The following is a 288,358-nucleotide window of genomic DNA, read 5'->3' as shown; positions in this document are numbered from 1 at the left end:
GCGAAAGAGAGAGAGAGAGAGAGAGAGAGAGAGAGAGACTTTGCATCGAGAAGGTTCATTTGTCTTCGATTTCCCGCTACGCACCTGGGAATAGAGGCTTACCGCTCGTTACTAGACGGCTTACCGTTACGCACGTTCTCGTCTACCTTATACGTAATTTCACGAGCATCCGCCTTTGTCGTTGCGCGATCGAACGGCAAACGAAAAGGCCGATCCTCGTTAACGATTACGAGCTTATCGTTTCTTCCGTTCCGTTACGATTATTTATTATGACGACGACGATTACGTATACACGCACAGGGATGAATAGGCACGTATGTCTCGGATTGAAAGAGTGGGAAAAGAGAGATACGTGATACGATAACGCGGAGAGATTTAATCGGCGGCGACAACTATGATGGGTTAAGACGGAATATAATTAATTCGCTCGAAGACAGCTCGTTTCCCCCTGGCTGGGAATAAATCAGGGAATGGTAATGGCGCGATTAATCGATTTTCGTGGGAGCTTGGTTGATACGCGTGGGATAAGTATTTTTCTAATAAATTTCATCGTCCTCTTGTCTCTCATTCAGGACGCGAGAATTCGATCTCTCGTAGCATTTCTCAATCTAACCTCGGTCGAGTAATAATATTTTTCCTCGACGAGGAGAGGTAAATCGGAGATCCCTATCTCAATCCACTCGGCGTATACGAGAAGTGTCGGAATTATTCTCGTCGCTTTCTTATTTTGGCAGTTGCGTATCGTTCGATCTTTTTCTGACTCGCGAAAATATTCCACCTCGCTTTGTTCCTCCAGAACAACGATTTAATAGAACGATTCTCGGTCGCGAGAAAAGGGTTGGTTCGTTTTTTCGAGCAACCAGATTTGGACTTCATTTGGCCAGAGGCGAGAGAGACAAAGTTTGAAGAGGAGGCGGAAGGGTTGTGAATCGGTTACCATCGAGCGTTCACCGAAGCGGAACCGCATTCGTTCCGTTTCGAATATCAAAAACAATTCACCCCCACGGGCGCCACGTGGCACCCGGAGGGAGAAGAAGGGTTGACAGGGTTCCTCGTGACGAGACACACGGGGTGAAGTAGATTTTAGGCGAAATATCCTTGCATGGGCTTGGGACGAACCAACCAACCAACCAACCCCCCATCGTATGAAACGGTAGGCGATATTAAAGCGCGTCCGGAATGTTGCTCTCCGTGTCGTTAAACACTTCTACGCACGGCATCCCTCCCTTGTATCTCTCCACCCCGCCGCTTTCATCCCCTACGATATTGCGCCATTTCGGGGGGAGGGTGGACCAGATATTATACTGGCTTCGAATCGCCATTCCGCGAAAAATAATGCGCCGTCCGATGGCCGAGCCGATCCGCTCGATAAATGTCGAGAAATCCTGGATGATTCGGATCCGTCGTGCTTTCGTGTTTCCTTGCTAATCGGACATCAGACCGAGAAGGGAAGAGGTTCGAATAACGAGTTCTCTTTTAAAAATCTTCTCCCGAAGTAAGTTAGCGGATAGGATGGTTGTGGAACAATTCGAAAAGCCGAAGAAAAAAAGAAGAAGGGAAAAGAGCAGAGAGAGATTGACGTCACGAGGACAACTCGATCGTAAAATTCGACGTCTTCGAACGAATTCCATTAGTGGACCGAATGATTTACGAGACCTCGTCGATATTAAACCGCGGCCGGAATTTTGATGTCAAGTTGAACGACTCCTCCGCCACATAATCTCCGCCATTTCACTCTCTCTCTCTCTCTCTTTCGATGTTTGTACGCCCCCGAGCGATTTCCACAACCCCCGATCGATCTGTACACCGAGAGAAAGAGACGAAAAAAAATAATCGTCGTCGATTGTTTTCCAAAAAGAATTAACGGACCCATTTCCGACGGAGGCCGAGATATCTCTGTGAAACTCTCTGTCTATTCATCCCCGGCGTTCATATCCGGATGATTTATTCATACGAGTCGAGATGATGATTTTCAAGAGAGAAGTCGAAACGAGAAGAAGAGAATCGTGGCCGCGTTCGAAAGCTGCTCCACTGACACGCAAATGCGAAGAGCCAGGGTATAATATATCTATGGAAATGTTTATACGAGGAATGGATCTCCCTCGTCATCGAGGGAGGGGATGCAGCTCGTTGATAAATACGTTTTTATGAACGTCAAAGCGGGCGATCGAGTAAATCGCGGTTTGCCGGGAAATCGAGCGAGAGGGCGCAAATTAATCGAGATTGCGTCACGGCGCGAGAAAACAGAACCGTGCCTCCTCCGTCCGTTCCGAATCTCCCCGCGATCGAAGGCGAGATTCCATTACGCGCATCAAATATTTATGAGCTACTTTCCTCGATGGCCGAGGAACGAGAGGAGAAGGAAAATCGCGATTCGGCGATGTTGACGAGGTTTTCGCCCCGTCGCGACGAATTCGAAGATAAAAAGGAGGACGACGACGGGAGGGGAGGGCAGGCTGGTAAATAAACAAGGCGGCGCTCCGAGCAGCGACTTTTCGTTCGATCCTGGGGATGAAAAGGGTTTCTCCGATCCGACCTTGGTCTTCTCGTCGTCCCTCGGCTAATCCCGCCCTCTCCCGTGATTCCAACATCTTCCTCTTTGTCGAAGTCAATTTTTGATAGCGGAACGAACGAGTTACACTTCTGGAGAGTAGTATATATATGTATATGTTATAGAATTTAAAGTTCACTGAAATTTTATATATACGATTTCATTATTGAATGTTGTCAGCAACATTACTATTTCATAGTTGGTAGCTATTTGTTTCTCTTCGATACACGTATTTCAAATGTTTTATAAACAGATACGCGCAATCACGTATAATCAAATATATTCATTCAGCTAAACCCGTATATTTTATTTATTGTTTTCCACTGCCCAGTCAACAGTATATACGATATATGTACTCGCGTCGCGACGATTTGGAGAAGGAAAGAGATGGAAAGAAATTTTTTTCTTCTTCTTCTTCTTCTCCTTCCCCTCCGTTAAAAATCGACGGACAGTTGAAAATATTTCGCAGCCAATTTTCCCTGCAAATTACTGGAGGGGGCAAGGATGGATGGGGGAGGAGAGAGGGGAGGCGGAAACGAAACGCGGGCGGAACAATGGAAAACGAGCGAGCGTGCCGCGTTTTCCCGCGGATAAAAGGAACGATCGATGTCGGGCGGTGATTGGAAAACAATAAAGAAGAAGCGGAATGGAAAAATAACTGGAAAATATTTGCTGGATAAATAGCCGGCCGGTCTGAAACAAAACTGGAGGGACTAGTCCGCTGCCCTAGTCGGCCGTTTGTTCGCAGCCAATCTTCGTCTCGGGAAGAGTAGTAGACCCCCGTAGTCTGATTGAAAAAGACGGATCCCCAATCCGAAATTGCAAACGATGCAACGATGAATCTCGCTCGTTTCCGTTTCGTTTTCGGCAATTTTTGCTTAGCCTGTGCTAAGATTTTAAAGAAGATCAAAAGAAGTCACCGATGCATCGCTTGGAATAATTTATTACCGATCAACTCCCATCTATTGATGATCTATCGGATTCGGCAGTGGTGCAGTTCTTCCCGATTGCGGGTAGACGAATAGCAATACGATGGATACGACGTACGTCCGCCGTATCCGTGGCTCACGGAGAAAGGATGGAGAGAAGGGATGGAGGGGGAAAAAAATGAAACGATCAACGATTGAACGGGGTACGTCGGACAGAATCGTAGCTCTAACGAGACGATTTTCAATAGGACAATTTGGACGAGCGACACGGGAACAAACGCACGGTAAACGTGGCGATCGTGACCCCTCGGGGACAACAGGAATCGGGCGAGGCAGGTTCGGTACGGGCAGGGCCAGAATCGGCCTTTTCGTTGCCTCGTTTCGATGCCTCGTAACGATTCGTTACGACGACGAGTCGCGGCCGGGACACGTAAAACTCTTGGTAACGCGACGGCGTAACGCATGCAAATTCCCGAACAAATGCGTAATTAGCGTGTCCCGAACCCACCACCACCACCGTGGAGACGTGTCGACCTGGAATCGTTCGGATCGAGGGGTATATAACGGCGTGTACGCGCGCGCGGAGAGTTGTTAAATCAACGAGAGACGATTCTCGATCGACTCTCCCTCCCCGTCTATTGTTACGTACGTGCCGTTCATGCTAATGTTTCCCCCGCAAATCGAATGTTTTACAGGCTCATGCATGTTCATACGCGCCGGGGGAACAACGACGCCCCTTGTCACGCGCATATTTATTTCGAGGCGCCGAGATTTTCGGCTCCGCGTTTTCCATTATCCATTATCCACCGTCGAGAGTCAATTATATCCACCGATAACAATCTCTCCCCTCTTCCCGTCCTCCACTAAACCGCGTCGTTGGAACGCGTCGAACGGCGAATTATACGTGGGAGGGAGGCCACCACTGGACGAATCCATTAATAACCGGAATCAAGTGAAATTCAAACTGGCCGCCGTTCCGATGCTGAATCACCGGTATGATAAACGAGAGGAGAGGCTTTTCGGAAAGTAGCGAAGGTTTTAACCGGCGCTGGAACACTCGCGGTGACGTTAAAATATAGGGGTCGCGAAACCGGGGTTATTTAAATCCCCCTCCCTCCGTTTTTTCGAGTCTCCTTCCCGTCACCAGTGTGACGACACGACGAATACGTGTAATAATATCCGCGGTGTTGGGCCAAGAGGGATCGATATCGATTACACGCGAGCAAGGCCAAGGGAGGTCTATGTAGAAATGCCTGTTCTCTCTCTTTCTTCTCTCTTGCCGTTCACACACGGCGGGGGCCCCTCGAACTCGCCCCTTTGCCCCGTTGTTCGGCCCGGCTTCATTAACCGGGGCACGCTAATTAATCGAGAGACGGTTGCCAAGCGAATCAAGATGGCAACGAAACCGTTTGTTCCCGGTTGGGAACGGGCCGAAACTGTGGGTCGAAGCTACGAAGGCGCCTTTGCGTCGCCCGACCATCTGATATTTCCGTTTCTACCAGCGGCCAATACGATACCACCGCCTCGCTTGCGGTATTTCGATGCTGATCGTCGCTCGCTCGTTACTTTCGCGATTCGGAAGCCAAAGGGAGAGACCGCAAGCACAGTGGTCCCTAATGGTTACGTTTAATCTCCAACCACTCTGAAATTTACGGCTCCTCTATATGGGAAATTGTCGAAATTTTCCAAGTTCGATCTAAAAACCGTCATCGATCTAATCGCGAATAGTCGAACGGTGTCGAGTAATAACAGAATACCGTTGTTTTAATCGGTATACAACGAGTCATAAAGCGAGTATACGATTGCTTCGCGTATAATACCGGGTTTCTCGAGAATCTCGAGGTAATTTTCAACGAAAAGCTTTCGCTTAATCGCTCTCTCTCCCCCTATCCGAACGTACGCCTCGGCGGTTCACCTGTTAATTGGAAACTGCAACGTTGTATCGCGCTCGATTAACGATAATTCGCGGATACGATTTGAATCGAGTTGTTCGATCTTTGGATTCACTTTGCGGCGAAATAGTGTTCGCACTATTCCTATTTATTCTTTAAAACGTAATATACGGTAATATAACGTCGGAATATCGTTATTTCGCGTATCAAGGGGATACGAAACCCGTATTTTCGTATATAATCGCGACGACGGTAAAGAAATTTCGTATAAATGGATCTCGTATCGCGACGCGGGAAACGAGTTTTCCTCGTTAAGGTTATACGTTCTTCGCTGGTGGTGTAAATATTATCGTCCGAAAATACGAGTGGCACGAAGGAACTCGTAAAACGCGCCAAAGTTTGTTACTTCGCGTCACAATCTCATCATCGCGGCACATTCCTGAAGCTGGAAAGGATAGGCCGGTAGGAAGATAAGCCGTCCACCGAGACGTCGTCGGAGCCGAGACGTTTACGAGGAATTTCCAGGGACGCGAAACAGGGTTGGAGGGAAATGGACGACGTCATCCCCCTCGTTGCGAGCCGACAACACGAACGACACACGAGTTGGGTCATTGCACGAGAATCGATCGAGTGCCGCTCGTCGTACGTACCTCCCCCCTAGAATTTAATTGACACGATGCTCTCCTCGCGATTCTAATTGCCAACCTTTTCCTTCTCCCTCCTCCGTGCGGGAAAGTTTGAGAGTCGAGAAGACCGATTCGAATCTTAAGCACGATCCCGAAGGATCTAATCCCGAGAAGAAGAGAATCGGATGGAAGCATCTTGATTTCGTAGACTGTATAATTCAAAATCCTCTCCCTCTCTCGAGTTTCTCTCTTTAAGTAGATTACGTCGAGCATTAGCGAGTTTACCGTATTCGAGCAGATAGAGAGATTCCCAAAACTATCGGGCAACGGAACAGTCACGATCCCTCTCCCTCTCCCTGGATAATAACATCCGTAACGAAAGGGAGGGAGTAAGTTAACTACGACATCGGCGAAATTAATCGACGTTATCGGGTATCGATGAGTGGTGCGCCCCCCTCGCCCCCCCTGCTCGTGACTCATTTTCGCGAGGAACGCCGAGGAGGAGATGAGATCATCGAGAGGGGTGGGGGCGGAGTGGGGGCACCACGCCACCCTTGGCACCCGTCGATAGCCGACGATCCCGCTCCCAATTCCATTCGAAACGTACGTCGATCGTTATTACATTTCGTAAAGCCACGCGCGTTTCCCACTATCCTCCAGGATTCCATTAATTGGATCCGGGGTCGGGTTACGGGTTTCTGTTCCACGGTTGCTGAATCAGAGCAACGGTGTAAGTAGAGCGGGTGCAACGCGCCGGAAACCTATGGTTTCCCCCTACCTACCCGGCAAAGGGGAGAAGTAACATCCCCCTCCGCGACTAACAGAGCTGACAGCCTTTGTCGCGCGATTCTTCGACAAGGCTCTAATAATTGTATATATATATATGTTTCTTTTCTGTCTATCGTTTCTTTCTTCTCGCGTGCCTTGGAAATTTTATCAGGGGGGGTGGTGAGATGATTGCTCTTCTCGTGAGCAACCCCTTTGGCTGCACGAAAAGCATTTATAGAGGGAGGCCACGCGTGTTTGAAGGCCGTATGAACGTGAGAAACGGAAGAGGATCCTCTGGCTTCTTTCTTCTCCCTACTCGTTTCGCACAAATTCCCCATTCTCGAAAAAACAAAGAGGAAAAGAACGAGTAAGAGAAGAGTTGGCCGCAGTCTCGCGGTTTTATCGAACATACAGGACGTCGCCTCCCTTAGGAGCTGCTTGGGTTTCCGATAAAAGGGAGAGGCCGCGGTTCGGTCCCGGCGAAGAGAAAAGCGCCTCCTCCGACCCCTGCTCTCCTGCTTTCGTCCTCTTTGAAGACGTATGAAATTCCTCGCCTCGCATCGCTCCGCTCATGTACGCGTGAAACGAAAAACGACTTTGTTCGGCGAGGGACAATGACGACTGAGAAAAGGGGGAGAATCTCTGCATCTCCCGAAATCTCGGGAGGAGGGAATCACGTTCCTCGAGACGATACATCATCTCGGTTGGCTTTTATTTCCCGTATTCCTTGCTGGCAGCCGGAAAAACGCGTGTCGAGAAAGTGGTCGAGAAATAAGGGTAGGGAGGAAGAGTGGAGGAGGAAGCTCCGTCTAGCTCTCCGGATTGCTAAGCTCTCCGGCTGAATCCATTAGCTCGCGCCCATTAATAACCCCCGTAATGATGAGCGATGAGCCACGATGAGCGAGAAGGAGGAGAAAATCGTGGCCGACTCGTTTCCTAGCGCGACCGAAAGGGGTTGGTTGGTTGGTGCTCGACTTACGCGATTCCATCGAGACGCACACGCTCGTCAACGAGGAAGCCTTTGATAAATACTGCTTTGCTTGGACGCCAGCCAAACTCGAGCAGCGTAGCGCGATATTCCACCATCTCTCTCTCTCTCTTCGTTCTCTTCTGGAGGAGGAGTTCGAGCGGTGTAACCCGTGTCTCTACTGGAAGGGAACTGGAACTGGAGAGGTCCGCGGCTATCTATGCATCTTCCTCGAAACTTCCTTTCCGCGAAACGATCGTTGAAATTGAAAATAGAATTTTCCACGGTCGCAGAAGGGCCGTAACGTTGGTTGCTTGGCCCCTCGCCAACGAAACATGGACGAGTGGAGGATAATGGGGAGGAGGAGGGGGCGGCGGTTTATCGGATACCGCGTTAAATCGGCAGTCCCAAAGCGATCTTCCTTTGAATCCATCTCCCTTTTCACCCGCGCCTCAGGTAAATGAGTCTCGCGCTCACAATGCCTCGGTCGATCGATCGATCCGCGACAATGGGCCAGGCCTGGGATGGGACGGAAGTTTCGCCCACGCGAAAATCACTTTTCCTTTTCACGGAAGGGGTGAACCGTCGACACCCCTTCTCTCGCCCCTTTCCCCTTCCCTCGTGCCTCGTGGCGCAGGCCAAACACGCGTCGAAGCGTGTGATACGAAACGTTTCTCTCTTTTGCTTTTCACATTTTTACACGATTAATCCTTACTTGCTTTTTGGGGAAAACGGACGCGTCGCGAAAGTTTTCGTAAGTCGATGTTACGACCACGTTGAAAAGCGGCCAGCGATTTTTCGAATCCGTCTACACGGGCGAAGTTGGCGAAGAATTACTATCGACCAAGTTCTTCCTTATCGCGAATTCCTGAAAGTTTCAACGATAGTGACGAGAACGTTCGTTGGGGCGGATCGATTAATCCGAACGAACGCTGCCTCGGTGCACGTGCTTCCAATGTTGAATCGTATTCACCTTGATGGAAAACGTGGACATCGAAATCTAGAAATTAGAATATGAATAGCAACCCCTACCGGATAAATTATATATTCGGTGATGGCGATTGGAACAATGAATCGTCTAACGAAGGATCTTCCTTGTTTTCCAGATGATCGATGCGTCGTACCACACGAATCCATCGCTTCAAAGCACCGCCCTCATCATCACCTGCGCGGTGGTACTTCTGCTGATGGCAGCGATCGTGTCCGTCGTTTTTTGGAAGTGAGTGCTTAAATTTTTTTTAATTTATTAACAACAATAGTAAAAACGATTATTAGTTAGAATGTAAAATAACATGGATCAAGCGTATAAAAAGATGTATAAAAAGATACACGCGCGTGTAAGACGGAATGGGGGAAGAGGGAAACGTATAAAAGTTTGATTCTCGTGTATAAAACTGCTCTGCAGGGTCGTGGCGGACACCGTGCGACATCGTGGTAATAAAGACTAGGTTTCATTCCGAGCGGACATCGTAACGTTCGAGGTTCTCGAGGTCGATCGGGTTGTAACCATATTTCAAAGGTTCGAGTGGCTATTTGCAGTTCGAAGGAGGGACAGGAAAAAGGCTGGTAGATACTTTGATGGAAAGAAGAAAAAAGAAAAAAAGAAGGGAAGAACGCGTCATTGGCATTCTAGCGGCCATTAAATTGGCCAAAAATAGGCCATTTCGCATCACCGTTCTGGCGTGTGAATGACATCATTGCCTCTTTACGACCAACTTCCGGAATCCTTCCTTGTTTGGCCTCGTTCGCCTCGTAGGAAGTTAGGTAACTACACGTTACGGGTGCATAGGAAAAAATGAATCTTAATGCGTACAGGAAGCGAAGGTGATTGCTATTCCGGTGAACGGTTAATTATCCTAGAATAAATCGTACCGTTAGAACCATCTAGCGTGCTCTCTGCTAACGGTTAAAATATATGTACAGGATGATTCGTAACTTTTAGCTCAAATAATACTTATTTACAATTTTGAAAGTTAATTCTATTTTCAAATCATTCGTCGAGGACCCGTTTTCAACATTTTTTTAAAATGAAATTTAGGCCTAAACAGAATTTAAAATTTTCACAACGCAAATAATTAATCATATTAATTTTACATATGCGGATTAATAATTTGTGACATTATGACGTATAATAACTTAATATTTTTTGCTATAGAATATTTACTATAAATGAACGATGAAATTCCTGTGCGTGACGAATGATTCTGGATTCTTTGACAAAAATAGGAGAAGAGATAGAACAACGCATAACGGCAAGAAATAGACATTAATACTCTAAAACTCTAAAACTTACGGAATTCTTGTTTTTTTCTTAATAGTTCCATATAAATTCCATTCTATATTCCATCGAGAAAAATTACCTCAGAGTCTCGATCACAAATTTTCTCAAGATTCACAGCAAGCTGGACAAAAGACCAAAGAAGTGAAGCAAGTAAAAGGGCGTTCAATGGATAGTCTAAATTAGGCAGAAATAGGGCATTGAAAGAAATCGGGCGTGCGTTATGCACCGAGAGAGAGAGAGAGAGAGAGAGAACAGCGTCACACTGATAATCTCCGACACGATGGATGCGCACAGCTCCCTCCTTCCCCTTTTGTGCCCGCGTAAGCACAAGTTGGCCGTGGATCCGCGCCACGATCGAGCCTCCTACCGCGGAAGAAATATGCATCCACCGCAGAAACGCGGCTCGAAGATTTACAAGTTCGCCCGAGTTCCCTCCGTTCGGACATTGTCTCTCTTTCTCTCTCTCTCTCTCTCTCTCGTTGCTTTATAACGCTCGTAGCGGTAAAAAATGAAATACGACGGGAGAAAAATGGTCGCAGGGGATTGGCCCTGCCACGATACCATCCCCGTCTACGAAGAAGGTAGAAGGTTTCGCGTGACAACGCGTGAAATTTTGTTTAAATCCAATTTAAAAACGTTTCTTAAGCGTTTTCCTAATCCTTTTGAACCAAAAATTCTCCTTTTAAGTCAATCGAGGATCGATTCCTCGAGTTCGAAAATTAATTCGCCAATCCATGAATTCCATCACAGAAAAATTCTCACGGTTCGAAAACGAACGATAAAGATAAATAATCGTGCATGGATCGGGACGGTGGAATGAAAAACCCGAGAATCTGGCAAAGAGGCAGCGACAACTAATTTCACGTGCGCCACGGGAGCCAGAAAGGCATGGGCGATCGATGATGCGACGATCGATGAACTCCGGCTCCGTGGTAGGATCGGCACCGTGCCAAGACGATTTTGGATCGCACACAGGCCCGTATTCAGGATCCACCGTGTCGTATATTTTTATCGAGGCAAGCCTCTCGAAAGGTCCGCGCAGGTCGTGACAATGCCGACCCTGTCCTGCTCCCCTTTTCCAACCGGTTATCGTACAATCATTATCGCTCGCTCTCGAGCAGGGTATCCCTTGTAATTCGTCGTGTCGTGTTACGTCACACGTTTTTTCTTCCCTTCCCCTCTATCTCCATTCGTCAAAATTTCCCTTAGAAGTTTGACTTAATAGGAGACGAATTTTTTTCTTTCTTCTTCTTCTTCTTTTCTTTTTTTTTTTTTTTTGCCACGCATCGCGTAAAATACAGGCTACTTTTTATTATACTTTTACTTTTTATACAAGGGTCGGTCGATCGGCCTCGCGTGGATAATTTGTTTGCCGGTTCTAGAGCGACGTCTGTTTGCACAACCGAGTCCCTGTGCGTTCTTTTTTTCGGTTTATCGTAATAGCCGGCCATTATCGTGGCCCACAAGCGTGGTAATCTCAAGTGTTACCTACTCTCTCGTTCTCGAGATCTCGGTTCTTTGTGGGTGGTACACCGCTCTTCCTCCTCTTCTCTCGGTTTGACGGCGAACGGCCTGATGTCCTCGCACGCCGCGCCTTGCACTGGCGATCCTGGCCCTCGCGTGTACGCGTGTACTTCCTCGTGCGATAAACCTTGCAATTCTATTGAGCGCATCGAGAAATCGTTCGACGACATCTCTCGGTTAGTTTATTTATTGTAAAACGCGGTAACAAATTTAGCGATGGAGAATGGAGAATGTCCGGTTTTGGTCGGTCTAGTTGGATATTATTTTTATCCTCCTTGGTTCATTTTCCCTTTGAGATCCATGATTGTTACGTCAATCGTATGTTGCATAATTGGTATCAATCGTTGCGAATCGCGGGCCCGTTACGTGTCTATAATTAATTTGATGGTCGATAAATAATTATCGAAGATTAAAAATTCGCAAACATTTATTATTACGTACGTTTCGAATTCATCAAATTTGAAGAAATATTATTTTTTTAAAATTATATTATTTTTCTTTTATTATTATTATTATAAACATTTGCAAATTATTTCTCCCTTTAATAATAAATTTATCGAACAAATTATTTATAAAAGAGTAATGAATTCACAATTTTGCCCGATACCGAACGCGTATTTATAATCCGTATACTTATTGTCTATTTTTGAATGGGCACGAATCGTTCAACTCATCATTGTTGAACGTAACAATTCCATCGTGCTCGAGTGCTATCAAAACTACGCTAAAAAATAAAAAATAAAAAAAATGAATCACAATTTTCGAAAAAATTTAATCGAAACGATGATATTCGATTATACGTCCATTAATAAATTTGTCGGCTCGGATCGGTTCGTCCGAGAAAGACACTTCTCCCGTCTGTCTCACTCGCGTTTAAAACAACAATGTCGAATTATCGCGAATTGGCTCGAACGGTTGCGACGATGGCGCATCGGGTCGAGCAGGAAATAGCATCGCAGCCGAGGGGGAGAGAGAGTGGCGAGGATGGAACGAGCGTGTATCGCTTTGACGGGACGAGGATAGACCGATACGCGGGGAGATGGAAGCCGAACACGGCTCTGATTAGCATACAAACTATGCGTGGTCGTGTTGGTTCTCCGCGTTTGCCCGAAACGATTCCCCTCTTTCTCTCTTCCCCTCTCTCTCTCTCTCTCTCTCTCTCTCTCTCTTTCTCTCTCTCTCTCTCTCTCTCTCTCCATAGACTACGCTTCTACAACTCGTGCGAGTTGTTCGAGATCGTGATTAAAAAGATACGCGCGATTTCGATCTTCGTGGGCGAATTTTCCCTTTCACGTCGTGGAAAGGGAAAACGTTGTAACCGTTTCACGCCTGGTAGAAGAGGTTCTGTCGATCGATGTCATTTAACTTGATTTAACTTGAAAAGAAACGGAAACGCTCACGCTTGTTGGTTAATATTATTTTATTGGAAAAAAAGAATCCGAATATCCTTCGTTTGTTATGTTAATGGATAAAACATATTTCTCCTCGGTAATCCGAGAATGGCTGCTATCCAGGCACCATCACTACGACGACTACGACTCGGTTTCCATTTCCCCTCTAGATTCACCTTTCCTCCGATAAATATTCCATATTCCACAGTCGGTGGATCGATAGCAAAAATTTTCTCAATAATAGACTGCACGACTGAACGTAGGAGCATCACGTATACTAATAATAGAAGAAGAAACGAGTTTGTTACCGGACACACCGATCCCCGATAATTTCCATTCTAGCGCGATGTCGTTGACCGAACCTCAACCCCCCTTGTCCCTACCTATTATTCTTGTATCGGCCTTGTCTCACGCGGAAACGCCATACCACGGATGATCGTTCGAGGATCGTATCCGATAACCGGGAGCGGGCTCCCTTTTTCTCCCGTTTATTTTCCTTATCCCGGAAAAGAGGAACGGCTCGGTGGAGCGAGCATTAAAATCTGAAAGAAATGCCTCCGTCGAGGCATGGCGAGCAGGCGGGGAGGAGGTCCGGGAGGGGAGGGGGCGGAGATCCCGCGGCCTTTATTTAACCGTCACATTCCCCACGATGCTCCCGGCAATACCTCTTCGCCTAATCTAACCTATATTTTTCACCGTTTCGCCCGACTATCGAGCCCCCCTCCCTCTCCTCCCCCTTTTGCTCACCTTTTCTGCGGTAACTATCCCTTACGGGATACGGGATAGAACCGCGTCTAGACGGAAGCTATCCTCGAAAAACGCCTCCATTCCGCGAAAATGTTCCGACGTTGCGTTCAACGACCGCCAAATCTCTTCTACCCGGAGAAGAGAAACGCTTCGTTTCGTTTCAGTGTTGAAAAAAAAAATAAAAAAATAAATTGATTCTCGTAATTTTCAAGAAGGAGAACAACACTTGAGTCTTTAACACTTGAGCTTAACTTTAATTTCACCCTCTCTCTCGTTGCGTAAATTGATCGATGAACAAGGAATCACGATCTACGAAGCGGATACGCAGAAGGTAATATTAATCCTCTATCGGATTAGACGCTGCCTACCTCCTTCTCCCTCGCCGATAACTAATGTTCACTTTCACGGCTTTCGTTCCCTCGGAGCGGATCTCGTTGGAAATCGGATTTAAACAGGGATCGTGCGCGAGGGGTAAAACCTTTCGGCGAAACGAACCCCATTTCCCCCTTCTCCCTCCGGTTTCCTTTCGACGACGTGCGTACTCGTTAATCCGAATCTTCGATCCACCCAGAAGGCAGAAATTGCACGCTCGGCAATAACGATAAACATGGAGGGAGCGAGGTTGAATCCGAGGTTGATACACCACTACTACGACTGGTGGAAAGAAGAGAGAGGGTAGAACGGAGGAAATGGTCGGTTCGACGATATTTTTCAGTTGCGCGGGCGTTACTTACGTTCCACTTGCCGTGGCACAGATTCTCTCAGAGACGATGGGAACGATGGAAACGGGGAATTGGTAAGAGTAAGAGAAAATAGGCGGAGGCCACTCCGCCCTTCTCCCTTTCCCTTCTCCCTTTCTCCACACTCCTTTTTTGGCCCGCGCTTTGTCTCCGCGAGCCGCATTCGGGTCAGAACCGCGGGACGCTTTAACGATCCGTATTGCACGACCACTTCTTCCACGCTCTCTTCGTTTCTCGCGACTCAGCGCGGCGTCGACTTGTTGTTCTACGCGCGATGTCTCCGATTATTTCGTATGGCAAGCAACGCGGTTACCTTTCCATTTCCTGTTCATCTCCGTGGAAATCCCCATGGATTATGCCCCGTGGTGAGAATTTTCTTCAATTGCTGATAGAACGATACCAAATTTGCCACCTTTAACTGCTGAGAGAACGAGAAATAAATTTATTTATTTCGAATTTTCGCGAATTCACTCTCCATCCTTATATACATCTCGTGCAAAGGGGTGGAAAATTTGAAGGGCGATATCGGAGACTGAAACATTAATGGAGAAACGGTAATGGAGAAGAGAATTTTCTTCCTTCAACTGCTGAGAGAACGAGAAGTAAATTTATTTATTTCGAATTTTCGCGAATTCACTCTCCATCCTTATATACATCTCGGGCAAAGGGGTGGAAAATTTGAAGGACGATATCGGAGACTGAAACACTAATGGAGAAGAGAACTTTCTTCCTTCAACTGCTGAGAGAACCAAATTTGTTTATTTCGAATTTTCGCAAATTCACTCTCCATTCTTATATATATATATATCTCGGGCAAAAGGGTGGAAAATTTGAAGGATATCGGAGACTGAAACACTTGCGGTAACGGAGAAGCATATCTTTCACGTTACAGAGCAATTTATCCCTTAAAAAAAGAAAGAGAACTATCGAAGCGAACAAAGTTGTAAATGTTGCAAATGTTTGTTCGTAGGGGTGAAATTTCAGCGTGCGGATAGATAAGTTTCATTACTCGCTCACCTTGACATTTTTGCACCGGCGGCTTGAATTTATTCCCTTATATTCCTGTCTGGGTCACGAGATCCCACCTCGTAACTCGCAAGGATCGTAAGGATGTCGCGGAGTCGGTGGTGAAAAATACTCTCGCTCGGGGTGACGCTTCGGGAGAGGGGGCAGGGATGGAAACGCGGGCGCACAATAGCTAGCAATTATGTAGAGTGGCCGGTGTCTGGGCTAGACTCCGGTCTAGTTCCGCCTCGCGGGGTGTCTTCGTTTCCTTCGGTTTTGCTCGACGACCGGCAGTCGTTGCGAGTCGTTGCTTGTTAACGTTGCGCCTCGGGTGTCTTTGGGAACGTAAGTACGCTTTCCGCTCCTTTCTTCCGCCTTCTTTCTCGCGCGCGCGCGCGCGCCCTCCACCCCTCTCCGGCCCGGGGGAGGAGGGGGATCCTGGCTCCTGGTGCACGGGCGGACAGACATTGGTAAGAAGTGCACGTGCGGAGGAAAATCGCGGGATGCACTTACGGATATTACCGGCGAACGCAGCTGGTGTAAGAAACGGGGCGAAACGTCTCTCGAGAAAGACCCGACTCCCCTTGGAATTAAATCTTTCGAGATACGTATTTACGTTGCGGCGGTGCAAAGCTTCGTTGCCGATTTTACCTTGGTGAAGAGGAAACATCGAGTCGAGATGAAATTAAACGACGAAATATATATATATATATATATATAAAACGTTCTCTCCCGTATTCGTTCGATAGCTCGAAATTGTGATAACGCGATCGAAATGCGGAGAACGAAAATCCTCGCCATATTCGAGTTCGAACTATTTTTATTCCTTCCTTCGAGGTTTGTTCTCGAATTAATTTTCCACTTTCTTCGCATCGCGGTTTTTTAAAAATCCTCTTCCCTCGATTTTCTTCTCTCTCCTGATTTTGTGTTCACTTACGTTTGTTTTCGAGCCTGGTTGCAATCAAGGGCCCCGTTCGAAATTACTCTCGATTCACTCGATGATGATCAAAATGCGGAAAATCCATATTCGAATTCGAACTATTTTTATTCCTTCCTTCGAGGTTTGTTCTCGAATTAATTTTCCACTTTCTTCGCATCGCGGTTTCTTAAAAATCCTCTTCCCTCGATTTTCTTCTCTCTCCTGATTTTGTGTTCACTTACGTTTGTTTTCGAGCCTGGTTGCAATCAAGGGCCCCGTTCGAAATTACTCTCGATTCACTCGATGATGATCGAAATGCGGAAAATCCATATTCGAATTCGAACTATTTTTATTCCTTCCTTCGAGGTTTGTTCTCGAATTAATTTTCCACTTTCTTCGCATCGCGGTTTTTTAAAAACTCTCTTCCCTCGGTTTTCTTCTCTCTCTTGATTTTGTGTTCACTTACGTTTGTTTTCGAGCCTGGTTGCAATCAAGGGCCCATTGTGACCGGCCTCGGGGGAGGCCATTAGAAGACAGACGGTCGCGGAACGCAGCCAAGTCCGGTTGCACGCGCGTAAGCGCCGCGTCGAGCCGGCGCATCCATCACGATAATTTCGGCCGAAGTCGGATGATGCCGCGTTCGGGGAACGGTGAATCATGCTCGTTGTTTCTGCATATATATATACATATATATACGCGGCGGCGGATACCGTGCAAGGGGAAACGGTAAGTCCATGGGTAATTTAACCCGTGCAAGCCCTGAATGGGTTATAATTGGTGATGACAGGCCGTCAGGAGCAAGGAGGCAGCATTGAACGCGGCGAAAGTGTCGCCCTCGAGGATCACTCCCGCTCCAACGTCGTCGCAGGCAGACGTCGGAGACAGATCCAGCCTTGATTTCTACCTACGTGTTGGTGACGTCGATTCAAACTGGAAGGTGTCGCGGAAGGTTACGATCCCTTGAACGGCTTGTCAGTTGTCTAGACACGGAGCTGTTCGAGGTGTAATCGTCCCTGACAACGGCCCTCTCTTTCGCCCCAACTTTCTTCTTCCCTTGATATTCGAATCGAAACTCCATTTACGCCATTACGGTTTCGATCGACCTCGAGAAAAAAACGAGAGGATTCGTCCGATTCGATTAAGTAAGTCGGTTAACAAAGTTAATCCATGGATCTCGCCGGCCACTCGATGCCCTTGCATCCGTCGCTTGGATCCTGGATTACCGTTGCGTCTTATATACCGACAGTTGCGTTCCAACAATTTCCTTTGTAACCGTAGTCCTGGCCCACTGTCGGATTCCTCCTCCATTGGTTACGCGACTAGACATAATTCCATTCTCGCTGTGATATGCCTGTGAATGCAAGCCGAGACTCGGCCAGGGTCTCTCAAACCATCGAGTACTCCTAAATCATCTCCTAAAGATCGCGAAATCCTATCCAAAATTTGAATCGACAGAAGAACTAATTGAAAGAATAAACTTTGCAATTCGATCTTTACGCGAATTCTCTCTCTCTTTCAACTTAATCGTAATATCGATATAAACGGAACGTACGCGCATATTGTAAACTAGAATAGACGCGAGAGTCCCTGAGTAACGTTCAAGGGAGATGCGGCGGACTGCGTCCTCCTAATCCCACAGCCACCATTGCAGTTTCACAGCCTGGGATATTACCCTAACTGGCTATAATTACGTCATCGTCATTGTCTCTCCTCGCGTACATCGACGTTGAATACCAGACAGCTCGAGCCAACCCTCCTCCTCCTCCTCCCTCCACTCCACCTCCGTGCGGCCGGCTCATTTGCAAGGGGCAGTGACTCGTTTCCACAGGCATAAATGCCTCGGCACCCGCGGATTTCCACTGCCTCGTTTTCACCCCTCTGTCGCAACCCCGAAATTGTAACCCCTCCCTCTTTCCCTTGTTTATTCCCGCGCACCTGTGACTCTTGCGGCTCTTCGCCCCATTCACAGGGGAGGGTGAATGCGTGTACCCGCCTCGTTACGTTTTCATTCGTGAACTCGACGATTTCGCGCGGCCGGTCGTTCACCCCGCCCGCGACTTTTTTGCCCGGACTCGGCTTTTTCACGACTCGCGTAATTGGGGGGAAAAGAAAATCGCGGAACACAGAGAATCGTGCGCGCACGAAACACACGAGAGGAGGGGGAGGGGGAGAGAAAAAAAGAGTCGTGGAGTGCCGTGCTCGTGAAAGAAGAAAACCTCTCTTCCTATTCCGCAGGAATAGGAATAGGCGTCGCGACGACGGCACACGACGATTGCGCGTATGTAGGCTAAGGTGGTCGAGATTATTATCTCACGCTCGTGGTGCTTGAACACGAGACGAGAAACGAGAGGGTTGGAAAATCTGTGTTTAATCTTTCCCGGGGAACGGCGCAAGATTTATTCAACCGCGGTTAAGCCAACGCATTGTAACATTGTCGCGTAGTATTTGTACGATTATTAAATACGATTACTTTCTTCACGGTTCTTTCACCTGCGTGAAGCACGAACGAGTGAAATGAATTTACGAATTTGCCACGCTGGAAGGAGTGGGGGGAGGAAAAACTAAATTCTTCGAAGGTTCAAAGGAAATAATTAGGAAAAGGAGAGTGGACAGAATAAAATCTTCGTTTAAATAAATCCCCCCTTTCCGCTACTTTTAACTTTATCCCCAGAATATTTGAATAAGCGAGTTTCATCCATTTTTCGAATCACCGTGTTGTACAACATTCGTACATACGTACAATACAATTCTTGGCACCAGTTCAAATAATAGAGATTTTGGCCAGAGTTCGTTTAATCCAACGCAAAAAAAAAAACAGATAAATCATCCGAGGTAAAAACTTGATTACCAATAAATAGACGACATCGAGACGACATCACGCGTTCTATATTATTCACATATATCCAGGAAGGAGGATTGATCCGACGAGGAGCGATTCGATCACGGTCCATCCGAGGGAGGACCATCCATATTCATGGACATATTCAGGGATATATATCCGTGGAGACGGCGAGGAGGGGTTTAGGAAACGCTTAGGCCAGGATGTTGCGTGCACGATGGTATTCGTCCGCGCGCATATCTCGCGCGGAGTGCACGCTCCGTCGACGTGAATAGGCGATCCCTCCGCACTCCTGTGTTAATACAGCGGGGGAGGAGGCGCGCTCTGCCCGTTAATACGAGCCGACCTCACCGGCGTCGATTAGTCGGTGGTGGATGCGGCCCCCTCTAACGCGACGTTACGCCAGTTGCGCTATGTCGAATATGCGAACCGCACTCGAGGGAACCGCCGCATCCGTGATAAGGCCAGGGAGCGGAGCGGATCTTGCCGGACCGCAGAGTCTTGTGCCGCCTGCGCCCGAGCCCTTGCCACCTATCCCCTGTATGTCCGTAATCCTCCAAGTCTGCGCAATTGCATTTCGCGAATTATTGGCGTATCGCCGCCAATTTCGGCCGCTCCTCCACCTACCTTCCCAAATGGAGGAAACAGAGAGGACAGAGAGGCGAGGCCAAACCACCGTCTTCCGGCGGAGTGGAATTCCTTCGGGTATTGGGGCCGTGGAGGAGGTCTGCCTCCCTCGGTTCCCTTCCAATTAGGTAGGGAAGTGGTGGTTCGTCGTATCTCTTATACAACAACGGGAGAAAGAAACGAGTCGAGGTTTAAACGCAGCAACGAGTTTAGGGGAGAAGAAAGGAAGAGGAGGGGTTTTGATTGAAAATCGAATCGGGGGTAATAAATAAAAGGAGAGGAAGGAAGGATCGGTTCATCAAGGGGATATAGAGAAACGGTTATGGAGGTGGATAGGTTGGCTTGGTGCACACAAGTAGCCGGTAACGAGTTTATTCGATTTAGATTTGGTAATATATAGGACGTTGATTAACGGTAGTTGCCGGTTGCGAATCGCCGGAAAATTGGCATTTGTCGCGCGCACGCGTTTACGCGGACCGCAACTGCGCGACAAATGGAAATTTGACGGGAAGTAGTTCTTTGGCAAGTTACTGATTCAATTAATACCGTTGCGCCGGCTTCGAATAGAATTCGATTACATCGCTGGTTGTTGCGCACCTCATTGGCGGCGATTGCGGATGGAATACTAAGCCTCGATCTAACCGGTTCAAATTATTAAAATTGTTCCCGTTCTCGGGGACGCGCCATCTCTCGAACGAAGAAAGTATAGGGCGCGGATAGGGGAAAAATCGGAGGCAGTTTCATAAACGGAATTACGTTAACTAAAGCGAGGTAAGAAGGAGAAGTCGAATCGAATTCAAACTCGGTTGGAATCGTCTTCTCGAGGAGGCACTCGCGTCCTCGTTAATGCGCCACTCGTCTTCCACATCCATATACTCCCGTCGTTCTCCCGATTTCTTCGCCTGTCACGGAAAAAATGAAAGGGATCCAGGCAGTCATGGAGATGCGGTTGTACCGTTTTTGCGAACCAGTTTTCCCATCTAACATTGTTCCCCTCCGCTCCGATAAACTCTCCACGTTTAAATCGTTTTCGCTTTTTGGGTTAATAACTTGTTTCAACAATGTCGAAAATGTCGGGATTTTCCGGGGAGTGTGCTCAAGAGTACAAAGCGATAATTCCGCACTCGGCCTCGAGAGGGTGACGATTCGCGGAGAAAGAGAGAAAGAGAGAGAGAGAGAGGGGAGGGGGAAGATGGTGAAGATAAAAATTCTCGACGGGACGAGTTTAAGGGTCCGTGATACTCGCGAGCCTCTTAATCTCTTCTCGTCGCTTTAATTATTCCCTCACGTAGCAATAATGAGAAGCCATGGCAGCCTGTACCTGACCTCGTTCAAAGGAGATCGTCATTTAGGCCGGATGCCCTCGCGGATGCCGAGCGAGGGACGGACGGAGAAGGAAGATCATTTAGAGGTAATTTACCTCTGTTGCGGCGCGTCCAACTTGCTCTCTCTCTCTCTCTCTGGTTACGGTCTATTTAGCAATCTCAAGAAATACAAGCGAGTGAAACGACGTCGAGAGGGAACAGCCCATCTCCGCGTTTCTTACTTAAATTAATTTCGCGAATTTACGTTCGAGGAGGGAGGAAGGGAGGGCACTTGCGCTTCGTCGTGCGCGTATTTGAAAATCGAATCGAGTAGGGAAAAAATAAATCGAATCGAAAATTCAATTTCTCTTAGGGATAATAATAATAATAATCGCGTAGAAAATTGGAACGGGCCGATTTCTTCTCGATCCTTCCCTGCAACAGAGATCAACATCCAGGACGCGCAACAGAAGTCTAAAAAAGAGGGAGGGAAAGAAGAGAGGCGCGCAAGAATAACGAGTCTCCAAGCATCGTGGCGGGAAATAAAATAAAACGGATATTAAAACTGGCGAGAGCTAATTTCCTCGCCTTCCCAAGAATAATACCCATCCTCCTTCTCCTCCTCCCTCTTCCTCTTTCTTTATCCTTCTTTCTCCCAATTTTTCCCCTCTTATCGCGCCGCTAAGCCATCCATCGAACGAACGCCTCCTGAATATTCAGCGCGAACCGGAATCAGAGAGAATGCTCTCCCCGTGATCGAAGGGACAAAGGTGATGCAATAGAGAGAGAGAGAGAGAGAGAGAGAAAGGGAGAGGAACGAAAGGGTGAAGAGAGGGTGGATGAGCAAATCGAATTCGAGGCTCGAGCTTGACGAGTGACAGGCCGTTGAACGCACGGTGCAGATGCGATTAAAGTCTGCCAGAACGTCAACGTGATGCTCCTGAAATACGAATTCCCTTCCAACGGCCCTTGACCCATATCCATCCGGACAGGGAGATTGAATCGTTCCTCGTGAAAATCCATCTAATCCGACGGCGATAAAAATCGATTCACCCTCGTTGATATGCGCTATATGGATTTTTATTAATTTCCTTTCGAGAGGAGCATCTTCTCACCTCTGACGCCAATTATATATATATCGGTGAAAGCGCAGAGAAGAGAAACAAGGGAGGAATAGGAAAGGAGGAGGAGATTTACGAACGAGGAGAAAAGGTTTAATCGTAATTTACTTACTAAACAATTCCAAAGAAAAATCTTTCTGTTCTCGTCAAGTTTCCGTAAGGTACGCTGATCGATCGAAAGGAGAAAGTGGTGTCGAGAAAGAACTCGTCGTGGCCGCAATCTCAGCGTTCTTCATCCTTCGAAATCGGAGGATGATGCTCCTTCGGGACGGTAATCGGATACCGAGAAACGTACGAGCTGGACATCCGACACTGCATCCATATAATATCGCCGATGCTTTTAGCCACGACAAACAGTGACCTCTTGCTCCCTGCTTCTCGATCATCCTTTTCTCGCTCCCCTCGAAAACACCATGGATATTTCTCGTTTAACAGTCTTAAGTCTCGTCTCGAGTGCCTCGAAGAAGATTGGTCGATGTTCTCTTTTATTAAAAGAAAAAAAAAAAAAAAAAAATCAAAGATCGATCGAATTCGATTTAGAAGGACAACGAGAAAGTAGTTCCAGGAGCAGCTCACTTGGTCAAGATAGATATCGGATGGATATCTATCTCGAAACGTTATTGCCGTGCCGCCAAAGGATCCTCCACCACATCTACGTGCCGATTTTCTGGTAATGCATAATGTGGTTGGCGCGCGCCAAGTGGGACCCACTCGAGGGACATTGTACAACTTCAGAGACGTCTGACGTGACTGCACACCTTCCCCAATCCCCAAGTACCTTTGAAGTCATTACGACGCCATCCTCAGTCCTTGGTGTTTCGAACCCCCCTTCCAACTCACCCCTCCTTCCAACTCCAACTCGCCAGTCTCAGTCAGAGACGGCTGGTTAATCAAGCTCCGTTTCACTTACTAACCCACCTACTAACCACCCTCCCTCTTCCTGATATCTCTTCCTTATTCGCCGGTGCAAACTCTCGTCCGCCAACTTGCTCGCATCTTCAATAACTCTCGAACCTGCCTACCCGTAGAGGAGCTTCTATCGGATTAGTCATAGACCGCTACGTTTCTTCCTTGTGAGAGCAAGGCCTTCCTTTGAGGGATCGAATCGATGGTGAAATAGATAAAGATCTATCGGGGAAACTGGCAATTTCTCTCGGTGAATTGTCGTTACATCCGCGGCGAGATTGACCGGAACGCGCAAAACTCGAGAAATTTGAGGTTAAACCGCGATAAGGGAGGAAGGAATCCGTTTATCAACGATTTTCCAACGCGGTCGACGGTGTATTCGTTCGGGCTCATTAGGTAAATCCGAGGGGGGGAAAAAAAGGAGAAGGAAGAGAGGAGGGTAAACTCGGGCGTGGAAGAAACAGGGCTCGGCGCACAAATTTATTCGTAAACTTTCGCAATTTAAATGTTCGCGGTGTTTCAATCAAGCGGCGCGCGTTGCGGCACGTGCACACCTGCACACGCGCCTACTCTGTACACACACCTCCCTCTTCCCTCCAGAGATTACTTTCTTCCCCCGTTTAGACTTTCATCGACTCCCCTAACCTTTTTCTCAGCGGCCACAGATTCTCGCGTCGGCGCGTTAAATATTAAAGGGCATCACGATCCAGCCTCGTTCTTTCGAACAACTTGGAAACCCCTTATCTTTCGACCCCGAAATTCGAATTTTTTTCTCGGTTCTCGGTTACTTTTAAAAACCGTTGGTTGGATGGGGGAAAAGAAAAGAAAGCCAAGGAGGGAAAGATTCGCGATTTTCCACAGCGACCTTTGTCCCATCCATCCGAGTTATCTAACCATCGTCGGAGAAAACGGCGGTTCGGGTCGTTGCACGTTGCCATCCCGTTCCTATAAAGGGATCGTCCATGCATGGATGATTCTCCGGGGAAGAGCGGTACGGAGACGGTTGAGGAGATCCGGATCGGTTGGTGGCCGATAACCAAAGCGTGGGAGGTCACTTGACCGGACGGAAATAATGCCTCCGCTATGCTAACCCTTGCTGATAACGGTGTGTACCGTTCCACGGTGGCCGCGATAGCGGCAAAACAATATCCCTGCTTGTACAAACAGGGCTGTGTGGATGGGGGTTGGATTTGGTTTTGCGCCACGATGTGTATATATATATATATATACGCCGAGATAAATCGACGGGATTTATACTCCTCGTGAAGGGGTCCATGAACAACTTTGAAGGTTGATAAATCGTCTGCGTGATCGTCTCCTGATTAAGTTTCTTTTTTTTTTCTTCTTTCCTATTAATGGATACTTTGTACTCGAGGAAATTTTTTAATAAGAGATTTACGAGATTATTTTTCGATCGACCGTGGCTCGATTCAATTTTCTATGGGTGGGTGTAGCGTTATTCGTGTATATAAAACTTGGTCGAAAAGGAGACAGGGAATATATGGTATATATTCGGGAATAGCAGGAAGGCAACGATATTACCGACCGGGAAGAGAAGGAATCGAGAATCCAGCGGGTGGATGGAAGGGTAAAAGGATATCGGTGTGGAGTGGTAGTGGTAGAAAGTCGTTTATCGAGTCGGCAGGCACGGGGATGTATCCATGCGCATTGATATGCAAAATTTGTAGTTTCGAGAAGCTTACGAGAAACTGTGTAGCGGCGAGTAAACTTCAAAATCCGATGCGCTTGTCGGCAAGGGTCGCTACACCGAGGTACGAGCTCTCGGATTTAACCGGTTCGTACTTCTGGTTACACGTGCACGCGTATATATACGTTCGGATAAATTGCGCGGTCAAATCATTCTTTAATACGATTCCAAAGCTGATTCGCATCGATCTCGATTCGGACAACTTCGTTCGCGCCTTTCGTTCTCATTTTCTTCTTCCTCTTCCTCATCTCGACTTATTCGATGCATATTTATATCTTCTCGGCCAGAAATATTTCGAGAACTTGTTCCTCGAAAATTTCCTTTTTCCACGAGAAAGTCGTCGAATATAACGATAATATAGATGCATCGTAGGCGTTGCAATGCACGCGTGACGTGTAATACGACGAGCAGGTTAGCTGTGAAAGAGCGAATGGAAACGAACGGAAAGGAAGAAGAAAAGAGATAGCCGGATGCACGCGTCGGAACCAGATAGAAACACAGAAAAGGCAGTTAATTAGCTCGAGTTAAAAGCTCGGCTTAAACGACCTATTCACCGAGTTGGTTCGGAAGAAACGGAGCGAGGAGGATCGAGGCGAGAAAGAAGGTGATCGCCGTCATTGCTTGAACGAAACGTCTCCCCACGTTGCCCGCGTCTTCCTTACGCAACGGGGGAGGAAGGAACCCTTTTATTCCAATTCTCTTTTGTTTCACGCCTCTGCGTCGCCTACAATTTCCTCGAGCTTCGGATAGCTTCCTTCTTCTCCCGCCAGCGCCTATTCTCGCCTGTGAGGCCCTCTCTTCCCCGATACGGTTAAATGAAATCCATTAGGAAACGGCCGATGAAGCGTCGAAAGAGAAATGGAGAGATTGTACGAATATAGACGTCCAAGTTAATGAAAGATCATTCCGATATCTGAAGGGAAATATGGAGGAGAAACCGGACACAAAAGCCAAGGGATGGATTTCGGTTATATATATATATATATACCTCAGCCGGAACTGGATTGATTAGAAACACACCTAAAGTTTCGAAATTCATCAGGAACGATCCCCATGCTGCTCTTCCATTCTCCCCAAGGACGAGCTTGGTTCCTCTTGTATGGGCTACCAATTACTAACATCCCCTTGAACTCTCCATCCCGAAAATTCGATAATTTTAATTATCACGTGTTATCGAGAATACGTGGAATATTTGCGATCCTCGAGTGTGAAAAAAAGAAAAAAACAATAAAAAAGGAAGAAGGGGGAGACGAAAATATATACAGGGAACCGTATGCGTATCCATCGCGATCACGGGGGGGATTGAAGAGGGGAAGCACTTGGACGAATACTCGTGCGTGTGCTCCACTCGGTCGACACTCCACAAAGCGCTTTATAGTCCGTTTATACGACCGCAAGCTCGCGATACCATGTTTAGCACACGGGTACGCGATCACGAACACGACTAGCCTATTCCAGGTACGTTCAACGGGCCCAGTGCTTCTCATGCAATACTCTCGCTTTACGACTCTCACCCCTCACGATTCGCCGAACGTGTCCAAAGTTTACGCGAACCTTTCCTTGAACCACCATATAATATTTCCCGCGATATCCTTGAGCTCGACGATTGCAATAATCCTATTGGCGTATTTAAAAAATTGGCAGGATTTCCACGCGAAACTCGAGTTGAACTCGAACGATATCGGTTTACGCGGAGAGGGAGAGAAACGGAAGGGGGAGGGAGGCGTGTTAAAAAGCGAGAGATACGATTGAGAACCGAGGCGCAAAGTAAGGCCATCGTTTCCACAGTGCATATCCGGTTGGCGCGGCGAACGAAGCTGTTACAAGCCGCGTGCGTGCGAGGAGGAGAGCTCCGCTCACGGAGCGTATTGGCGATGGTCGGCGCGCGTTAAGAGCAGCGCTAAGTGCGGTCGCGCTATGACAGTCGGCGGCATTAGGCAAATTGAAATCTTGCCGGGAGAGGAAGCAAGAGGATACCTGATTACGCCCTCTGTCCAGACTCGGAATCCGCCGTGAATCCACCGCGATGATTTCGGATCGTGGACCGTGAAACACGGAGCGTATCAAACCACCAACGTTCGCGAGATACGAGATGTTGCGGCTCCAGTCTTTCTCCCTCGTTCCACCACGAGTTCTCCGGAACCGGAAGTCGAGTCCTCCCTCTCTCGTTTAAACCTCCTTTGCCTCCTATTTTACGACGTAACTGGCTCTTTGCCCGAGCTCGGGATAATCTTTTAAGGCTCGACCACCTCTCGTCGAACTAATTTCCTTTCCTCTCCTCTCTTTCTCCCCCTCGTCTTTTGAGTTTCATTATACCCGGATTCGGTAACTATCGTTCCTCGAATTAAGGCCAAAATCGCGGCCGACTCGAATCGGGAAATAATCTGGAATTCGAGGATTATCGAGGAGGATGCGATGTATTCTTTCATGTTTTTTTTTTTTTTTTCTTTTTTTTTTTCGATCGACGCACGATCGATGTTCCCGTTTAAAGATAGGGGAAGAGGACGAGAAAAAGAAAAAAAAAAAAAGGAAAAACGACGATGAAGGCTCGTTCAACAATTAATTCGCTCGTTATACCTTCCCCGATTTATTCTCGCGTAATACACAAACGGATATCCGTTGGTTGGTTTGGCCGAGGCATTCACCTCACCGACGACCTACTATTGGAAGCGCGCCACAAGTTGTTAACCTTAGTTGGCGGTTTAATTACACAGGCAAATATTATCGAACTGACAGAGTTAATTAGATAATTAAAACTTGAAGGGTAAACTACTTTGCCGGGCTACGTACCTACGGAAACGTACTAACGTTAGGCAGTCCGTCAGACGCGAGGAAGGGGTCGGTTCGCTCCTCCACGTGTTGTACGTGGAGCGCGCCTCCAGAAAGATGGGAGAGGGAGAGGGAGGAAGGCGCAGAGAGATTGACGGCGCACCGCGAATCGAGCTTCTCCGAACGATGGAGATGGGAAACGGGATCCACCTGTTCCCGTAATAGAGGTATCCTTAACGAGGGAATTCCTCGGTCTTGCCTTTTTTTTTTTTTTTCTTTTTTTAAAACCCGGCCACGGCAAATTTGTTCATCTCTTTCCGCTTCCGATTCCCAGGAATTATTACGACCTTCGGAAGGAGGAAGTCTTCTTCGTTATTTTCAACCGGAGAACCGTTTTATTACCGTTCAAGGTTTTCGATCGACTTAAAGAAAAATTAAAATATCTTCCCGGGAAGGAATATGAAACTGTTGGGACGACAGATATATATATTCTCTAAAGAATAAAGAAAATTAAATTATATACTCGGTTCCGTTCTAATCTTCTTTTTCAGAGATAATTCCATTAAAGGCGTATTTTATTATAAATTTTTTCCCGACGACAACAAGATCGGATTTGTCGGCCGATTCTCGATAACGCCTAAGGTTATCGTGGGTTGTGTGTTGCAGGCACAAGCGGAAAGTGCAGAACCTGTTACCGTGCAAGAGCGCAGCAGGGGCGGCGGCGGCGGCGGCGGCCGCCGCGGCCGCGGCCGGCGGCCGGAGCCGAGTGTTGGCCGACGGGCAGTCGCACGGTGGAAGCGGGAGTGCGGGTGGCGCGGTGCTGTACGAGGACCTGCCGGAAGCGGTGACGCACTCGCAGCTGCATCACAGACAGAACCACCTGCCCAGCCACCATTCCGGCCAGGCGCCCACGATCGAGGTACGAAATCCCGATCAACGACACAGCCTAAGGGAACGACAACCGCAGCAGTTGCAGCGTGCTCGCGCCCCCGCACCTCATCATCTCGACTATCTCGACTACCGGGACCCGAGGGCGATACTCCGCGTCCAGGACAAGCCCTCGAGGGCGGTCTTGGGCGGCTATCGAACGCCGCGTGCCCTCCTCGCCAAATCTCAGGGTGTCCCGCTTTCGATAGCCACCCACACGCCCCCCCCGCGATGCACCGCAACCGCGGCCAGCCCGCTCCTACAGAACGGGGGTAACGTTCTTCGTAACAGCCACTTGCTGCTGGCCAATCAGAACGCCTTGATCACCACCCGCCACCAGCACCCTCTACCACCCACGCCTCCCCCCGTCTCCGCTATCCCTTGCCCTATCTCGACCACCCCCCGCACCCCCGGGGTCGAGGCCAACAGCACCTACCTGCCCCCCGACACCTGCGCCCGACCGATAGACTCCCGACTTCCCATCACTCCCACTCATCGGCCCAAGCTCCAAAATCCAGCCTTGGATCGTTCCCTCGATCCCTCCACCGGTCGGGCGCAAACAACCCCCCGACGAAGAGTCGTGTCCTCCCGGGAAGAGGTGTCGAACGGCAGGCGGCCGTCCGTCGATTCGGAAGGGTACTCGTACATCGATTTCAAACACACCGATCCGGAGTCCACGAGGCACGATTCGACGGTGGGCCTCGATCGAACGGAGACGACGACCACGACGACGACGACGACGACGACGACGAACGAGGGCAAGGCGGGCACGTTGTTTCGTTCGGCCTCGTACAGGTCGAGCTCGGTCGACTCGGACGGTTACTCGTACATCGTGGACACCGGATCTAGGAAAGCGCCGGGCACAGCGAGAAGGATCGTGGCCGAGGGCACCGAGGAGGAGGTGTGTCCGCTTTGCACGATGCAGCAGATACACAACCTTCTGAGCAAGCCCGAGGACGTATATCTCAACGTGCACGCCACGTGACACACGTCCTTCGCGAGCGACGTCTTCTTATAGAGACTGCCCCGTCTCGGATGTCTGTCCCCCCCCTGCTTCCAGTACGGATCCCCGCGCGGTAACGGGGGCAGGTTGACGATTTACATATCCCGTGATATCGTTCGGCCACGATCGCGTTGTTGCGTTGTCGACAGCCGCACGACTTTGATGAGACCGCGTTTCGAAAACTCTCGTCGTCACTAGTTACGCTCCATGTGACGGTGGTGGTGTGAAGTGGTTAGGTAGACTAGTGTCTTTTTTTCGGATTCAGCGAGCAGAGACGAAGGTGACACGGGAGGTATTTCTTTCCTTCTCGAAGAGTCGCGCCGCCTTCGCGTTCTTTTCTTTTCTTTTCTTTTCTTTTCTTTTTTTTTCTCTCTCCATTTTCGAGATCTCTGCGTTAAACGGGAGCATCGTCGAGGAGCGACACGTCTTTCTCTTCCTGTTATTTTCTTTTTCTTTTTTTCTACATTCCAACGATGAGCGAGAGCGCGAGTCGGTGATTTCGCCTTCGATCTCGTCTTCGATGCAAACTCTCGTTCCTCTTGCTCGCTATCACCTTGCTCGATAGGTGGACGAGGCGAAGACACTAGCGCGGACTAGTCAGTATTTATTTTGTTACGCGGCCTGTGCTTGCACAATCTCTCTTCTTCGTTCGAATAAACGAAAAGGAAGCGAAAAAAGAGGGCGGAGGGGGGGTGGGAAGGGGGTTGAAGAAGAAAATTAGAAAGGTCGAGGGATAAATGTGGAAAGGCGAGAGTGGCCTTACAAAATAATTATTCTCGGTTGTGCGAGCACGGCACTCTAGACGCACTCCATGGTTGTAAATAGAAAATTAGATCGTGCAACTGGAATATTGTAAATAATATACACAAAGTGAGACAGAGATTGACGAGAGAAAGAGAGAGAGAGAGAGAGAGAGAGAGTCGCATAGTGATTAATATAAAGTATTAAAAACTACCCGTTGAGGAGTAGCTGTGCAACCCTCCCCGAGGGAAGATCGGAAGACATTTATATCGGACATTTATGTTTCTCGTTTGTACAAACAAAAAAAAAAAAAAAAAAGAAAAAAGATTTCGACAAAAGATTATCGCGATTAATTGTTATAGTCGCGAGCAGATTAATTATTATTATTATTATTATTATTATTTATTATTGTCGTTTACGTATTCCATTACCGTAGCCGGTGTACGGTAACTGTGTCTTGTAAATAAATTCCGGACGGGTATTCGAGAAAGTAGGATTAAAGGAAGAAAAATAACAGCGAGAAAGTACGCGCGAGAGAGAGGGAGAGAAAGGAAGAGAGAAAGAGAGAGAGAGAGAGAGAGAGAGAGAGAGAGAGAGAGAGAGAGAGAGACAGAAAGAGAAAGAGATCCGGCAAAGTCGGAGAAAGTCCTGTGTATATTGGAGTAGTGGGAGGAAGAGAAGGAGAGTTTGAGAAAATAAAATTACTTTACTGAAAAATTTGACGAGGAGTGGTTATTGACCCGGTCCACAATCCCATCCCATCCCTCGCATCCCTCGGTGAAACAACGCGATTATCTCGAATAAAGCGAGAAAAGATACGTCGAGCGTAACGAGAGAGAATAAAGATTAGGGATCGAGAGATCGCTAAGTAGATTCTTCTTTTTCGGATGAAAAATTTTTTTCCGCAACGCGCGGAGATTACTTAACAACGCGACGAGCAAAGAACGAAAGTTTGATAAAAAAAAGATAATATTTTCACGCGGACCTATCGTCTCCCGACACAATACACGTGGACACGGAATAACCACTTCTGTGTTCAAACTTTTTCTTAAAGGGGAATGAAAAATGTACGTTCGGTTTTCCTTTTTTTTTCTTTCTTTCTTTTTTTTTTTTTTTTTAGAGGAAATACGATACAGAGGTGAAAGAATTTCCCGCGCGTAAACGAAAGAGCGGCATAAAGAGAGAAAAAGAGAGAGAGAGAGAGAGAGTGTATGTGTGTATGAGAGAAAGGAAGAACAATGAAAAAGTAACGAAACGAAAAGAAAAGACGAAGAGAAATCAAGGGAAAGATTGACGAGTTAGCAGTTGTGCCGCGTCACCTCTCCATCCGATTGCGCAATCCCGAAGCTCTGTAATTTCGCAAATGGAGTCCGTACCGCACGATCTCTCCCTCAAACGTAATTTAATTGCTCGAATAAGTCTCCCTCTTCGTGCCCTCTTCGTCTCTAATTCGGTAAACAGGGTCCGGAAAAACGTCATAAAAATTGCAGCTCGATCCAACGTCGTCCGGGCCAATCCTCGGAAATTTCTTCCCGTCTCACGGGATCGTGTCGGTTTTGAATCGTCGAATAATAAAGTACTCCGCTCGAAATCGAACGATTGAAACGTCCACCTGTTGTCGGTCTCGATCACCAGGCCTCTCTGTCGATGTCGCGACGCGTCGTTAAGCAACGGGGCCATGGCTGTTTCCGAGCCGTCGAGCGCGATGCCGCGTCGCAGAAAAAAAGAAAAAAGAAGAAAAAGAAGAAGAAGAAAACGTCTCGTTTGAAAGAAGAACTCGACTCGAAAAGCGACTCGCCAACTGCTCGTCTCTAAGCTAAGAGATCGCTAAAATCGATCGTCTCGAGTTCGAACGGTTCTTTCGCCGGATAAACCGATAAATATCCAATCTTGAAGCTGTTGCCTCCCCGATTCCGCCTGTCCCACCTGTTGTGTAGCTCAATTACGCCGCTCTAATCCATATCCTGGCACGTCGTTAGGCCACGAAACCGCGCCAGCACCTGCAACACCCGATGTAACGATGGCCGGCGGGCAAAGGAGGGAGGGATCCGGACTTAGGAAGCTAATGCAATTGTCAACGTAACTAACAATTAGCAGGTTACGGTAACGTGCCGTGACCATGACATCGCCAACTATCTACGTTCTACGATTACCTGGCCAGGGATATCCTCGATTCTCGTTCGAGGATACNATATATATATATATATATATATACATACACCGTTTGCGCAATTGGGATTCACCCAATTCAATCGTATATCCGAAGATTCAGGACGCGTGATGTGTTCGCGTTTCGCGCGATGATCGATAATGCTCGGCCTGTTCGATGTCCGGATACGCTCCGCGCTACGATGATGATTAAAGCGATCAAAATTAATGGACGCGTGGCCCCTGAATTATTGGATTCGTTACGTTTATCGGGGAAATGGGAAGTGGGAAGTTGGCGGAGAGGGGGGAGAATTATCAGGCGAGCCGTCGTACCGATACCGTCGTATTCTTCGGTCGTATCCGGTAATTAGAAGAGAGACGGTAAATTAGTCGATTAGAGGGGGCGCGTTATCGGGGCACAATGTGACGGGTAGGTGGATGAGACGAGCGGACACACGTGGGGAAATGTGGGGCAGGTTAGGCGCGTTAGGGACAACCCATTAACCTCCGTGCTCCACGCTATTACGGAACGGACATATTGCTTCCTGCTGTTGGATACGATGGGCTTAAGCCTCTATCTCAATCTCGCTCTCTCCCCACTCCCCTTCCTCCTCCTTCTCCTTCTCCCTCCTTTCTTTTCCGCCTCCGCGGTTTCATCTAGATTTCCCGCTTTCGCTCTTTATCTATCGCGTCCCATCTCCATCCGTAATTGTTGCCCCTTTTATTTCATTCCTTCTCTCTCTCTCTCTCTCTCTCTCTCTCTTTTCTTTTCGAAGAAGAGATTCCTCCTCCGTATTATGGAATGAATCGAGCTGGAAGGAAATAATTTATTCGCCATTGTTATCGAGACATCTCGAAAAATAATAACTATTAGGCTATTCTATTCTGACGATGCTTGTCTACTTTCTCTTTTCGAGTCTCTAGCGCGCACTTTCGCTTCATCATCCTTCGACGCCCATCTGCCGGATTCGAAGATTTGCCTCGCGAGCGATTGGCGAACTTGGTAAACGACGGAGTTCCGCGAAATTCGCGGGATGGCGTGATTCGAGGGAGGAAATGGCCGATCCCGCGTTGCTCCGCTGTTAGAAAGAAGCCTGGAGGGCACGTCGATTGGGGGGGGAGGTAGCAGTGACTCGCTAAGGGCGACAATTACCTTCGTTCGGGGCCGTCGTTTCTAAACGAGACGCCGGGGTAATCGAGTGATCCTCTTTCGACGGCGATAATATCGGAATCCGTATTCAGAGCAAAGAGCTCGAGGCGTTCGCTCTTTCCTCGTCTATCATCCGATCGCTGCATCACGACCGCGCCCTCCTCCTCCCCGTTAAATGCGATCCTCGCAGAGATCCGCGAGCCGATTCTTCGCGCCCCCGTGACTTGTTTAATGAAAGGATGGAAAGGAGCGAATTTGAAAGAAGCGCGAAAAGTGGAGAGACGAATTTCGATGTTCTATTGCTTCCAATCTAGCCCTGTTATCTTTGAACCGACAGGAAAGAAAGGTTTTTTCCTGGCGGAAAAAAAGGGGCGAATAATCGGGTTATCGAACAGAGAGGGGGAGGGCCCCGAATCGAAAGAAAGAAAGGAAGGAAGAAGGTCGGAAGGCGGAGAAGGGGGACGCGTGATTAGACGAGATGCGAGTAGACAAGCAGAGAAAGAAGGGTCGAACTCGAGGGAAGCCTTGGAGTGCGGCGAAAACGAAGCAAAAGTAATAGAGTGATCCTCCTTTGTGGGCTGATAGGGCCGCCCGCGGGACTTCAATTCGAGGGATGGAGAAGTATAGTAGCTCGAACGGTTTCGTTTGCCTTGGCTCCCTCGTGATTCCCCTAGATTACCGGGGGGTAAACTCGATTTCGCCGATTTCGGGGTCACGGGAACGAGCGACCGATTGCAGGAACGTCGCTCGACGCCTTCCATTTTCTTCGCGAAATTGCCAGCCAATTTTCGGGATAACGGGCAACCAACCGCTGCCGTGAACGCTGTCAACCGCTAATTTCCAATCTTGCACGCGTTTCGTGACCGTGATACGTACGAGAGATTGCGAGCGGACCGTTGCGTATCTTATGGAGCATCAAGGAAATCAAGCTTCGCCAAATTTTATTAGGAAGTAGTTGGAAGAGGATCCTTCGAACCTTCACTGTCTCCTTTCACGCGATCGTTAATACAAAGTTGCGATTCGAACCCCCTCGAGCCACTCGTTCCTACCGGATCTCTCTCTCTCTCTCTCTCTCTCTATTTCTGTGAAAAGCGGCGGCAGAGAAGGTCGAGTTTTTGCGAGAGAAAAAATTTCATTTAGAAAAGTCGCGTTTCCCCGATCTCGCTCGACGTCATTCAGCTCCCGGTTAACGCGAAGCGACGACTCATTAGGCGAATTCATCGGTGCAAAAAAAAAAAAAAAAAAAATAACTCTGAAAGCTGTCTGTCACGAGATCTCTGCATTAGGATCGCCTCGTATCTCTGTTAACCAGGAGCACGGATTAAATCGCGCTGTATCATATCAATCATCTCGTTGAATTTTTAATCCCATTCTGTCGGCGGCCGATCCGGTCAGGATTTAATTCAAAAAAACCTTTGAAACTTTTCGAGCTCGTTCCGTTGATTTTGAAACGCGATGGGTTCCGCGATGGCCTCTGTCGGGAAACAGTCGGGAAAAATTAAAAATTAGCCTTCGATAAATCTGGTGCCAGAATCGGGTTCCTTATTACTCGAGCCAGGATTTCCACGATTCCAGGATTAACTTACGACTCCCTCGTTTCATCCCGCGTGGTTCGCACCGACTCAGCGTTTTCGCGATCGAGGCTCGCCCGAAGGTGCACCTTCTCCCGCCGAGAATCTCGAGGGTCTTTAAGGGCAGGAACGGAGTTAATCGTCGACCGGGAACGCGATGAAAGCGCGCCAGAACTCTCTCTCTCTCTCTCTCTCTTTCCTCAAAACTTTCGTTCCGCCTCGAAATTACTGCGCAATTTTAATTCGTCACTTAACGATCGTCAAAGGTTCTTCAGCTGAATACCTTGGAAATTTGTCCTGTTGAACGTTTCAGCGATAATTTCTTCGGCCAGTAGCGAACGATGATATTAGATTTATTTATTTTCCCGCCTCTCCAGTTTATTTATTTTAAGAATTTGAAAACACATCCGTTTCTTATTATTATTATTAACGATTTCTTTCGCCCACGATTTCTCACCGCGACACCTTAGACCGCGATTAACCTTAAACTCGAAGCAACCACGAAACGTGGTTACGTTTCTAACCTAATTTTTCACTGTTACACACAGATGTTGGACGTGAAAGACACAGGAAGAGGCGTGTTCGTGTGCAGCAGCCCGGGTCCTGATCCGTACACGTCGCAGGATCTCTACAATCCTGTCTACGAGGAGCTCAGCAACGGTGAGTAATACCGGCCAACGATCAAATATGCGTTTCGATTGCCCGTGCAATATTCCAATTTGCACATCGGCCAACTGGATAAAGGTCTTAAAACGTTCCCCTCCTCCCCCCATATATAAACGCCAAACCACACGCTGCTCTCCATTCTAGATGAGACTCGGCTGTGAAGACTTTGAGGGGTAGAGAGCGCGAGCGATCTTCAGGCTCGAGCTCGGCCCAGGCGGAATTCGTAGGTAGGATCCGAGTGAACCCGATTAACCCATTTGATTGAGCTGTAAGAGTTAAATCCTAAGGGTGTTCTTTGCCGTTTCAGCTAACACCAGAATTGCCACACCAGAGCTTCTTTCTTTGCCTCCCGATTAATCGTGCCATTTACCTTTCCTTAACTCTCGAGCTAAACCGCCAAGTTACCAAATATTGGCGACCGGGAGCAAAGTTCACCCTCCGTTCTCGCAAGAGTTTTCCAAAGTCTTCCATCCCCTCCTCCCCCAGAAAAACTTTTCTCTCCCCGCCAAACAGAAGACGTAACAGAAGAAAACAACACGTTCCCCTCGACCGATGCAACGACCGACCAACTTTCAACCGTTCTCCCTTTGCCATTCGTCATTTTTTCTCCCGCCCGCTTATCTCCCAATTAATTCGGCCAACTTCTCCGCTCGGACGAATCAAGTTGGCCGTCCGCCGTCTAATCTCCTCTGGACCGGAATCGGAAGCTGTTCATCTTCTTCCCCGGGTGTATCTTGTTCCTTTCACGGCCGACCTATCTTGATAGCCCCGAGGACCCTCCGGGTGTCGCGCATCGGGGCATCCTCCTCCTCCTCCTCCTCCTCCTCTTCCTCCTTCTCCTCCTTCCACTCCTCCGGCTCCTTTGGTTGGAAGGAGATAAGCGTGACACGACCTCTGACTTATATTTCCCATTAGTCGGATAGCTAATTAGCATGGTGATGAGACTTTCGACGTTTGACGAGGACGCGGTAATCGAATACCCGGTTCGTTGCGCCTCGCTTCAACCACCGATTACACGTATTATGCGAGAACGTATATATATATATATATAACCTTCCCGCGATAATTCGTCTTTGTTAACGTCGCTCTTGTCCGCTTTTCCGTGGATAAAAAGAGGTTAGCTCGAATCTCATCGGTTCGAGTCTTTGAATTTTTAACTTCGACTCGTGCGCGTGTACGGGACTGACACACATTGGTGCGCAATTATATAGGAGCGTATACTATGTGCAGACGTATATATATATATTTCGTGGTTTCTAAATGATTTCGCTGGCCAACAAATTCCACTTCGTCCCGCGAAATTCAGCTTCGCTCCCACGGGAAATCCTAGTTTACTCGGTATCGTTTAAACCGATGATAAATACGGGAAGATATAAAATAACGGAGATTAAAAGTGCAACCGCGGTAATCCGAGAAGCATCCTCGAGTTTTTTCCTCTCCCCCTCTATTTCTCTTTCTTCCTTTTCTTTTCTTTTCTTTTTTTTCTCTCTCTTTCTCTCTTCTTTTCTCTTTTCTCTCCCCTCCCCCGTATAAATAAAAGACGTTGCGTCCTGAAACGAAGCGGGGACGATACATCTCTGCAGACTCGAGGGATCGGCAAACAGCAGGAACCGTAACGTTGATTAGAACCGATCCGATAAACTTCAAACTTCTTTTAACCGTCTTTTGTATTTAATCTCTTTTTCGATTTCTCTCTCTCTCTCTCTCTTCGTTTCACGACAAAATGCGCGACAATGCATCTCGAGATCTGCATCACCGGGAATGCGGGAATCGAATGCATCGCTCTCTCGTTTCGCCAGTTTCCCTTTTGTGATCGGAGAGGCGAAGTTTATCGAACGCGCGTTATCGCGTGGGGTTCCCATATTGTTTTCCATTTTTACGCGAAATATGGAAGATGGGGGGGGAAGAAAAAGAAAAAGAAGAAAAGAGGTGGAAAAGAATCGAAACGTGAAATTGGGTGAACTCGTGTATAATTGGAAATGATGGAAAAAATAAATTCATCGCGCGAATAAAATGGTAGTTTTGATTTTTAACCGGCCGCGTAACCACGCTTTCCTCCTTTTTTTTTTTTTTTTTTTTAATGACTCCGATGTAAACCGAGTTTATTCCCAGCGAGCGTCGAATTGATGTATCCTGCGCGATCGCGAGTGTAAGCGTGGCTCAATTGTCGAAATCGTAAGAGGAGAGAGAGAGAGAGAGAGAAAGATTGGAGAGGACAAAGGAAAACAGGGAGAACAAGGAAGAACAAGGAAAGCTCGCGATTGGAAACGTGACATCGATCAGACGCCACGCAAGTATCCGTTTCTTCCTGTTTCGTTGTTTTCGACTGTAATGACGGCAGCACGCTTCCCTTTCCGTGGGATACTTTCACTTAACAATCGTCCCATACTCCCCTCCCCCCATTCGCCATTCGCTTGGCAAAGTTGGAGCACGAATTTAAATGAAACGACGACCACGACAACGGGACGGATCTCTCTAACTAATTAATTCTGACACTGATCCACCGACAAGCTGAAAATTGAAAGCACGTTCCCCCGATTCGATTCGATATCATCCACTCCGATATAATCGTAACTTTGACACGCGAAAGAGATTGTCTGTTAATTAATTAACGAACTGTCCAATTAATTATCGTATCCGCGGGCGAGCAACCACCCCGCGCGGCACTTATAAATTATTCATTCCGTTCCAGGGGACCATCCGGAAACGGACGAGGAGAGCGAGTTGAACGCACGGAATCGGCTTCACAATCATCACCGCCATCATCATCGGCCCTCGTCGAAACCGGGCAGCGAGGACGAGTTCGCGGAAGACGAGCTGTCGGTTGGTGAACCGTCCGAGGCGAGGATGCTCACCTCGACGGGCCCGACCTGGGCCACTTGTCCAGCCGGTGGCAGGCCACCGCGAGAGAGACGAGGGAAGAGCCCCAGAAGCCTGGACAGGCACAGGAGGGACAAGAATCACGACGTGGGCGAGTTCCACGAGGGGATGCTGCTTGACGCGCTACTTCAACTTTATCCCAGCGTCGCGGGTAAATTTCGAATTTCTATACTATAAATAACAGGTTGGGAAGAGAATGACGAGTCGAAGATGGAACCGAGAGATTCGAATTGATTGGTTCCCGTCGATTTCAGGTGTGGCTGGCACCCGATCGAATAGCAATCAACGACAACAGTCCGTCCCATCGGTGGCCCACAGATTACCTTATTTCGTGCCACCGATGCCAGCGACGCAGGCTCTCAGGGTCGAGGAGAACCCGTACGAGAGCGTGCCGGTACTCGGCCCCCTCCATCATTATTCGAGTCAGAGCAGAAGCAACAAAGAGAGGTCCCGCAAGTCGAACGACAAATACAAATACACAGCGCAATACGGGGGATCCGAGTATTACGGATTGCAAAACCAGGACGCTGCCCCCGTTTACACGCAAGTGGGTAGCGAGTACTCGGACACCTACTCGCAGCCGACCGACCGCCTCTACAACGAGGACAAGTACACGCAGCCGGTTTACTACGCGCCACGCGACACCGAGCAAATTACTTCCGGCAGACTGTATCAAGGCCAGCCGGACAGCAGTTTCGGCAGCGACAGCGGGTACAGTCATCACACTTCCGGTACAACTGGGACAACCGGCACGCGCAGCAGTAACTCGAGGACGAATCACAGGAAGGACAAGCATCGAAATTCTCATCACTCCCATCATTCCGCGGACTACATCGTATCTTAATAGGGAAGGATAGTCGCGTGGATCGGAGCAAGAAAAAGAAAAAAGAAAAAAAAAAAAAAACGTGGTTTCTTTTCGAAAGGAAGCGTATAGATAGGTATAGATAGAAGAAAAGATGGTAGATCGTGTAGATGGTAGTAGTTCGATCCTTCGATCGAAGAAAAAAAACTTGTAATACTTTTCTAAAAAGTAGTGATTTTTATTTATTTTGTAAATTGTTTCCTTCTTGTTGTTTTTTTCTTTTTTTTTTTTTTTTTTTTTTTTTCGAGATTATTTTATTACTCTCATACGTGGGCCGATAATGAGAGCTCGCGTGATGAAACAACGTGATATATAGTATTTTAATATTTTGAAAAATGTATCGTTAATATCGTATAATAGAAGATATTGATTATCGTAGGAATGTGTTGTATCGGTGTGTTGAGTTTCATTTCAGAGAGAGAGAGAGAGAGAGAGAGAGAGAGAGAGAGAGAGAGAGAGAGAGGAATTCGTTCGAGAAACGACTCGAAGTGAATATCAGCAAGAGCAATAGCAAGAGAGAGTATATTATACATATATAAATCGTATTATAGGAAACTGAACAGAACACTCACAGGAAACAGTGATCTCTTAGTGATTTAGCAAGACTAACAAATTATTTGTAATCTAACGAGACTCAGGCTGGTACCAAAGGATGCTAATAAGATAACTTCGACTTTTTAGCCTTCTAGTTTGTAATTTATATACGAAAGTAGAGCTACTCGCGAGAATGATTTTTAACAATAACGAATTTCGTGTGAGACGTGCGACTTTCGGGAAGAAGACGATTCTACGAATTAGAATCGAAAGATACAATTGAGGAAGACGAAACCGATTCACTGTCAAAACGATCCTAAATAATTCTGCCAAGACTGCCATTGATTAATATATACGTTAAAAAGAAGTATAATTCGCCCACGTGCTCTTGCACATTCCACAACGCGATATCAGCATCAATCGAATTGTAACATACTAGCACTTAAATAAAGAAGAAGAAGAAGAAGAAGAAAAATAATAACAATACTTCGAAGCACTTAGAGAGAGAAAAGAAAGATAAAGATTCGTAGCAATACACGCACATCGGTAGTTATACACCAATGTAACGTTTTCTAAACGTTTAAAACGTACTATCGTTTTAATACTACGTTAATCGAGTCGCAATTTTTCTTCGTCAATTAATAACCAAGTTACGATGATCATCCCGGATAGCATTTACGTGGACAAAGCTTTTCGAACGCGAATGCTCAAAGGGAGCAGCTCCTATTTTTTGCAATCTCGTACGAGGTCACGGCGCGTCTCAATCAGAAAAAACCATTGGAAAGAGAAAGAGAAAGAGGAAGAGAGAAGGGGAGAAGAAGAAAAAAAAAGGAGAACGAGGGGAAGAGGCTTTTCGCAAAAGCCTTAATGCTTCTGCAAAGAGAATACATAGCGTTCCTTCTGCGAGCCCTTTCTACTGCATTTCGTCCCACATTCTCAAAGCTTCGACCCGCGAAACATTATCTGCAACCTCGGCTGCATAACTTTTCGTGTGTCGCGATCTGTTTCCTTTTCCGTCAAATCAAGATCAAGCTTACAATAACTTATCGTTTCTTGCATAGAGGGGAAACAATTCTTTTTGATGAAACCATGAAGTCGCGTCTCGAAGACCCTTTTCCTCGCAGAAAGAACGAGAAGAGGATACACGACCATTGAGCGACCGTTAATAATACACGCTTCTTTTTTTTAGGGGGATGTAGTCTTTTTTTCTTAGCCTATTCCTTTCTTAAACGATAATCTTTCGTTCCTTTTCGTAATGATTATTAACGTTCTCGCGTGTTTCCTCTTCTATTTTACACGCGTGTCAGGATAGACTCGTAACTACCGGTAGTCGCACGATTTTCCGCTCGCGAGGCGCCTCGATCACGCTACCAGAGAGACAGACCAAGATGTGACGGATAACCAAGGGACAGTGTTCTTATTATAGGCTGTACAGGCATACACGCTGGTACATATGCATATACATATAAATATACATACATATATATATATATATATATATATACATACAGATGCAAGTATAAGTATACATACTATAAATGTAAGAAAAACGAATAAATTATTCGCGAATGACCCCGTTGTAAATATTAAATTATACGAGAAGCGAAGGGAGAGAGGAAGGGAGAAGTGTGTCAGGATCACTCCTGATATAGCGCAGCTGTATCATATCGTTATCAGACTTTCTCGCATGTGCGTGCGTGTGTGCGTATGTGTGTGTGTGTGAGAGATGATGAATGATGCGTGGACCGAACGACGAGCAAAAGACGAGAAAAAAACAAAAAAAAAAACGAAAAAAAAAAGAGAAAGAAAAAAAGAAAAAAATAAGATCACAGAGAGAATCGATTTAATATATATACACATATAAAATATATAATTTTTAAATTATTTATAAAGAAGACAGCGTCTCATATCGCCGATGATTTACACGAAGATACGAGGTGTACACGAGAAAGAGTGATAGAGAGAGAGAGAGAAAGAGAGCAAAGAGAAAGATAAAATGAAACGACGATGGAAGGAAGCGATTCTATTTCAAATTCTCGCGCCAATCTCCCTTCTCCGCTTCCCGATATACTTGTACACTCTTTAGATGCATGTAGAGCGAATACCTCACGAGAAAAGAAAAGAAAAGAAAAAAAAAAAAAAGAAAAAAGATCACTCTGTTGTAAATATAATTTTATATTATACCTACGGGCAGCGAAAAAAAAATGAAGTGTGTGACTTAGCGGACACGTTTCTCACGCGAAACACTTTCCCTCTCGACTCGTCCCTTATCTATTCTTCTCTTAGCTTAAAGGCGGTACGGTAACAACGGCTATCCTGGTTCGAACAGCTATCCTTTCTTCGTGATTATCCTTCTATTCCTTTCTGCTGTTAATCTCGATTCGAATCTGGCGGCAAACCAACAATGAGAAATTTAAAATTCTAATTGGCTCGATTGGGTTCAATGCGGTATAATTCGAGCGTACGCTCTTTTCCACGCGATATGAAAACCGCGAAAAACCGCGGAACAGTATCGATCCGCGGCCGCGTAGCACACAGGGATACTCGAGAGGGAACGAGTTCGTGGGTGAAAAATAAAGGTGAACTGTAGGTGGTATTACACGTACTTATCGAGGAATGGAAGCGCACGACCAATCACGTGTGTATGATCAAAGATGCGTACAATCAAAGAGTGCAAAAGAAAAGAGAGAGAGAGAAAGAGAAAGAAGAGAGGGAGAGCAAGAGAAAGAAGAGAATGAGAGGATGGAGAGAAGGGGAGGGAGGGAGAGAGAGAGAGAAAGAGAGTGAGAGAGAGAAAGAAGGAATGAAAGAAAGAAAGAAAGAAATGGGGGAAAAAAGGCGAGTCGCGTTCGATCGGTTCGCGGCGTGGAAACTCGCGTGGAAACAAAGAATCGAAGCCACGCATCACGCAACTGGGAAGAGGGACAAACGCTTTTTGTACGATTTTACGTCCATGTTAGTCAAACCGTTTTTCAAAACCGTTTTTTATATATACATAAGTACATAAGTATAATATGTATAACAGGCGCATGTACAGTAGAAACGACGAAACTTAATTTATTATCATTGTTCTTATTTAACAGGGGATGCCGTTCTATCCCCTATCGGCAATCTGCAATTATATGTATATTCGCTACCGAGTACTTTGTCGCAGTCGAAAATGTTGTTACATTGACATTAACGAGGATCGATGTAAAATGTATTGATTATTATTATTATTATTATTATTATCATTATTATTATTATTATTACCATTATTATCATTATTATTATTAGTTATCATTATCATCATTATTATTATTATTATTATTATTACTTGTTGTGCATCGCGATCACACACAAATGGAAAATGGGAGAGTTTGATTTCGTCTTTCGTTTTTCTTTTTTTTTCTTCCTACCGAATTTTCGTTGGCCGGCCAGTTATAATAATACGCGAGAACGATGGAAGATGATGATCACTCACGAAAATCTGGCAATGATAAGGCGCGCAACGAACGAACGAACGAACGAAAGATCTCTTTCCCTTTTTTAAAAAAAAAGAAAAAAAAAAAGAAAGAAGAAAAAACGCGTATACGAATCGCGAGATTATTAATTTATTGTTGCGTTCGAAACGGGAGAGAGCGGAGGTGTCACGTTCCTCCCCTTCAATCTCGCTAATTTTAGCTGCGATTTAGCGATATAGGCAGAACAGAAGACAGTGAAAAAAAAAAAAAAAAGTCATAGGCACTAGAGTACCTCGAAAGATAACAAGTAGCACTCTTGAAAGTTAGCTTGCACGGACGTTCTCCTTTTCCATCGCGCCGCCTTGCAATTAAAACGAGGAAGAAGAGGAGGAGGAGGAGGAAGAGGAGGCGGAGGCGGAGGTGGAGGTGGAGGGGTGTGGATCGGGAGTGGAATCGGCGGATGAATAGGAAAGGGCGGAAGATCGATCGTCCGAAGGGACGTGGCGGATGAGACGCGAGAGTCGGTGAATCGTGACGTGATCGTGTAAAAGAGAGCACGCGAAAATCGGCCCGATCGATGGGGAGAACACCAGCTCGCAGAACAGGGTAACTAGCTCTAACATCTATCTCTTACATCACTTAAAAAAAAAAGAAAAAAAAAAATGAAAAAAAATAATTACTGAAAAAAAAAAAATCTCTATCACACTCGTTCACCTTATGGTATCACAGGTTCACTTTAATCACAAATGTCGGCCAAGGCTAACTCGAAACACTATCACACCTTCGTACTAATAAACGATTTACTATTCAATTTCACATTTTATGCGTCTGTGTGATGATTTTATCCCATCCTTTCTTTTTTTTTTTTGTTTTTCTTTTGTAATTTCAACTTTAATCTTCCTTCTTCGATTTCCCTTCTTTTTAATGATCATTATATATATATATATATATATGTATATATGTGTGTTATATGAAAAATTAGGTCGAAATATCGGATGAATATTTAAAAAAAAATGAATAACGATAACGCGTAAACAGCGTATATCGACGAGTCGACAGAAATAAAAAAGAAATTATGTGTAAGTAATCTATAACAACATTGAATGATGGGGATAACTCAATCGTAAGTCCAATTTCGCGCGCATATTTTCCATTAAGCATGCATCGGTTAGCACGAATGTAAATTTCATTTGGAAATCATTTGTCACGGTATAAACTTTTCATCATTTCGAATGCATTTACCATACAAAATTCCACATCCGACCGAGAATCGCGCGACCGGAAATCCAATCGAAATTACATTGTTATCGGCTTCGAGATCGAGTTTCGATATCTCGTCGAATGCTGGAGCGAAAATTATACCTGAAAACTCCAGGTCTCTCGATTTTTCAGAGAGCAAAAAAAAAAAAAAAANAAAAAAAAAAAAAAAAAGAAAAAAAAAGAAAAAAAAAATCCATAGAAATCTAATTACGTATTTCTAGCACGCATTGGGATTGGACTACTGATTATAATATGTTTTCCGTAACTCTCTCGTTCGTTTCGAATTAAAAAAAAAATTTCTTCTCCCTTTTTTGTCTCTCTCTCTCTCTTTCTCTTTTCCTTTCCTTTGTCATTCCTCTTCCATTGTCTCTCTCTCTCTCCCTCAAAAACGAACAAACGAACGACGGAAACACACGTGACGAGAATAAAAGTAATTAATTGCACCCTAATTCATCGAGATGCACGTGATCGCGACAAACTGAAACGTTGCAATTATAATTGTAATCAATCTCTTTGTTTGCCGCAGCTTTCTGAAAAAAAAAAAAGAAAAAATCAATTTCCAGTTGATATCCTCACTTTTTCTTTTAAAAAAAAAAAAAAAAAAAAGAAAGAAAAAAAAATCGGAACTCGAGAAAAATCTTTACCAAGATTTCTTTGATGAATAGAAGTGCTCGAGTGTCTCTAAAGGGGATGAATTCGTTGGGAAATTTTCATTGGGGTTCCTCGCCGTCAACTTTGAAGCAACGAAACATTATTAATTAAGGTAAGAGAGAAAGAAATTAATTATAAGCCCTTTAAGACAACGGATGACGGAAAATCTTCCGGGGGAGGGGGGAGTAGTTCGGAAAATGAACGAATCCAGGGGATGAAGGTGCGAGAAACGGGCAGCTGTATGCAAACAAGAACCGCATGACTGAGCAGTCGCGATGATCAATATTAATGAAAATCAGGCGCGACGCCGGGATGAATAGCTGGAGCTACTTGTGCATAAAATACCCCGGCCGTGTTGTCTTCTTTCAACGTCGGGATTAATCATAACTTGGCAATATTTCGGCTTAAATTAAATTTTGCCAACGACACCGTTTCCTTGTATCCTAAACTGGCCTTTAATTAAACAGGTTTCTCCCAGTTCCTTGGAGAACGTTTCTATATAAATTAAACGCGATAAACTCTTCAGCTTTGATACAAACAGCATGGCAATTTCGTTTTCTCTCCCCTTCCTCCCCCTCTCCTCGTCCGACCTCGGTTAAATTTTCTCCCCTTGATACGATTTACCTCTGGGTCAATCCTCGCCAATCCTTCAGCGGGTAAATAACGAAAAGAATCCCGTAAGAAACAATTCCATAAACTCTGTTTTTCAACAGAGCGGAAATAATTTCTTTAATAAGAGGTATATACGAAGATTCCTCGGGTAACAGATGTTGCGAGTCGTCGACGAGGAAAGAATCAAAAATAAACGCGGGAAAGGGATGGTCGAGAAGAGGCAGAGGGAGAAGATAAAGTTAGAAGGGAGGGAAAAATATTGCTATCGAGATAGGGAGGAGGATGAAATTAAGAGGTCGCGATTCTTCGAGGGCAAAAGAAAGGAACTCGACGGAGGAGGATCAAGGGTGAAATCGTATCTCGACGACTTTTAAGAGACAGGAAATTTTCGATTTCTTCGAGTCGAAGCGATGTCAAGACGAATGAATTTTCAAAACGTAAGGATTTAATGTGATTTTTTCGAGAATGCTCGATCATCTTCCCTCACACGCTTTTTTGCATCTCCGTGTTTCTCTTAGAGAAAAGATTACAGTTCTAACGGTTGCGAACGAACGAGACCCGCAATTAACACCTGTGCTGTGCGTATATACATATTTCTTGATGAATGCGCGCATCTCTGCACGTTGACCACAGTCAGAGGGAGGGAGGGTAAAACGTGGACTCGGCAAGTACCTAAAAAGGGGAAAAAGAAAAGCCAGCGGCGACGCTAATTGCGCAATGGACGAGTGGAGGCGACCCTTTAGAGAGGCTTTCTCGCGTTTCTAAGGAGCGTGGTGAAAAGGAAGTGACGACGCAGCCAGACGCTTACAGACCACCTACAGGCCCACTGCGCTCGTTCCGCCGCCACGTTTCAAGTGGCGAAAATAATGTAACCACCGGTGTAACGAAGCTTTCCTACGCGGTAATCACTACTCGCGAGATCCTCGTTTCGCGAGACAGAGACGAGAACGCCGTACCCTTTTCCCCCTTTCGGGAGGGGAAGAAATTTCCATGATTCACGGATTATTTTCGCGCGTCGATCCAGGAAATCGAAATACGCAGGTGGTGCGTAACGAGTTATACTTGGAAATACTCGATATGGAGAGGACCGCTTTAAAACGCGAATCCGCGGCAAATGTGTACCACGCGACACAATCATCGACCGATTTATACAGGCAGATTTGGAGAGAAGGAGCATCAACAGGAGGGGAAAGTTGGATGGAAACGCGGTGCAAACGCGGTTTAATCCCCGGATTTCGGGACGTTTTAAATTCCAATTATAGGAGCGGGGAGGGGGAGACGCGGACCACGTCGCTCGTACGTGTAAATATGCGCTTCGATTGTCCGGTCGGTCAATAAAATTCTGTATTCCGAATATATGTGCTGGCAAGCGGAGAGAGGCGATGTCACGCGGGTAGGAGGCACCGCTAATAATTAAATGCCGGCCGGATTGGTCCGGAACGTTGTTTTAATCCTGTCATTACCCACAATGACGATAGTACCTGCGCCGCGGTCATTCATTGAGGCGAGTCAATTACGGGAAAGCATTATCGAGTTTCGAAGGGTGTAAAACGGAAATAATGATATTTTGATCGCGACCGGCCCCCCTCCCACGCTTTTCGATCGATGCGGTGTAAACCACTCCCCCTTTTGTCAAAGTGACGAAGTAACTGTGAGAATGCGTGTGCAAACGGTCAAACGCGCCGCTGATTTATGCACACCGACATACTATTCGCACCGCGTAATTCGTCGGTGATCGAATCGAATCGATTGATTCGACGAGAATGTCCCCCGCGAAATAAAGAAATCCACACCGCTCGTTGATGAAACGTTCCAAGGGGGAGGAAGGGAGAGAGAGAGAGAGAGAGAGGGAAGGGTTTACATTATTTCGTTAAAATCGATAATCAATTCCCCTGTCCCCGACACGCCGTACATTTCCACGAAATAAATGTCCCTTTCAACACCGTTGACAGTTAACGTAAAAACTGAAAACACGATAATCCTATCGATCGAAGCGAGTGAAACTATTTCAATGGGGAGGGAGGATTTTCAATGTGTAAAATATCCCCATAATATGATATTCCGTATCTTTCATCACCCGTCTATTCGCGATCGAAAAGCGAGCCAGGGCAAAGCGCATGGATCCCTTGTTTTTTATCAGGATCGCGTGGCGGTGATAATTAATAATAGCGCGGATGCCTAACGGTGGTCCGATCCGTATAAGATACATTGGCCATGATTTATGAGAGCGTAATGAAGCCTGTTCCCTGCAGGAGCCTCGAGAACCGGGAGGGTATAAGCGGTCGAAGGCCCGCACCAGCAAGGATGCGAGGGAAAGGGGAGGAGGAAGAGCGGTGGAAGATGCTTCCTTCTTGGGTGCAATAACGCGTGTCGGATTAAGGAGGGAGAACTCCATCTGGTAAAGATGTCCGACACTGTAAATCGTGCATCCACAACTACCTGCTCATTTCGCGCACGGAGAGGAGTTAACGACCGGCTAAAACACCATATTTCTAAGTCGTCTCTTCCACCTGCCGGTTTTTTCTTTCATCTTCCTCCGGAGGAAGAACCGTATATCGTCCGTTATTAATCGTGATTAACTGTGAACATGCGCCACGGACTGTGAAATAAATTTTGAAAAATCAGATTAGATTTGACAAAAGTTGAAGATTAATTAGAAATTTTGCAAACATCTTTCTCCCAGTGTTTCTATAAAATTGAAAAGGCGACGACACTTACGGGGAGTAGGAATCATTCGAAATTCCCCTCTCAGGAAGGGAACAGTCGAAAGAAAGTTGGTCTGATGAAAATTTATGCAGGGTCGAATGGCCGGACACGACATCCACGGGGAAAGGTACGCCATGCCGGCTTGTTTTATATTCCGCGGTTGGATATCACGCAGCCCCTTTCCTTCTTTTCTAGATGGCTCTTTGTTAAAAATTTACGAAAGAACGTTGCTACAATCGATACGTCCCTACTCTCTTCCAATAATATCAGACAGGGATGATGCGACTCGCGTCTCGAAAAACGTCGTGAAAGTTTCAGTTTTCTGTGGGACTCCCCTCCGGGTATAAATGAAACGAGAACGTTAAAAAATTGACGAGGCACGATGATTCCCAGTTTCGGGCAAAATCTAAACGCCCGTAACTCGAACCCACGTTGCTGTTAAGTTTCTTCGCGAAGTTGGCAAGAAAATTTACACCCTGAAAAATAAAAGGGGAACTCGCGCGATAGGCGTTCTTAACCATCCGGTATGGAGGTGATAAAAAAGTCAACTCTGGCGAAGTGTTCGCCAAACGAGTTTCATTTCGAGCAGGAAAGAGAGAAAAAGGAAGAGAAAGAGAGAAAGATACTTTTTACAGAGTTATTCCACAATTTCCTCTGCAACTTGGACCGTAATGGACTGCGTATATCATATTTATTCCGCATGAAATAACGATTAGACGCATTAATTAACAATAAACTGAGGATTTTGGGCGGTTCGTGTGCATCGATGAAGGGGAAGAGCCACGCTGCTCGAGACATAAAACGCGACCCGCTTACGTATTCCGGGATGTACCACGAGCCGCCGTCGTCAGAATCCGACCGGAAAGAAACGAGTCTCGTCGAGTCTTTCATAACAACGTAGACCACTTTCAGTGTGGCCAACCTCGCCGCCGCACCGTGTAACGCAATGACATTTGTCGCGCTAGGAAATTCGTGCGCTCCCCTAATTGCACATATTTTCATTCTTACGTTTCCTCCTGTCGACGTTTACGTGTTCCTCTTTCGCTGTTCCGTGCAATTTGGAAAGGAACGCGTGTACGAGGCCACGAGCCTCGAGGATTTCGAACTAATTTTGTGGCGGCCGACTATCTCTAGGCGACATCGTAGGGCCGAACGTTGAAAAGGCATTTAGGCAAAATGGAAAATTACTCGCGTTCCTCGCGATAAAACGTATTCTTTCCACCGTTCGGCCTCGTTCTCGAATAATTACCGCACCGACCGCGCAACTCCAGCCGACAAATTCTTCGCCCCGACCGGGTCGAAGAGAAGGGTCGAAACGAAATTACCAAATTAGCCGGGAGTGTTGCACGGCACCAGAAGCACGAAATTGCCGGCCGGGAGAATCGGCGCTCGCACAACTCGGAGAAATAACAGGCCGATGTGCCCGTTGAAAATAAAAGGGCCAACGCAACGCTCGTTTCAATGTTCTCTTGATATCAATCTCCTCGTCTCGACCGAGGAAACGAATCGGCGGGGAGCGAAATAGGGGTATGAACCGCTGCTACGATAACATCAGGTTATCGTTACGCGAAAAAAAGAAGCAAGAGGAAAGATATCGTCGAAATAAAGGGGGATACAGGTATGTGAGAGTAATTTTGAACATTCGCGAAACGAAACGAGACGAGACGAGACGAGACGAGACGAGACGAAACGACTTCGTCAGTGCTGAACCCTCGTTATTGACGTCCCTGTACGCAGAACTCATTTGCTTAATTACCATGATTACCAGCAACACCGTCGTCTGAGCACTTTCAGTGAAAGGTGGTTTCACCCGCCTGCCTTTTTTGCATGTGTGATACCGTAATTCGCGGAAACGAATATATAACAATGCACGGACGTGTGCACGTAAGTACAGTGATTGCAGACGTAACATTCGGGAATGCATGGTATTGTAGAACGGAACCGACTACGTGGAGCCGCACGCACTTGCTTCGGCGAAGGGAGGACGATTATTAAAAGGGCGAAAGATAATCAATTCCATGGAAAAAAAGAAAAGAAGGATCGCGACGTAGCATTCAATCTTTGATATTCTTCGTCCTTTGTTTCGCTTTGAATGTCGCGCCAATTTTTTTTAAAATTATCCTTATTGAGAAGATAAATTGCACGTATTCCAATAAAATATAAATTATGTTGTATCGACAATGAGCGATTCATCGCAAGGAAAAAGATCTAGCTATCAAAGATCTAGCGTGATCAAAGTTATCGAAAAGAAAATTTTTTTCTTCTATTGATATTCTCAATTTTGTTACTATTGAAACATATTTCGTTTTTACTAATTAATAACTGAAGTAATTTTTTGCGAACGATATTTCATTGATTTTCCTTCTCGAAATATATTTTCTTTATGAATCAATTATAGTTTAACATCCGCTAAATTATATCGAACAAAATATCGTAAGTAAAATAGCTTTATGTTATTCGTATTTGTAATAACATTAAATTCGAGCGTCGATACGTTTGTATAATTGCACGAGACGAGCTTTATCGATGTGCTAGAAAGACAAAGCTTTTTCAAACGAGCACAAGCATCGCAAATATCATTGCGAAATAATTGAATAACGTGCGGAGCGATAATTAACAAAATATCATAGCATAAGCTTATTGTTGTCGCGAACGATTGTCAGTAAAATGCGATTCGATTGGCACAAAATAATATAAAGAAATAATCGTTGTGGCTAATCATGTTCTCATACATGAGACGAAATTTCGAATAATAATTGATAAAAACGAAAGAAATTTATATACAAAATCTTATTAATTCAATAAAAAATTCAAATTTGTGATAATAATTATATAAAATATAAAAACAATTTATATGAAAAATTTTATATTTTATAATTTTATACTCAATGAAGTAAATATTTTGACTAGCGTAATAAATATCTTGAAATCTAAAAATAAGCAATAAAATCGTATCGTCCCTAACAATATAAAATAATACAATATAGATATATAAAAATAAATATACACGAGAAAAAAGAATGAAAAAAATAATCAAGGAAGATAAAAATCCTTGTCAAATCCTTTTTAGATTCAATATTACCAGGAGACTTAACAAAATATAAAAAAAAAAATATATAGAAGAGATGATAAAAAAAAGAATTACAATTGATTTCATATGCTTCGATATATCAGTCTTTATTATCTATTTATATCGGAAAAAATATCACTGAAAAATTTGGATCATCATCATTTTTCATTAATTATATATTACTACATATAATATACGCGGTGTCTGAAGCGAGCTGTTGCGAAGCTGTTTCAATTGTTCTCTCGTTTATTATTCCATTAGATACTACGAATAGTCTTCTCGTTGTCAAGTTATGGTACAAATTATTTATGGAACAAATGTACCCTTAACGTTCGCATATGCAGATTTATTGGAGCTACTTCAGCTCATTATCGCATACGAAATGCGGAATTCGCTTGCTTTAAATAAATAAATATATTTGGACACAACGGTGACCACAAAACGATCGTTAATAGCTTCTCGATATTTATAATTCATATATGCATTTAGGCCATCATATTTCATGGAGAACTTAATTCTATTCCATAGACAAGTCGTGAAATATTTCTGGATTGTTAACATTTAAAAATAAACATTTGAATATATCATTATAGAAATTTGGATAATATTCGCAAGCTCTTTTACAGTCAGGCGAAAAGTTAACCTCGAGTAACATAGGCTGTATCGTTTCTTGTTTCCATTCAAGAATCAAATCGATAGCATATACAGCTCTACTTATTGAGCTTTCCGCAATTCCTCTTGGTGGTTTTTCTGCAATTGCAGCCTCGAAAATTTCACGGAACATGTGCAAAATTTTTGGTTCGACATGCTCTCTCCACGAAAAGTCAGGATACTGCCTTTCCCATTCTATGATAAAATCTGCGCATTTTACGTGACAAAGTGGAGTGTCCTCTGAATAATTCATAACTGTAAAATGTTGTTCGTACACATCGAAATTATTTAAAGCAAATTCTTTATTTGCAAACCTTAGAAAGAAATTTTTGTAAACAAAAACTCTTAAAGGATTTACAGATTTGAGCATTACTATGTATCGCACATCGAATTTAACTTTTCCGATTTCCAGCCTCTCGTATAAAACTGGATTCGTAACATATTTTTGGGCAATCTTTGGCCCTGTGCTAGGTAACCGTAAAATATGGAATAAATTTTTCGTAATATGCGTATCTAATCCTCTAGCAAGATTCCAAGGCTTACAAATCCAATGATTATCTAAACCCATTGATTCCCTTTGTTCAAAATATGTGACAAATTGCACTAATTCTATGCTTAAATTATAAGTAGTTGGTAACCATGTTGGATAAGTTTCAAGTGTGCCGGGATCGTAAGATTTTTTACCTGCTTTTCTTCTGCATACAATTGATAATAAGTCTTTGATTGTTAAAACATTTTCAAATGGAAATTGATTTACAAAAATATTTGGCGATCGAATGCTTAATTCTTTATATTCTTTAAAGTGTGAAGTATACCACAAAATATCCGCGTGGTCTTCATTATTTACGATTTCAAATGCGGAATCATTCAAATATTCATTTACGTATGTGTACTGTGAAAAAACTTTTAATTTTGTATTTCTATCTCTTTGAGGTAATTGTGGATCTACTTTTTCTGGCAGACTTTCACGAATATGACCTGCTAAAAAGTAATTTTCATCGGGTTCTACTTGTGCAAAACTTTCTCCAAGAAATGATGTGTCTATCCAAGGTAACAGTAAAGCTCTTCGTTTTTTTTGATCATTTGTTTGACCTTCTACAAAATCTCTTGTAACTTCTTCATCATAATCAACATCTTTTATAGGAAATAAAAGTGTATAAGTAATACCTTCTGGTAAATATAGGAAAGGCACTGTTCTAAAATTAGGATCATCGCTATGATTTATTGCTGATCCCACTTCATCCATAATATACCAAACTGGCATTCTATCCTCTATTGATCCGCTATTTAAAGAAAAAGATTGATTATATTTCCACATTTCATTCAATACAAAATCTATTTTTTCATCTTCTTCTGAATCAATGTCAAAACCCATTAAGGAACACATACGATCTAATAAACCTGGTATAGTTGATAAATTTTGTTTGGCATTTTTAATATCATATGTCCATGCATGATCTATTAAATAAATATTACTTGGATCTTGAGCAGAAATACCATTCTTATAAGAAACAAAAAGTTTCCAAATAGGATCTCTTGAACTTCTTTCAGCATCATCATAATCAATTCTTGCCAACTGAAATACCATGCCAGAATCAAAAGTTTGACATTGAAGTTTTTTAAATAACACTTGCCAAAATATTTTAGGCACCCCGGACATTTCTAATTGAGGTCGATGCGATTGAAGAAAAGTATTAAATAATCCTATACCATCCATTGCCTATAAACGAAATAAGACAATAATCTAAAATATTACAAATATCATAAATTAATTTATAAAAGTTTTATAAAAAAATTATTACCGAATATAATAAATATAATAAAAAATTATTTAAATTTTTTCCAACTATCAATATTTTAATTTATGAAATAAACTATTTACAAATCTAGAATCTTACGAGATCATAAAATACTTTAAAACATAACCTCTTTTTTCACATCGAAAATTCGATTTAATATTACAGCAATATATAATCACAATTTAAAATAAATGCAATATATGCATTTATTTTTTAACCTAATTATTTTTTCATAATAATTTCTTAAATATAATTTAAGATTATAGTGATAATATTGTAATTGATTGTAAGATCCATAGGGAAATTCGATTTTGGAATTGTTAGATTTAGTAAAGACTACTGTATAGAAATAATAGAATCTATTCTTTCCAATAAATAATACAGTTAATAGTATACTTTTTTTTTTTCATCTTTTTAATGACTTCAGTTTTAATATTTTATAGTTTCGACATCTTTTTCTATATATTATTTTATACATTATCTTCTTTCATATTCGCGTTTCATATTTTCCTTCAATTATACCAATCAAATAATTTTCTATAGATTTATATAAATATTTTTCTTAGGGATTTTATAAGAATGTAGAGAATTTTGTTTCTTGCTAGTACGTTACATTCAAAAAAAGATACGGAACATTAATGGCTGGTTTCGTTCATCCTGTTGGCGCTTAAACTGTTTTCAGTTTGAGCCGGCGTATTGAAAAGTAAACTATTCTTAGCGATTTTATTTGTGTATATATACTTGTAGTAAGTATTTAATATTGTTTGTTACCAAATAGTATACATAGAACATTTTTTTTTATTAATTCACCATAATTTTTTATATTAATCTATCTTCGATTTAACCGCTATATAACGTATTACACGTGGAATAATAATTTTATTTATTACAAAAATTATATATTACAAAAATTAAATTATTTGAAATAGATTAAAAATGATATATATGTGAAATTTAATCATATTTGAATTTATAACAGGATAATTTTAATTTGAGACGATAAGTAAGATTTCTGAAAGATGGTTAAAGCAGTATCGACGAAAAATAAAGATCTAATTTCTAAAAACTCTCTAAATTCACCAAAAGATGGATTTATACATAAAAAAAAGAATCAAAAATTTAAACAAACACCAACAGGTAAAATCCCGTTGATTAATGGATCAAAAGTTCAAAATAATAGTAGCATGAAGCAACAAAATTTACAAATACAAAAAAATAATTTATCTCAAAAGTCTCCCGAACAAAACAAAAAATTAAAAAAGAAAAATCAAGAAAAAAATGACAAAAAGCAAGAGCCTCTTAAGAAACAATCAATAAAGAAAAATGTGAAAGTTGAAGAAGTAGAGTCTGATTCAGAAGATGATATTAACGAGGGTATTAAATTAGAAGGAAGCATAATGGAAAATAGTGATGATAATGAAAATGAATCATTTGATGATGATGATGATGAGAGTGAAGAAGAAGAAGAAGAAGAAGAAGAAGAAACTGTTAAAAATATTCTTGGATCTAGTCTAGCAGATGAAAGTGATGAAGATGATGAAGATTATGAGGAAAACAAAGACACAAAAATAAATAAAGGAATAAAAATGTTTGATGGATCAAAATCAAGTGATAAAAGCACTGATTCTATTCAAGATAGTTCTGAATTATCATCAATTATGGAAGATTCTATGATTGATAATAGTGATGATGAGATTGAAGAAGAAGAAGAAGAAGAAGAAAATGAAGATGAAGATGAAGATGAAGATGAGGAAGAAGTAGATGAAGAAGAAGCTGAAGAAGAGGAAGAAGAGGAAGAAGAAGATGATGATGATGATGGTGATGATGATGATGATGAAGAATCAGAAAATGAAGAAGAGGGTGATGAATCTGCTTTAGGTCTAAAAGCCCTCTTGAGTAACAGTATTGCTGAGGATGATGATGATGATGAAGATTTTGTTGAACCAGATGAAAATGATGAAGATGATGATATAAGTGATGAAGAAGAGGAAGAAGAAGGAGAAGAAGAAAATAAGGTACAAAAAAATTCTTCATCAAATAAAAATAATAAAATAAGTATGGATACTTCTTTAGAGGAAATAAAAGAAGATGAAAAAACAATTTTTGTTGGTAATCTTCCAAAAGATGTAACGAAGAAAAAATTGAAAAAATTATTCAAGCAATTTGGAAAAATTGATACAATACGTTTAAGAGGTAAAATAGCAAAATCCGTAAATGTACCTAAAAGAGTTGCAGCTATTAAAAATGAATTACATCCTAAATTGAAATCAGTTTATGCATATATTAAATTTGTATCTAAAGAATCTGTTAAAGAATCTTTATCTATAAATGGAACAGAATTTGAAGGAAATTATTTAAGAGTAAATGCATCTAATAAATCAGAGAATAAATTTGATTCAAAAAAAAGTATATTCCTAGGAAATTTACATTATAGTAAGTATAATATATGTAATAATATAATAGTAATAAAAAGTAATCACAAGATTATATATTAATATTATATATTATAATTTTCAGATATTGATGATAATACAATTGTAAAACACTTTAAACAGTGTGGTGAAATAGAATCTGTACGAGTAGTTAGAGACAACAAAACTGGAGTAGGCAAAGGATTTGGATATGTTAATTTTAAGAATGAAGATGCAGTGACATTAGCATTAGAACTTGATGGTACAACAATTTCAAATAGAGAAGTTAGAGTAAAACCAGTTATTGATCAATATAAAAAGAAGAAAGACAAATATAGAAAAAGATCACTTTCTACAGAAAATACCCAAACATCAAATAAAAAATTAAAAAATGATATTGAAGTACCAACATCAGTATGTTATTTTATATGTTAAAAAATATTTGTAATTTAAAATATTTGTTTAAATTATTTTACTTAATAAAATATTAATAATATTCATATTTTTTTAGGTTCGTAATAAAGAAAATGCTATGAAAAGAATAAGTGAAAAGGGAAAAAATCTTGAAAAAAAACAAACTAATTTACAACAAGGAAACAAATTTCAGGGCCAAAAAGCTGATGCAAATAAAAAAAAGAAGAAACCTACTAAATTTGAAAAAAAGAAAAAACTTCTGGCAGAAAAACTTACAGCTAAATCTAAAAAGCCATCAAATTAAATAGCAGAGTAAGAAATATAATGATATCAAATGTTTTCATAAAAAATAATTTTAATTAATTTTAATACATATATGTAACTCATTGTAACTTATAAGAATGATAAGTTGCATTATCTTATTGAATCAAAACAGTTAAACGTTTTTAAAACTTTCATCAGTATGTATTTCTCAAACGCGAAAGAGAAAAAAAGGACGTATTTAATGTTTAATAAAATATTATTTTTATGAATCTTTTTCTTTTATTAAATTTTTTATTTTAGCATGAAGTTGTGGTGGCAAATTTTGTATATTATTTGATGCACATTTTAAACAAAATCTTTTCCCGAAATATATACTGCATCCTAGACATACAGATTTCTTACAAAAATTACAATCGGCACCTAATACTAAAACTTCTCCTTTGTTTGGTAAACTAAAAGGATCTTTCATAATATAACATTCTTCTAAATAGGTTAATTGTCGTGCAAATGGTGCTTTAATGCCTTTGAAATCAAATCGTTCTTCTAATGAACAATAAGAACATTTAAATATTCCAGTTATGGTTTCTTTAGAATTCTGAACTGTGGGTGTTAAATCTTGATTTTGCTCAATGTTATGAATTTCTTCCGTAGATGTGCTAGCAATAGGTTCCATCCTATAAAGTAAAATTGATGGAAAATAATATATAATTTTTTCTGATAATATATTTATTTTACATTTATACATTACAATTTTATATTTAATTTAAAAAATAATATTATTCATTCTGTTTTATTAACGGAAACAATTTGCTTTTGCAATTCTTGTGGCCACCAAATAGGTTTTGATACTTTTAACTTAATATTTGATATAGTAAGTGATTGGGCATTCAGAGAATCATTGATTCGCATTAAACCTAATCCATACTGATTTTCAATTCCTCTAAATTTACCTACTACATTACCAGTTTCATTAATAATTTTTTCATCATATGAAAAAGATTTATTAGGAATTTCATTAAATAATAGAGGCATCAAACGTTTCCTTACAACACCAGTATGATAGGTACGTGCTGTAAGTTCTTGACCAATGTAACAACCTTTATGAAAACTAACACCATGCAAATAATCACAGTTTACTTCTAATGGTAATGGTTTTCCTGGTGGTAAATCTTCAATACCTTCTGGAACACCAAGTTTATAACGAAATGCTTTGTAACTCAAATGATTAGCAGAATCCAATGCATTTGAGTTTAAATGTTTTATTATTTTATGTCTTTCAATTTCTGATGCTGCTAAAATTCTGATACCTAAATCAGATAATCTAGGATCTTCATAAATCATAATATTATCAACTATTTTGCTTACTTTATTATTAAGAGTACCACATGGAAATATTAAACCTTCAAGCTTTTGCCTATTATTAATATGTTTATTATTCATATATTGAATAGGATCGAAGAATGCCCAAACATTTACATTATCTTCTAAATGATCTATATCTATTTTCCTTCTAACTCGATACATTTTTAAATGTTTTTGTAATTGTTCTGCAGCTTGTGAGTCACATTCAATATAGTACACATTATCTTCTTGACTTCTATAGATAATAACATCATACATAACTCTACCCTTAGTATTTAGAAATAATGCATATAAATTTGCTGCCCCTTCTTCAAAATGTTTCATATCATTTGTAATCAATCCTTGTAAGAAAATTAAAACTTCATTCCCTCTAACCCGTAATAAGCTTTTATTTTTCAGTTGTTCTAAGATTCTGGGTGAAGATTGTGAAGAATTATATCTAACAAATTTTGTTTGTACTTTTCCAAGATTATCCAGTTTGCAGAATGATGGAATAAATTTTTTGAGATGAACAATCATTGTATTAAATATCATCAAAATAACAACCAATCTTTATATAAATTTCACCTTTGTGAAAAAAAAATGCAGATAACCAGTATAAAAATCTTCATTAAATTCTAACCTTAAATTATACTTTTAATTTTAATCAAACAAATATGTTATAATCAAATAAATAATCTTACGTTTGTTTATGTAATATTATAAAAAGTTTTTCTGCCAAACTATTACGAACTTTATTTTTAAAATTTATAAATATTAAATATTTGAAGTATTATCATCTATACTTTTAGCTTCAATATATAAAACTATAGCAAAACAGAGTTCATAATGTATGTTGCAGAAATATTATAAAACAAATATAGATAAGGAAAGCAAATAGTGAAAAAAGAATAAAGATAGAATAAAAATTAACGCTATTTTTAAAGTTGTAAATGAAATTAATATAGATAAAAGATTAAATAATACAAAAATAGAGATAGAATAAGAATTGAATGTTAATGTCATCTTTTGAGTTTAAAAATATTTTTTTTTAAAATACTCAAGAGATGGCGCTTAGTGTTCAATTCTTATTTTATATTTATCCATTATTTTTTTTTTTTTTTTTTTTTTACCTACATTTAATTTTGTTTATGGCATTCTAGAGATGGCGTTAATTCCTTAATTTTTATTTTATCTGTCTCCTTATTATTTGCTCTTGTCTATATTTGCTTTTAATATAGAATATTCTCATCATTTCTCTTTCAAAAAATATATCTTAATCTTTTATGTAGGAAATTTTGATTGATTTTACAATATTATTGGTTTTACAATATATTTTTAAAACAATGATTTGATAAAACATAATATTATATTTTGATATATATGTTTTTTGACACGAGATAGGTTGATTTAATTAAATTTCTCTTATTCTGGTAATTCTAATATTATTAATATATTAGGACATATACATATATGAATTTCATAAACCTGAATTTTTCTTTTTCGCTGTTATTTTGTCAAATAATCTTAGACAATTGTTTTAAAACATATGTCGTCCATTTGATTTTATATTTCCTGTGAAAATAAACGCTCGGAATCCCGCCATAATCAGATTCTGTGTTCTGTTGGTAATGATGTGAATGACATGAAAATGATAATGGGGTTCCAAAACCTTAAAATTTGAGCCATAAAAATACATCGCATGATTAGTCTATTCTTATATTTAGTCTATGACAAAATATTCAGCGATAATTTTATAACATATATAGCATTAAAATTTTGAATTCATTATGATATTTAATCGAAATTGAATTTATAAATTTGCAAATTTAAAAAAATTTAAGAAAATTGTTGAAAATGTTCAAATATTTCAATATATCATTGTATTAAAAATGATTTAAAATTTGCGATTTATAAAACTTTTTATAAAATGTTATGAAATAACATTTCACGAAAAATGTATATAATTTTCGTCCTATATATATCAAAATTATTTTGAATCACATATTCAGCTTACGTCACTTTAAAAAACCTTACGTCAATTTAAAAAATCATTAATACATTATTTTAGAAGTATTTTAAGCATACAATATTTGGAGGAGTGAAATCTGCATAAAGTCTGGTAAATTCTCAGAGATACGGTGTACCAATATAGAGAAATAAGCGCATCAGTAAAGAAAGAAAAGAGACAGTTGATACAAACACTATCCATGAAGAGATCGAGAAGGACAACAAGTATTCAAAGGCAATGAAATAGGAAAGGAAAAACGACAAAACAGCTTCGATGTCGGTAGACTGTCGGAGGGAAAGGAAACCAAGTTGTGTGACGGGTTACCGCGCGCGGGGCGCGACGCTTGATGGTAAAGAGGACGGGGGAGAGATCTGCGCGCGCATTCCAAGCGCGCGTCACTTGTAAATAGTTCTATTCTCGGCAAGAGTGTAGCCGAGCTGAGAGTGCATGGTCGACACCAGTCGAGAAACCAGCTGGGACGTGAGACTGTCGACTGAAGCGCCTCTACATATTATTCGGAACGGATTCATGCGAGCCGATCAAGGCAGCCAGTGTATCGCAAGTGCGCACACTTGACCGGATCGTTCTAAAAAATTGTGAGATTCCATCGTATAGTACTGTGGTGGACCCAATAAATTAATACAATTTGTTTCTTATCAAGTGACGATTAACTCCAAAAGTGTATTCGCGGCGATGTCAAGTGCCGCGAAATCATGATTTCCGCGCCTTAAACAAACTTTTTTCTTGTACTCAAGTGTCTGGAACTGAAGGTGCATACGCGGCAAAGTACGTGTTTTTTCATATTCTGTTTTTTGACGTACGATCATTCGATCGGGAAACATGTATTCTGATGGTCACGAGGTAGACGGCAGCTGGGTGCTGCGCGTTTACGTGACCGATCTTCAAGTAGAGAGAAGCTTACGAGTAAAAGGAGAACTTCATATTGGCGGTGTCATGCTTCGACTGGTCGAAGATCTCGGTGAGTCTACATTCCGTTTCTTTTAATATCGCTTATGACTGACATATTATATTTCTTAATGTCGAATAATTGAAAAGAACGTGTAGAAATTGAAAATTCGAACGATCGTTCACGAATTATTTATGACACGTGATAAACAGAATCGTCACGTGATAACCTGTATGCAGGTCCATATTGAAAAGTCAAATAAAAAAATTCTATCTCGTAAGAATTATATTTTTAAGAAAAGGACTGGTTTATGCATTATTTCTGAAAAATGAATATCGAATGAAATTTCTGTTAGAATGATCGATAGATCTTAATGTGACGGAATAGCAACAAGTTGTGGGATTAGCGTGTCGTTGCAAGGAACGCGATTGCTCGAGATGTGGTCTCCCACCATCGAAGAGAGCACGACTGAAGCGTGCACGGGAGTGGAAAAACTGGATGGGCGAACTAGTTTCGCCATGACGACGGACGTATGGACGCGATCACCGACTCCTTTATATGCTAAAGGAGCTCCCACAGCTCCGTAGAAAGACGAGAGACACGTGAGACCGGCAAGCGATTCCTATGTCTCGTCGCATGTAAAACGGATACCATACAGTCACTTTCGTCGTAGATAAGCATAACCTATTTGGTATCCGATTCCCTCCTGAATTGCTACAAGAGGACTAATTTTAATTCTACGGATATCTTGCTCTTCTTTTTACTCTTTAATTACTTCGTAATTTACACTTATTCTACAATTAAGAATCTTCACGTTGGAATTTCTCACTTTGACTTACTCGATATGAGAACTACTGCCGGTCAATACACCGGATAATTAGCCAGGTTGGGAGTACGATAGTTTCAGCCTCGACGAATTAGCCAATTTCGATCAATTGAGCGTATACCGTAACCCACGTATACACGGCCGAATAGACAAGTGAATATATATCGCAAGGCAGCCTGTTTCAACTGTCTTAAAAAGACCTGATACAATTCTTTGCAAATTGTCCGTGAAATTCAAGGCTAAGTTCTATATCTATCGATCGATCTCAATAATAATTTATACGCTTGATGTTATGTTCGAAGAAACGCAATTCTCCGAAATGAAGTTAGCAGTTTAAGAAAATTTGCTTATTGACAAAATTATCAACCTGAATTTCTTTTATATAGTTAAAATAAAATTATTCTTACCTTCGTTTTTTTATTGGTTTATTTTTATTAGATTCGTTTACAAGCTACTGTAATTTACACCTACGAAAGATCTGGGTCTCCCTTTTTCATCCATTTGCCGCTTGTTTAGAAATGAGCGTATAAACTCGTGGTACGCGCCAGCTCGTTTTCTATTAAGCTTTGGTATATTTTCGGTAGAGTCTTATGAAGACGACATTTCCGTCTCGTTTCTTTCTCTGATCGCACGACAGAGAACGAGTCAGAGGCTTATTTTAACTCGGTGTTTCCACCATCCGATTTTTCGAAGCCGGCTTTCTACTTCCACGTATACAACCTCTGATCTCTCTGATCTTAAAAAGGATCTCTCGAGTATTTTATTCTCGCCCGACCCTCTATATACCTTCATTAAATCTCGTCCTATAATCCCCAACTAAATTAGTTCTTTTTATGTAGGTGTTAAATCGGGATAAACTTTTTTTCATATTATTCAATTATTAATTACAATTAAAAACAATCTTTTAATAAACGAACAATTTCTTCGTGCACATAATGCATATACCATCGAAATGCAATTTTCGCATCGAACAATCGAACGGTTTTTCTATAGAGGAACATAACAGAAGGCTACTTCCGGTGAAAGAAGATTTCAACTATAATGCTTACTCGTTGCTCGTGCGACAACGCGATAACTCGTATCTAGAAGATATGTCCCTTATGTGTTTAATGACGATAATTTCATACGACTACCAATATATATATATATATATATATATATATATATACATCTACCCACACTTTGATCAACGTAATTTTCTGTCTCGACAGACAGAACACGATTCGATATCGATCGAATCAAAAATTATCTTAAGCTGTTCCTCGAATTTGTGAACATTGTTGAAGACAGGATCGAAAAGACTCGGTGTTCGCCGATTTCACGTAGCCAGGTACGTAAAAATCGGAGACTCATCCAGGAGAAGGTGGGAAACAGGTAAAGAAAAATCCGGCGACGGAGGAGAGGGCCCCTTTTGTTAGGTGGCCCTTTCTTTGCCCTTCCAGTTTGACAAGTTACCGTGGACGAGTACAGGTGCTCGTCGAACAGCATTTCGGTTCTGTACCAAAAAGTAAATACGTACCGGGTGTCTCGAACATCTCGGCCCCCGTTTGCACGGAATCACACTCGGTTGAATAACATCGGTGGGGGCGAAAGGTCGACATTCTAACCGAGCGAAGTAAGTGAAATGCATTGCGACGCCTGCATACACACGAGTGTATGTGACAACGCTCGCTCGTTCACCGCTTAAACGGATGCGAGCGCTTATAAATGGCGCGTTTAACCACAATACAGATACATCAGCGTTACGAGACACTTCCCGTGGATATCTTACGATCGCATCGGGCCCGACTGTTTAGAGGCAGCATTTGGCTAAAAATCGGGTAAAATTTATATTCTCTGTACGGAACGAGCGCCGTATATCTCCGCGTGGCGTTTTGGACAACGCGGAGCGAGACACGTTCTATTCGCGCTTTTTATCTTCCGCCAGAGATTTAACGTGTTTTGCATGTGGGAAACGCCGCTGGCGTTGGAATGGCACGACATCGCACAGTACATAGGGACGGCTGTCGCGCGATTGTGATTTCTAAATTGCATCGCAACGAATATGTATATATACATATATATATATATATAGGATGCAGGATATTCGATTTATAAGTGAGAGGTAAAAGGAATAAAAGGAAAGCTGTCGAGCTGTATGTACGCTCGCATAATTAACGTTCATCGGATGGACACGTGCGTGTACGCGAGCAAGGGAAGAGCGCGGAAAAAAGTCGAGAACTCGAAAGTACCGTACATCAGTAAGCCGATGACAAGACTACATTCTTCTTGCGCCGGTTCTACGAAATCGAAACAGACCCTCGCGACCATCGTTGCGGCCATGCGTCTCGGCCTCGTTTCCCTCATCTCTCGTTTTAATTAACGAAACCGATAAACCGTGTATATGAATATTGCACGATCCCACGATCGGATCCCATCGTCGTTCTCACATAAGTCTCTCTTTCTTTCTCTCTCTGTCTCTCTCTCTCTCTCTCTCTCTCTCTCTCTCTTTCTTTTCACCACAGGTAGGCATTTTTTCTTGTATGGAACTCGTCGCCGCGGGAAGCCTAAGAAAATTCTCGGTGCGCGCGATTCCTTAGCATTTTCGTTTCGTGGACCGATCTGTACGAGTTTCGCAGAGTCCGCAGAAAAGCAATATCGGCGGCACGGCTAGAAGGAAAGGTGACAGGCCCGCAGGTGCCGATGTTTATAGTTGGTTACGACACGTACCATTCCGTAGGAGTCTGGCCGCATGGTGTGGAAGAAGAGAAACGTGGAGAGGTCGGAGAGGAGAGAGCGAGAGAGCGAGGCCAGTAACGCGCGTGGGCACGAACGCACGAACACGTCTCTCGATATTTTTTTAACATCTACCCCCTGATCGGCGACCGAGTCACCAGGGCACAAAATCCGAGCAACGAGACTTATCCCACTTAACTCGAATTATCTGCTCGGTTTACGTGTACAGGTTCGGATTACCCGCCTCGTAATTTTATATTCCGGCTACCTCGTATAGGATAGGATGCAAAAATGGAGCCCCCCATCCAAGGGAGTAGGTGACACAAGGGCGAGACGAATTGATTACTCTGACTCTTGATGAAGATACTCGATGAAGTTTCTTCTTCTTCTTTTCTCTTTGATTCTTGTTTGTTTCTTCTTCAAGCAAATTTATGGTAATTTAATCGGCCTTTGTCGATTTCTAAATTGAATTTCTTGGTAAATTGGAAACGCGGATGAGATAATTTCTTTGTTAAATCGAGTCGTCATCGCAATTTCCTGCTCTGATCGCGAGAATACGTGAGTGGTTACGTACTATTATGAAAGATTTCGATGACATTGCGAAACATCATGACTGTGACCGGTGTTAAATCGGAGACGATTTAACATTTAGATCGTATAAACCATTAACGAAACGTGTCATAATTATTAATAGGAATTCGTTTACGATCTAATTGATTTATTTGGATCGTGATGTGGCGCGTAAAGAAGAAGGTAGGTTTCTTTAAGATCCGTTCCTTGGTTGAAAATGGTGTCCTCGTTCTCGATTTCTCTCTTTCTCTTCTTTCCCTCGTAGGCACCAAGTGCAAAAGAATCGAGGTATTTTATTGTGGTGCACCAGGACTGTTTCACCATTTCGAGGCAAGGTCGTTCTTACGGTACTTGAACGAGGTGTGTGTTCTTTTACCTCGACATCATGCACGTTAACACATCGCAGACAATTACCACTCTTAATCGATCACTTTGCTATTTTGTACACGAATCAAATTACTCCAATTTGACAAACAGTGATGTACGCAATTGTTCAATGTTAAGATAAATCGTTTGATTTTCAGAAAGCGAGATTAATCAATTTAGATCCTTTTAAAAGATCTTGTATACATGATATATTCTTCACGATGAACATTGGTTATTAATTTTGTTGTTCAATGAATATGATTATATTGAAAAGAGTGATTAACTACGTTCATTTTTATTTCATTAAATTGCGTAAAATTAATATGATCAAAATATTTCACTTTAGCAAACATGTCGAGTGTCTTATTTTGTAACGTCAATGTAAACGTTTCCACTATAATCTATCCGATTACAATGCTAGTTCATTCACAACGCGTATACAAATGCGGTAGACGTCTTAATCGCGTTATAATATGAAGACGCTATAAACCACGGCGCTGAAGGCAAAGCAACGATGATGCAAGAAATAACATATGGATTACGATATCGTATCATACCATGTTCGAGAAGTTAATATTTAAACATTGTGTTTCGTTACCAAACGCCTTGTTCCTCGATTCTCATGGCCGTAAGATACCTAGTTTCTATCTCAGGCACGTTTCTATGCAAAATCATTTCCGCTAATCTCACGCTATGCGCCGTATCTCTGGGCTCCATTCCATTCCCCAGAACTAAACCCGCAAAAATAATCTTTCTCGTTTATCATTTGGCTTGGCTTAAGCGACGACTCACCCATATATATATATCCCAAAAACGTCCAATTTATCTGTTTGATTATGGAAAGGAAGAAAGCGCGAAAGATTCATCGCTTCTCAGTTCTCGCGTTAATCTTATTTACTCGTGATATAGGATCGGGGCGATATCGCAAGGGACAAAACCCACTTACTTCCTCGGAAGAAACTTAAGAAGATTAGTCGTTATACTTCTGTACACTGGAATTAGGGATGGGATCGTACCCGGAATAACGAAACGAATTCACACACGACGAGGGTGTATCTATCAACAATTTCCTACCTCTTGCCTCTAATCACCATCTCTCGTCTTCTCGTAGCCTCGATTTATGAAGCGAGCTAGAGGATGAAGCTAGACAGAGGAGAGGAGAAACACGATAATTGCCTCTGAATACCATCGATCATCCTTCCAACCGTTAAGTAGATATGCTAATAAGTTGCACGTTGCTACTTCACGTTGTAATAAGTGGTCGACGATCATCGATCCTGCCAATCGGAGCAAGTATAATAATACGTCGAATAATAATTTCGATTGCGACTGCGCTCTTCGAAGCTGGACAGAGATCGACGGGGAGAGAAGGCAGCCGACTTATCGCGGGGACAACTCACGCCGATTTCCGCTCGAGCGAAACTTTTCTTCTCGTTCTTTTCCCCGCATTCGACGATGACTCACACGCGTGTGATGCACGTATATCCTTATTCCAGTTTTAAGTTACACGACGCCGGTCACGATGGCCGTCCCCGCCGGCAACTGGCCGCGCAACGTTTCTCTCCGATTATGAATAAATTCCCCAAGGGCGGGAGCGAGCGCGCAACAATCAGTTTTTAGTAGAGTTTTACCCGATCCCGGGAACGTGCTCGACGAGTTTTGGTAATTGGCGGCTGGCTGAATCATCCGCGAGAGAGGAATCCCTTTTAAATAAATTGAGAACGAGAGAGGGATGCGCCGCCGACTAATTATTCGAGGAACGGAACGCTCAGACATGGCGGCCACCATTCCAGAATGGGGTAATTGCGTTTGATGTAAAACGATTCACCGCGAGAAAAGAAGAAAAAAAGAAGAAGGAATCGAATCGTAAACGAGATTCAGGAATGGTTCATAAATCGACTCCGATTTCGTAACACGAGTTCAATGTTAAGAGTATATACACGTTAGGCGTGGTGGGTAATGGGTTTTCGTCTGGAAACGTTCCGTCCTTTTCTTCTTGGCCCGGGTGAATAATACACTCGCGAGGGAAGGAACTGTTGTACATAAGGTAAATCGCGATGAAAGTTTCGCAAGTTCAATAGTAGATGGTTACGTGGTACGTCTAGGGAGATACAGTTTCCGATGGAGTTTGTTCACCAGCCAGTTGGCGATGCTCCAACAGAAACGGAGGTAAGGGCAAAAAAGTTGAGCCAGCACTGACTCATCGGACAGCTGTTGATTCACGATTATTTACCATTATTTTCCATGAATGTTGGAAAAATCTTTTTGGTTGTTTATTGTAAAAAAATATAATTTTGTATTCGGATATTTTACTGGAAATGTAATTGCACGAGAGTCGTATATATATATATATATATAATACGTAAGCGCGCGTCGAGGAAAAATCGTAAAACGAAATTACTTGGCAGTCATATTGCGGTATTTGCGATTATATCTTAATAGTCGGTAAATTATTCGTTGTATTTTAAACAACGCTTCGGGATAATCTGTTACGTAATATAAAAATGGCGAAAGCCAATAAAAGCTAATATTACGTAAGAAATGTGTTTTTGTCGAATTGTCAGCAAATCAATGACTAAACTTTGACAAGAGAAAATGGCGTAAAGTGAAACTTCGGGGTCAAGCTTTATCGTATTGTAAAGGGTGGAAATATGTGGAAAAGAAATAATGCTGTCTCCGAAACGCTGCTTTCCTTAGGATAAGATAACTACTGTTCGATATTGTTTTGCGTTAGGAGTCCAAGTGAATGGATTCCGAGCATTGATATCATACCGTAACCTAAGACACGGGATATAGCATAGACCTAACACCCAATATGTATTTTTGTGTCACGTTGTTTAAACTTTGTTGCTTTCAATGGACTACGCTATCGCGTATAAAATTGCAACGATCGTTATTAACGCTAGTAGTTAGAAAGAGAGAACGAAAAACTGAATTCGATCATCGTGATTCATCTTCGCGTATAACGAATTGGACAGTCGATCCAACTACGGAAAGTACCGAAGAAGAAAATGATAATCCTCGCCACTGAGAGAAACCTTGACTGAGTGACTTCATTATTGTGGTTTAACGGCACGAACCACGGAACTTATATGGCTGCAAAATCGGTTCAACGAATTTGTCACGATCAAGAATAAATGTGCAATGAGCAGAAGATAAAATTGCACGCGTGCAATCTTTTGACGAAAAATGTCAAACATTTCATTACCAAGAATTTCATCGCGTTCTACCAAATTCGCGATCATTTTATTAAGATAATTGTTCGACACGCCTCGAAGACCTGGTCAAGGTCGTTCCTTTCCTATAAAAGAGAACACCGAAGGAAATTTCCTCCAAGGCAGTAAGATGCAGTCCTCGACGATGACGAGATCAAACAAACCACACCTCTATTAATAGAAGATTGGTAAGGTAATATTTTAGAGAACGGTCCTCCCTTTGGATGGCTCAATGCGATCGTGATGTCACGCACGAGGCAAACATCTACGAAATACCTACGAGTTATAACACGTTTCTTCGTTTCTTTGCCAACAATATTTCCATTGAGATCATCAGGGAATTTTCGTCGGAAGAATGGTTAAAATTATTTCCCTTTTTTTTTTTTAAATTCTTTTCTATGCCTACGCGCAACGTTGTGGGATTGGCCCACAAACACGAGAGTATTTCATTCATTTTATCTCCTCGATGCCAGCGGCATAGGCTTTCGTGCGCCTTCCTCTTCTGTGGATGCTTCCTTTCGATGGCGCCTCGAGAATCATATCTCGAAAATAAAGCAAAGAAGATCGGAGCGCTACGTCCGGTCGTTCAGAGAGAGAGAAAGAGAGAGAAAGAGAGAGAGAGAGAAAAAAAGAAAAGACGAGACGAATACTTTATTGCACAGCGATACCGGCCTCTATCGACTATTAAGTTATATCAGAAAGGTCGACCGATCTCTTCGCAGAAACGATTTCCCGCTGCACCGATTAGCGAGAAGAGCTCCGATGGACGTAATCGGAGTGCACCATTCGTGAATAAGCTACAATGGTTTTAAATGACAATTCATTCGCAATCGAGCTTGAATGATTAATATTAAAACAGCGATTAATTTTCTTCGACGAGTCAGCCGATCGAGAAATAGACAGAAAACAAAGTTAATAATTTTTAATCACGGCCCCTTTGTTCGTGAATCGAAAAACGATAAAAACGACGCACGTAACAAAATAAATTATCGCGTTTTAATTTATGCTGTCACCGAAAGTTATCGCACGGTAGGCTACCGTCTCATGTCGAAGGGTCTCGATATACGAGGAATCTTAGCGCGCACGTTGTTCGGATCCACTATCTCTACTTTTTTCCCCACCCGTTCCGAACGCTTAGAACGCGCTCCTTTTTTTTTTTTTTTTTTTTTAACTGTCAGACGGAAAGGGTTCCAAGAACTACTTTTACGTTCTCGTAAAATTTTTGACGTTCCTCTGGTAAGAACGCAGTCTTGACTCAAAAAAAAAAAGGAACGTTATATATATTTCTAAAATAATTTTCCTCTTATACGTTTAATCATTTTTCTCTTCAAATCCTTCGCCTACTACTGTGCAGTTTTACGATCTGTTCCAAATAGAATGTTCTTCCTTTCAGTAGTTACACAATAGCCATTTTTTATTTAATCTATCTCTCTATCTCTTCGCGATTCCCTGTTATTTCTCCACGAGGATCCTCGTCGGGAAGACGCGAAATGTCATGCGTGGGCGGTAGCCGCCTTTTCGACGTTTCAGCATCCTGGACGAAACCTCGAGCGCGCCTCTTTCCTATATAAGGGGCCTATATAAGGCGAGCTTTCTCCGACTTGTTCACCGATGATCGCAGCTCGATGATTTCACTGGTGATCGGCAACAACAATACGACGATACACGACGATACACGGCGATAGAGAAGCGACGAGAGGCCATCTCGCCGATTCGAGCGTTGCGCCGTTCACGGGGAGCGAACGGAAATCTCGAGTGGCCGTTGATTGGCGCAAGGACGCGGCACGTGCAATATTCACGAAGGAAACACGCGCGCGCACAGTGTCGAGGCACGAACACGAGACGTGGAAAAGTTGATTGGGAGCGCGAGGCCAATGGAATAACTGCCGACATCCCCGGTGCAATTCTCTTCAATATTTCAACGGCGGTCGTTTAGTTTTCAGGCCGCGGCCGCGAGCAAATTGGAGCGACCAATCAGGAGGATGCGGGTGTTCGCGCATTTGCGGTGAATTGGGCGCGATGGATCTGCCGAGAATTTCGATTTCGTCCGTTCCGTGTCTTGGAAGGTGGCCATCGGCCTTTCTTCCTCTAACTTTGAAATAACGAGGATTACGTAAATGATTGGAAGGGTGCGCTCGTTCAATGGAAATGTCGTTCCAAGTCGTTGAGCGTTAGCCTCGAGTCTCGTTTTAAAATTTATTCACGTAAACGAATTGCCCCCGTAGCGGCAATAAACGGTGATTTAATTGAGGCCTCGTTCAACCCGTCTTTCTCCCTGGGCATCGAGTGAAATACGCGAAACATATATCGATCCTGGCGGGGTATAAAAGCGACTCTCGATCGTCCGTTTATAACGTATGCGTTCTCCATCGCACGCACATTACGACCGACATTTGACACCCGGCCAAACATATCGAACGCGTACCGTGCGTATTTACGCGCTCCAGGACCGTACCTACCTTCCATCTACTCCTTTACACCTCGGTTCCGAAGAAAACTTTTAAAAACATTTCATCCCGTGTATATTGAAATAAATATTTCAGAATTCGGAAACACAATTCTGATTATTATTACATCTCTGAATATCAAGTTATATTTATATTTCGCTCGAGGAATTCATTTGAATAAATTCATTGTACGTTTATTTTTTTTTTTAAAGCGACTCGTGATCGGGATCCATTGAGATCCTCGTGGAAAAAGAGACACGGAGGGTTAGAAAGTCGCGCGCAATCCGATTGATCGGTTTTACTCGGCCCAACGGAACCCACATGAACGGATATCTTTGTCCACTCGCTTCCTCTTCTCGCTCCGCGCGCTCTATGCTAAATATACACGCGAATATATATCGTTATCGTTCCTCCCAGCAAAGATCGCGAATCGAATATCCCCGATCGATGCATTGCGACACTCCTCGGTCTGTTTCGATTCGAAGCATTGCTCGCTCGTGCGAGACGATATTTCAATTTCATTCGTCGGCCTCTCTCTCTCTCTCTCTCTCTCTCTCCCCGAGATATGCGAACTTAATTTCGCTGCCTCGACACCGGTGGTCTGACAGGATCTGGAGGAGAACCGGTCGATGTCTAACCGAAGACTAGACCATCGCTCGATTATCCCGAATCGAATATTACGCGCTCGGCCGGATCCCATTAATGGCAGGAAGAACGATGATTCACACGCACGCGGTTCCATCTTTTCTACCCTGTTAGTTGCGTGTCTTTGACGCTTGTCACGGGTTTTGCCGCGAAATCGCATTATTTCTGGCCCTACCTTCCCCTTCTCCCCGTATTAACGTCAAATTGCATTCATCATTAAGCCTGCTCCTCCTCATCCTACGACACCCTTTGATCCTTTGATCCTCCTCGTAATTGGCATTGAAAGAGTATAGAAAAGAATATACGATTCGAATAATTCTTATCAGTTGGCAAAATTATCATATATCTAGAAAGTATATATCCAACTTGAAAAAAACAAATTCAGCGTACAAATATTTCTCTCAGAGGTTCTCACACCTCTCACACAGGCTTGTCGTAATATACTGAACGTTATCTGCCCGTGAACTTCGGAAACCGCTCCCGTTTCCTCGAATGTGCAAAACGGTTTCCTTTTATTTCGCGCAGTATCCACGTGCACGCGTGTACACTTCCCTGTGCGGAAAGGAAGGAGCCAGCTTGACCGTGGTGTGGAGCGTGGTGGGAAATAAAAGCGGTCGGTGACGGAGAAAGGCGGTTTCGGGCGCGCGCGTGCGAAAGAGGAAGAGACAATGGTATATTGTGCGGCCTGGAACACGGTGCCGGCGGCCTGGTGCACGCATCGCATCCGTTTCTGATCTGACGCACACGCGAAACCGGGCCTCTACGTCTGCACACTCACAGTTTAAACATAGGCCGTGACGTCAGTGTACCGGCTGCCATCCCGTCACATTTCGTTTCGTAACATTTCGCCTGTCTGTCCGCTTTGGTCCACGCGACCAACCATCCGCGAGCTCTCAAAACTCATTCATTGGGGTATATTGGGTAGATCGATCGATAGATCATATTTTTTTCAGAAGATTTAAATTTCTAAAAGAGATAGACGGAGATAACAGTATGGTAAAAAATTATCGTTTCGATAAATAAATGTGTATTCGTTGGACGAGTATAGTATATATTTCACGCAAATTAGGTAACTTTTAATTTAATGTTACATTTTAAATGTGCAGTAGAATTAATTAATTGTATGACTATGATACGTACTTACGTAAGTCGGTTGTTGAACGAATTGAGTTGAACTATTCGGATTAAGCTTTGTTGCGAAAGAAAGTCAAGTTGTGGATGTCGAATTGATTAAGTCTATCGTTATGATTAATATTTGTTAAAGGAATGTAAAATAAAATGAGTAATATAAATTTAAAAATTATGTTAAATTTAGCGTTCACAGAATTCTCTGGAACCGAACCAACCTTCTCGATTTTTTTCGAGAAAGAGACACGAAAGGGTTGATTTCACCTAGGATTTCGTCATGACACGTTCTCTTTTTTCGGCATGTGACTCACTGTGTTTGTCGCGCATCGATCACAGTCGTGGTCGCTCCAATCTCAATTTCTTTCCCCTTTGATCGTGCCTCGAAAATAGTTTATCAATCCAACGACGATCTGTACGTGAGGAAAAGCAGTAATTGACCTCCCGCATGAATCGTTGAACTTTCTTCCGTAAGAAGATCTAGGAAGTTACGCAACGGATGTCCACTTACTTTTTCACTTTTGCCGCGATGCATACAATGTCTCTGCCTCGTGAAAATGTCCGATGGGCCCAACGAATAACGCAGGCTCGCGACACGGACTAATCTCTCGTCTCGTAGAGAGCGGCTCTCGTCTCTCAGTGGCTCTCAAACGAGCGTCGTTCAAATATTAAAGATCAAAGTGCAATGTCCACGTTTTCAGTGGACATCAAACGCCGCTTAAAGCTTACGCGACACGGATACAGATACAACCACGGCGTGGTGTAATTAAGAAATTGCAGAGAGCAATTGCACTCTCACCCCGATTCGATGTTCCTCAATTCAGAATGCCAGCCTGTGTTCTTCTGTGTTCTCCACGAGAGGAGAGGAGATCTATGAAGGGTCGTAACTTTGCTCGCCGGTAATATCCCAACGTGGACAACCGCGATAAAAGGCGTAATGAAATTCCAATTGCAGTGCTGGAGAATCGGTAGCCAAGAAGGCTACTTCGTACTGTGCGAGGCATAAAGCGATCTCGATTTGAATACGACAGCCGGTCGCGAGATTCCTCCGCGAGAGAGGTACCTTACACGGGCGGAGAAGATACGTTCGCGCAGATGTTCAACCCGTTACGCGTGTTCAAAATCCACGAGACAAAGAGAGAAAGAGAGAGAGAGAAAGAGAGAGCGAATGCCACGCGAATATTTATTTTCCTCGAAAATATACAGCCGAGCCTTGAAACACGTGGCAACTGGATCGTCGAGGTCTCGGCCGTGGCACAATTATCGTTGGAAAAAGTAAGCGCGTTCCATTTTAATCGAGATAAAACTGATGATAGAGCGTTGTCACGCGAAAAATTTTTATACCACTCGTATAAAAGATCCGTACCGTGGTTTTAAAAGCCGTAGTAATTTTCACATTTAAAGAGGCACTTTTGTGCATTCCGCCTTTCTTTTATTCGCTCCGCTCACTTTGAAAGCATCAACGCTTGAAACGAAATTTTCTCTCTCTCTCTCTCTCTCTCTCTCTCTCTCTCTCTCTCTCTCTCTCTGGTGGTGGGCTCTCTCGCAATTTCGTTGAGTGCATACTCGTGTACTCATATGCACCGATCGAGCCCACCGGTCGTGGATGCGCACCGCATTCCTAGCGTCTTGGCAATGCGCCCGAGTGCATACCTGGATCACAAGCCGTTGATTTTACCTTTTCTGTTTCTTCCACCTTTTCCCTCGCAATCTCGCCGGTTTATCTCGACGTTGATACGATGCGCGCCAAGTCGTTGCACCCTCGAATCGGTTCGCTTCTCTCTTCCTCCGAGTCGAACTGTCACTCTCTCGACTCTCTCGAAATTATTTTCGATTGTCCGATATTACCTTTCGTATTCCATGATTATAGATTGGTATTTCCGCTGTTGATTATAGTTTCGAAACCGTGAACGAATTATAACGCTTTGCAATTAAACGCTCTAGCTCGTTTATTCATCTCACGGATTATCTAAATACGCCCCCTTTCATAGCCTCGCGAATCGAAGGGTACGTTACATAATTATATTTTTCGCAATTTTCGCGTATCGATAAATCGATTCGATCTTAAGCGAGTGAGAAGATAACGGGCCCGGCTTTTTAACGTCTTCGAACGATCTCTGCAAGCGTTATCACCTTGTGTCAATATTATGCTTTGTGTATATCGCGGACAATTTGCTCTTATCTCCCTGAATTCTTCCTAGCCTGACTTGTTGTTCACGGAATATTAATGAGAAATATTGTAGAAAATCTTCACCGTCGATCGCGGCTCGAGACTCGATCCACAAATTTTAGATCGCTTGATTGGAAGAAGAGACGATCTCATAAAAAATGCACGCTTGATCAGCTTCTATATTCGTCCGTAAAGTTCATGCGTCTGCGTACATGCAGATATACGCAAGACCTGTCCGTCTGTAAGAACGCGTAGGCGAAACTTGCCTCTCGGTTCCCATTCACTCGAACGCCTTCGTGTCCATTCATGGTGTTTAGCATGTAGTATGTCGACTCTTGTCACGCATACCGCTTCATATCTCGTGATAGATTAGAGGCCAAATTGGCTTCCAGTGTCTCTATCTCGCCCCTGGAAGGCCGACTAAGAATCGATAATGGATAGAGATACGACGTACTTCGATCGATACCTTTAATCGCGCGTGCACGATTAAAAGAAGAAAATTTGAAAATTTGAACCGGATCGTCTAGGATCGCCTATTATTAATTTATTTATAGCGTGCCCCGGGATATTCGCGTATATCGTTCCAGCATGCCGTAGCTCACGTACACAAAGCCCATTATATGAAATTATCGAAAGAGAGTTACGCGGTTGGTGTATTTATAGTGGACGATAATTAAGCGTTCTTTTATGGAAAAGGAAAAAAAAAAAAAGAAAAAAAGAAAAGGCTGAATGGCGTATGAAAGGCTAACGGCTGACAATGATACATAGCGAAGACAAGGAGGGTATAATAATAGCCGATAAGTTGACTCGAGTTGCAGTCGATCGGCGGATGCATGTCTACGCGTTGCATCATTGCTGGCTTCCATCACCCATACGTCGACAAATCGAGAATTTTTCAAATCGAGATTCGGCGATCCTGATCCACGTGATCCTCCCCCCTCCCCTCCCCTCCATCGCTATATCGATCGCTCGTTATTTTGTCGTCCTGTCAACGGACGTATCACGCATGACCGCCACCAGTGTGTCGGCGCCTATTTTATGATTTACCGCGATCGATAACATCGATAACGCCTATACCTTATCTACCCACGCACAAGTCGCAAGCGTGGCTCCCCCCGCGCGCGCCCTTCGACCGATGTCTCCATTGAAGCCTCCCTCCCTCCCTCCCTCCCCTTCATTCAATCCATTCAAGTCATCCTCACGAGTTTGCACGCCTTTTTTTTTTTATCCGATCTTATCGACGTTAGCGTCCCAAGGTGAAGCCATCCTCGAGATCACGCTAGATACGCCCTACGAAGAACGGCGTATGGTGGATTGCAAATAAACCAACGTCATTGGAATAACAACTAACCGAGAGATCCGACCTCCCTCTGGCCGTGGATCATTTACAGGGTCCCCGCGTAGGCCGTTCAAACCAGCCTGCACAGGGAAAGATAAACGTCTCGAAAGATTTAAAGGAGTATGGTACGTGTCGTAAGTGCGTATACGTGCGTACGCGTCCAAGTATCGCGATAATCGCTCACCCGATCGATATCGTACACGAAATCGAGCTCATCAGCCTTTCGAACGAGATTCGTTCTATAACTCGATCGAAATTATCCGTAAGCAGCGGCTTACTCGCCAATTATTCATCTCCTATAGGCAACGTGTAAGTGACATGTGCATGCATGATTCGTAAACACGCGATTTCGGTCGACGAGGCGAAGCTGAAAAAAATCGAGCTTTTATTCTTTCATCCGATTTTCTTCTTGCCGCGAAACATTTCGGGAGAAATTAATTAGCGAGGTGCGCAAAGCGCGTCAAACCCTCTGTATCTGAAGGTGACACATTTGCGAGCGTGCAACTCGCTACACGCGTTTGAGCGGAGTAGAGGCCGAGTTCGCAAGAAGCGCGTGGCTCTCGCGATGAATGGATCCCTTTCATTGCGATAGCAGAGCGAAAGAACGCTAACGAGATTGTATAATTGCACGATGTATCGATGCGCCGCTACGCGGCCAAACCCGATGGGGCTGACCCCCGATCGCGAATGCAACGACCGTACGAGGAAAAATACGGAATCGCGAGAATTAACGCGGCTTCCGGAAGGCGGCGAGCAACGACCGCTATCTCCACAGCCTTCTTTCCTTGTTCTTTTTTTGTCTCCCTTCTTTCCTTCTCTCTCGAATGTTACGTTTTGTACCTAAAGGGGAATATATCTCTCTTGAGAGACAAAGAGAGTAACAAGTAGCAGAGTTTAAAACAGGTGTACCATTTAACGCGAAGCCGGGTAGCTCGTTCACGTATACCGAGCGGACCATTTCCATACCAACTGTACAACGAGCGCGTAGAGGCGGATCTTGACCAATAAAATTTCCTCTATCTTCGAGATAGCGAGCCAAGCACGGCTACGGGACGTCGAACCTTTGACCAGACATGTTCTCGCTCGGTCTATATATCTCTTGGATATTAACTTGGGTACATTTCGTATCTTCCTTCCTACATCAATTTAACTTCGTTGGGAAAAGAATCCACGAGAAAATTTTTTCTCCTCGAGAGAACGTCCGCCAGATGGACTCGTACAATCGTGTGATCGTTGATTATTGCAGTGGCACGGTTAGCGGATTCTCATTATACCGGAAACGGTGTTACAGGGAAAGGGGAGAGCTGACGTCAGCGGATGTCGATGATACTCGCGAATGTGCGAGAGAGTTAAGGATGTGCAGCGACGATAAGGCGGCCGGAATCCTTGTACGAAGCAATGTATGTGCAACGGTGATACGACCACGAGCACGAAGCTTGGATGTTCCCTCTTTTATTCGCCGATGCGGGAAATGCTAATACGATTTTCTCTCGTTTAAACGGAAGCGGCAATCTGCGAATGCGTCCGAGAGATTTTTTTTTAACAGGCGCGAGTATGCTGGACTATGCGAGGCACGCGAGGACGTTCTTTTCCTTTTCTCTTTTTTTTTTTCACGCGATGATTATTCGCGGAACGCTTGATACGTATCGCCTATCGTAAAACGTTTGCCATTCTTCGCGACTTTGCGCACGAGCTTATACCACGGCTCGTCGAGACGCTCGTAAAATTTTGCATAAAGTCTACAAGGCGATAACTCGAGAGTGCTCGAGGGAGAAGTTGTTACAGCGATAGCCGAGCTTTCATAAAATTTTATTCCTCCAAGGTCATTCCGTGCGAAAGTAAAGCGCTCGCTCCGCCCCAGCCGAGGCTTTTCCTGCCGATCGATCCACCCGTCTCCTCCTCCCACCCACGGCTGTTCCGATATTCGCGTGGTGCCTCGCGTACACAGAGCCACCCCCTTCGAGGGACACAACGCGGTGGAAAAAAAAAAAAAGAAATTGTAGACGTCTGTTATTATAGGTTGACAAGGTCGAGGAGAAAAGCGGCCGCGTTTCGCGATCGAGCGTGCTCTTTTGTCGGCCGACGATCGAGCCGACGGTGTAGCGACGGTGGCTTAAGATAAATTGCTCCGAGGGAGTTCAATCACGGGGAACGCGGCAAGAACCGACTTCTCTCCTCTCTTCCCTTCCCTCCTCCAGAAGTACCACCAGAAATAGTTAATGTGTCGAGGAAATTATATATATATATATATATTTCTTCGCGCGTTTTCTTTCGATGCTTCCCGAGAAACTGGGCCTCCTCTGCTGGTCTGGAAATTAACCATCGAGAGTATGATTTATGACGAGTATCACGATGTGCTGAATTTACATTAATAAGTAGGAGAACGCCTTTGGCAAGCCTTCTCGCGAGCACTTCGACGCGAGCACATGAATCAAAAGGGATTAAAGCGGATTTTTGACTATTTCAAACTTGTTAACCATCAGGACGAGCGTTGCGATAAATAATATAAGAGAGAAATATTTTCTCGAAATTATTATATCGCGCTTGATAAATGTCGTTCAATGATATTCAAAATGGTAATGGCTCATCCGGAATTCTTTTACACGTAGCCACGGAATAATAAGCTGTTACGCGAGTCAGCACAGTATTTTCGTCGCGTTTACGTTTCACCAACTCGATTCGACGAAACGATATATATATGCCCTCGTGTATGTATGCCTCCTAAAGATACGAGGACGCATTTTACTGGCCATTGCGAAATGCAAATCCGTGGCGCCAGTTTGCATGGCCGCTCGGCCGCATTACGTCATCCAACAATTTTTTCTTCTTCCCTCGATCGTCACACGTCTCGATAATCCTTTTAATTATCGATCAAATTTTCTCCGACTGGATATATATAAAATCGCGAAAAACTTTTCACTTCGAATGTCAAAAGATCCTCGCCGAAGATCCTCGATTCAAAATCGAGCGACTCGATTCGATCGGAACGAGGATTCTTCTTTTCTTCGCGGACAAGAAATGTTATTCGCAGTCGTGCGCGATTATAACGATATATCTTGAAACCGGAAACGTCGGCAGGCATATCAATCCGAGAATCGTTGACGCATCCATTCATGAACGTGGAAGCGCCACTCTATCGTCCAGACGATACCGTCCCGTTTCCAAGACCGAGGAGGATATTGCGAACGTCTTAATTAACTATCTCAGCTCCCTTGATTTACAAGAAATCGTTCGTTAACTTACTCGTTCGTTGAAATTGCTCGAGTCCAGGCGAGCTTATATTATAAAATTTACAATTCGTGTGGCGGATGATTAATAACGCCTGTGCAATATCGTGTAAAACCGCGTCTATCGAGACGGGCACCGCCATATTTTAAGATATAAAACAGATGAAAGGAAAGGTCGAGATCGTAGGAAAAGAAATTTCCTTTGCACGATTATTCAGGGTAAAATTGAGGTAAAATAAAAGTCGTTACCACGTTAAAGCAGCATCCTTTCACGCAACGACGATTTCAAGAGGTATTATCGTCGAATAATCAGAGCGAGTCGTCGCTTTCCGATGCGACGGAGTGCAACGACAAAAAGCAGATTCGTCCACAATGGCCCGGGGCGACGAAACAATCGTGCCACCGTTCCGTCCCCCCTTTCGCCTCGAGAAAGCGAGGAAGTTGCGCACAATGAAACGAAAAAAAGAGGAATAACCTCTCTCGCGGTCGTAGAAACGTCCACGTCCCGGAAGTGCGAGCCGGTCGTGCCTCATTACCGCGTGCGTTTCCCGTGGAACGACTAATTGCGGCTCTCCTCCCTCTTTCTCTCACGCGCCACCTTCTTCCCGACCGTCGCAGAATCTCTCTTCCCTTCCCTCTTCCTATTCTTTCCCCCTCCCTCCTTCTATCCGCCTTCCGCCGTCGCCGTTTTCCGCTCGTTTTCCCTTTCACGGAGCGGGAGGACAGCAAGCAAATCGTGCATTCGCTGCGGGGACCTCACCAGTTGTATTCGGCCATGGATGAAATCGATTTGACTCGCGCGATCCATCCCCTAGGATATCCTCGTCTCCTCCTAGGCCCGATCCTCGATCCATTGGCGAGGGATAGAATAGAAATGGCGCGATAACGAGGGGTTGTTTTAGGTGTGTTCAGGGATCTTAGAAGGATGAAGGAAGGAAGGAAGGAGAGTTCGGCGGATGAGAGAATCCCGATTCCAATAATAGTTTTCTCCAGCCCACCTCCTCCCACTCTTTCGCTGTTTCTGCAACACCCTTTCCAAAGCCTGCTATAAATAGGCTTGGCTCGACCCAGTTTCTTTTCGGGATAAGGAACCGGAGATGTTGCCATAAACCAAAATTATCGTGTGACGCCATGTTCCCGACCGGAGTAGAATAAACGTACAGATTTCGCGAAGGTCGTTCTCTCGTGGAGAGGAGAACTCTTTTTGGGAACTCTCGTTTCAACTCGTCCGGCCGCTTTTATTAAAAGGAACTGACGCGTGGTACTTGGGAATCGAGTTTCTTCCGATCATTCTACTTCGGATGCAAATGAATCTCGGATGACGGCGCAACGTTGTTCACCTCATCGAACATTTCCATAACTCGTCGGGACGAGAACTTATCTTTCATATACTTCAATAAATCGTACATTTCAAAAAATGTATTTCACAGAATGTATTTCAGAAGAAGCTAAGAACGTTTCGTCGGCTAATTTTCTATTCTCGGTTCTCGGAAATACCTCTTCCCCTGAATTAAAAACGAAAAGCACGAAACGAGCCATTCTCACTTAACGATCACAAATATCAAAATTACCATGGAACGCATTCCAATCACTTCGAGGCGCCACACGTAGCGAAGCTTGAGCCCTCGAAGTTATTTCGATCCTGCCGGAAGTTGCACGTCCTCGATCCTTTCTTCGATCGGCCATCGATCGCGACCGACACCTCTGGCATTGCAATTCATTCCCGTGATGGCCCATTGTGCGCTCGAAAACCTGGCCGGCGTTCTTCGAATTCGCTTTCTGTTTCACCCAAACGACGGACCCAAAGCAAGATCGAAGATTCGAGAAAGTGGAAAACTATGATCGAGCCTAGAAGTTTTTGGAAAGCAGGGTGGAAACGATTCGTCCGTGGCTGATATTTCGTTGGCAATAGGCAACGATCCGTCTGGTCGGGGGTAGCCATTGCGGGGTCGTTGTTCCGACATTTATTGCACTCCTTCTCTCTCTTTCTATCTCCTTCCTTCCCTTAGTTCCACCGTGTCTCTTACTCTTTTTTTTTCCTCCCCTTCGTCCTTTTCTCTCTCGCAAACACGCTCAACCGCTCCCTCCTTCTTCGTCTATGTAATTGCGCGTCACTCGCGAGATCGTCGCGACGCTCTCGCTATAACTTTTATTTGTTTTATTTGCGCTCGTAATGGAGCAAGGGAGACCAATTTGACAGAGAGAGAGAGAGAGAGAGAGAGATTATTACTTTGGGATATCAAGTTTGCACTTATGATTCGACGAAAAGGAAAAATTCGAGCGTGTAGTTGGGGCGAAGTAGTTTCTTAATAACGATTGGTTACTTTCATCCGCCTTGACTCCGCTTTGACCTTTCATCTCTCGCGAGATGCTGCGTGGGCAGCCGCGCATCTTTCGATTATGTACACGAGATGTGTTTAGTACGAGGAAGCGTATCTCGAGGAAGCGCACTTTTGTTAGTGGCCACGTTTATGGGAACGTAGGTGGAAAATCGCAGAGCGGATCGTATTGTGGGCAAATAATGTAAATCGGCTTACCGTTACGGGATATAAGAGCCGGAAATGTTGGAAGGAAAATAGAGAGATGGCGATGAATATGAACGTGAAATGAATATAACGAATCGTGAAAAATTTGTCGACGTGTATATCGTGTGATCGAATATAGCATGTTTATTAACGTATCCCCGTTTGAAAACGTAGTTGATTTAAGTAGTAAATCAAAGGATTGATGAAACGAAACGATTGGAAGAGAGCGCGATTTAATTTCGTCGATTGAATTCCAACGGCGTCTAGCCCGTATGGATTCCTCCAGTTAAAAAGTGGTTCAACTCGTTAGGCACGCCCGCATATATATCGCGTAAAAGGTCAACGAAATCGATAAGTCTCGCAACGTTATCTCATGTCGCTCTTTCCTTTACCACTTTTGCACATATATATTTTCGAAGCCTTGTCGTTTTGCGAAATAAAACTTAAAACAAGCCTGGATTTCTTATTTTTCAATCCTCCAATTCTATACACGTGTATCACTCCTCTCCAATAAATGAAAATATTGAACGAAGCGTGTACATCATTGTTAATCTCAAAAGTTGAAACGTATGAAACAGAGATCAGATTCTCTCATCCTAAGGCACATTATTTTGCACATTATCACATCGATCTCCTTACAGATACGAGATATCGAACGAAGGGAGTGCTCTGTCCTGACCCGATTCTATCAGGCGGACAAAGAGCCACCCACACTTATGGAATTCCGCCACAATCTTGCCTACTATCACCGCCTAACAACTAACTAACTGGCTAGCTATGTCAAACAGCTGCTTTCCCGCGATTTCCTTGCTCCCCAAACGACTTCGAAATGATTTATCGCTTCGTGAGAAACATCATTTTTTCGTGAAGTACGCACAATACGCATATTTCTGTGTTTCTTTTAAACTCGAACGTTCGATATTTCACGACGATTTAACAACAGGATGAAACGTTTTAATCAGATGCTACCTGGATTACCCAAAAGAATGATTACGTACGATCAATAGTATCGTTTGTTCTTCCTGTTCTGTTACATCTTACAAAGTTACAAAATTATCCACAAAGAGGAAAGAAGAAAAACGTTAATAAATGGGGAGGAAAAAGTGTGGAACGGAGACGTGCGACACGGAACGAAAGCCCGAAAGCACGGAGCACGGAGTGCGTAACGGAAACAGTTACGGCCTTGACTCGTTAATTAAATTCAGCATACATATTCATTCATTCGCTCGGAGGAAGTCCATACAGGTAGCGTCATCGTTGGTGCTACCACAGTTGCTAGTTTCGACGAGGTGAGAGGCGGAGAAAACGCGTTTTGACGCGTGTACGCGATCGTGCGTCACACATGCGAACAACACGTTTTCGTACGAAACGATTTATCGTTCTCTGGTCATCGAATCGAACGCCCATATAGGACGATTTCGTCGCCGCGTTTCTAAAAACGGATGGACGATCCGATGCCCATAGACGCCCACCCTTTTATGGTCGAGTTCACGCTCGTTTCCCTTCTCCCTCTGCTCAACGCTTTCCGAGAATAAAATATCAAATCGATCGATCACAACGACGGCGCGGCAACGACATTTTTAACCGGGCACCTGTTGCACACGTCGTTGCACGGAATTTTCCTCCGAGGAGAGAGTTTTCTCTGCGCTCCTCAGATCACGAGTTCATCAGTTTCTCGCTTATAGTACTTTATTAGTTAGCGAATTATTGGACAGCGAAAGAGTATATAATACGAATAAAATGAAATTTCTGAAAAAATTTCACAAAGTCACAAATTATTCGGAAGAAATTAAGTTCGGTGATGAAGAACAAATTTACAAAGTTTTATAAAGTTCTGCGAGCAATTTGTTCTTTCAAACAATTAATATTATTATAGTTGATGGATTAATGATGCATATTATCAAACATGTGTTGCGATAGAGACAAAGCAAAACACGTATCTTCGTTTCTTTTTTTTTTAATCTCTAAGAAAATCTAGGCCTTTGTATGACGAATTTTGAAACGCAAAATTGGCTGGACCCGTTCCACGTAGAACGTGATAGATTCAATGATTCTAACGAGGTCACCGATAGTCGGTTGATGGCAAAAGTGGATCGAAAAGGGGGACACTGGCTGCCGCGATAGACGATACGCATCTACGCGCGTGTACGCGCGTTGCGTGCGTAATTACGAGTACACACGCCCCCCAGAACCGTCAGATAAAGCGTAATCGCTTGAGTTATTTAAAGTGTAGCTCGGCCACACGCTTGAATTTCGAGGCCTGAACTCGACGATTCACCGTGGCAAAAGATGACTGGCACGCCTGTGTCAGACGCGACGAAGATTTTACCATCCACCCGGCACGCCATCGCCGATAATTTCATGTTTCACCGGCATGTTTCCCGACGTATAATGATATATAACAGGCTAACCAATTACTCCAAGGCGCAACTGTGATGTTCATCGATCAAATATCGAAGCTAATTAAACTATGCGCCGCGCCACTTTCCTTTTGTCGTCTCGTTCCCTAATTTGTTGCGTAATAATTACGTGAAGAATAATCACGTGGTACAATTTCACCGTTTCGCTCACGATCCTAATAAGAAAGGTCAACCGGAGCATACAAACGAATTAACCTCCATTGTTCCCGCGCAAAATGCACGGCATTATACCGCTTCTGTCTAACCCTGCACTCGAGGAAGAGCCGGCTCGTTACGGTAAGACATAACACCCAGAACGGTCTCTAAGAGCGTTTTAAAACGTTCATTTTATTACACCACCGGTTTTCTTCTCACGGATCATCTAACTGTTCCATTCTCAGCCGCGTGAGACGATCGGCCGATCGTTCGACGACCCCGGATTGTTCATTGAATAACGTAACGGTTAATTATCATCCGGCAATCAGGCGGAGGAAAACGATCGAGTTTCTCTCTTTTAAGGTTAAAAATCGTCGAGAGAGAGAAAGAAAGAAGATCGAACCTGTAGGCTCGATCGATTTCTCGCTCGTATTCCCGAGGGGAATTGGTGTTGCGCTCTGGATCGAACCATCCGTCCACAAACGGATTAAACTCGGTTAAACGCGTCCCGGTCTGAGTCAGTGCTTATTTTAGAACAATTAAGGGCCGGCAAATGGCTCGCGCATCAACCATGACGAAAGATTTCAGCGTGACTTCAACTGCACTTGGCGGCGGCGGCTGCTGCGATCGCCTTGCGTAATTCGCGGGGATAATTATTTCGAAGGGGATCGTTTGGGTACGTGGAGAAGTGGATCGAAGGACACGAGGACGCGAGTCTGGACACAACGAGCGTTTAAATAGAACGCAACAGGTAGAGGCCGGTCGATTTGCATATCTCTTGCACCGTCGCGGTGCCGCATTGCGGGCACCGTGAAAGGAAATAAATTCGTGTCGGGAATTACCTGTATGCAGTCTCTCGCCTCTCAGAGATATGTTCCATTCTACTTTCGAACACATTTCCATTTCGTTTCCTCTTTGTCTTGAGAATAGTCGAGATTAATTTCGGTGTAAAGAACGCGGAGCTTTTTAATTTTAATTATTTCTAATTAATTAATTCTACTTTAAAAGAGATTCTGAATAGATAAATAGATAGATAGAAGGATTTTCGATGTGCAGACGAGGGCAAATCGATACAGAAGGGGTAGCGGAGATTTCTTCCAGAAAAGGAAAAAAGAATTCGCTTCCAGCGGCTTTGATTTTTACGTAACATTCGTCCCGAGAGAAGAAGCGGCGCCACGCTTAATCGACCGAGAAATCAAAGGGGCGTTGGTACCAACAAGCAAGGACTTCCTTCTGATTCCCTGGCTGGTCCCTACGCGAGTTTCCGCGAGTCGTCTTTGTGCCTCGCTTGTCGAGGGTAACTCGACAATGCTCCATCCCTTCAAACAGAGGTAAAGGGGGAAGAGGAGATTGGCGAAAAACCGCGAGGGGTTGCACGATGATTTTATGCAGGCACGGATGCACCAGAAAATTCGTCATTAATTCGAGTCCATTTCGATCGGATCACGGAATAAATATTCGTATATAAATACTCGTAATCGAAATCGTACAAAGCCACGTTATCGATGTCTTGGAGGAATAAAAATTGCCGTATATCTGGATTTTTTTTTTTTTTTCTTTCAAACACCACGCGTTAAATCCACCCCTGAGCATCGTCGCTCGCTAGTCCTTGCTGTTGACAGAGTTGGCGTTCTTCTAAACCCTCTCTTTCTTCCCTCTCAATGGCCCACATTTCTTTGCACAATCGCCCATAGAGGGTTGTTCCCTGGAACCCCTCGGTTTTTCGCGCAGGAACTCGGACGGAGGGGAAGGGGTTGGCGGGGCTCATTGTCACCGCTCGTTCTCGTCCCTCCATTATTATATCATAATATTATATCGCGACTTCCGTCGAGGATCGTTTGTTCCTGCGGAAAGGGGTGTTATGTGTAGCCACGTGCGCCACGGGTTTTGCCCCTTTATTAAGCGTTTACCCCGGTTTAAACTGTGCCCGCACTGCGACTTCGATTCCGTCTCCCTTCTATGCTTGCGTTTACACAGTCGTGGCACGTGGTTCTTTTTAATATTTATATATAGTGTATATATAGTACATATATATATATATATATACTAGAGCGACGAGAGATAATCTCGTCTAGTTCCGTCGAGAAGCTGGAGTATTTTAAAAGAAAACATTTCGTTACGTGACAAAACGACGATGCCACGTGCCGTTGAAAGGATTATGCGTGGAGAGAGAGAAAGAGAGAGAGAGAGAGAATGTCCATCGTCGAGGAATCGTCGAGAACGTTTAACGAGGTTTACGTTACGAGGCTACGTTATACTTGGTCAGCTGTTGACACTGTACCTTGTGCTCGAGGATCGAGGCTTGTGACACGAACAGACACGGTTTGATAACGAATACGATAACGAACCTTGTATATCGTAGCTGTTCAACGCGATTATAACCATAACGCGATGCGTGTTCCTACTTGCGCAATTCAATCGGAAACGATGATCGTTTCGGTGCAGGTATTCGCTGCATCGAGAATGTCGGGAGAATCGCATACTCGACCCAGTTACCTCGTTATACTTTCCCCGATTGTTCCCAAAGAATTAAACTCGCTGCCTTGAAAAGCTAACGAAACAATTTTACTTGCTCTAATTTATAACCAAAGTTGATATTTTTACTCTTTCACACACAAGTTCCAACGCTAAACTTTACAGAGGAGGGGCGTTGTAAATGGCGAATACGGGTTGCGCTCGAGCAGCGGATCAAAGTTCAATCCACGTTGTTGTTTTTTATTTATCAGGCGAGGAGGAGGACACGGTCGCAAATTTTTCAGTCAAAAAAGTTGCCGGAGGGCGGTGCGAGGAGACAGGGTGATAAATTTTCGGCCGAGACAAGCGGCCTCATAATGACGGTGTGGAGCGATTTCGCCATTCTCTCGAAGGGAGGAGTGACGCTTTCGCAATCGATTCGATCGAGGAGACGATTCCACGAAGGGGAGACAGGTGCCGCGTGCAATATCAATGCGATCCGCGCCTAATTATTCAAATTACTTCTCCGTTTTACGGAATTCTTGATCGTTTCGTACTGTGATTAACGCCCTCTTCAGCCTCGCCTCGGCTTCCTTTGCCTTTCAAATTCATCCTCGAACGAATCAGACCAGTTTATTCCGCGTTATTTCCAAATCTTTATTGTATTTTTCACGCTCAAGTTCGCGAAAATGGGCTCCAGATTCCAAGATTCCGCGGCGTGTTCCGTAGATTGTTGCCGAGATACGCGCGTACGCGCGTTTCATTGGAATCATTCCGCTATGTCGGTCTCTCGATTTACGCCCGGCTGTATTTACTCGGCCACTCCAAACGTGGCCCTACCGAAATAGATTCACTCGCGACGAGGGACCACGTAGGAGAATCGAGCCTCGGCTTCTAATTCCATTATCAAAGACTTTCTTCGTTTGGTTAGCATATAGGGAGTGCCGCGAGAAGAAAATATTCCGAAAATAAATCGCAATATCGAATATGACGTATAATCGAATAATCCAGCAGTTCGAAAGCAAAAAGTTTAATTTAATCGGCAATTAATGCAATTCTTAGATCTGAGAGCCAGGATAATTGAATCACTCCGTTGCGAGCGAGTGAACAGAGTGTTCCCGAGGTTGATTTGGCCAGTGACGAGAGGAAGGTAATCATCTGCGCGAAAAGATGTTTTCGCACGGGCACTCGAGCGTTTCCGGTCACTGGCACGAGCAACAAAGCGACCTGGAAGAGACGTCGTTTTTCTCTTTAGAGTGTGTCACGGTGCCACTCCTAGCGGTACACCGCATACACACATCGATCCCTCGTTGTTATGCAAAGAACATTTTCTCGTCGACGAATCACCACGGTTTCCTCTTCGATTCCAGCTTACATTTCCCCTCCCGCCCATTGTCCACTCTTGTCGATCGATCGATCGATCGTCCGATTTTCGAGAAACGCGAACAATATATCCGACCGCTTTTCAAACGACGACAGTTCCACTTAAGTTTGATATTTCGCGTGTGTGCATCGAGCCCGTTCGTTGCACTTTTCACGGTTCAACTTCCTCGAACGTAAGGCGTAACGTCCGTTATTCTAAATGTCGTGCCGCATCCTTGCAAACGCGAGTAACCTACTGCTGCTATCGTTCAAATGGTCGTTGCCGCGCACAATCATCGGCGTCGTAAAATGATAAATGGGAGAAGTATTTCATAAAGTTTACGAGAGACCGGTTCATCGCTTCGTTGTAAAGTAAATAGTACGAGAAATTAGTTCATCTTCTTTTTTCCCCGTCCATTTCCTGCTTCCCGTGCATCACAATGACCCTTGTCCCAACGGGAAAATTTATAAGTCAAACACCTATTTAAATATTGTTTATACTCGCGTGACCAAGCCGTCAATTCGAAACCAAGGTTCAAGAGGCAAACGAACTTAACGTAATATTTCGAAATTTCTTTTTCCCTTGAACCTCGATCCCCTATGAACGGGGAGGTCGATCCAATGCAAATGACCGATTTGCATACGAACTTTCGAATTATTCGCATCGTATGGCGGCGCAACGTCGTCCCGTGTACGAACATCTAATTGAATATTTTATATCAGGACAACGCGTCGGTTAATATCTTGTAAGTGGTCGCGACTCGACCACAATGATTCCACTTCGCGGCAGTCGCGACGAAAGACAATGCATACTAAACGCGTCGTAGGTAGCTGTAACCAGCGTGTTGTAACATGGCTGCTCGAGTCGTCGACGAGCGGAATGCGGCGCGCAGAGACGATTTCAAAGTCATTCTCCCGTTGGCATTGTTCCTGCATTGTTTTTTCCACGCGAGAAACTCGCTCTTTCCTGGAACACGTCCCCCCTCTTTCGATCAAAGATCGCGTGGGCGGTGTCGAGGGATCCCAAAAGAAATGTTCTCTCGAGAGAGAGAGCGGCGCAGGGAGGCTCGCAACGAGTGCTAAAATTCGCGAAATATTTATAGACCGCAGCTGCACACACTTGGCCTCCTCCCCTCGGTCGGGCGCCACCACGTACGCTGCGTCCAGCCATCCTCGTTGCAACGTAACGGTGCGTGAAAACTGCGTCGGGTCAACGCTGGAGATCATCCCATTAACGGTACACCCGCGACGTCCTTTGAATTCGTCGCGCGCCTCGCGATGCCTCTCGCGCATAGAAAAGATTCTCGACTAGGTATCTTGGATGGCCGATGAGAAAGGATAGGGGAGAACTCTGGAACTCACGACGAAATCACCCACCCCCTTGTTTGGAATGATTCCAAACGCAGGTGACTTCGGTCGAATCGAATCTCGAAGGAAGATCGATTTTCTTAAAAATAACCTACGAAATATAATTTTCGGTTGCAGAAATTTTTTCGTAGGGCGCAAGTTTGCGAGAACGGAAAGAAAGGTGGTCGACATCGGTGTATATCGTTCTAGGCCGCAGCTGCGTTCTAGTCGTTTCTTCCCAACGATGGGAAGAAACGACTTTCTTTGGTGTATACACGCACCAAAAATGCTGGTAGACGGCGTAAAAAAAATGGATCGAACAAGGTCCGGCTGTCACCCACTCGAAGAATTTGAGAACGACGCGCGGGAATTCAATTCACACCCTCGCCGAGGAATGACACACGCACCCCGTCCGAGTCGAGATTTCGCCCCGTCCACCATGTGGTCGTCCTAATAGCCGCTTTAAACGATGTTCGGTCGGAGGAGTGGCACGGATTTTCGGGATTTCGAGTCGTTAAATCGAGCGGGACACGGAGCGGAACAGCTGTGAAAATTTGTTTTTCAGCGACACGTGTGTATCTCTACGTCGTGCGTGTTTCCCCGCCAGCAGCACCAGCACCAGCACCAGCAGAAACGGACCGGTTTTCACTGAGTTTCGAGAGGCGGCGAGGGATGAAACCCTTGAGCCAGCCGACAACCCTTGTCGACGTCTTCTTCCCGTGTACGAGGGGTTGTGTCCCTGACTCGCTATTCTCTCTCTCTCTCTCTCCATCTCTTTATCTCGCAGCCTCTTTGTCTCTCTCTTTGTCTTTTTTTCTCTCCTTCCTTCTTTCCGCCTTTCTGCTCGCGCGAAAGAATGGGCGCAAAGGAGGGAGGGAGGGAGGGAGGGATACGGGAGTGCAAAGTCCGGGACAAATATCTTCGACTGCTCGTGCGTTCGCGAGTGTGAGTGGAGACGTGTTTGCGAAAACCTTGTGTTCCCGAAGGTTCGTTGTAACTACTGCTTCTTCTCGGGTGGAGAGACGAATCGAAGGGAAAGAAAAGAAGAGACCCGGCCCACTCGACGACGAGCGAAGAGGAAGAGGGAGGCGTGTGTGTGCTCGAATTGTGTGCCGTGGACTTCCGTAGAAACAAACGTACGAGGAAGTCTTTTGAAGCGTGGCAAGACGCACCAACCACCCCTCCTCCGGGACCCTTTCATGTCGCGCCCCGCCAGATTTTATCTTCGCAACAGTTACCACGGACACTCGAGGGAGCTCGTAATTAGTGGATCGTGACGGCAATACCTTGACTCTCGGCAATTAGAGGGGTCTTCGACATTGCGGGGAATAATAGCATTCCGATTCAGGAGGGAGTGACAGGAGAGTACAGGAGGTGGGAGACGAATCGATCTGTTTCTCGCTGAATCAATCTGTTTCTCACCCATCCGAATTCCAATTTACGGATTGTAACGAATTCCAATTTGCATTGTAACGAAAGATCGCTTCTTATTTTTACCTCTTAACGATCGAGTTACCCGAATTTCGATTCATAGACGAATTTCGTCGTGACGAAAGTTTGAGAATGGAATTGAATCGAGTGACAGGAGATCGAGAGTACAGGGGGACGAATCGATCTATTTCTCTCAAATTTTCAATTCACCCATCCAAATTCCGATATTACGAATGCATTGTAACGAAAGATCGGGTATCGCTTTCTTTTGTCTTTTAACGATCGAGTTATCCGAATTTCGATTCATAGACGAATTACGTCGTGACGAAAGTTTGAGAATGGAATTGAATCGAGTGACAGGAGATCGAGAGTATAGGGGGACGAATCGATCTATTTCTCTCGAATTTTCAATTCACCCATCCAAATTCCGATATTACGAATGCATTGTAACGAAAGATCGGGTATCGCTTTCTTTTGTCTTTTAACGATCGAGTTATCCGAATTTCGATTCATAGACGAATTTCGTCGTGACGAAAGTTTGAGAATGCAATTGAGTCGGTCGAATCGAGTGACGGGTGAATCTCATCCATCCAAATTTCGATTTTACGGATGCATTGTAACGAAAGATCGGGTAAGGATTGGAAGCGAGACGATTAATTTACTTCTAGTCTTCGATTGAATTGTTCGCTTCTTACTTTCGCCTCTTAACGATCCGAATTTCGATTCATAGACGAATTTCGTCGTGACGAAAGTTTGAGAATGGGATTGAGTCGATCGAATTGAGATGTCCAAAATTCGATTCATTTATAATAGGAAAGTAGGAAGCGTTGCAATTCAAGAATCGTAGAATATTCCAAGCGTTGAATCTTAGAAATAAACCGATAACCGGTTTCTACGTTAATTCCATATGGCGATAACAGGACGCACGGTACGACTACGACCACGTGGTTGTAAAGCCCGATAGTATGTATATGTGTGTGTAAATCATCGAACGAGGCCCGGATAGGAAGCGTCGTGAAACTCTGACGCACATGTCCCGGATACGGGGTCCGGGTGGAAAGAAAAACACTGCCCACCGTGCCAAAGTATCGTGACGAGGATGAGGGTTTAAGACTGCGGTCGGAGACTTGGGAAGTCGTACATTTGCAACCGCAAGAGAAATTAAATCTATGGAGTTATTGCGTGGAATGTACAAAGTCGTCCCTGGTAAGGCTAGCCTTACTACTATCTTCGATGAAAAAGTACAGAGATAAAGTTATGGCGTAACGAGACAAATTCGTTTCAATTTCTCCTTTCGATTCGGATCGAAATCTCGAATAGCTTGCCCTTCACGGTCTATCTCGATAGAGATCAATTCGAGAGATAAGTTGCTCCATCCTACACATCGTTTCGTGTCCCCAACGCATCCGGATAATAACCCCTGTCCCCTGATACGTTTCTCTCCAACGACGAATTAGGGATGTTTTCGGAATCGCGAAACGGTCAAAGGGGGCCGACGATGAAGGGAATAAACACGCGCGTCCACGACCGCTGTCTCGTTGGATCTCCATTGGTAAATTGATGGTTGGCTTACCTCCCTTTAAGAAGCATTAAATAATCAATCGTGTCCATAAAATCGCCGTGGAATCGACACGATAAGAACGATAACATTTTTTCAATATTCCATTTCGTTCTCTGTCTCAGACATCGCCATGGACTGGTCGGATCACGCGTTATGGTGGCCGGAGAGGAATCACTGGTTGACGAGAACGAGAAGCACTCTGGACCAGTATGGGGTCGCCGCCGATGCCCTCCTGCACTTCACACCGATGCACAAGACTCTGAGAGTCCAACTGCCCGATATGCGCTGCCTCGATTGCAAAGTCGACTTCTCTGTGAAAACGTTCAACGCCGTGATTAATTTATGCAAGGAATTAGGTGAGCCGATCTTTTCTCCTTGAAGATTTAACGAATATTAAACGAACTCGATTCATTTTGAATTCCATCAGACGATTAACGCGAATCAGGATTAAAACCAGGCACGTTAATTCGCACGAGACCACGGTGTTAATTAGTCCCGATAATGAAATAAAATTGTTAAATTCGCAGTCACGCGAAGGTCACGGGGAGTCTTCGTGCGAGTCAAGTCGAGCGTGGCTATTCCAACGGCCAGCTTTTTTAATCAAGGAAGTGGTTCGCCGCGATAATGAAGGCATTGTATCGCGTCGCCTTGCTTTATAATAACTTAGAAAAATATATTTTTGTTGAGAATATATTTTTTCGTAGTCGAGCAGCGCGATCTGGAAAGGGATAATTAATCACGATTTCGCGATGTAATCAACTTATTATTATATATCATAAAAAGAAAAAGGAAAAAAAATTATGACGAAGAAATTTCAAACGCGTCGAGTTAATTTATTTGCGTTGATGTAACCGTTATTACGTCTCCTTACTTGTTTTTTGTCCATACTGTCGCGGACAGATGACCTCGTCGATAGCCTGACTCGTGTCATACTCGTAAATAGACATGGTAACGAACAACCATTTAGTTATTTCCTTGGAACAAACAAATTACCGTGAAAAAAATACAAAAAAAAAAAAAAAAAAAAAAAATGCAATATATAATTTCATCAAACCGTGCATCATATAGCGAAACAATATATTCGAATGATTAACCGGTAGAAAATATAAAACGAAATTCTTTATCGTGAAAAATTCAGGTATCAGACATCCAGAGGAGTTGTCGTTCTGCAAACCGCTCGAGCCGAATCATCTGAAATACAATTTGAAAGATCTGCCGGCCAAGAAGAAGATCGAGAACCAGAAGAACGGGCATTGGAACGTTCCAGCGGATACGAACACGTTCATCCCGGTGAGCCAAAGTCCCAGGGGATCGACGGGTAGCCTGGATCAGAGCAGCCCTTTCATGTGCGCGCCGGTCACACCCAACAACAGAAATCACAGCACGCCGATCAGCTCACCCGTCTCGGTGAGTACCACGACGAATCTCTGGACTTAAACGCACTGTCGTGGATCTAAATTCGGATCCAAAGATAGAGGAGAAGATAGGATCGAAACTATCTAGAGAGAGCCGGACCTGTTATGGTAATAAATAATCCCCCGACCGACCCGATTGCCGTGGCTATGATTTATCGATATTGGCCTATCATTACCGCTTACGGAATCGTTCAGAAAACTAATTTGCTTCTCGCGAGCGGCTCGTTTTTCCAACCGACGGTTGGGAATTGGTGGCCATTATGGTGTATTTATTGCTCGGTTACGAGCACAATCTTGTTGGCCGAACGCGGACTCACGTTTCCCCTGTTTGATTGGGTTTCTTCCAGCAAACCGGTACCTGGAAGAGGAACAACAACTCGTCAGGTTTCGGTAGCACCGGCTCATTCAACGCAAACAACAGTACCATGAGTCTAGAAGTGTTGAACGGTGGACTGTCCGAGTCGTTGGCCCAGAGTCCTGCCACGATCTCGCCGGAGGTGAGGGCAAAGTTGATCAGGCCGAAGAATCTTGTTGAGCGCGCAAGAATGAACGTTGCCTGGCTCGATTCATCGTTGTCGATCATGGAGCAGGGAATACGCGAATTCGACACCCTCAGGTTGAAGTTCAAGTTCTATTCGTTCTACGATCTGAACCCGAAAACCGACGCTGTCAGGATCAACATGATTTACGAGCAGGCCAAATGGCAGCTGCTCGCCGAGGAGATCGACTGCACCGAGGAGGAGATGCTCATGTTCGCTGCGTTGCAGGTATATTACATATCCCTCATACAGATATAACAATATTCCATTAACCCTTTCCGGTTGCTGGGATTCGCTAGGATGGGCCAGCTGCGCGACTGTTTACGCGGCTAAAGTTTTCACGATCCAAACATCCGGCCCTCGTCGACCGGATCGATCTATATATACGTCCAGAATTGGTCTCGGTGAAACGATGGAACGGAAATAGTTGGCGATGACACGAGAGCTCGCAGCTTCAGGACTCGTTTCTGAAATTGAGGAAAGGATCGGGTTATCGAGATAAAAAAAAATAAAAAAAAAAAATAAAAATAAAAAAAACGATAGAAAGTAAACTTGCGACGGATCATGCTTGATCGCGTGGAAGTTGGCCAATTAAAGACATTCTACGCCCCTACGATAAATCGCCTCCGCGCACAGTTTATTTCTCGTATGCAAATCTCGTTTCCTTAAATCGAATCGAGAAAACATTCGCGTCGTTTTTCCGATACACCGCCTACCGGTTTCTCGATTAATCGCGTCACGGTTATCGGATAAAAAAAAAAAAAAAGAAGAGAGGAGAAGAGAAGAGCTCGTAATCCCAAGGTAGAAGCAAAAGATGGGCGTCGGTCACATTTGTATTCCGTGTCGCAGGTGCAAGTGAATCTTCAGGCGAGTGTACCGCAGCCGAGTTACGACAGCAATGGCGCCGCCTCCCCGATCGAGGATGACATTGACGCAGCCTTGACGGATCTCCAAGTGACCCTCGAGGGCAGTAACATCAGTAACGGGCCCAGCGACATCACTCAAGTGCCGGAGTTGTGCGACTACCTGCGTTTCTTGAAGCCCAAACGTTTCACTTTGAAGGCGTTTAAACGCTATTGGGTCACGTGCAGGGACCTTCAGTTGAGATTGTACAAGAGCCGGGAGGAGACGAACAGTACCGAGTCGCCTGCCCACGTGATCAATTTGCGTGGATGCGAGGTCACGCCCGATGTCCATCTCTCGCAAGGTCGTTATGGAATCAGGTTGGAGGTGCCTAGTGCCGAGGGCATGACCGAGATGTGGATCAGATGCGACAACGTGAGTTTATTATTTAACCCCCGCCTTCGTCTACGTTTCAACATTCGCAATTGAAATTTAATTAAATTCTCGGTTAACTATTGCAGGAACAGCAATATGCTAAATGGATGGCGGCGTGTAGATTGGCAGCCAAGGGTCGCTCCCTCGCGGACGCTTCTTACGAAAGCGAGGTAAACAGTATCACTGCCTTCTTGCAATTGCAGAGGCCCGCCCCTGCACCTGCGATCAACCCAAACGCTCTTGATATCGTGCCCGAGGATTATGTTGCTCCCAGATTCGTGAAGAAGTTCAAAGGAAAGGTATGTTTCATATTTATGTACGATCCTTTTTTCGCATTGGTTGAATTCATCTTTCCTTTCTCGCAGTTGGTCCAGAGGATTTTAGAAGCACACGCCAACGTTAAGGATCTACCTTTGATCGAGGCTAAATTGAATTACATCAAAGCCTGGCAATCTCTTCCCGAGTATGGGATCTCTCTCTTCGTAGTCAGATTCACTGCGAAGAGCAAGGACGAATTGTTGGGTATCGCTAATAATAGGCTGATGCGGATGGAGCTGCACAGTGGTGATCACTTGAAAACTTGGAGATACAACACGATGAAGGTAAGTGGATCGATCTGGTGTGCAAACAGTTAAGAAGTTTTAGCTCTGGATAAAAGATTTTCTATTATCGACATCTTATTTGTACAGGCATGGAACGTAAACTGGGAAGTGAAGCATATGATGGTCCAATTCGAAGAAGAGAATATTATCTTTGAGTGTCAGTCCGCAGACTGTAAAGTTGTTCACGAGTTCATCGGAGGATATATATTTTTGTCGATGCGATCGAAGGAGGCAAATCAAACGTTGAATGAAGAGATGTTTCATAAACTAACTGGTGGATGGGTTTAACGAGTCGTGAGAAATTTATGAGATGATATTTCTTTAAAAAAACTTACATTTATCGAAGCATAATTTGTTGTCATACGTGGAAACGGAAAGCTCTGATCTGAGAAACAACGAGACACGTTGGTTGACATTTGTAAAAAATACTTAAATATATAACTTTAGATGTTTTGTTAAAGTATTTGTAAATAGAGAAATTGTATCGTTTGTATACAATTGCCGCGCTCATTAAGAGTGTAACTTTTATTTCACATAGGAAATTAATCGTTTTTAGCGAATTAATCGTTCACCTGAAGTACGAGAAGGTCGAGCCATTGTAACCTGAAGATAAAAAAAGTTTGTAAAGCAATTTAGCGGGTTAATAGCGAATTTTGTATATGATCATAAAATAATATTTACTGATGTCTTGTTACGTAGAACATAAATTGTAAAACACGCACAAGATTCGATCAGACTAAACCGCGCCCTTTTCTACACGCAATATTGTTGAAGATCACGAACTAATTAATATTTTTACAGATAAGCATGTTATATTCGAGCTGCCCTCTAGACTCAACCTCATTAGATAATATTCTTTATAATATTTTTTTTTTCTCGCCAAGTCAACCTCTTTCAGGCAAAATATACGTGTAGTTTTAACATCAGGGGTGCTATGCTGAGCGAGATTGACTTAGACGCGAAGATTATATTAAATTGTGTAAATTATTTGTTGTTTTAATGTAAACTATATATATTAAAAATATTTACTTGTACCGTTACATATTATCTTCTTATATTGTATCACGTTTTCGAACGTGTAAAAATTATAGTTTTGTATATTGATAGATACTAGTTGTACAATAAATTTAATTATTATCATTTTTTTAGATTTATTTCCGATTTATAGTAAATTGTTGTTCACATAATTTTAGCCACGATTAAAATTGATAGTGATATTTTTTTATTAAAAGAATGCGTTATTAAAAACCATGTATAGATCAACAATAATCAGGAAAGTAAAAAAATATATTATAAACATTCATGTGTTCGTCGACGTTCGACGTACGAACGACGCTGGTTCATCCTTGTCGGTCCCATGTTTCTTCACTCAATGGCGGACAATTGTGTATCTTTACCCGGATTGTCCGTAGACTTTACGGCATTACCATGATTTTGATTGTCAGCATTCTTGAACGAAGGTAGACCTCTTAATACCACGGGTACGTTACCTGCAGCTCCTGCCCCGACTAAATTTCCTCCACCTCCACAAGTCTAATATAAATTAAAAGAATCGAAAAACATGGGAACGCAAAATATATTAAAATTTTTTTTTCTTATTGTAAATGTAAATGATCAACCACCTGTGCGTGAATAGGCGGTGCTGAATGTACTAATCGACCGGTAAGAGATCCAGGCTTCTCCTTTTTAGTGCGTACCCACTCGTGGCCTAGAACCCTTTCCAATGTTAACCTTAAAGTAATATCTGGTTCTAGGATATGTTTAACAATGCTCTTTGCAAGCGCAGAAACTGTTTCCCGCACTCGCGATCGAAACATCCAGTTCCTCGACATTTGATCTTTCAACAGCTTCTTCAAGTTCGAATCGTCAAAAGGCATGGAGGCATTTAGCATGATAAATAGGATTATCCCAAGCGACCAGACGTCGGCCAGTTTCGGGTTATAGGGGGTACCGGAAACAACTTCCGGTGCTGCATATGCCGCGGAGCCACAATAGGTCTCGCTGAGAACGCGCCTTCCCTCATGGTCAACGCAGAATCTCGCGAAACCAAAGTCTGCAAGCTTCACATTGAACTTCCTGGATAACAAAATGTTCTCGCATTTAAGATCACGATGGGCGATATTTTTTCCATGAAGATAGTGCAGACCGGAAGCCATCTGTCTGAACCAGAGCTTTGATTGTTGTTCCGGTACAACACCATTCCGTTTTACAAAGTCCAGGAGATCACCATTGTCCGCATAACGCATAAATATGAAGACTCTTGGACCACGCTGTAATATACTGTGCACCTGTAATTTTTTTTTATCGAATGTTAAGTAACGTATTGTTCTCTTTGTATGGACATCTTACTTGAATGATATGGGGATTTTCGATCTTTGTAAGGATTTCGAGTTCACGAGGAAAGAACTTGTTGAGGAAATCAAGCGGTGCTTTCTCTTTGTCGAATATCTTACAGGCTAATCGCAATTTCTTTGAGCTCGTCCCGTCCACATATTCGGCCAGGTGTACGGTCGCATACGAGCCCTAAAAATTCCAGTTTGCCTTCAAGAGTAATTATTCGGTAAAATAAAAACAATTCAAGTTATAAAAAGTAAAAAATATAAAGTAAAAAAAAAAAAAAAAAAAAAAAGAAAAAAAAACGAGTAGTCGCTCAACGAAAGAAATGCGAACACGAGAGTAATTGAGAAAGAATCTACAGTTTAAAAAGAAACAAACGACGCAATATTGTAGAAGGAATGTAAGAAGCAGGTAGAGGGGAAATGAAAGAGGTTAACGAACAGGTAGGGAGTACAGGGTTGGAGGTAAATAACCTGTCCGATTTTTTTGCCAATAAGATAGCCCCGCTGCTCAAGAGCGTTCACCTCCGAATTTCGGGGGCTGAGTTGCGTGGCCATGCCAGTGGATCTTCATTGGACTTCGGATCCTGATAACAGATAACTGATTCTTTTTTCTTTCTTCTTCTTTGCACACCCTTTCTTCTTCTTCCGTTCCTTTATACCTAAAACTTACTTCTTTTTTATTCTATATCGCTGACAAGTTTTCCCCCTTTGAAACGTCTACCCGCACCTTCCTTGAACGTGATTTGATCAATTTTGTTGTTAGAGATCTGCAATTCGCGCTCCGCAAGGAGCCGAAGGACGCCTCGCTGAATATCACGTCGATGAACCCGAGTCGGGGAACCGTTCTGTCATTTCAAATGGCTGCGTGCACTAGAATTTTGAGCGACACCAGCTTGTACCTGGTACGGAACGGGGCAGAGGAAAAGATCCGTGTCTCATTCGAACACAGCCATTATATTTAAAAACAACAAACGATCGATTCGCGAGTGCGATTTCGCCATACTTAGATTCGATTTTAAAGCATATTCACGTCGTACATAATACATTTAAAAACACACGGTATATTTTATAAATATATTATATTTTTTTTTCTAATTCGATTAATAGGTTAAGACATGATTAAAAATTAAGATACCTTTCATTTTTGCGATGTGTCATTCATATTTTTGATTTGAAATAAATCAATATTTATATTTATAGATGTTTTTTATTAAATGGTATTATACATTGCGTAAAAACAAATTACGCAGCTGGATCGTCACCCTTAGTAGTACGTGTGTAAATTAACTGTGCATGATGCTGTACAACTTGTTTAATAAGTCCCTTTTGTTGCAATTCAATCAATGCTCTCCTTGCAAGTGATCCACGAATCTTTAACCTTTCACTAACAATGGATGGCGTGATCAATTTATATTGTGGTACTTCCTTCAGCAATTTTTCATATGTGCTTTTATCAAACAATACTTGATTGTTTAACTTGTCACGTACTTTTCCTTTGGACCACTTCTACGATAAAAAAAATAAATAAAAAATGTAAAGTATATCTATTCATGTTCATCTACTTAAATTTATTTATTATATTATATATATATATATCAGGCTCATTAAATCAGCTTTTTACTTCCATGATTTATCAAGCTTATAAATATTCATCACGTAATATTTTATTTTATAAAGTTATACTTATAAGTTATTATTCTGATAAATAAATATCTATCATAACTATCTGCAATAACTATGATACTAACCTTTTTCTTGGCTTTGCCACCAGATCCTCCTTCTTTTTTCTTTTGTGTTTTTTGTGGTTGTTTTGAAGATCCCTTTGTATCCTTTTTAGGCGGCTGAAACATTAAATGAAATTAGAACAAGAATATTCATAAAAAAATAAATACCACAATCAAATAATATATACTGATCAGGCTCATTAAATCAATATTATACTATCATGAATTTAATCAAGAATGAGTTTTTCATCACGATAATTAATTAAAGAAAATATTAATTCGTAAATAATTATTTTGTCAATAATTTTTCACAATGTCAACAAAACATTGAGACAACAAAAGAAGTTATGATTTTTTAATGAAAACAATATTTTTTATTATATATAATGCATAAAAATTAATATAATTCTATAAAACTAACGAAAACATACTTTAATTGAATGTAATGATATTCAAATAAGATATCTTTTTTGCATACACGTATACACCATGTGGATGAAATTATCGAGAAAGGTTATCTACTTGATATATAAAATTCATATAAAACTTGTAAATTAATTCTTGAAATAATATCACTGCACTACATAGAAAAGTAATTTTTATTACGAAACTTTTAAGATAAATATTATTAAAACATAATTAAAACATTTCTTTCACAAATACTCACCATGATGGCTGTCGACTATGAAAGAAAAGGGAAGTGCGTATATCGCCATTTTGAATGTTCATTACATTCAGCGCTATCTACAATTCACTACATTAATAAATATTATTTCTAAAAGAATCAAAAATTTAAAAAATGACATATTAATAGTTAAATAAATAGTTATTTGACTAAAATTATTTTTTATACTATAAAATTGTTGGGATGAATTCGTAGAATGCAATACACGTGTTTCGAATAACCATGAATCAGACTGTCAGTCACTCAGGAGTGGCTGTAGCGTGTGAAGCATGGCGCTACGCTGTGTGTTTTTGAGTCCCGGTTTTTCACATCTTTGACCCGTTTACAAAATGTATTCACGTTAAGAATATCGTTCGGTATAATTTAATCAATCACAAACATCTCTTTATATTTACTTTTATACGAAAAGGTAATTTATTTTTTTTTGATCATTATTTTTATATAAGGTTAAGATACCTTTCACTTATTGCGACGTGTCATATGTGTTTTTATTCTACGTGTATTAATATTGAACGAATATTGATGAAATAGTTTAATAACGTGACAATTAATCTCAGATTAAAACTGATTTATAATATATATATACAATAGTTACCGATTAACAGATATTAACAGATAAGTGAGGTTATCGTTAATCAGTTTTATGTTTGTTATATTCTTAACATATTTTTGGTCTTATAATATGAATATTTTTCTTGATATACAAGATTAATATTTAAATGTTTGCATTAATATGTATTTGTATTAATATGCAAATATAAATATAATTAAAATTTTAATTTATAAAAATTGAATTTTAGATAAACATATGAAAAGTTTTAATATAATAAAAAATTACTTTTTATTTTTAGGATAAACTTCATTACTGAAACAACCTTGTGCTTATGAAAATGCTTCCTCTTTCACACAAAGATTCAAGAAACCTTGGCAGTAGAATAAAGGAGAAATTATTAGGATGGAAACGTTTGATATTTTCTGACAAAAATACTAGAAATTTATTTTTATTTCTTTTATTGAATTTATCTTTTGCCTGCATTGAATTAATGTATGGAATATGGACAAACAGCTTGGGTTTAATATCAGATAGTTTCCATATGTTCTTTGATTGTACTGGCTTATTATTTGGTTTGGCTGCATCAGTAATTACAAAGTGGAGAGCAAATGAACGATATTCTTATGGCTATGTCAGAGCAGAAGTTTTAGGAGGATTTGTCAATGCTCTGCTTTTATTCTTTATCGCTCTATTCATTATGTCTGAAGCCGTGGAAAGAGCCATTGAACCTCCAGAGATTAAACACGAAAGACTTTTGGTTGTGTCCATTATGGGATTAATAGTCAATTTAGTAGGAATGTATGTATTTCGTCATGGACATGGACATAGTCATGGAATGGGACATGGTCATTCCCATTCCCATTCCCATGGAAGTCATACACAATCTCATTTAAACCACAGTCATAGTCATGATCATCATGATATAGAAATTGATCCTTCCTTCAGTGGTACAAATTCTCAGATTATGAAAGGAGTTTTCTTACATATCTTAGCAGATACTCTTGGATCTGTAGGTGTAATTATATCAGCAGTACTGATGCGTCTATTTGGTTGGTTTATAGCTGATCCAATTTGTTCTATGCTGATATCAGTATTGATAGTTTTAAGTGTGCTTTCTTTAATGAAAGATTCATGGGAAATTTTAATGCAAAGACAACCAGCTGCATTGGATCATATTTTACCACAGTGTTATAATAAAGTGACACAATTAGCTGGAGTATATAGTGTGCAAGAACCACATTTCTGGACACTTTGTTCAGATGTGTATGTTGGGTGCTTGAAATTGGAAGTTGCCAGAACAGTAGAGCCTAAATATGTTGTAGCACACACTCAGATGATTTTTCAAGCTGCTGGAGTAAGGCATTTAACTGTTCAATTAGATTATGCACCTATGTGATCTATGAAAACTATGCATGTCATTAAGTGTTCATACAAGTGCTCCAAAACTGTATTTATTTGTGGAGTTTGTCAGAAACAAGCAAGAAATATTGCACTTGTGCAAAATATTTTTGCCATTTTAAAATTGTGCAGATATTTTGTTCTAAGTAATAGTGAATATCACCTTGGGTTGCAGATTATTTAAAAATCTGTTTAAATCTTTTAAAAAAAGTGAAAAGACTTACCAGAACTTATATGACATAGGATCCTATTAAGAGAATAGGTCTTATGATCAAGCTAATGCATTTTTGACTTGTCCATCACCAATAAAAATCATTGATTTCATTTCTTTCTAATCTTATTGTTGTAAATATAGATATTTGTTCATCTATAGTTAATGATATATTTATATATATATATATATATCATTATTTCATGAAATTGTAGTTTTTTATTTACAACAACTTTGGTCCTGTACTATGTATTGTACAAAATCTTAAATAATGTTTTATATTATCTACAGAAGTCTTTATATTATAATGCATTTTAAAATATTGAAGATACATCAAATTACATTTTTTACCTTTATAATTGAAGCCACAATTATAAAAATGTTTTTACCTTACCTTTATTATTGCATTATTTTTTGTATAAAATATCTATTTACAAAAAAATTCAAACTTCATGGTCAAATTTGTGCAAAATAAAAGAAAATCATCAAATTATATTATAAGCAGCTGTAGACTGCTAGTCATTATTATACAGAAAGTGTGAAATATACGTTATATATAAATATAACTTTATAAAGTGTAATATATAAAACAATATTCTTATGTTTGAAATTGTGCTTTCCTTAAATAAATTGTACTTTTGACATACTGTCCACATTAAGTGGATTTATCTAATCGATATTAAATAAATAATTAATACGTACAAGATCGTTTTATGGCAATATACATATATTTATATTAACGAAATATCATTATTATTGATGAATATTATTTAAACAAATTGCGAATGATGTCAAAATATGCTATAAGAAGTTTTTTAAAATTTTAATAGCAATGGAATTTTCTTATCACTTCATTTAAAGTAGGAAGCGATTGAAATGAAATAAAATGTTTTATAGAGAAAGCATGGTCTAACATATGCACTTAGTGCAAAATGTCAGCCAAAATTTTTCATCGTTTTTTATTAATGCTGTAATACATTGTTCAAGACAAATTACGAAGTTAGAATTAACGGCAGATTTGTAAACATAAATTTTAAGCACGACCAGGACATTCCATTATAGTCGAGGTATATTACTTGTATATTTGAGATTGTGATGATATAGGCCAAAATGTAGATATCGGTAGAATGAAATGAAACAATTAGAATATTTAGTGATAATGTAGAGTAATTTTTCTATCGAATTGCTGTACCATCGTACACTGAAATGATCGAATTATTTGCAGTTCTATCCGATGCAATTACTTCTACGAAGAGCGATGTAATTTCCGAGATGAAAGTCAACATTGTTATGTTTTATTAACATGATTGTATAAATAAAAAATTCAGAAGAGTAATCTTCTAAAATGTAAATAATAAAGAAAAGTGCTTATAATAATTTTCGACTTCCACATTCATACAAAGTCCTCTTATAGATAACATCTTCTTATAAAATAGAAAATTTATCAAGATCATGTACATATGTATTTTTATCGATATGGGAAATCATCTTTACAACAAATTTTCAAACACATATTACATTTATTTGAAGGATATGTATACACATATAAATACATAAATATTTATAATAAAATTACTGAAACTGATTCCAGACGATAAAGCGATCTTGGACGCGTGGACAATGTACTTACGCGCGTATGGTGTCAGCTTCAGTCTCTCACCGCTTGAATTAGTAATTTAAATGGCCTCACAAAATTTGCAGATCGTATCTTTGATGCCTTCTATCTTTTGTGGTGTCTTATGTACATAGCAAACTATCAAAAATGAAAAATCGTGTGGAACTTTTGTCCCTGCGAGGCTATACCTGCCTATCTAAAGTGGACCGTAAAAGGGAATCAAAAATTACGTTTTCTCACTAATAGTACAAAAAATCGAACGAACACCGTGGAATTGCTTTTTTGCATAAAGCTGAACAAAAGTTGATCGAACATACTCGTTGGTTTGTTTCACGTATGATTAAACGTATTTTTTTTCCTTGCTTTCTTTTTAATCATTATTTTCATTTCTTCAAGGTATATGGCAGTATCGTATTTCTGCTTTTTTATTGGCAAAGGGACAGCAGAAAATCACACATTGCGTTTTAATTCGGCGATAGATGGATAGAAATCGTCGTATCGCGCTTATTCTAAAAAATAACAAATTCCTGATATAATATCGATACTCGCGAATAAAATCTACAATTACGATTTGGCAGTTGAGTGTCGCACGTTCTCTTTTACTCGCAAAAAGTAAGTATTTTTTGTTGCTCTTTTATTTCGTTCTTCATTCCTTATTATTATACAATAGCCATTATTTTCTAATTTAATGTGTACAATAGAATTCAAAATTCGAGGACGTCTCTCTTTTACTCTCTGGATACGTATTTTTTTCTTTTCTACCCACTACTATAGAATATAATTTATAAAATTTCTTCAAATTTCCAACAACACGCCATCCGGTAAAGCCATTTCACTCATGGATCGTCGATTGTAATTCAATCGATCGTAACATTTAATAATCATGATCAGAATATACTAGTAATCGTAGGAATAATAATAATAATCGCAATAATGACAATAATAATAATATATTACTCTGAATCATATTTTACAGTCCATCTAACAACAACGAACGTATCTAGTTGCAACAGCCTCTTTTTTAATTATTATTTTTTTTTCTTTTTTTATTTTTTAAATATCTTTCGATAATACATATGCGTATGTATAATTGGTCTTGCTAAAATTTTTATCTCTTTTAATTTTATTTATTCTTTCTCGTTGAAAGAATATATATATATATATATTTTTTTTTACCCATCCTTCTGTACGATTTCGACATTTTTCTGCGTATAACGGACCATCGAGAATAATGCTCGAGCTAATAATGCTACGATCTATAGATCTATATCGTTAGGAAAGTGATGACGCGCAGAAAAGGAAATCACAGTAAGACGAAAATCCACAAAGTGTTGGCTTCATTCCCTTCTTCCTCTCCTTCTTCACGCCTTTCTTCCTCGTGTGAGTACTCTTCTTATTCTACATGCCTCTTACGGCTAACACCGTCTATCTCGTATCTTTCTAAAACTACGTTATTCTCATCCTAAAACATTCTCTTAGCCTCTCTCTTTCCAAGATCCGTTTCACCGGATCATTTACGGAATCACGTGCAACCAATCATCCCCCTCCCCCACTTCGAACGTTTCCCATCTCTATATTTTCATTCATCTACGGATCAAATTCCAATCGTTATTTTTCTACGGCCATATTCTTCCGTGATCGAACAATTACGAAATTTCCACGTCGTTGACAACCAAGAATTCTCCAACCGAATCTTCACTTCTTTTTACCTTTGCTACTCTTCTGGACCTTGGTGATCTTCAGCCTGCAGTTCGACCCACCGGTGTACACGACTTCCGCCCTTCCACCCTCCTCTATCGCGGCGACCAAAGCTTTCACCGACTTTACGTGCACGTCTTTGGCACTGATCTCCAACGAGGTGCCCGGAAACCGATCTCTAACACATTTTCCGATACTGGAAGCCTGCGATTCCGTGAGATCCACTCCATCCAGACAGAGCCACGTCAAGTACTGTAGATGCGTCAGGATCGTTTGCACGAATACGTGTTCCATTTGCACCTTCTTCGCGCTGTCGGTCACGATCAATCCATTCGCCTTTAAGAAGCTCAGGTTGCACAGCTTCAGATACTTGGCTATCTGCCTCATCGTCTTCTCGCTGTCCTCCAACGTGATCCGCCAAAAGTTAATCCTCAGGGACTGTAGATTCTTGAAGTGAGAGGAGAAGCAGGCGAAGAACTGTTGGAGGATTTTGTCATCGATGAACAGCAATGATCCGCTACTGCCCCCTATGGTCGATTTGTCCAACGAGAGATCGAGCTCGCTGAGGGCTGTGAAACCGGCGAGGAATGGCAAAAGAAGCGGCCCTCGAAGCGCCAAACGATCGTTCACTGTCACCTGAAATCAGAGATAACAATTATGCATCACCTCTATCTTTCTATTTCTCTTTCAGAAAAAAAGTATCGAGTAACGAAGACCTAAGAAACGAGAATTTCGCGGGGGTCGATCGTTCGAAGGATGGATCGAATTCGATCGTCATAGGAATAGGAATAGGCGAGCAGAAAATTCATAGGATCCGCCTTAAGGAAGTGCGTTGTTTGCCAAGGTTTTACGTAACGAATCGAAGAGCGTAATATCGATAGTCGGATTTCTACTTCGTAACCGAGCACTCGAGACCGGTTTCCCCAACAGGACGAATAATCTATCTACGTGGTTTGGACGGCCGCTGGTCGCAAACCGCAAACGAATCATCGTCGGCCTCGAATTACGAATCGACCGATTCGAGGGCTGGAGTGAAGTGTCTCGAATGTGCGCGTCGAATCCTTCGGGAACTCGATACGTCGACACGACTTCTCGTTGAACGTCGTGACGCATCGTTACCTCGCATCGTTCCACTAGGTATACGAGTATTTATCGGTGAGACCCTCGAACGATCCCTTTTGAGAATGGAATTGGAATAGTCGCTTACGAAGTGTCTTAGGTAGGTTGAACATTTCGATATTACGATCCAATTAGCCTCTCTATTCACGGCACAAAGGGAGCCACTTGATTTTGACTCTCGTCAAACATGGTCGCTGATCTGATTCGTCGTGATGGTCAAAAACTCGGCTCAGAGAGAAAGTCGGCTAGGATGAAACTGGGCTAGGATACTTTTCATCCGGGATTACTTACTTGAAAACCGGCCAGCCTGAGAAATACAATGGCGGGACAGGCGGGAGGAGGCGCAGCTCTGAGCAACTCCGCTCCTGCATCGTCCCTACGACCTAATCTCGCCAAAGGACCCTCGTGGACGGCCAGATGTAGCCGGGCGTTGCACAGGCTCAACTCGCGGACGCTCGTGTATCTGAGCAGCTCGGAAAACACCGCCAGACTGTCCGATTCCTGCAACATTCGTCGTATTTTTCTTCTTTTTTACGTTTATTTTGATTAAAATTTGGAGAAATTCAACACATTTGATAGTTAATATTTATGCATTTATAGGAAATTAGAATATAGAATACACGTGTAAAAAAGATACAAAAATCCAGGATAGTTACTTAAATTCTATTTTCTTTAATTGATATTCATAAAAATATAATTATATAGAAGGAATATCGTTTCTTAAAAAATAATTTCTTGACGAAAGTTTAGGAGATATTTAATATAATATAGATAATATAGAAGAAATGACGTAAATCACATTCTTTGAAAACGATTTACATAGTTGAAAAATTTCTTTATTCAAATTTCCAATTGATGAATCAATTTGAAAACTTAAGCAATAAAGAGTTAAAGTTTCTTGAAGAATTAAATCATTAAATACCTTAATTAATTTTCCACATAAAATGAACAACGACTTCCAAATGAATTTTAAATAATTTCGTCAATACCTTATAAATTAAATGACATCGTAAAATAAATTTGCTCGCCTATACTTAAAATTTCAAAAATCTAGATAAAATTTGTTGATACGTTATTAATTAATTTATCGCATTATCGGATTGATCCAACAAATTAACCCTATTTAATTATCCAGAGAATATCTAAGTCACTTCTCGAAGATCCTTTGATCGCTTCGCCCTCCATTATTAATGCGCGTTTCCCGCGCTAAGCGAAGAAAGTGGTTCTCCCTAGCGTCGCGACGTCGAAATCTCTCGCGGTATTACATTATCCCTGCAATGAGACGGGAACAAAGCGACGTGTGCGACGTGGAACAATGGATGGTGGCGAGATTACAGGATCGCGTGCGTCGAAGCTGCATCGATAAAGCCAAAGCTAACAAGGCTACGACTAATCTCGAAATCGAGTTTGCGAATCGAGTTGCGGAGTCGCTTTGCCTCCGTAAACTATTCGTTTGCCTCGAATGGAACGCATAATGCGATCAGTCCACGAAAGTAAGTCCACGAGAGGACCACGAGACCGGAAATGGAAGATGGAAGCCGTAAAATCTCGAGACCGACGATCCTCTCGTTTCCTTTGAAACCTCGACCGCCCGAACTTTCCTCAGGATCTATCCTATACAACGAAATAGCGTAACTCAATTAGAATCGTCACGGATCCGGATAGTTGAGCGACACGATATCGATTTCTCGTTCGAATCGATCACGAGATTCGCAAGCCTCTCATTTTAACTCGCGAGGACCACGCTCTTCCATCGCGATGGAGACGCGGATGTGCGTAACGGAATCGTGATCACCCCTCTGGGATCTCGCGTGATTCGTGGAAACCGGGTACGAAGGAGCGAGAAAGGCAGTTTTGATGGAAAATTGCGTTCCGAATCAGGAGGGAATCGTGGCCACGATTGAAACAATCGACATTCCACCAGAGATTTGGGGTTACGAGCCGAAGTTCGTAACGTTTGTAGATAGAGCTAAAACGGGGTATCGATCAGGAGGAATATTTTATGAAGGTTGCGCTTCAAATACTCGCATATTCGACTCGTCGTTTAAAAATGTTTACTCGATAATCGGAGCAACAAGTAGCCGCGCGTTATTTTAATCGGTCTCTTCTATTTTGCCGCTTTTCGACCGAAATTAATTCTTTCGGCCGCAAAAAAAAGGTGTCATTGTCTTTTTACCACGAAACGTATTACGAGGACGCTTTTTCTCTCTCTTTCTCTCCGTCTCGCAGCTAATCCTTTCGCTATCTTGTCTTTTTTCGTCAGCCAGGTGGTCGGTTTATAGGATTCGAGGTTTTGCGAGGATCGAGATGCCAGGGGAGGTGCGAATTTGAATTTTTTCGGGAGAATTTTTTACCTCACCCCCGATTCCAGAGGCATTCAGCCCTTTTTTCCGCATGAAATAATTTCAACGACGAGGATCGTGTGATTTACGAAGGCAGTTTTCGTGGCCCGGCTTGAATAACGCTGAGAAAATTGGCCAAAATTACGGACGGTGTGGACCAACCAAATGCCGGAGGAATGCACGATTACGATCCTCGCTTCCCGGCGAATGTAATGAACCTTCCTTTATTTTTTTATCGACGCGACAAAGAATTTTTCTCAACTATCTGCAAACGAAGCAGAAAGAAATCTCTCAAGAATGAAACAATCGACGACGAATTAACATATTTTTACACACGACATTTACCTCTTTCTTATAGTTTCTTCTCTATTAACTTTGCAAAGGTTATCCACAAAATTCAGAGCAAACGTTTCGAAACTTCCCGACGACGAAATTAATTATTCCGCGCAAGAACAAATCACCTCCCGTTTTCCGCCCGTCTCTGCGATGTTATTAATGATTAACATCGGTTCTCATACACGAGAAATTGTAACAAACTATCTCGTTTCCACGATTTCAACTTTTGTCTGGAGAATCGGGGCGAAAACATTAGAGAGTTGGAGAGAGGGAGGGATACATGGACGACATCGTTTATTGCGGAGAGAACGATGGCCGACAACCGCGTCGTGTTTGAAAATTGTTTTTCGCCCAGGGGATCGTTGATACTGTGCTCCATGCTACGTGAAACGGTCAGGTCGATGAAAAATACCGGAGTGGCCTTATAAATTCAATGAATCGGCAGCCGTGGCACGATTCTTTTTAAATGGAAATCATCCCGGATCGTGACAGGCCGAACAATAATGTCGCACAGTCGGGGCAGAAGTGGAGTGAGGGAAGAGGGAGGGTGAATGGAGAGAGAGAGAGAGAGAGAAGTGGATCGCTCGAGAGAGTGGAACTCGAACGAGCTGCATTGTTTATAATCATTCTCGTGCGTTAAATTAAATCTGGCCGGGGCTCGTCCCGGCTTCATTGTTTTCCACGCGTGATGTCGTCGTGTCATCGGTAGGATTTTACGGTTACACAATTTATCCTGGATTATTCTGTTGGAATTCTAGTTCTACTCGAGATGTGCGCCTTTCCAGGGAGGAAGCAATTATTACGAATTTGAGAGTGAAAGAGTGTCAAGAATAATATTCTTGATCAACGGAGAATAACTTTTATTCTCAAACGTAGCCAAAAAGTTTTCAGAGTTATTTTCAAATGAACATTGTGTTGCGAGAGTAATACAGTTCTTCATTCAAGAGAGAGCAAATTTACTTTTAAACTACATTTCTTTTCTTTTCTTTTCTTTTTTACTTTACCGTATTCACACCTTTATAAAACGTAGACATTGAATTACGTAAGCTCCTTTTTTTGTTACCTTTAATTTCGCCAAGATGAACTCGAGTTTCGCGAACTTTTAATTTTCCTCTCGCATTTTCTTTGATCGCGGTTCAATCGAGCTGCTGTACTCGATAATAGCGCGGGTTAAGACCGAAGAAAAAGAAGGCGGTATTGTCGCGACGATTGATCCTCGGCCACGTTCTCCTCCAGAGATAATTTCCTTGTTATCGAGGAAATCACCAGGTTGTTTTGAATAAACGTTTCATAGCAATTGGTTTGCATAATGGAACGAGGAGCGACGATATTTCCATGGAAATTTCTCAACGAGGCCCGTAGACGATGGTCAGGATCGTGGAAAAGGATGTTCGGGGTCGCTGGAACATCGGGGATGCCGTGTAATTTATCGCGAGCAATATTACCGGCGACGTTGAGCGGGTTGGAAAACCTCGGGACCATCTAGCCATCGGTGTTTTATGGCTGCCGAGAATCCCATATTTCGGCTTCCACTCTTTGCTCTCGAGAATTTATGTTCGTATCGACGATTATTCCACGGATCGAATGACATGGAATGAATGAAATAAATTTTCGAAATAATTACGATCGAATAATTATTGAACTAATTATTGAAATAATTATTAAACGGCGGATATTTATGAAAAATGTTACATTTCCGAGATAAAACACTGTACTCTGTTGTCAATTTTCGTGTCTCTCTCTTTCTCTCTCTATAATATAATTCTTTTTAATAAGAATTTAAATTTGCATGAACATCCGCAGTGTATGATTCGATTACAAAGTTTTTTAATTAATTCATCGAATTTCAGATAGTTTGCAAATTATCCAGCCTCGTTTGTATCACACGCGGATAATGAACAGGGAAGTGGACGAAGAAGTGTTTCCATGTAATGGCCGGGTCGTTCCGCTCGGTGGGCGATGATCGATTCGTCCACTTAATGCGCCATTTCTCCTGTATTCTATTTCCCCGGGAAATTGGTTACGGAACAATGTAGCTGCTATCGGTGATGCAGCGATGCCTAAAGGGCTGCCAACTCTTGCAGATTTAAGTAAATTGAATCATACGGAGCGAGCGAGTGGCGGAATTTTTAATAAATAGAGAATCCTTTTGGGTCCATTTGCAAATATGCATATATAATCAGTCGTAAAAATATGTATAGAATTCTCTCTGTTTTTAATGACGTAATTTATTAGTTGAATTCGCGAATAACGAAATTCAGAGCATACAGAGACTATATATACATACTTTAGATATTATTAGCTTTATTTTATCGGAATTCTGCCTTTGAATAAATCAAACGTGCGATTTCGTTGATTTCGTAAATTGTTTCTGAGAGAAAAAAAATTTCTCGAAGAGATTAATTAGCTTAATTGATTTCGATATCTTACTAGAATTGTTGGAGTATCCCAATTCGTTTCGTCCATCCCACGCAGCCATTAGCGGTGCTTTCGACAAGAGATGGATTCGAATAAATTGACTGCATCGTCCTCGAGACACATTCTGAATAACGAAGCACCCAGCGAGAACATAAATCTCTCAGGGAACGACGCGTTGGACGTGTTTTTGATGAGGACGGATGAACTGTGATCCGTCTTATGGAAGAAATTTTCATTTACTTCCATTTCGTTTTCTTTCTATTCATGCCGGCTCTATTTTACGTTAGATACATAATTTCATCATGGTGAAACGATAAAGAATAAAATTCAAATCATACCGAGTGAAAAATTTCACTCGAAAGGAAAAACAGGAAATAAGGATAAGCTAAAGAAATAATTTTTCCTTTTTCTTTCGAAATGTACTTATTTTACGAGTACCATGCCGCGACACGTAGACGTATTTCCGGCGATATTATTTTACGGCTGATCATACGGCATTTGAAATATCCTATTTTTCTTCTTCTCATTTGCCCGGTTCGATTCTCCTTCCCAGCGAGAAAGAGGATACGAGACGGTTGTTTTCTTTCTCTTCGTTCTTCTGGTTTTATTACTCCGACTTCTGGTACGTTTGCGACAAGTGGAATGGCGTTTTATACGGAGAAAAGGAACAAAAGAACTCGTTGGTTCGCGAATCGGCAGTGGAAACAAGCTTTAATGTTCAGTCAGTAGAAAAGGAGCGAGTCTTGGTAGACGCCGATCGAATAATTTCTACAAAGGAAATTTTTACGGTATATTAATTCTTTCTTCTCGTTTCACTAGATATCTAGAGACCAACGCGCCAACTTTATTTTCAACTAAAACCAAAACGTTAAGGATCCAATTAAAGTGGAAAAGTTAATATTGTGAAAATTAATGGATCGCTTCGATTTAAGTTTGGTCAGACTGTTAACAGTTTGGCTTTTCGAAAAACAAATATTATCCTCTATTACGATGATTAAAATATACGTTTTTGAATCTGCATTAAAAATGAAATATGTAACGCATAATTTTTTTGTTTGTCAGATCAATATTTTTTTATTTTTAATTATTATATATATTAAACTAACGTGAAAGTGGGTGTATCACGTTCAAACCGAGTTTCTACTTAAACATCTCTCTCAGCAGAAACAACGAGATCATGTTTGAGGGAAATGCGATAAAATAGGTCATCCTGTATTATTCATGAAGACGTTACTGACGACCGAAGTGGCTTGATACGGTAACTGCTCGCTAATTAGGGAAACATGGTGCGCCCACAACTATCTACGATGAGCTTGTAAGCTATTTCCTGTATGTTCGCATTAATTAACAAAGTTGGGAGTCGAAGCAAAGGTAAACAGGATCCGCTGTAAATCGACGACGTAACATTCCTATATTCCTATAGGCAAGATAAAACGTTGATATAATGCGTGGTGATGATTCTCCACGTCGATAAAGCAGTTTTGAGATCGAAGTTTCTATATTGACTCCTTTAGTAATTACCGACCGGTCTCGTAACAAAATCTCGAAGTCACTCTCGTTCTTTATCTCCTCCGTTTTCCACGGTGTTGGCATGGTGTTGGTCGACGTCACGGATAATTAATTACCCACTTTTAGCTTAATCCAAGAGTGCAGCTGGTGGGATTATACCGCGGTCGTGTTCTCTTTCTCCTTTGTCGCTTTTCGACCGCCTTTCCGTGGCCACGACTCGTACTTCACTGGAGACAATGGCTCGTCGCCAACAATGGCTTACGGAGAGATAGAGAAAGGGAAGAAGGTTAAGAGGTTCAATGGAAGAGGTTAGGAAGATATATTTATATCATGTGCTCGAAATATATATACGCGACCGATACCACTGATTAGGTGCGACTACGTGCATCAAATGTTTCGTGAACTAGGAAGCGGAACGAGCAGAGAGGTTAGTTTCGTTTTCTAATTGACGATCGACTTTAATTACCTTTGTCATTGGTTTCGTTTTAACCAAACGATCGATGTTCGTTTTCGTGAAAACATTCGTGAAAGGAATAATTGCTATTGAAGATACTTGTTGCCTTTGACTGGATTTTTATGAGGACTGCTTCAGAAGTTTACCTCTTTGATTTTAGTAAAAATTTCGCATATTGATTTATGTATACAATTTGTCAAAATTTTATTTATAGACGATCAAAAATTAGAAATTATAATTCATGTTATACACAGATTATAATTAGAGTTATAAAATTAATTTGTATATAATAATATTAACATTTGTCTATACAATTTTCCCAAACTTTATTATGCGTATTTTATTTATAACCGATCCGATCATTTACGATTAAAATTTCAATTACTTATATATATTATTTATATATATATATATATACCTTTGCCATCAATTTTCCAAATTTCATCAAAATAGGATCAAAATCACAGTTCTGAAGCAGCCCTCGTTAGTCAAACCTTTCAGAGGTGTTTCATCGATGTGGCACTCGTTGTCGAACGATTCAGAGGCGGAGAAGAACGGGGCAATGGGCAATGAAATTGCAGTAATCGAGGTAGAATTGCGTCGCGTCCCCAGTGGGCCGTGACGTTAATCAAAGCGCGGTGTGAAAATAATGCGCATCAGGGACACCTGTCGCCCCTGTAGCCGCTCGTTTCGAAATCTCGGCGTCATAAATCTGATTAGGCGGCGCGTTTAGGGAGAGCCGGCCCGTGTAATCGTTCGTGGAACGTTCAATTTCGTCCGCGTTTCCGCTGGTTTGCGAGGGAAATCGTTTCGTTCGACGGTGGTCTGGATTTCGACGAAAATTCGGGCGTGAAAATGGGGTGAATTTCCTGTTTGCGGAACACGCGACGCTTCTCGTGCCCGTTTCCGCTTTTGGATCCTTTGTACAGGGCAGGTGCACGATTGGAACGAGGCAGAAAACTCGATGGAATTTCCAGAAGCCCTCCCCGATTTATCTTGCGGTGTTGTTAAAAATTCCAAAAGGAGAATAAGGAGATACCGGCGCAAATGCCGGTGACTTCGGTCCCACGGCTGCGGAAACCGCAGCTTTTTCGATTGATTCTTTTTACGAGCCACCAAGTTACTCTTGGATTTCTTCGTCGGTTTCTTTTTATGGATCCTGGACCGTGTTCGTAACTCTGTTCTGAAACCTCGAAAATGTAACCGAAGAAGCGTATATACGAATATTCGTTTAACGTTGAAACGTTGTTTCGATCGTTTGATCATTTTTAATTTGTTTCTTCGAAAGCAAAATAAAATGGATGGAGGGAAAAGCGCGTGGAAAAATGAAGAAAGGCCGAGTCTTTTGAGAAAATGGAATCCCTTTCGTGAAATTTGACTCGATAACATTCGTGGAGATAAAAACGAAATGTTAAAAATTTTGTATTCAGAAGGGAATCTCACGAGTTCGTATTCCCAAGACTTCAATATTCGCAGAGCGAATATTCTCATCAAGGTGAAAATTTCACGATCTCGAATTCACCTTCAGTCGCCTACACCTTTTTATTAACAGATTTTCACATTTCACGAACGAAAAGGGATAAACCGTTGAAATTATACCGATTCGATTTACTTGGAAAATCGGTTCTCGTTTACGGGAAACGTTCGTTCCGATATAAAGTTTGATCGACGCATGAAATCGAATTTCACGTACATTTTCTACCTTCCAGTTTAAAATGGTAAACGATTTTTCGGCGTTCCTCCGTTATCAAATCGGTGATCGGCGGAATAAAAGAATGTTTGGCGGCGTGTTCGTGGCTGGTATTTCAAATTGAAGAAGGTTTCACCAATGTTGCGCACGCTCCGAGCTTATACTAACTTTTCAGACATTGTTATCGAGACAACTAGTTTGGATTCTGCTCTCTCTCTCTCTCTCTCTGTTTCGTGGGAATTGTTATGCAACTTTGCGTTGCATAGCTTCCAGCTGCTGAGAGGAATATTACCAGGGAGCACTTTCGGAATTGCAAGCCAGCGGGAAACGGGAAAGCTCCAACGATTCTTGCTCGCCGCCCAACCCTTTATTTTTTCTCTCTTGGACTTTTACGGTTTTGCATAGCGTTCATTGCTCGAGAAATACAAATCAGTTCCTTCTGTTTTTAGATAAAATTATCGCTGTAAAAATTGTTACATGATAATAGCCTTCGTCACATAGGATTCGCTCATCTGATCAAAGTTAAATAAGCTACGTTGAATAAAAATAAAAATTTATTAGTCGAAATTTCTATGTCTATAAATAGACTTAATACTAACATAAAAATGAAGAGATAAAAATGAAGAGACCAATTTGCGAATTTATTTCTTTTCCCTGAAGAGACAAATAAATTGGAATATTCTTTTTTTGAATATGCTCGTATAAAGATCAAGAAAGTATAAAGAAATTTGTCAATGATTCTTAATTTTTGTCAATGAATGTACATGTGAACATCGTCTCCTTTTTGCAAAATGTGTATCACATGCTGATCACTCGATAATGATTATAACAATCAATTGAACGACAAATATCAATGATGAATAAAAATCGAATTAAGCACTCACCTCTATTCTAAAGGTCCATCCCTCCAGGCTGAGCAGCTTGAGGGTAGTATTTCTGGCGAGAGCGTGACACAGTAATCTGGAAGGGTGGTCGTCGAGGGCGAGTCTTGGGCTTGCTAGATCCAGAAGTTGAAGGCACGGTGCCTCTGTCAGTGCCAGTACTAATGGCATCACATCCGCCGGTCTGGATGCACCGGCCGCCCTCAGAGCGTCCAAATTGCGCGCCCTTCTGATGGTCTCTCCCAAGCAGCCCGCGTCCAATCCGCCCAGTAAACACTTGGACACGTTCAGGGACCTCAGCTTGCAGTTAGGCTCCCTGGAGCATTGGGCAAATCGTTCTCATATTAGCTCATTGACGTATAATTTGATAAGGCAAAATTGACATTCGAGAGGAGAATTTTGTCGAGGAAGGAGAAAGCGAAGAATTAAATAAAAAAAAAAAAAAGTAAAGAAACGGGGGAAATCTAGATGCGATGAGAAATTGTGTTGAAAAGGGGCGGAGTGAAAGAAAAGAGACTCTTCACCGTATTCAGTGACACAATTGTATTCAAAACCTAACGAGGATCCACTCGAGTATTAATAATGGTATCGGTAATTGGAAGAATCTTGAACTCTCCTCGATACCAGAAGAAATAGAAAATTAGCATAGGAAAAGTGGGGCAATAATAATACGGGAGGGATTGACAAGAGTTTTCGTTACGCGTTCTATCTATTATAATTGAATTCGATCTCTAATTCGGGATTTCAGTTAACCTGACGATATAATATTCCACGAATAACGACGATATAATCGAAAAATCGTTAAAAAAGAAAAATAATAATTTAGCATAATTCGAACGAAAGTTGAACAAATTTACCTGGTTGAAGGTAGAGAAGAGAGCAGACCGGAGAGCAAAGAGACGGAAGGATTTAATCAAAGCAACTGACAAGTCCAGTAATTACGCAAGATCGATGATTATACCGGTTGTAAGGTGGCGAGGATAGCCAGTATCTTTATTAATTGAACGCAGATAGACTTTTAATTAAATCTCGTTCCCGACAGATGAAGGGGCGGAAAAAAAAAAAGAAGAAACGAACGAGGAAATTAAGATTGTTACAAAAATGGAGATCTGAGGTAAACGTAATTACGGGTACGGATAGTGAAATAACGGCGGCCTCGTCTCTGTTTAACGAGATCGATTCCGGGGAGTTGATTATTCGGCGGGTCGCTTGTAAATTGAACAGTCCCTCGATAAATCAGATCACCCATTAACACGTGTTTGCAATCCTTTACGCGATATTTGCTTAATTAACCGATACGTTTCATCATATTGTAAATGTATATATCGATAAAATTGAGTTGTTGAAAGCACGAGAATCGATAAATCCAAATGGAAAGGGACTTCGTTCTACAAAGAATTCTACCCTTCGATTTTAGACTTCGAGTACTCGAAATAACATTGTATTAAAAAATAGAATATCGGAAATTACAAATATCGAAAATAGCAAGTAATGGGAATCGCAGATATTAAAAGTAGAATATTGGATGATCAAGTATCGGTGGTAGAGTATTGAAAATCGCAAGGGTTGGAAAGGACATAGTACGATTGCGAATATTGGAAATCGCAGCTAATAGAAATCAATATTTCAAATTACAGAATTTAAAGCCAGATATCCAAAAATCACAAATTTTTGTTATATAAAATCTCGAATGCTGTTTTACAAAGTACAAGACACCCCTTTTCTTCATCATCCGTCGAAATTTTCATCTATAAGAGGGACGCGTATATATTCGCGTTTTAATACGAATTGAAGAACTCGGATCGTCCGATCGTAAGATCAGAATTGCGGGTCTATTTAACGATATCCACTTCTCGGAGGATATTTACTCGGGCTATTAACGCGATACAATATGGCAGCGACGGGGGTTGCAGCTAATGGCGCGCCTTTAATGGCGCCCGAGGAGTAAATCCGAGTGGGTTGGACGTATCTATCGCGGGGGAAAAAAATATAGCTCGCGAAACGGTACGTGCCGGCCGTGCTTTGAATCTTTCCCCGAGAATAAACATTTTATTCAGACCGTTCACCGGCAGGATAAGCTATTCGGCCAATAAAAGTGATACTTTAAATCAAAGCGCGCGCGCGTATCGGTTCTCTCCTCTCTTCGTTTCAACCGTGTATAATTCTTAAATACGAGGAAACGCTCGTACTTGGTGAAAATAAACGGCCACCGTGGATCGGCCAATGGATCACTTTCACGACGTATTTTCTTTTTTTCTTCCTTCTTGCGCCAATTGATTCAGCTTTTCGAGCACTGCAGTGTGTTCGATAACATTCAGAGGGAACAATGGAACGAGGAGATTTTTAAACGGTTAAAAGGGGGCCGGTTCGCAGCACGGTTGGAACGAGTCTGGGTCGAAATTGGAACGCTTGGTAAATGAAATTTATTCAAATTACGGGGTAATCTTATCCAAACGAAGCTACGAATAATCCGGAATGAAAACTGGAGCCTGGTTGTAAGACAAGAGAAGGGAAGAGAACTCCTCGACGGAGGAGGAGGAGGAGGAGGAGGAAATTTCTGTGGGGTGAGAAAGAGGGGAAGGGAGCAGGAATCGATGGACACACGTAATCCATTGTAACTCGTAAACAAGTTAATTGCACGCCAACTCGGAACTTGCTGTCCTCTCGCAGTTTCCTTTCAACTCCGTTCAAAGAAGATTGTCCGAAGTTCTCCGGATTCGCGTACATCCAATACGACCGACGCCGTTAACGACGTTAACCGTGCCGCGTTTCGTGCGATACATTTCCGTCTCCTGTCCGTTTCCTCTTCCTCCATCGAATCCATGGAAACGAATCGAACTTCGTTACGAATTCAAATTTCGATCGGGCTTCGTAACGAATACATACGCGTTCGAACGAATTTCGAAAAATTGGAACAAGAGTGATTTTCTTTCTTTTTTTTAAATCCAAATGTAAAAGAAAGAAGAATTATTATTTCGTCTTTTAAGTTGGTTTGAGTTATTTTTTTTTTTTTTTTTTTTTTACACGCTTTTTTCGTCACGGTACCAGTCGTCTCACTCGCAGTCGCAGAATTCTTCGAGTAACTCTTTGAGCTCGCCACGCTCGAGTTATAGCGAATCGGAAATGCGGGAGGCACACGCGAAAGGACGTTTGCTACACGCGCGTATGAATGGGTTGACGATATTTTTAATTAAAAACACAGAGCGGACCGTCAGACGAGTAAATTGGACCTCGCCGGGAAAAATATTTCCGAGATTATTTCTCCGTGCTTCTGCAGCGACTCGTTTGCCTTTTGAAAAATATATACATTTTCGTTAAATTCCATCGCCCACCTTTGTACACGATTGGAAATCATCGAACCGTGTATTAACGCCGATAAATACTATGGCGTTACAATATTATTGGCGTGAAATTTATATTCGAATAATTTTGAAAAAAAGAAAAAAAAAAAAAAAATAATTGAAATACTTGTCAATTTTCTTCCACAAATGTTATAAAAATTCATTTTTAACGAGAGAGATTAAAAACGATGGAATTTTTCCTCGATCTTCGCCAAAATTTTTACAAATTCTAACAAATAATCGATATCGACAAATTGGCGTTAATTACGTTTGAACAATTTTTAAAAAGAATTGCGAGACAAAAACGTCGGATAAATCTTCAGGGAGCGTGGAGACACAACGAAACAAAAAATTCCATGGGGTCGCTGTTATAATCTTCAAAAAAAGAAAAAAGTCACGCTGACAAAGGGAAAGAACAAAGGGAGCAAGCAGGGGTGTAAATTATTTCTCGCGTTTCAGGGTTGACGCGTGATAGTTTGTTCGTAAATGGAGAAACAATGAGCCTAAGGGCACACCCGGTCGACTTCCGTTTCGCCGCGTGTTCCGACGCGGCGCGTATCGCGCGCGCTCGTAAACGGATTCATAAAGGGTGAGGAGGAGTGCTTTCTTTTCTGGCTGCCTTTTCATCAACCAAGCCACGGAACAAATGGTCCAGACCGCGGCCAATAATGGAAAAACACGGACACGCCGCCTGTCATCCCTTTTTTCTTTTTTTTTTTACAACCATCTCAACCGACATTTTTATTATCCCGCTTCCTCGCTTCCTACTTCCTCTTTTTTACGATCCCGTGTTCAAATCTCGATGACACGCGCGAAATCCGAAGCGTTCGATTGTTGTTCTTTGACAGGAACCCTTCGCTTCTTTATAGAGAAGAACGTCTGTCGTTTAGAAAACCACTTCTGTAATATCGAATTTATAATTTATGAAACTATATGATGTGATTGTATGGGATATATAATCGTTCGATATTGTTGAAATTATCTCATTCACGTTTCGAAAATCGGTTTTCTAGATTTTTTTTTTTTTCTTTCTTTCTTCATACAGCGTGGAGAAAATATTAATCCTCTAGTTATTATTTACACTACAGTTATTAAATTACATTAGAAAAATTCAACGAATCAAGATAACTCTGGATCTGAATTTTATCGCGTGTTCGCGAATTGTTGTTTAAATCGTACGATATTTGATACCACTCGTAATCAGAGATAGAAATAATAACCGTGTAATACTAAAAATTATATCGTTATAACGAGATTAAACTGGGAGATTAAAAAATACTGGTGGGTTTAAAAATTTCTCGTCGTCTGTAACACGGCAGTTTCCCGCGGGCATGCTCGATATTCGAAAAATCTTTGGTATCCGGTTTATAACGTTGCGCAAGGAAAACTGGCGACCGCGAGATTATTCGACGCGGTAACACCGCGGGAATTCCCATGAAATTTCCTCTCGCAGCTGGCCTGTTCGAATTATGATGCGAAACGTAGATGAAAGAATTCCATTGCGGGCCATGTAATGGAAATGCAAAGGCTGAAAGGGATTTTTGCGTGGTCGCATGTGCGTGAACAATGGACGATATCCAGGTGACGTGCAGGTGAGACTTGAAATTAACGCCCGACACGACGAATGCCGTGGGCAGGTGACAGAATTTTATTTTGAAATTCCATGGTCTCGATAAAACTCCATAAAGTTCCAACCAACACCGAGAACAGACGTACGAGACAATCCTTTGTCTCTCGATCGATTATTCCACCTTGTCTATTGTTCCCAATTCTGAGAGACGGTATTTTTTAGGAAATTTTTAGTAAGAAAAAAAAAAGAAAAAATTTTCATCAGAAGAATAGAGGAAAAGAACTTTTCCGATTCGACGATCGTTTTGCAAGAACGATGTTGACGAAATCTATTTTTCGACATACTTCAAATTTCACGTCTAACAATCGTTCATCCTGAAAGGTGGCGCGCCCCCTTCGCGGAAACTTTCCAAGAAGTTCTTATAATTTCTTGAATGGCCACTCTCCACCGTCTCTTTAATTTCCATAACTCATTTACCGGATGTTCGAGAACCAATCTCGAAAACTTTCTTCAAGAGAACTCGTTGCAGCGGTTTCTATCACGGCCTACAAACTTGTCCGATGATTGGGACTCAACTAACTATTTCCACCAATTTTCGGCTAAATGAAAACTGTAAAATATATTTTCCTTTTGCTCAAGTATTAATAACCCCAAAATAATAATCCTTTTCGAAACTATCAAACGTGACGCCACGTTTCAAACTAAATTCCATCTTTTTTTAAAAATATAATTCACTCAACAATGATTTAGAAACCATTTCACATAAAATAAAATACATCGTATTCATCATCACATGATATAAAAATATAACAGCGTTAATTCTGAATCTTACAGCGTTAGTGATACAAAATCAAGCGAGCTTGTGATCCATCTCGTGGATCACACGATACGTAATCCTCACCTGATGGCGTTGAAGATCTCGTGGAAGCCAGTTCCTTGATGGCTGCTGACGTCGCAAGTGGGTAACGGGTGCAGAAGCGGCAACCGATGACAAAGTACGCTATCGCTGTTCCTCTTGCTGCTTCCGTTACTGTCTCTGTCCCTGTCGTTCTGCGGCAGCGGTCCGTTTCCGGTGGCGGGCGCGGGACCAAGGCCAAGCCCGAGGGGAAGCCGCGGAAGGGTGGCTGGCCTCGTTAAGCTGCCGTAGGCTGCCAATGCACCCCTGGGCAGGGACGAGTAACACCGATTTAAGGGTAGCGTGCCAAGGGTACTGGACGCGCATCCGCTGCTTCCGGATCCGGACCCCGAACCTGCGACGCAATTGTATGAATCTTCTTAGCATGAATCGAATTAATCGTTTTAAATTTCTCGTCGAAGTAGAGAATTTTATATCATTTAAAAATTTGGATAAATATTTTTGGAATAAGAGGAGATTAAAGAGAATTGAAATTTTTAGTAACAAGGACTGCATATTTCTTTGTATTTTTTCCAGATTTTTCCAGGAATGTAGGTATTCGTGTTTAAAATTTAACGTTTAAAAATTAGGAAAAATTAAAATCGCTGTAATTCCGAAGATAGCAATTCTTGGTTAATGGACCAATAATCGTTAAAACTGTGGAATCTTGTACTTTAAAACTTCATCTCTTTCATTTATCCCGATACGACTTCCGGTTCTTGAGATATTGTCCGGTAAAAAAAAAAAAAGGGTAATTTTTAATCGTTGTAACTTCGAGGATAATTAATCCTTCCAATGAATTATTGGAACGATTAAAGAAATCGTATCCTTTAAAACATTTCTTGATTTATCTCGATACAACTTTCTGTTCCTGAGATATCATTGTGTAAAGAAAAAGATAATTTTTTAAATCCTTTGCTATCTTTGTTCTTGGATCTCACTGATCTGTCCAAGTATCAGAATTCTTGGAAGATTTCATAATATTCCGTACTATGTTAAACGCTATGAAAGCTTTGAGCCCTTATATATCAAAAAATAACTTCAATGATACGATTTCCTCCATTTCCCGAATAGATTTTGATCTATAATAAAATTTTAATATATTCCGCTCACGTTTTTCATATAAAAAAAGCTCGAAATGTTGTTCCAATATTGCTGAGATGTAAAGTATACAATCGCATTCAACATCAATATTTTACATGTTATACAACACATTTTTCATAATCCGGACGACAATTTTAATAAATGCGTGGTTTTCAAGTGTCTCTGACGTGTGTGTGATATTACAATCCTCCGGAATCGGGACATCCGTCCGTTTCCACCTTAAATTTCAGCCTTCAAAGCGATGCTGAAATAATTTGTACTTAAATTAGTCTCGCGAGAAAACTCGTAAGATTGCGTGACTCTGCATAAAGTCCTCGCGACGACTGGATTAAACGAGACACATTGGGTGTTTAAGCGAGTTCTGGCCCGAGTTTACTGCCAGTAAAGCTTCTGGCCCCGTGGAATTAATATAAACGAAGCGTATAAGCGAGAAGGGTAACGTTGGTTGGCTACTGTATTGCCGGTCCGTAAAGTAAGCGACAGACTCGAATCCGGACAGGAAGTGGTTACGAAGGGAACTTTATTAAGGGCTCTCCTCCTCCTTCTCCTCCTCCTCCTCCTCCTCCTCCTCCTCCTCCTCTGCCTCGTGCTCGAACGCTTCGTAAGATAATGGCTTCAATGACGAACGATGCGTCACACGAGTGCAATGCACTGCTAAATAAACCGCGATGCAAGTGTGACGTGAATTATTAGGAAGAGGCATCGACCGATTTCGCCGGACTTATGCGCCGCTTCTTTTCTAAATTTATTAAAGTTTCAGCTTCTGGAGAGGGAATATCAATGAAAATAATTAATTCTAATGTTTCGTTGTATTATTTTTCAGATTGAGAACACTTGCAGCATCTCGCTCGCATTCTTGTGGATTTCCGTGGATCCAGCCGCGCACATATGTTAGCATCGCGAGTTGCAGTGTTGGTAATAAAAGTATATTCCGGTTTATATAAGCGGTCGGACGTGTGTTTTACGGCAACCTCATCCCGCTGATCGTATTATCACGAATGGTGGAGAAACTTTATCGCGAACGAGATACAGCAACAGCTCGTGCTCGGAAAAAATATAAAACGTTTTACGAGCAAGTTATGCAGGAAAAACCCGCATCTCGAAAGAATTTATAAAGTCTGCGTCGAGTGATAAAATTTTACAGAATTTGCAGGTAATATCTCGAAAGTCTCGATAAGGATCCGAATCTCGATGCGATACGACTGAACGCGTTTCTAAAGGGAAGATTCTACGTTTAATCTCGTCAAAGACGAGCGTCGAGAGATGGAATCGTAGCCGTGCGTGAAATTACTAAATTCCTCTTTGAACTCTTGTTCGAAAACCAAGATCTCCAAGACAGGTATCTCGATACTTTGATTAATTCTTCTTCATTTAAGAAATACGATAATTTTCAACAAATCGAATTAGGAGTTATATTGGGGATTAGAATTTTACAGAAATTTGCCCATTACCCGATATTTAATTGGCTCGAGAATAACTGAAAATCGCGGCAATATTTCCCTTTATGAGTGTTCTGTTTGGCGCGGGCCGAAGGGAAATGAAAAGCGCCGCTTCGAGCCAGGAAATGAAACTCGTCGCTAGGGAAACTTCTAGCTAGGAATTGCCGCAACTGTCATCCTCGACTATCGCTCCACGGTGGAACAATTAGCAACGACAGGGGCGGTAAGTAGCCCGGGCAATAAGCAACCGCGAAACGCCCATGGGATTCGTTACTCTTTTAACACTTTGCGAGCGAACGTTGTGCGCTGGATCATTCGTACGACCATTTGAACCGGCTCTCAGGAAAGCTAAATGGGTTGGTATATTTTCGAGACGTCAAATGAATTCGTAACGAAGCTTTAGACAAATATTATTCGAAGTCCGATCTTATTATTATTTCCATTTTTCGATTCTGTTCTGGGGGAAAAATTAATTTTTCCTACTATTCGTACGGGTTTTGCTAATTTTACTTAACACATTCGATACTGAATGATATCGAAATGGAATATGGCAGATTTTCGATTCTGTTCTGAGGAAAAAATTAATTTTTCCTACAATTCGTACGGGTTTTGCTAATTTTACTTAACACATTCGATATTGGATGATATCGAAATATGGCAGAAAGTAATATAAAAAATTTGTCAGATATCCAGGCTTTTCGTTCGCATAAATGTTCGCACTGGTATCGGTTTTACAATTTTGTGCTTATCAAAAATCTATCAGGGAATTTATTTCGATTATTGACGTCGCAGTGAACGTGTTAAAAAATGTTTAAAGAATCTCAAACGGGGAAACGTTTCAGGGAAACAGTTATCGATCAAGTTAACACTCTCGTTCCCCTTCAAAGAGAATTCTTCTTGTTCACGCATGACAAAACTATCGACGTACACACGTACGTACGTGTCGCAAGACATACCGTTTCTTTCTCTTCCACGATCCATGATCCACAATCTAAATCTGGAGGCAACCATCTTTTTTGCAAGATTTTCCAGGATGGCAGTACCCGTTTAGCCAGAAAGACACCTTTTTACCTCTTGACGAATCGTTTTAACACGGCGACAATCGCCGAGCTCGTATCGAGCTCGCTGTTTTTATCGCGAAAGGAACGACGACGAATTTACGTTGGCTCGTACGCCAAACCGTACCCTCCTCCCCCTCCGTGCAAAAACCATTTCCCGTTCCAAAGCATCGTAATGGCCGTTTCCATCGGCCACGGTACATTGGATACGGAACGTTCCTCCCTCGTTCAGAGCCGATTTAATTCCGCTTCGAATCTCCTAGGCACGATCGAATCCGCTCGAATACTCATTTCTCGGGAGTTCGTTTAAACCCCACTCGTTCCTCCTAGATAGACTTATTATTTCAGGGAACCGATTCCTATTTCTATTCCAGATCCTCGTTCCCTTATTTTCTTTTCTTAATTTCCTTCTTCTTCTCTTTTTTTTTTGTTTTGTATTATCTCTTGTTTCGTACGCGTTGTTTCATATTCCCTTTATTAAGCTCGATTTTTAAAAAAAAAGAAATTAGAAGATATTTCCCATCAAAAGGGAAATTATTAAAGAAACCTTTGCTTCGGAACCCCTTTCGTTATCGATGCGCCAAGAAAAATGGAACGTGGAACGTTTTGAATAATCGAACGCGAGGAGAAACGAGCTCGGTTAGGTTTCACAGGTCGACAACGTTCTCGGCTGTCTTTACTCGAGTTTTTTTCTTTCCTTTTTTTTTTTTTTTTTTTTTTTTGCGCGCGCTCGTCTCCGGTTACGCGCGTTCGAGACGCGTGCAGACGCGGATACGGTCGCGTGTCCGTCGCATGGATTAATTACACTTATGGAGAGAACCCGTTGAAATTGCGCGAGAATCAGTCGCCGCACACGAATCTGAGATGGTCGAGGATGAAAAGTAAATCGAAACTGGAATCGAAACAGATCGTTGACAGGTTTTCTCAGAAGAGAATACGAAAGAGAAGTGTTGCGTAACGACACTTTCGCTCGAGTGAATATTCCACTATGTCGATAAAGCGGAATAAAAGAGGATAGAAGTAACAACCGTAATCCGATACGGTTACACTTTTAAAAGACCGAGTCTAGCCACTAAAAGAAACAAAAGAAGCAAAAGAAAAAGAAAGAAAGAAAAACCTAGTCACGACGAAATAGATAGACAATGAGTCCTTTTCGCGTTATTTCGAGTTGAAAAATGAAAGCATAGCTCGAGTCGACTCGATAAGTTTGAGGACAAGTCTCGTTAAAAGAAGAAGCCGTGTCGTTTCCAGTATCGTTCCAGATCAAACAGAAGCGTTTAATATAATACGTTGTGAAGGAGTCGCGAGAGCAAACATCCAACTATCCTTAACGCGAGGGATGCAGTAACGGTTCGCTGTTGTTCTTCGACGATGTCGAGTGTTAACTGTTCCGAGTAGCCTCAAGTTCTTCGAGTTACCAACTGTTTATAGTATAGCTGGTAGCCCAGCCAGGATCGATCCGCAGCGAATTCGTTACGTTGGAAGAGGTCACGTTTTCCCGATAACGGTGGTGCTTTATTAACTTTTCGAGTTTCGTTTCGCGTTTAATATATTCGAAGGATCGTAAATCTACCCTCCCCTCCTCCTCCTCCTCCCCTCTTTCTCTCCGCTCGAGAGATAGACTGGAATTTCTCGCTGGACAATCGAAAGTTGCGAATCCATTGCGATCTGCAGAACACAGTTTTCAACTTTTCGGACTTGAGAAAGTCGCAGAAAGCGATGGACCAGGTGGAGGAGGGGGGGAGATCCGATTTCCAAGTGGAGTAGCAGTGCGCTTTCCGCGGGGCGTCGCCACTATTTCACTAAATAACCACTTAAGACGGATAATGGAGGCACACGCGCGTATTAAGGGCTTCCATTCCAGCCAGGGGAGGGGAGGGAAACTGGAGCTTGACCCAAATTATCAAAGAACATTACGGGTTCCCGTTGCATCTAAATTCATTCGCGCGCTCGTGCCGCGCTGAACAAGCGGAACGGCAAAGAGAATAATAAACGGGCCGGAGCGCATCTTCTTCTCCCATCCGCCGGGCGAGTCTCATTCTTTCCCTCTCGGATTTCATTAAAGAAGTGGAGAGAATAGGTCGCCGCGACCCGGCCAGGATAATTACGTAATTCGTTAAAAAAAGAGGAAGGGAGGAAAATTTAGACGAAGACCTTTTGGGGGGAACAAAGGCGAAATATTTTTTTCCTGCGATTTATAATTTTTTCTCGCCTTTTCGTGATTAGTGAGAAATTATTATTTCTCTGCAATTATCGACGACGAAGAGATTCAATTTCTTCGAATCGATTTCGTTCTTGCTCGAAGCGAATTACGTTTCATACCATTTCCCATTGAAGGAAACCAATGGTCACTATCCCTACGTAGACCAGAGTTTTGCAAAGATCTATTTTCCGATCGGATCGATCGAGAACCAGACTTTTCTAATCACGTTACGAAAAAATCTTCCCTAATACGAGTCGATCGATCCTCTGTAACGTACGAGTAGAGAAATACGAGTAGAAATCTGGAAGTGGTCGCAGGGACTCGGGGAACTTTAGCTTTCGATCTTATTGGATTAACCATTGACAATTTTATCCGGATAAGAGAGGAAGGAGAGATTTCGAAATTCGTCGATCCTTGGACTCGTCGACAAATAGTTTTCTTCTTCTTCTTCTTCTTTTTTCCGCAGAGATACAAATTATTCTTAAATATTTTACAGCTCACGTAGCGGGATCTTTCTCGTTCGTTGCCTGTTATCGGGCGTTAGAGCATCGAGTTAGGGAACCGGGACAGAAGCGGATTGATTAGAATCCCGTAACGGAGGCAAATAGGCGTGCTCGGCTCGAGGCCAGCCTTTATTGAGATCCAAGAGAGAGAGAGAGAGAGAGAGATTGGCGCTCGCTTGGTGCGGACGTGCCCGCCGGCGATTCGCTCCTCTCGTTCGAAGAGGAAAGACCTGGAAAGGAAGGAAGAAGGTTGATACTTGTGCGGATATACATGCACACAAGTGCAATTTTGAATCGGAAGGGAATTCTCGAAGGGAGCTCGGGGTTAATCGTGTCTGGAATCGCTGTGAGAACGGTTGATAAAAACGGTTGATATCGCGATGTTTCAGAATTGCAAGCTGAAATTGTTCATCCGGAGGGATAGATAGATAGATAGAGAGAGAGAGAGAGAGAGAGAGAATTGGAAAATGAATGGATTGTGAACACGCGAGATGGTTTATGTAACGGAGATTGGATTATCATAATTGTCTCTGAACCGCGGGATAGAATTATGCAATATCATTTACCAAGATTTCTGGTGGGTATCTGATTATTATCGGGGATCGATTGGCTTTTACGAGAATGGATTCGAAAGCTAGTCGTCGTATTGAAATTGCATCGCAATTTGCGTCCATCGCTTCCAATTTTTCCACCGCTTGAAAACAAGATTTTCTCTCACGAGTTTCGATTATTTTTTTTTTTTCTTTTATATACATATATATATATATTTTGACGAGTACACGAGCGATCGTTCAGCTGGAAATGATATGCACAGATTCCTTTTGGATAGCAAAACGGGGCAAAACGAATATTTTCTCTTCGGTGAACCGTTTCGGTGTCGTTTCTCGGCGTCACGCGTATTTTCCCATTCGCATCCGGTTCCGTAGCTATCGAAAAAGAGGGAGGGGAAGAAAAGGATAAATCGATGAATCCTCTGGAGAAGCCGCCGAGCGAAAGATTTGATTTGTCTATGGGGTTGGTTATAGACACGGCGTCGCCGCCTCGGGAAAAAGATTGCCTTCGATTCGATGCTGGAAGAGGTGGAGAGGAGGGAACGGAGGGATCTTGAGGGACTGCTTTCAGACCAGTCAGAAGTAAACTCGATCTTCCTGTTATCCGTTTAAAGAAAATGGGGGAATGATCGAAAGACTTGGAGTGTCTTCGAATGAAAAAAGATTCCTTCCTTCGACTCGTTCGAAACCTTTACCTTTTCGTCGAAATTCTACGATACGAACTACTATATATACTATACCACGACTCGCAATGGAGGAAGAAACACAACTACGCAACCACTGTTCAAGGCGATCTCCTTCGAGAGACGATCGATCGATAATTTCCTCGAGATCTCGTTTTCTTCGTCGTCGAGACGAAGACAGGAGCGTTCTATCCTGGCGACGAGAGGGTTGCCCTAGGTTGTTTGTAATTGCCGTAGCTACGAACGAGTAACACACCAGGAGCAGACCGTGTACACGGTCGGGTGTTTGCCGATACATCGGTCGTGACGATAACATCAACCGCGAGACGAGCGTTTGTCTGGGGCAACGAGACACGAGATAGGTGGCGAGAATCGTTGTGCTTCCAAGCCGAATGTTTGCTCTATGCGTTTATCGCGGGATTATGCGAGGAATTACGGAGAAGTAAATCGTGAGAGAACGGATGCAGCGTAGATTTTTCACGGATATTTGATATCCGCGTAGATGAATTTGCGAGATCGAGTATGTGAAATTTAAAATTTTTTTTATCCTTCCAGTCTTATCTATAGATTCTTATCACCGAAGATTATCTTACGTATATAACTTCACGATCTATCGATACGATTCAGAGAACAATTCAATAATGCAAAGTGAAATCTATGTATCTATTCTTGCGGATCTTCGAAGCACGAGCAACTATTCCGATACGGGATACGACTCTAAAGGTATTCCCAAAATGGCCTCGTCGAGGCTATTCATGCATGTGCATGAGGAAGACAGAGAGAGAGAGAGAGAGAGAGAGGGAGAGAGAAGGAGAGAGAGTGGAGAAGATCGAGGGATATGGGGAGGCGAGGGTTGGAGGAAGACGTTAAGGGGCTGTTAAGGGAGAAGGTTTGGACAGGACGTAACAAAGGGGCAGATGATTAATACGTTATTTGGGAGCGGAAATTCACTTGGAAAGTGTCGTTTGCACGGTGCTCCGCGTATAAACCGAGCGAGGAGGGGCCGCTGTTCATCTTTCTCGAGAGAAGAACGAAGGGTTGTTATCATTCCTAGGGAAACGGGCCACCCCGATTCAAGCCTCGTGCAAACTGTCGCTGATTTTTCTTTTCTCTTTTTTTTCTTTCTTCCTTTCTCCTCCTGGTTGTGCAAACACCGAGATAGAGAATATCTGTGTCGAAGGGGAAGGACTCGAGATGGATTCGTGGAGGGATCAGCAATTTCTCTCTCTCTCTCTCTCTCTCTTTCTGTTGGAAAGTTTATTCTAGCCCAATCGAATCGTTTACTTACATAGAGAATTTCGCCGCAATGTATTCGGTACAACCCTGATACGATCCTCGATCGTTCGACTTTTGCCCGATATTTTCCCTCCCTCTTTCCTCTTTTCATTCTCGAGAATGCTCATTACTCCGTCGTTTTAATCGAATTGCGACCGAGAATTTTTATACCATTCCTAGCGTCGTGTTTGCAGAAGAATCCGATGGAACAAGGAAAACCGATCTTCCACGGCTCGAGAAGAATTTCGAGAAGGACGAAACTAATTCCAACGCAAATTAGAACAACCGTTGTAGTAATCCGAGATAAATCGTGATATAAGAGAAACTCTCTCTGTCTCTCTCTCTCTCTCTCTCTCTCTCTCTCTTTCTCTCGGTTTATGAGAAGAGAATAGGCAGACGCGTTGAAAGTTGATCCCACGCGTGTACTACGTGCAAAATGGCGCTTGTGAAAGGGTTTTTGTACAAAAGGGTTGTCAAGTTTCGTGCTCAAGTTCGATGGAAAACGCCGCTGGAACTTCACCGCAGCCCGATTTCCGCCTGCTCTAATTCCAACTTTCTAATTCCGTGGCCGGTTAATGGGCGCACACTCGCGGACAATTAACTCGTTTCTGGTTCGCGTTCACGTTTCCCGAAAGGATTTTCTGGCGCTTTCATTATTGTCTCGATGATTTTTTTTTTTTTTTAGAAAACGAGGTCAAAAATTCTGGAACGAATCAATCTCGATAGAGTGGCACTTTGCCCGGCAATGTTATCGTACTCAACACTTTATGTCGATCTTCGCCGATGTTGCTCGCCTCTTCTCGACAACCCTTGTTGAGCCAATATTCCCATTTTAGATCAATGGCATCTTCGTCATTAGCTTAATAAACTGGGCAACTTAAATTGAATATAACGAAGAAATTTAATATTTTGAACTTATGATATAAATTTTATTTATGAAAGTTAGAAAAATTCTGGATATTTGATTTATTAGAAAAAACGAAAGAATACGAAGAATTATCTTTTTCAGATAAACGAGCAATTTAAAATTACCGATATATTTGCAGATACTACATTTTTTTACAATTTAATTCGTCGAATCTGGCCAACAGCATTCGCATTCGTTTTCAATAATATTGCAAATTGGGATCAATTTTGACAAGGATTAACCCTGTCCTCGAATCACCTCGAATCCATCGATCCATTTCACGCATTTGGCGTTTCTAACTCGACAACCGCGTCGCGTTAGGTTTCATCTAAGTGCATCAGGATCGCAATAAATCTCGATGCAGCGTGTCGGCGCGCTATCATGCAGATTGGCCTTAATGGCGGCCGATAGTGGATCGCGTTTAACGCGAAGTGGCGCGTATCAAAATTTAAAATAGCATCCAACATCCACTCCCCCCTTTTTTTTCCAACGTGGCAACGGGTCGAATCGGTCGATTAAACAACGACGGGGTGGGAAACGTTTAACCCGCGTGATCGTTAATTCGGCTCGTCTTAAGCCCCGGAAGTTTGTTAAGCTCACGATCGAGTGACGAAAGAACCATGCTTCGTCAACTTTCTAAGCTTGATCAATCTCCTCGCACGCTCGCAGGCTAAATCGAGATCGATAATACGAGAATATCCATGGATCGCGAGATTTTTAAATTTCTTTTTTTTACCGACGCTTATTATTAAATGCTCGACCGTATTAATATCGCGGATGAATGTCGGCTCAACGTTTCTATTTTTTTTTTTTTTTATTATTCCGAGTTTTGTCGATCCTTTCAGTTTGCCGAAGCTTGTGCAAACGAACCGTCGAATGTCGGAAATTAAAAGAGACAGGAACGAAACTCCGACCGTGTAAGCATTCCCGCTATTTTTGGAATTTTACGATCTACAACGTTCAACTGTGCAATAATAGTCGAGAATGGGAACGAGTCGTCGGAAAGTAAACAAAAAAAAAAAAAAAAAAGAAGCAAAACAATAAAAAAAAAAAAAAAAAAAGAAGAGAAATAAAACAAAACGGCAAGGTTTTACCCATACTGATTCCAGAGCTGGACGGATCCTCGTTCTTGGCGCCCCAACTTCCGGCCAAATTGAGCGCGAGCAAAGGCCTCTCCTTGAGGAGCTCCGCGACCGAGGCCAGTCCCTCGCATCCGCATCCCAAATGGGGCAAGTGAAGCGCCTGCACTTGAACGCAGTCACGAAGAGCATCGCAGACCCTGGACACTTGCTCGCCGGACAGATTCATGTCGAGGACCAACCGTGCAAGGCTGGTTGACGCGTGACTCAGGCCACGGCAAAGGGCGTTCACCACGCACTCCAATCTGGAACACAAGCGACGGTGGAAGGGAAGGGATAAATTCGCCCCTGCCCGTTTACGAACAGCGTGAATTCGTTCAGGCCGAGAGCTCGTTGCTCCCCATTCGAAACACCGGGATTGGCCTCGAATCATTTGCTCATTCGATTTACCCTCTGTTTGTGACCCGAAATCATTCTCATTTACCCACGGACGTGGAAACGCGGATACGAATGGGGGATTAAACAGCCGTGTTGTAAACGGTCACTTGGCCACTTGGGTAATCGGCGAAACGTGTACCTATGGTTATTCCCTCGATATATATATACATACACACGCACACATATATATATATATTCTTTTTTAGAAGACTTATTCGGTTGTGTTAAGGAAACGTTGCAGTTTTCGTGCCAACGTTTCGCAAGCATTGCAGTTTCCTTCATCAGTGGCTGCTTGACACACTGCTACCAATACACTGCCGGCAACTGCAGTGTTTGCGAAATGTCAGCAAAGAAGCCGAAAATATGGCCTCGAGTAGGGGATACCGTTCCAGTTTTTCAAGCGGGAGCCGGAGTAATTAAAAGTCAACAGACCAACGTCGAATTTTTTAAAATGAGCGTATCTTCTCGGAAAGTAGTATACACATTTCCTCGTCGATTAGATAGCGCGATGAATTGGATACGTACGCGAAAACTTGAGCAATCGATCGATTTCAGCGTTGTACGCGTTGTTTATGGATTCGTGCACGTGTAACGCCTCGCTTCCTCCGTTATACATCCGCCCATTATTTCGAGAGACTGTGAGCATACACGCGTGTGCAACAGTTACGCGAAAGCTACCGATGTTTCGCGTCTGAGGGGAACTTGAAAGTATTTGGAGTATTTGGATTTCCTCCAAAATTACGCAGAGGAGGGGGGAAAAGAATGTAAGAGATTTTACGAGAAGCGAGCACAGCTGAGAGAGACGCGTTTCTGAAAAAAAAATAAAAAAGAAAGAAATTTTATCTCGCATGATGTTCCATTTACGAACGATACGATGGACGAGGAACCAGTGATGGATCGCTGCAAATAAGGCAGGCTGAGCGTATGTACATATTCATGAACAATTATTTGGCAAACAAAGCTTCGTTTTTAATTACGCGATATATATGGAATTAAAATAAAGTGCTCTGTGTTTTCTAAGTTAATTAAAATATCCAACGCTACATTACTGCTCTGGAGTAATTCTGTTTAATGATCAAATAAATCTGATAATCACGCGACGCGTATATTAAAATGTAAATAGAATATTAAAATTAAAAAAAAGGAAAAAGGAAACGAACGTGAAAAAAAACGTGACGAACAAATGTATTTTTACTCATCGATGATAAATTAGTTGATTAATAAAATACCTTTACTTTTAATTTGCTGATTCGAATTTATGATTCGCTCGACGAGTATTCAGTAGATCGAGAGCGTGTCTGACCAATCATACGTGCTATCACTTGCAGCTATTGATAGCTCCAAATATTCCGACAGCTGTCAGTCAACGTTATCACAGACCGTGCACCTCATCTCGGCCGAAATTTTGATATTCGTTAACGTCATCCAATGCTAGATTGCTAGATTTTCAGCAATTTATCGAGAACAATATCACTTAATATTCAAAATGGCATCCAAATGGGGGAAAAAAAAAAAATTCCAAGAATTATTTCAGTCCAGCTATTCCATTCATGTTGTACATCATCGAATTTATCGTAATCTCGATTTCTCGACGTTAAAAAAAAAAAAGAAAAAAGAGTATTTATTTATTACATTTAAGCTTGTGTATATCCCTCACGCGGAAATTAATTCCTTCGAATGAATCGAAATTTTCTTCCTTGCAAATTTCAATCGAGGGAGCAAAACCGCTCGAAATGGGGGTGAAGCGGCGAAAATGAAATTGCACGACAATCGAGAGGGAGTAGAACAAGCCGTGAGTGCGGCCTCTTTCGAGCACCCGGGACTCGTGTTTCCTTTCCGCTCGATGCACTCTCGACGCTGCTGAATAACCGGATGACTCCTCGTCGTCGACTCGGCGGTATCTCTTCGATCTATCGATCGAAGGCTGCCGTTCTTTGTGGCGAGCTCCATCGAGATTCCTGCCCAATTTTCGACGCTCCTTGTTTCTATCTCGCAAGGAGTGGAGGGGAGGTGACGGATAAAGGAAGGGGCGAAACACTTTCTCGATGAGCTCGAAAATGTCCCGCCTCCGGGCAAATGGTGGTTAAACGTCTCTTCGCAGGAGGCGTACGCGTTTTTCACGTGGAATTCTTCTTCGATATTTCGGTTTGGAAACAATCTTCAAAGTAGATGCGGAGAAAAGAGAGAAAGAGAAAGAGAGATGAAAAATGGGACGACGAGAGTCAAAACACAGAGCGAAAATTGGAAAATAAAAGAGATGGGGGAGGAATGGAACTCGAAGAAGACTTTGTTTAGGGATCTCTAATCGGAGAAATTGGATCGGAGGAGCCGAAACGAGACGAGAGATCAAGGGAGCCGAAGAATTTGATTGTGCCTTGTGAAATTGTAGCCAAGTTTTTCACGTTAAACGTCAAAGCGTTTCGTCGTGGCTAAGTTTTTCCTTTGCGGGAGGAAAGATTATGAATCGGCGCAAACTCTCGCGAGAAAGAACTCTTCGAGAAGTTTCAAAGAGCGGAGACAAAGGAGGGGGAAAGAAGCAGAAGGAATCGCGAGGGGGACAGTTGAAGAGGAAGAGGAAGAGGAGACCTCCGAGATTGAAAAGAACGGAGAAGCGATCCGCAATGCAATCCGGACGAGGGAGAAGCGGAGGAGGGAGGCGAAATCCGAAAGAAAGAAGTTGAAAGGAAGGGAGATTCGAGGGCCAAGGAGGGACACAGAGAGAGAGAGAATAAAGTGGAAGGAGAGACAGAGAAAATTCGAAGCGCAGCGTCGTCGTCCTCTTTAATTCTTCGCCACGGGCCACGAAAACCGACTTCGTGAACAACCTTGGCGAAAAGGGACGAGGAGGGGGAGAGAAAAATCCGCCCCATTCCTGGCCCCGGCATATTGTTCCGCCACTTTCTCGACTTTTCCTCCGCCTCGACTTTATGCAGTCGCGATTCACAACCCCTCTCGACGGCCGCCGCTCATTGTTACCCAGCTCTTGTTGCCGCGTTTGCTCGCGGCCCGGTTCCCGTGCTCGCCGTGCTTTGAATATCGAGTGCCGTGGCCCTTTTCGCCACGCGTGAAAAATCCAGTCCTCAAAGACGGTGGATACGTTGTTCGCGGAAGAACATCCTCGAGAGTTTCATTGCTCTCGAGTTCTTTTGCTTTTTGGGGGAGGGGAAGAACATGCCGGAGAATTGATAATTTCCCAAGAGCCGCGTCACGGAACAGGGATACGTTATTCATCTTCCGACGTGGTCGCTACACGTGCAATTTTTCAGAATCATAATTCTCTCCTCTTCGACCTTTGCCGGCGATTGAAAGGGAAAACAGATTGGAGACAGCTTTTCGAGTCGAGGGGGTTGGGCACGAAGCGAAGGTTATTCGAGAATTTATCGTTGCAATTGCGATTGCTTTTCATCTCGATCTCTTTTCACCAAAGAGGCTCGTGCTCGTTCCCTCGCAAAAAAATGCGAGAAAGCAGGCCACCTGACACCTGCCCTCGTACAAACCGTGCGCGCGCGCACGCAGGAAAAACCGGAACGGTTATGCAAATGGGGAGAGGGGGGGAGGACTCGAAGCATCGACACCCTCCGCGTATATTCATCCGTGCTCAGCTCGTTGGATAAACACGTTCTTTTACCCCATCCTCGAAAACCACCACCAGGGTGAAATGTCTTCTTCGCCGTTTCACGCGAGAGCAAAGTAAACTTTTTAATTTATCTTCCGACCTTACACGCTGTACGAAAGAACGAGAGAGAAATTTTACCGAGAAGAGAAATTAACCGAGAAGACGTTTCGTTGCAGGCGTTCGACGATCACCGTAAAGAAGGGTAAATTGGTTCGAGCTTGTTCCTTTTTAAAAGCCGTAGTTTTTCATCGATGAGAAATATTCATGCTGCTGGAATTTTTTAAATTTCCCTGTGACAAATATAACTTGTTCGAACTTCTCGCGTTACAGAGTAAATATATTCGTTATTAATAGTTGGTTATTAATAGTTAGTAAATATTTCTTCTTGTTTAAACAGTCTCTTGCTTCCCCCCGCCGAGTTAAAAACCGAACTGTTCGTTCGTATCTCTCTTTTTCTTTACTTCTCGAAACTTTTTTAATCCACTTTTCTGACGTCGCTCGACGTTCACGCAAACAACCCGACGTTTTTTCCCCCTGTCACCTTAACGAATATTCCACCGCTGTCCCCCCCTCGGGAATTTTCCTTGTTGCAACCTCTCGCATACGTTTCCTCCTTGAACTTCGACTTCGAAATCGCGTAGAAAGAAACATTTTATAAAATGTTATCCATCTCCTCGATTTCTCGCGACACGTACACGTGAATTAATAATAACAAGAGATCAACTCACCTATCGTGGGCAGCTTCCTCGAGACAAGTGATAACCAGTTCAAAGTCGTTCAATTTCTTCTTGCCGAGGACGCTCTTCAAATGGCCGGCCAGTTTTTGCGCCTCGTCCGCGGGGAACTCTTGTCCAAGAAGGGACGTGATCCTCACGAGCTTCACGCTCTCGTTCCCGGCCAAGGCCTCGAAAAAGTCGTCCAGATATCTCGGATCGGAGCCCCTCTCCACCTGGAACACGACCTCGAGGGCCTCGAGGGTGCACGCCGCGCTCTCGAGGATCCTCGCCCACCCTTCCAGCTCGAGGGGGGAAGTGTGGACCAGAGGAGCCGGTGGCCTCTCGTTCGGCGCAGGGCCGAAGCCGGGCCCAGCGCCGACCAGTCTGCACACGGCGGAGATGTTGCCGTCCGAGGCGCCGGCTGCCTTCAACAGCGAGAACACGGCCCTTGGCGGCACCTCCAACGGGCACAATTGGTTCAATATCAGATGCGTCTTGGGGCCCAACAGGCCGGCCAAGTGGCTGATGATCCCCGACGGCAGCCCCTCCAACTCTCTTCGAAGTATGTTCGCGTACTGGGCGACGGAGGTCAAGTAGTAGGCCGCCAGGAATTCGGCCACGGCCGTGTGAATGGGCGTGTACAGGTCAGGTTTTCGCCGTTGGCCGAACGTCAATCCCTTGGTGAGGAAGCCCAACCTGGTCACCTCGATCCCTCCGCCCCGTGCGCGAAGCTCGGCCTCCGTGTAGCAACACCTGCCTTCCCTGAGCGCGGCCAACGACACCTTACCGAAGTCTTCCAATCGTTTCCTGCAATGGCCCGGGATCTCCTCGTTGTAAGGGACAGGCGGATCCAGGCTTCGCCTCACGATGCACTTAACCGCGGCTTGAACCAGCGCGCTGGTCTCCGTTGGCAAGCTTCCAGAGTCCTGCGGACCGAGAGATTTAAAATTCCTCTTTATTTTTTCTTTCTTTCCTTCTTCTTGAAACAACAACAGGAAAGGCGATAAATTGGGAGAGAATCGAGATCGATAAAACGAGTCTCGAAATATAAATACCTGGTAGAGGCAGCAGAGCATAATCCAACCGAGAGGGTGCTGACCGAGCTGTTTGACGGTCTGGGGTTGCACGTTTAACGCTTCGAGGAACTCGCAAGCCTTCTCCGCTATGTCGTTGTGGATGAAATACGCGACGCAGAGCCTCTCGACGTGGGGCCACTCCAGCCCGGCCAAATGGATCCTTCTTTGGACGAGGGGCGAGAGCATGGTCGAGTTGCCGGGCGAGCACGTGACCAGGATCCTCGCGTCCGGGAACAAACGTCCCTCCAGAAGGTCTACCGCGTCTGCAAGGGACGCTCTACCGCCCACGCACTCGTCGTACCCGTCCAGGATGAACAGCACGCGATCCTCCATTAGGTGGAGCGTCCGCCACACCTGAGCGATGGCGTCGCCGATGGCGGCCGTCCTCGGGAATAATTCCCGCGCCAGGTAATTGAGCACGGGGCTGCCGCGTAGCTCGCGCAACGGGACGATGAAGGCCAGAGCCGGGCCATCGCCTTGGATCGCCCACTGGTGAAGGAGGCGGAGGCAGAGGGTCGTCCTTCCGCTTCCGGGGCCACCCTCGATGGCCACGCGGCGAGGCGCCTCCGAGACCGTGCCGTCGCTCAACTGGGATGACATATTCGATTAGAAAGAAAATTTTCGAGTTGGAAAGAAAATATATATATATATATTTAATTTCGTTTCGCATTGATCGAAAAATGCATGGACAAATTGGTAACGATTGATAACGTTGATAATCGGTGGTAGGCGAGTTCGATGATCATGGGTGAGGGGAGGGGGAGGAACTGTGAGCGGTCGAATGGGATTAGCGGTTGGCGCGAGTAGTGGTTCAAAGTTCTCTAATTAGCAACCGGACTGGGATCGTGAAACCAAGGAGTATCCGAGAAACTAGTCACGAAGCATCTAACTTTTCTTCTTACCGCTGCCCCACTTGTGTCTGTGTACTCTGGGCAAACCAACTTCCGGTATACGAGTTGTTCGTGATTCGAGCCTGCTTTTCGTTTCGTTCTCTTTAACTTCTATCCAGCCAACATGATATATATATATATATAAAGAACTTATCTATCCGTAACCCGCGTTGATCTTCACCTATACTTTTCGACGAGCTACGAGGATCGACGTGCCACGGATTAACGAGAGAGAATCTTCGAATTTCCGGTTCATCTCTTCTTTCTTTCTTTCTTTATTTTTTTCTTCTTTTATTCGAGCTCTTCTTCTAATAACGAGTAACGAGAATTTAGCGGACAAGCTAAGGGAGAAAAATTTTCTCTTACGCTCTTCGTACATAAAAAAAAAGAAAACAGATTTAATCAATGCATCGACGAAACTGTTTTTTTTTTCCTTCTTTTTTTTTTCGCGTAATGCTTTGTACACGCGTCCATTGTTCCCGAGATGCAATACGTGTGCTACGGCAATAAAGGGAGAAAGTCGTTTGTTCCATCATGCTGGTAACTATTGCTAGTTCCCGATCGATTACGCGATAAGCCATCCTTTGTGGAATAGAAATTTGCTTACGGAACCGATTATGAGAGGACGTGTTCCCGTGTTTTCGATTCCAATCTCCCCTCCACCCGAGCATCGAATTATCGATCAGAAATCGATTGTTCATCGATCTTTGCTTAATCATCGCGAGCACTTTATATAAATATACGTATTGAATGTGTTGACGATATATCGATGAGAGAATCGAATTAAGATAATCGATCGACGATAAACGGAAGAAAAGTTATAGTGCAAATATATTTTCACAATTATATTTATTGTATCGTTAAATTTTTATATTCGTTTCGATCCGATTCGAATTAAATTAGAAATCCATCCTCGAAAAATAATTGCATAAATTGTATATTGTATCCCCTGATTTTAAAATACGAAGGGTAATTTCGAACACGAAGATGATTGCTGTAAGATTCGTGTCTCGTCGTTGCCTTTGTGCTCCGCATTCTTTATCACGAGGGTTGTCTCGGCTAGACCTAGTTTATAAAGGGCTCAACCATAAGAAAAGTCTTATTATCCAGCTTCTTCGTTAGAGACTGTCAGCCCAAGCTATTATCCCCGTGGATCTAGTCCATTTACGGTCTGTTGCTCGCCTATCCTTATCCTCTTCGAACTAGATCAAACTACGATCCGCCGTATATTATTAATTTGATTTTCTCCCAGGTTCCGGCAGATATCGTGTACAACCTGCCTATATTCTAATATCCGCTTCATCCGTCTGGACGTTCGATCGAACCTGTGATTTCAAGCCTTCGATGTTCCAGTTTGACAGGAAGGTATTCATCCGTATCTCCTCTTTATCGTTACGATCTTTACGACTCTGGATCTCTCGTAAATCTGTTGCTGCTAATTTTTTTTTTTTTACTTTTGCGCGATGAATATCAGTATTGAAAAAAACAAAGAACAAAGAAAAATAATAGAATGGAATTTTCTTCTAAAATGAAAATTATAAGTTGTACATTTGCAATCCTGTTATTTTATCAAGTAACTATAATACGTAATTAGAATTTATTTAAATTACATATCAAATTTTTGTAATATATATCGAACAACTATTTTACATTTTAACATTTTTAACTTTTTATTTCATCAATCAAATTCATCAATCGTCCTAAATATTATTTGCGAAAACGCTGATATCAAGTTTTCATCGATATCAACCCGTTTCAATTTTATTCTATATCGAGTGAAAACGATTCGAAAAAAAAAAAAAAATAATAAAATAAAAAAAGAATATATCCGCTCTGTATCCTCGTGATTATTTTCACGTGCATGCTTTTATCCATTATTCTTCGTGAATACGCATCGAAATGGTCCACGGTTGGTAAATAGTCTTCTTTTTCGCGAGGACGGGGGAGGAAGCGAGTAGAAGAGGTGGAGAGATCCGCACGCGAAATGAAGGAGGGTTGCATCGCAGCAGGCGCGTTTCAGAGGCGTTCGTGGCGAGCATCGAGACAAAGAAATTACTTCCAGCTGGACAGATTGGAGAACGCTCTCGTCGCTGCACCCGTGTTCCGGGAAAATGGAAATGATGTTCCAACGAACGTCGACGTCTTGGAACGTCGTCGTTGATCCGGAAAAACGTCCACCAACCGAGACGCCTCGCGATGTAAACGCGCTCATTATCGCGCTGCGCATTCTTCTCGCGACAGTGCACGCGATAAATTCCGCTCTCTCGTGGAATGTATTGATTCGACCATTCTTTTCATCTATTGTTTATCGAGAGGACGTAGCGTCGATCGAATGGGGGGAAAGGTATGAAAAATTTATACGATTAATCGTTGGAATTTAGTTTTGTTGTAACGTGTTCGATATCGATAAAAAATGGAATGATTTTTTGATAAGAAATAAAATTTCGATAATTTTCTTCTTAAGTTTAAACTTACTTCGAAAGAATAAATGTAGTACAGTTATTATATATACTACCAGGAAATGAAAATTCTCCTTCTCTTTTCGTTATTGATTTTTTTTTGAAAAATACAAAAAATAATTGTAAAAGCAAAATATACGCATGTATGCGTTTTTTAAATATTTTTTATTTATTTATTTTTTATTTTTTTTTTTTTTGGAAAAAATCAAACTATCGTATAATAGGAAATTTATTTACGTCAGCATTGAATATGATCCAATGGTGAAATCTTTTTCGTTCCTCTTATTCCAAACATCGGGGATAAATGTTGAGTAATTTTCGATACCGCGAGAAGTGAAATTTTCTCGGTCCACGAGTGTTGTCTAGACAATGAGGCGAAACGAAGCAGGAAGAGAAGAGTTGCAAGAGTAAGAAGAGATCGATGTTACGAGACGGAATTAAAGCGAAGCTCCATTTACCCGAAGCTCGATCACCAGAGCTCGTTCTCCGCGGATACAAAGAGACGGTCGTGCATTGTGCAAGAAGTTATCACCGTGGCGCTATTAAAAAAGGCTTTCGAGAACCGTTAACGAAGCGAAGCTCGGCCATCTGAGATCAGCCATCGAGCGAAGCCACGACAGAACAATACCTCGTTACGCCGGAACCGAACCGAGTGCTCGCTCGATTCGTCTCTCTCACCGCATCTTCGACCCAACCTTAAATTAAAACCTTCCACCATCGAAAGTATTACGTGCGACAATAATACCCTCGATTCGACTCGATTCGACTCGATTCAACGACCACGTAGTGGACGTTCCTGGATGACCATCTTTGTCCTCTTTCTCGTCCCAACTAAGGGAATTCTCTCAACTTCTCCTTCGATCAGATCGCAGGAAAACTCGGTTTCGGGCATATTTTTCTGCGACGATAACACCCCTCGATTCGATGCTAGAAACTACATCGTTTCGAAGGTTTCTGGACGATCATCTCTCCCAGTCTCCAACTCTTAACGCCTTTCCAACCGAGCTCGATGCAATTTTCCAATCTCATCGTGTCGAGAAAACTCGGTACGGGCATATTTGTGCGGCGATTCAACGCTAGAAACGATGTCGCGAAAGTTTCCAGATGACCATCTTCCTCTTCTCAATTTCAAATTCTCGATACTTTTACTTCAATTTTAAGATCGATAGAATTTCTAATTTCTCTTTCTTTTCGTCGCATCGAGGAAAACAATGATATGGTAAAGATTTCTTTTCCTCCTCTGCTCCGTTTTTTAACACCGATAGAATTATTCTCTTGCTTCATCGTATCGAGAAAAATGCGACGATAACACTCTCGATTCGCCTCGATTCAACGTTAGAAACGACATCGTGAAGCTTTCCATTTCCCTATTCCTCTTCTCAAATTCAAATTCTCCATACTTTTCCTTCAATTGTAAGATCCATATAATTATATCTTTTCGAGGAAAACAATGTCCTCGATTCGATGCTAGAAACGACACGATAAAGATTTCCAGATGAATCCTTCTTTTCCTCCTCTATTTCTTAACACTTTTCCTTCGAGGAAAAAATAGAATCGTCTAATTTCTCTTCTCCCCTTTTCTTTCGTTACACGAACGTGAGAACTCAACTCAAGAATATTTGTTCCTCTCCGATTGCACTCGCATCCATCCTCCTTCCCCCTCTAGGAGGATCCTCCTCTCTTTATCATCCTCGTTTGCACTTGTCGAGAGGAAAGTTTTAAAGATCCTCTCTAATTGCCAACCTTTTCGCTTTCTCCGTCCGAATAACGTGCTGTTCGATCGATAAATTCCCCCATAAGAAGTCTTTCGAATAGTTGACTTGTAAATTCAGTTTCAGAAAGATAGTTTGGGGAAACAGCTCTCTGTTCGAAGAATTTCTCTTGATTGGAAGACAAAACGTATCGAAACTTGCTACTGTGATTCGGACGACTTTGCTCGGACAGAGGATTCATCTTTCATGGCAACAAACATCGACAGACGCAACGAATGAATGAAAATCTTGTAACTCGTCGAGAATCTTCTGTTCCTTCACCTCTCTTCCCTTCCTTTCCCTTCCTCGAAAAGTTTAACACGCTGCTTCGCTTGCATTACTCGATTCGTTTTTAGACACGATCTTTCGAAGATGGATTTCAACGGAATAAAGCTTCAAGAAGAAAGGATATTTTCAAATTCGAATCCATATTTTTCCTATCCTACTTCGATCTTTCGTATATATACTACGTAATATTTTATGTTTTAATATCGCGATTCAATTTTTATTCGTTTCTCCTTCCTGATAACGCGAGGATGATTCATCGAAATCACACTCGCGAGTGAGATCAATTATAAACCCATGATTTCCTGTTGGAATCACGCGGCATTCGCGAGAAAGATCAAAAAGTTCTAAAGCTCTCTCTCTTTAGATATAAAAGTAACGAAATCGAGATTCGCGGCGAAGAAAATACGGACGCTGGTAACTTTGCTCTCACATGTCGCGAAGTTGCCGAAGTGGCAAGTTTTAGCATTCGTCGAGGGGAGGATTGTAGTAGCATCTGTCCAGGGTAAACTTGACTTTTGCAATTACGTAGTCGATATCATGCAAATCTGGTAAACCGGCGACAGATTTCCCCTGTTGTTACAATTGGAGGGAGAGGTCTAATGCACTCGGAAAAAAAAACTTTCACGTCGAAACAATATAATTCCAAGAAGGATGGATCGCTTCTTCTTCCTTTCTTTTTTTAAAAGATACCAAGATTTTTACTTCTGCCTTATACTCTCACTTTTAATTTTTAAGAAAGATGAAATACGCGAATGACTTTTAATCTCAATAACGAAATAAATCAATACAGTGATGGAAAGCAATACAAGTGAAAAAAAGAAAAGTAATAATGGAATAAAAATTTATATATATATATAAATGTGCAAAAGTAAAGTTTTCACTTTAATAATCAAAAGAACAAATTAAATCAACAATCGCACGTTCCATCCCTTCCAAATTTACCTACCATTATCCTCGACAGACGCACTCTCTCGTTCCGTAATTAAAGAATTTGAAGAGGAAAAACATTGGAAAAGGGGGGGAAGGAAGTTATCGCGACGAGAGGACACCTGTATTCTCTTCTGGAGATCGGACCCCTTCGAAAATTTCCTCTCGAAGGAAATTCCTTTGCTCTCGAAAACCGAAATCCACCAGGTTGTGCGGAGGAGGACGGTCCTCCTCGTTGCACGCAAGTTTTACGAGCGCGTCCCAGCACAAGAGCAAGTAGTAGTTTCCGTGGGATGATTTACAACACTCACCCTGACGGGGGCGAAGATCTGGTCGGGCTTGATGTTCTCGAGCCTGTGCTCCTGCTCGCCTTTGTGGAGCAGCTGCAGGTGCGGCTGGAAATGCGCCGGACAAAGGGTGCCCAGTGGAAGTGGCGAGGCCCACGCCGGCAAATGGGGTGGATCGCGAGTGCCTAGCTCCCTGTAGAAGGACTTGAGGAATCTGAAATCACCAAAGTTTGCGGTGTTTAAACGGCACAGTTTGCCCATTTCCCGATTCCACGAATTTCCAGCGACCGCTTTCGTCCACGAAAACGGAAGTCGAGAAAAATCGTCGTTAAATGTTTCGTTGAGGAAAATGTTGATGAGACACGAGCCTGGCTTTTTTCTCGAAAGAAATTTTCAAAGGGAGATTGAAGAAAGAGGGAATGGAAAGAAGAAGAGAGAGAAAAGGAAATCAAAGTTTTCGAATTGTTGTCATAATGAATAGAGAATGAAGTGAGGAAAATATGAAGTGGAATTACACGTCGAAACTGTGATTTTTAAAATAATTTGTGCGAAGGAAATTTGAGAGAAAGAAGAGAGGAATTACGACTTACGAATGTTGACTTATTTGCACGAAGGAGCGAAAGAAAAGAGGAAAAGGAGGATGAAATTTTCTTAATTTGTTTTCATAAAGGAAAGCTCACCTCGAAGGGATCTTTATAAAAAAAAAACAAAAGATGCAAACGTTTCCTGACTCAATCTCGAACGACTTTTTAATCGTCCCTCACTTTTTATCGATCGAATTAGAAACTTTGTCGCTCCCGCTTCGATAACGATCGCGTGCTCTTTGCTCCCCCTCTCCCTCTTTTTTATCGCTAAGATTCTAATTAATTCGCGTCAACGGCGTTCTGATCGTCTGTTGACTGGTTAATTTCTCAAACGACGAGGCCGTAGCCGTGCTAAATGGTAACTTCGCGTTGAACGATGCATTCGTCGCGCGCGTCAAGATTGATGATCTTAGGCGAAGCCTAAGGAAAGGGAGGAGGGGTGTTTTACCGCTTCCGGACGATTGGCCAGGAATGGAGAAGGGACACAATTTTAGGGGGAGCGATTTCTACTCGACGATTAACCCCTCCTTTATTTCGAATATTTACTCGTTCTGTATAACTCGTTTCTAAATCGCGGTTGTAAACCTCGGTGAAATAAGATCCGGAATAAAAAAGAGAAAAAAACGAACTGAACGAGCGTTGAACGAGTTCTTACTAGCATCGAGGCTACTTATATCCAATCCCAACGGAATGTCGAGAAGACACAGAAGGCAGGCGTTTCCTGAAAATTCTCTCTAGAGACTCGAGAGTCGGCCACCGACTCGTAGAGCAAACATTTTTCACGTTTCGCCGTAAGGTTGAAACCGTGAGGTTAGACGAGAGACCGCGAGAAAGGGAACGGAGAGTGAACTGACCTTAACAGTCTTCCCAAGGGGTCCCTTTCCGGTGACGGTGGACCTCCGCTTCCGGCGCCGAGTCTCCGCGAGGACGCACGTGCGCTCGATATGTATGCGGCCGGCGCAGGGGGCGGGCTGCAGGGCGGGCAGCAAACGGGGCTGCTACCCCCCGGGGTCGAGAGGGTATAACTTCTCTCCAATTCCTGAAACAAAAGAAGAGAAAAGCCGCTTTAGACAGGTTCCACGACTGCTACTCGATTCCTCTCCGCCCTCCCTTTTTTCCCCCCTCCCTTTATCACGTGCATTGTCTTGTTGTTGGGATGGATGGATCATCGATTTTTTTGCCGGGATAAATAAACGTCGTTTTCGAAGTTCATCTCCCGAGGCGATAACTTTCTTCCTCGGGATCGTAGATCCCGTTTTATAAACCCCTTTGGTAAGAAAATAAGATCAAAGGCGTCCGGTTACCTTTTATTATTCTATTATATATCTTCTTTTTTTTTTTCCTTCTTACTACTTTTCGCGATATAAATGAGATGCAACGCGAGATCTAAATGCTATCGATATTCGTTTACGAGTTTGCTACTCTGAAATAAAATACAAATATTTTTTTGAAAATAATACGAATATAAGAAATCATCGAACTATAATAAATTAATTATTAATAGTTCATTGAATTATAATAAATTGATCATTGAAATGTAATAAATTATTACGATCAAGTAAAGATTATTAAAACGGATATATCATAAGGGAATTAACAAAATACAAGTTTCGATACGATAATCGAATATCTCGTTAATTCTCCTTAAATATTAAGACGGATACGTTTTATTGGGAACGTGAGAAAGGTCAAGGATGAGCGAAATTTCCCTCTCGAAATCGGGGAGGAGACTAATGGTCCAAGCTTACCGACAAGTCAACACGTGGCTCATCCCTGACCGAACGCAGTCGATTACCCAACCGTGCTGAATCATCATCGGTGAAAGCTGCTCGATTAACGATCTCTCGAATCTTCTCTATTCTACTCTCTCTCTCTCTCCCTCTCTATTCCCTTCCCAAGAAGATCGCAGTCAAAAGTGTCAAAAGAAAAAGTTCATCCTTTCGATTGAATTCGGTGAAGAATTTCAAAAAGGTGGGCAAAACTTTTTCGGAATTTTTTTTTTCCTCGAGCTAATTCTTCGATACGCGTTCCTTACGTTCAGTTTCGTTCCCTCGCGAGACCAGCGGAGAGAAAATCACGTGGCGGTCACGTCGGTGATCAAAGGGGGGAAAAAGGAAAAGGAGCTTACGGTCAGCGATAGCCGGCCGCCTTTCAATCGTAACGCTTCTCGTCTCGGCCGCTACGTGATCGAGGATAAGTTGATCGGAGAGAAGGGAAGCTAAGATTAACGCCCGTTTCGCTTTTTCCTATACCGAACCTTTTATCCCGAGACACGTGTATTTCTATCTTTCGAATCTTGTCTCTTTCTCTCTCTCTCTCTCTCTTCTCTATTGTTCTTGATTGGGAAACACACGAGTTCGTAGGGTAGATTCGTTGATCGATATTTGAGAGTGATTTCTTTCGATATGTAATTTCTATTTTGATTATGTAATGTGCACTTGAAAAAGAATGTTTTTAACTCACAAATAAATTTATTTCTAGTGATTTAATTATTTAGCATGGAAATAAATACTTTACCAAGTTTATTAGGAATTGCTCGTAAAGTATCATACAGGTTTAATACGAGTAGGTATATTTATTGAAATTATCTGGATCACTTAAATGATAAGGATATTGAAAATTAATAAATATAGATAACGAATAAAATAATATAAAATCCTGATAAATCTTCAATAGAAAGATATGGATGGAATTTTATAATCATTAAAATTTTATCCAATTGGATTTGATGATTCAGTTAAATATGGAAATAAGTTGAGCAAAATTACTATAAATAAAATAAAACGAGGTGAAAAAACCTGCCTCAAATTCATAGAACAATTGTGTCTTCGATGCACGAAATTGTTGATTCTCATCGGGACCAAAAATAATAATTGCGCAATTACGTTCCGCGACATTCCACGCTTCTTCGAAACGCTCGATATTTGAGAGTGATTCATCAATCGTGTGGACACGGGGAACACAATGTTAACATTTCCTTCGAGCAAATGCCGCTTGCAAAAAGCCTGTGCTCGGGCAGGAAGCAAACAATTAAACGCTGGAACACCGTGGAATGGAAGATCGAGGGGTTGGTTCGAGATAGCAGAAAAAGCCGAACCGTGGTATCGGAAAACATGGGCGGCCGAAGAAAAGGAATCGGTAAAAAAAAAGAGAGAAAAAAAAAAAAGAAGAAAGAAAGAAAAAAGGAATCGAGTTATCGAATCAGCGTGAAACGACCGTGTTCCATCGATTAACTGGAGCATATCGGGGCCGATGACGCGGATTAACCGTTTCGTATTTCTCCAGTTCCATCCCAATGGAACTTACTTTTCCAACCCGCGTGGACCGAAATAAGGCCATTTTAACGGAAATACGAATGACCGGACGCAACTTTCGATCCAAAGCTGCAGGATCGAATGCATACAATTGTACATCGAGTATGCACGTTTACACGAGATCTCTATTTAATTTCCATTTATAAAAAGACTGCTTTCGATTCGATGCGCGAGATCATAAAAGGTAAAAGTCCCTCCGTTGTACGCTTTTAACGAGTACGGCGCAGCGAGGACAATTAAATAAAAAAAAAAAAAAAAAATATTCCCTTTCCCCCGAATATTGGATTCGCCCGATTATCGACGATGATCAACGTCGATCGACGTTGAAGACTCGATAGCACACACGCTCGGTAATTAAACCCTTTAATCGCATTACTCTTGGTTATTAATCCCGCTTAGCGCGGTGGCTTTCTGTAACGACTTCCGCAATTGATCGATCAAACTAAATAACGAAGCTTTGTTTGTGGGATCTCTCGTATACGATCGATGAATCCGAAAATCGTGAAAATCGATCGTTCGTATCCTCCCGCGATTATTTAATTGGCAAAGGTAATAAGGACAGAGGAAAAAAAAAAAAAAAAGAAGAGAGGGATCGATTTTTCAGAAATTTCATATCCTTTAACCAATTCCCCATTATGCTTCTTCTCGGTCTATCAGGCTGTAGTTCACGGATCAATTGCCGATCTTTCGCCGATTCACCCACCAGCCGTATCGTATCGTCCATTCAAAAAATTCCTCTCCAAAAAGTCAGACATTTTTGCTATTCACAGCTCACCCGAGCTTCCTCCTCCTGACCTCGATATCCCATCCCCCGCCGACTTTTCCTTTCAGACTCTTATCTCTCCGAAACTTTAGTTTATTCCCCCGAATAATCCGTCGGATCTAGTCGACAACAACGTGAAAAATTGCGCCCATCCTTATTTACCATCCTCGAAACCGCCATTCCTTCTCCTCTCTCTCTCTCTCTCTCTCCTTCCTCTCGCAAATTCCATTAACTTTTCAACCACGATTTCCACGATCGTTCAAAACATCCCACATATAGAGAATCCCCTCCCCCCTCCCCTATTTACCACGGAAAATTCCTCTATTTTGTCGCTTTCGAACATACCCTTCGAGAAAAATATCAACGGCCGGCGTGGTGAGGGGGAGGGGACGTCAGAAGCAGACAACGTACGGCCTGTTTCCGGGACAATGGGTCCAAGAACCGATGGAAGCTCGACGACGCGGCAACGCAGGGGGGGAGGGAAGGGAGAGGAGGAAAGGGGGTTGGTTGAAGACGGTCGGAGAGAAAGCCGGCGGCATTAATTCGAGGTAATTTCTGGCGCAGACGACAAAGGGCTTCCGCGGCGTTCGACGACAAGACACGCGTCGCGTTGGTTGGGCGCGGACAAAGGGTTTCCCTTCGAGGATTACGGAGGATCACGCGTCTTCGTGCGCTTGTTAACGGTGGTGGTGCGCCTTATACGCCGGTGTAACACGTAGGGGGTAACTGCGGGGCAAATACGTCATTACGACGCCCTGCTACCCCCTGGTATACCCGAGTAGTGGAAATACGTGAAACGGGTGTTCCTGAAGGATCGCCCCCTCCCCCGATTTCCCAGGATTTCCAGCAATTTACAATTAAAATCGTGGAGAAGAGGGAGAGTTCTTGCGAAAGAACGATCTCGACAGTTTCTCTCTGTATTTCAATATCCCACATCTTCTTTTTGCTGTGGAAATTGATCAAAATGTATCGTATCTTTAACAAACTTGCGAGAAGGAATAAAATTTAAAAATCAGATCTCATTTTTTTTTTTAGCGTGCTGCAGATTGCGTATTCGCACTCGAATTCGTGAAGATCGATGCTCGACGCGAGAGATGATTTAGAGATACTGAAGAAAGATATTTCATCGAACCATCGAGGTAAATCGAACCAGCGTGGTTTCGCTCCCTCCACAAGGGATCTCGCCCTTGGGTACGTTTAAGAGCTTTCTTCGCGGGGTTACGAGCGCAGGATCGCCTCGGGGAAACGATTAAACCCGGGTCAGACAGCGTCCAAATACGTTGGGATTAATTAATTTACGAGGACGGTCCAATAAAATTTAAGCAAATTTGAACCGCCCTTGTATCAACCCCGGCGTCCCCAAAGTAAATAGTTTCCTGTTACGTAAGGACGGTTACGTCGGACAAAATGTTGGACAAGAGGGCGAACTAACGCGCGAGATGGAAATTTTCTCGTCGTAGACTCTCCCTCCGCTTTGCTTTGGAAATTGTTTCGTTCGAAAGAAAAAGGAAAAAAAAAAAAAAAAACTTTTTCACGAAAAGTGAAAAGTATCCCGAAATTCTTCTTCTCTCTCGGAACACTGGATGTCGAGGATCGATGTATTATTCGTTCCGTTTCGAAGAGAATAATTTCGAAATCGGTGATTAATAACCGGGCCGTATCCGTTAATTTTTCATTTCCGCTCAAATAATGGCGCGCTACGCGCCAGCTATTTCGTTCGTATTGTTGGCGCATGGAAAATTGAATTACGACTGAAATTGTAATTTCGCCCGGTAATCCCGCTGAACGATACGAAATCGTTCCGCGACTCCGCCGCGGGTGAAATAAAGATCGCAGCAGGGCTAATTAACATCGCTTTGATCGGTACGGGCGGGAATACCGCCGATTAATTAGCCGGAAACGGTCCGATGTTCAATCCGATCGGCGTAATCCTCCTCCCGGTTAAAAATTCACAAGTGTTTTCGATCGTCGGATTATTACGTTGTTTCGAACTCGCATATATGTATATATTCGCGAATGCCTCCCTCCTTCCGTCGCAAACTTTCCGCTCCACGAGCATTTATCCACGAGTTTATTACTTAATTAAATTACTTTCGTTCACTACGGAATCGATCCAAAGAATCGAGTGGTTTAACGAATTCTGACGATTAAAGAAAGCGACGACGTGACAATCACGCGTTCAAGGCTGAGTAACGATACAAGAAAAACAAGAATTGTAATTCTTCTGTCTCCATCTGTTCCATTTCTCTGTCAAGAAAAAGAAGAAGAAGAATTTTCTGTTTCTTCGAAACGAGAAAAAAAAAAAAACAGAATTATTTCACAAGCAGAACAAACAGATATCGGGGTTGGGAAAATTACGGCGACAGCCGAAACCCCTTCCGAATTTCGCCTGTCAAAATCGGCGAACAAAGGAGGGACGACCCGTTGGAATCCAAGGGGGTTGAAATCGATGGACGGAGGGGGGATGGAGAAGGGTACAAGGGGGAGAATTTCGGATCCCTAGGAATCTCTCCTCCTGCGCGTTAAAGTTCCATCACCGGCGGAAGTTAATTTAATCCTGATCCAATTAAACCGGATATAACGGCTAAGCCTGTTGGTGGATGCAGTTGGCCGTGTGCAGTTAACGTGGCGATGCTGCCCGTGCCAGTTAACCACTGCGTAAATTGGAAATTGGCCTCGCCGTCCAATAAATATCGGATTAGCTAATAAATCGGACGGAAAACGGCGATGCGTTATATCGGCGAGACAAAACCAGGGGGGTGGGACGCAGGGGCGAAATTAATGTTTCTCCTCGATCTCCACTCTCCGCGAATTCGGATCGTTTGATCGTTTAGCGTTTTTGATTCGTTAAAAAAAAAGGGTTCGTTCGTTTTTGTCGAGCAATCGTCGAGAAACTCTCGGTTCTTGTTCTCTTGCGCGTAACGTTTGAAAATTGGAAACAGGTGAGATAGATGTTTGGCGAGGGGAGAGGAGACAACTTCGAAGAAAACTTTGCGAATTCGAATTCAATTCGTTTGATCGTGCCATTGGCGTTTTTGAAATTCGTTAAAAAAGAAGAAAAAGGGGTTCGTTCGTGCTTGTTAAACAATCGTCGAGAAACTATTATTCTTTTGCGCGTAACGTTTGAAAATTGGAAACAGATGGGGTCGATGTTTGGAGAGAAAACTTACAACTTTGAAGAAAACATTAGCAAAATTGGGAGGAGGAGGGAAAATCGGTGCACAGTTTCTTCTTCTTCTTCTTCAACTTCTCGAGAGAGGATTAATTTGAAGATGACTATAGTGACGTTGATGGTAGAGCAAGTATCATAGCAAGATAGGAGAAGTTGGCGAAATTTTGTGATCAAGTTCGAAGATAATTTGGTGATATCAAGAATAATGATGGTAATTTTGAAGGGAATTACTTTTGAAAGGCGAGTAAGATGTTGGTATTGACGTGTAACTTTTCAAAGGAATTACTTGGAACTTAATTAGAAGCGGAATTGCAGCATTGGAGCACGTAATTTTATCGTTTATCGCCGAATTATCGTCATACTTTGAATTTAAGGACGTAGGTTACAGGCTCCTGAATGAAACTCCTTCGAATCTTCGAGAAATCGAATTTTATAACCTTTTTTCAGCAGGGGGAAATATTCACAGGCGCTCCCGAAGGAGTATCTGGATAAGGATCGCGATAAGAAGATGCGAAAATCCGATTCATAAAAATCTTCCGTTTCATAAAATTTTCTTCCTCCGATGCTGCCTCTATGATACAGCCGATCGTCGAATTACCGATATTTTCGTTCATTTGTTGTTATTATCCTCCATCGATTCCTTCGAAATCTCGTTCTTCTTTGATTTCAAATATATATAAATATATTTCTTCGATTCACACGGTGTCCAGTACGAATCGACAGCAGTTACGAGCATCTCGCGCAAAACTTAATAAACACAGAGTTGTAACAAAGTTGCGCCATCTCTTAAAAGAGCTTTATGAAGTTTCGTGTTTTTATGAGGGCAACTCGACGCGACATTTGCTTCGTACTGTCACGTAATCCCTGTAGTAGCCCGGCTACTACGTGCTCGTTTCTACGATTACACGAGCGCTTAATCAAACGTCTCTCGTTTTAATTGTACTCGAGGTCAGTTTCCCAATTGACTGCCAATTACGGGCTTAATTTATTCTCGTTCCTCGAAACGTTGGCTGGGGCTATTTTCGAAAATTTTTGTTCTCTTTTTTTCGCCCATATTTATCAAGAATTGAAATAGTAGTTAAATTTACAAGACCTTTTGTAATTTTGCACGATATATTACAATAGATTTTACGATCGTACAATAGAATTCTTCAGATTCATTTATTTTTTGATTTATTATACAAATCTTCACTTACAAACTAAACTCTATTATCAGTTATTCAATTATTTAGAGGGAAAATTCTTTTTCCATGGTCGATCGATACTTTCCAAGATGTCTTTGTCACCGAGTCTCGCGTATTGTTCTTCGAGGTATTCTCTATTTGTTAAATTCCGTGTATACACGATGCAGGTGTCGCGTGTATCTGCATACGTGGCAAGAATTTTCCAACGAATGATGCATGATTTAGAAACACTCGGTACTCGTGTACAATGTCGAGACATTGACCCGGCCAACCTGAAAGAAACCGCATTTTTCAACGTCGTGGAAACAAATGGGCCACGATACAGGCCCACCTACGCTACGCCCCTGTCACGAACCAGTCGTGCAAGCTCGAAAAGCGGCGCTCGCCATCCTCCGATAAACGCTCGTTTCGCTCTCCGCGTGAAGAATAGCTCTCGTTATAATACGAGGATCGATTCCTTTCCTTTCCTTATTTATTTCTATTTCTCTATTCGCCTCTGTCTCGCGCGATACGCGATACGGATGAAAAACACCTATGCCTATACATACACTCGCGCTGTTACATTTTAAAAACTCGTCTTCTTCCGCGATACGTGACGCGAGAACGGCCGATCCAAGAGAAACGAAGAGCAAAACGACGACCGCGTGTGGAAGGCCAATACCCGATGCCCGATCGCAGATACATAGTAATTGCTTATGTGGCGTCCTTCGTGTACACCAATGATCCTGTTTAATTCCTCGTTGTGCCACGAGCAATACCGAGAACAAAGCTAGAGAGAGGTGAGTGAGAGAGAAAGAGAGAGAGAGACTTTAAACGTGTGTTCGTCGTGTGTTATCTTTATGGGCGATGTTCGAGGCAAAGCTAAAATTAACGGAAAGGATAGTCGGGTATTACAAACAAGGCTAAGGAAATAGTAATGGAGGTTTAACTTTAAATCAAATGTTTGAGTTTGGTAAAGTAAAAAAAAAAAAAAAAAATAGCAAAATTAGCAGAGTGCAAATTAGAGGCGCAACGTTGAGGGTTAAGTTAAAGTAGTAGGAGAAAAAATTAGCAAAGGATGGATATTCGCAGAAAATGCCGAAGGCAACGAAACAATGGAGGTTTGAGATCTCAAGTCAATTGTTTAAGTTTGGCAAAGCAAAGGATAATAATTAGCTTATATATTTGAAGACAGAGAAGGTAAGAATAAGAGTAAGTAACGTAGAAATTAACGTGGTGGAAATTTGAATAATGAATCTTTGGCCAATGTTGTATTCACCCAAAATTATTAGAATTTCGACGAGTGCAAATCGAAATCATAATTCGAATCTGATGCATCAGAGAGAAGAGAAAATCATCGAAAAATAAAAGAAGAAGAAATAAAAAGAACATCTCCCTTCGATCGCGCAGAATTTCATGGAGTTTAAATTAGTTTGCGGATCCACTTGATAAATAGTAACAGATAAGGTTGGAAAAAAGCCCGGGGCTCGATGAAAAATCGCCGATATCCCCGCAGGGTAAACATGGAAAATGAGAGGAAAAATACCGAGGTACGGTCTTCGCAAGAGGGTGTGACGCGTCACGTGCCAATGTAACCGGAAGGATCGTTTACTTGTTACACAATCCTCGTGAATTCCTCGATTCACGATTCCTATTCGAGGGAAGGAGGGGAGGGAGGAGGGTTAGGATCCGACATAATTTCGAAGCAGCTGAGCACGCGGTCGTAAATATCGCTTGAAACGCGGCAGGAATCTATTCCGCTATTGGAAAATTGGGGCAAAGTCGTTGAAATAATTTTTCAACGACGGGAAGATGCATCGCCGTCGTTCCACTTATAAAATTGTCCTACATCCTTCTCGAATTAAACATCTTCTCGCTTCGGGGGAAGTCAGTCCTCTCCCACGCTTCGTCGTTGATGGAAAATGTTGTACAGCGAAATAACTCGTTTCCTACGTTCGAGAACGAAAAATAAGAGAATAAAAGGAGTAATTAAAAAATAGGAGATGTTCTTGGATCGTCAAAATTTGTTAATAAAAAACGGTATTCTTTTGAATGTAAAAATGATGAACACGAATATTCGCCAGTCTTAATTTTCAGAGATCCTTAATTAAACACACGAAGGAAAGATTCAATATTAAAAAGATTATTAAAATATCGTACAAAAAGTAAATAGATATATTCTTCGTAAATAACGTGTTAATTAAGGAAAACGAATCGTTGCACCATAACGTGATCGATCGTAACTTGATTATTCAACGAGAGAGAGAGAGAGAGAGAAAAAAATCGAATGAGAATGAAAATTCGCGAAAAACGGAAGGGCAAGGGAATAATTAGAAAGAAGGATCGAAGGTGAGGTTATTACATTCGATTAAGCGACTCGAGAACTCGTTCCTCCGAGATAAAAGCCTCGGGAAATTAGCCTTAACGAGTACGACAATAAGACGATTTTAATTATATCCGAAGAAATCACGGTCGACCAACCTCGATCCCTCGCGATCGAGTCGTCGAGATAATAAAGTATCTCCTCTCCCCCTCTCTTCTTTGAACCGTTCCAAGATTTATCAGCTCGATTCTTTCGCTCGGCAGCCCCCTCTTCTTAACGAAGATTTTCGCGAGGAGGAGGAGTAACTTGCGGAGTGTTGATCGAGAATCAGACGCGAACGAACGATCGATAATTACGCGCGCATCGAGGCAATCGACACAAAATCGAAATTAGCGGACGTTAGATCGTTGTTCCTCCCTGAAAAAGAAAAGAAAATTCAAAGAACCGCATTTTCGAGTTCCCTTCAGTTGCAGTTTCGAAGGAATTTTACTGATCCACTCAGTACTCACTTCGCACGCAGATTTCATCGCGATACAACTTTAATTAATACGCGTCGACGCGTTCAAACGCAATAACGGGAGGGAACGAGGCGAATAAAGAACGCGTAACGAGGCCGATTTCCATCGATTCGATCGCGATTTACAAGGGAGCCGCGATTTTCGAATGACAAAAAATATTAGCCGGGAATTGGATGGAATTGCTCCGTTCCCATCCGTATCTCGATTAACAGATCATAAAACGATCGAACGACGACAGAAAGCGCGCTTCGATTTCACGATTCGAATTCCTCTTCGTTATCCGCGAATTTGTTGCTCGTTGCCCTTCGAAATTCGAAGTCGTTGAACAGAGGGCATCTCTGTCGAATTGATCGTCTCTCTCTGTCTCTCGTCATCGCGAAATCTGTCCGCGTCCCGACGATATTTCGAGACTCGTTCGACATTCGGTGCGGAAACCTCTCCTCCCCCCCCGCCACCTGGCCGCTTTCTAAATATTCATGAACAATCTTGCGGTAATCCGCTTCGTTGTGACGTGATTCGATGCATATCCGGGACACGTGTAGCAAAGGATCCTCGCGCATCGACGCCTCCCTCGTAATTGGCCGTGGGACGTGATCGAAAGAGAACGCGCGTTCGGCGTTCAACCCTCGAGGACAATGAAGGGTGGTGAGAAAAATGTTGGTGAAAAATGTTCTCGCGATTTAATTTTTCTCCTCCTCTTCTTTCCTTCCTGTGAAAAAGGATTTTTCGCACCCGAGACAGGAAGTCGCCCCGACAGACGGATGATTACGCGCGATGGAGGACGTTTCCCCTTATTTGAAGCCAAGTTACATTTCCAGTTTTATAGTAGGCCTCTTTTCTTCATTATGCGTATATAAAAGCTCATCGTTCGAGTATATGCCTTTTCCCAGCTTCGATGTTTACTCTTTTTTACAGAAAGCTTCTTGCCGCGCGCCGATGTAATAACCCCTTTGCAACCGGGTCACGGAATTTCCCTTCCTTCTCTCCTATATGCACACACACACTACTTCTTTCGCTTACAACGAAGCCGTACATTACACCGGAGGGAAGGAGCTTCATATTTTCCGCCAGACGTCTTTTCTCGTGAATCTCGCCTCGAGGAGAAGGAAGAGGAGGAGGAGGAGGAGGAAGCGGAGAAGCTAACCTAATGGACGAGCTTGCGAGAGAGAGTATTTTCATGGGAAACGCAGATTACGCGTACGGGTTGGATGATTGAACGCGAATCATGATCTTCGCCGCAGCAAGCGTGGAAAAGCATCGAGAAAGAAGCGCGATTTCTCTTCTCCCCCTCTTTATTTATTATGTAAAGGGCAATTTCGCCGTGCGATAGACGCGATATAGAGAAAAGTGTCTAACCGGGAAATGAAATGCACGGAGTTTGAGAGGAATCTTTTGGAAACTTCCTCTAGATCGGCGAAGGGACTCTCGGTTGGCGAAAACCGAGCAGCAACTTTCTGTAAGTAAGAACTGCTTACGAGTTTGTACGCCAATGCGCAAGCTAGTCTCCTAGAATATACGTCGTTGCAACAAAATATTGGACGGGTTGCAATAACTTAAAAGTTTCGAGAATCTTAAATTTCTCGAAAACTTCTCGTTTTTTCCTCTCTTACCTTATTTATTACCGCACGACACGTATCCCCCTTTTATTTATTTATCATTCGATCCGTCGAAGTTAAGAGAGACGGGACGAACGATCCTCGAGGAAAGAAGAAGATTAACTCGAAGATGAACTCAATTTCTGTAGAACTTGCAAAAAGCATAAAAGTGGGAAGGACTAATAAACGCGAGTCCGGTGTAATTGTCGGATCCAGAGCAATCGTGTGGCGCGCGTCGGTCACTGAGTAGGGGGGGGGGGGATAGTTTTTCAAGGAAGCCGAGCTCTCTGAATTTTCTCGAAGATTCCTCGAGTTACGACTTCCCGGAGGAGTTTAATCTCCCGATGGAAAGGAAGTTGCGACGGTAAATACCGGCGTGTACCATTCTCTTTCTCTCTCTATTCGCGTTTTCTTTTCATCCGGTTCAGATGGAGAGGAGAGGAAGAATCCTACTCGAACCTACTTCCTATCCGTATCTTTATTCCCCCCCAAGGGGGATTTTTTCTTTTCTCTTTTCATGAAAATCGTTTTAATAATTTCGTTCCTGGTTTTGATACACGAAGAATTGTATCAAATTGGACAGCTTTTCCCTTTGAGACGAAGAATCGTACAGGGAAATTTTTGCATATTTAAAAAATGTGCGTTTATCGAATATTTGTGTGTATAACTTTTGAGCGCGTCTGGAACGTTAAATTTTAGAAAAATTCGCAGGAACGTTTGGCTCTTTACACAGAGCTGGTGCAATCGCTCGAGCGTCTAATAAATTTCTTTAGAGCATATATGTATATATATATATCTCGATTTTATTCATTTTTTATATTCACTTCTCGAGCACGATAAATCAAGTCAAATTTCACTTGTAAAATTTACCGCGGGGCAAAGAAAATAAATGATGAAAAAGCACGTCCATCTTTCTTGTTTTCCGCATATCGATATCCTTCCGTTATCGAGAATCCACGTTCGCTCTATGATAATGATCTCGTTACCCTTTCCATCCATATTCATCCGGCACACGTAAAAAGAGACGTTTACCAATTCAGAAAATTTTTCAAGTAATTGGCCGATACTATCCAATGAGTCGTAAAAGCAAGAAGAAAAAAAAAAATGTCACGTAGCTGTCAAATCAATTAGTCATTAAGTCAGTCGATGATAACTGAAGGATATATCATGGCGGATGCACTTACTTTGTTCCTCGTCGCGTCGCTTATCAAAGTCGTTTAAAGTATTTTTTTCTTCTTTTTTTTAAATACACCGAAAAGAGTTTGTTTGACGTCGGTCGTTTACCTCGTTACCACGGTTTGCTCGGCTTTAAATGTCAAGAGGTTGCCGACTGATGGCTAGGAACACGACGCCACGTAATACGGCATGCCGCAACGCGAGCAGTCTCTGGTTGACGTTCGTAACAGCCACGAGAGCTTCAACCTTCCGCCAGTTTTCACCGGAAACGTCTCTGGACCGCCTCTTTCCACGTTTTCAAATAGTTCCTCGCCGTTTCTCCTCCTAGCGGCGAGTACATGCGAGATTACATCGAGTCTACGAGTCCATTTTATATACCCTTTTCCAACGTCTTTTCACTCGTCTCCACAACGAGTCTCAAATTTTTCACGGACCGAAACTTCTTCATCTTCGTCCTTTCGTTCCTCTTCCTTTTAGATAGGATCTCGACGGAAGAGGAGCGCCTTTTGCAAAGTTTTTGCAAAAGAAGAAGGGATTCTCGATTTATCGACTTACTTTAGTTGTTAAGATCGTCGGATAATCGTACGTTCGACGAAATATTCTCGAGAAGAGGATTTCGAACGAGTGTTGAATCGGCCTGCTTCTGCATTCATCGTATTCGTATTCATCGCTCGAATCGAAAATACGGGAGTAGTGACAAAGAGATACCTAAAAATATTCCAGGATGAAATCGAAAGAAGCTAACCTTATTATTATTTTCAAAAAGATTCGAGAAATTTCAAAAGGAGAAACCACCAATTGCTTGGCCAAGTGAATCCTCGAGAGAATCCTTCCATCTTGTGATATATCGCGTATCGGAAGATATCGGCAAGAAGATCGGTTTATACGAGATTTTCGATAGATAGCCGCGATCGTCGAACGTTGGACAAATAATTGGAAGACGATATTGCGAAGAGAATCCCCCTAAATCAAAGGGAGCCGGGTCGAATCCGACGTGTTCCAGTTCCGTCCAAGTTAAAACTCGAGCACGGGGACGCGTTACGTAAAAGGGAACCGGATATCGGCTCTGCGGTCCGTACATAAATGGCAATATTATTGCGGATCACTGCGGAAAAATACGAGCCACCCCCCCCCCCCTCCCCCGCCGATCGATACAGCCGGCCGTCGTCTCGTGTATCGAAATCGTAGACGGCTGCTCGCGGTCTCTCTAACCGAGTATCGATATCTCCCCCCCCCCCCCTCCCCTCCCTCTCCAAGCGACGTTTTTCCCTTTCGTCGAAAAATCTTGGTTCTAGCATTCGAAAATTTCATTCGACGACACCACCAACGACCGAAAGGCTGGCTTTCCAATGTTTGCTTTCAAATTTCGACCCAGTTGACTACCAGACCAGAGTGTCTATACCAGAGAACAACTCGAAGTTGGTACGAACTTTGCGATTGTTCTACACCGCCGATCGTTGACAAAGGCTGCCCAATTAATCGACACTTTGCTGCCCACGACACAAATACAACGCTTCCTGCATTCAGTTTCGAACACTAATCGAAATGTGTCCGTGAATCACCGATTAAACAAATATATCCTCGCTCGTTTACTTACTTACTTATTTTCCTCTTTTCAATTCAACGATTAACAAAATCTCTTGCTTCTACAACTTTCCACGTGAAATTGTTGAAATTTAAAATTACCCTTGCGGAATTTAATTACACGTAATCTCGAATTACGTGTTTCGTTGTTCATACTTTTTTACCACGTGTTACCATTTGTTTCAATTTTAGACGAGGAACCAATCATCGGGTTTACGTAGAGCTACCGTTCCATTCAGCTACGCTCGTAAGCTAATAATGCAACGATCACGCGAGCAACGACGCACGACAACTCGTGACACCGCGATTCTACGTGATCGTACTTAACATCGTTCGTCACGGCTTCCTGATTGCGCCGCACGAAACGATACGAAGAACCGGTGGATTAACTCGAATTCCATCGGTGCCACATTGAATCTCGTTTCTTTTTTTCTTCTTCTTCTTCTTTTTTTTTTTACCTCGTTGTCGAAGTTGCACGAGTGCGTCTTACAAACCGAACACCGCACACCTTATGCATTATTTATCGAGTGTCTGTCGATAAATTGCGCGCGTTAAGTGTTAAGTTTCCACTTCAAGCGTCCTCCCGCGCTCGTTTGCTCGTGTCCTCGTGACACGCTACACTGTTATTGAAAGAGGAAAAATACCTGTCCTCGAGAGGAATACTTGTTAATCATTCGATGGGATAAATAGCAAACGTCTGCATATCCTGGTTCGAATTGGTGCGAACGTTTGCGGAATTACGCGTTATTTGTGCAATAATTCGTTGAAGGCGCGAATACACGAAATAATTGCCAACCTGTGGTTGCTACAAAGGGATCGCCGCTGTCACTTTTAATCAACGATTTTCATTTATTTCGATATCAATACCCGGATTTTCGAGAAAATTCACGGGTATTGCGCGCGTTCAACGCGAATTTTACGCAAATGATATAAATATAAGATTTATCACGAAACCAATCTGTTAAAATCTTATTAAAATTTAAAGAGAAAAAAAGAAATGTATAATTCGAATGAGAGTGATTCTCGATTCTTTCTGAAATTGCGTATTTTTAATCTGCTAGATCGAATCTTATTGGAATTAAGAAAAATTTGAACCGTTCTCGAGAATGAACTAGCATTGGAAGCAATTAGAATCTTCTTTTCCAATTCATCTCGATATCCCGACTTCCGGTTCTCAAGATATCGTGCAAAGAAAATATCATTTATTACCTCTGTCATTTTCGTTTACTCGGATCTCTCGTTCGCATTAATGATTCCTGGATGGAAAACGTAGTATATATTTCCAAGTAAAAATATGTAGATCACTGGATCGCGGGCCCATTTGCGCGCGGTATATCAAGCGGTATGGAAATTTTGAGTTCTTACGTTTCGATTGAAATATTGAAACTAATATAAAAAAAAAAAAGTGGCTTCAATGGCATTCGTTCTCTCCATTTTCTGAATAAGAATTTAGTGGCGAAACTCTTCTTCTCGTGTCTTTTTATATAAAAAAATTCGAAGCTTCCACTTCTGTTTTAATAATTATCGTTACATTTATTAAGAAACATCCACGTGTTTTTTTTCTATTTAATTTTCCTTACAGAGAGAAAGATCGAAAATTTTATTTGAACAGCAAAATGAATAATTCATTTTCCAACAATCGGTAAACAAGCAAGGACGCAATTCATGAATTTTTTATTCAACTTTCGCCTGCCGGCCATCGAACCGTCCCGGGATCTCATTTTCAGATAACGAAACTTTCCGTTCTCGTATTGGATCGCTTAACGAACCCTGGAACCGTTCTCGTTCACGGACCACCCCTTGGACCGGTTAGGGAAAACTTTCCAATCGGTTAGGGTCCCATCGCCGTTCCATAGCCGTTAAAACGCCTAATCGAATCCATTCGTCTTCCGCCCTGATCGATTTCGCTTTCTATTTCCGTTTAGAAAGTTCTCTGGAAATCTTCAATCCTCTGTTACAACGGGTACAACAATTTTCGGAAAGCTATTTTCCCCCTCCCCTCAGCAAAGAAACAACGATTACTCGGATCAAGAGTTGAACGCTTCTCCGTGATATCGTCTCCTTCGTAGATCGATAATCGAGAATTGTTCCCCGGAATCAAGTGTCGGCACGAGTTGTTAGGCTATGTACAGGCTACGTAATTCCCCCCTCAGCCAGTGGCTTCGAAATTCATTACTGGCTCGAATCTTACACCGTTCCCGAAATCCCTTAGAGGCTTGTAAAGGAACAACCTACCTACGGTTTTGGGCTTTGCCCCAAACTCGAAGACAACCCTCCCTCCCCGTTAAACGGCGAACCATCGTGTTTCTCAAACTTGCAAACTAGTGGGTATATATATATATATATACTTCCCCAAATTGCATGGATACACAACGCTTGCCTTACTTTCTCTAAACCGATTCCTCGTAGTAAACATTCTCGCTTCTTCAAAATTCAAAATTCAAATCTTCAAACGCCAGAGTCGACTATTAACCCTTTGCTCTCCAACAGTGATTCTCGGTCACCACTTGAGTTAATGCCATAACTCCAGCGGTTTGTTGCGGCAACTTGGAATGGCGATAATATTTATTTATGTTTGATTTTTTTAATATTGCTTTATAAATAGATTCCTAAGCTCTTTACGTATAATCTTATGAGGTGCGATCTTATTTTATGAGTAATTATCTTATAGTAATCTTATGAGGCACCGAACGTGCGGGTCTGAGTCTAGAGTTGCTAGTTCGATCGAAACAGGCCTGGAGTGCAAAAGAGTTAAGATTTGAAGGGTTTATTAATTGTTTCCTATTTCTCTCTGTCTTCTCGACTTTTCGAATCGAGAGTGGTCAATCAGTTTTCTGTCCACGAACGTGGAAAGTGGATACCGTTACACGGCGGAAACTCGTGGCGGCGAAGTATAAAATTTAAACTCTCGTTTCGAACAGTCGACGCGAAACTTTACGTTATACAACGTTACGGTCGAAATCGAGTCGAACATTAGCCACGCGAAAGTTACGGGAAATCAACACCGTCCATCGCCAATTCCTTTCGTCCCTTTCCTCTGTTGATCTCTGCAATCGTATCGCTCGAAAAATTGGGAAAAAACTGGAAGAATTCTTCGATCCCGCTGGAATAAAATATCGAACGAAATATCTTTGCACCTCCACAGTTTGAAAAAGCTCTCTCTCTCATTTTCAACCTGAATATACTCGATCGAAGAATACGCGACTCGAAATCGTTCCTTCCTTATTTCCCCTCGCGTCGGTCGTTCCACGCGGTGATTTAATCCACGGGGTTGGAGAGCATCGTCTGACACGCGTTGATACGTCAAGATTTGAAACGCGATATTTCGCTTTCGTTGTAACGAAACGAGACGAAACGAAGCGCCGTTACCAGGGAGCGGGCGAGCGAACTCCCAATAGCTCCGTTGAGCCCGATGGAACTCGATTGCCGGGGCGAAACACTATTTCGAGCGGAACGGCGACGAAACGGATCTCCCCCGGACCGGGGGTCACGGAGATCGGATGAAAGAGGATGAGGAGAGAGACGAATCGAACGAATCGTTTTCGACCGTTCCTCTCTCCCTTCCCCCGTTCCACCAGCCCGACAAACCGTTTCATCGAGTTATGCGGCCCCCGGCTCACAATCGGAGTAAAACGTTCTGTCATGCGGCACTCGATAAGCTCGCGCTATTTACGCTCTGCCTTTGCCGCCGTTTCAACGACACGCTTTTACCTCTCCGGTTTGTTTAATCGATACCGATCGGAGGCAGAGAGTTTCAGAGATGGGCGCGAGCGTTTTTTCTCCTTTTCTCTCTCTCTCTTTCTCTCTCTCTCTCTCTCTCGTGAAATTGATTCTTTCGGTTCGATCGTTTCTTCGAACTTCTTTTCAAATAGTGGTAATAGTGGTGGTGGTGGTGGTGGTATTGGTGGTAGTTTCGTAGGTTTAATTTAAGAAGATCGCGGTTTAAAAAGTGGGAATTACTTTGCAAAGTTTCTTTACTTTCCCCCTCCCCTCTCAATTATCCGGGAAGTTATCGGCTATAGTGGAGAGGGGGAGGGGGGAAAGGGAAGGTTACGAGTTTTGTTCGATAAGAGTTTCAACCTGTGAAACGAATTAACGTGCGAAGCGATTTGGCCAAGTCGCGCGAAAACCCGTGTTCGGATGGAAATACACTTCTGACAGCAATTAAAACGCGTAACAATTTCCCTCGAATTAATCCGTAGTTGCGTGTGGAAATCATTAATTTTTTTCTCGGCCGGGCAACTAACGAGATCGCGTCGTATTTCGTTCTTTTTTCTTCTTCTTCTTCTTCTTCTTCTTCTTCTCTTGCGTTTTCAACCTGCTTCGAGTCGACTTCTTTCTTTTTTTCGCGATTCTTTCCGCGCTATTATTTCCATTATCGCGATTTCTTTTCTCTGTATCGCTAATAATGAATTAAAAGTAAAAAGATGTTGGAGCAGAAATCTGTTTCGCTGAAAGTCTGGCTAAAGAAGAAGAAACCTTAAGGAGGATAGAGACCTCGAAACCTTACTACTTAATCCCTATTGAAACTCCTTCGCGAGGCGTTATACTGAGAGCTCTACTATACCTTGACGATTCAATTTAAAATTACCGTGATACGATATCAATCCTCACCGCCATTTAAGATTTTATCGAATGGAATAATTCGAATGAACGTCACGATATCAAATTTTCGAATCATAGAAATCATTCTTCGAAATCGAATAGATTCCACTTCGAATTTTCCCGAATAAAATTTAGATCTCGTTTCGATTATCCCTTCCAGCCGCGTGTCATCCTCTTACCTTGTCGTTATCCAACTTCCCATTCCCCTCCTCTTCTCCCTTCCTTTCCTTTCCATCCTGCTTCCTCCTTCTGTCCCTCTCTCTGACCAGGCCGTTCAGACTTTTGTAAGACAAGAGGCGACACATGTCGGTGGTCAAGTCGGGCAGACGATTCTTGCAATCGCCGCATTGCAACTTCTGGTGCGGCATCTCGCAAGGCGGGCCCCCGGCGACGTCGCCCCGGAAAACCGGAAGTTCTCGCTCCCTCCCCCACTGTACATCCTCATCCTCGTAACTGGCCCGCGCTCGAAACACCTTCGAGCGCCGGCCACTCGCGTTTCCACGCAGATTACACGCGATTCCCTCCAATCTTCCGATCGACTTCGAATATATATATATGTGTATATATATCTTTTTCTCCCTCGACTATATTTCCAATGACACGATTCCAATCACTTAGGAACTTAGGAACGAAACTTAGACGGCACTCGCGCTACGCACGATGTATATATATATATTTCTAATATACAGGTGAAATTATCGCATCGCGGAAATTTGGTTGCTCGAAAGGGTTGTTCGTATCCTTCTGTAAGAGAGGAGGGAGGGAATGATTGGACGAAGCGATTTGATACGTGACGAGCATCACGTATCAGAGTGAGGTAAGTAAAGTATCTCGTGCGTAAGACCAGTTTTCGAGAGGGAGAGAGAGAGAAAAAGAGAGAAAGTTCTATGACATCGGTAGATGGGTGATTTTATCAGGATCTTTCTCGTGCTCCATTTTTTAGAATCAGAATAACTTCTTTTCTTAATTGTTTAATCGAAAGGCGATAAAAATATATACACGTGGAATATTAGATGGAAGCATAATTATCCGAGATATGCTTTTTTTGTATCGAAAATTTCGTCCCTCGAAACGCGCTTGTTTTCCATAGGATTCCGCGAAAAGAACAACGGTATCCAGCTTCGAAATCTATTTTACTCTTTCGGGTCGGGCAGGAAATTCGAAGAAGCCCCGCGATCTTCCGCTGGAAGAGAGCACCAGTGGCGAATCTTTTCGAAACAACTGTAATTCAAGAAGAAGAAGAAGAAGAAAAAGAAGAAGAAGAAGAAAAAGAAGAAGAAGAAGAAGGGGAAACACGATCGTGCCAAACCCAAGCATTACAGAAGAACTCTCTCCTAAGCGTAAGCTTGCCACGACTCGGTCGAAGAACCATTTTCAAACTCGCGTTCGAGCAACTTTTCTTCCCTTCTCCTTAACCGTATAAAACTGTCCACAGAGAGAAGTAGAAGCGAAAGTAGCGAAGGGGAATGATGGAAACGGGGTGGAGAGAGAAGATCGATCATACGTTCAATCTCGAGAAGTTTCGTAACGCTGGTCGCGTATTAAGAGCGGCTCGCGGTGAAATTGGGGCGATCGAAAGAAGCTTCTTGGCACAGTTTCACCAGATGGTGGATCATCGTCAGGGGGCAAGTTTTCAACTTCCTTCGTTCTCGCGCAGCCAGGTGTACACAGACCTGTTTTCTTTTTCGAAAGCCTAACTGGCGCCTTTCAAACCCCGTTCTCACCCTTCGACCCTTCGTCTCTCTCTCTCTCTCTTCTGCGCCGGCGGAATGAAAAATGAAGTTGACCGCGTTCGCGCGGGTATTTTAAGAAATCGGGGACGCGATGCTTCGAGAAACGAGGCAACCACTTCCAAACCCAACTCAAACGATCGAGCACCGCTGTTTCTGTCCCCTCGAAATCGCGACCCCCCACGATTTCCTATCGATGATCCCGCGTTTGTTGGGCTTCGTTTAGAAACGAGAAAAATCGGACGGCGATCGACCAACGACTGACTGAGAGAGCGGTTTCGAGAGTCTGGGACCGCCGTTCTCGTCGTTCGTTTAAAAATATCCAAGAGGAAGGTGGACGAGGTCGCTCGACCGAGACGACACGCGGAGCTTGAAAAAAATTTTAAGAATCTAAAAAATCTGTCGCGGCAAAAAAAAAAAAAAGAAAAAATAATCCCGTGTCATTTTGTAGTCGAAAATAGAAAAAATCGTTGATTTATTAAATTTATTATAAATCTTTCTCTCTCTCTCTCTCTCTCTCTCTCTCTCTCTCTCTCTCTCTCTTAATGAAGTGGAATTGAGACGATATTTATCGGATATATATATGAAGCTGTCGAAAGTGGCCCGATTATTGTCGGGTACAGGGCAATAACGAGCTCGTGATTTATTGATAATTTAATTCCACGATTAGCAGGCCGTCCTAATTACGGGAATAATTCATTCGATATGTGTAAGCTTCACCCTCGAATCAATTATCGATATTTTCCGCTTACATCGGTAGTTCGGATCCTCGTTATTGCGATATTTATTTATTGTTCCCCGTGATAAATAGAGTTGCTTCTTTATCGCGATACTACCGCTTTCGGCCACGGCCGATTTTAATTACGGAAATTTTCGACGCTTCGAAATTTTCGACTATGCATATGGATAATTCCCCGATCACGTTTGGATAAACGAATCGAGAATTTTGAACGGGCTCGATTTCGTGTTTATCGAAAACGTGATCGACTCGAATACACGGGTGGAGGAGGAGGAGGAGGAGGAGGAGGAGGATGTAAAGTGTCTCGATCCTCCGATCCCTGCGATCTCACTTTTACACGGATTTAACGGCGGCTAATTGCGGGTTGTTAAAACATTTTATGAACCCGTTTTATGCGGATAATGCTCGGTAATAAAAAAAAAAAAAAAAAGAAAGGAAAAAAAGACAATAAACGGTCCTAGGTTTTGCCCGCAACGACGATTGTTCCACGCCTCCGAGAACAATTCTTTAAACGAACTATCTTCCATCTAACATTTAACATTCCTACTCATTTTTTTTTTCCACGCGACAAAGTCTGAATTGAGTCTTCTTTCATAATCTTCTTTCGTAATAACGAAATACAGAAACATAAAATTTATACCCACCAATAAATATATCCGCGATAATCGGAGGGGCAAAAGAAAAAAAAAAAAAAAGAAAAAAAATGAAACGAGGCTGAAACAAACGTTATTGCCCTAGAGGCTATAATCATTGTCGTGGACGGCAAAGCAACGTCGTAACGCAGACGCAGACTTTATCGTTATTAGCACGATCTCGAAAGGAGCGAGGGGAAATATCGTCTCGAAAGTGGGAAGGAGCGAAACCTAACTTTATTCGGCCAACCCGATACTAATTACTCGCGAAGAGAAACTTGTTCCCCACGGCTAATTGAATACGGTTGGTCCAACGGCGATTTCTTCGGATACGCGTCCCTTGTTTCCTTGCTTGCTTCCCTTCCGTTCCTTCTTTTTTTCGGCGAGGCGAGGAGGGGTCGAGTGGGTGGTCCCGTAATTGGATTCGCCGTCGATTAAAAGAGGCCTCTCCTCTTCTCTCCTAACTTCGTACAGTTTATAGATTATACAATCGACTCGACTCGAGGAGGAGGAGGAAAAAAAAAAAAAAAAAAAAAAACGCGCAATTAACGTCGAATTAGGAGCAAGCTTTTCGATGTTTCCTCGAGTTGGTGTTGGTATGCTCCATTTCTATTAGCCGAAAGGGGAGGGGGTGGTAAGTGATGGAAGTAATTTGAAGAATTGGTTCGTTTGGTGGTGACGGGGGTGAATGGAGTGGCGCGATAACGAGGGCGTTCCCCAGTTGGTGTTTGGGGAAGAATTGAGCATCGGGGAGGGATTAGGAAAGGCACGTGTGGTACGCGCGATAATTTTTCGATGGAACCAAGGAGTGGAATTAATTTTTCCGAGAACGAATAATGACAAAGTTTTTAATCGTTGGGATATACTTTTGGTATTAAAATTGTCGAAACGAATTGTTTTATTCGTTTCGGATTTCTTTTTTGCGATCTTTGCAAATTATTAAAAAAACGAATTTTGAAATTGAAAATTAATGTTAGGTTTTTATCCGGGGAAAGATAATTGTGTGTTTACTAATTGTTTTTATGATGGTCTTATATATAGTTATATTTGTGGATGTATGTAATACGTATGTTGGTAATTTTAATTTTGTAAAAGTATGGAATGAATTTTTTATAAGTTTTGTATCGTGTATACGTTGATAATTTTAATTTTGTAAAAACGTAGAATGAATTTTAATAAGTTTTACATCATTCATTTTGATAATTGGATTACACTTCTTTGTTAATTCTGTTTCGTTTTCTAGTTAAAAAGAGAGAGAATAATTAAAAGGAATTTAATAAATTATACCGCAAAGTGACCATTTTGATCGCGTTACAAAGGAAATCGTATTTCAATTTTCGATGTTCTTCATTACGAAATAATGGTTAACCTTCCATTAACGGAGCAAGTAATCTACAAGTAATCTACACTGAAGTAAATATCTTAAATATCCTGATATTAAAGAACATTTTATTAAAAGAAAAATATAAATTTTTAAAAAAAAATTAAAATTAGCCTATCTTACTTGTACAGCAGCGTAATCCATAGTGCAAAAAGGTCAATATTAAAAAGACATAACGGCGAGACTGACGAGAAATTTCCGCAAAATTAGACAAAGTTGGTCATCGTGTAAAGAAACTTTTTGCGATTGTGCCCGTTATCTACGTATGTGTATGTGTGTATGTGAGTGTCGAGGAAGCGTTTCGCAATATCTAGCCGAGAAAAACGAAATTGAGCGCGTCACCGAGGAACAAGGGCGTCGACAGCTGTCCCTCCTGAAGGGAGAGACGTCGTCGTAGCGTGTCAGGTATAATGCAATCTCTCGTCTTATCCGCGTTTCTGCGAGAATACGACGAGTCTAAGTTTATCAGAGAAGCTGCAGCTTCCACGCCTGGCATAAAAGGATTCAAACTGGAACGCTTTTCCGGAAAACATTTCTCGATGATAAATCGTGTATCGCGAAAACCTCCATTCGTCCAATTACACCTGGATAATTTTAATTGGGAGCAAGGGAGTACGTGCAATCGAGCAAAATGAACGTGTATACACGCTGAGTTCTCTCTATTATCCCGTTCAAGATTTTAAACAATGGGCTCTGTTCTTCTTTGGAACTTGTTGATTAAATTTATTAGAGAAGCAAAGAAAGTTTATTATAAGGGGAGGATGAATTATTTCACATTGCTCACGGTCAAACTTCCCCAATTGCTCGTGATCTCGATAAATATCCGCGATTTCTTTCGAGACGTATCTGTCTACCCGCTTCGTTTACTATTCCCTTTTTCTTTTTTAATTATAAATCACGATCGATGTAAAAGGGTTTTATTAAAAGCCTCGCTAATAAGGGTATACCATTGTTGTATACCCGTAGAGACACGGGTATTTTAATAAATTAAAATGATCCACGATTGCGTCGACCAAAAATGACATGATCGATAGAAGAACCGGGGTTCCGGTGAAATGGAGCATAAAACGAACGATGAGTTAATAAATTTAGATAATTGCCAGGAGTGGCGGTGGCAGGACGCGCGTCAACAAAGGATCGTCAATTTTCCAATGTTGCCCCCGGGACTCGTATAAAATTTTGCCAGTCCAACTCGTGCACCACGTAACTGATGTTGCTATAGAATGAAATAAAATTTCTACTTTTAAATTGCATCTCCACGTGAAATTTCTCTTAGAAATGCAGCGAACAAAAAAATGTTCGCGATGCATTTTCGTCGAGATATTCGTTTCTGAGAGCGGAATAACGTTGGATACTTTACTTGGAAAAAAATAAAATGGAGCGAGAAAATTGTCGAAGAAAGAGAAAGAGAGAGAAAGAGAGAGAAAGAGAGAGAGAGAAATTGTTAGCATTTCGATAAGAAAGAGATAATCCGGTTGTAACAAGGGTTTACGAATACTGTCGACTAATATATTCAACGTGGTTTACATTAGAGGAAACCACCATAATTCTGTCGCGAGAAATTGTTGAAACAACGTCCTTTTCTTTTCTCCGCAAGATTCGCTAATAAATAACGTGTGAATTAAAATCAAAGCTTATAAATCGTCCAAACTTCCTTTCCACTTGTTACTTAAGGATTTATTTATTTTCAACAAATTTCCTATGTAAATTTCTTATTTCTTCTTTCCTTTTTGCAAATAAAAAAAAGAAAAAAAGAAAATTCTTTGACGCTTTCTTTCATTTTCCAATTAAAAGGGAAAAAAAATTTTATTTCTCTCGAAAATTTCTTTATAAATTTCTTCAATGATTGTTCAAAAAAATTTCTTTAATTTATTTGGAAAATTATTAATCAATCTTTCTTCATTTTCTTCAATTAAGAAAAAAAAAAACTTCACCCTTTTTTTCTTTGCAAATTCTTTAATAACCCTCCGTCTATTTTTCAATTAAACAAGTAAAGTGATTAAAAAGCGATTAAAAGGAATTTGTTATCTCTCGGAAAGCGCGCAATTTTCGAAACCTCGAGGCCCCCCTCCCTCCTCGGATTCACAATGAAACCGGTCGATAAACGGTTCCCGGAATCGCGATAAATTTACGCGGCCGACTTTAGCTCGTAAATACAACTTTAGCGAAAACTTAGCCATCGCAAAAGTTTCAACCGGGTTCGAGACGAACTGTTCGAAGTCGGCCGACTTACTCGCGCGCGTCGCCGATTAATTGCCGCCGATTATCACCGAGGAACCCTTGCCTCGATTAGTCGCGGATTGAGTGGCACGCGCGGAACTTGGAGGCATTATCTATTCCACGATTGCAACCCAACAGTTCTTGCAATTTATCGGGAACAAAACCGATCTTTCGTAATTTTACAACGAACCGATTTTTCCATCCACGTTTCACTCGTATCATTAGTTTCGTGATTTGTTACGTAGAAAAAAAAAAAAAAAATATAGACAAAAAAAATTCGATGTTAGCAAGCTTAAATTTTTGTTATTGATATAAATTAATATTTTGCATATCTGAAAAAATATGTTAATATTTTATTCCAAAAATAATCTTAATGACGCGTTACTATATATTTATGACATAGCAAGTTAACTTTTATCGCATTTTGCGATTCATATCGGGACACCGTAGGACAGTTAAAACCTGTACGAAAAATTAAATATATGAGAGTCCATCAGATTTTAATTTAATTAATTTAAAATTTAAAATTTTAGCATTTCCGTTGTCACTATCGATTATTAATTTTCGTGAAATTTTGTATCAAATAATCATGCATCGTGAAAACAATGATTATCAATTTTATTATTACGTGATATTATCGATTATTGATTTTCGACTGGAATTTTAAATAATCATGCGTATTAAAAAAAAACACCGATTATTTGCTTACTCCGTTTACTTTTATTTATTTATTTTTTTATATTATTTTTCATATTGCGTAAAATTAATATAATCAAACTTGTTATTTCTTTAAATAATAGCGAGCGTGTCGAATAACGCCTCATAGGGACGTCATATAATAACGCGTCATAACAACAATTTCATCTCGCTTTATATTTTCCCCCCCGTCGTCTTCCGACGAGAGATATTTCCTCCCTGTTCGAATTATTACAACGAGTAAAAACGGAGAAGAAACGGAAAGAGATAGCCGGATCCAAATATCTCGCGATTATGGCGAAAGTTCAGCGCGGAAACACCTTCGTAGCGGAGTTTTATTTAAGCTTGAAGGTGTTCAAGCCCGTGTTTACAGCGTCCGTGTCGGCGCGAGATTCTCGAAAATAAATGAGGGAAGATGCGAGATCTTGGGAGAAACTTGGGAAAACTTGTGAAAGATTACGCCGAACGCGTTTGTTTAAAAACGGCGGATAACGATTTTCCATGAGAGCCGCGTGACTCTGTGTTAATTGGTTGTGAAAAAGCCGATTACCGATTTCGAGAGATAACGAGCGTCACGCGAGCATGGATCCGATTTGGATCGTGATTTCGAAAGAAAGCGACCGTGATTTTGCTCGGGAATGTTGCACGTTTAGAAATTAAGACGAAGAAACGAAGAGATGAATTTTAATATAAATTTTCTTTCTTTTGTTTTGTGCGATAAACGAGCGGAACGTTGTAAAACATCATGGGCGATCATTTAAGATTTAAAATTTAACATTTGAATTTTTCCCATCCAGTTTGTAGATAAGGAGAGTTTCTATTTGTTTTTAATTTTTAATTCTTCCGTTACAGTTCCGTTTTCTAATCATTTCTGAAACACGATCTCTTTTCTCAATAATCATAAATAAATCGCGATTTCTCTCGCCTAATAATATATATAATTATATCTTTAATACAGTGAAATAAATATAATAATAAATATATTTTATATTTATAGACGAGTCGTAAGATCGTAATCCAGCGAAATATTAAATGAAATCAATAAAAAAAAAAAAAAGAAAACTAATATAAAATATATCCGTAATTTTCGATGGAAAAAGTACCATTAGTAATCGATATTTATAAAGATATGTTACAAAAAAAAATTTACATTCAAATAATTTTTGTTTTACATTTCTTTTTCTGCAAAAAGAGAGAATTAACGTTATTTACACGAAATATGACATTTTCTTGCACCCCAATATTTATAATTACAATGAATTTTTAATATTTTTTCACCACGATAAACCACAAATCATCTCCATTTGTATTTCCACGTTAAATACCTTAAATAACCGTCGAAAATTTTCGTTGAACAATTTTTCATATAAATAATCATAAACAGAAATAACAACAGCGACTCGCAGGTTAAAAAAATATTGGTCCATCTTCGATTTACAAACAACAATTTCGATAGATTCCCGACATTTGTTTCGCGATAAAATGATCCGGCAATTACGTTTCGCCCTTGTGTCTCCTCTCACCACGATCATCACGACAGATTTTTACTGGAAGTCGTTCGAGAATGTTACCGAGAAACGACGATTGCAACCCGATTTCTCCTCTTTCACGACTTCTATAAAGACTTCTCTGTCGCGCTTCGATCTCCATTTCGATTCACTACGCTCAATGACGATTTTTCCGCCGTGTGAAAATAGGTCGACTCGAGAAAACTTGACACCAGGCATTCGCTGACGTAACCCTTGAAACATGTTTGACCACGCCGCGCAAAACGATTCCAACGTTCACCGATGTTGTCAGAATCGCGATTCGGAATCGATAATTCGACATCGATAAATCCACGTGACACTTTTGCAATTGCGCAGAGAAACTAATTTTTTTTCCAATCACGTGCACGATTCCTTTCGAGTCGATTTGAAACATATTTTCACTTTGTGAGATAGAACCCTATTCTCCTTGTTTTTTCGTAAGTCTACGTTTAGGATTACCGTTCTAGAATTGTCTAGAACTATGATCTACCCTCAGATTTTTTTTTATTTTCGTTCTCTCATTGATAAACATCGCGGAAAAGATTTATCAGATCTTCCAAGAAAAAAGAAAGAAGAGTGATTCGAAGCCGATCTTTTTGTCGACTCCTTTCCTCTTTCATCTCAAATTACATCTTCCGCGTTCGAATTTGAACGTTGATTTTCCACGTCAAAATGTCGATTTTACTATGATTTGAAAAAAATTTATCTTACGTCGGGATACGAAAAATCGGAGCGAAACGCGGATTGATGGGACGAGGATACGGAATAATCGATGGATCGGACAAAACGAGGAGTCACGTAATAACATCGTTGGAACGATTCGATCGACGATTTTATTTACGACGTCGTTCAGCGGTCTTCTCACCGGTAAAAATTTTTACTTACATTTTATGCGGGTCGATTTCACCGTGCGATCGACCGCCACGCGAGATCGACTTTATGTAGGACCCAGAGATCGCGAGCCACTTCCTCTCTCTCTCTCTCTCTCTCTCTCCCTTCCCCCTCTTCGAGGCGAAATTTATCTCACCAAGGTTGGTGCTCTACGTAACGAGAGAACTTTGACTTCTAGGATAAAACCACGATTCATTAGAATATTCTCCACAACGTGAATTTTACCCTCCTCGTAAATTTGTTTAATCAACAAAATCAAGATTCAAAACTCGAAGAGTAAAGAAAGGCGCGCTCTCTCTCCCTCCCCCTTTTTTTTTCTATCTTTTCCTCGAAGACTTCTTTCTTTCGTTGGAAACTTCGAAATTTACAATTCAAACTGGGTAAGTACGAAGGTAAAGCAGAGTGGTGGGTTTGAAAATTTGACGGGCAAAACGTCCCAATCAACGTCCTCTCCCCTTCCCCCCAAAGCCTGTTTCACGTACGTTAAAACGTGGCCGCGTTATCAGCAGAGGGATCGCGCGTCCATTCTGGGCTTGATAATCCCTCGTGCGGTGGAAACGGTGCGCCGTTTTCCAGAAGGATTTACACGGTGAAAATTTTCGCGGAAATATCGTTTTCGAACGCGGTTCCATTGTGCTCTCTACGCGGATTGACGAACAAACGTTTTTCTTTTAAATAAAATTCTCTCGCGCGAGAAGAAACGCGTTCTCATCGATCGATGTGATTGTCTCGATTCGATTTTCGATTCGGCTTCCTCCTTCCTACCACGAATTACCACGAAAATAAGGGGGAGGAAAATTGAAAACCGGGGGAGGGCAGCGGTTGAACAGTTGTCCTCGAAACGTCGAGGGCAAGCAAAGTTGAGAGCAGCGGAATTAACGTAGCGGAGGCTCGAGACATTAGGTCAGCAGTTGTCAAAGCTAAGGATGGTAATGGGAGTGTAAGCAATGCCGAGGGCAGACTTGAGGGCAGACTGGAGACTTTGCCGGGGCTAGAGCCGCTATTGCGGAGCAGTTGGCTACGTCAAAGCTAGGGATGGGAAAAATAATGACGAAGGCCCGGGGGGAGGGGCAAGACGGACGAGAAGACAAAGCTAATGGCTAAGTGAAGAAACTGGGGAGAAGGAAAGGCTCGAGACTTCAAATCTTCTACTACCCATTCATTCTCTGAGAGCGGACCTAAAGGCAGCGAAACCAGCGAGGGCTCGAGATTTTCAAGATTTTTGAGCGGTTGTTCAACGTTGTAATACCAAAAAAAGAAAAAAAAAGCCGGGAGGAGAACAACTTAAAGGTAACGAAAGCTAACAAAATTGGAGGACTGGAGGGTTTTAAGCGAGCTAAGAGCAAGACCAAGAGAAATTAATGGAAATGGAGGAGACATTTTTAGGTAAGACATTTTGGCTGCGCTGAGAGCAAAGTTAAGGTCAGGCGAAATTAAATGGAATGGAAAATTGAGATTTTAAACCTCGTTAAACGTATTATCTCCTTTATCCTGCCCTGTTCATAATTAAACGACGGCGGTTGTACGATTAAAAACAGAATTATCGCCACGGTGTTTAGAGCGGCTGTTTACAGCTATTTGCTCCTCCATTGCTCCTCTGAGTCTTTGTCCTCAAATTTCATGGGACCTGTTAGAGCGAAACGAACGAGAATTTATCACCCCTCGGAGACGAGTGGGCGGTTAAAATGCGACCGGAAAATATTTCACCGTCCGAAACCACCGTCTGCAACCACCGCTAATGCTGATAAAATGAACGTCACCAACGCCCCCCTCTTTCATATTTGATAGAAGATAATAACGCGCGGTACTCGCGGCGTTATTAGAGGGGACCAGACCGGCAAGAAAACGGCGCAAAATCGTCGGTGAATAATTAACAAGGAACGGCCGGCTAACGAGAAACTTGGACAGAGAAAATTGCGCGCCGCTCGTGGAACCGTCCCTCCTCGGCAAACGCCCCGAAATTTTCTCGCCAATTGCACCCTGGTGCATAATGCACGACTGTGCGGGGAGTTGTTGGAATCCGCCTGTTTACCCATCCTCGAAATATCGTCGTATATACTCGAAACTGCTGCTATTTTTAATTTCGCCCGATCAAGAGCCCGTTGAAAGGAATATCTGCATAAATACATTTATTTAGAAAGTTTATCGCGAATACGATCGGTTTAAGGTTATCGAGTTTGATAAATAACGTCGGGCGTAAACCGGACAGGCTCTTACGCGTCTTATCCCACCATGTGCGAGAGAAACCCTCCCCCCACCCCGCTTCAATCCGGCCGTCCGTATGGGAAGTCGTAAATTTGACGAGTGGACGGCGAAAGAAATGAAAATTAAACTTCGATACTTTCTATTCCACGAATTTCGTTCGTTCAGATCTGGCTTCGCATTCGAGCGGAGCTGAGCGAACTAGAATTCCATTTTGATTTTTTCTACGCAAAAAACATTCACATACGGGGACAACAACTAGGAAAATCGATCCAAAAATTTAATTTTGCGCGGAAAACAATTCGAAATGACGGTGCCCCGCTTGGCAAATTAAACAGTTTCCGAGTTAGTCGAAAAGTCGGAACAAGATTCGAAAACATCTCCCAAGAATCGGGAGAAAAACAGAAAGAAAGTTGTTTACTCGTGCGATAGGACGGATAATCCACACGAAGGACGGAATTTTTGTTTGTCTCGTAGGAAATAATCTTCTCTGCTCTCCATTCGAGAGAAATACGCGAACCTCGAGGAGGATCTGTCCGCCCTCGACGGAGGTGTAGGCGTGTTCGTGTTCGCGTTCGCGTGTAGGACGAACAGAGGATATATTTTCAGGAAGCACGGTTGCACCGAGACGCCGACCGAGCCGCGTAATTATTCCGCCTATGAGTCGAGAGCACGAGGAAAATATGGAAGGTGACGACGAGAGCCGCCTAACTTTCGAATCGCCCAACTTGTTTGGATCGAAGGAGGGGGGACCGAGAGAGAGAAACGTTCGAAACGCGCAAAATGGACGGAAGGATGAAGGGAAGGAGGACGAGACGCGATTTCGCGTTCGAGTTTCACAGAAAGGAAGCCACGGAACGCGTAACACGATCATCGACGGAGACTGGCTTTTTCAACCTGGCGTTTCACTTTCAAATACCAGGGATTCCTGAATCGCGCGATACAGATAGATTTTTCAATCGCGGAACACTTTCAACGGTTAAAAGATTGGAAAAAAGATTGAACGTACGGATCGGTCGAGTATTATTTTATCTAGGTCGAAATTTCACCAAATTACCGGGGAAAGAAACTCGAATCGCACACGAGGCGTATATCACTCGAACTTATATCACTCGTCGCACACAAGAAGAAGAATCGGAAGAGGAGCGCACAAACGACACAGCACAACACGGAACGAAAGTCGACCATTCGCCTCGAGCGAACAATCCACTCCTTCTTTCACCGCGAAACACTGAATGCACTTGGAAGATATATCCACGGAATTAATCCACGGGAGTCACGGTGAAAGAGCAAGGCGCAATCGCGAACCGGCCTTGAAGGAACTCGCTCGGACGATCGGCCGCAAACTTTTCGAAACTCGGCGAAACTCGGCGATATCCAGGAATTGGAGGCGCGGTCGAAAATAAGCGCGGTTCCTGCGCGATTATCGCGGGAGAAAGAGGCCGATTCCGACGATGGACGACCCCGAGCAGCCTCCTCCAACGTCCGCCTCGAACGTTGTCCAACGCCTCTCTCTCTCTCTTCGCCGGCGACTCGCAGCACGCTGCCCCGATCGCAATCTATTTACGAGTAAAAGCACTCGCGTCGCATGCCAACGGTTGGCGAGCACTGGCGTGTGCCGCGGCACACGAGCACCGGAGGGACAAGTTTTCGCCGCGCACGTGTACCGAATGCGAGACGATGACACATCGATGAATCATACCGAGTTTTGCCATTTGACGCCCCTCCGTCCGTCCCTCCTTCCAAGGAATTCCAGTTTTTCCAGAAGGAAAAGAATTCCTTTGGGAGAACGTGCGTCCTCTCGCGAAATCGTGGTTAACACTTTCATTTCTCCCCTCTCTCTTCTCAGTTTCGAATCAACGCGAGTCGATTTATCCCCTCGTGAGTAAGATTTTCATCTCTGCTCAGTTTAAAGATGGAGATAATTCAATTAAAATTTGATATCTTTCAGTCGAAAGAGATTTTTTCTGAATTCTATCATGAAATCGTGATTAATAGCGATTAATCGTGAATCTGATCACTGCTATTTTTGTGTGTCGAATTCCAAGACTAGAATATTGTATTTATCGAAATCGAATGACGCGAGAATAAATTGGAATTATTTAGTCGTATTATTTCGAAGAAGAGAGGAGTCGAATTAGTCAGTTATATTCTTCGAAAGTGGCGTAGTTAAAATTAAATCTCGTTTGATAGCTCAATACTTCACCGAGTATCGGTTAACTAAATATTCGAACGAAAGAGATTCTTGAAAAATCGTTTTCAGAGAACACCGACTTACACCGACTGCCTTCTCTCTATCACCTATCATCTATCTTCTTCAACACTTGTATCGAATATCCAATAATATGAGAAAAAAGGAAAGGAAAATAAAGCCAAAAAAAACACTTTTAAACGAAAGCACAAAGTAGTATCTCTTCCCGAACACGAATTATTCCCGACCACGAGCGAGCGCACTTACGAAAATTCCACTCCGTCCCATCATACGATACTCGAAATAAACCGAATTCTCGCGTTTCACAAGCGAAGAATTCCTCGCGACGAAATTCGACCGAGATGATATCCTTGTACAAACGTTCAATCGATATTCCTTATCAAACACGATAACACGACGTATTATCACCGGTCGTAAGAATCTCTCTCTCTTTCTCTCTCTCTCTCTCTCCAGAGTGCAGCGCGAAACCTCTTCAACCTCTTCGAAGTTCACCGGCCCGGGTGAAGACGTGGGCGAATCGAGAGGCCTACTACCCACTTTGGACGCGGTCTCTCGCCGACCTAGGCCAACCTCTCTGCCACGCGAGAGGAGGAAAAGCGGCAGTGGTGCACACGCACCTCGAAATACTGGAGGACGATTTGTACGCGTCGACCGTCCGCCGACCGTGCGCAAAATGTTTGAACGACGTCCAACCGTCGGTGAAATATCGAGAGTACCTTCGATACGAGGGGACGAGTTAACGAGGGTTTGGAATTTTCGGGTGAACGGTCGGCAGGATTTGCCGAGATTTATGGTACACGCGGTGCTCTCTCTCTCTCTCTCTCTCTCTCTCTCTCTCTCTCTCTCTCTCTCTCTCTCTGCGCGTTTAGATTTTACCGTCGATCGAGAGTCGGTTCGAGTGGTTGATTGATAACGTTCTTATTTTGAAAGGAGTTTGTTATTGGAAACGATGTGAAGTGATGTGGAGAGAGTGGTGTGTTTTTGAAAAAAAAACAGCGATTGAAGATTTTTATCGAGATTCGATGCGTGTTTTTTGAAAGTTTTTTTTGAAAGTGTTTTTTTTTTTTTAATATTGGAAAATAAAAGAAAAAGATTCTACCTAGGTTATTCAGAATGGATGCTTATACGATTCGAGAGAGTTAATTTGTCCGGGTTAATGTAAAATTTATCATTGTGTAGTCGCGTTATTCCTTCAATTCTTGCGTCTTATAAATCGAAAGGGGTGGGGGATAATCGAGAGATGAAGTGTATATGGGACGAAACTTGAACGAGGAATAATCACGACTGTCCAGCGTTTAAAAGGATGACGAGGAACGAGATGTCGATATCAATCACATAAAAATCGTGAATTTTTATAAAGAATGATGGACAAGCACGGATCACAGTTCAATTCATATTTTACGGATTTACAGAAATCGAGGATTCTTGCAACGAGTCACTATATCACGGTTTAACGTTTCATTTTTTTATCGATATATTACAGAAAAAGTATTTAATCACATAATATAATCACATTGATTCGCTTGTTCTGTTTAAATCTGTACGACGAGTTTTAAAAGAAATTCTATAAAATCCGCAAATCGAACGCGTTTCATTCAATCCTCATCCCAAACGGTATTCCGTAAATTTATCTTGACGCGTCTTCGCGACGTTTACACATCTCCCGCCGGAAGTTCCGTTATTGACGGAGATGGTAAGCGTTCCCTTCCTCTTTCGTTCCATTTTCCTCCGCTTATTCTCTTTTTTCAAAAAGAGAGAGAGAGAGAGCGAGCAAACAGTAATAACGAGCCACCACGTGTGCTCAGAGTGGTCTTTTTGCCACGACTTGGCAATGGACACCGGTCCCAACGCGAATGCGAACACGTTTCTATTTTCGAAATTCGTCGCCACTTTTACTCAGATCCCGCTCTTTTCGATATAACATTATCGAGAATATTCATTATCATTCGTGCTTTCTTCGTGGAAAAGAAAGGGTTCGAGTGTGTTAATCGAGCGAGAGAATTGTCGAGAGATCGAGCGTGATTCCAAAATGAAACGGAAATTAAACCAAGTCTAATAATTTTACGTTTAAAACCGATAAAGAATCGAAACAAGATTTCGTTACTTTTCTGATTTCCGGACGATACGAAGCGCGGAATTGATACGGGAAATTTAAATAATTTTACGAAGTGAATTTAAAGCGCGAGTTAAGCGTATTAAGTGAGATTACAATGTTGAAACTGCGTTATCTTAGCGCAATTTTTAAAGACCGGTGGAACATGATATCCAGCCTCGCTTCCGTGAACTATTAAACAAGAATACGCGAGACGGCGGGAGCACCGTCTAGTTCTATTAAAAGCGACATTTTACAGCGGGCCACGTGATTCACAATGCTCCCGGAAATAAAGGTGATATGCAAATGCGGGAATAGCGTAGTTATTCTCGCGCACGGCCGCGCCCCTTCCTTCCTCCCCCTCTTTGCCACTCCTCGTCTGCCCCGCGATAAATACTTCCGCGAATCCCGCGAGAAAGTTCGACGTGTCCTCGTATCGACACCAGAAATTGAACATTTTCGAATAAACCTCGATCGATCATTTTTTTCTTTAAAAGCGTCTTACGGATATACGCTTGAATCGATTAATTTGCAATTCGTTCGTAAACAATCGACGATAATTTTACGAATTATAATTTAAAAATTGGAGGAAAGATTAATTTCGCTTTTGTTGCGCGTAATTTAAATTCAATGTCGAGTATTTAAGCGTCGTAAGAACGTAAGATATTCTCTCTCTCTCTCTCTCTCGAGAAAGAGATTCTTAAAATGGATAAAGGTTGTAATTGTCGTTCTCAATTCAACGCGAGACGAGAAGATTCTACTCTCGACTCTTGGACGTGAAACGCTTCGTAAAAATTTCCCGCCGGACAACTTGCTCGTTTCCTTCGTCAGCTTCAGAATCTTGAATCTTTCCAGCCGCTTCCAATTTCCGTGAAAGTATCCGGTTGTTGTTGGAGAGATACGAGCACGGTAGAGCCTCGAAAATCCGCAAAACTTCTGTTTCAGAGAACAGACTTTATTGGGGCAGATGCGCATCACCAAGAATTCGGGAAACAAGTGTCTTTACCAGATGTGACGCGTGCCTCGGAGATTCCCTTCCGGTGAGAACGCGTTTCCTCCTCCTCCTGTCCGTGTTCATAACATTTCGAGAGTTGTTAGAAATTTTCGAGAAGAATCTTCATTTTTCGGTTTCATCATTGAATAAATGGTTCGTTGGAAAGAGGGAGGGAGGAAACCTGGTTGCAGTGGCGCGTGCAATGTTGAGGGATGGGGAGGGGCGGTTTTGAATTTCGTTAACGACATCGATAGGCCGCCTCTCTAATCGACATCCTTTGACCTCGTATTTATCCAAATGAACCGTGAGGAAGGCTTCGAAGCGGGAGAAAATTATCGACGGCTTCGTTTCCGCCGCTGGGAAATTATCTTGACCGCTGGACCATCGCTGGGTTCGATGAACGCAATTTTCCCGAACGATCGTCCAACCTTCTTCCTTCCTATTAATCTTCAACTCGTTAAACGGAAACCGCAAACCTATAACCCTCCCGTTTATCCCGTTTAAAAAATATTCTTCAAAAATTCGTGAAAACGATTGTCCAAAATTGTTCACGTTCGAGAATAAATTCGAATTTTAAAGGGTTAGAAGAACAGAACGTTCTCTTTATATTACTCCCCTCCCTCCCCTACGAATCAAAAGGATTTAATAACTTAATAACGATCGTGTCGTAGAATAATCGTAGAATCGTCGGGGACAATAGTTTATTGTTTCGAACAGGTTTCGTTCGCGTCAGCGCGTTCGTCGGCCGATTGTCCGCCTCGATGCGCGTCGTTCACGGCGCTCGCTCGTTTGCGAGATGCTCGTTACGAAATTGTACACGATAATATCGAGGCGGAGGCTGGAAATCGGTCGAAACGCTACACGGTTTCTCGCGTAGCATGCGCGCGCGTTTCCAATTAAGCGTAGATCAATTTTGATGCTGCAAGCTACGTAATTGATATAACGGTCCGGGTTAGTGTGTATATATATATATATGTATCGCGTCGGCCATTCGTACTTATCGGCCGCTGTCAATCACCACTTTCATCCGATTTCTGTCACCTGTCCGATTTTCCATCCGCTCCAATTGCCGGAGATCTTTCTGCGTTCGTGCTCCTCCGATATTTCGATCGATAATTCGATAATTCTATCGCGATTTCCTTTCTCTCTCTCTCTCTCTCTCTCTCTCTGTCTTCCCGTCGGAGGAATTTATCAATAGATGTGAGACGAATGCGATACTTTTTTTTTTCCCTCCCCAATATTTGACGTATTATAAATATTTGTAGCGCGTATCTTTTTTGAATTAAGCCAGGTTCGCGTGTCGAAATTTTTTTTTCCTCTGTGTGTATATATATATGTATATATATATATGTATTCGATAAATATCGACGAGACGATTGCGCGTTTATAAAAATGGGGACGAGGGGGAGGAAGAGGGAAGTCTCATTCACCGCGACCGATTTAATTGTAAATTCAATCAACTGCTTGCGCTTGAAATTGGAATTAAAATTGATAAGCTTCTTTCTTCCCTTCGAGCGCGACAACAAGGGAGTCGACGATTGAAACGCGAATGTTTTTTAAAAAGAAAAAAAAAAAAAAAGGAGATTTTTCCAGGAGAAGGGAAAACGCTTTATATATTGACCGTGTTATGAAAAGTAATTATAACGAAGTGAACGATCCTCGGCCCCAGGAATCGAACGTTGTTTTCCTTGTATGGAAAACACCTTTGTTTCCATGTATCGAGCGATGAAACGATCGATACAGGGGGAGGGGGGTTGCTATCTATGATCATTATCGGTGCAATCGTTGCGCCCCTCTGTCGCCTACGGTACGGAGAGATTACCTGTTCAAACAACAGGTGGTTCTGAAAACGGCAATTAATCGAAGAAGACTGCAATTTATGTCCATCGAACGCCCCTCCCCTCCTTTCCTCTTACTTGTCTTTGTGAAAGAGAAAGAGAGGGAAATGGAGGGAAAATTAATAATCAGATCTCCGATAATTCACTATCTTCGGATCCTATCTTTTTAGATAGAAAGATGAGCGATCGATCTTTCGAAGATCTTGAATCTTCGAAATCCAAGATTATAAAAAGATATGATGCATTTATGAAAGAAAGTGATGAAAGAATAAGTGAATCAGGGATCGTCAATTTTTTATAAACAATTCTTAAAATTTTATATTTAACCATCGTTTCTTCTGCCAATTTCCAATTTCCGTTTCATCGAAGATTCTTCTACTTAAGAAGATACATTTTGTAATTTTTACATCAACATTTGTCTGCATCCATGACTCATTGACGTATCATATTGCTTCTTAGAAAGATGGAAAATCGTTAAAAATAGAATTTCTCGATCGTCAAATCGATTAATCCATCACTCGAGATACGTTCTCTATAAGATATTCCTCTTAACAGTGCAAGCAAGTATTCAAAATAACGCGTGTCGATTCGATGACAGAGAATAAATCTGTCAACGTAGAGGAACGAAACGCGTTTCCTTTGAAATCCGTGAAAGAGGGGGAGGGAGAGGGGCCTGGCAAAATAGGGGAAAATTCTGAAACGTATCGGAAGAGATCCGAGTTGCGGGAAACCGCGGTGAATCGATGTGCCCCGGCGAAATCGAGTTATACACGGTGAAAACACGAGTCGTTTGCCGGCAAACAACCGGCGCGACAATTGAAATTCCAAAGTGGTGGATCGTATTGCACGCGTATTTCCGCTCCCCTATCTAGACGGAGGAAATCGTATCCGTCTATCCGCGAAAATCCTGTGAGAAACGAGTGGATAAAAACTCGATCCTCGAGCGTCTAATTTTCAAGCGTCTCTCGTGACGAGTTAAAGGAAACGTGACTACGTGATGACGAAACGTTCAACAGACTCTTCGATCCCTTCTTAAAGTAATGATGGAAATTCCATTCTGCTCTCTTTTTCTCTTTTCCCTTTCCAAACATCTAACCATCGAGGTCTGCAACTTGTCTTCTGAAAGTCATTTTGGTTTCCGAAAGTCATCGAAATTTTTATCAACAGAATAAATTTCAAAATTCCCTATAAATATAAATCTACAAACATTTGTATTTCTGATCGTAAACCCTTTTTACAAATAATGAAGAGAATTCACATAGAAGATTTTTTTTTTTCCTTCAACGCATAGAAGATGAACAGTATAAAAAGATAAGAAGAGGAAGAAAGAGAGAGGGTATGTTACATCTTCTCGATCGACGAAGAAATTCAAAACGGGGAAAGAAACTTGAATTGCCAAAATCAAAGTTGATAGATAATTCGGTGTGTAATTCGTCATCGGGAATACGCGAGGCCGATTCGAGAGGATTTCCCGCAACAACGTTATCATTTCAGCCGACGGAGATTGCGGCTCGATTATCGATTCGAAGTGGCTCTCGTCAAGTAATCAACCATCGGCTGCTCTTTCGTTTACACTTCCTGTCACCGTTTCCGATCAATCGCTCTAACGAAACGTAAATTCTCCTTTCGTTCCTCTTGCACGGAATTTTATTGACAATGGAAAATATATATCTTTCACACAAACTACGTATAACTTCGGATTATTCATAATGAACGATGATAACGAATAAGGAATAATTGAATCGGGATTGAATAGAAAATGAATGGCATATGAACGAGTATCGAAATAATAATTGATTGTTTCCCTCCTAAAGTGTAATTAACAAGCCTCGATAACCAAAATATAATTTTAACCATACATTTTTACGAATCTTTCACGCGGTTCGCAAAGAATAATGAGAAAAATAAACGAACGAACGACTGAACGCAAGAAACGTAATCACCAACTAATTAAGGAGGGAAAGAGAAACAAAGAATCGTTAAAGTATCCCTCCGAATTGAACCGAGCAAAGCGTTCATAATTATTCCGCGAGTACGGTACAGTTTTAGAAGCGCGAAACGGGAGAGTTGGAAAAAACGTGGCGGAACGCGGCGCGATAATTAGTCGGGTATTTCGAGCGAAACTGGTATTCGAATGATAAATGGATTTTAATCAAACGCGTTCCTTCAACCAGTCAGTCCATCACGTCCAAGGGAGGTGCTTTCCACCTGTCGTAGCAGCGCATCGTTCACCGGGCTAATTAAATCCCGAATGCGCCACACGATCTCGCGAACTCCTCGTTTCTCGTGCGAGGAGGAACAGGGTTCATCGTCTCCTCCTCCTCCTCCTCCTCCTTCCCTTCTCAATCGAGCAAGTTTTACTGGAGGAGGATATGTTAACGAGGGAGGATCGAGCACATTTGTCTCTCCGCTTGTTTCGTTGCAAGCGAGTGGAAACCAACCCCCTCCTCATTTGTTGCAAAGAAAGCAACCAAGCCCTGGAGGGTGTGGAGCGAAACTTGGATGGTTGGCGACCGTAGTAATACACTTTTAACTGCGTTCTTTGTACAAGCGCAAAAGAACAATGCTCCTCTACCCGCGCTACTCAACAAGGAGGGGAAATATGCGAAACGTTAACAACAGGGAGGGAACAACAACGCAAACTGTACGTATAAAGCAGCTTTGGATTGGTCTTTTGGTAAGTTTTGTTTAAATTTGGTTCGTTCGAGAGAGAGAAACTTTTCAACTTTTCCTTGCACGAATTTTCGATCGATTAAGGATTAATTGGACACGTTTGGTGAAAAAAGGGAATGAATTTTGGAAATTTTGTTTCAGGATTTTGAAAAAATGATTTTTCATTCGTTGATGTTCCGCGGACGGAAAGCGAAATCGAGTCGGTTCGTTCTTTTTCGAGGGTCGTCCTCGAGAAAATGATTTTTCAATTTTAAGCCGATTAATAGAGTCAATTCGATTCTAATTCGATAATAATATGTTTTACATTTCTGAATATTTTACCGAAAATTTGGAACGGAGACACGGAGAAATCGATTGCCTTCGAAAACTCTTACGAATAAATATTTTTCGTCATCAAGAAACGGACAACGAAATTATACGAAATTTGTGAAATTTATACAAAATAACAGCGAAGAAAGATTCGTTAAAATTCACTGCTTCAACTCTTGGAAGATTAAAGTTTGCGGAAATGATTCTCGAGCCGCGACCTTCGAAAGAGTAGCGCGTGTCTTCAAAGTGTTAATTACGTTTCCCTATCCTTCGATCCAACGAATCGCGCATAACATTCAACATTCTATTACATTATTCTTGATATTCGTAGAAGAACAAGCTTCGTTGCTTTATTACGCGCGCCGCGTTATTAAAATAACATCGACGAAGGGGACGTTGTTTTTTATTTATTTCGAGGGGGATGCACGAGCCAGGAATATCTCTCCGAGCGGAGAGATGCCCTCGCGAAATTTTAAACTCGTTGAAAGTGGAGCAAAGGCGACGAGGACGATCCTCGAAGAACGAATCGTCTCGATTTCGCTTCCCGTCCGCGGAAGATCAACGAAAGATCGAAACGAAACGGGTTATATTACGAGATTACGACGCGTTAACTTCGAACCTTGGAAACCTTCGTTCGAAATCAATATAATAAAAAAAAGAAACGTACATCAAAAGGAGATCCTCGAAACAGAAAAATATGTCCAACACTTGCGCTCACTTCGCTCCACGTGACACAACGTTTATCCGAAAATGAATCACATAGAAATATTACGCGAAAAGATTCGAGTCTCGATACGATAGTCCTTCGCCTATTTTCCACGCCTATTTTCCAATTTTAATTAATAATAATATCGCGGCGTTCGATGGTCAAACCGCATTCGTAAAATGGCGCGCATCCGGCACGGATTACCGCGACCCGATTAATTGCATCGTAATTGGGCAAAAAGATCGAGAGATCAACTCGATTCTCTTGCGACTTATATATATATTCCATTTAACAAGGATACAGTAATTGGAGTAATTGGTCTCAATGGAGAGGAAACGTTGAAAAAAAAAAACGGATAATTAGATACGTTTCTTTCGCAAGTATTCTCGAAACCAAGTGTAAACGTATAAACGATGGAGAGGAGGAGGGAAAAAATTCACTGTTCGAAAGAGACGAGTATCTACTACTTCTCCGACTCGTATTTAAACGATTACGTACTCTTGGAATAACCGTGATGGCAAGCGTAATTAGAATGGGAAGGCGAAGTGCAAGGAAGGGGGAAAAAAAAGAAAGGAAAAAAAAAAAAAAATAGAGAGAAAGTGCACCACCTTCGGTTAAAATTCATGCGAGGCGATAATTCGAGGCAACAGGTTGGCAGCATTGATTTTTCAACCGCAGCCGTCGAAGCTCGTTGGTTTCGGGGTCATTCTCGCCTCTGACTCGAGGTGACAGCTGGTCCACATTTCAACCCGAATCGAGGACGTTCCAATGAGCAGCAAATTATCGGCTTTCACGGCGTTAAACGGTTACTGCATATATAATAATCGTTGTGACGGTGAGTATCGAGTTTGTCGAAATAATTTTGGACGAGATGTAAATAATAAAAGAAGAGAAAAGGTTTTAAGATATTTTCTTTTTTCTCCGCAACAGCAACCGAATCACGATTCTGGATCGCGAATGGAGGACGCGTGGGCATCGGAGACGATTGTCGCCCATTATGGTAAGTAGATCTTATTGAGATCAGTTTCCAGCTCCGTTTCGCGCAGCCGGCAATTGATTAGACGAGCGGATAAAACGCGATTAAACGAGCCCGTTCGCAATTTGTTCGTCGAACGATCTGTGCAACGAGAATTTTCGATTCCTTCGATTGTAAAAACGGAATATTTTAACAATCTTGCGATGCGAAAATTTTTCGCTTCCCAACGACTAGCGTAACATGCTTATCGATCGACGATTCGTTATGTTCTAACGCGTAATAATAACGTATATAAGAACAAATGCGAAATGTAAATAGAAACGTAAATGTACGTCGTACGAGTAACGAAACGCTCCGCGTATACGAAAATAAACACGATACGCGATTCTCTCCTCGAAATTATAAACACGGAACGGAACACGGCCGTGTTAGTTCGTCTACGCATTACGGCGGCACAACATCGAGAGACAACATCGAGAGAGGAGTCAGAGAGAAAACTCACCAGAAACTCGCCGCTGCCGAGGCTCTGCTGCGATCCGTCCGGCGTCACGGCAAGATCGGCGACGATCGACGTTGAGAAGCTTCTCCTCGTCTGATGGTGGCACTTGTGCGGCCCGTTCATCCTCTGAGTCGCGTAAGTGGACACGTTGCTCTCGTTCAACTTGGACGTCCATATCTCCTCCTCCCTTTGAGGCGATTGACCGATGGTCCGATGCTTGGTGAACCTCGAGATCCTCTCGGTCTTCACCCAGTCGTGATTAGGCCGCGGTTGTCGGGTGATCGTCTGCAGGGACTTCATCGCGTTGAATCTCGAGAAACCGTCCTCCATTGCCGCTGCCCACAGGTGATCGGGCAGATCCTTGGACCCTCGCCGAGTTTCCACCGACTGTCTGTCCGAGGAGGAGCCTAGGCCGGACGTGGTCGGTGTGTTGGGGAAGAATCTTCGATAGGTGTCCTTCGAGTCCTCGATGTCGGTCGAGTAGAAGTCGGCGTCGCGCGATTCCAAGGATCGATTGTTCTCGTGGAGGTTGAGCGACGATCCGATACCCGTCGACGTGGTCGAGGTGCGGAAGAACTTTGCCTCGTTCGCGGACGTCCATATCTCGTCGGTGATGGACGAGTCGATTCCGGTCGAGGTGGTTGGAGTTCTGGGTATCAGATGGTATTTCGAATTTCCGTGTTTCGTGACGCTCGGCCGCGATACTCGGCGACGAAACGAAAAATAGAAATGGAAACTCGACTCTCTGCTTTTTAGTTTCGTCGTTTTCACTATTGCGTTATCGTTATCGTTATCGTTATCGTTATTATTACTATTACTATTATTATTATTATTATTATTATTGTACGAGACGTTTTCGCGAGATAATCTCGGGAGGGGAATGTCTACCTGTAAGATAGGTTCCTCTCCTTCCACAGCTCTTCGGGGTTGGTGGTCGTGTGGCCCGTGGCGGTATTGGCGAGCGTGGTGTGATGATTGGCGTAGGAACATCTTTGGGGGAAGCCCATACCCTCGTCGAGGCCGGCCGCCCAGAGTGACTCGAGGGGCAGATCTTGGGTGCCGACCGAGGTCCCCATACCCCTGTTGCTCCCCGTCCCCGACCCGTGCTTCCCCCCATTCGAGGGGAACACTCTCTCGGCACCCTGAAGGACGCAGCACATGCTCGTGCCACTTCCTCCACCACCGCCGACCGCGCCTCCACCCTCCTCCGCCTCCGACCCCCTGGAACCTGAGCTTTGCAGGCAACCTATTGTGACCGAGCTTTTAAGCTGCTCGCAGGCCTCCACCCCTTTTTCACGGGGCTGACGACCTTTCCCTCCGTTACCCTCCGCCCCCACTCCCTCCGCACTCTGGCCTTGCCAGCCTCGTTCTCCTCAGGGTCGACCCTTCATCCTTTCCTCTCCCTTCCTCGTCCCCTTCCTTTGTCTTTTCCGCTCTTTCTCCCTTTCCCCCCCCTCCCCTTTGATTCTTCGTTTGTCTAATGGATGAAACGACCCGCTACCCTCCTTCTATTCTCTCTCGCTCTTTCTCCACGATATATCTCGATCCCTCTTGGCGTATTTTAGCTATTCTCTCGAGTCGAGATGCAGCGTGTATCTAAAGAAACCGGGATACCGGTCGTTGCAGAGATTTCTTTTTTTTTCTTTTTTTCTTCTTTTTTACAGATAAAAATAGATTCGCGCTCGATTCGAATACGAGTTCTTTCTGATGGCTGTCATCTTAACGAGGCGACCGATTATTCGATCGATGGTTTCGCCATCGACGTGCACCCGAATTTCCCAATCGATTCCTTCACGTGCGTGAAAGAGCAAATTGAAAGCCCGCGTGATTCGTTATTTACCGACCTTGTTGCCCCTTGCAATTGATCCGAAACCGCGGGATGATTTATCGACTCCCTCCCCCTCTCTCTCTCTCTCTCCCCTCTCCCCAGACAACACGCGGCGACCTGTCTCTCGGCAAAGGATTTACGACTGATGTGCTCGAGACTCGGGCCACGAGGTCGAAACTACCTGTTTTCCCATCGAGGGGCGGGGATGTTGATATCGAAAGGTGTTTCCTGTTGTCGATTCGAGGGGGAACATAGGTCGACGGCCTGGAGGATTTTCATGATCGCGTTTGCGAACACGCCCACTGTTTTCGAACAAAATGGAAGTTAACGTTTGATAATGCTTTTGTAAAATAAACTTGTCACTTTCTTTCTTTCCCTCTTCGGAACATACGGGATTAACGGGGTATTAAAGAGTTTTTTTCTTAAATTAAATTCTATTATAATGTATTATTCGATTATAAACACCGTTCAATCTCGTTGATCGAGTGTAGAAAATATTTTGCACTTGTTGGTGAGAATTAGAGGATTAAAATTTTCTGACACTATCTGAGTAATAGCATTCCATATTATAATTAATTATTAAATTCAGAAACAAATCGAACAATCTGCACTCCCCGGTGCAGAGAAGAAATGATATTTTCCGCCGAATTTTTATTTTGAAATCAGTCGAACTTGTAAAATCGTAATACACTTCTTTCCCATCTCACCAAATGTTACAAATATTTCACACTTATAAGGTACATTCGACATAAAATTTACGATCGATTTGAAGATTTCGCGACAAATGTACATCGTTTTGTGAAACGGTTCCCCCAAACCGGAATAAAATAAAATATCAGAGAAATGTTGGCGAAACGAATATTCGCCGCGCTCTGTCGGTCGTCAGATGCGCAATCGAACGGAATCGGTGATTTATATATATACATACAGTGAGAGAGAGCGCGAAATTCGCTTTTACCGTGTCTGGCCAGGTTGATGAGGATTTACGAGGCAAAAATGGTGGAGGAGGGCGCGCGAATAAGGAAGAGGGCGAGGAAACGAGAACTAATGGGATACTCGATACTCGAAAAGTCGGATAATATCGCGGATATCCCGTGCATTAATAAGCGCGTTACGTTACGGTAATTTGCCATTTGCGATCTCTGTGTACCTGTATAGGTGTAAATTGCGTCGACCGTGTCGTACCCCGTTACGTTACCCGAATTTGCATCTCTCGAAAACTAGAGAGATCCCGATACCAATTCGATACTCGATACAGAATTTTTCCCCGTCGAACTGCACAATACGGAGGAAACGAGCGGGGATTATCATCGAGTCGTGGATCGAGTCGTGATTTGCATACGGCCGCGAGGAAATGGCGGAGAGGAAGATCGTCGAGAAAACGTTTTCCCCTCACGACACACTCACGCTACAGATATTGGATATCAACTGGGCTGTGTCTGTGACCGAGTTACACGTGAATCGATAACCGGGGACAGATGATAATATGTATATCAGGTAATTTCGTACGCGGCCCGTTCACACGAGCCTGTATCCATTGCGATACTCGATGTGCAACGATCTTGTGATTTTTTTTTTTTAATTTACTTATCAACACCGTGTATCGATATATTATGATCCAAGAAAAAGAACGGAAGAAGTTAGTCGAATTCATTCGATCGGAAAATTTGTTTTTTACAGTTTTACAGACTCGTTCTATCGAGTCTCCCTCGTACCTAATATCGTATCGCGCTTATATAAAGGAATATCAGACTGCTCGACGATATAATCCTTCTTCATACGTTGGTTGCATCTCTTTCATTCAGATTTTCACCGGAATTCCCGGAGGAGTCCAAGCTTGATAACTCCGATACGCCCGCCACGGTAAATTTTCCACGATCTTTCATCAAGGATATCCCCCCCCCTCCCTTCCCATCCTGGATTTTCAATATTCGAGGAATCTTTTCGAAAATGGGAACCGAGTCGAATGCATTCGTCGCCCATTGTCGATTCGTAGCGAAGCGAAACGTAGGCATACAAGACGTCGTGATCGAATCGAGCTTTGACTCGGAGGAATATCGATAGTAATATCGATAATATCGACCGTTAGTATCGACGCAACAACGAGGGGGAATCCCGGTTGTACGAAGCCGTTCTTCTATGAAATAATGGAATCTCGAGAAGCTAACGGTTTACGTATACGTATCGATTTTCGCCGAGTTGTCGGTCAAAATTTCAAAGTCACCGAGGCAATTTCTTTCTCGACTCGACTATTTTCAACGTATTTCCTCCTCCGAATATAAAATTATTTATACCTTTTCTTCTCTTTCCACGCAACACATCCATTATTCTTCAAATTCAACACGACTTGTTAATCCCGACTCCTACAACAACAAGCAACGTTCCATCCTTTCGAGAATAATTTCTCGACGAGCGACCGTTTTCATCGCGAAAGGTAAGGTAAAAATAAAAAATAAAAGTAAAAAAAACTTGCACGGTGGAAAGTAAGGAGAATGTATGGTAAAGCACAGGAGCTCGTTAAATATTTATAAAATGGCGGCTGGTTATAAGTAAAACGACATATCGGGTAGCTCCGGTTCCGCGAGCCGTGTAGCTGGCGGCTCTCGCGCGTAAAGTCATCATTTCCATTTAATGCCCCCATGAATATCGTGGCCACGGAGGGAAGAAGACGGCTTCTGCGCTACGAACTCGAGCTCTAACTTTTCCAGAGGAGGGAGAGGGGAGGAGGGGGATGTAGATCACGCGCGTATACGCCGGCCGTGCATCGCGGTGAGATGGGCGTAAATCGGCGTTTAGTCGGCGAGATCGATGGAATCCTCGTGGAGGATAAACGAGGATCCATCGTGACCATTCCCCTCCGAGAAACTTGAATTTTCGACGACGGTGAGATTCGATGGGAAGTATAAATAATCGACGATGATCTCGACTGTACACGAAAGGAACGTTACATCGTCTCTCGAAGTAAGAAATCGAGATGAAAGTTTGTGAAACGGAGGTTTGAACGAGGGGAAAGAATTTGAATTTTTGAATTACAGATTAGGATTAAAATATTTTCCTCGGTGGTGATTAAAAAAAAGTTAATTCGTTAAAATGGATACTCGTTCGGAGGAGTACGAGTTCTACGTTTGATCTCTGCGGCACGAGTGTAGAATTATACGCGGTGGAATGCAGTGTTAAGTTCTGTTAAATCGAACGGAATGCTCGCGGAGGATAAAGGCGTATATGTAATCCTTTTCTCCTTCGGAGGGGAAAATAGAATTTTTCGATTCACGATTCGTGGGAAATTTGAATTTTCGATTAACGGAAGAATTATGAGGAAGATGTAAAGCGAGATATAAATATCTTCTTGGGCAATTAAAAAGGTAATTCGAAAGGTAATTTGGTGAATCTGATCTCTGTTCACTGCTATATTGCTACGGTAGAAACACAATAGGCAAAGGGGTGGATGTCTTCCGCTCGAATATCGAGATCAAATAGATTATAGAATAATATCCATTTATCCGGGCTTTCTTTTAACGGGGAAAATAACTTTTCGACGGAAAAGTTTTTTTTTTTTCTTTTACAGAAAGAAACGATTTATACACGCGAGGACGATAAGTTGATTAAAAATGGTCGCGAAGTAATTCCTCCGGAACGGAACGGAACAGAAATGGAATATTCATTTGCTAAACGCGTTCCACGATTGTCTGATTTCTGTTCTACTACACAATAGAAACTATACACAAAGGGAATGCCGTGCTAAGCTTCTGTTCAAATCGAGATCAATGGAATGTCCATGGTGGATAAACGAAGGGATACTCTCCAAAGCATAATCCTTTCGATGGAGGGAAAGCATTGAATTTTCGATGACGGAAATATATATATAATTCGAAGCGTTTTGAATGAAGATTCGAACTTCGAACGAAGCAACAAACGATGAAATAAATTGAATTTGTAGCGCATCTGGGAAACGTTTAACGGGGGAGAAGTCTGTGAGCAGAGATGCGTTTTAAAAATTCATAACATCCCCGCGATAAATTTATTCTCGCGGCATCGCTTAATCATTGCGACGGGTATCGTCGGTCGGTTGGCCGTGTTTTCAATTTCGACGAGCGACACCCATTTATTTATAACCCCTCCCCTCCTCTCTAATCGCTCGCACAACACGATCGATGCCCTCCTCTTCCGCGTCGTGCCGCTTATGTCTCGAAATAAAATCGAGGTGATCTTGTCCCGCGAAAAGAAGAAAAAAAAAAAAAAGAAAAAAGAAACTAAGAATTATTTATAAACAGAGAGATTCTCCTCCCGAAATTCAACCGTCAATTTCGTCGAAGAACACGTCGTGTTAAGAGACAAAAAAAAAAAAAGAAGTTCGAGGTTTAAATAAAAAAGAATATAAATATGAATGAAATATTCTTCTTTTTATATCAATGCCAAATAGAGAATAGATTATATGAGAATCATAGCGGTACAATTGATAAAATAAAATTTTGCTGCGATATTAGCCAAAGAGTATAAAAATATCAATTTCAAAATATAATCACACCATCTCCAATTTCAATCGTCCGTAAGTTCGATTTCCAAATATGGACGGGCGAGAATTTCTAGAAGGGTGTTGAGACGCGAGTTGGACGCGAGGCGAAAGAGATTCTCAGAGAAATTCTCTGGAAACCCGGCTAGCTAGATGAAAACTGGTGTTCGTATAATAAAAGCAATTTCCACGGATATCGTGGAAGCGAGCGTGCACGCCGGTGCCTCGGGTAATTTAAATCCTTCGAGTCCAGCTCCGTGGGCTTCATGCATAATATTTCAAGAGGAGGAAAGATGTGTCGCGAGCGAAGATTCTGCGGGAGAAGACGAAAAGGAACAGAAAAAGGAACAAGATCCGCGACGACACCGCGGATCTTCTCTACCTCCAAGTTTCTCCATTTTTTTCTCCTCTCTATCTACCTCTCTCTATCTCTCTCTCTCTCTATCGTCCATCTCTCGTTCCGTTTCGTGGGCAACGAGGACATTTGTTTTCGCGTTAGAAGGTGGAAGATGTTTGGACGGCGGCGTGGCGAAAAATATTAGATAGAATATTCCACTACCTGTTCCACCATCTCTTTCATTCTCCACGCGCATTTTCCCTCTTCCATCTCCCCTCTCTCTCCCTCTCTTTTTTCTCCTTTTCTCGAAAGCACGAATCCCAGGTGGCGGGAGCACGAGGAAAATGAAAATAACGTTTAACGCGAATTCTCGAAACGACAACGAAATTTCTCGAATTTCGGTTACACGCGGCATACCGCGTGTATATACCGAGAGCTATCAAAACCGTTGGAAATTCTCGTCGGTTTCGCTCGAAAATTATTTTTCCAACCGATAGTTCTCGACAATGCTCGGAAAAATTAAACGCTCGAAACGCGTTCGAGAAAATTTTCGAGGACCATCGGCCACGTGGACGACTGAAATACACATCGGGGAGAGGAACCTTGGAATTCTTGGCAAACCGTGTCGAGAAACGTGGAGCAAAGAGAAAGAGAGAGAGAGAGAGAGAGAGAGAGGGGCTGTTGATAAAACGCGAGAGCGGATTTTTCTCATGGGATGAAGACGATCGTAAGAGAGAGGAATTTTTTTTTCTCTTTCTTTCTCTTTTTCTTTCTTCGCAGAGGCCACGTTTAATCGGTGCATCCGTCGGTCCAATTTATCCTCGAGAGAGAAACGCGTTATCCTGGGACAACGCGTGCAATTGAAATCGCTCTAAATCGCTTTAATTGCTCGGTTTTCCCAATATAATCAGAGAGCGAGATATACAGCTGATGAAATTGCGCCGGACACGCGCGATCCACGCGGCCATTAAATTCTTTCTCGAGAAGAAACGCGATATTCGATTTATTTATTCCTAAGAAATGTCGCGTTTAAAAAATGCGCAATTTATACAAAAAAAATCTACTCGAAGAATTCTTCTCGATACAACTTTCAAAAATTGTTGCAACGAATGAATCGTGCAATTTGAAGAGAAACAAGATTTCAATTCGCGAGTAAAATACCAAATCGTTTATCTCGAGAAGAAACGCGATATTCGATCTATTTATTCTTAAGAATTCTCGTATTTAAAAGTTGAAAAAAATTGCAATTTATACAAAAAATCTACTCAAAGTTGTATCTTCTCGTATACAACTCTCAAAAATTGCTTTATGTTGCAACAAATGGATCGTACAATTCAAAGAGAAACAAGATTTCACGATTCGTTTATCCACCGTTCGTATATCCCCAAAGTATCATCGATTGGAATAGAATATTCCATGCGTCATATACACATCTGTCGACCAGTGTGTCCACAGTGTAATTTGTTACAACGTCTGCGATATTAGAGATTTCACCAACGCGTCAACGTATCGATAATTTATCTACAAACTTACGAATAAATAGCCACGAAACTACGTAAAGTAAAGCAAATATTTATAACCCTGTCTACATCATACAATTTTAACACTACCGCGATAAAGAGCTTGAACATCTTCCTAATGATAAATAGCAAACAACGAAACGATCGAATAACAGAATATTTTTCTTTCTTATCCTCCGAGAGCATCGTTGATACGGCCAGAACGAAAACGCGTACGCGGCTTCGTCGTCGACGAGATATAAATACCCATTACGGGATCCTGGATCGAGCATCGATATCCTCCTCCGTGTCGTGCGCAGAGACAGTCGCGAGGAACGACACCCGCGTAGGTGGAAGCGCTCCCGTAAGACCTTTATCGGGGCAACAACTCGCGGTTATCGTCGGTTGCGAGTGTGTGCGAGAGCGGCGGCGATAGAGAAGAGGCGGAAGAAGGCGTTCGAGCCAGGAGGGAAAGGGCAGATCGCCTCGATTCGTCTTCGATTACGGGACAGGTGAAATTAAACTGATTAAAAATAAAGTTACTTTAAAATAATTTAAAACGCTCGAACACGATGTATTATAAATGATTATAGATGATTTTCATCGCAAACACGACCATTTAGTATATCGATATTTGCGATTTATTATTATACGATAAATTATCGAGGTGACTTGTCGAAGTAACTTCAACCATTATCGGTGAATCGTAACGATAAAAGGAAAAAAAAATAATAGAATCTCGTCGGCGAATGGAAGCTGCGTGGAAAAAGAAACGAGAAGCCGATTGAATAATATAACAATTATTAATATTCCATTAATATCGAATCGCACGACGATATTGCGGTTATATATTTTAAAACAATTGGAAAGAGACGTGTTTAAATCTTACGGCATCTCTTGATCGAGAACATATATATTCGAACACGCGAAAAATAATTATACATCCATCTGAGAGTACCGTTCAACGTATTTGCACGGACACCGAGATCGAAGTTTCCAAATCCCGGGTTTAAAATTTGCACGGATATTCCGAACACCAGAATCGAAATGCAGAAGCGCGAGAAATCAACGCGACGTGTATTTGTTCGCGGCGTAATTCCAATACGAGGTACGCTGCTCCTCGAGGAAAGTTACAAGCTACCACATTCGCGTTTCCTCCTCTCTCTCCCCCTCCCCCGGCGCGCTACCCAGATACCAATTGCCGATACAACTATTACAATATCCAAGTCGTGATGGTTACAGCAGCGCCACAAATTTCGGTTAATAGCTGCTTCGAGTGTGAAGGGAAGAGGAGGGGGAGGAAATGGTGAGATCGCGGTTGCCATGCGCCACGTGTTGCGCACCGGTGGAAAACCTCGTTAACGACGAAACATTGCGAAACTATTAATTGCCAACGACATATTCAAATTGCAACCACCCATCGCACGACCAAAATATTTCTCTCCTTTTATCCTATATATTATCTTAAGATCGTCCATCGGCAAATTATTCGAGGGATAATTCGGACGATAATTCTACAAAAGAGAGATAAAAGAAATTGTTGCATAGGCGATGAAAAATACGATGATCGAGGGAGGATGGATTGGTCGTCCATTTTCAATGATCGATAGGATAGTTTTACGGTCGGGGAACGGGAAGAACGAGCAACAGAGCGAGAGTTATGGTCTTCGCGTCACCTTCGCCTCGGCGCGTTATCGTTCCTCCGTAAAGTACAACCGGTGTACAGCAGCGATAACGATAACCAACGCCAGTCCTCTCTTTATCGTCCATCCCCGGTTAGATACGGTTAATCGTTGTTCTTAACCGTTTCCGACATTTGCGAGCGAGATGATCCTCCTCGCTCCCGAATGTAACTCGTAATTCGTAACTTGAACGAGGTTTTCGTTCGGAGGGATTTTAATTGAGAGTAATTTCGAGAGTCGTTCTCGAATGGGGCGTGAATTCATTGTGAAAAGTTGAGAACACTCGTGAGTAAGTTTTGTTTAATTTGCGTAAAGAGAGAGAGAGAGAGAGAGAGAGAGAATGTTGTGTTTTTTTTTCTTTTAAAAATATTTAAAAATATTTCAAAGGGAAAAGTTTGGAACGATAATCGGATCGGTGAAAAGATTCGGTGAGAAAAAGTAAAGAAAAAAAAAAAGAGAGAGAGAGAGAGAGAATGGAGTTGTTGCAGCAGGGGGAAGGGAGAAGGGAGGTTGGCACTTGAACGAGGAGAGATGGAAGGAATACAAGGGGCATCTTGTAAAATTCGAAGTAGTCGAAGCGTTTTAATTGCACGCGAAAGTTGGCACTCGGGCACAAGTTTTGAGCCGTAGCCTCGAGGAGTAATTACGCTCGGTTCGCGGGGAAGTGGCTTTTACTTTTAACGGGATCGATAAAGCGCTCGACGACCTTTGTGCACCGATTAGTCGCAACTGAGTAATCAATTAGCCATTTAAAACGCAGCCGATGGCTAGGGTGGAAAAGGTCGATGGTTGGAAAAATGGACGGATGAAAAGACGCGCAGCGACGAGCTTCTCTAAAAATATACACAGATTGGTGCAAAATCATCGTATAGATCTACGATGAACCGTAAGAATAAATTTGAATAATTTTTCTAATTCAAAGGATAAGAGAGAAAGTCACTTTTTATCGATTTGTCACGATATTTAACGCGGATTATGAAGAGGCTTGAATCTTTCCTTGAAAAGGAATTTTATCCTCTTCTTTACACGATAATAATATCTTCAGAGGCAAAGATTTTGAATTGGAATAAATAAAAAAAAAAAAGTTTTAAAGAGGAAGCTTCCAATCCAAAAGTCACAGAGTTATTATATAAGTTCAAATCCTTTCCTAATTTCAATAAGTCGGAGGATAAATACGTTTATTTGTGGACGAATATTGCAATAATCTTACTGACGAAACATTCAGGATTTCCATCCCGATTTGTAACGCAGAGTTCACAAACTCTCGAAAAGGAACGTGGCCGGCTGACTTTCGCGCGTGTGCGTATCGTAATTTTTCCGCGTTTTGCGTGGCAAAGTTTTGGAAAAATATCGCGTAACGGTAGAGAAAATAGAGCCCCGTGTATTTTTTTTGAAACGAAGCTTCCCCGTATTTCGGCCGATTTTATGGAAAATTGAAACACGAATTCGACGACATCGGATCCTATTCAATTTTTCACCGCGCGAATATATCGAAAATACGAGTCGATCCACCCACCCCCCTCCCGTCCTTGTTTTTCACCCGTATCGCCGTCACACTTGTTTTTTTACCCCCCTCCTCTTCCCCTCTCCCTCTCCCCCGGGAACGTGCGAAAGCTCCCGGCGAAATACGAGCTCCCCCTGCGAGAATCCGCGTATCGCGATCTCGCAATTCTTATTATACGGCGTTTCCCCCGTCGACGTTTCCTATTCTCACACACACACACACACACACACACACACACACTTTCTTCCCCTCCCGTTTTAACATCGTGATCACGCCGCATCAACCTTACCTCTTACGTAATGCATTCCCCTCCCCCGTTTAAATTTCTACGCTCGCGGCTCCTCGTACCTTCCCCCTCCTCCTCCTCCTCTCCCTCCGGCCATTAAAACTAAAATTCGAAATTTCGAAAAGATCCCAGACAACGAATCCATTTCTCTTTCGATAAAATGAAATGCAAGGAGGAAGAAATTCGTTCTAAAGAGAAGAATATCGTTTGATTTTTTCTTTCGATTGGAAAAATCGAGGCGGCGTTGTTTCGTCCATCCAGAAAACAGGAGAATGATTCTAAAAAACGGATGCAATTTTCCTAGGTTTTAAGCGCGTCACCGATAAATAATCGAGAATAATCTCGGCGTATCGTGGCTGCCGCATCCTGCGTTTGCACTCGGTAAATCCAGGGTACAACAACCCCTTTCACGGATCCAATTTCCCCGGGTTTGCTTCCCGCTTTCTTGTTTTTCCGCCGCTCGAATTCCCAGCCAAAAATCCGGCGAGGAAACACGCTCGCGGCCCGAGTCGGGGAGGAAATCGTGTGGGGGGTCGACGATATCGGGATTTATCTGAGCCTAGTGGAACGTGGAAGAAACGTGACCGCGCTGGTGCTCCATTACGATTGGAGGAAAATCGTGGGGATCGATCTGGGGATGAGGCGATAAAACGCGTTTCCAAAGTTGCGAGAATATAAGCTCGAAGATAAGTTCGAATCCGAGAAATATAAAGAGAGGCAAATAAACGCGGAACTTGGCCGTTTTTCCAAGTTGGGGCTTTTCTTGTTAAAATCACTCTAACAAAGTAATCAAGAAAAAGGAATTCATTTTTTTTTTCTCTTTCTTTCTTTCTTACGTAGAAAAATTTCGCGCGATACAAGAAGAAACAAACGATGAAAATTCACGATCTACACAAAAGTGCGGCGCTATCGTTTAAAAGAGTTAAAGAAATTACGAAAGAAGCCGAGCGTATCGGGAAAAGCGTGTAGAAAACACAAAAGGAAGCAGAAGTTTGCGCACCCAAGGACGATAATAATAGGAATATTACAAGGTAATTCGCAATCCCGCCAGCACAATTACCTACTAACGATTGCTAATTTTCCTTGAACCAGAATTAGAATTCCCCTCCCTTCTTCCTTTTACCAGCTAACGTAATCGCTCAACTGCTCGTCCGCGGACCGGGAGACCAAGTAAGTAGATCAAAGTAGTTTCGGATGGGCCGCGACTTCGCGGTTGAGACGGAGTTGTTCGCGGAGCAGAACTTGGAAGATTGGCCACGCTATAATCGGGAAACGTCGATCAGAGTGGCGTACGAATTAAAAGTTGGATGGGAGGACGGCAGTTCCCCCTTTCGTTTACTACTAGAATATCGAAGAATCCCGAATTTCGATCCACCCCGTTAAGCGACTGAGAAATAATATCCCCTATCTCCCGTCCATCGAGTCGTCCAAGTTTCACGTTACTTCTCTCGAAACCTGAGAAACCTTATCTTCCGCTGATCACGACGTAGTACAATTCTCTTTGGAGAAGGAAAGTGTGAGGATGCCAGAGGTTTCTAGAGTCTCTCGTTTTCGTACATCTTGGAAAAAATTTCGAGCATACCTGGACGAACACACGGCGACGACGTCTCGACACGGTGGAGAAATTTTAATCGTTCTTTGACGAGCAGTTTTGCGAAACTTGTCCCTCCCCTCGATGGAAAAATGGGGAAAATACGAGGCAGGGCGATAAATCTTTCTCCACCCTGTCGCGAAACTTTAAATTCTCGTTCGCCTCCCTTCGCTCGAAGGGGCGAACGAAACGAAACGAGAGACCACGTTCCTCCACTCTTCCCTGAACGCGTATATCGGGTTATATAGGGATTACGAAATTCGACGATTGGCAATTTATGGGATTACCTGGGATTTCGAGGATCGCGCATTAACGATCCATTCGGTCTTGAGCGTGGAGGTTTCGAAGAGATTCGTCGATATCTGGGGGTAAGGAATAAAGGAGATTCGAGTTCTATCGAATCTCTGATATCTCGCTCAATAATGAACGCAATTAACAAGATCGTCTATCGTCCCAGCTCGTTACGTTAATTTTCATACAGAATTATGTGTAACGATTGTTGTCCAATCAACCTGTTTCAACTTCGTATTTATACCGCGTAACGAATCGTTGCACGCAACTTTGTGCAACTGAGAAAAAGGCGTGGAAATAACAGAACTTTGAATCGTCTTTGAATAAGTCTTGAACGAGTGGTGATAATTGGTGTTTATTATTTAAAAAAGAAAAAAAAACAGGTCGATTTTAAACGCGAGAAATCGCGATGCGAAACACGATTTCGATCGATGACGAGGAATTCCCTTCCATTTTCACGGAGGAGGGGGTGTCGAGCGACAAAACAAACCATGATTGTGTTGCTATCGCGACAGAGAAACCTCGTTTTTCGGTCTGTTTTCACGAGTCCCGTGGGGTAGAGGGAAGGCAGGGAAATTGGTGGCCCGGGAAACAGAGACCGGGTTGTATCGGCGCGATTGAAAACCGTTCGATCCACACTTTTACCTTTTTCAACCGTGGAATCCAAGCCACGCGATCCCATCTAGCCACGGAACACTCGATTCCGTCCATTATGGATCTATCTTCTCGTCGTCACGAAAGAACTCCTCTCATTGTTCTCGCCTTTCCCTTTTTCTTTTTTCTCCTCCCCCCCCCCTCCTTCTTTTCTTTCTCTCCTCTTCCATTTCATTTCATTTTTCCACCTTTTTTCTTCCTTTTTTCAAAAGCACTTGGACGAAGCACCGCTTGCGTTTGGCGTGTGATAGATAGCACGAGCAACTCTATTAAAACGAGAAAACGCTTTGTCGGCACAAAGACGACACGGCTTCGACGATTGATCCTCCCCAATTGGACCAACCACGGTTGACCGTGGTTTTTTCTTCTTTTCTCTATTTTTGGAAAAATTACCGCTCGACTCGAACGGATGGGAAAAGGAAAAAAGTATCTGGATTTACGCGTCATTTTCTTCTTTTTTTTTTTTTTTGTTCCTTTCTTGCTTTCTTTCTTTCTTTCTTTCTTTCATTCCATAAATCAAAGCGGAATTCTTTTTATCTCGACGCGCGTTTTTTAAAAAAAAAAAGAAAAACGAGGAACGATCCATTCCATCCGCCAAAGAGCAAGTAAATGTTTAACTCGATTATCGGAACGAGCGAGATTCTCGCGCGTTCCTTGATTCGGTAAACATTCGACATCGTTTTCAATCATCGAGTCGTCTGTTTTTATCCCGATGAGCGCGTGTATATTCGTCCATCCACCCGTTTTAATTTCTGTTTTCCCCGTTAATCATCGGATGCAAATCGAGCCGTGGTTATTACGATTTTCGAGGCGAGGCGCGAAAAAAGATTTTTCCTCGATGCTTCCAATATTATCCCAGCCGCCGATTTAAAAATGGTTCCCCCAAGATCTTTCCTTTCCTTTCCTTTCCTTTCGTGGAAAAAAACGCCAAGTTCGACAATGCGAATTGGAAAAATGCGAAACCCGCGGATGGAAGAGAAAGAAGAAGAAGAAGAAGAAGAAAAAGGAGAATTTTTCATTTCCATCGACTGACCAAGATAACGCGCGACGATAAATTTTTCCCCTGCCGAAAATGAAAGCTCGGAGGAAATATTACGCGCGAGTTTCGAAAGGAGTGATAAATTAATCCGTGTATATTCGCGTACTTTGGATGAAAGGAGAAATTTGGGATAGGGTTGAAATGGATACACTGGTTCGAACCCCTAAAACCCGTGTTCTCGAAACTTTCTCCCCTCTCCTAGTAATGAAACGAATTCATTTATGGAACGCAATTATGGAAATGCGAACTCGACCAGGTTTTTCCCGACATTTTTTCGAAACATCGAATCCGTTGATCGCTCGAATCATGATCGAAACTGATCGTCACTTTTAAAATTCTATTAATAACGCAACATAAAATCGATTCTTTTCCCTACATTTTATTTTAGTAATTTTATTTATAATTATTTTACATTTATTTGCTTAACTGGGTTCATCTAATCCATTAGGTTCAAATTATAATAATTATAAAATTTCATTCCATCCGTATATCTCAATTAAAGATTTATTATAATTTTATTTATTTTTATATTAATTAATCTTCAATTTCCCTATTATTTAGGTGATCCAGATAATTTTAAAATTGCTAATCCTATAACAAATTTATCCATCCTATATTGTCGTTATCACGGACAGATATTGAAAATAATAATTACATCGAACGATAATATCATTATAACTCTAAATAGTACGAATTCCCCGTGGATAGACTTGCTTAAACTTGCCAAGCCACCGTCGAGAGAAACGACGGACGTAATCATGTTTCGGTCGTGATTCGAGGCATCTCGCGCGTCTATCTATCCGCGTCGGACGAATCGGATCAAGATCAATCCGAAATCTTGTTGTTTAGCGTATTATTACGCGGCTCGATAGAACGAGAGGTAGACGATCCCTCCGCGGTCGAACGGAATAGATGGCCCGATTCGCGGCAGGTAATCTCGAAGAACGACGTTTATCCTGGGAGTGGGGGCTGAGTAATGGGTGGCCACGCGGAGCGGAGTTAGATTAGATGGAATATAGACCGAACGAGGATCCATCTCCTTAGTGGATCATTTGTCCAAACTCGAAACTCCGAAATTCCTGGCAACCATTCTCCTTCTCTATTACCATCCTCCTCCCCGTTATTTACCCCCTATTCATCGTTAATTTTAATCACTCGTTCTCCCTCCCTGGGAGATACACATCCCCGCGCGCGAAAATTAATCGTCCCGAGGAGAAGAAGGAGGAGAAGGAGGAGAAGAAGGAGGAGGATCCCTCTCCTCTCCGGTATTAATTCGCCGAGCGAATGGTGTACTCCAACGTTGCGTCACGTTGCGTGAACAACCGTGGAACAATCGTCGTCGAATTGATATTGATAACGGGTCGATATCGATCGAGATCGATGGAACGGAATGGAAGGGGGAGGCGAAGGATTATCGTCGTAAATCGCATGGATAATTTGAGAAGAGTGTTAAAAACTTGGTCGATTGATACTCCCTGTGTACCAATAAAAGTAACTTCTCCGTTAAAACGGGAGGCTATAAAGATACGAAAAATCTTTGATCGCCGCAACGAATCACCGGACTGTATTTTATCGAATGGAACTGGTTTGTCCGCCAATGAGAGAAGACGATCTCGATCGGGTGGGAAATCCAAGCTTGGAAAAGACAGGAGGAGGAAGGGAACGGGAAAAGGACAGTAATCCTTCGAATTGGTTGGCTGTGTTCGCTTCATTAAATTACGTTATATTGCGAATTCCACGCGAAACTAGAAACTCTGGTATAAAGGAAAATCCGTCGATGTGTACGTGTGCGTGCGTGAACGCTCGTCTCCTTTTACTTTGTCGTCTATCGATTCCAATCGTATCCGATCGCTTAACGTCGGCCGACATTCGTCGCTGTACTTGGATGGAAAATTACTTGGATGGATGGGTTGGATGGAGCCAAGCGGATCATTGGCCGTTTAATTCGCTTTCCAAGGTCTTATCCACGTACGTAACAAAGCCTCCGCTGGTGCCTAATTTGCGGCCCAACTCTCTTACCGAGAAACGAGCGAAAACCATAGATTTATCGTTTATCAAAGCTGGGGATGCTGGGCTTTCGTTCAACAAAGCCCTTCATTTGACTTTGGCCTTATTGCCAGGAACCAAGGAAAAATGAGAGAACCTCTCACGGGATTCCGTGGCTGGCGACCCCTGATCCGGGGTCTACACGCCTCTCGCCAAAAATCTTCCTTCACGCTATTGCTTCTTTCCAAGAAGAAATTTAAAAGAAAGGCGCACAAAATAGACTCTGCTTATCTTGATGACCCATTATCTTAGACTTAGTTCACCTATTTTCAATATAACGAGATAACTTTATATTTTAAATTTGTCGTACGAATATAGTTAAAATTCAATTTTTCTCGATCCTTTCGGTTTCGAAACCCATTTGCATAATTTTCGAATGGACAACGCAACGCCATTGATTCTTCGCCATAACCATAACTTTGCCGATAATTAACAGGGTTACGAAGCAATTGAGCAAAGCGCGCCGGCGGATGTGCATTTGCTAAATGAATTCTACGTCTGATCTTGTTTCGACAGCCGTGGGAGTATTCGTCGTTCTATATCTAAAACTATTCACAGAGGAACACTGGAACCAAACCAGATCCCTGATAGCCACGAACGCCATTGACGAACGGCTTTGCGAGAGACGTCACGACTCGAAATTTGCTCTTGCTACTGTTGCGCGCGAATTACGCAACCGCGGGCATATTTGCCGCGCGGCCGTTAAATATTAACGCGCGATACGTTTCCGTTTGTCTGGAACCCCGTTAAAAGCTGACGAATCGGGTTCGCAAAGGGTTGTTTAATCGCGTCCAATCGATCTTTGTCTTTGAACACGAGGCGAGGCGAGGAAGTGCCACTCTGTGAAAGGATAAAACGACGATTTGTTTGGCGGCGGTCATAATTAACGAGGAGACACAAAGGGCCGTGGTGCATTTAATTAATGCACCGGTAAAATCGACTGTATACGTACGATGGAGTAACGAAGAGAGGAAAATGGTGCGTGCGTGCGCGTGACGGAACAGGGTGAAAAATATCGCTTCTCTTAATGCGACGGGCCGATTTTTGCCTTGGTGTTGGATTAATTATTGTACGCGACGAGGGAGGAATTCGTTGTAAATTACTAGGTCGCTTGAGCTCGGGAACGAACCGACCTCGATCCATCCGTCCGCTTAAGACTACGGATTAACAAATCTGAATCTCGCGTCTTATTCTCGAGCAAACTAAATATAAAGTTATTATCGCAAGACTTCTCCGAGACTTTGCTCGTTCCAATCCGAGATCGATTAAAACCGTGCATACGATACTCTCTCCTCTCAACTCGAACCTTCTGTAACCGATCTTTTCAAAAAGTGAATATCGCACTGTACGTCGAATAACACAAGCGGATAATTCCTTGCGAAAAGAACACGAATGAATTATCGATAAGAGATTATTCTATAAAAAGGGAAAAATGTAGGAAAAAATGCGAATTTGAAAAAAAAAGAAGAAGAATTTAAACATTTAAAATTTTATCCTAATGTAGAACGACTTCTTCGATAGACATTCGAAAATATTTATTCTCTTTCCTTTCCTTCTTATTTTTCCATAACGAATCGCTCTACATCTTCGTTTCGAAAGAATAGAGAAAACCGACGACAATCGGATCCCTTTTTTAACGATACTATAAACCGACCGAAAAAAAAGAGCATGCATTTTTCCTCGAGATGCAATTTCGCATGAAAGACGAGGAAGGAAAGAGAGCGTTTTGAATAATGGGATCGGTTCGCATTTGATTCCATCGCGTGCGAATTCACGAGATGTATAGTTACGGTGTCGAAAACGCGAGAGCAACAGTTATCTGCCTGGCCTGCATCCTGCGAGCCGCTCCAAAGGGAGGGAGCAACGTGAAGGTCGAGAGAAGAAGAAACGGTGGATAGGGATTATTGGCGAAAAATACAGTGGACAGCTTTCGTGAACGGATGAGATTCGTGGCGAGGATCGATCGCCTTTTTCGCGAGATTTTACGCCCAATGGGACAGAAAATTCGCGTCTGACTGGACGAGATGCGAATCGAGTTGACCGGAGGTATTTCGGAGGTCTGGAGGGGTGGGGAGGGGGCAGAATTCCTGCGATTACGATCGTTCTTGTCCAACGATCGACGCAACGACAATCCTTGATCGTCGCAATACACGGGGATACTTGAAAGTTTTCAAAGTGGAAGTATAAAAATTTTGTTAGCTTCTTTCGAATGTCTGAGTAGATATTTGGAAGCGTGGATTCGATGCGAATTCAAAAAAAAAAGAAATATATTTCCGTATCGATTGTTGCACAAAGTATAAAACTTGTAAATAAATTTCCTTCCAATACGTGAAGCGTGTCACAGTAACCCGAAAGTAAACGTTTACAATTTTTTCTCAGATTTCTTTGCGAATATAAACGAAGGATTAATCGAGCGGTTCTCTTTTCCTTCCTTTCTTTACGAGTTCTACGATTACAAAAATGCGGGAGAAAACAAGAAATATCCACCAAAAAAGAGAGAATCGTGGCACGAATAAAAATCTACACTCGAAAAAGAAATGTGCAAAAAGATCTTCGAATGGCCTGGATATATAGATGAATCTCGATTCGTATCCACCCATTGGATAAACGATATTTTTTTTTCTCTCTCTCTTTTTCCCCCTCCCTGTAGATAATTCCCGTTTCATCGGCATGCATATTCACCGACGCGATCGTATCCTCGATACTCGTCAAACGAGCGAGTCACGCGGCGAAATGGCACATTTAAACGATCAAACGGTGGTCCCGCCGAGAAAGAACCCCTATTCTCCTCTTTCCCTCCCCCCCCGGGAATTATGAGGCCGATATTCGAAGCACACCGAATTACCATTTGAATTGCAAAAAGCCGATACGTACCTGTATATATATATATATATATGTATATATGTATATAACTGTGGCGAGCATTTCGGAGTTGGCCGGCTCGCATAAATTTGCAAATTGTTGGAGCGCCGTCAGCGCGGAGAGATCAGGTTCGCGATCGCGTTTGCGCTCGCGGGGAGCGCGAGATTAATCCAGGAAACGGTGAGCGCCTCTACAGTTTCGCGTTACACGCCGAGCCAACTGCATTAACGTATCATTGTCCCGGCGGCGGCGTCGCCCCCAGGAACAGTTTCCAACTGCGTTCCAAATACGTTCCCTCTTCTTCTCCGTGTGCGCCGAGTTTCGCTCCCCTCGAGAAGTCCAACAAGTTCGGCAGAAGCCAAGTTTTCCATGGAATTTCGACTAATAGGGGTCCTGCGTTCGTCAAAGCGTTCCAACTAACGTGTAATCGAATTTTCCATCGTAGCAATTCGGAGCGAGGAAATCTTCGAAAGGAGAATCTCAATCCTCGGAATTAGAATCGGTGGAAGAATAATACGATAATGGAGAGGTGGAATTTCGATCCAGTAGATGCACAGGACAGGAAGTCTTGAGGTATAATATGTTGGAGGGATGAATGTTCATCGATCATTTTAATAATTTTCGGAATGTCTCGAATGTTAATTCTCTTCCCTATTCTTCCTCTAACGGCCGTAAGAACAGGAAGATTCTCTGGAGGAAACTCGTCCATCGAAAAATCGGCCGATTCTTCCCTTTCGCTATGATTTCTTCGCCGCGGCAAAAATGTGCGTCGAGATCGAGAAAGATCAGCGGCCGCGTTGCAACCCTCACTGCTTTCACGGTGTTTATTGAAAAAAAAATTTTCCCAAAAACGGAGTCTTTGTAATTTCTAAACACATTTAATCACACTTTAATAACGTTATAGAATATGATAATATTATATAATGCAGAGCGTCTGTAGTCGTCCATATAGTACGTCATTTTATGAAGAGCGATTATAATAGTAACGAAAGGGTTAATCTCTGTCGAATGCGGCGGAGGAAGTCGACGAAACGAGCAGGAAGCTCGCCTCGCCCCTTCGTGAAACGCGAGATCTCGTCGCGATACGTGGCACACTCTTGCTTAATTTTAAATCGCGTTGGCGAAAAGCTCGCCTCTCTTGCGGGCTTGCACAAAAGGAACCAACGGTAAGTGTCGCCGCGGTAACCCAGACTAGCGTCGAGTGCTCGCAGCCTCGCTAAACAAGAGCTCCCCGAGCTTTTTCCGCCTCCTCTTTCTCTTCGCCCGCCTTCTTTTTAACATCTTTCTCCTCTCCCCCCCGAATCGTCTCGAGATTCGAATCTCGGCCGGAGGGGAGAGTCTGCGCCCTCGAAATGGCTCGAGGATCTTATTAACGGCGGATGAAGATTCGCGTCGACCAAGTTTTAATTAAAAAAAAAAGGAGACGATCGAAAGAAATAAGATTTTTTTGAATCGTGGAATTTTCGTGTCGCGGCAACTTTGAACAAAATTGGAAGAGATATTGGATAGAGATCGGATCGGAGAAAACGTCCGTTTAATATCGATGGACGCGTTCACGTTTTACACGCGCCATTAACCAGTGGAGAAGTTGCGATACAACGCCGGTCTAACGAACCGGCGCCAACGCTTGAAAAGCGCATCGCGGCAGATTTTTCAGGAAGGAAAAAGTTCTCGCCCCCTGCGAGAAAGTTTGCAGAGGGGGGGAGATAACGAGAGACGGGCAAGGAAACGGGTACGCAACGTTGGATCGATTGGAATTGAAAAATTAAATAGCTTGAAAGGTGTTTGGATCGAGTTCGTTTCTCTTCGCTAAAGAATACGGAAAGATAGATAAATTCTTGAAAAATTAAAAATTGAATTTTCGAAACGAATTTTTTTTCTTTCCTCGAACGTTCGCTTATTTTCAACGCGAATCCTTATTAACCGTGTGCGCAATTCTTCTCCAGCGAAAAATGAGATCGACGAACGTATGGTGGTCGTGGATCAGCGCGCAACGTCGACGTTGTATCACGACGTATGGCCGTGAGCGGAAGATTACACATCGTTGCCTCGTTGTCGTCACGCTGCTCGTAGGTGATACAAACATTTCCCACGGAATGTTTCAAACTACGCAAGCATATACAGGATAAAAAAAGAAAATTTCATACGAAATAAATATATTGCATTGGAGGATACGAGATTTCATTTTGTTCAAATGAAACTTTGAACGAAATTTTCACGAGAGAAAATCATAAATAATTCGTTCATAGCTTTAATATAGTAAAAAGTTCATAGATAAGTATTTCGTATTTTTTTTTTTTTTTTTCTAGCAAAGTACGTTTTTACAGTTTGGCCGTAAAAGCGCGAAATACACTGTAATACGTGCAAGCGAAGCATCTACGATAATATATATATATATATATATATACACGGTGAAGAACGGTCTGGTTGCAGACACAAAGGGGTATCGAACGCTCCGTATCGAGTTAATCTCCTTCCCTCGAGTTAGAAAAGTATATTTCGCGCGATTCATCCCGCGACGCAAAAATAATCGATACCGGTCTCCCATTTTTCAAAAACTTTTATCCGTAAACTTCGAAATTCCAGAGTCCTTCGAAAATCTTCGAAAGAATAAAGTCTTATCTTTATCGCGGTCCTGAGATATCACAGGCTAGAAATTAGCAGTTGGAACAAATGGATGGGAACGAGTGCGCCCAATAATATATATTTATAATGCAATAATGCATCCTTTCGTTCCGCGAGGACGAAACTTGGCGGACGAAACATGGCGAGCAACACGAGAATTCGCGGGAAGGGAATGGAAAGAAACTTTGGTTGATCGGCTGTTCGTGCGAATAGCTTCGCTATTCCCAACGATATCGTCGCCGATCAAAAGCAGATATGGAGGGAGGGAGGATGATTCGACCGGTTGAGAATGGCCCTCCTCCTGCTTGGAGAATGCGAGGAAAACTTTCGGCCCCGTCTGGACTAATCTCGGTCTTAATTGAATTTCTCGACAGGATTCGGCCCACGTCGGGCTACTTAATACTTATGGATTTTCTTGGGCGAAGGAGGGGGCTAGGAAAATGGAGGAAAACTCTCTCTCTCTCTCTTCCGATTCCGATGTTATAGAGGAGGAAGGAAACGTTGAGCGTTAACCTCGTCACGAACTTCGTCTAATAACAATTTCCTTCCCCCCTCGATAATGATTCCGGTGTAGTATTTAACGATGGACGCTTATTTAACAAATTCTGGCCAAGTTGGCGCGGCGCCTCGAGGAACAGTTTCGCGACTTCTTCTTTCAAGAGTGGTTTCTGTGGAGTGGAAACAGCGGGAAATAGCCGTTCCTTAATCGAAACAAACGAGGAAATGGCGAAGCTGGTTCGAGAAAAATTAAAGGCAACGAGGGAGTGCTTCGAGAGGAGGGATATCCCCGGGCGTAAAATAAATCTTCTTTGGTAAACAAGGGGCTAATCGGAAATGGAGAGACGTACAACCGTTGGTGATCTTTCTCGATCGATCTTTTTTTGAGATACATGGGGGGACGTGCATCGATTTGTTTCAAAAATGTTTGCGAATCGATATTCGCTTGAGAAAGGTTAGAAATTTTATTTTAATTAATATATAATTACTAGCCATTATTCAAAATTTAAATGTACATGAACGGACGGATTATAATATTCGAAGAGCAAAATTTTACAAATATCGTGAAACATTTCAAAAAAAAAAAAAAAGAAAAAGAAAACGACACATAAATAATAATTCTCGCGTATCCACGAATATAATTTATAGGCCACTGTGTGTCTACGTATCGAATGGAAAAAAGGATCGTGGATTAAAAAGAAAGAATAGGAGAAAGGGTAAAAGATTTTTTTTCAATACGACGAGGAGAAAGAGAGTTAAGGAAAAAGTTGTCTCTTCGGGGACGGCGATGTGCGAAATCGAAAATAAAAGCGACGTGATCAGACCGGAAACCGTACTATTTTGTTTTCAACCGGGATACCGGCCTCTGGCATTTATTTGAATAACAGACGGATTTTATACATTTTTACAGACAGGACACACAGTTGCCGTGGATACGCCGGGGGGAGGAGGGGAAAAAATGAACCACTTGGTGCGTTAACGACGAAATGGCACGCGAAAGGGGCGACGTTCAACCACGGATGGAATACAAAATACGGACGTGCTACGTCAAAAGAATTAATTTAATGCCCTATCCGGGTCAGAATTGGAACGATGCTCCTCCAAACAAATTGTGGCGCGATTATCTCCTTCGAACCTAAAAAAAACTCATCGTGTCGAACGATCATTATTTTTAATCACTTTTGTACCGAAATTATTCTAATTCTTTTCTAAAAAAAAAAAAAAAAAAAATGAGATATTCATCATCGCGCAAAATCAATAGCAAATGACATAAATCACGTAGATCGTGAAATAGTTAATCAGAATAATTAATAGAATTTTAAAATTGAGAATCCTTCGAATCGAAATCCTTTGGAAAGTTTCGTAAACGGTGTAATACGATTGACAAGCGACAAGAAACGCGATCGAGAAACGGTTCGATTTTACCAATTAGAGATACCGTATCGTGATCGAGATACCGTATCAGAAACGACGTAATTTCGTTGGGTCGCGTTCTACCAATCGTTCCGTTCGATCGATGGCATCCTTCTTCCTGCCTCCCTCCTGTGAACATAATTATCGAGATTGATGTCCATCGAACCTCTCTCGAGAGTCTCTCGAAAGGTAGAGGAAGCTGCTACCTACGACCAGCAGTATCGATTCCTTGACGAGTAGAAATACCAGATTGGAAAGCTTGTCATTATGCAAATTGCAATTTTAAGATTGGAATACAAAGATTAATGGAAATTAGGAGAAGAAAAAAGTCTCGACTCGATCGAGACGAAGAAGTCCGTTAAAAGTCCGTTGCAGTCGCGCTTCGGGATCGAGTCGTATTTTTCTTTTTTTCTCTTTTTTAAAAAACGCACGACGAGTTTTAAGCACCGTTGGCACCGTTGCAACGACGTTCTATCGTGTTTCGCAAGTAGTAGGAGAGGTTGATACGAATGCCTGTTCGTAACAGGGCGCGGATATCAACGTCACTCGCGGCTGGTAGCAATTAAGAGCGACAAAGTCCTGCGTCGACGATACCACCGACGACAAATTGTTCTGGCAGCGGGATAACCGACTAACGAAAAATCGTCCAACTCGAATAGAAATAAACGAACCAAAAATCAAACAAAAAAAAAAAAAAAAAAAAAATGAAGGGGAAAAAATGAAATAAAAATAAAAATAAAAAAAACGGGAGAAGGAAAAATAGGGAAAGGAATAAAAAGGATGAATCGATCTGATTCGCGCGGAACAAATGGGTGTAAATGCGTAACGAAGCGTGTATTCCGCGCACGTCTATCACATTAATGGGACACGCTCGTTTGTGAATGTCGCTCGATCGACGTTATATAAAAAAAAAAAAAAAAAAAAAAAAAAGAAGAAACGAAAGTGTACGTGTAGTCACGATTTATTAATCGGGAATGAACGAATGATGCAAGTTTGTCGGACTCGAGCACGTACATTGACGCAATAGTCAATCGATAATCACCGTGTACGTGGCGTTAATACGTTCGCGAACCATCTTTCTCGATTGCGAGAAACGAATGTAAAAATTTCGATTGCGAGTAAAAAAAATATATAGTATATTTTGCGTTATATAGCAAGCGAGATTAAATTTTCTCTATAAATTGTGCAATTAAAAATTTCGATCCACGGAAACTTACGGAATGCACGTGCATTGTGAGGAACGAAACAAATCTCCATTTAAACCTTAATTTCTTTAATCGTATTCCAAAATTTGAATTTTACGCGCTAACAAAATCTTAAGTAAAAATGTAAAAAGATTGGCCACGAATATATTTAAAGCGTTAAATAAAACGGCCTGTACGAAATGTTAACCCAGCTACGATTCTACACATTCTGACCGAATATCTGAAAATAAGAAAGAGTATCGTCGCGTCAACGCTATAACGAACGCGAAATATTTATTTTTGTCTAATGTGATTTTTTTAAATAGAAAAAAAAAAAAATGTATCATAGAAAAAAAAACAAACGAACGAAATAATTGCGCCAGCGTGTCGCTACAATTTCACCCGTCCACCCGCCGTTATTGATTATCTCCACGATAAATAAATTTATGGGTAGATGACCTGCGTGGAAATTCGCAATCGTGTAAATCGAGCGCGTCCAAAATATCCAAATTGTCTGAAATCCGATCAAAATATTCCACGTTTCCCTATATATATATATATAGTTGAAAAACATCCCATTGGAAAACATATATACAATGTGTATCATCGAAAATGATTAGTTTCTGCAAACGATAATTACGAAACTCCAAACACTCGATCCTTTCAACGATTTATTCGTAAGATTTCTTTCGTTAAAATCATGTTACGTCACATCGAAGAATTTGAAAGATTCGAAGAAAAGGGATTAGTCAATTATATTATCAGATGTTTGGATACAATAACGGTGGATAATGTGTTAAAGCGAGATGGTAATAGGAAGTAAAAATCGTCGAGGGGATTTCTCCCGGTTTAGACACCCGGTTAGAATATCCGGTTTCGGTTGGAAACACGGCATTAGGCCGCGGGCCAACAGGGAGGCGAAAATCCCCATATGCCACGAAGGTAATATTCGATCGTAAATACCATGCACACCACTTCGGCTTAATTCTCGCTCACGATGTTTACGAGCCGCGCGATATTTGACCGCGTTTATTCATTTAGAGGCTGCGGTTCGACTGATCGGCTAAGTGCCTTATGCCCTCCCCTCCTCCCCCATTGCGAATAACAAACTATGGGGGACCACGACGGAACTACGGCGGGAAGGAAATATCGATGGCCGATAGTTGAAAAACTTTAATGATTAATGAGTCCAAAAAAATGCACGTATCGCAGATCGTTTCTTTTTTTGCCGCAAGCAGTTGCAACAGCGAAAGGGGAGGGAAGAATAAATAAATAAATAAATAAACGATCGGTGAGCACATTGATCGCGTTGGCGGCGCCTGTGGCAACAACCTTTCATGCGATTGCTTCGCGAAAAATATAGAAAATTTCACTGGTTTCTCTCCATCCCCTTTTCGCATTTTTATTCGCGCGAAGCGAAAGGTGTTCGAAATCTCTTCAAAAAAAAAAAAAAAAAAAAAGAATGTTTCACCGGATATCGGACAACGTGCGAACGCAAGAAATGGTGGAAGATATCTTGAAAAAAAGATTGGAAAAAAATTATCGAAAGGGGGAGGAGGAGGATAAATTCGTTCCACGCGCCCTCTCCACGAGATTTTAATGGAATCGTTAATTCAATCGTCCCCGAACAGCTTTGGCCAATATTTACCGACGCCGGGCTACCAACCCCTTTTCTCCATGCCAGCGACCGTGTCCCTTCACCCTTGATCTAACGTTCGACCCGTTTTCTCCTTCGACGCCTAGGTAAACTCCTCCTTTCTCTCTCTCTCTCTTTCTCTCTTTTCCGGCCGATAATTCGGAATTTCGCGACGATCGAGAGAATCGTGGAGAGTCCTTTCGATTCCATTTATCGATAAATTCGATAAATTCGTCTGGTGGATGATGGAGGATTTTTGTTCTCGATATCTCATCCGTGGTCATCCGTATGCTTTGCATACGGAACGAGTTTCTGCTCAGGAAGAGGGGGGAGGAGAGAAAAGGAGTCGAGAGAGAAAGGAGGAGTTGTTTGGAGGGACTGTCCTCCCTGGAGGACGCCCTCAACTCCGTCGTCTCTTTGTCGGGATCTCGAAGCCCGTTTTACTCGAGGTCATCATCCCGCCGAGGGTGGAAGGTGTTATTTCCACCGCGATAACGCCAACTGTCATCCTCCTTTATTTCGCGGCCCATTTGTTTCCCTCCCTGTTCGCAAAGCAGGGGAATATTTTACGCCCGCTATTTGCGCGGCTCCTTGCAAAATGCGGCACAATCGCACCCCGAGGCATTGTCTCTTTTGTCTCGTTTGAAAACGGCTCTGGTGTAAAGACTCCGTTTCGTTTAAACATCTGATGAATTTTCTATAAAGGAGCAATCATAGGGATCGAATGGAAGTAACGCGTTGTTTAATAATTCCCCGGGTTAAAAAAATTAGAAACGATTAAATGCTCGCGCCAAACTGTTTCCTCTTTATCGATTTAACTCAAAAAAGTAACTTCAAAGACTTGTGACCCGTGTCTTTGGAAGACCAGGCGTCTAATCTTCAAGTAGGAATGGGAATATACACAACGGTGACAATAAAATCTCGTTCCATTTTCGTTTGTAAACGCGTAAACTCGAGTTCTAAAAAAAAATCTATCTCGAACACGTCACAACACGTACTTTTGCAGAAGAAACATCAGAAGCTACACGATAAATCAGCGCGAAAACAAGAAGCAATTGCGGGAGAAAATTGCAGCGATCCGTCATCGATCAACGGACGACATTTTAACGAATTTATTTCCGGCGGATGCGTTATTTCCACCGACATATAACGCTGGCGGCCGAATGGAAGCTTATTCGAGGATTCGACCGTAAGCCGATTCGAAGGATTCGTAATCTGGCCGGCATCTCGTCAACCGTATTGTTCCATGGCTCCAACCTAATTTTCAAACCTGTCTTCTCGCCTTTAATCCCGCCACCTGTTTTAGCAATTGTGAACCCTCCTCTATAATCCTCGAATTATAAAACGAATTACAAAAAAGTACGAGATCTTTCGATTCCAGGATGGATCGAAGCTTCGGGTAACGAGGCTTCTTACGCAACGCGAGGTAAAATCGTGTATCCACGAATCGTCGGGAATATAGGTCAGGTGTGCGCGAACTTTGTACAATCGAACTGGTCGCTTTCCTTCCGCGAATGTAAATAGCGAGAGAGAGAGAGAGAGAGAGAGAGAGAGAGAGAGAGAGAGAGAGAGAGAGAGAGAGCTCCATAACCGAGCTGGAAACTTTCGCATTAGCCCGGCCAAGCCCAGTTTGATCTTCCCGGACCAACCGTTCTCGTTTATTTTCTTTGCCGATTCTCTGATTTCCGTAACGGGTTCGTTTTGCAGCTCGAATACTCGATGGACTCGAGGGGAGGGGAGGGGAGGAGGGGGGAGGAGGGGAGGGAGAGGAGGGCGAAATTATTATTTAAACGTTCCACTATCGTATACGTATATACGCTTTTGCTACTGCGTACTCTTTCTCGTCGTACTCTATCCGTACGTTGCAGGAGAATGCATAATGAAACAGTATGCAAAGTATACTGAAGCGAAAGAAAAAAAAAAAAAAAAGAAAAATATACATTCAAGTTTTTCCGGAGGAAGACCGTGTCACCGTGATGCAGAGTTACAAAGCGCGAAGCTTTACTCGAGAATAAATCTTTCTCTTCCCCCCCTCCGGGGGGAAAAATTTTAATTACGATACCGATTTTCATCCGTATAATATATAATAATATATATATATATTTCTCGATCTCTCTGCGATCTCCTTGCGTATAAAATCCACCCTTTTCCACCCTCCATGTTTACAAACGCTCGATACTTGTGTAAACTTTGGGAATTCGCGTTTACACGTATCCCGGGAAAAGATAAACGCGGCGCGGGGAAGATAAAGGGGCAGTGGAGATGGAAATTTTCACGATATCTTTCTTTTTATTTATATTTATATTATGTATATATGTATGTTTCGATATTTTCGGATTAATCGAGCACGCAAACTTCTCTCGATTTCGAGGTTCGCCTTTCGTTCGATTTTCAGCATGGCTCATCGCCATTCAAGGGAAGAAAGTTCGCCTCGCCAAGACTTACGATTTAGTTGCTTATCTCGAGCTCACGGCCCATCGAATCTCGCTTCCAGAAATCCTTTCTCGTTTCACCCCTTTCTTCGTTTGTTCTTCGCGAATCAATTTGGATATAAATGAAAACTAAGAGAAACTTTTCGAAAGAGGGGAAAGGGGGATCTTAGAGCCTTCTGATTAAAACTAGAGCCAAAAGTGATCTCTCTCTCTCTCTCTCTCTCTGGCTTTAATTAAAAATTTTAACCGATCCGTTTTTCGAGTATACGCGTCGAAATATCCTCGATCCATTCGCTGCCTATTCGCTGCCTATTCGTTGGATGCGCCTTCACGGCAGGAAATTGCGATTTCATCATGCTGCGCTGTTCCAGAGTTTATCCTGGAACCGTCTCACCTCGCCTCTAGATATATACGCTATTCCATATACCCTGTCAGCAACGATGAACGCATCGAACTTATCTTCGTGAACGAAAATGGAACGAAAGGAATCCTGAGAATTTTATCGTTACGTACACCCCGAGTCCAATTCCAATTTTTCCACCATCCTCGTGGTACGTTGAATTACGGCCGTAAATTATGATTTCGAGGAAGCAGGAACCGATACGTGGTATCAATCTTTCCCCGAGTTATTATACTCGGTTAGGAGATTTCTATCGCGTGTTTCCACGAAAATATTGAATTAATCGCAAATGATTTCGTTTCCATTCGTTATTAATTATTACGCGTCGAATTCAAGGGGGGAAGAAAGTTAACCTTTCGATTCGAAAGGGAATCGATACGACGGGGGAATTGGAAGTTTTGGCAGGGAAAGTTTTGGCGGAGAGAAATCTGGAGAGTTGGGAGTAAGTTGGGAAAAGAAAAGGTGGAAAAATGGTAGTAAAGATCGCGCGGGATCGATGTCGGGGGAAAGGATCGAGGGGATCGGGCGGGGGACAATGGCGTTGGGGAAACAATAGGACGCTTTCGGTAAGCTCCTCTTCTCCCCCCCTACGACGTGTCGCCCACGAGCCCCACTCACCGTAGCCAGTTTAACGCGCGGTTAATCGCGTGCAATTAACTCGTTACTTGACCTTTTAATCAAATTTTAGCACCCGTGACCCGCTCGATTTTCCAATTTACTCGTCCCTATTATCTCCCCGCCGTGAGACTTCACAAAATACCATCCCTTCTCTCCAACTCGCTCCTTTTCGTCCCGCTAATTTTCAAATATTCTTTTCGCTGCTCTCGATTCCCTTGCAAAATATAATAATTTTTTATCGTAAACAAGAATATTTACATTTTTATAGATACAATTAATGTATAGATTTGATAGCCTCGAATATTTTGCAAAAGTTAGTCAAAGTTACTTTTAAAAATTTTCCAGAGAGAATTTTTGAAACAACGTCAATTTTTAACATGTATTTTAACAACCTTGTATCTATCATTTCGAATCTAATTTCCTTTTACTCTTTTTTTTTCTTTTTCTTTTCATTTCATCTCACAATTGCACAAATATCTAATCCGTGGAATTTTTCCACGTAATATCATATCGACTGTGAGATTCCAATTACATTTTTTTCGGCAACCCTGTCCCGCTCAACATAACCAAAGCTTATATCCGGTATATTGAAATTCGTGAACGGAATAATATAATTCGAGTGTTCCGCTTTTCGCGTATTACGAAAATTCGAAGCATCGTTGCACAATTCGTGGCGAACAACCATGACGATCTTTCTCCAATCAGTTGAACTGATCGAGACTTTTAATTTAAGAAAACGAGTGAAACTCGAGGGGAGAAAGGAGATTCCAGTAGAAAGGAATCAAAGTCTCGAAGAAAGGGTCGAAAGGACGCGGGGAAACAAGATCGTGGATCCGATGTTGCGTGATGGATACGGACAGGGTAACTTGCGCGTGTATCCTCGAGAGAAACTTCTCTCGAGTGCGAAGATTTAACAAGTTGGCGGAAGTAGCTTCGAAAATACGCGTACTCTTCTCGCGCGAGTGAATCGTTACAGGCAGATTTAATTTATGACTGCCAACTTTTCTCGTGCCTTTGCCTCGGTGTCGCCGGCTTCGAGAGTGGGAGAAGGAAGAGGGGAAAAAGGAGAGAGAGAGAGAAAGAAGAGGGAGCGAACGTCGAATAAAAGTAATTACGGGACATTCTTTCCTTTCGAGGCGAGGGTTTTCATTAGTTTCAAAGCGATCCCTTTCTCCACTGGATCTAGAAATCGGTCGAATTTTCTTCCAGCTTCAATTTTCACGCTTGAATTTCTCACTCTCTTTCCGTCTTTCTTTGATATTCCTTTCTAACCTTTTAATTGCCTCGATTGGAAAGGATAGGAAGGAAAACAAGCGTTTTTTTTTAATAAATTTTAGAATTTTTTGGAACCGAGTTTTTGACTTGTTAAAAAGTAGAACGGTGTTGATTCTTTCGTGTCATTCGTACAAATCTCTATCGATTTCTCTTTCGCATTGCGTGCATTTGTACGGGAGAATCGTTGCCTCGAGCCCAGGACGAGTAGTCTGATTATTCCAGGCTGCGAGAAGAAGTGGAAGAAGGGACAAATTTCGAATTTGATACTAAACGATAAACCGAGAAAGAAAAAAATCTTTTGCTAGCGCGTGGAAAAACTCTCTGCAACGACTCCGTTACCGCCTCCTCCTCGACTTACGATCGACGATCCTCTCTCTCTCTCCCTGGACGGATCCCTCGATCCTCGAAAGCGTGTCCGACGAGGATAAACGGGAACAAAATGAACGTCACTCGCGATGTTCACTGCTCTCTCGCACAACTTTATTACTTATCGTGGTACTCTGCAACTGTCACGATCAATTATGGGCGGCCAGCTGGGCCGTGTGTCACGATCACGACTCGTTGTTCAATTCTTCTCACACGACACCGCACACGTCGCTGCCGATAATATTTCGATCGATCGCTAATGCGATTTCCCGTCCGCGCGCATCCTCGCTCGATCGTGTACGATCACTCACTACGATTAATCCAACATCGATATATTTATATTCCCTCCTTCCCCGTGCCTCGACTCTGCTCGATGGAAATTATTTCCGTGAAATAAGGTAAGGATTGATAAGATTCGTTTCAGATATTATTTTCAATGTTTACTTTCGACTCGTCGTCACCTCTTCGTCCTCTTCATCCTCGGATATTACGGGGTGCTCTCGTTTCCCGAAGCGAGAAGAGGAGACGAGCGGCGTGGACGCGTTACGCTCTTTCCAATTAGTTTAACATCACTCGAGCGCGCACCACTCGCCCCTCTTGCCCAATTATTCCCCTATATAACCACGTTGACAAGGAAATAATCACTCTCGACGCGATCTCGAAATACTCGATTCTCGGGGAAAGAAATTCTTCGTCGATCGTTTCACGTTTTCACGCGTACTTTTCTCAATGCAATCGTTGCACTCCAAAATTATATCAACCGTCTCGGGTAAACTTTATAAAACGAACCTCTTTTCAAACTCTTGGACGTTCGAAGGAAATCGAGCAAAGTCGAGGTCCGGTATGCGCGATTTCTGTCGCGATCGTCGTTCAAAGAGGAAGGATCAAACTTTCACCATGCGAATAATAAAATACCCGTAAAATTATCCTCTCCTTTTTTTCTTAACTCTTTGGAAAAGAGGAGGAAGAAGAGAGATAGAGAGAGAGAAAAGAAATTGAAGAAACCGTTCGCACTTGGTTCGAGGGGTGATCGTGGCTCGATCGAGGAAGAAGATCGACGATTGAGTCGCGGTCGAGGCGCGGATCGATCGGCGGATCGCGATCCAAGAAGGGGTCGTCGCGCGACGCTCGCACGGGGTTGTACGTGGTCGGTTGAGCGTCGTGGAGCGCACTGAGAGTCTAACAGCCCCACCCGCTACGAGGAAACTCGACGCCGGGCGTCGCGTAGATTCATCCCCATCGGTTGCCCGGAGCAACGCCGGCGTACGAGGGAAGCGTCGCGACGCAAGCGTCCCAGACAACCCCGAGAGGACCCAGACGACGCGCCGCAACCGGTGCGTACACCCAACTACACGCCGATCCTTGCTTCTCCTCTCCTTTTCCCTTTTCTTTTCCTTCTTCTTTTTCTTTCCCTTCGCCGCGTTTCATTTCTTTGTATTCCTTTAACAACTCGTCATCTTTGATTCCTCCCTCGCGAGCGAAGAATTGCTTTTATCGAAATTATAACCTTCTCTTCTTATTTCTCGAATTCAATGGGATCGATAATTCAATACAATAGTTTCGAGTATGATGGAACGATATATAAAGAAAGCAAGAATTTCTCTCGAATCTTGCTTTCCTCACTCGAAACTGCAGACCCGCGTGTAAAGCATGAAACTGTTTCTCTCGCGTTTGTTCGCGATTCGATCGAAACCCGGATCCTATCGCTTCGAATCGGATGCGCGATTTCCCGGCAATGGCTCGACGCCTGTATCCGGATCGCGCCATCTGCCGTGAGATGAATCGTCGATTTCGCATCACTGGTCGAGCTTCTTCTTTTTTAACGACCTCCCCTCTCTCTCACCGCTTCCTTCGAAACTATTCGACGAAAGAGAGAGAGAAAAATAGAGAAAAATTCCGCGCGTAAAACAGGCTTAAAACAGTTCCACGACGAAAGATATTTAAAATTTGTCGAAACTTGTACAACGAATCGAAACAATTCGGGTTTATCGGCCGGTGTACAGGAAGCAAGGCTCTTGGCTTCGACTTGGCCAAGACTTGGCGGAGGGAGGACAAACGAGATCGGTGTCAGACGCGACGATATTAATGGAGTATACTCGAGTGCACTCGCCGCGCGCATGAGGTACGGTCTCTGCTCCGGGCAGAAACGTTGGTGGGAAAGCGGGCGAGCCGACGCTCGCGTGTTTTGATGCACGGCCGGCCGCAATTCAATTATCGATCTCCGACTTTGCTCCGTTCGAAATCGAATTCGCCTCTGTTCTCGCCACTTCTCCGCTTCGGCTTCGAGGCGGAGTCGTCGTCCTCGCATCGATCATCGCGTCATCCACGTTGGTGATCGAGGCTGTCCCTAATTGACCGGGTCCAGGAACAGAGTGTCGATCCTCCCTTCCTCGATGGCCTCGAGCAGGGAGGGGACAGGAAGAAGAGGGATCTCGTTACGCAACGAAGGAAGATTGTATCTCCTCTCGTCTTTGCGTTTCTCGTTTAGTTTAGAGAGGGGGGGTAAGTCGTCGAGGGTGTCCCTTTACAGGGGACGTAATTCGAGGCGACGAATTCGAATTCGAACGAAGGAAGGACGTTTATTCGAGGGTGTTGAACGAACGGTGTTAACCGATGATGAACCGGGAAAGAGTTTGCGAATACACGAAACGTTTCTTCCGTTAGGAGGTCTGGCTCCTCTCCCTCGGTGGAGGAACGCCTCTTCCTTTCCGCGATTCACCCTAATTAAACGTATTCTCTCAGGCGGGCGGTGAAGGAATTATGGAAAATACCCGCTTCCATTGTTCTTTATTGCCGTTTCCAAACAGCGCGCCTTAAATTTCACGGGGAAGGGAGAGACGCAAACTGGCGTAAATATACCGGCGGGGGAAGTTTTATGGCTGGAAGCGGCGCGTGTTAACGATGACTAAAGGGGTGAGAAGGAGCGGCGCTCCTCCTTTGAGAGAAACTTGGCCATTAATCGAACGCGGTTAATAAACGGATCGGAAGATGAAGGGATGAAAGGCGAGAATTCAGTTCCCTTGAATTTTTCCTGTTTATTCTCATTTGCCGATTCGTTGGCGCGCACAGTTCAAAGGGAATTTTGATTAAACGTATTCCTTCTTTTTCGCGGGCGATTATTTTTGAAATGAAGTTAATCGAGAATTCCTAAAATTATCATCGAATTGTTTTTTTACCGCAACGGGGAATGTTATGTATTTTAAAATAAATTGTTGTTCAGGCAGCTCGAGCGCCAGACGGATCGAACGTCAAGGATCAACGCGATAACATGTCGAAATAAACATTACTCACTCGTTGGCGAGCCAGTGAAAGTTGAATTTACATAGTGCTCAAGAAGACAAATGACAGTGATTATACGGTAATCGGCGTAATCGATCTCGGTTGTACTCTCGACTCGCGCTTGATACTTGATATTGCGCGCGAAACGATCCAACTTTTCTCGCGATAAACGGCGAATTCGTCTCGGTGAGAAGCGCCGTAACGAATCTCGCTCGTCGATCGAAACGCGCTTTTTGTCTCTACGACGAGAAAAAAGAACAAAAAGGAGGGCAAATAATTTTTACGTGGAAGAGGGGAAAGGGGGGAGGAGGGATAATCCACGTAGGAATGAAACGGTTGAACGCGCTCGAGAAAGAAAGAGAAGAGGAATCTCTTATTGCCTCTCGTTCGAGTGTTTTTAACATGCGTCGCGTCGCCGCTTGCTTCGAGCGCTTCCACGAAGATAAATACCCGGCTCCGTGACTCCGTTTCGTAAATAAACTTTGTCCGCTTCGTGCGTATTATAATTACGTAGAAACGTATAAGATAAACGATCGCCGCGTCCTATAGCCATTTCCCTATTTTATAACCTATACAGGCAATCTCTTTCAGAACAGGTAATCTCTTTTATCCACTCGTTGAACGGATTTCAAATATTTATAACAAATAAAAAAGAAATTCACTTCCCCCATTTGCATGAAATACCACGTTGCCGCTCCTTTCTAATCAGGAATTGAAAAGAACGGCAAGATCCTTCCGATCGATAAACGTGTATCGTATCTCTGTATATAATCGCACGCGTAACGCGAGGTAGTTCGTGAGGGGCAATTTTCAATTTCACGAGGCTCGTCCTCCTCCTCCTCCTCCTCCTCCTCCTCCTCCCTTCGAAATTGGCGGCCTTTCCTCGTCGATGCACCCCGTCACCGTAGCAAGATAACTTTTAGACCGGGTTCGCTAAACAACCTTCGCTCCATCCCTCCCTTATCTCGCGGGGCGCACCCTATGAATACAAAACGGTCTAAAAAACAGTTTGCTGTTGGAGGAGGATCCACGGAGGCGAGACGGCTGCCTCTCCTCTCCTCTCCTCCTATCCATTCATGTAGGAAGGACACCAGAGGAAGGTGCGCGAAAAGAAAAAGGGGGATGGAAAAATGGAAGAGGATGGAAGAAGGGGGTACATACACCGAGGGCGTGAATTATACGGGCGCAGGATGTAACGTTTACCCGTGCATGCCTACGTAAATACATCGTACAATTACCCAGGCCACATGCACCTGCTCTTTATTTACCTGCGGCTACACATCGTTTCTTGCCGCCGTGACATCCGATCGCGATCATCTCCGGCATCCGGCTCGAGTACACCGAGATTCGCCCCTCCCTCTTTTCATTTCCTATCTCAATCGAGCTGTCACGCGATCGAACAGAAATTGGTTTTTATTCCACGAAGAGGTCGCGTAACATTGTCAACTAATAATTTCCGTTCCCCTTCCTATACGTATAGCGCGATGATATACATCGTTGTCCGCGAAAAATATCATTGTTTCCCTCTCGAAGACGATTTTACATAATTTTTCGATATTTCGGTGATAATAATGGATGAAAAATAATGGAGGGTGATAAAAAAGAAAGAAGAGGGGAAAATTAGTCTGGTTTGAGAGAGAAAGTTATTATATTCTAATTATCGGATGTAAATGGTTATCCCACGGGTTGCATCCGATTTTTGCTTATTATACGAAGGGATTCGTTTCTTGTTGCGTTAACGGTTAAAAGGAATGCTTCGTTATAAATGCAACGTAGTTGCAAACGAGAAACGTTTGGACGTGTTTGGATACAATTTTAATCGAATCCTTTCGCTCAACTTGGCGTAATTTTTGTTTTCCATTGGTTTACGATCTGGTGAGTGGGCCGTCGGTCGCAGGAAATTAAACCGGTGACGTTTCGATCGGTCTTTCCTCTGAACCTCGAACAAGTCGCGATTTTCCGACCAACGAACCCTTTCTTTCTGCGATTCGCATTCCTCGATCGCCAATTTCCTTATAACTTGACAACTTAACGGTTGTCTCTCGAGGAGCCAGATTGTGTTCTTACCTCTAACTAGGTTAAACTCTCCTCCCCATGCTCGAAAGTTCATCCTATTCGTTAAGCGGAGTGCGATTCGAAATTTGTTTCGTAATTTGCCCTTTGATTTATTCGAATCGTATTGGTTTACGCGACGCCCCTTCTTCGTTCAAAACCATCTTCAAGTTTCGTCTTTCCATAGCTTTTCTAGATCTAGACCTCTACTATTACTCTACTTTGCCTTAAAAAATGAAGTTCTGCTGTGAAATATTGAATATATAAATTCTCTAAAAAATGAGGAAATATGATAACGGGTATTTTTTTATAACGTAATACAAGGGATATTTCTTTAACTTAGGATACGGTGAAAGTCGTAAAAGGAAAGGGACACGAAGGAACGGTCGCAAGATTTTACACAAGTGACGACTCACTCGGCTGGATCCTTTGTTGACGAAACTGCGGTGAATGAAAGGTAATGGATCCTCGTAAAAGGTTACATCCTCGAAAGTGGTACGAGTAAAAAGTTTTTGCAGAGAGTCGAATCCAACGGAAACACAACGTTTTTTCGTTGCACAACGTACGCGCGGTACACGCACGAGAAGCAAGAAAAACTCGATGACGAAGATGGATGCGTTTGGAACTAAACTGTACAAGTACCGTTGCCCGATAGAAGTTGGCCGATCGATTTTCGATTATCCTCGCCACGTACGTGGAACAAGAGACAGGAAATTTTGAAACAGAGCCACTGCATTAAAGCAGTGCTTGCTCCATTCAGATTAATAAAACGGTAAAAGTGTTTTTCAAAAATGTTGAAATGTTGAACGTGCTTTATATTTAATATATTGCTCGTTTTAATCCAACAAATTTGTAAGATCGTTAATGGCATTTATCGCCATTCATCTATCTTAAAACTCGATCAAATCGATAAAATTTTTGAATTTTTATACGTTCGGAGATGAGTGACGTTTGGTTCAACGATCGTTGGAATCTTGCCCTTTAAAACGTTTTTTGATTTATCTCGATACGACTTCCTGTTCCCGAGATATCATCGTGATGACGATTCCCAGAAGAAGATAGTGCAGTATTTTCAAGAAAAAAGAATAGGTCAACGAGCCCGTTCGTAATCCAGTTTTAAATACAATCCTTACATCTTGATTGAGATAAAAATGGATTTCAATTTTTCATTTTTCCATATTTTTTTATACGAAGAATCGAGAATTCGTGAACCTTTCAGAAATGCAACGATCTTATTTTCATTGTGAAAATGACATAAAATATACAAAAGTACGATATTACAACAAAGCAAAAATCCACAATAATAATTCTACGAAAACTTTTTAAACTCAATTACCCAATAGTATTCTGGCATACACAGATAAATAGAAACAATTACCTTTACAACAGATCGATGCACACACGCGGTTGCTTCCTGTCGGAGGAATTTGATTCTCGTTCGAGCGGCTAACACTCGGCTTATTGTTTCCAATTCCAGGATCGCTCGACTTCCTGCTACCAGTCTACAGTTTCACGAAGCGTCGCGAAACCCACGCACGTGGGTCGGACACTGCATTCCCGAGCACTATGGGGATCGATAAATTTTCCAGTGGCGCTAGAGTCAAAGTCTACTCGTGCCTTGGCTCGTGTTTGTAAACGTTGCAACGTTGTTACAAAGAGAAAATTCGAGAGATGTAGAAAATTTCCTTTCCCCCTCCCCTCCACGCGTTGACATTCTTCGTAGTTAACATTTTCCTTTCCTTCCACATTCGCGTGTGCTTTCCCTCTCCTAAAGGAGAAATACGCCAAGATTTTTCGAGTATAAATCCGTGACGCGATGGTGGATGATCGTGGAAAAAAAGAAAGGGGGGAGTACACAAAAGAGGGGGTCGAGATTTCGCACAGTGACTCGATAAGCGAAACGTTCGCATAGAATTTTGCAGCGTTGCAAAACTACGTTCAATGGGACGAGAAACCGCATAAAGGGAAGGGTTCAATGTTTAATGGAAGGAACGGGGCGGAGGAATGCCCTTCGAAAATAGTAACAGCGAGGAACAAATGGCGATCTCGAATGGAACGGACACCTACAAAGGAGTTGCGATTTAGTCGAAAGCGCGCGGTGACAAATTTTGCGGAAAGCTTATTTTTCCCTTCTCTTCACCATGTACAATACAGTACCGGTTGAAAGCTGAGCGCAGCATTTATCGTTATCGAATTAAATTCCGATACTAATATGAATTTTCACGATACTAATATGAATTTTCACGATACTCGGCTAAAATAAAATATTAGACCGCGTTGCGAATAATTTTTCGAAGTGGCAAACCCGTGCAATTTTACAATTAGATGGAATCGTTAAATTGGATACGTTAAAAGTGTGAAGATCCGATATCGGTCTTCTCCGTTCGTTACAAATTTTTTAAATTTGCCACGAAAATATTTTTACAAGGAAAAAATAATATTATTAAACCCGTTTGGGAAAGAAAGAATAAATTATAGATTAAAAATGAGCACAACCAACATTCTCTTGTTAAAGGATAGGCTTTTAAAAACGACCGTGCCAGTTACGAGAATGTACATATAATGAAATATACGAGGGGAGGGCTTTTTGAATCTTGTCTTTGAGGGAATTTATTTCCATATGTTGGCCATTTTCCACGAAGAATCGCCGGTGTCAGAGCTGCGGAGCTTTCACGATCGTGGCGGAAAAAGTGTGTGGCAATCCCGGATTACATTTGGCCGAGTAAAATTATTATACTATATACCTACGCTTCCGCTATAAACAATAATATGAAAGGTCGGCTCTTTAATTAAGAGAAATACATTTCGTCCGCGTAATTGTTCCTACGAATCCTACGAACCGTTTCGAAATAATAAACGTTATCCCAAATTCGTATATAATTATAATATAATTATAACGACGTTTAATATGTAGCTAATTAATGATACATGGTACGAGATACATTATGCCCATAATTATCAATATTTCTATTCACGATTCCCGAGCAAGCATCACGTGATAAATTCTCCTTCCTGAAATTGACGATTTCGCGTGTAAAAAAAAAAAAAATGTGATTTCAAGGATAGAACAATCCTCGAATTCGCATAGAAATGAGAATCAAGAGCTTGTTGCGCTTGTATTATCCCTCTCTCGTAAAAAGAGGAAGGGAGAGGGAGAGGGAAACGACGGTGCGTAAATAGGGAAGCGAATGGTCGGCTCGTAAAAAAGAAGAAGTAAATAAATCTGCCTGAATGAAAACTGTCTCGCCGTATTCCATCCTCGGCATTCCACACGGCATCTTTCCAACAACACTTTCCATTCCCCTCGAGCATCGTCTCCTTCGCGAATCATTCCCCTCCCTGGTTCCCCCGAATCGGTGAAAACACACGCGCCCCATCTTTCTTCTTTTCTTTTCCTCTCTCTCTCTCTCTCTCTTTCTCTCCCTCTCTCCTCGATTAACAAAATCGAGCGTCATCACGATCCTCGACGAGCAGGATAAAAGATAGAGGCTACATCGTAGGGAGCGCGATAAAGAAATCAATCTCGACCCAATCTCGCCAACACCAACCGCCAACCGAGTTTATTAGAGAACCGAGAGTCGAGTAAAATTGTGCGTTCTAATGGTCGTCGTGGCAACGCGGGGGGAAGGACGGAGCAAGGAGGGAGGGGAGGGCGGTATTATTATCGTCATCGATTCGACCCGATCTGATGGTGGCTAGAGCGTCTAGACGCCATCTCCTCTCGTGTCCTCTCCCCCTTCCCCCCCCCAAGGGACAAGCTGCTCAATATTTATCCCCCGGCCTCGTCGATACATCCTCGTCGAGATCATCGATATAATTCTCTTCGAAAGATCGACGCGTCCTCGAAAAGAAACTCGAGAACGCGTTCTCGTCCGTGACTTTGGACGTGCGTCGATGTCGATGATCGCGTGTGTGTGTGTGTGTGTGTGTGTATATGTTTCCACGCGTTAGGCAAACGTTTGCCGAACCGGTGTCGATGATCAAATTGGCGATTAATAGAGGGAGAGAGGGGGGGTAATGTCTCTGTTTGGCGGCAGGTAACGAAACACGACACGCGTCGTGGGAAATAGTACGGAAATTGTAAATGTTTGCTTAATAACGGAATCGAGGCACGGAGGAGGATCGACGAATAGGGGGATGTTCCGTCGTCCCGTTATTCGATGCGGGTGCAAATATTTGTTCGTACGTTGCATTTTTTTTTTTTCGTTTTTCCTTCCTTTTTTTTCTTTTTTTTTGGCGTTTGTAACATCGGCGGCCACCGCGGAAGCGCCAATGCAAATTTCCATCCGTTCATTCCGGTAACCCATAATCCGTTGAAAAGGGAGGGAGGGGGAACGGTTACGAGTTGATTGGATCGAGACGAAAGCATCGATAATTCGCGATTATCCCCGCATGCGGAAAATTTTCACAAAGAATCGGGGCGCAATTGGGAATTTCAACTGGATGAAAATCCATGTTTTTCGAGGGTTCGTTTTAATATTAATCGGGGATGAAGTTTGTTAAAAGGAAAAAAATAGAAAAAAAAAAAAATAAATAAAAAAAATCGATCGAAATGTTTTCGGTAAGGGTAGTTCTGCCGATATTTTTTCAAAACAGAACGGCGGTTTTGTCCAAATTTTTTTTTTTTTTTTTTTACATTTTACAATTTGTCGAAGAGATTTCAATAATCTGTACTATTTTTATTATTATATCGCCCGTTTCAGATTCGCAATTATTATCCGAAAATAACAATTTTAGGGGAAACGAATCCGAATATTTCCAATCCCTGTGAAGAAAGCATAAAAATATTATACGTTGAAATTTCAAAAAGTCGGAATTTCACGTCGCAATGCATTTCTAAAGCATACATCCTGGCTACGCTAACGATCTTGATGTCTTAACTCGAGATTATTATCGTACACGAGATACGATAGAAGAGCTCGGTCGTATTTCCAGATCGTACGTTTCGATTGTACATCTCGTTACATCGAAATATATAAACGCAAGCCTCGTTGCATAGCGTCGAAAAAGAAAAGAAAAAAAAAAAAAAAAAAAAAANAAAAAAAAAAAAAAAAAAAAAAATACTTTCTTCCTTTATCAAGGAACGACGAGTTCATTTCTCTTTCTCAAATTTCAAAATATAAATTTCGCGACAGGGTGTGCAACAACTTTTCAGCTAGAGGAGTTTTCCAGGAGGGATGGAAGAGATGGAGGGGGTGGTGCAACAAGGGGGACGTAACGATGGAATCGCGCCACGTGCCAGGAAATAATTCAACCACTTTCGGGCCGACAACCGGCGATCGTACAAATCCGCATACGTCATTTCGACGCTTTCGCGATGGCAGTTTGCAATGATCCAGTCTACGCGTCGGCTTGCACATCGCCTCGCGGATGATATACGACATAACGTCGCGAGCTAGGTATGCATAATGCCGCCGCTGTTGGTGCTCGAAACCCCCGTGGGCATGGTAGCTTCGCTCCTGTCAATGCCGCGGCCACGAAAATACACCGCGCATGAAATTAACGCGCGCGTTCGAGTATGCGTCTCTAACAGCTTGTGCAACTCTGAATTGACTATGGAGAATTGCTTATTAGGTTATTAAAGTATTTAAAAAAGAACAACAAAAAAAAAAGAGTTTCCATTTCCATTGAATTCTTACACATAAATATTGAACTAAGTAAAAATATTTGTTCCGGGAAATTTACGTATTTACATATTTTTACATATTCCATTACGTCCGTATTTCCTTTCCTTTCCTTTCTTTTCCGGGACAAAAGAGAAGCATAGGAGTGAACATACTTTTTTTTTTTTTTTCATCTTCGACCCGTCTTCTCGAGAACGAGTTGATTATGAAAATCTCCATAATTTCTTGTTGTTTGCGCAAACATTAAACTCCCCTGTTTACACTGTTTAACTCAACCCCGTTTAAAAACACGCGGTATGGGACGCTAATTATTTCGTTGGAGGCAACGACATACGTGTCGCGCCGTATCCGCCAGCTTTTTGCGATCGACCAGGCGCCGGAACAGGGGAACGTTAGGGAATAACTTCCGACCTTCGTTGCACGTGACGCGGCCGTATTATCGCCGGCGCATAACTCTGCATCTCGGCGCGGCCGAGGGGGGAAAGTTTTAGTCCAGAAATTCCGGGATACACGCGGCTACTAGATAAGCGTGATAATTCACCGTCGTCGGCAAGGAATCCTATTTTTCCTTTTCTATTTTTTCCTCTCTTTTTTTTCCCTCTCTTTCTCTCCTTCTCCCTCCCCTTTGCCCCCTCCCCCTGGCCGCCACTGGATTCGCCACGCCTGACGAAACCAGAAATTGCACGTAAACCGTGAATATTGCACCGCCGCCAGACAAATATATAACCACCCTCCCGTCACGATTTTTCCCCTCGTTATTTGACCGGTGGTGGAAAACGCCGGCCTGGATACCACCCCGCTGGAATGATTTAAATTGCATAAATGAAGCGGAACCGGCCGGATCCAGAATCATCCGATTAAAAGAGACGATAAATGATAGATTTCGTTTTAAATTTTCTGAAACAGTTTCACGCTTTTGTGCGAAATTAAAAAAAAATCGTGAGAGCGAAGATAAAAAGAGGGGAGAAAAAAAGTGTTGAAAGAATCTCTAAGATTTTGACGGGTGAATCGATCGAAAAAGATTCGATCGAATAATTATTATTTCTTTGAAGGAAGGGGAAAGGAGATCCATTGTTTTTTTTTTCTCTCTCTCTCTCTCTTTTTTCGTAATATTCTCTCTTCCTCCTCTCGCATTCCGCTTTATTCTCGAAAGCAGTTTTTCCGCGCGCGCTCTTAAAAGCGAAACAATTTTACGTAACAATTTCGAAACGTTTTCAACGTGACCTGGTTCCACGGCCACGGCGAAATGAAACGTAAACTCGGCTCCAATTCGCCATCCTCTTCCGGCATCACTCCATCCCAACCCCCCGATCATCGTTATTTAATGAAAATATCGAAACGAGGCATATCGCGAAAACGATTCGATAAACAGTTACTATCATCTGATTTTCCTCGTTGCTCATCTATATTAATATTATCGTGGAAATGCATGTCACTGATGAACTTCCGTTTTGTCCACGTTAATCCCTGTTAATATCACGGATGACGGAATAATCGAATAATTATCGTTGATACATCGTTCGAAACAACTATTTGCATTCCCGTTCCACGCTGCGCCAAGGGAAAGAAAAAAAAATAGAGCTGTTTCGCGCGATAAAATTTGCATGCAATTAAATTTACAATCTACCTCGACACTTCGCGTTAATATTCATTCTTGGTAAAGAACGAATTCGAAACTTATTTTTATTCTTTATAGAGAAACATAACATTGAACCGTTCGAACAGAAAAATTTTCTGAACCGAAAAATGCACACGTTTTAAATCGATCCTAGAAATAAATAATTCTAGAAATAAATAATTGAAAACAATTGCATGCCATTGTTACTCAACAAACGTTATTTTCCTTGCAAGAAATCGCAATTGGATGGAATTTCTGCGTTCCCTTAACTTCGCGTCGCGTTGTTGATGGAGGAACGATTAACTCGAAACTCGATTAACCGAGATCGAGATCGACGAATGTCGTCGGGGAGGAAGAAGTCGTAAACCTTGGGATCGTCTGCTTATCGACAGTTCGAATCAATCGTGCGATCATCGACGAGAGGATCCCCTCTCCGAGCTTCGCGCAACGATAATCCTCTTACAAATCCATAAGCGAGCCGTCTTACAAAGGAAAGGCCCCTTCCGTGAATGGTCCAATAATTCGAAGAAGCCACTTTCGAGACGCCGATGTCGCATCATCGCAGCCACTTCTGATCGCGTTAAACGACACAGAAATTTCTCCCCCTCTCGTCGTCCCCCTCCAATATATATCCTCCATCAAGATTACTACCTACTAACTTTCACGGGGGACGAAAGCGCGCATGAAAAGGATCACCTTGTTCGCCTTCGACATCGATGCACCCCCTCCTCCTCACCCTTTCTGACAACTGATTGATAGCGTATCGAAATAATCTTTGCCAGGAAATTACCTTCCGAGACGACGAATAAATCGAATGCCGAGACCCTGTTGACATTTATTAGCATATCGCGCCGGATACGTTTTAGGTGGAGAGGAGGAGGGGGAAATTTCAATCCATCAGAAATTTTCTGCCGAGTTATCTCCCCTCCAAGCTCCTCTCCCAAGATGGCTACATACATACTGTTTCGCGCGTATCCCTCTCTCGTTATTTTTATCCTATCTTATTTTTTTTTGTTTCACGGATTAAATATCCATCGCGAAAGGAAACTCGTAAAGAAGAAGCCCCCCCCCTTTCCCCTTTCTAGCCGAGGTAATTCCGCCCGATACGGATGCTAATAAAATACTACGCTTTCGATTGTGACCGGTTCGAACGAGACTCGTGTTTGCGGCTTGCTTAATTACAGAAACTAATTAATTTTACTGCTGCTGTCGCTCCACGCGGGGAGAAGTATAAACCTCTCGCGGGGCGGATATTAAAGCGTTGGATCTAATCGGGAAGGAAGGGAGGGGGAGACAAAGATCGAAGAATAGAATTCGTTCGTTCGCCTCGAACGATTCGATTAAGAAAATTCGCGACGTACTTTGGATTTGGTGTACGCCAATATCGCGGTGTCTTGAATTAAGAGAAAGAGAGAGGGAGTGGAGTCAGTGGATGCGAACTCGAAACGGAAGCCGGAAAGTCGACCGGTGTTGTTGCTAATAGAAAGAGAGAGAGAGAGAGAGTCCAAGACGAGAGGAAGACGAAGGGAGGAGGAGCACGAGCCACGAGAGCTAATTAAGTCTGGTCGAAACCACTGCCGCGGAAGCTTTATTAAGCCGCCGCCGGATGCTTGCACGTAAATTCCACGGAGCGAGTACAATTCCAATTTCCAATTTGAATTGGTTCACGATGCCGCGTCTCTCGCGGATCAACGATGCAACTGGTGTAAAACCTTTGTAAAACCGCGCTTCTCCATTCTTCCTTTTTTGTGGATCACCGTTCGTTTCTCTTCGTTTCACCTTTCATTTCTCGTGAAGAAATTTCGTTTCGATCTTTTATTCGATCGATCGATCGAATTGATTGGAATACGCGTTGGAATTTTTCGTTTATTATTTATAAGCGATGAACGATTTTAATTTATCGGATTTTTCCTTTTTTTTTTTTTTTTTTTGAAAATATTTTGTACCGTAAATCGCGAAGTAATATTTTTGCATCGCGCGACGCGGATAGTTAAGAAATTTTTAATTGACTGGCTGCGCCGCGCTCGAATACGCATCGTTTTATTTATTCGTAGGATAGAGACGTAGGGAGGTTTAATTTGCCAGGTTTTTGAAAATTTTATATCGTAAACATTTCGAATCGTGCTAACCATCGCGGAGTGATAATTTTGCAACGGAGAAGGGGGCGGAAAGTTAAGAAATTTTTAATTGATCGCTGGAAATTTGAACCGCGTTCCAAATACGTACAATTTTATTCGTATTATGTATTTGATTTTACAATTTAACAGGTTTTTATGTATCCTTTAACTATGCATTCGTAATGCTCTTCGAAATCGTAATCCTATGTTGATAACCGTGTTTCGTTAGAAATATTTCATCGCGTATTGACGATGATTCAAGAATAATTAAGTGATCAATGTAAAATTTATTTAGTGATATATACCTCAACTTCCCGGAATTGAAATTCTATCTTTTTATTCGTTGGACGATTTTCAACGATAATTTGAATTTCTTTTCTTTCGTTTCGAGATTGTCGACAGATCAGGTGGGGAAAATTGTCAGAAAAGTGAGATTTATGACAGCATTAGGACATCACGCAATCCCTTTCCCGCCAATTCCATAACTATCCGTCAAATAGATTAGGATGAATGACCAGTAATCCCTATATCGATATCGAACCTGATCGCAAACGAAGATTCGTTAAAATTGCCTAGGAACGAGACAAAAGAAAAGAAAAATTGTTTCCATACATTAAGATGGAAATTTCGAGGAATTGGAATTTCTTAGAAGAGCGCAACATAGGAGAGATGCATCTCTCGATTCGATGCAAGTTTGTCCAGCGAAGACTTTGATATCTTCCCGTCTCGGTCCAGATATTTTTATAATACAATAATACAAACTATTGCTCTCCACAGAGACAAGTATCATCAAGTATCGAATCGGGACGGAATATTGTATATCGAATCTCACCGATATTGCTACTATTGAACATTGTTGTCTCTACCCAAATTGAAAATTTCCATGTAATTTCCTCGAAAATAGCTTGTTGCAAATCGATTTAATTTTCCTAATTAAAAATATGATTTTATATTTTAAATCTTACACTCACTTTAAATATAAATAAACGAACAAACAGGAGGATAAAAGTATTATACAAATTTATACGACGATCATTTTAGAAAACGATTTACAATCTTGTCCTAAAATGCAATTCGCGATTTTAAGAAGAAGAAAGAAAGGAAGGAAGAAACATCACATCGGAACGTTATAACAATGGTCGACGAGCATTGGAACATTGGCGCGGGAGAAGCGAGAGGGACGCGAAAAATAAAGCTCGGGTGGCGAAAGCGAAAGGATGAGGGGCAGCGTGTCGCGTTAGCGCGATAACGATCGTTAAAAAACGTGGCAGAACGGTTTCCCCGGATATTTTTTCCCCGGGCGTCAACTTTCCCCCTATCGTAATCCGCGATGAATGAATCGAAACGTATTTTCGAAAAATTTTCCACGAACAACTCGCCCGCGATACAGTGAGAGCGTTATCACTGTTCCCAATTTATCACTCGATATTTTGATTCCAAGCTTCTTTTTTCTCGAATAATTCCACGAGAATTATTACGCGCCTGGGGGAGAACGCGCATCCGTGCGTAAGATTTGGCATTTGATCGAGGAAAACTTAGGATTGCTTTTTATTTCGCGGTTTATGTTACGAAGATTAACGACTCGCGCCATTGTTCGCGCCGCAAGAGGGGACGCGTGTTCCTCCTTGGTTTTCCAAGCTCGGGGGAGGAAAGACGAGAGATATAATAACAGGGAGGGCGAGCGAGAAGGATGAGAAATGGGATGTTTAAGCTTTCTAGTCCCAACATGGCGGAAAGAAAAATACACCTTTCGCTACCACCCTTCCTCCACGAGAGTTAAAACACTCTCTCGATTGTTCCCGTTTCCTGTTCCTCGTTTCAAGGCCGCGCATTTTCACGGAATGGATGATTTTTTTTTTGAAAAAAAAAAAAAAATCTACGGAGAAAAAAAGACCCGGAGGAATAAATCAAACGCAGATGCGTCGACGAGTTTCATAAATCATCGATCTTTCGGTGCCGCGAGCGCATCGGTGACGTAGGAAAACGATAAATGGCAGAAACGATGAAACTAAACGCTTCCGCGAATTTTCCACCGATACTCGTAAATCAACCCCCCTCGTCACCTCTCCTCGCCTGTCCACCTGGCAAAGTTTTCGATTTGCACGTAAATCGCGCCTTCGAAACGAGTCGAGAGAGAGGAAAGAGAAAGAGAGAGAGAGAGAGAGAGAGAGAGAGAGAGAGAGAGATAGAGAGAAGGATGCCGCCTCCCAGATTCTACTCGTCGTAATTCTTAGGAAAATGCAAGCCTGTGAAATATGTGTCGCTATACGGGACGAGATAAAGTTGGGTCGGAAAGTTGGACGATAAAATTCATCCCCCAAGATTCCACTCGAGAGACCGGTATAGCGGCCACTAGCCAATCTCCCGGCTTATTCCCGCGATAAATACTAATTAACTCCGTGCGCCCTCCCCCATCCCACCTATGCAATTCCCCGACCACCAGATAAGAATTTCCCTTATTCCCTTCTTATAGACTCTTTATTCTCTACCCCCTCGGCTACCGGATAAAATTTAACACCGTGCAGAATCGCGTATCCCGAGCTTTTATTTCTGTCACTTTCATCCCTTTAAAGCCCAAGTAGGGATAAATTGAGAGAGGGAGAGAAGGGATATTTCGTACGTTCCTTCCCTGATTATTTCTCCGCGAATATGGGGAGATAGGTTGATCGATTCTCACCTCTTTGAAAATTAGAAGGGGTGTCTTTTCACGTTTACGTTGAATATCTTTCATATTTTCTCGAAATATGAATTATTAACTGATAGGAGAATATCACGCGATATTTATTCGTGTTGGATCGTTTCCAAAATTTTAATCAAATTTCGATCTATTTAATTCGTTATTCTCTATCGCTCGTTAGATTAGATTTTATAAAAGAGATTCTATACTGAAAAACTAAATTTTGTATTCACACTGATCAATATCAATAATCACGTTATCCCAAACTCATCCAACGATCTACTATTTACCATCTTTCCAATTAAAAGTTAACGATTAAGAAGAGGGACAGGGATCGTCTAATTCTTGTTACACGCCCTCAAACAAGATTGCACTTTTTACGCAGTTTTATCTAACTGCACGCGAAGGCCAGGCCGCAAAGTTCGTGTTCTAATAAACTTCGGGGACCGGAGGCAAGTGTGCAGCCAAGTGTGGCAGCTGCACACAGAAGCCCGAGAATACACGAGGGACGAGCGCCACTTCAGGAAATTGCGAACCCTTTTTAAACAGGCTCTTTCATCGTCGCCGCATTTTCCTTCTGATCCATTATCCACCATGCATTATTCATTATTAAACAACTGCTTACTGCGGATCGGATGAAACAAAACTGCTGACTTAAACCGAGAGAAAGAAAGAGAGAGAGAGAGAGAGAGAGAAAGAGAGAGAGAGAAGAAAAAAAAGAAAAAGACGAGACGACGAGACAGGAGCCACTTCACGGGGAAAATATGTCGTCTTGGCCCCCTCCCTCGTATCTCGACCCCCTTTGCCTTCCGTCCATGTGATGTAACATGGATCAACGCCTTGAATTCAGATGAATTCGCGACATCCACGAACCGGGAGGATCTTTGGAAATTATTTAGTGCCCTGTTGGAGATCGTTCGCCGAATGGAATTTCCTTGTAACTACTCGCGTCCATGCGTTTCTCGAGACGAGATTTAAGGGACGATTCTTACGTAAACCCCTTTCTCCCACCCCCCTCCGCCGAACTCGTTTACGTTATTTTATATTTCCTGGTGAAGCTTCTTCGTCGATCGAGAATGGGATTTAATCTTGACTCGTTACGGTTCGATTTCCTTCCTCTGGAGAAAGTTATCTATTTTTCCAATTGACCATCGGGTAACAACGATTGGAGGATTAGAAGAGAGCAGCATATGGCGAGGTAACGATGCGCGTGACGCGACAGATGTTACGAACCGCGTCATTCCTTTCCATCTATGGTGTAAACCATTAGTACGTGCACACGTACATACACTTTATTTATCTCAATTTCTTTCTTCTCGATAATGCGTCGCATCGCATGATTGACATTTAAGAATCCATACCGCGAACGTGTGACAAAATATCAAAAGCAAAATCATCGAGAAGAATTTAAAGATTTCGCCTGACTGGTAACTGAGATACGTATAACGCCACTCTTCGAGGGGCGGCTAGTGGAAAGCCGTTGTTGGCAAGAAGAAGTTTTCGAACTCCAGGAAAACTCTAAATCCTCCTCGACGATGGGCTACTATTTAATTTTCCAGTGAACGGGCTCCTCACTCCCCGCCGTTTCCATCGGAGCGTCAACTCAGGTTGATGGAAATCGTTGGACGGGACGAGCTCCCTTTTTCCCGTAATCAGCTAAAGTTGAATAAAAGTGGCGGGCGGACGACGCAAAGTGGCCAACTCCCCGTTGTCTCGCGTGGAAAATTTCGATCGACGCAACGTTGCATACCACATGCACACACACACTTGGACGCTTCGTCGCGGAAAATTTCATTTTACGGCGAGCAAAGGCCAACGCGCGGCCTTCTTCCACCCCTTTATCGCTACCCGCCATGCGCCTCGATCGTAAAATATCGAGGACCGTTGGTTGGATCGCGAAAATACGAGCAAAAGGTGGAACGAACTGTCTGACTATCGCGTGCTCGTCTCCTATCGTGTATATATATATATAGCCTCTCCATAACTCGATCCCTCTATGATCGTTTTACGAGGTTGCATAGAGAACGATCCGCGTGGTATCGTGCGAGATATACATATCGTGGAACTCTCTACCTCATCGAGAATCAACCAGTCCAACTCGTAATTTTTACACGGCAATGTCTTTTCTTTTTATCGAGATGGATTAATAGGTGTTCGTGTATAAAAGGATTTCATGAAATGAAATCGTGCACGCGTTGCAATGTATTTTTCTTTGATTTAACAGAATAGTTGACAGAAATGGCGCTGGAAGAAAGAGTGATGTTTCAATCAAGATATTATAAATTTATTTATCCATCTGGGATAATGAAATCTAGGAGAAATTGTTCTGAGATCGATTTAGAATTTCGTTGATTGTTGATGAGAGAATTATTATTAAGTTTGCTATTTCTGTCTGAATCGACGTTTTTAACGAAATGACAAAGGCTATACCTGGTGGGAGAGAAGAGAGAGAGAGAGAGAGAGAGAGAGAAGATATTCTCTCTGGTCCCATTGATCGACCAGTCGGAAACGAGACGTACACCATATGGCAATTTCAACCGCGTATGTCTCCTCCTGGAAGGCTTACTATTTTTAGGGGGTCTCACGAAGAAATCGGTTTCACGTGGCCGCGTTGATAATCTCGTTATAAATGGCTAGTGAACCTTAACTCTTCTTTCTAAACGCCTGATAAATTTAAATAGATGAGGAAGAATGAAAGATCGATTCAAGAGGCAGGGATATAACATCGTAGACGGTGAAAAATTTGAAGTCACTTTGTTTTCGAATATTTTCGATATCGAATATCTTTTTTCTAATTTTCTTAATAACTCGAATTTAATATTATAGTGATCGTTGTATCGAGTGAAAATAGGAATAATTATAGTTCAAAATGTCTTTGTACTTTCAATAATTTCTCAGTAGAATAGAAAATGTGAGATTTTCTTTTTTTTTTTTTAAATACTTTGATTTTATAAAAGATTAATATCAGAGTCTCGTTACTTTGGAGAGCGCAGACATTGCGTCATTTCTGATACAATTCTCAAAATTGGTTGTGCGCGATCCTCGAAAATCCGGAAACGGAGAAATTTTTCTCTATGCGAAGATATTTGGACCTTCCGCAAAAATTTTCTCCAACTTGGAAGCTAGCGAATTTCAGTTTCACGCTGAGCTTGCTTCCTCCTGTTACGAGGAACCTACCTATTTCGTTCGAATCGTCCGATGAGGGTTAAGCTCACGCCAGATGGAACGTTGTGAAATTTATTATTCCGCATCGATGTAACCGAACCGCGTTGGTGGTTACCGCCAATAAACTGAATATTCTTTGCACGCGATGGCTTTGACGGAAATTGGGTTTCGATGCTAACGAAAGTAATTACGTTAATGTACGTTCAATAATTGAAAATATTCAACGAGCCCTGAAAATATTATAAGCTAAATTTGGAATCGGGGGCGGTACCAAAGCTATCGATACGACGAATTAATTAAATTTCGCAAACAATAACGATAACCTGGGCAAAAAGAAAGGAAAAAAAAAAGAACACTCGAAGCGATACGATTCGAGAAGACGTATAATTTCGAAATAATTTTTCAATCACGTCGCTTCAAACACATTATTGAAAGGAAAAAATTAGAGGATGTTATTAAACCTGTATCTCGATACAGGATACGGTTCAAAAACGTAATTCTTGTATCTCGTAGCGGTCGCGAACAAGCTTTCGTTTCCTGCAAACTCGTTACAAAAACTGCTGTTATATCTTGAACAGGTTCTTGAAGAGAGTTCTTGAAGAGGTCTTTCGAGAACTTCCGTTCCTCCGACGCGACCAAAAGAAACCGTAAATATTTTCGAAAGAATGAAAGAACGGATAGAAGAGAAATACTTGCGATGTTCGCACAGTTCTTAAAAAGAATCTAAACCAATTCGCCTAACCTAACTTCCTACCTCTTTCTAACTCGTATATCAAACAAAATTATCTACGAACAAAATCTGANCCCGAAGCGAAAGTTCATCGACCAAAAGAAATATTTTCGAAAGAATGAAAGAACGGATAGAAGAGAAATACTTGCGATGTTCGCACAGTTTTTAAAAAAAATCTAAACCAATTCGCCTAACCTTACTTCCTACCTCTTTCTAACTCGTATATCAAACAAAATTATTCGTATCTACGAACAAAGTCTGAAAATTTGAAAATTACACAGCTCCGCGTGTATTAATTAATTTCTAACCCGAAGCGAAAGTTCATCGACCAAAAGAAATATTTTCGAAAGAATGAAAGAACGGATAGAAGAGAAATACTTGCGATACAATTCGCAACCTAACTTCCTACCTCTTTCTAACTCGTATATCAAACAAAATTATTCGTATCTACGAACAAAATCTAAAAATTTGAAAATTACACAACTCCGCGTGTAATAATTAGTTTCTAACTTCCCAAGTTCTTCGACGTCCCTTTGCGATCGAGGATTTCGACAAGATATCTCGGGATATCTCCTCGAAACGAACACGGAACGAGAAGGCGGGAGAGATTTCTAAAGAGAAGCACAGATATCACCAAGGTGTAATGATCGCAGAGTGGGGCGATTCATTGGAAACTGGAGCATCTGGGGGAAAAAAAGCGAGGAGAGCGAGACACGACGTCTATGACGATAACCGTGCAGCTTAATCCTCTTGAGAGATTTCGAAACTGAATAGCAAGTGTGTACACATTTATAGACACGTATCCTAGATTTGCCATTAAAGGGATTTCCATAATCAGCCGAGATACGTATCGCGCAAGTTGACTTAACGTGGCGACAGATTCGACCTGGGAGCAAATATATATATATATATATATATATATGTATATATAGAGAGAGAGAGAAAGAGAGAGAGAGGTGTATATCGGATAATGAGAGGCACGGTTTCATCGAAGCCATAATTTCGAATATTCGAAACTGTGTCGAACCCGATGTCGAACGGATCGCTGGCAAAGCCCCTCGAGTCTTACGGCATTTGGCCACAACAAGCACCGCGTAATACGAGGCGGGCAAACCGTCGGAACAGGCTAGCGGGGGCTTTAGATACACCGTAAACACAGCTGTTAGCGGAGGGTATACCTAGACAGGGAACACGCGTAGATCAGGCCAAAGTTCTGGTTAAGTCACGTTTCAATTTTGGTGAACGTCTATGTTTAGGGCGGAGGGACAGTTTGGGAGGAGGGAGATAACGAAACGAGAAAACAAAAATCGATACGTGGATACGTATCTTCCTTTAAAGGAAGAGGCTTGCTAATGAAATTATGATGTGAAGTTGTTTATGTCAGATTTTTTTTTTTTTTTACGAGCGCGATCAAAGAAATAATTTAACTTAATTTAATAAAGTTGATACTGAAATAGTTATTTAATGGATATGAAAATTTAAACGGTAGAGAGATTTTTTTTAATTATATAAGTTATTTTTAAAAAACATATCGATTAAACCCTTTAAATAAAGATATGTTTTTATTGTTGAAAATATCATAAAATATTTTGCGTGTAATTTATAATATTGAATATAAAGAAATAGAACCATTCACGATTTTCAATATTTTCCGTATTTTTAACAATTTTTATTAATAATATAAATTTTCTATTTCCTTCCTTTATTTTAATTACAACAATTGTATAATAGTTTTGGGAATTAATAATTAAAAATCGTAAGATATAATATATGAATTATTAATATATATATATAATGTATTCCAATTAATAAAATTTCAAGCCCGAATGAAACTTTTAAAACACGAAAAATATTGAAAATCGCTTATTTGCACTTTTAATTTCGCCCAAGATCTCCTTGATAGTAGCTTCGTGCGTAGCTTCGAATTCAACGCGACAAAAAGAGAAACGCGAGAATCTTGATCGAGCAAATTTGACGAAATCGTATTTCAGAAGAAGATTCATTGCCCGCCGAATTTAGAGGGGCGTATAATTTCAGTCTATACCGCGTATTATTCCAATCGATTCTTATCGTCGACAAGCGACCGAATTGTTGCCACCGGCCCGGTTTACGACTCTAATAAACTACGCGAAACTGATACAGCCCGACGATGGCCGTTCGTACTTTCGTGTACATGCGTATCCAGCAGTATCGATGCAATTTATACCCCGTTGCTGTTCGTTAGCCTGTACACGCGCCAGCCATCATAAGTCTTCGTCCGTGGAAATCGATACATCGCCGGGGAATACGAGAGGATCGTGTGCGCGCCTCTCTCTCTCTTTTTCTGTGTCTTAATATCGCCGATATCGCGGGACAAAACCGTGTAATTCGCCACGCGAATCGATCCTCGAGATCTCGAAAGCGGATAATTTTACAAGTTTGCGCAACGATCGAATTCGAATTTTCCATCTTGTCGCACCCTGTCTCCTCCGTTCGAGGAAACACCGCGTCAAAGGTGCACCCTTCGATCGAGGCAACGAGGCTTGCCCATTGAAATCCAATGAACCGAGGAAGCGTCGCGACGCTCGTACGAGGAGCGCACTCGAAACACAGTGCAGGTGTCATCCCCTTTGTCCTGGATAGTCGATTTCTAAATAAAGTCTCGCGCCCTTTTCCCTCGAGGACCTCCTCCTCTCTCGATCTACACATAGAAGCCAGACGATTTTTACTCGTTCGATAATTCTTCTTGTTAAGCGCGATCAACAAGAGAAAATTGGAAATTGGAAAATTTTCAACGCCAAGGGACGACGCGTTGCAGCGTCCCCGTTTCCTCTGAAAATTTACTGCAAATGGATATGTTATTATAAGGTGAAAAAAATGGCGAGGTTGCACTTCCGCGACGCGAAATTTTGTTTGCGGAATAGAAGAAACGAGCGTTTCTTATCGCTCGATTATTATAGTTGAATTACTACTGCTATCTGAATTTTTAATTAACACGTTGAATGTTTTGATGCGATTAGTTGGTTGCGAGAAAAATAATTGGTTTATCCAGCGTATAGAAATAAATATAAAAATAGAATGTTAAAAAATACCGTGAATCGATAATAACTTTTCGATTGGAAAGAACGGTAACAAACGTTTGAAAGTAAATTCGAAGCAAGAAAATAATATCCTCGTGATATCCTTTTCCTTTCTCCGACTTCTCTTCATCGCTATGCAAAATGCGGTCATTATATCTTGGAGATACACTCTACTCATCGAGGAGGAGAAACGAATTGGAAAATAAAGGATGATAAATTTCACGGACGAACGTGAGCGTTTGCGAACAAGCGGGGAAGATTAAAGGAGGTTTCCAGGGGAAAATATAAATTTGATAATAGAACATTTTATCGGGAGTTCAGCCGAGTAATTTTAATTTTCTCCAACTGCGCCCGGGCAACAGGGGCGAAATATTTAAAAGGATTATCTATTATGAACGTTTAATGGCCTGGACGAGAATTTTTTTTTTCTTTTTCTTTCTTTCTTTTTTTTTTTTTATCCCTCGTGAAACATAAAATGTTTCCACTTTTCAGTCGCGAGTAATTTATAATGAATTTCGCGTAACGTGTTTAACAGCGTGATTCATAGACTTCAAAGAGACTGCGACTAATAATTTTCGATAGAAACGTAGAACTAAAAATATAAGGTCTTGAAATTATTATCGCCAACGTATATAAATTTTACAATAAGTAATGTAAGAGAAAAAAAATTCAAACTGTCCAACTAATAATAATAACAATAATAATAATAATAATAATAATAATAATAATAATAATAATAATAATAATAATAAAAAGCCAAGCCAAATATAATACTAAGAGATAGCGATTCGAGACACGACTCCTCCACTTTCCACACCTGTCTCTCCTTTCACCGACGAAGAACGCCTTTATCCTCTAACCGTGAATTCTTTCACGCTCCATTGGTATTCGATGTTTCACCTCCGAATGCCTGCCGACTCGCGATATTTGCTCTCCGCGTTAACACTTATATTCGCATAAAATTAGACACGGCCATTTTATGCCACGACTCGATGAGGCTCGGATAATACTCGGACGTTACAACGGGCACACGATTTTCACGTACGACATTAGACCGAGATATCTCTACTCCCCATTACGGTACTACTCGTGGCATGGCATTGCAATCGCTACACCAACGGACTCGCTTTCATCCAAAATGCATCGCGAAACCGTCTCAATTAAACGATCAATCCGTGTTTTCATCACGGAACGTAACCGTATATATATCCATCGGTGTGTTTTTGTAACCGGATCCCTGTCGCCAATTAATTCGAGCCGGGGATATACGTGCATCTGCATACATAATTTTGGCCGCAATACATCAAAATCAAGCGAAGATTAATCGAGATGCACACTGTCAGGGACAGCAGGTGGCCATACGTGTACACCGATCGATCGCTACGGTAGATCGATTCGTTGGTTGCGATTCCGTGAGTGAGCAGAGAAAGAAAAAAAAAAATTTTCAGGCTTGGAAAGGACGTGAATCGGTGCCTCTCTCGCGAACGTCGCTTCGTAAGGGCGCATGTACAATTTACAAAATATTGACGTTCGAAGGGATGAGCGAGACCGACGCGTATTGCCCTCGAGTTGATTTTGTCGGTGGAAATTATGCGAAGAAATTAAATTAAATTAACGCCGTTATTTCTTTATTTCTGTCAGAAATCTATTTGGAAAACGCGTACGAAATTGAAATTCTTTGAGAAAAATTACAATTTTTTTCAGACGAATTCATCTAGAATTCTTTCAATCGAAAGTAATTTTGCAACTTTTTTTTATATTAACGTGGATTATTTTCAATTGAATTGGAGATTGTTGAAAATTTGAATGGATCTGCCAGGATAAAACATTCTAAACTGCATCACGTTCTTTAAATTGATAGAGAAAGGGTCTCGAGTTTCTATATCCTCGGAGAAAAATAAGAATCCGTTGACCAACATTTCCACTTGCAAAACACAACAATTAAATATTTCAAAATCATTTACAATCATTTCAAAGATATATACATATATACAACCTACATCTTCACATTTGGATAAACATCTCGCAAAATAGAGACTATAAAATAAACATCCCCCCGAACGAATCTCACCGAATCTCCAAACCTCCTCTCCAAATTATTATATCAAAAGCAACGTTTCCATCCCCTTCTCGAGCATGGGCGAAACCATAGGTTAATCGAATTCTCATCGAATTCTGGCTCCCATTTCCGCGCGATATCCGGTGTCCTGGCAGATCCTGGAGCAATCTAGGGGTCGCGGGCACGCATTAGAGATACCGCGTGAGAATCACAGCGGAATTAATCGAGTCATAATTCCTAGGTCGGCCGACTGTGTATCGCCGACTGTGGACAATGGGGCTGCGTGCGTGCACCCACCCAGATATGCACAGTTCGACGGAGAGAGAGTGAGAGAGGGAGAGAGAGTGAGAGAGGGAAAGAGAGAGAGATATGGGTTCATCGATATGTAAACGCGCGCGCGCACACGCGCGTACGTGCAGAAATGCATACGCACACCGCCGTTGTCGCGCGTACGCGAGCGCTTCCGCGCATACGGACGATGCTCTCCCTCCCTCCCTCCAAATCCCTTTGTTTCTCTCTCTCTCTCTCTCTCTCTCTCTCTCTCTCTCTCTCTCTCTCTCTCTCTCTCCTGCTCCTGATCGCGGAAATTTACGAGCACGGTGAACCCGATATGACGAGCGAGTTCGAGTCAGAAGCGGTATTTTCTCGCGGATTCGATCGACACGCCCTTAACCGCCGACTTTATTTTTCCGTCTATTGCACTATTATTTATCGACAACGCGTCGAGAAAAGTCGAGAGAATCGTGGTTTTTTCGTGGAAAATTTTGTCCCATTCGATTAAAATTTTATATATTTGGTTTTGTTGGGAATACGGGGGTGGTACGGTGATGGAGGTCGGCTGAGGTTTTTTTTTTTGCGATATTGTTAAGTTTGGAGGAAAGTGATTGGAAAGATTGTCGTGAAAAAATATTAAAAAAACGAGGAAATGATGGAGGGGATGGTTAGTTTTACCATTTAGATTTTACAATTTCTTCTCGCCGTATAATTACCGTTCTTTTTTATATCGCGTGTCTTTTTTCTTCTTTTTTTTTTCTCGATAATTGAGAAATTTAAAAGAAATAATCTCGATAACGAGGACAAAGAGTAATTTGCATTTGACAGTTTTTATAAATATTCGATCAACCGTATGGTTCGGATAAATTGATAAATAAAATCGTTTTTAATAATACCGTCATTTTTACCGTTATTATCATCTCGTTACATCGCTTATACCCTGTCCAGAGTAACAATGGGCAAATAATCCGCTATTTGCATCTGGAGCAGAATAAAAAAAAAAAAAAAAAAAGAAAGGAAGAAATAAACGAGAGTTGCGAAACAAGCTGCACGCCATTAGTTCCATGAAAATCCTTTTCTTCTTTTTTTTTTTTTTTCTCCCCGATCCCTCTTCCCCCCTCGTTGCGATAATACATAACATGGTTTTAATTACTGTTTGCTTGGGCTGCCAGCATTCCCAGATTTATCGCGATACACATTGTCCGTAAATCGATCAATTATTCACGAACAATGCAAGAATACGACGTTAATTGCGACTCCCATCGGAATAACATGTCATGGGATGAATTCACGGCCGACGGAATCGCTAACCAGTAATGGAGGAGTCCGTTTAAAAAACGGCCGATAAAAGAATACGAAAGCAATTTATCGAACGTCTGGTGATGACAGCCCGCGAGAGTTAATTGAGCTCGAATTGGATACATAGAGTCCACCACCACGGAACCATCGTTAATGTCGTCTCGTGGCCAACCTTTTCGAAAAACTCTCTTATTAATCCGATCCATTAAAACGCCCATCGATGCAGTCTTAACGCGCCGCGAAATTCGCGAAACGCAATTTTTTCTTCCTTCGCTTCGAGATTCTTCGTTTTCTTCGGACGTTTCTAATGGATATCGATAGACCTACTGCAATACAGATACACGCGGCGAACAATTAAAAGAATTCAGTGTGAAATTTCTTATTGGCACTGCGAAAAATCGATTAACAGCGACACGATTGCCACGTTGAATGGACGCCAGTGAAAATTAATTTACAACGTCCTTGAAACGAAAGGCGAGGAGAGGGGAGGGGAGGGGAAAAAAAGTCGAAAACGAAACCTCGTTAAGAGAGAGCCTCGAGTCGCGCGTACTAGCACGCGTGCTACAATTTATTGCATCTTTCTTGCGCGTTAAAGCGTACTATGAACCGCATACCTAATGCTCGGTTCCCAGCTCGGTTGGATCATAAATCGTGCGAGTCTCTCCCTCTCCTCCCCACCAGTTTCTTACGCGGAGTCTCGAGATCGTGCACCACGACGACGACGAGCCAACGACTTCCACGCGATACTACCCGCTAGCTACCCTCTCGACGATAATTTCCGTTACTCTTAATTCTCGTTCCCTTCCACCCAACCATTTCGCGTATCTCTGCCAAATTCTTTCCACCTGAATTTTTGAATGGATCGCTTTCTTTTGCAAAAGGAACAACAATTTTACAAGGATCCGTTATCGACTCTCATTCTACGTAAAATCGTTACATCCATTTCGAGACGAATCGACGAGTTAGATGAAAGGCAATCCAAATAGCCACGTAGACATTTTATCCGTTGGATCAGAGATAATTAGAGACGTAGAAGGAACAGGAGAACAAGCTGGCAACTATTTTCTATTTTCGCTGCATCGCCGATCATAACACGGCCTGTTTACATGCTTGGTCGAAATTCGCCGAGGGCGAAAATTTGCGAAGTCGGGAATCGCCGGTGTAGGCGAGATTATGGAAGCGGCAAATGGAATACCGTAGCAACGAAACACCATTGGAAACGAGTGAAAGAGGCTTTCCCCTCGTAATGGTGATTCGGTGTATACGCGATCGAGATAAAGAGGAAATCGAACGTATCTCGGTTAATTCCGACTTGTAATTATTGGAAGAACCACTGACTCGACACGCGGAGCACAATATATATATATATATACAAACGAACGGCAAATGTAATTATTGGTTTGCTGTCAACCGTATCTCTCCAATGAAGCTTATCTCGGATCGAATTAAAACGGTCTGGTTACCACTATCGAAACGCGATCGCGATATTTATGAAACGATTCCCAATGACATGGTCGATCCGCCAAAATCCTGGCTGCGCTGGGGTCGGATTCGAATCACGATCGAGATGTTGGAATCGATAAGACTAAGCGTAGCGAAGCTCACTTTCAACTGCTGACTCGCGATTCAATTTACTTTATCGCCGCGTACCAGACGTGTGACAGATTGTTCGGAGACAAAACGGAGGGGGGATCGGAAACGAGCGATTAAACGCGTAAAACATTAACTAACCGCGTAAGTAAAGAGCGAAGAAGGCAATAAAAGTCGTTTTGTCATCACTCACCGCTTTCGCTAACTCGTAATCTCCCTTCCTGAGCAGCTCCATCAGCCTCTGCCGCTCCATCTCCTCTTTCGTCACGTACACCTTGCTCTCCTTATACCTCGCGTTCTGCACGTTCTCGTAATTGTCGCACAAAACGTTGTGGTACCCCATTGATCTCTGCTGACCGACACGCTCGATGATCTTTCCAAACGTGTCACTACAACCACCACCACCACTACCACCATCACCACCACCACCACCACCATTACCATTACCACCAACAACAACAACCACATGCTCCACCGAATCCTTGGGCAAATCTTGCTCGAACTGAAGATTCTTCACCAACACTTCGTTCACCACAGACCCGCGCTCCTCCATTTCCCTCGAGCTCGCCCTCTCCTTCTCGCTCTCCCATCTATCGACCTTCTGGCAACCGACCTCCTTGGCATCCTCCTTTTGAAATCTTGCCTCCATTGTTCGATGATCGGACATTCGATCGTTCGATCGAAGACACGCGTCTTCGACCTTGAACTTTGCCGCCTGCCTTTCACTCTCAAGCTCGTCCACGGGGATAGTGGCGGTCGATAGATTGCTATTCTCCCGCGTGTGACACGGTTCGCTTCTGTCGGCCGGGTTCCCGGAATCGTAAGGGATCTCCGCGTCGTGGACGATCATGATCGGCGGCTCCTCGGCAGCGGCGGCCTCCCGTTTTTCCTGCTGTTCGTTGCACTCCAACAAACCAGTCGCGGCGGGTCGAGATTGCAGGTTCGCCTTAATGCCCTGGGGGGAGCTGGATGAGCGAAACGTGACGAACGTCCTGCCAGCTTCGTTCGCTTGATCCGGCTTCAAACACGGCGTCGAGCCTTCCTTCTTCTTCTTCCTCTTCTTCCTCCTCTCCTGCGACCTACCGTTCGGCAGACCTCGCTCAATCTTCAAGCATCGACTCAATCCGATCTCTGGGTATCCGCAAACGGACGCTTCGCTCTTCTGATCGTCTTCCTCGATAGTCTCCAGGTGTTCGTACCGCAACTCGCCGACCCGTTCGTAAACCTCCGCTTCTTCTTCTTCTTCTTCTTCTTCCTCCTCCTCCTCCTCCTCCTCTTCTTCTTCCTCCTCCTCCTCCTCCTCTTCTTCTTCCTCTTCCTCCTCGCCCCCCTTTTCGTTTCGTTGGCCGAGCATAACCACTTCTTTGGGAGGCGACTTGCGATCGGATCGAGCGGCCGTCCCTCCTTCGCCGTAAGCGGAAACCTGCAAAGAAGGTCGAAGGATCGATTGGAGGTCATCCACGTGAATCACCTGAGGCTGAAGACTGCGCTCGTAAATCTTCTCCACGGCGTGATTCGGCGAGGAATAGTGAGACCTCGCGGGCGACTTGTCAGCGGGACCGGTCGACCTGCACTTGGCCGAATTCTGCTCGTTCAATTGTTGCAACGCCGCGTAAACCCGACTGTTGGGTTTGAACGTGGATCGAGGGGAGCCGATCGGCGAACGTTTCGTCGCCCGATCGTCCTTCCCCTCCTGGCAAAAAGGAATCTGATCCCTCCTCGGGAGAACCGGTGGCTTTCTAGCTTCTGGCGGGGCGATGCCGGCTTGGAGATTCCTCGGCTTCGTGACGCGGGATTCCTGGTGACCTTGGAGAGTCCGGACGCGGGCGCCAACGGCACCGTAAACCACCGCCGCGGCACTACCCTCCTGCCTCGCCTGATCCATTTTGTTTTGATCCCTCTTGCTATCCTGGGGATAGCACCTCCTGGACTCGGCCGATTCACAGCCCGTAACCCTGTGGATATCCCGCGTGGGTCGATCAGCGCCGCTCCTCGGAACCTCGATCGATTTACAGGCAACATCGGCTGGTTTATCACCAACCGTTCGCGATGAATCGGTCGCGAGAGCCGGCCGCCTACTTTCTCCGTCCTTATTTGGCGAGATCGGCTCGCCTTGGTCACCAAGGTTGGCCGGGCCCTTCGAGATGCCGCTCCCTCTGCCGCCTCTCTGGCCTGTCTCTTCCTTAACGAGCGGCCGCGTCGCGCCGGCCGCGCTTTGATCGTGACTCTGCTGCGACCGCTTGAACGACGCTTTCCTGCACGGGATGACCGAGCACGACGACGTCGACGCGATACTCGTGGTCCCCGATGTCGTCGAACCACCGCCGCCGCTTACCACCACCACCACCCCAGATATCCTCCCGTGATCGGACTCGTTCCTCGTCTTTACCAAATTCGTCGGCCTGGTGTCGGCCGCGTATCTCGCGCGACAGTTCTTTTCGCCCTGCGAAAATTGCGACGGCTGCTCCCCCCCGCCGCCCCCGCTGTCATCCGCTTGGCTCGCCTCGTTGGCCGACGAGGAGGGGGCGTCCAACCGCCTCGACCTGAAGCTCGAGCCCAACGGGCCCCTCTGCGGAATTCTAGAGGCGGCCGTCGAGGGGCTCATGTCCCTCGCTCTACCGATCGCGGCGCAGCTCGACGCGCTGAAACCGTAATCCTGCTGCTTGCCGCCGCTCTTCGAAGCGAGATACTCCTTGTACGTCCCTCTGCTAGTGTTCACGCCAACGTTCACCTTGTCCACGCCCGGCTTCCGCTCCACCTTCTTCTCCGCCCGGCTAAGATCGTCGTAACTCGACGAGGTCCCGTTCGACCTGTCCCTACCCTCGTCTATCGACCTCGACCTCGAGTCTTGCCTGTACCTCCTCTGACTCTTCTGATCCGCGCTGCTGTTCGACCTGGTCAACGCTTTCTCCCGCGCCCCGACGAAATTCTGGCTCTGCGTCTGGTTCAACCACTCGTCCACCCTCTTCTGCACCTCCCCCTTGCGAAGCAACACCTCCGGTACTCTCGCGCGGCCTGCGTCCACGGTCACGGGCACGCAGGACGAGGGACGAGTCCCGTCCTCAATCTTCTGCCTCGCCTGGATCGGCTCGCTCGCCCTCGCCACTGCTCGCGACCTCTCCCGCGCGGGGAGGCACTTGGGCTGCGTCCTCGACGCGGCCAACGCCGCTCTCGACCTCTCCTGCTGCTGCCGCTGCTGCTTCTTCCGCTGGTCCATCATCACGGCCTCGAAGTTGGACACGCTTATGCTCCCGACGTCGCTCAAATCCGACGACCTCCCGTAATCGAGGTCCTCGTACTCGTCCAATATGTTGTTCACCGATTGCGTGTCGATCGAGCTGATGCTCTTCGACTTGTTCCTCGCCACGCTCTCGTCGCTGCTCGAGCAACCGTGATTCTGCCTGTCCCGACTCCCTTGCCTGCTCGCCCTCCGATACTTCAACACGGCGTTCTCGTACCGTTGCAGAGCATTCTCCCCGCTCCCCTCGATCGCCTCGTTCCTCGAGCCGATCCTCCTAGGGCCGGGCGATTGCTTGTACTGCCTCTGACCGACGAACGTGCTCGCATTCCGTTCCAGCATCGACGACGAGCAGCTCCTTCCCTCTTGATCCATCCTCGACGGCCCACCGAACGTCCCCAAAGCGTGCGCTTCCTTCCGCGTCACCTCTGCCCGCGCGGCGCTCGATCGCGCGCCGCGATGCTCGAGCCCCGCCACCGTTCCATCCTCGTCCGCGAATGGAATGTTACCGCCACCGGTCAAACCCTTCAGGATCGTTTCATCGTTCATTTTTTCGATCGTTCTCGCATCTTCGCGTAATCGTAATCTCGTTTCTTCTCCCTTCTTAACCTGTTACGGACAACGTCATCGTGAATAATGGTACAAGAGATAAAAGGTACAAAGAGAAAATTCTTAATCGTAAGAAATCGTATTAATTTATAATTATTCCAATTGATAAATTAGATCGATCGAGAACTTTGAATATTTTTCCAACATTTTTTGGAATTATAATTGCATGATTTTTTGCCATAAAAATACACGTAATGAATGTAAAGTAGGGAGATATTCGAAAAGGGCGATATCTCTGAAAAATTCGAAGCGACTCTTCCGTAAAACGGTTCTCCCGTTTTAGGTTTCCGGTTAAGCGGCGGGCGCACGTTCTACCAATGCGGATGTATCCGGTAGTTGACCGATATCCGGTCGGAATTAATTCGGTTTTCGAAGCCTGGGACGCATTAGATATTGTAATGGCCGGCCACGTGCTCGTGCGTCGAATCGTTAAAGACCATAACGGCCGCTTGGAATTCAATATGCCTGGCCAACCGTTGCACGGTGAATATTGACTATCGTACAAGTATATTTGTGCTCGCGTCGAATATTTATATCGTGGATTAAATTTTCGTGGATTAATCGCGATTCACGGCAGCGGTAAAAATAAATCTTCGGCTAAATTGACGTTTCGTAAATTCTTACTTTGATGTTTGAGAAGATGTTAAACGAATATGACGCGGGCAGTTTGTCGACGATAAGATTAATTCGATGCTTTATTGAGATAAAGCTAACGTTTATTTTGAAAGAAAATCGTGCAACTTTTATTCTTTTTGATTATATTGTTCCATTTTAATAGTTTGCTTTATTTTTCCTCTTACGGAAAGGATGAATCTAACGTTCGAAAGTGTGCATCGAATCGTATGAAACGTTGAAACGTTGTATTCGTTATAGCGAAATAAAAAAAGATTTCTCATTTCGAGAAATAATTTTGTCGAAAGATTTGCTACGTTTCATACGTTCAATAAAATTCCCTTTTTTTTTTTTTTTTTCAGATTCATACTTCCACGAAAATAGATATCGACAAACATTGCGTTGATATATTTTTACGTATTTTCGTTCGAATCAGAATTACAAATTTAATTCAATTCTAGATTTTGCTCTCGATATTCCACACGTTGCATTTTGCAATTTCTCCCGCATCATAAATCATATTATCGATGAAAATCCTCGATCCACCGGTCGGAAAACAAATTTCTAATTATCTCCCAATAATAATCGCATACCGCAATTATTACCAAATTCATTCCCGAATTACATTCCACGAGGATTTCTAGCCGGAGGGCGTTGCTTGTCTCAGAATTCGAGGCAATTACGAACGAATTTCGATTATTAAATGGCGAGCAGGGATGGATCTAAAATCTAAAAGAATATATCCCGGATAAATATCGAAACGTGGTGCCCTCCCCCGAGATACAAGTTTCAATTCAGAGGATGACGTGCAGCGTAAATTGAATTAAAGCAACGTCCCATCGGAGCATTAGAGGCGCGCTCCACGCGATTCTAACGTTTCCCACGCGGCCTCGCCTCAAGGATCTCTCGGCCAGAGTTCTACTTTTAGATCTGTTCGTCGAGATATCGGCCGTGGGCCACCGCGTAGCCGCGAGATTCGTGCGTCGAGAGAGATTCCTGCTGCTCGCCCATGGCCTCGTTCTCTCTCTCTCTCTCTCTCTTTCTCTGAAATTGACCCACAATTAAGATGTCGGCCGCGTGCTGGCTCGAAAATGTGAGACGCTAATGTACAGAGTGATTCAGAAATAAGCGTCGATACTTTGATTTTTTAAATTGCGTGACGAGGTGGGGAAAATCTCTGATTTGGATTTATAATATTTTTTTAACGTTGAAAGTAAACGCGAATATGGTTTCGTGAAACGGATTTCAGATTACTTTAAATTACTCGATAAATTAGAGTAATTTGTATTTAGACAGAGACATTTGGAACATTCTTTGACACCGTTCGATCTTTGATTTGATTGATTCTCCAAAGCAATAGAATACTTCAGAGTCCAAATCAATAACAAATATGTCAAATAACGATCGTTTGGTTAAATTCGATTCGACACATAGTTGGATACCGAAAAAGTAATAATAATAAATACCCATTAAAAGTTAAAATTTCGAATAAAATGCTTAACAACAACATTTGTTCATTTGCTATTATAATTAATCCACTCTTCTATAGTATAACCACTTGGTGTTACAGTACTGTTCCATGTTTTTGAATGATAAATAATTGAACTAACTTTATTAAAGTAATTCTTTATTCTTAATTTCAACCGTAATTCAATCTTTCTCCGATCCAAACGTAACCTACAATAAATCATTTATAAAATTAGAAATTAAGATACACAGGAGGGCACCATATTTTTGTATATACTTGTCACTACTACTTGTCTCTTCATATTTCCTCCGCCGTATTCTAAATATATTTCTGAATCATCCTATATGTAACAGTCTCTCCTCCCCCATCGCGTTAACCAGAACCGCTAAACGAGCAACAAAAGCGTTTCTTTCGAGACAATGCGGTTCCAACGGGGCACAATGCACGGACCCGATAAATAAAAGGAAGGGGAAACGGAAGGGGAGAGAGGAGAGAACGAAACAGAAGGTTTCGCTCGTAATTATCATCTCGAAAAAAATACATTCCGCGCGGGTGGAACGCGACACGCCGAATGGCTGAGTTCCATCGCCAACGCCGCCACCACCGCAAGAAGGGAGAGAGAGAGAGAGAGAGAAACCTATTTTTCGGATGCATTGACCCGAATCTTAAATCTGCCTCTCTGGAACAGAGATTGCACACGTTGCAACGAAATCGGCATTTTCGTTTCGTTAACGAAATTCTTCACCCTCGTTCTCGATCCATACCCGTTTCCTACGTTTTATGAAAAAACGTTCTGGACACGAGAAATCTCTCGGAGATTCGATGATTAATTGCGAAATTTAATATAATTTAAATCGAACTCGCAACGAGATGATTTTCCACGGTTTCGAAGAAGTTAGCCGATCGTATAAGACGGTGTTCGTGTTATTAATTCTTCGAACAGCGCGATGAAATGGATACAGGAAGCATCTTTTTTATCAGGTTTTATTATCCAAGTAATTATATCATGAAAATTGAACGAGAGAAAAAAATTGAATACAATATGGATCGAAATATAAAGTTTAATAAAATCGTTTTCTAAGCCTCTACTATACGGAAAAACGAAACTCGTTTTTGCAGAAGAACGGATATTGGACAGGCAACGTAAGAAAGATCTGGAAAGTTAAAAAATATAATTAGTTCGAGGAAGGAGAAAGGAAAAGAGACAAGCACGAGTGGATCGACATATGGGTTCTTCAATTCGGCTTGGCATAATTTCGGTCCCAATTGATATCTACCGGGCCGGATCTCGATTGGGGTCTGCCGGAATCGAAGAGTTAAATCGCGATTCTCCTCGTATAACTGGCTGCCATTGAACGAAAGAAAAACTCGTGTAAAAAAAAAAAAACCGAAAAAATCCATGCTCGTGGCATACATTAGCATAAATTTCATTTCACATCATCGGGATGTAAAAATCCGCTAGACAATTTCGGTGTATATATACGCGAAGACCGGCCAACTCGAATAGACCGTGACGTGTGCACTCGGTTCTCCTCTGATTCTGACCGCGTAAAAAAGAGAGAAAAAAAAAAAAAAAGAAAAAAAGAAAAAATTTTTTTTAATCACCATCCAATGTTCACGAGCAATGAACATTGAAAAATATATACCGCACACGAGCGTTTCAGCTGTCTCGAGTTGTAATCGTTCGTATCCAATCGAACGATACAACTCGAGGGCTCGAGTCGACGAATCGTGTGGCAGCCGCCGGTACACAGGGACCACACACGAGTCGACGACTCGTGTTTCCTCCTCTCGTCTGCTCTCCCTCGCAACGACCGCGCGTATACGCGAATACTAATTACACGCGTGGTCTCGATACACTTTCTTTGCACGAGCGAGCACCGATCTTTTTTACGCTCGTTCGTCGATTCCGCGAAAGCGACGTACACACGCGTTCACTTATAATGTGATTCATCTGCGTACGTATCTATAGACGAATTATTATATCGCTTCTTCGTTCAATCACAGGAAAGGAAAGAACGATTAATTTTTCAAATTTTGCACATACCGACGATGGACGAACGGTGTTGTCGAAATTAAGGATAAGGAGACGAAGAGACGATTTGATGAGAAACCGTGTCGAGGAGAAGGGGGGAGTAGTATAAATAAAGATATCTCTGTCTATCGTGCGAGCATCTTTTACCCAACGTTATCCTCGCTTCACCGCTTCTTTGAACAGAGGGTTTTTGGACCGGTGCCAATAACAGTGGGACGCCACCAAGAGGATACAACTCTGGCTATCTCTCTTCGATTCATCGGTAACAATGTTGAAAAGAAAAAAGACAAGTCGCTCGCGCGCGAATCTTTTGTACTCGAAGGAACGCGAAGAGGCGTAGGCACGATTTCTCGACCGTGGCACCGTTTCGAGTTAATAATTAGTTAATAATCGTTGCACGCATCAATCGCGAAAACGCTCGTACGCATTAGCGATGGCTCGTTGAAAGTAAAACCTCGCTCGAGAGGCTTGTGCTTAAACCCTTTCTGACCCCTTGATTGATCAAACGACGAGACCTTTAACCTCTCGTTCGTTATTCTCTTTAACGGGTTATTCTTTTCGCATTTCGCTCCTTTTCTTGTTTTTCTATTTCTTCCTTCCTTCGCCAGTGATCTTTGAATTTGTTTTCAGGATGTAAAAAAAAAGAAAGAAAGAAAGATACACATTATAAATTGATCAAAGAGCGTTTCTTATTTTTCCGGTATCGGAATTATTCTTTTACTCGACGGTAGAATAATTGCTGTGGTAATATCTATCTCGCGATAATAAAAATATGAAGATGAAGGATAGGGCAGGTGGAAAAACGTGCGCAACGTGGAGGAGGTGATCGCGGTTTTGTCGAGCGTGATAAACGAATTTTCGGCACGTCAAATGAAGACTTCCCGCGCGTGAAAAACCTACAGATTAACTTCACTGTATCTGCTCGATAATGCTGAACCATTAATCTTTCTCACGGATTGACGCTCACCTCTCCACTCATTAGAGATAACGGTGCCTCTTACACGCCACTTAATCGAGCGCATATTTGTGCATACAGGCTAATTTTTCAACGAATAATTTCACGTGACGTTTAAACAGAATTGAAACTGAAAATATCGTAACAAGAATTTCTTATCGAAAGTTATTCCACTCGGACGAATAATTTTGTACAATTTTGTATTGGAACAAGATCGCAAGGAGCACCGATCGAAATATAAAGCAAGAGATAAATACAAACGCGCAGAGAGAGAACAAATTCTGTGGAAAAATTTTCTATTTATGTTTATCTTTTCATTCATTTGACAAACCTCTTTTACGAAATATTCCGTGCGTTCGATGTATTTGATGTCTCGCGAGAGACATCACGAGAGATCACGGATAAGATCGTATCTGCGCAACGGTGGATATTTTATCACTGTGTTAATTAAAATTATTATATCAGCCTGAATTTTCTTTTTATCCCGGCCACGAGGATATCAAAAGGCACGAGATTTCAAAAGGATTGAAATTTTCACGTTTGAATTTGCGAACGTTAAAAAGCGAAAAGGAGCACGTTTCGAATATCAATCATATCACAAAGACCCGCGATGTAACCGAGGTACTATTATACCGAAGTACGTGATACGGATGTTAATGAAAGAGAGGGGGAGGAGGAGAAGGAAAAAATATCGCCTCGAGGATATTAAAAATCGCACAGGTTTCAAAGTTGGAACATCCAACGTTCCAATATTCCCTCTTTAATACTCGTTACTCGAAGATTTCAATTTATAATGAGATGCAAAAATCTCCACGGTGATAAGCGTATCGATCTTTCTCCAATACGGATGAAATCGGATACGATCGGGATATTTCTCGCATCGTGTTTTTCCCCCGTAAAAAAAACGTAAAAAAATGCAATTTGCATAATATGTATAAAATTTTAAAACCGCGTTTAAAAATTACGACGAACGGACGAATTTGTTGGAGAACTGCGAACGGAACGCATTAACGAAACCCTCCTGAAACGAAGGTTCAAGAGGATCTCAATTTCTTGGAAACTCTAAGAAGCGCTTCTTCAAAAAAAAAAAAGAAAAAAAGAAAAAAAGAAAAGATCCCATTTGAATAGATGTATCGTTTCTGATGGACCGGCGATCTATACCTTGCGGATGGTATTCCAGTGGTTCTCGAGTGTACAGTACCTTCTGAAAACACTCGATGCCCTTTCACGATGTTCTTCTTCCCTACCCCCCACCACGTTCCTAAGCCGATGGGGCTATTCATGGCCCTGACAAGGCTAGCCTTTGAGGTGCATGACCTGTGCAACTGCACCACGACCGAGCCACGCATAGAAATGCCCCGTGAAACGATCGCTATTTCTGTTCATATTGCGTGCTCCCTTTGATCGTTACTCGCTATTTATCATACGCCACGCGTTACACTGTTACGCGCGGTCTGGTGCAATTAAGAAAAAAATATCCTCCTCTCCGCTTTGAGGACGCTTTTTCGCGATCGAATCTCGCGACACACCCGACCTGGGGATCTTCTCGCTGCAATTATTCTTTTTCTACTTTAAGTCGATGATTCGTAAGAACGAAAATGCTTGATCCTTCCTTGATTATTCGTTTCAACATTTTATAAATATTAATAATATTCGCTTCGTCCTTTTAAATTTTCCACGTAAATTTTTAACGAATATTTTCACGCCGGAACGTGCACAACCTTTCTCATTTTCTTTTCTTTTTTTTCTTCCTTTTCATTTTGGCCAAGGTTCTCGCCACGCGGGGGCCCGGATTCGTGGTCCGCAGATGGTCCAAGGCTCCCCTTTTCTTTCTCTCCCTTCTATTTTTCTCCGTACACCACGACCTTACGGAGAAGCGCGTCATTTTTTCGCTCGCGAATAAACCACGTGCTCGGTTCTGGCAACGGAACAACTGTTGCCAACTCGGGCGAGATATCGTGCCACCGCGATGCGAAACGACTTCTTTCTTCCAAGGGATCCTCGCTTATTTATATCCCTCTTTGCCTCGAATTCGGGCCGCGACGTAACGCGAAAAGTAATCGTTACGGGAAAAGAAAAATAGATTTATCCTCGTGAGAAATGTTTCGTAACGATGCCCGATACAACGTTTGAAACGAACACCCCGACAGATGTTTTAGAGCAGAATTAAAAAAAAAAAACATTTTCCATAGTGGTAGCGATAGTTCCACGACTGGGTCTATCCATTTTGAACGATTTTGAATCGGCCTCACGGCGAGAGCCCATCGTAATCGACTGGATTTCTTCGCCCACACCTTTTTCCATTCGGTTAAATATCTTAACTGTAAGGAGAGATATGGTCTCGGGAAGATATGGTCTCGGGGAGAGATAAAATTGAATTTCGAAATTAAGAAGAAGAGACTCCCATGGAAATCGAATTCTTGGCAAGATTTCGTGCAGCTACGTGTGATTCGATGATATCGAAGATAGATTTAGAAGAAGCTGGGATTTAACAATTTTTAATTCAAATTCATCTCCCTACTTCTCTAATATAATAAACACTGCTCGACTGCATTAATCTAATTTTTAGATACGAGGGAAACGAGCTAAATCTCTCGTTTATTTCTCTGCTGAAAATATGCTTCGAATATCACGAACAATCGCAAGATCCCTCTCTAAAAAGAAAAATCTATTTGCTTCCACCGATCGATTTCGAGCCAAAGAAAAATAAAACATTTTTCCGAATCTATTCGATCCACAATTTTCCCAAATTCGAACCAATTATATTTCCCTTTTAACCGTCGCGCTAGCTACGAGAACGAAGAAATTTTCGATTTCTCGCAACAGAAGCGCACCATTCTCTCGGCAGCCACTCGTCTTTGATCTCTTGTACCGGATACACTCGTTACGAGGCGGCTCTTTTCGAAACCCGCGCTCCGGCGCGGCAAGTGCATTCACACGAAGATAACCAACACACGGACGACGATCGTGGTTGGCCATCCTCGCCGCCATTGTCCAGCTCATTCGGTGGCCGATAATCGCGGAGAATATGAATCGAGCCGCGGTGAATGTTTGCCGAGCTTTATCGTATATACACGCGGCCACGCACGCTGCCGTTCATTGCGCGCCGAAGGGAGGGGAAGGAGGAGGGGGGAAGGGTTGTTCAGGAGGAGTCAAATCACGTTGGTAATTCGCGAATTTATACCAGGAATGAAATCATGGACGGGAAATGTTGCCGATTTATCGTTTGAGAACAAACGTTCTCGAATAAACGACGACACACTTTCGAACTTTGCGGGCAGAGAGAATCGTATTACGATTATTACGCGTTTTACGATTTATCGTTGTCTTTCGTGAAATTGAGTCTCGTTGAATCGTGTCAATTCTCTTTTGATTTTTTTTTTTTTTTTTTTTTTTTGAAATGATAAATAAGGGTATTGTAAAGTATTACGACATTTTATGGATAATTCGTAACGTTGCTTCAAGTTGCTGTACGAAGTTGAGAAGGGCAGAATTCGAAAAAGGACAACGAAATCAGATTGAGAATTTTATAACTCGCCTATGAGTGGAATTTCTTGTTCCAGATTATATTTACTCGAGTGCTTCTTACGTATTATGCACGAATGTATTTATAAAATGTAAAATCGTAATCTTATTACTACTCCTATAAACTTTGGCACGCAAAAAGACAGAAAGAGACGATCCAATGTCCGATAATATACATTCGAGAGACAAAGAAAATTTGATTTTACAAAATAATCCTACTTTCATTCGTTCGATTCGAAGAGAAATATGCGATAACTCGATGAATCAACGATCGAAGAAAGAAATTGACATTCGTGACACATTCTCACGAAACGTTAATTTTTTTCGTTAATTACGTCGGATGAACGTTCCAAACGTATTCATCTTTCGTAATCACGAGTCCGTGATATCAACTTTTAACACGATGCGTGACGATAAGTTACATCCGAAAGCGAGCTCGCGATAACTCATCACCGCGCCCATGAAACTTTTCTTTGTTCGCGTTTCACCGGCCGCCCTCGTGCGCCCATCTTACGAGCGTAGTACACCCACGCCTCCCGCCTTGTCATTCGATCTTCGCATCGCGCTGGAGGGGATCCTCTCCTCGGGCGCGTAGGTTTGCGTGAACGATAACCGTAGAAACGTCGAGAACTCTCCCCTCCGTATCTCTTTTTATTAATTGCCGCGACGCGAACAGCTGATTATTGCAGCCGCATCGCGTTCAATTTAGACTAAATTTCAGAACAAACCAATGTTTATTACGCGCATCGACTACTATTATCGAGATGTGTACAAACGTATTGGAATTTTATTTACAGTTTTTTCATATTTCGAAACCGAACGATCGTTGTTTCTTGGACTGTATTTAAATTCTAGGAGGGATTAAAAAAATATGGGATGAATACAATGTACAACAGGGACGACGACAGAGTTTATGAATTACACGTGTGTTTCTCTTTAGAAAGAGAAAGAAAAAGGAATCGATCGAGGTTTTATCTTAAAACCAAAAAAGATCACAATGGGCTCCATTAATCAGAGGGACGGATCTACTTTGGCTATTATCGGCGAGCACGTGTAAATGCAGGCGTGTAACGTACATACCTAACGCGACGAACCCGCTGGGAGAGGATCTCTTCCCAGTAATCGAGTGTGGCCACGTTATCCTGCCAATTTCTGGCTACACTTGGCGCGGCGTAATTTCGTCGTGGAATTAACCGGTGGAGCACGTTGCCAACCACTCGATGCCCACCATCGAATGATTCCTGATTGCGCGACAAATACTATCTCTATCCACTGCTCTCTATCGGCCCATCCTGTTGTCACAGGAATCATCCGCTCGATGAAAAAGCGCGCAACGATCCAACCGATTCCCTTGAAAAGGAAGCTTCTTCTTCCTTCTCTGTTCCTTGTCTCAACGCCTCGATCTCTCTTAATAATACAGCGCATACACTGGAGAATCAGAAAATCGTGACACCGTTCACCGAGAAATCACCAAATCTCCCATTTCATTTCAAAGGGTGGGGGGATCGTTTCGATCGTGGCAATAACACATCCTAACAGAGATTCACCGCGCACAGATCGCATTTCTTTCGTGACGGAGACCCGCACGATCAATCACCTTCTATTTTTGCGTTGCTGAGCAATCGTCTGGTCTGGTTAGATACTCGGAGAGAACTCGAGAACATCGTTCGTGGAACACTCGCGTTATTTATCGCGCCGCGCCTTCCAGAATAATTTCTTTTTACCAGTGGCAAAACTTCGTTTATTCGAAGAGCTCGAAGAGCCGAGTTCGCTCGGTTTCCTCGATACACCGCGATTTCTTTTATCTCGCCGCTGTGAGAGGAGCGAGAGGACGTCCCGTTGAAATATCGCCACCACTCTCTCGTCCTCGTAACTCTCTCCTTTCCGGGTTTCGCTCGTCGAAACTCGACCGACCCCCCCCCCCCCCTTCCTCTCTCTCTTTCTCTCTCTCTCTCTCTCCGCTTCCGTCAGTCGCACACGATTAATCACAACGCGACGACGAGCCGAGTTTCGAACTTTTTTCACGGGCTTCTCTAATTGTGAAACATCCCCGACTGTATCTGTATCGGGGACGACTGACAGTTCAAACAGTGTTATCAGCGGTGAACGAAGCGGTGCGTGGCGGGCTATCGCTCGATGCCACGCACGAAAAAAAAAACGCGTTGCGCCTTCCGTGAAACGGTCGTCCAGACCGTTAATCACCGCGCTCGTTCTCGGACCCAACCAGACTTCCGGTTTTTCGCGAGAGACTTCTCCCCTCCCTCCTCTTCTCCTCTCCAGGGATCGAAACCCTGATGAATCCCGATCCGGGGACGCGGTTCAGAGAAACGTACGAAGGGCGATTCGTCACGGACGAGCTGTGACCAGGAAGAGAATCGTAAAGCACGATAATTTATCGATGCGAGGCTGGGTATATATTGGTATAACTTAATGAGAAAGGGTCAATTTTTTTCTTATTGGGTCGTTAAGTGAGTCGTATGGATCGCTTGTAAACGATGATAGGCTGTAATTTCTTTTTCTTTTCTTTCTCTCTCTCTCTCTCTCTATCTCTCTATTTCTTAAAAGTCGTCGCGAATTGGTTGAGAATGTGTATGTGGGTTCTCGTCGGTGTGAAAGGAAGCCGAGGGAAATTTCGAGAAAGGCAGGAAGTTAAGAAATTTATTTTGCGGATATTAGGATCTATATTTCGACGATCGTCTATCTCGTCTAGACGCGTGATCGATAATTAATTAACGCGTTGCCTCCAATGGGATCGAATACTTGTTGAATAGTGAGAACGGATAAATTAATAATCTCTATTCAAATTAAGAGAAAAATTAAAAAAAAAAAAAAAAAAAAAAAAGAAAAGAAAAAGAACTCGCATACAATATTAAACGAAACAATTCGAATACAATATTTCTCGTAAAGAAAATTCCTTAAAGAGAACTCGATTAACGACCTAATAAATTTCCTTATTTTCTTCCTTTTTTCTTTTTTTTTTTTTTTATTTCCAAATGAATGGATGACGTCGAGAACGACGATAAAATTAACGATAACGAGAATTAGAAGAGAGGAGGATAGAAAACGGAAGGGGCCGGATAAGATTTGACAGCGTTACGATAAAAAAGATGAGAGAGAGAGAAAGAGAGAGAGAGAGAGAAACGGGCGACCAAGTTGAAACTCGGGGGAGACAATGAATTTTAGATTATGCCGCTCCACCGTTAAAAGACGACAGAGAGAGATTAAATAAGCTTAAGAAGCGGCGGGTATACCCCCTTCTTAAGAAATTACCCAAGAAAGATCTTGTAAGCGGGGGTGTGATCCGAAAGGGCGTTAATATAATTGTCCCTTAACACTCCCCCGTTACGTTGCTCGTGGCTCCCTCCCCGTATTTTTCATCCAGAGACGACGACTGTGAAAAATCCACCGTGGAAAACACGGCTCGTGACACGGCGATTCGATACACAACGGTGGTGTTCCGCGAGGAAAAAAGAAAAAAAAAAAAAAAAGGAAAAAAAAGAAACTGGAAAACGTATCACACCGGAGACCGACGCACACACCGACAAAACACAAATCTTGCGCGAGAGAAGGAATACGAACGAAACGACGAGAAAAAAGGGAAAGACGAAACTGAACTGAATGCTCGTAATTAAGGATGGAAGACGTTGTTTCGAGGAATCAATCGATGCCACCGAGAGAAATATATCGCTGTATTATTTTTAGATTTTTCATATTGCGTCTCTCGATATGGACACGGTCTCCACGATAGACGATGTTTATTTCACTGCACCCGTGGTGATATCGCGCGAAATTGATTTGCGGTTTGATATTTCGAAGCGATCGCGACGCGGCCGCGCGATGCACGACATCGATCCTTTCGATCGCGCTGGCGCGGCAAGACTGGCCGCGTGGATCGGGATCGTGATCGAGGGACGACAAACAGGAGCGGACCAACCGGTGGCTCCGGTTTCTTAAGGGCCCTTGCATCGCGCAGAAAAAAAAACGTTTTCACGTTTATCTCGAGTATTGCAAATATTAATACATTCAATCGAAGAAATGCGTTACTAAATGCGAACGATGAATCAAAATAAGGGTAAATGAAAAATGAGAATAATAATTTTTGAGAGAATCTGAGAAAGAAAGATCGTAAGATTTCGAAGGGAGTATTTTTTTTTTTTTTTGCACGATTCTCAATATTATTTTTCCTCCGCGTCCCTTCATAAATCCTACCTACTTCGCGTCCTCAATCTCACAAACGAAAATCCACGGCAAAGAACACTCTTCTCTCTCTTTCTCTCTCTCTCTCTCTCCATTCTGTATACCCGGGGAAAGACGAATGAATTCGGGGATGAAAAGATCACGCAACGCGCGAGGGTATAACGTTCAATTAAATTAATGAAACGTCACAATTCCATCCCATCCCTGCATCGATACCGAATAAAATTCACCCGACGCTCGATGTTTTAACGAAATTAAACTATCGCCGCTTGAGAACCGATAAGTCAACCAATATTTCCCGATACGTCAACATCGTACGTCTCGATGAACGCACACCTAGAAANAAAAAAAAAAAAAAAAAAAAAAAAAAAAAAAAAGAGAAAAAGAAGCGAAAAAACCAAAAAACTATAAAAATTCACCACTGAAACGTCTACGAATTCCTATTCCTTTTGCGTCGACGTGCGCGTGCGCGTGTGTCGTCCACTCACATCGGGCCGAAATTCCACGGTCGAAAATCAAGTTTGGCCACGCGGCCTCGAAATCCCTCCCGATCGGATAGTGACGAGCACGAGGAGGAACTCGTGACGAAACAACCGAGTTGCCAGGTAGTCGGGCCGGGGAATGTGGCGAAGAAGACTGGTTCCGATAGAAGACGGTACCCCAGCTGCGTACCACATGGCCACGTAGGTGCAGGTATGCGTGCACTCATACATCGACCCCCTCCCCAAGGTGCGCCACACAGCCGCACGCTCCTCGCAAACGTCTCCCTCATTAAGAAACTCGACCGGTCTTCTGGCCGTGTACCATGTTTTTCGCACACGGGAGAGCGCACGATCATCGAGTCGAAGGGCATCGTATAAGGTATGACGACGATACGATTCGAGGTCCCACGTGGTTTCTCTCCTATTTAATCTCGAGGTATTTTATTTTATCCACCACCGTTAACCATCATCGTTGAATTTCAAACCCCGTTCTTTATACTACTCTTCCCTACATTCCCATTTTTTTCTTCCTCTCTCTCTCTCTTTCTCTGCTCCTCTCCTTCTTTTTATGAAGTAGAAGGCGTTGAAGGCGTGGGGGGAGGATTTATCGGGTTCATTTTTTCGCAAAGATGTTAGGGCACGCGGGTGTGAAAGGAACGATTACATCGCCACGTGGGGAGAGCAGAGGGGAAAGGGGATCTTGGATTTATTGATGCATCGCGCGACAGGAGGGGGAGAGGAGGTTGGCAGAGGCGTGTATTTGCGCGAATAGGGGTGGATATTTCGCGTTTTTCACGCGAAGCCTATTCACAGGCGCAAGCTTGTTCCGCTTGCTCCTCGTAAAGGAGGTGCTGCTTTTTCGCCCGTGAATCGAATTATGAGCTCGCTAATATACCCTTTGCCGAGTAACTTTATCGCCTCCCTCTAAACGCTCGCGCTTCTTAATTAATTTCTCGCTTTCTCGGGGAGATCTTGACGCTGTCGTGTCCCTTCCGTGTCCATTTCGATGAAGGGACGAAGAAGGAAGTTTTACAGAAAGAGAGAGAGGAAACAGCTGTCGAGAGAAGCATCGGTCATAAGGAAAGATCTATCTTCCTCCAAACTTTTTCCTGCAATTTTGTATATTCGTATACACGCGCAAAAAGGCAAAAAGGAATTTAAGAAGAGAGAGAGAGAGAGAGAGAGAAAGAGAAAGGACTCGCAAAAACGGAAGTTAATCCGTAACGAAGAACTTTATATACGCGTTGCCTCAACTTCTTTCCCTCTGATTCCCTGGTTGGTAAACAGATTTTTACAAAACTCGAGAGCACAATTTTCCTCTCTAGCGTGTGTATACGCTAATATTTTCTGGTGTAGGGGGAGCGCGCAAAAAAAGCAGATGCCCTTCATCCACCCCGGTAAATCGCGCCAGCGGGTAGCTTTCTTCTCTCGAAAGGGATTCTCAACCACGAGCGTGGAATCGTTCACGAGAGAGAGAGAGAGAGAGAAAAAGAGAAAGTTTAAGGACGAGAAATGGCAAAACGACAAACCACGAGAACAAGTTCCCCTTTCCTCTACTTCCGGGAAACAAGCGCGTAGCTCGCCTCCTTTGTGAGAGAGAGATTCGAAGATCGGCGAAAGATAGGTTAGAAAATTCGAAAGGGAATCGGAGGAAGAGAATTTGAGATTACGAAGCGAAACGGTGAAAAGTTTTACCTTCCGGAATTGCTCGCAACTTCGTAAGCGAGCTTTTAACCGCGGAGTTGCTTCAAGTTTGCGCATTAACACGTTAACCACTCCGCAAATACGTGAAACTTCGCCTCGTGTCCGGCGACACTCCGGCAAATAAGCATCTCGAGATCCCCTTTCACGGGAAAACGTTGTTGCTTAGATATGCAAACCGATGCACGTACGGAACGATACATAGAAAGCGCATTTCGAGCGTCGAGAAGGAGGAAGAAGGGGAAACAACAACGAAAAAAAAAAAAGAAAGAAAGAAGAAGGAAAAAAAGGGGGAGAGGGATGGGAGAAGAGGAGAGGCGTAGACCGCCGGAGTCGATGCTCGAGAAAACTCCTCTGGCAAAAGTTTCGCCATACCATTCCGTGCTAAGGGATTCCGTTTGTCCCGCTTTCTCGTTCTAACGTCTCAAGTTTCTAGCTACGAAACTTCCGCGAATTCCGGTGGAACACCAATAACTGGAAACTTCTCCGCGCCATCCTCTCCCCTCCTCCCTCCTCCCCTCTAATTAGGTAACAAAATATATTTTCGCTGTTTCGCTAATTGCCAGCTACGTCGTCGTAGCCGTGGTAAACACCGGCCGGATGAATCATCGGTCTTTCGAGGTAAACACAAAGGGACGAAAGAACTCGGGAGAGGAGTGGGGGAACAAACGACGTACGATGTTTGTTGCGCTCTTGGCTCTATCTTTCGGTATCCGCTTTCCGGATCTCTCCAAAGTCTCGCCTCGTTCCCGATCTTTCCCAGTTTCCCCTGCTCAGAGCCGATTCCAGGGAAGGATACGCGTTGGATAGGTGTGCGGCTATTATCAGGTTTCGCGAGAACGATCCGATGTTGTGCGAATCTCGTTGCTCGGGGCGTTAATGCGGAATTCACGTCGGCAGCTGTGCGCAACGATCTAGCTACGATGTAGCTAGTTGGTAGAACGTTAACTGGGGCCCATTGCGCGACGCGCCTCGCGAATGTAAATGCGGCAATTCTCGATTGCGTGCCAGCCGCCGGAAGTCAACCGATCGAGATCGTGGATGAACTTGAAAATTTCCCGAGAAGCTTTTCTTAAGAAGCTCGAGAACCGGAATATGCTTCGACGGTGTCGACAATATCTCGTGGGACGCGAATTGCTTCGTGTACGGACTACTGTCTACTAAAGTAGATATGTGATTGGTAGTGATACAGTGATACGAATATATAAGTTTAAACGTGAATTCAGGAAAAGCGTTGCGAAGAAACTTTCCTTGTCTAACGAATTATATAGTTTCGTGCAATTAGGATAATATATTATGTCGATAATATATTATATATATTATTTACGCGTGTGAATTTTATCTGCAAATAAATACCTGAATACGACCGCAAAAGCGTTATCAGATTTAATTAGTTCTCGCGAAACATTGGATTTTATCCCGGAAACGGAGAACACCTATTGTGTAATTGAAACACAGACGAAAAAGGGAAATTAGGAGATTCGCAATCTCAAATTCGTAATTCCAATTCGATTCGAGACTTTTCTTAGAGAAGCTAACGAAGCTAACGGACGATATGCTTCGACGATGTCAACGATATCCCAGGTCTCGTGAGATGCAAATTGCTTCGTGTATGGACTATTATCGAGGTAGATATGTGATTGATCATAAGTTTCAACGTGAGTTAAAGAATCGTGAAAATTATGCAATTTGCAAAAAGTGTTGCGAAGAAACTTTCCTTGTCTCGAGTAACGAATTATATAATTTCGTCAATTAAGAGTCAATCTGTATAATATACGCGTGTGATTTTATTTGAAAATAAATACTTAAAAAGTGTTATCAGATTTAATTAGTTCTCGCGAAACATTGGATTTTATCCCTGAAACGGAGAACACCTATTGTGTAATTGAAACACGGAAAAATTAGAAGTACAGATTCGCAACTTCAAATTCGTAATTCCAATTCGATCGTGAAATTATTCGAAAAGTTTCGGCGACTGCGTTTCCGAAAAGCGAAACCGATCCATTCCAGCCCGCCGCCTATCGTCGAAACTTCTATTATAAAGCGCATTGACCGTCGAATGGAACGGCTAATATCTAGATAAATGTGCGGTTTCGAACGTAAAATTATAGGGGACGGATCGGCCAATGACGCGTATTCACTGGAACCGGTTCCCGGATGCGAAACAGAATCTTTTCGGTCGACCAAGGGCCTCGCCTCGCTCAGAAAGATCAACCCTGCTGTTCTCTTCGTTATTAATACTTGTACCGTTCATATTTATTTGACAAATAAATTTAAAATCCTTCCTCCGTGACAAGTAGCGCAATCTTATCTAATCTAATTCGTGCGAAATAGATTTTAATTTGTAATTGTATAAGATAAACACAAAGATATACAGATATCTATTAAAAATTTTAATATTTTCCTTTTCTTTTGATTATAACGTTATTATAGAATATTAGCGTATGTGGAAAAAAGTCACAAGAAATAGGAAATAAAATTGATTTTGGAGTTAAATAGAACGGAACAACAAGGTTAAAACGAGCGCAACCATCGGGAGGGAATTTCAATGATTTCTCGTTTCACGCCGTTGAATCTCGTGATACTGTTAACCTCGAATCCTCTCATTAAGCGAAGACTTAGGCGCGGATGGAAAAACGACCACGACTTATTAGATCCGCCAAGTTTTTCCTTCCGCCTGGCAAACCGTTACGTGCAATTGCGATTCGGTTTTACAGTTCGAATTTTTTCGAAAGTCTCGTCGCAGACATCTCTTCCCGTCACGTCGAGCCGTTTCGCCACTTCACCCAGAGGACCCAGATATCTTTTAAATACCGTGACGAATGTTGATGATCGCGCGGAACTGGTCCCTGTCTGGTTTTTTTGGCGGAAAAAAAGACGCGCGCGGCCAAAGATTAGACCGATTCGACGATAACGGTGGAATGAACAGATAGGCGCGGCGTTTAAAGTGGAGCAGAGGCGCAAAAAACGCGATCGAAACGGGAAACGAATGATGGAATTTTGCGAGCGGGAATCATTCTTCGAGGACCGTTTCGAAAATACCGCGATCGAAACGTTTCGAAACAGGCGACAATTATTCGTATTTCCCAGAAACGAGAGAAAGGAGAAAATGGGAGAAATTTAAATAAATATCTCACGTTGGAGTACAATGAATGTATTCATAGGACGTTTAATCTATTTGGTTCTGGTTAATTAGCATTTAAATGCTGTAATAAGCATAATAGTGTGCAAATACTTTCCGTGGCCACTGTATTTCCTTCTACGGAAGAATAGCCATAAATGGTAGAGAAACGCGAACCAGTCTATTGGAATTACAGGTTAAATTTCACAAAAGCCACGTGTTCTCGATAGTCCGTGGCAGGTAATACGTCGAATTCTTTGGGCGGTAAATAACGATGAAGGAACGCCAATAAACTACGATCCCGTGATAAATAACTAACCGAGGATGTACAACCGATTCCCGTGAAACTCTATGTTAATTCAGTTTGGATTAAAACTCGTTCGAAACTATTTCCGGTACGAAGAAAGTCAAAAGCGGTAGAAAAGCGACTGATGATTGATTTTCACCGATTGTTTGGAAATTTCGTATAGAAATCGAACGGTGCGTGCACAATGCACGATATACGACACGGATGAGGGGTGCGTGCACGTTCGAGACAGGAACTTCGAAACTTAAATTCCGAGCCTTTGTCCCTGCGTGGGCGGAATTTCGAGTGGCTGTATCTTAGGGTACGATCGACACAATAAGCCGGTTGACAGAAAGAGGGAGCGGAAAAATTGCGTGAAAAGGAAGGAAGACGCGGCTTGGAGGGAATGAAAAATCGTAACGCGAGAGAAAGAGAAGGAGAAATGGTAAGACAAAGACGTAGCGGAGCACCTACTAAAGATATATTCATGGTGTTCCGCCTTTTGTCCCCTAATCACTATTGTACGCTTGGATTCCGTATATACCGAATGGGGCACCAGATGTATACCATTGCACAGAGAATACAACGTAGCGTTTCATCGATTCAGCTAATTTCCCGAATACGACCAACGAGAATAATGGAACCGAAGTAGCTTTGCAATAGCAATTGTGATACGGTGTTTTAAATTAAGTTATGTACTTATACGATATGTTCGTATCGCGTAAAATTGCGTAAAATTAAATTCGAAATAAGATAGAATATCGCAACTTGTGTAACGTACGCTAACGCCATCTGTTTGTCATTTCCTTCGTGCTCGAAATAAAACCGCCATTAATATTATCGCCATTATACATATACGTAATAGAAAGATATTAGATATTCTCTACCTACGTAAAAATTTTGTGTTCACGATAGATTCATCGAAACCCATTTACAAATTAAAAACGCAATCCGTTTCGTTGGGGATAAAATAGATATGGATATAATATGGGATGCATAGACATGGTTGCGTGCAATGGAATTGATACAGCCCTGTGCACGCTAACCGCGTGTATTCGCGGTATTTATCATTCGAACGTGACTTACCTTTGCCGACGACATAGAGAAGGAGGTAACTGCCTCTATGGCTCATCCTGATGCGTTTCCGGGAGAAAGGGCCGAGAACAGGGCTTATTGGTCACGGATACGATCTTTCGGTGTGTGGAAGCTCGACGATATCTCGATCTACGAACATACGGCGACCATTGTTAGAGAGAAAAAACTGGCGAGAAATCGACGATCAGAACACACATACAAGTAGAGAACAGACGAGTTTATTCCCATTTGAATGAATATTTCGCAATAGTTTCACTAGCAAAAATGGCTGCTTTGATCGAAAGCAGAATAGAATCAAGGTTAATTCGAGGCAATGAGTGACGCCACTACCACCAGTTACATAAATGGTTATATTGTTAGCTTATTACGGTTACGATCAAAGTCAGACGTTTTTACGTAGGTTGCAAGAAAGATTATCACGTAAAGCAAATAATGTTACCTTTATGCGTTGAATTATACGTTGATTGCACTGATTTCTTCTTGAAATTCACTCGCACGAAATCTCACTGCGATACTCCATTGTGACCGCGCAAATTAACTAACTTTAAATCAATATTTTCGCTAGTGACCACCAGATGGTACTTCTAAACTTGCATCAACCAATAGCGTACGTAGATTTTGTCAAAGATGCGATATAGACTAGATCGATCAATCGATATATTTTTTATTCTATGACTCACTTCGCACACCTTCTATACCAAATCGTGTGAGAATGGTACCTAACGTCTAGTTTAAACGTCTAGTTTAACGTTCAGTTTAAAGTGATATTAGTAATAATTAGAATTAAAATTAGAAGTATATACTTATATAATTGTGAAATTGCATCATTAAACATCTTTCAGAGTTAAAGATATATTGATAGAGATATATACTTGTGTTTGTGTATTATTTAGTGTAAACTTTTGCAATGCAAAAATATTTTTTCTGCGATAGAATACATTCTTCGAAACTTCAGGTATGTGTTACAATAATTTATAATCATTATTAATTGTTGCTCTTAATCGAAACAAAAGAAAACGTGTTTTTAAAAATTTTCGTAATATTCGTCGTATTTTTCCGAAGTGGCAAACCTATCTTCCCATCGATCAGTAAAAATATCGAGTTTATTTATTTTTCTTTGACTGTTCATTCGAGTAGACATTCCCAGAATAACTTTTTTTCGTTCTTTAAATTTAATTTTTTCGTTTTTCAATATATATAATCGAAAACATAAATATTTAATTCGTACTCGATAGCCTCTAAAAAATTTTCTATCTTCGTATCACATAACCTTGAATTCTATCGGAAATATTGCATTAATCATTCCGCTCTGTCCGTGCGAATAGTCGTAATGACCGATGATTCGTTCAAGAAATCTCTTCGTGTGAAACTCAATTTCAACGTTGCTGCGTATACATTGGTGGTTAAATTACATATTCAGAGTAAGACGAGGTAAATCTTTTTTCGCGTATCGTGTAAATGAGAACTATAACGAGAATATAATGCTCTCTTCCGCAGTCGAGTCAGCTGGACGCTCGTTAGGTTAGGTTAGCATTTAAATAAGAACATATGTATAGGTTTCGCTACGATCAGGTATCGTGGTAATTGGTAGAAAAGCAGCGCGTGGTCTGACCCGGAAGTCACACGATCTCTTATCCTCGTCTTGATATTTCGAACGCCCCGTAAGCAGAATATATTTCACGAAAAGAAATGCATACGCCACGCTCTTTTGCCGACGTGACGACCATTGTTCCGTTTCGCGCACTCGTTGCCCCAAGCCTCTCTATGGTCAGTTGAGTGCAGTCAATCTGAAGTGGCCCGAGGCTACCGAATTACAATGGAGAAAGAACAGCCTTTCTCCAGCCGTGGTCGGCCACAAACAGGCAACCAAGTTGGACACAGGTGCATGCAGATAACCGTACAATGCGCCGAGTACAACCTCCACAACTTACGGAGATCGTCTTTTTCTCCGCCACACACATCGTTATCTTAAAAGTGAACTCGTTGAACGAACAAAGAAGAATTTAAGAGATTTTAAATATTTTATAGAACGTCTGTAAATAACGGATAAAATAAATATCGTGATTATTGGAAACGAGGTAAAATTGTAAAGGTAAAATTTTTTTGATAAATTCACTTATAATTTTTAGGAAAAAAAAAAAAAATTAGAATATAGTTTGAAGACACGAATGAACGAAAAATTAATAATTTTATCTAATATATATATAATCTTATGAAACTAGTCAAGGGACAAAAAATAGGAACATATTCGTACATATTTTGCATTGTAAATTTCGCGTGTGCAACACTGTCGTCGATAATATACGTAGGTAAAAAATACGAGCTACGAGAAAAGTTGGAATAACAAAATGTTACGTTGAGCGTTTTTATTTTAAAACAATACGTGGATGGTCGAGCGTTTAGCTCTTAGCAAAACATCGTTCTATTTACACACGTTTTTAAAAAATAGGCATCTATTATCAATTATTCGATATAGTGTATATCAAAGATAAAAAAAAAAAAAAAAAAAAAAAAAAGTGACGAGTGTATTTTCGAAATATACGAAGGTAGCTGGAAAAATGCAACTTGATTAAATTTGGGAAAAATATGTGAAAACATGGAGGAAAGGAGTGGTCGATCGAATGAATAATAAAAAATGGTGTTTGATGAAATTTCAAAATTTCATTTCGATGCATTTTGCCAGCGAGCTTGGTGTAACAAAATATTAACAGCGGCGACAGGGACGTATTACCGGTTTATTCAAGGGAAAGTATCGGTGGTATCATTAAGGAAATATGATTCACAGACGAAATAGCGTTAAACGCGGTTGACGAACAATAAGGATAACAACCAACCGTCTGCTTTGTCGTTCGCATAACAATATCCCCCTCGTAAAATCCCAGTTACGTGTATGTGACGAGGAACGGAAAATAAACGAAACCGACAGGGAACCGAGATCCCTCTCGTTGTTGAGACGTGTAGTGCAACGGGTCGACGTATGAAGGTGGTAGCCATGGCTACCTGTCGCCAGAGAAATTGCACGTTTATGCAGATGTTCCAGACACCGGAAAAAAGAGCGACGTGGTAAGGATATCCGTGAGTCGGAATGCGTCATGATTTTATCGATTCCCCTTTCCGACAATCCATCGATTCTTACGTCTTGTAAAATGAAAACCAGTGACGGCCGAGGTTTGTCAGATGTTTCCCTTACTTCTCTAAAAAAAAAAAAAAAAAAAAAAAAAAAAATTGGCCGAATCGATAAAAATCACACCGTGAGGAAACAAATACGTGTTCGAGAATCATCGTCATCTTGCTCCTGTTCGCGAATGATCGAGTCTAATTGATCCGGATTAACGCGAAACCACTGTATTGTTACTCGATGGACGACACCTCTTGTTTTTCGTGTAAAAAGAATAGCTTCGTTTAAAAAAAAAGAAAGAAAAAAGTTGAAAGAAAAAGCAGAGCGGAGCGAGGGATAGAGAGAAGGGAGTGAAATAACGAATAAAGCTGGGAACAAAAGGGACGAGGGAAATCAATCGGCGAATCGTCCATTTCTCGAGCTTGATTAGCGTTTTAGCTATTCGGTTTAACCTTTGCTGTTGCGGAACAGGCCGATGAATGTCGCAACTGAAACACCCCCCGGTGTAACGGGCATTTATTTTTATTCACCGTGATTAAACGCGATGCGCAAGAAATACGCGCACACGCGCGTATGAATATTTACATTCCACCGCGGCGTATAAATAGCACTCGACGGAGGGAGGGGAAAAAAAAAAAAAAAAAAAAAAAAATAGGTTGAAGCGGGGACACACACCCCGGCCGTAGATATCAACCGGAAGCGGTATCCACAAATTCCCTCTCCCGTGTTCCGCATTGCGTATAATTCCTGTCGAGCTTAGCACGGTAAATCGTGTATTTCTCTCAAATCGACGTGAATATCCGCATTTGTGAAAACGCCGTTTGTCCCTCCTTCCCATCCCCCCCCCCTCCCTCCCTCCCTCCCCTCTCCCCCGGGGTAAATGATTCGACACGCTGATTTTCGGATTAATCGGATGAGCTTTGTTGCCTTAGAGTATGCTCCCTCTGAAAACGACGTCAGTGTCGGTTGAAATTCGTTCGTATGGAATTTTATTCAGATAAATACGAAGTTAGTATCCCACCTTGTATCTGTTTAGATTTTGCAACGATTCTTGAGATTTCTTCAATTCGTCTATCACGTATTTCGTGTCCTCCTCCTCCATCTTGGAATTTATAGTGTCGCCGTACGTGATGACGCGTATCATGGTCGAGCTCTCTTCCTTTTCGGATAGCAAACTCGCCTAAACGTTTTTTCGTTGTGTGTGACAAAAATGATTCTTGGAAATATAACGGTTTAAGAATCGTCGATCGTTATATAATCGTTTCTTTTTTTTCACCTTTGATTCTTTTGTACTTGTGGTGGTGTTCGTTGTGCTGGTAGTGCTAATTTGATGGCTAGGTGGTTGAGGTTTCGCACGAGGTTGAAAGAGAGCCATGAACGGATAGACAAAGAAAAACGACAGGTTCAGAATAAATTCTGATATCCTGAAAAAGAAGGGACAAGTGATCGGGTGAAGGAAAAATTGGTCGTACAAAAAAAAAAAAAAGAAAAAGAAAATACTTTTTTCTACTCTTACCTATTGCACACTCTGACAGACTTTTGACACGTATCTGGATGCACAGGTTGCCCTAATTCGTTAAATACAACGCTTCTTGATCTTAAATCTTTCTCGTAATATCTTTCCATCTTTTCGGTATTAATTAAAGTGTCCAATCCGCAACGACCTACTGTCGGCACGCACAAGCCGAACAACCATTTAAAGAAACCTAATAAAAAAAAATTCCCCTTTAATTCTCGTTTCTCAAAAAAAAAAAAAAAAAGATCTCCAATTGATTTCTAGATTACCTAGAAGAAGTAGAAATAACAGCAAAATGGTCAAGACAGAGCAAACAATCGTCATAACGTTAGGCCAAGTAATTGTCATTACGCCGGGCCAAATCGTAGGCCAAACTTTAGGCTCTTCTGGAATTTTTGGAACCAGCTTCTTTTCTTCAAGACCGGCGACACGATAATCTTTGATCTTAACAGGCTTAAGTCTTGTTTCTGTATCGTTTTCTGTATCGGTACACGTGCACTCGGAATTTTCCACGCAAGAGCAACGATTCGCTTTTCGTACATTTATCCTTCTTCGTGCCACCAGCTGGTTGTAACGGTTTATAAGTATCGCTGGAAAAAAAAAAAAAAAAAAAAAAAAAAAAAGAAACGAAACGATGAAATCATCAAAAAAGGAAGGCAAAAGGATTTCTTTTCTTCCAAATTGATTCGTTCGAGTTGTTGAACGAAGGAATAAACCCTTGGGAAGGGGGAAGGAAGGGGGAAGGAAATCGACCAACGCGAGTTTTCGCGACATTTACCGGAACAAGAGAATTCTTCTAAAGGGAGTTTGCCGTACAAATTCAGAGTTATTTCATGATCATGATGGGGGGAGATAGTCTTCGTCTCTTTCTCGACGTTCAACCACGATGGCGGAAGTCCTTGGGGACACTCCGTAATCCGGACTCGGTAAGAGGACGGAGATGGGCCTTTGTTGGTAATCAGCACTGTTATCACCGTGTTATCAATTTTAGTATTATCTATATGGACCTCGTTTATTTGACCAATCGACCTGAAATTTAATACGAACATCGTATTTCACCTTCGTTAAACGTGAAAATATAATCGTATCGACCGTACGCCAAACAATGATGTCTCAAAGGCGATACGATACACGTTGCAATCGTTACTATTTGCTTAGAATTCGTCGCTCGAATCCCAATCATTTTATCCCAACCTCCGCAAGCATCGCAGTTAGCTTGATCAATATCGGTCGTTCGAAGGCATGAAAAAACTAGCTGCAATGTCGAAATGAAATTTCTACCGAATTATGATTCAAAGTCGGTATGATAATTTTTGAACGGTACGATAAAATGAACGCCATTATTATAACGAGAAATGCGTTTTCTAGATCACATTTCGCCCGGCATCGGTTTTCCTTTCTTTCTTTCTTTCTTTCTTTCTTTCTTTTTTTTTTTTTTTTTTAAGTTGTCGTACAGTAGACAAACGGAATACGAATGGAAACGTATCCCCGAAACGATCATCACCTCTCTGGAACTCACCCGGGTTTGAGAAGGCTATTGTAGTCCTCCCTGAGTTCGACGTCGATCACAGACACGTGCATCGAATGGTACTCCAGAGCGAGGAACTCGTGGCTTCCGGTTCCGTTCACATTGTACTTGATGGCTTCGCTCGGCACCCGGGCGAAATTGCTCAAGAAGTAGCAACCGGCCCGCCCAGACTTCCGTGCTTCCTACCACCACGTCACATTAGATCGAACGTGTAACGATTCGATAACACCCACCAGTTTACGGAAATGTTGCCGCCACCAACGGCAAATATTCGGCCCACCCTTCCGTTCCTGATCCATTATAATAATAAGAGCAGACCTCTCGCAGGGCTCGTGCACAGATACCGCGCAGTTTACCGCGCGCAATGATACGTAAAAATTGAAAAAATTTTTTTTTTTTTTTATTCACCATTCATCACGCCCTCTGGCATGCTCCCTGGAATTATCATTAAAGATAATTTTCACGTGCAGGAAACTTGCGCGCAACTTTTATTGGGATGGAATGTCGGTTTCGCGCAACAGTCGCATAGCGTTTCACATGCAATCATACGAATCATGTTTATTTAGATGAAATTACACGTACTTGGTATTAATGCAGTTGCCACAATGAATTCACTCATTGTACCGCCTCGCAGCTCGTATAGCGTTTTACGAACGAACCCATTAAATTCGTACTTAATAAAATTACATTAGCGTAACAAGTGATACACGGTATGAGTGCTAAAAAATGCGCCCCTCTTACATGTCACGTACATTGCGCCATTGCGAATTAGCAGAATGGTCGCCGGTTAAATAATCTAATAATTAAATCTTTCTCGACTCGGTATAATAATTGTTGTGTGTGTAAACAGCAAATGTTGAAATAATTCGGTTACATCATTTATCAAGTATCAATAATAACTCTAATATTAATAAAGGAATTGCATGGTGTCGCAGGTAGCTATGGAATTACCGTCCACAAAAAATATCCGTGCGATTGAAAATAATCGGGGGGGGGAGAGAATAAAAATACGGTGGACAGGTTGATGTCACTATCGCTTCGTTTATTGCGCTTGTCATACGTACGATGTCGTGCCTCCAGTAGTCGAGTGGCTGATTTTTCAAACAGGTTCCACTGACATGCTCGCACCGATCCGGTTGGCCAGCGAATGCCGTGAATCCTACACCAGCCTTATCACACTCGTCTACATCCCCACTGATCTTGTTCGCTTCCACAACTAGGTATTCGCTTGACCATCCTATACAACGTATATCGAAACTTTCTCTTTTACATTATAATGGCTGATATTGTTTGATCTTTTCGTTTACGATATTATTTTCAAAACCTTTAGCCTCTGAATACTTTGCTCTTTCCTCAGAAAGCCTCGACGGTACCAATAAGCGATCTCTCGTTGGATCCAAATTGTATTCGATGCCCGATGGCGATCTCATTTCGTTATACTTAAGAGCCACCGTATTTCCTTTATTTCGATAGTATTTATCGAAGGTACCCAATCTGATGAGATAAACGTCCTGTGTAGCGTGAATTTAGTGACTCCAAGATCTCAAACGTGCTTAATCGCTACGCTTCTGATTGCACCTTACCTTATGATCGAACCGTTCGACAAATCCTTCCATAGAATCGATCCATCGGGCAACGTATGCTTCACGTAAAGCCGTAGATCTACCTTATGAACTACTATGGGCTCTTCCAATTGATACACCGAGTACCTGAAAAAAAAATTCGCGTCGTCTTCTTTTTCCTTTTTTTTTCTTTTTTTCCGAAAAAGAAAAGGAAAACGAACCATAAATCGCTGAAGCGTAGACAGTGAGCGGATTCTAAATATTTTAACGCGTCTACGTTAGGAGGATGCCTGGGATCCGAGCAATCTTGACCGCCCCGAATTTGCCGTTGTTCCTTCGCGTTCCTACTTTCGCCCGCCGTTCCTTTCGTAGATCGCATATTTCTGCTCCTTTGCTCGCGCGAGGAAAATTTATCACGATCCCTCCACTTGATCCCATAATCGAGATTCGAAGGTTGAATCTGCTCCTCCTCCTGTTCCTCCTCCCCCTCCTCCTGTTCCTCCTCCCCCTCCTCCGACAGCATAAGTAAGTTCCTCTTGAAAGGCCACTTGCTCTTTTTGTTATTCTTCTTGTTCCTATCCCCCTTCCCCTTCTTCCTTTTCCGCTTTCTTCGCCGCTTCTTCTTCACGTGCTTCGCGTTCTTCTTCTTGCCACCGTGCTCCCCGTGTTCGTTCGTCAACTGTGCGTTATCCACGACCGTCTCCCTTTTCCCCAACCCGTCCGATTCATCTCCCACGCAAACGCCGTTGTTCTTCTTCGACGTCTTCCTCCGATCCCCCTCGAGATTCGACTCGAGGAATTGCTCGTCCGCGCTCTTCCCGCCCACGGTCCGCGGATGACCCTCGTCCTTGAACGGCGCCTCCTCTCGCACGCTGGCCAAATCGGCCGAGCCGATCCTCTCCACCTCCACCAGATCTATCCCCCCCTCGTCCCCGGCCCGATCCTCCAACCCGCCCTCCACCGTTTCCTCCCCAATTTTCCGTTTCGCGTCCCGTTTCATATCCTCCCCCCTTATCACGGATTCGATTATCTCCTTGATCAAATTACGATCCTCCTTCGAGCTCTCCTCGACCCCGTTCGAGTACTCTTTGCTCTTCACCGATCGTGGATTATTCTTGGAACGGGCCTCGTCCCCCAGCATGACCACGGTCTCGGTCGTGGCCAAATCCTGGTAACCGGGCGCGGCGAATTGCTTCAAACTCCAAAACGTTCGATTATTGGGCACGATGATAAATTTCTTGAGGTGTATCAACGTGCGCCCGGGCGCGTCGCTCGAGGTCACGTTATCCGTGACGAGCCTCTCCAACTTCTTCACGAATTCCGAGATGGCCAGCATGTTCTTCTTCTCGATCGTCTGGTCGTTGGCGAAACCGTAATCCGGCTTCACTTTCTTCAACGCCTCGGGTCTTATCTTCTGCTTTGGAAAGCTGAGCTCCGCCTTTATCACGGTCTCGTTCATACGCGACAATATGGTGGTGGTCGCGATGGTCGTGGTCGTGGTCGGCGGGCTGGTTCGCGCCCGCGGGGTGGTCGTGGTCACCGCTTGAACGGTGGTCACCGGTCGGATCACGATCGGTTTGCACAGAGTGGTCGGTTTGCACGTGGTCGTCGGTTTGCAAGTGGTCGTCGGCATGCACGTGGTCGTTTGGGCCATTGTGGTGGTTATCAAGGGGAGGGCCTCGGTCGTGATCGGCGTTGGCTCGGTCGTGCTCGGTGCCGCCTCGGTCGTGGTCGTGGTTGTCGGCAGACACGTGGTCGACGGTTCGCACGTGGTCGTCGCCGCCAACTCCAACTCGGTTATTCCCGAGATATTCTTCAGATACGTGTGCTCCTCTTTCTCCGGGTACGTGAGCTCCGCCTGTATAACGGTTTCGTTGGCGCTGCTTATTATAGTGGTCGTTTCGGACGGTAGCAACGTGGCCGCTGCCGCCTTTTCCACCTGCTTCTCCACCTCCATCTCCGAAATCGCGGTGATGTTCTTGGGTGCCACGTGCTCCGGATACGATAGCTCCGCCTGTATAACGGTTTCGTTCGCGCTGCTTATTATCGTGGTCGTCTCGATGCTCGGTGCCGAGACGTTCTTGGCTCGCGGCTCCGGCTTGGTCGTGTTCATAGAGGCGGCCATTTTGACGTCGTGAATACTGAGGTCGCCGTCCGACGCCAACACACCTAGACGTTTGTCCGTGAACGTGATGTTTATGGGCAATTGGATGCTTATAGTGGTGAAATTGGGCGCGAAACAACGCTCGGTCTGGCCCACGTTGCTCAAACTGTCCTCTATAACGGCCTCCCGGCTTCCTATGTCCGGGTTGAGGAAAGAATTCTCGGGCAAGTCGGACAAGTCTAGGGATACTTGGGGCAAATTGTCGAGAAACTCGTCGTTTATCTTGATCGATTCCTCGTCGCTCAACGCGATCTTGTCTTTCGGATCGTCCATGTTGACGGGATCGTCGCGGTTCGTGTCGGGCGACTCCTCCTGCTCCTCCGTTTCCGCCTCCCGTTGAAGATTGTCGTTGGCCGACGAGAATCTCGAGGACTCCTTCTTCGAGCGTTTAAGGGTCCTCTTCCAATTTTTCTGCGCGAGGGACGTTTCCCGTTGCCCCGACGTGCCGGTCTCGTCTTCGTCGGAGGACGACGACGACGACGACGCTACGCTGTCGACGGATTTCTTCTGCAGGTAGAGCAACCTCTGTCGCGG

At 42.8% G+C, this 288,358-nt stretch overlaps 9 protein-coding genes across 20 annotated transcripts in view; 4 read left to right on the top strand and 5 right to left on the bottom strand.

Moving 5' to 3' along the window:
• Positions 1 to 39,800, top strand: part of LOC122715038 — a 210,495-nt gene extending 170,695 nt beyond the window's left edge. For all 4 annotated transcript variants that reach the window (XM_043936918.1, XM_043936915.1, XM_043936916.1 and 1 more), the window contains exons 3-7: positions 8,840 to 8,952; positions 28,281 to 28,533; positions 35,703 to 35,814; positions 38,513 to 38,851; positions 38,955 to 39,800. In XM_043936918.1, the coding sequence (XP_043792853.1) occupies positions 8,840 to 8,952; positions 28,281 to 28,533; positions 35,703 to 35,814; positions 38,513 to 38,851; positions 38,955 to 39,544 (1,407 nt within the window). In that variant the 3' untranslated portion in view covers positions 39,545 to 39,800. The remainder of the gene's footprint in view (positions 1 to 8,839; positions 8,953 to 28,280; positions 28,534 to 35,702; positions 35,815 to 38,512; positions 38,852 to 38,954) is intronic.
• A 12,130-nt stretch (positions 39,801 to 51,930) lies between these two features.
• LOC122715256 (tubulin--tyrosine ligase-like protein 12) lies at positions 51,931 to 54,471 on the bottom strand. Its single transcript, XM_043937299.1, has 2 exons — positions 54,292 to 54,471; positions 51,931 to 54,209 (listed from the first exon to the last, which is right to left on the bottom strand). The coding sequence occupies exon 2, from the start codon at positions 54,204 to 54,206 to the stop codon at positions 52,356 to 52,358; it is 1,851 nt and encodes a 616-aa protein (XP_043793234.1). The 5' UTR covers positions 54,207 to 54,209; positions 54,292 to 54,471; the 3' UTR covers positions 51,931 to 52,355.
• Positions 54,472 to 54,893: 422 nt separating this feature from the next.
• On the top strand, positions 54,894 to 57,640 carry LOC122715255 (RNA-binding protein 34-like). The gene is made up of 4 exons (XM_043937298.1): positions 54,894 to 55,034; positions 55,268 to 56,721; positions 56,806 to 57,113; positions 57,211 to 57,640. Exons 2-4 carry the CDS (start codon positions 55,308 to 55,310, stop codon positions 57,415 to 57,417), a joined length of 1,929 nt encoding a protein of 642 aa, XP_043793233.1. The 5' UTR covers positions 54,894 to 55,034; positions 55,268 to 55,307; the 3' UTR covers positions 57,418 to 57,640.
• A 445-nt stretch (positions 57,641 to 58,085) lies between these two features.
• Positions 58,086 to 59,561, bottom strand: LOC122715257 (putative transferase CAF17 homolog, mitochondrial). Its single transcript, XM_043937300.1, has 2 exons — positions 59,423 to 59,561; positions 58,086 to 59,306 (listed from the first exon to the last, which is right to left on the bottom strand). Exon 2 carries the CDS (start codon positions 59,271 to 59,273, stop codon positions 58,158 to 58,160), a length of 1,116 nt encoding a protein of 371 aa, XP_043793235.1. The 5' UTR covers positions 59,274 to 59,306; positions 59,423 to 59,561; the 3' UTR covers positions 58,086 to 58,157.
• Positions 59,562 to 61,168: 1,607 nt separating this feature from the next.
• LOC122715254 (unc-112-related protein-like) lies at positions 61,169 to 98,490 on the top strand. The gene is made up of 8 exons (XM_043937297.1): positions 61,169 to 61,708; positions 93,639 to 93,872; positions 94,655 to 94,923; positions 95,279 to 95,698; positions 96,320 to 96,748; positions 96,835 to 97,047; positions 97,114 to 97,350; positions 97,438 to 98,490. The coding sequence occupies exons 1-8, from the start codon at positions 61,570 to 61,572 to the stop codon at positions 97,636 to 97,638; spliced, it is 2,142 nt and encodes a 713-aa protein (XP_043793232.1). The 5' UTR covers positions 61,169 to 61,569; the 3' UTR covers positions 97,639 to 98,490.
• Positions 98,491 to 98,590: 100 nt separating this feature from the next.
• LOC122715259 (testis-specific serine/threonine-protein kinase 1) lies at positions 98,591 to 100,964 on the bottom strand. Of its 4 annotated transcripts, none has more exons than XM_043937304.1 (5): positions 100,825 to 100,964; positions 100,161 to 100,588; positions 99,700 to 99,873; positions 98,973 to 99,638; positions 98,591 to 98,883 (listed from the first exon to the last, which is right to left on the bottom strand). In XM_043937304.1, the coding sequence occupies exons 2-5, from the start codon at positions 100,242 to 100,244 to the stop codon at positions 98,716 to 98,718; spliced, it is 1,092 nt and encodes a 363-aa protein (XP_043793239.1). In that variant the 5' UTR covers positions 100,245 to 100,588; positions 100,825 to 100,964; the 3' UTR covers positions 98,591 to 98,715. The 4 variants fall into 4 exon arrangements, with proteins under 4 accessions (XP_043793239.1, XP_043793238.1, XP_043793237.1 ...); XM_043937303.1 differs by lacking the exon at positions 99,700 to 99,873 and having other exon boundaries at positions 100,161 to 100,287; positions 100,360 to 100,588; XM_043937302.1 differs by lacking the exon at positions 99,700 to 99,873 and having other exon boundaries at positions 100,161 to 100,273; positions 100,360 to 100,588.
• On the bottom strand, positions 100,877 to 101,614 carry LOC122715201 (40S ribosomal protein S25). Its single transcript, XM_043937185.1, has 3 exons — positions 101,582 to 101,614; positions 101,438 to 101,530; positions 100,877 to 101,195 (listed from the first exon to the last, which is right to left on the bottom strand). Exons 1-3 carry the CDS (start codon positions 101,612 to 101,614, stop codon positions 100,932 to 100,934), a joined length of 390 nt encoding a protein of 129 aa, XP_043793120.1. The 3' UTR covers positions 100,877 to 100,931.
• Positions 101,615 to 102,373: 759 nt separating this feature from the next.
• Positions 102,374 to 104,640, top strand: LOC122714924 (zinc transporter 7). The gene is made up of 2 exons (XM_043936714.1): positions 102,374 to 102,507; positions 102,950 to 104,640. The coding sequence occupies exon 2, from the start codon at positions 102,983 to 102,985 to the stop codon at positions 104,045 to 104,047; it is 1,065 nt and encodes a 354-aa protein (XP_043792649.1). The 5' UTR covers positions 102,374 to 102,507; positions 102,950 to 102,982; the 3' UTR covers positions 104,048 to 104,640.
• A 1,193-nt stretch (positions 104,641 to 105,833) lies between these two features.
• LOC122714666 lies at positions 105,834 to 278,417 on the bottom strand. Of its 6 annotated transcripts, none has more exons than XM_043936204.1 (12): positions 278,376 to 278,417; positions 277,928 to 278,065; positions 254,806 to 258,459; positions 148,817 to 149,001; positions 147,403 to 147,592; positions 140,756 to 141,364; positions 139,713 to 140,626; positions 134,946 to 135,235; positions 124,135 to 124,483; positions 118,326 to 118,638; positions 108,984 to 109,193; positions 105,834 to 108,209 (listed from the first exon to the last, which is right to left on the bottom strand). In XM_043936204.1, exons 2-12 carry the CDS (start codon positions 277,940 to 277,942, stop codon positions 107,571 to 107,573), a joined length of 7,368 nt encoding a protein of 2,455 aa, XP_043792139.1. In that variant the 5' UTR covers positions 277,943 to 278,065; positions 278,376 to 278,417; the 3' UTR covers positions 105,834 to 107,570. The 6 variants fall into 6 exon arrangements, with proteins under 6 accessions (XP_043792139.1, XP_043792140.1, XP_043792142.1 ...); XM_043936205.1 differs by having other exon boundaries at positions 134,952 to 135,235; XM_043936207.1 differs by lacking the exons at positions 277,928 to 278,065; positions 278,376 to 278,417 and adding exons at positions 268,135 to 269,114; positions 270,325 to 270,898.
• Between the last annotated feature and the right edge of the window lie 9,941 nt (positions 278,418 to 288,358).

This window comes from Apis laboriosa, unplaced genomic scaffold, assembly GCF_014066325.1.
Source record: "Apis laboriosa isolate Shangri-la unplaced genomic scaffold, ASM1406632v1 scaffold34_cov151, whole genome shotgun sequence".
In the NCBI taxonomy this organism is placed as follows: domain Eukaryota; kingdom Metazoa; phylum Arthropoda; class Insecta; order Hymenoptera; family Apidae; genus Apis; species Apis laboriosa.
The sequence above is the reverse complement of the archived record's forward strand: the minus strand, read 5'-3'. Positions and strand labels throughout refer to the sequence as shown.

Excerpts from the sequence above, each read along its gene's own strand:
- LOC122715256 (XM_043937299.1), bottom strand. The coding sequence starts at position 54,206 with ATGGATGGTATAGGATTATTTAATACTTTTCTTCAATCGCATCGACCT.
- LOC122715255 (XM_043937298.1), top strand. The coding sequence starts at position 55,308 with ATGGTTAAAGCAGTATCGACGAAAAATAAAGATCTAATTTCTAAAAAC. Across the intron at positions 56,722-56,805 it reads CCTAGGAAATTTACATTATA|ATATTGATGATAATACAATT; the intron begins GTAAGTATAATA and ends TATAATTTTCAG. Across the intron at positions 57,114-57,210 it reads ATATTGAAGTACCAACATCA|GTTCGTAATAAAGAAAATGC; the intron begins GTATGTTATTTT and ends ATATTTTTTTAG.
- LOC122715257 (XM_043937300.1), bottom strand. The coding sequence starts at position 59,273 with ATGATATTTAATACAATGATTGTTCATCTCAAAAAATTTATTCCATCA.
- LOC122715254 (XM_043937297.1), top strand. The coding sequence starts at position 61,570 with ATGTATTCTGATGGTCACGAGGTAGACGGCAGCTGGGTGCTGCGCGTT. Across the intron at positions 93,873-94,654 it reads TAATTTATGCAAGGAATTAG|GTATCAGACATCCAGAGGAG; the intron begins GTGAGCCGATCT and ends TGAAAAATTCAG. Across the intron at positions 97,351-97,437 it reads GGAGATACAACACGATGAAG|GCATGGAACGTAAACTGGGA; the intron begins GTAAGTGGATCG and ends TTATTTGTACAG.
- LOC122715259 (XM_043937304.1), bottom strand. The coding sequence starts at position 100,244 with ATGGCCACGCAACTCAGCCCCCGAAATTCGGAGGTGAACGCTCTTGAG. Across the intron at positions 99,874-100,160 it reads TTGGCAAAAAAATCGGACAG|GGCTCGTATGCGACCGTACA; the intron begins GTTATTTACCTC and ends TGGAATTTTTAG. Across the intron at positions 99,639-99,699 it reads AAAATCCCCATATCATTCAA|GTGCACAGTATATTACAGCG; the intron begins GTAAGATGTCCA and ends AAAAAATTACAG.
- LOC122715201 (XM_043937185.1), bottom strand. The coding sequence starts at position 101,614 with ATGAGCCTGATCAGTATATATTATTTGATTGTG. Across the intron at positions 101,531-101,581 it reads GTATATATTATTTGATTGTG|CCGCCTAAAAAGGATACAAA; the intron begins GTATTTATTTTT and ends TTAATGTTTCAG. Across the intron at positions 101,196-101,437 it reads GTGGCAAAGCCAAGAAAAAG|AAGTGGTCCAAAGGAAAAGT; the intron begins GTTAGTATCATA and ends TTTTTATCGTAG.
- LOC122714924 (XM_043936714.1), top strand. The coding sequence starts at position 102,983 with ATGAAAATGCTTCCTCTTTCACACAAAGATTCAAGAAACCTTGGCAGT.
- LOC122714666 (XM_043936204.1), bottom strand. Across the intron at positions 124,484-134,945 it reads CAGCTCTGGAATCAGTATGG|GTTCGGGGTCCGGATCCGGA; the intron begins GTAAAACCTTGC and ends ATTGCGTCGCAG. Across the intron at positions 108,210-108,983 it reads TCAGGCTGGCCGGTTTTCAA|GTGACAGTGAACGATCGTTT; the intron begins GTAAGTAATCCC and ends CTCTGATTTCAG.